This window comes from Scaptodrosophila lebanonensis, unplaced genomic scaffold, assembly GCF_003285725.1.
Source record: "Scaptodrosophila lebanonensis strain 11010-0011.00,11010-0021.00 unplaced genomic scaffold, SlebRS2 tig00001415-arrow-pilon, whole genome shotgun sequence".
Classification (NCBI taxonomy): Eukaryota; Metazoa; Arthropoda; class Insecta; order Diptera; family Drosophilidae; genus Scaptodrosophila; species Scaptodrosophila lebanonensis.
This window is the reverse complement of record NW_022060742.1, coordinates 7,829,613-8,087,333: the sequence shown is the minus strand read 5'-3', so window position 1 is coordinate 8,087,333 and position 257,721 is coordinate 7,829,613. Positions and strand designations below refer to the sequence as shown.

The window sequence follows — 257,721 nt, the reverse complement described above, 5'->3', positions numbered from 1 at the left end:
CACTTATAAAAATAATGTAGCATACATGCGGGCGCTGCTCGTTTGGTCAAAGCAGCCCGTTTTTGCTTTTACTGTTTGTGTTTTTGTAGCTGCGTTTTTTCTTCTCCTTGTTGTTGTTATTGTTGTTGTTTTTGCTACTTTACGAGTGGCAATTTTGAATAATGGCAATTCGCTCTCCATTCGTGTCCCTACGCATGGACCAACAGAAATAACAACATTATTTAGCAATGCCAATGGGTAGTTAGATATGAATGCGTGAATTCCAAACACAAAGATGTCATGCGACATATGTCGATTAATTCGAAAAAAAATTGTCCGTTGAAAAAATATAGTTGAAAATAAATATTGAGATATGTGTACGAGTAGTTACAAAATTTATTTATCAATCCAAATGGGTATGTTTTATTTGTTTATTTATTTTCAAATTTGAAATTCGAATTAAGAAACAAATTACCAAAAAAAGCAAAAATTATAAATCTGCAAAAAAATTAAAAAAAAAACTACAAATTTAAAGAGAAAAAATTTCAAGAGAAAGCTGAGGACAAAATAAGAAAAATATTGAAAAAGTGAAAAAATAGTAATAATAATAATAGTCTTTGATCTGATGGAAGAAAAATAGTGAGAAGGAGACTGAAGAGGTCACACCCTATTGACCTTCCTTCCTTAAGACTGAACACCTAGCTTAAGTTGTATTTGTATTTACGTTTAAGTTTATTTTAAGTTACAAATATAAGTTTTAAGTTGATATAACAAATAAACCGTTTTTCGTAGTTTATTCAGGTCGATCTGAATGTTTAATATTCAAACCGTGTAAAAACAGAATTAGGTGTATTATGTTATGAGATACTAGGTGGAAGCACTAATCAAAACATTAAGAAAAAAAAGCAATTATCTTTGGATGTCATTTAGATTTGCGTTATGTTTTTCAAATGTCGTTTGAAGAACTCACGATATTTTGAAACTCTTCGTACACGTGTCACATTCCTTCTCTAACACTCAGGCAAGTCATAAACATTTTTCCTGCTGCATACATTTGGGGGCCGTTTTGTCCGTTGGTAAGTGAAGACCAATTAAGCGTAAACAATTTTTGTCGTTGCTATATGCCTGTACGGCAGTGTGTTATGAAATGTGAGCAAGGTTGCGTGGAGGTTGGCTTTCAGCTCCAATTGCGGTCTTGCGTGTATGTGTGGGTGTTTGTGGGGCCAACCACCAGTTGCTGGCATTGACAAAGCCGTTTCGGCCATAGTTTTTACCTTGACGAGCAATCTAATGCTTGTAAATACAATATTTTCGGGCGACAGGGACAGCGACAGCGACAACGACTACGACATCGAAGTTGACGTTGTTTCAAGAGCTGACAAATATTCAATTGATATGCGCCGACTACGACCCTGATGCCAACAAACTGTTGCTTTTTACCTTGCCAGCAAACTTTACTGCCAGCCTGTCAACCAGCCTGCCATTCCGCTCCACTGCCTGTCGACAATTTGGCCTGAGCACCACAATAGGCGGAGTTTAGAACATCAGGGACATTTCCCCTCCGCACGATATTGTGCCCAATTGTGGACAATGCGCAACAGTTTTTTTTTCGCTTTTCGACAGAGCTCAGCTTCGTTTTCTAGTGAGTTCAGGTTCAATTTCATGTGCAGTTGGGTTAGTCGGCCAGTCTTCTTGGGGACTTGGCTGCGTTTGCACGTGTGTGTGTCTGGCGCTTTAAAATATTTAATATATGTATGTAGAACGGCTCGTGTTGTACAGAAATACACATCACATCTAGAGTGCGTCTGGTATGTTAAGAGAGTTAAAGAGTGTGTCTTCAAATTGAACGGGCTAATTCAAAGTTCGTGTCAAAGTGTCTCGGGAGTGTATCCCCAACTTAAAGCCATATCACCCCAACGAAAGCGAACAAAGTGAGTAGAGATGTGTAGCCTGCAAATGCTTGTTGAATGTCACAATAAGTTGTTGCTTTATATTTATTGCCAACGCTTTATGCCCTATTTATATATTTTATGAACAAGTACGTAGGTATATACACATTTAGGCACTTTGCCTGCGTGTAAATCCTTCTGATAATAGGATTACAATGTTACAAGTAATTATGATTAGACACACTTCAATAGCAAACAACGCGGGAACTGGCGGCTGATATTGGGTCTGAGTTTTAGTTCTTTGTTTTGCCGCTCTGAGGAATTAACTTGATTTCGATTTAACCACGTTTGACACCAACTTATGGCGCAAATGTGTCTCTGTGCTTGTGCTTGTGAGTGTGCGACATTATACGCCATTTAGTTTTTTGTGTCACACACAACTATAAAAAGCAGAAGAGGGCCATCTGAGAAGTTACCGATGCAGTACTATTGGGGACTCTTAACTCTTAACATCCTTAAAATTTGTTATTACTTTCACTAAAAACAATAACATTTCTACACATAACAGTCTTCTTTGAGTTTGTTTGCAGTTAAGGGATGGTCAGACAATGCAAATAGTCTTTTTATGGCTTTTTATTGCCAGGTGTCATAAATAGAATGCAAATTCAATAATAAAGCAAACAATATTTGGAAACGGAAGTATTGTTCCTTAAATATCCACTCTTTTTAGGACTACTTGTAAATTTCTATACAATTTATTTGCAAATCTGACCGTGAATTTAGTTAACAATCTGACCCCGGATTCGTGGTTTAGTTCAAAACAAAGTCGTTACAAAATTTTTAGTATATTCCTTAATCATTATTGGGCTGCTGTAAGATAAATGCGCTCGATTTCGAAAAGCTTAAGCTACTGTTTGTAGATAAGTGTAATCACTTTAAATGGATATATAATTGCTGGAAATAATATATTTTATATAAGTAGTATTGACACTATTTATATTTTGTATAGTCTTCCATTATACCTATGAATACGTTTATCAAGTTTCGTCAACAACGTAATCCTAAAAGTCGACAGTTCCAATGAAATCAGTTGTTGTAGGAAACAAAAATTTGAAAATTTAATAGATCGAATATCTAATAATAATATTGTTTACCCATTTTATAAAGTAATCGATTTCGACAACTTGACATTATCATCTAGAAATTATAGTTTACAATCTAAGGTTTAGATATAAAATAAAAACAAGAAAACACCAATTTTGTTATGACTTAATGTTTAATTTTGAAAAGCATGTTAAAAATTGAACTTGCTAATACTATAGATACGCAGAAAAATAATTTTCCAATAAATGTGTCGAAAATGTGGAAAATTATCTGTTTTTCCCGGAATATTATACAAGTAGAATTCATGAAATACTCCAACTTGTTAGTTTACGGAAATGAGCGTGCATTTCACTTACCCATTACTAAGAGTACGCCCAGTACCAGACTGCGTGCGAACTGGCGAGCTCGAAACCTAGTCTCTTATTAAAAATGTTTATAAAAACTTACTTCGATTCAGTGCCATTTTGGTCACTATTCGATAAGCGCAGTCGGTTCAAAGTAGCTTTGAAGGAATGATTGCTAGAAATAATAGCACTGCCGTCTACTGAAGCGCATTACTTATTTATCAGACTGCCCACGAACATACCTCCACACTGCACTGGCCAGCTCGACCACCACTCTTTTACATTTATGCTGCTAACACGGTCTGACACACTTATTGTATATTTATATTATTTTTGCACTTTTTTTTCTGTTGCTGTCGTTGCTGCTTTTGTGATACTCTTAATCCGACATTTACAATTTTTGCTTAAGGATTTATTTATGGATTCAATATGTGTATGTGTGCTCTCCATTGCACAACGTTTACATTGCCGGTGTTGTTGGTGTATGTGTGTGTGTGTGTGTGCTCCTTTTACTCATACATACTTATTGCAAAATGCTCGAATGCTTCACACACACACTACCCCCGCATTTCCTGCTCACCTGCTTATACTGCCATTGTCTGTCTTGTCCCATCCACCGTCTGCATATATTTGCATGTGAAAAGAGCATTTTTGAATAAGTTTCTTGCAAAAATTTGTAATTCATTTTGTAATGCATAGAAAATTCGAAAAGAGATCATGAAAAGTGCAGCCAGCATATATTTTTAATATTGAGTTACATTTATGTAATATTTATTGACATCGGATTTGTGTGCTATTTGGAAAATATTTAAATATTAAATATTAGCTATTACATTTTAGACTTTTCAATAAGACTATGAAAATGTTAAGTATTTCAGCTATTACATTTTAGACTTTTCAAAAAGAGTATGAAAATGTTAAGTTTAGGAAAGGTAGCTAACGAATTTTATAATTATGGAAATGAAGTCTATAAATATGTCATGCCTTTTTTCATATTTCAACAAAAATATGAATTGTTCGTTGCAAAAGAACATTTTGTTGTGTAACCGTAGCATTAGCAACAGAATTAGGCTAACAATTTTAGAGACTTGCATAGACATAAATTGGAATCTACAACTAACAGACTCTGCAAGTTGTTAAGAGATATTAGAATTGTATTCATGTATTTTGAAAGTAACATTTTAGTTTTAAGAATGATCTAGTACTGATCAACTGAATACTTTCATATACTGAAAAAAGAATGTCCATCCTTACAAGCGGTTGATTGGCAATTTATTCTTGGAAATATATAAATGAATAAGAGAAAAAGCTGCTTACATTTTAGGTATAATCTTTAAATAATAAACTAAGAAGAAGTTCGAATCTTAGTGATGAAGTGCAATTGGTTGGCCTTTCCTCAAATTTAAAACATCGTTGAGAATTATGTTCATGCAGCTTTGAGCTTGTGAGCAGTGCTGACGAAATTCTGTAACTGGAGAAGAGGGACTGACGGAAGGATAGACGGACGGACATGGCTAGATCGATTTGTTCCTTCATTCTCATTACGAATATATACACTTTGAGAGGTCGCAGATGCTTCCTTCTGCTCCACAGGGTATGAAAAGGTGTAGGGTGTTTAAAAAACGAGGTTCTAAGTTAGACGCTGGTTTAACACTGCTTCTACAGGCGGCTGTCATGTTTGCATGTCTTGTGAAAGTTATATTGTTATCTCGTGACTCGCAGTAAATTGAATTTGGAAGACAATGCACATCGAATGACTGAGGAACAGCGGTTATACACGCAAGAGAGAAAGAGGCTAAGGGAAACAATCAGAGGACGCTCGAATATCTGCAATCGCGTTTATAAGCAACACAATTTCTTCGTTCTCATGGGAATGAATGCGGAACAGCAGATCTGCATCAGCATTATAATCATGATGCATTCAGGTACAATCCATTAGAATCATTATAGTTCGATTTGACATGTCGTTATTGCCGATATGAGTCATGTGTGCACTTGTGTGGCTTAGATTTACACGCGGATTGCTTCTCACATCGATAAAGATATGTAGTAGTATTTATCTACGCAGACAATGAAAAGAGAAAAACATACAGGAATAAATTACACAGGAATTAATCTTACATTTTGAAAGCTATGCAGTTGATAATATGTATTTCTTTTAAGGTTCAATTTAAAATGCTCGTCTCAGAGCAAGAGTTTCTTTTATGTACATATACTTGTATAAATAATAAATAATGAATTAAAGTGACATTTTCAATACAATTAAGTTATTAAATGATTGACTTAAACGCAACCAATCAAAAGTGCAGTACAAATTAAATTAAAGAGAACACTAAACACATTGAAAGGTTGATAAAAAAAATCTTGCCATTCCGCAATTTTATAACAGTATCTGCTTACACAAAAAATTCAAAGAAATATAATGAATAGCTAAAACAAATAAAATAATTACATGGCTCTGTGGTCTGACAGCTTTCATATAAGTACATACTTGTACATACATTTGTATATTAGCGAAAAAAATGCAATTGTTTGATATGAGAAATGGCCTCCTGGCGTTTTCTCCGAACGCAATTCGATCCGTTAATATTACAATCCCAACAAAGTTCATAGGCTGACAAAAAAATAAAGTGAACACATAAATAAACAGATACGAATATTCTGCAAAGTTTAAACATAATCGTAATATTCTGATTTACCATTGTTCGGCTTTTAAATGATTGCATCTGCAATTGTGTTTCTTTTGAAAATTCGGAAAAATTTTCCATTGATTACATTACCGGCTCGTAAGTCTAGCGCTTCCTATTCCAATAGCAACATCCGTAATAACGTATTTGCGTCAAACTCAAATCTTTGCTGCCAAGTTGTCTTATACATGTATTTCTTTGTTTGTCTGTATGGATGTATGTATGTATGTGTGCGTGTAGGTAGCTAGCTCCCTGCTACTTGCTACGTCAAGTTCAACTCTCATATCCTGTGGGCCCGTTTTAGAACGCAAGCAACAGTTCGCAGCATGACAAAATATGACGACAAGGTAAAATGATTACGAAGTTGATGCTGTTGTTGTTGTTGTTGTTACTGTTGTTGTTGCTATTATTGTTGTTATAGCGATGGCATTGGCTCGTATAGGCATTTGAAAATGTACGTCATGCCAAGAGTGGCAAACAAGTGCGGCTGTAAGTGGCACTGATATGTGTGTGTGTGTGTGTGTGTGTGTATGTTTGCGTGCAAAATAACTAAAAATACAACAGTAGCAACAATAACAACAAAACCAACAACAACAGCAGCAATTAGAGATGGAAAATCCGTTAATTCTTTGTGAACTATTGCTGCAATCGACCCTGACAAGCACAGTTTTCTTAGAATTGAGCGATTCGGATTAAATTAAAAACAAAACTTTAGAATTGTATACTTGTATATTTGCAAAGTTTGGTTAATGTAATGGTTAAATAAACTCGTCCATTATCGCACCTAGGAGTGTCTCCAGATTCAACTTTGTTTATTCCAGCTTTTATAGTTTCTGAGATTCTTGCGTGCATCCAGACAGACGGACGGTCGGACAGACGGGCATGTATATTTACCCTATGGGTACAGGGTATAAAAATTCTGCTGATATTTGCAAGACGGGCTTAGCTTGACAAAAATTAGGGTAGAACTATGCAAGAATTAGATTAGATTAGATTCTATTTGAAATCTCCAAGTACTTTAGTATTTTCCTTTCGAAGCATTTTAACTGAGCTCATATATTATTTATAACGTTTATTTTATTCATATTTACTGCATTGTTTATTGACTTTTAATTGGAGCCATAAAAAGCTGCGCCAGAGCATAAATCCAATGTTTCCCAATTATCCAGTATTAAAACTTTTTTTTTTAATAAACTAAACAATTAAGTTTGTTAAAAGTGTGTTGTGTTGTTTTTATACGTTTTTTTAAAGAAAAAATATAATTAAGCCGTTTGAAATTTTATCAAGAAGCTCTTCCTTCAATTAAAAACCATTTAAAAATCTCTTTTTCAAGTATTTTTATTTCCAATAGTTTATACTTCTTGCTAGCACGATTTACCATTATTCGATCAAATATCTCCAATATACTTTGGGGTGTGGATGGAAACCTATTACACAACCATAATTGACGCTTATACTTTTTTTTAATGATAAGTGCTTTCGTGAGAGTTGGAAAAAAAAGAAAAGCCGGCCTTTGGTCACCCATCTCTAGCAGCCAGGAACCACACGATGAAAATCGATATAAAAATCTACATTGTGTAGAAAGTTGTCGGTACATAAATATCAAATATGCAAATATTTACTCGACTTGTGTTGTTGTTGTTGCTCAAAAGCAGCGCACCCCCCCTCCAGCCCCTCCAGAACGTGTCTGTGTCTGTGTTTGTCTGCAACTGGGTCTGTCTCTGTGTTGGTTTCCACTGCCATTTTCATAGCAACTGTTGTTTTTGTTGTTGTTGTCGATATTACTGTTTATTGTGCACAGAAAATGCTGTAAATTCGCAACTGAAGCGCAAGCGAAAATTTTGACATGTTGCTTGTGACTGAAGTGAAATGTTGTGCGGTGAGATGATGAAGCGTTCATTCGACACCCATTCGTACTCCAGGCCCTTACATTCACATATGCATATATATAAGTATATATATATACAGTATAACCTTAATAATCCGGACAATTAGTGTTCAGCCGGATTACCGCAATGTGGCCAAGCTGCTCTTTTTACAAAATGTTTGATTTTCTGTTTGCGTTCTCCGAATAAATGTTGTCATCGATTATAGAAACAGCTTATTGGCGACCTGTGTCGAAAATTTTTACTAATCGCAAGGGTTGGTTTGTGTATTGGAGGTGGAAAACAATTCATTGTTTTAATACCACTGATTCTTAGAACTTATAAGTTCTTATGATGCTGTAATAAGCGGCTTTTACTAAATGCATGTCATCAGGGTTCTGATAAGTAGAATGTTCATTCTCAATTAAAATTTACACAGGTCATACGTGGAATGTCGTTTTTGTTAAAAACCAGTCTCGGCATATACTTATAAACAATTATGCTACTCGGACACAATAAACCAAATGCGGTGAAGTGATTTAAGCTTAAACATGGACTCCACATAGTTATGCATTTTAGATATTTTGTGGAAGTGGGAGCAAATCAAAATATATTATTTAAGCACAAATGCAACAGATTTGTGTTGATTGAATGATTTACTCAATTGGGAAATTTGTTGTAACCTATTTACATAAATGTTTATTAAATTTTAAAACAAATTTATGTCGGATATAATATTTATTAAAATGCATCCTAATTTGGCTCTTGGGGAATTTATATTGGGGGCTAATTGACGAAGTGACTGCCTTTGCTATTAATTTATTTAAGTAAATAAAGTCAATTAACCCAACTGCCTTTTAAAGTGACTGTTGACACATACAGGCTGCGGGCGTACACATTGAAATAAAAATGGCCATTCGCAGTTGAATTTGTTGCCTGAATTTGTTCGGCAGCCCAATAACGAGGCGAACATAGTTCGCGAATATCATTTGCTACAAAATTTCATCAAGCCCGCAGGATAAAATGGATGCGGTTTTGGCCTTGATGGCATTGGTATGATATGAGTAGAGCAACAAAATAAGTACAATTTCACATGTTTTTTTTCGCGCAAATGTTTTTTTTTTTGTAATCTTCAATTTTACTCTTCCCCAAAGCTGGCTCATTGTGGACGCATTCAATGAATTGGAGCAGAAATAGGTATTGAATTTATGGGGCGGCAAAAAGGCATGTTTTCCGGATTACAGAGTATAAGATTGGAATGAAATGGATGTCCATTTTTTATTCGAACTGACATGTTTTCGACTTATCGAAATCGCACGGTATGTATTTATATCTCTTGATTCGCATCCAAGGCAAGATTTAGAGGCGTTGCCATAGCTACTAGGTGCTGAGGGGAATTGCTGTCACCTTGACGTTTTGCATGCCTTTCATATGTTAGTCGCGTTTATAAAACACACCAGCAGCAGCAGCACCTCCACCACCACCAGCAACAACAACTACAACAGTAGACAACAAGAACAAAACAAAAAAAGATCAAAAGCTTTAACACGCCACTGTAAACATGTGGAAATATTTTACTTGATTTTATTTTAAAATTTTTTGTTAGGTACGTGTTGCTGTTGGTGTTGGTGTTGGTGTTTGTGTTGTTGCTGTTGTTGGGGCACACAAATAATAATATTGTATAAAAATGCGCGTTTGCCTAAAAGTCCCTTAATGCCAAAAACAGTCGGGCCTGATGGGCGTACAACAGGCAGCCAACCGTGCCGTCAGTTTTTTATTTTTTTATCGCTCCTTTCCTTTTTTGGGTTGTCGTCATCGCCGTTTTTTTTTAACGGTCTTATACCTGCAGCTGTTTATCATAATTTTGTTGATTTGCTGTCTGTTCAGACAACAATAGCAACAACAACAACAACACCAACAACTACACTAGCATTAGTGAGAGCAACAAAATCAAAATAAAAGTTAGCACACCCTGCCGGAAAAGGAATGCCTTTAAAGGTAAAACTGCTTTAGTGGATGCGAGCCTGACTATGGAATACCGTGTTTGCGATTTGAATATTATGGACAACAATGGTTGAGTACAAATTTGCATTTCCGGTGTGGCCATTAAACAAGAGTGTTAAACAAACAACTCGTAATAAAAATGGAGAACAATTTGTGCTCACTGTAATTATAAAGAAATGAATATTAATACAATTATTCTCAAAAACAAACAAAAATGTGACAGAAACGTGCAAAATGTATGTGCAGTTTCTTTTCGGTAAATAAACTAAAAAAATAAAATATTTACATATACAAAGAGTTTCCTTTCAAAAGCCTAAACGAGTCAGTCAGAAAAATAATAATAATGTTAAATAATGATTGGAGAGGTTAATAATTTCCAAAACCATTCTTTGAACTTTGGAAATAGTTCCTAATTGGAATGTCAATTTAATAAAAACCAGAAAACTCTTTACTCTTCAAGCGCCAAATTGAAAACAAACAAATGAATTGAACATAATATTACATAAATAAATTACAAATGTGTAAAATTTTGAATGAAAATCTGTATTGTTTAGTTTATCTTCAGGTAAACGATGATTTCAACAAATCAATGCTAAGCGTTGAAAAAAATCGACAGAAAGAATTTGAAATGGACAGTCAACAACATACAAGTATGTCTTAAGTCATGCTGTATTTAAGAAACTAGAAGACTTCTTAAATTTTTTAATTTCATCATATCCATAACATCACCTGAGCCTAGTCCTGATATCCTATTTTATCGCGAGAACTGCTAACGAATGGAGTGTTTTTCATTTTACAAACGTATTCTATTGTACAAGTTTTTAAAAATGTTGTTCAATAAGTTATATATGATTCAATAGAGACGTTGAGATATTAAAAGATGTTTTTTAAACATATTTTTCCAAATATTTCAAATATAGGGCATATTAATATTGGAATCGTTGCTGAATCGTTGCATATACTAATTATAAGTTTAAATAAATCTAAGTTCTTTAAAATTTGAAGTTTAAAAACGTATGTATATTAGATACTCCAAAGGGGTTTCTGACTCCCTTATGAGCTTTGGCAAATAAATGAAATCTTAGTGTATGGTTTGCAACAAGCTTGTTTATCACGTGAATGAGTCTGCCAGTCTACTCTGCTGTATAGACGGACGAAACGACTTTTTGTTGAGACGAACACACAGATATTATTATATTGATTCTGATGATAAAAAATGTATAAACTTTCTTTCTGTCTGCCGAGCCTGCTGGTGTCTGCCACAAACGTTCGCATGAACCTTGCACAACCTTTTTACACTTTGAGTGCAGGGTATGGGGAGAAAACAAAATGGGATGTCCTCTAAAAACGGGGCAAGGACCAACAAAGTTCTGTAGGCGCCACAACTTAAGCGAAAGCATAAAGTTTGCGAAGTGAATTTTAATGTTGAAAACTTGTGCAAAAATACAAAAAAATGAACAACGAAAAAAAAAAATGTAAAAATTTTTTTCGGCGTGGCATACGCGGCGTATGCGTCATGCGCTTCAATTGGGTCGTCGGCGCGTCATTCTTCATAACTTTCATGTACAATGTTTTTTGTTCCTTTTTTTGGGGGAAGGAGAGAAGGTTTCAGACGACCACGATGCTTTATAATGAATTGTTGTGACAAAATAATGCGATATTGTTGTTGTGTGAGCGGAAATTTAATAAAATATGCAATTGGCCTTTTGTCCAACCTCGTGCGTAGTCAACTGTTGCTCCACCTTTCCGCACTTCTCGCCTTGTTTGCGCTGCCCGACCCTGCGGGGCGAAAACTTTTTATGGGCCAACTGGTGGACAACGCAACAACGCTGACTGCCAATTAAGAATATGGCGTCATGGCAACAGCAACAGCAACAGCAACGGGTCCGTTGGCCACGGCAACACGCAAATGTTTATTAGCCGCAAAACGTTGCTCATTAAAAACTTGTTCGCCAAAGCCAACACCATCACCATCACCAACGCCAACGCTGACCAAACAAGACGCCGAACAACTAGGCAGCTCACAAAACCTGGCAACGTGGCCTGATTATAACTTTGAACGTTGTCCGGCACTAATATGGCCGGCTGACTGACTGACTCAGTAGGCTTCCACTGACGTTGCCTTAACACTGCCTTAAGTTGGCCAACTCGATGTGTGCGGACTGTCGGAACCCTTTTCATACCGCCAGGCTGGGCTAATTATTGCCTGTTTTTGTTTTTTCTGGGCATCGTCGCCAAACGTGAAAAGTTTAAGTTTTAATCAACGAAATTCGCATGCTCTATTATATCAAGGTCTATTTGTGTTGTGATTCGCAAAATTGGCATCATTTTTTGCAATTTAAATTGTTTTTGATTTCAACTAAATGTGCTTTTATTTTGTAAAATATTATACAATACAGAAAAATGTCTTTTAACTCGACACACTTGTACTCGTATCCACAATCCAATACCGACATGACTAATGCTATCAATGTTAAACATTCCACTCTTATTTTAAAACATCGATCTGGTGATTTACTTGTATATCAACAACCCTATATGTATTTGTCGGTTGTTGCTTATACATATACTTATTGAGATGTAAGGTATAAATTGATTTTTAAACTTATACTAAACGAATATTTTAAATTATAGTATAGTAATAGCTAATACTTTGAACTGCCAAATTTAATTGCAAAAATATCAAAAGATCAGCTTAAAGTTCGAACATATACATTTATTTGTAGCAGAACTTTGAAAATTCTAGGACTGTTTTCTGTCCTTTTCTGAACTGTTCAGTCCTAAATGCTTTAAAATCAAATTTAAAATTATATCAATTTAAATAAAGCATAAAAAACAGCTTAGTTTTTTGATCATAATTTTTTTTTAATTTTTTAAATATAAGGTACAGAAATTAGCAAGCAAAACAACTGAATAAAAGCATTTTTTTGTTTTCAAATAAAAAATAAAAAAAGAAGATAAATTAGTAATAAAAACAAATACTATAAGCTTTGACGACAAACGTTACTTTAAATTCGTAATAACAAAGATAAATAATAAATAAAATACAAATAATAATAAGAGTAAACTGTAAGAAAATCCAAAATCTATTCAACATTTTATTTATCTTCAGTATTAGGTCAAATAACATAATCCGTCGCCTATACTCGCATAATCAATGAAATTTTGCATTGGGCTTAAGACAATAGCATTTTCTTTTTCAACTAATTCGATGCATGGAAACTGTGGAAAGCAATCCTTATAAGCTCCTTCTTTGCAGAGTAAAAGAAGAAAAATTGAAATTCAATGCGCTTGAACTGTTGGCAGTTTTCCATCAACATGTTTCTTAGCTGGCTTTTCCCTTCATTTTGTTTCTCGTTTTTGATTTCGGTGGGTCAGTGATTTCCAACCTGGCCTGCAGCTTTTTTGCAGTTTGTTTGATCTTTGCGTCTGATTATGCTGGGTTTGCTTTTCAGCTCGTTGTAGGTTGCCATCCCACATTTACCCTTCATCTCACCCCCAGCCCTTAAGTGCTGAGTGACAAGTTGCCTGTTAGTTTTGTGAGCCCTTTGGGAGCTCACAAATATTGTGTGCGTGCGCGTGTGTGTGTGTGTGTGCGTTGCACGCTTGAGCGCGTTTTATAGCTTTATGTGAAGTGCCATAAGCCATTGTCCAGACGGACACACACACACGCACACACGCACACACGCACACACTCACAATTATAATCAATGACCATATTAGATATAATACACAAACGTGCTCTTAGCTCAATCGCAAATTGTGAGACAGGTTGTTGCTCATTTCGCTATGAACTCTGCACTCTACTCAATGCGTCTTTTGTATGTTTTGTTTGGACAGTTTAGCGAGTGTTCGAAGTGTTGGTAAAGGGTGCTCCAAAACTTATTATTTGGGGTTATTAGAAACTTAAGAAAATTCAGTAAATTCAGTTCCTGTTTTCGGAACATTGAAAAGTAAATGCCAACACATTTTTTTACTATGTTTATGTCTAGAATTTTAATTGTTGTAATTGAAATAACATTATATTCGTGTCATACTGGTGAAATTAAATAAATTTGTGTGCAAATTATTTGCATATTTGACCGTACCTTTGTGCTTGTACTTCATTTTGAATGCAGGTGCGGGGCAGCCCTAAATAATCGAGCAACATTCGATGTGGCTATATTTTTCTCCGATGCATTGCCACTCCCGCGATATTCCTATTGTGGATACATTTTTTTTTTAATTTCGGAAAGAATACTTGTACTGAATACGTATTACATGAAGCACATATACTTCAACGCTTTTTAAAAGCAATAAGCAATATGGGAGAAATCTGATGGATTGCGCCATTGCTATCAAAATCGATGCTTGCTTATATTTTGAAAGACCCTTTCCTGTGTGTGTGTTTAGCAGTCGCAATCACTATATAGTCGACACTTCCTGCCGAGCAACAAGAGCAACAGCGAGCCACCCGTAATAATGCCAATGAACGGAGTCAAGTCGCATATGTTTACAGCGGCGAAATAATCGCATACATTCACACGATTGCACATTGACTGGCAGTGGCTCCTTCTTGCCTGCTGTTTAAATAATATTGTGTATAAAATGCGTATGTATGTATATGTGAGTGTGCACATATACATACATACATAGCAGTCAGCCTGCTAGTATGCAATGGCAGTCAGCAGCAGCAGCAGGTGGATGGAGCGAACGAATCATGACAAGTTAAGGAGCTTGTCATTGCGTTACATTTATTATATAGAAGAATATGCAAACGCAGTCACAGCGTTGCGTTAATAATATTTTATATCTGCAATTTAATCAGTGTCATTATCATCAACGTCATCATTATCGGCATCATTATCGTTATCATTATCAATGTAAAGCGTGTATGGCAAATTGTAATGCGAGACGGATAAATGTTCGATGGACGCGCGCTTAACTTTAAGTTGAAATTTAATTACATGCAGTAGATTGCTCGAAAATGCCAGACACACACACACACACACACACACACTCGGAGACAGAACACACATACACTGAATACTTGCCACGCTGTGTGTGTTTCTGTGCTGGGCACATGCATAAATCAATGTAAGCCGCGCGTTGCCAGCTTAATGGAAATTGAATGTAACGCCATTGAATGGCCACAGTTATTGCTGTTTGGCTGTGCGGGGGGTTGGTGGGTTGTTGCTGTTGCCGAAGGAATGTTTGGGGGGCATGAAACGGGATGAATGACAAACAGAGACAGCCTGCCTCGCCTGATGATAGTCTGGATGGATGGCGCGCTCACTCCGCGTTGACAAATCATTTTAGTTGCATTGCACATTGGTTTCACACGATTTCAAAGACAAAACTGTATTTTTAAATAAATGCACAGGTGCTTTGTTCATTTCATAAGTAAATTAAAAATTCAAGAGCATTTGTACATTCATTAAAAAAATATATATTTAAATTTATCTTGTAGAAGTTGAGTGTAGCAAGTAAAATATTGATACTACTATATAGTTCAAAGAATAGGAAGAGAAATATTTCAGAAAAAATCAAGTTTTGAAAACTTGTGGCAATAAATGTAAAGTATTTTACAATCTTATACCGCAACAATATAATTTGTTAGTGTTAGTGAAAAGTTTTGCTCTTTAGTTAGACAGCTTGAGGTATATAAATAGGTATATAAATAGTGCATAATTTTTGTAGAAACGGGGGCTAAAAATTGAAAGTGTTTATACATATGTATGTTTTTAGCAGATCTGTTCTTTGTTAGTAGTAGTAGAATTTATGAAAAAGTATGGCCCAAAACAAGTTTAAAGTTGAAAGAGTTATAATAAAATTTTAATAGATCGAGAGAAATCATATATATAAAATGTAAAATATTTAAGGGTGGGTGGGTTGGCATAATGGGTTTAAAATTTATCTGCAACTTTTCCAATTGCTACCAAAATGTAAAAACTCGGGATTTTGGGCCAATGTACCCTGCCTGATGGTAGACAGCGGAGCACAGGCAAACAGACAGACGGACAAACAGACAGATATGAGCGACAGACCAAATGACATTTGCTTTGTGGCTGCTAACGCCTTCTTTTGATTGACGCGTGCAGTGCACACATACTATACATCTGGCTGTTCTGTGCTAGCAGCTTTTGAATTCAGTGTGAATTAGAAACAAACGCCCACACCTTCCACAGGCACACCAGCATTCAACTGAATAGATACCACAGTTACCACGAAACAAAAATTAAGGTAGCTGTATAGGCAGTCAAAAATTTGTAGATTTTATGAAACACTTAAATTCAATTGATGATCTACACTTTGACTCGAGGAAGCCCAATGTCATGCCAATTAAAACCCAGGGCAATATTAAAATATTCCAACAATTTTCAAACATTCAGTATTTAGTTATTATTGCAACTTTTTAAAAAAAGGAAATCATTTTTTTTTGTCACATTCAATCATAACGACTGCCTGAATATTTGGTTAGAAGCTGAATTTATAAATTAATTTCTTTTCCATTCCATTTGAAATAACCTTTATAACACAACAGCAGATGACAAATTTGAAATATGTACATATATTTGCCTTGTATGTAGATTATAAAGATTTAAAATTTAATGTTAGAAAAACTATTGCAATACATTTTCTTGGCAGACCTATTCAGATGTTTTTTATTGTAAACACTAACAACGCACGGTAGGCAAAATTATAGTTTATTTATAGCGCCACCCTTGATCAAATTGGTTATGCAATTTTTTTTTTGTAATGTTTCAGTTGACACTTTTGACTGACTGACTAACTGACTGAGTGACAAACTGGCAGATTGGCTGACTGACTGCCTGCTTGGCTGGCTTGCCATGTAAATTGCAAAATTGTTGCTGACACGCCTGTTAAGCCGCACCGTAAAGTTCTAAGCTCGTTGTAAACAGCTCGCCAATTTAAACAACAAAAACAACAAAAAGACAAAGAATAACATCAATGAAAACACAAATAACAACAACAATAATGCTATGCAAAGTTTTGTTTATTGAAAAAGTTTTTAGTCCCCAACACTCAACATTTAACATTCAACAATATTATTATGCAGGACGCTTAGAACCCTTGCATGGAGGCTTGGAGCCTTTGTTTGTCCTGCCGCTGACGCTGCCGCTTCCATTCAACGCCTTTCATGCGAGCACCTTTATTTTGCATTTATTGTGTATTGGCAAGGACATGGCCAACAACAAAAGTACTAGCAGCAGCAACAACAACTACAACTATAATGACAACAATAACAATAAAAGGCGCGACCTTTCGCACGCCTCATAAGTGGCAGGCAGCCCGCAGAACATGCCTTCTCTTGATTGATTGTAGCAGAGTGGTAGAGGAAGAGGAGGAATGAGGAGAAGGGGTAGAAGTAGGAGTTGAGTGGAATACCGCTTCACTTGAGCGCAATGCAAACTGTTGACGCACATTTGAAAGGCTTTCACATCGGAGTGGCCAAATCAAATGAAATGAAATGAATGCAAACAAATTTGCTTTCAGCGACATTTTAAATATTTAACAAAATGGCGGGCAGTACAAAAGTACAAAGTATACACACTTGTGTACATATGTGTACGAAGGTAGGTTCATAAGTCAGTGAGTACCAGTCCTTGGTATACCTGAGATAGGGGAATGTTTATGATTTGACCTTTTTTTGTGGATTTTCTAATATTTTATATTGATAGCAGAATGATATAGTAGAGAATACAAAACTAAAAACAATAATAAAGAAAGCCTTTCAATGTCTTCAAGCCAGCATTTTCAATGGGATGCAAATACTCTCCGGATGATCCTTTATGTAGGCATCTAATAATATAAACCAAGCAGCATATGCTCTTTGACTTTATGCATTTTATGTAATTCCAAAATTTTAATTTTGAAGCACATTAGTTGATTCATGTCAGCTCACAGCTATATATACAGTAGTGTTCTGTATTATCTGCTTAGTGTGTTTTCATAATAGTTAAATTTACATTCTTAAATATATTCTGAAACATTCTTATTATGAAGTTAGATTATTGTCAAACTAAAGGTATGTCTCGTTTTTCGTTTTTCATTATGAATTCATTGTTTAGCTCATTGCAAGCATTTATCAGCAATTCCATGTCGCAAGCATATAGTTGAATAATACGGCTGGAATTTATTGTCTGATATTTCCTGAAAATACAACTCCCCCCCCTCCCCCCTCATACACAAAACTTTTTGACGCTATAGTTTCGGTTTCTCTTACATTTTTAAAGCAATATATTTTATTGTAGCCCCTTTCTTAAAACCTACACAGACTGCCTAAAGTACAGAATTTTGTTGTTTCCTTCACTATTAAAAAATTCGTACAAGTACATTAGAGTATTATATTATTTATTTAATTTACAACTGAAACCAATTATTGTAACAAAATTTTGCCTATCATTGTTTTTACTTTCGGACTTTAACTTTTGCAAGAATTGACCTGTGATGATTTCTAAAAATAAGGCTAGTTTCATACGAAACGGCCATATCAATTATTAGGGGCACTGAACTTGATGACGCAGAGATATTTTCGATTAACTTGTTCTCTTGTTTTCTGTTATATTTTCGTTGACAACCACGAGCCTGTCTGCTCTTTCAATGACTGTCGAACGGAGAGCTGAAAGATTTATCTTACTCAACGATTGATAGTAGTCTATATATAAACTTGGTAACAAGTGGGAGCTTTGTTGCATTTGTGATTGCAACGTGTGGCAAGTTCAACGAAAGTCATCGAACTTTGGAATCGCCCTCGCCCTCGCCGTTTATGCACGCAGGTGGGCCAAAGATAAAGCAGCAAGTGGATTGTAATGAACGTGCAATAAGTGTTAAAGTTTTATGATTCGCTACCTCTGTATGTATATGTGTCTGTGTTTGTGTCTGTGGGGTGTGTGTTTGTGCATTTAAAAGCTAAGGCCAGACAGAGGCTGCTGGCACATTACACATACGCACTGTTAAACCAAAGCACTAATTGAAGCGACGATGAGACCGACGATGGACCAAAATGTGTTTTGGCTTCGTTGTTGTTGGTTTTTGTGTTTCGGCCATAAAAGTAAAATATCTTTCTTGCGAATGACGCTTTGAGGTTAAAAATAAATCAGCGCCAACACACGCGGCGTATGCGTAATGCGCAAATTTATAAGGCTGCGTGGTGTATATGTACATTGAGGGTTGTTTTTTATGCCCAGCTATTGTTGTTGCTTCCGTTGGAGATGTTTTTTTCTTTAGCCATTTGTGAAAATATTGCTTAACAAAGCGTTAATAAATGAGACATTTAATTAATTGTTGTTGTTGTTGCTGTTGCTGTTGCTGCTCGTGGGCCTGTTGTTGGCCGGCATTTTGCAAATTAATTATGTAATTTTAGCCACTGGAAATGGCTTTAATGAAATTTAAAAGGCCGCACACACACACACGTAAACGTACATAAATTAAATTGCATGCGCTTGATAAAGTGTAGCATGCAAACAGGCACACACACTTGACTGTTGGCCACAAAAGCCAGCTATGAAGTGCAGACGTCAACACTTCTCACTGCCGCCAGCACGTATGCGAGTGTATAGGTGAGTGTGTGCGTGTGTGTGTGTGTGTGTGAGAGAGAGAGTGATGGGTTTGTTTATTTTGATTTACAAACACAGCAGAAAGCTCAACTCAACTTTTTACTCGACTACGACGACGAAGAAAAATGTTTTCCGTCAAGGCATTGTGTGGGCAAAATTTAAACACAAACAGACAGAGAGGCAGACACACGCACGAACACAAACAAAAACATGCACACATATACACAAACATACACATTTGCAATCACACACACAGACAGAGAGAGCCATTATGGCAGCGTATAACACAGCAAGCTGGGAGCTTATCACTTAAGCCTGCTGCGACAGGACATTTAATCTGGTTGTATTAAGTTGGAGTCGCAATGCAGCAACAGATACACAACAACGGCCACAGTCGTAGCTGTTACACAGAAAAAAAAAAACGCTATAATAAAATATTGGCAATACAAATATGTTGATTTTCTGTACATACTAATTGCCAAATCATGATGATGTGCTCAAATATATTAAAAATATATTTGTTGTGCATGTATAAGCAATCATATAAGTTGCCTGGATACTGCAGCCTCTACAGCTGCCAACTATAAAAGTTCGCTTAAAACAAGGCATCCATCACCTGCCAAAAAACTTTCTGAGGAGCAGGGATGCAATAAATAAGCTAAGCGCCAAGAAAATTGTGCATAACTCCTGGCTTTCTACCCACCGGGGCGTTGAGGACAACAAACAGGCGCACACTCTGGCAAAAAAAGGAGCAGAGCTGCCCCAAAAAAGTTTGAATTTTTTTCCCCAATTGAGCAGCTGGGGATGCCAGGACAAAGATGGTGAGCAGTGAGACAATGAACTCGTAAACCATGTGCAAGGGCAGTTCTTTCTTCAACACCAAAAAAAGTTGCAACCAAAACTAATAATTAATTGAGAGAAATTTCAATTAAATTGCAAAAGATTAAGATATAACAAAAAATTAGATTTGGGCTTTTGAATAAAATAATTATTTTAATTAATTTAGTTAATTAATTAAATTAATTTAATAAAATTAATTAATTAATTAAATAAATTTAATTTCTTTTTTTGTGGGTATATAAGAGTTGAGTCTGCTCGACTTTAGCATTCCTTTCTTGTTTTTATTTATTTTATTTTTTATTTGTTTTTTTTTTTTTTGAATTAGTTAGTTCTCTATTGTATTGACTTTTTTTATATTTATATATTAATTAATATTTTTTCTTTTTTCTTTGACATCGACTGCATTGTTTGTCGATGAAATAAATAAATAAATAAATTTCTTTGAATTAAATTTAAGTTATGGGACCGTTTCAAAACATCATTTAGTAGGGAAAAACGTCAATCATACAGCATTACATATCCGAATCGATTAATTGCCCCAATACGGGGATCCATTTTCTCATATCAGTCCTAAAGCTCTTGTTTCCTCAAAGAAATGTATTAAAATGCATTAATTTTATTTTTAACATATACGTAGCTAGTCGCATTTGAAGCTCTCATTTATAAGAATATTTGCATATGCTTTTGTGATATTTTTATGTTCTCTACTCAACAACATACATTTTTATTATCACCTTAAAATAATGAATAAATTTATATTGTTACTTTAAGCAAACATTATTTGCTTGTATTTATTTTTCTCTGTGTAGTCTTGTCGGCCGATCAAGACGCTGAATGTGCCTCAAGTGTGGCACCCACAGTCAGACTTTCAGCCACATGGGGCCGTCAAAAGGGTAAAGGCTGACAATATAACAATGCCGTTTACTGTACTTGTTGTTGTTGCTGTCCTGATTTTTATTGTAATTCCAAGAATTGTTATTTTACTTTAACAAGCCGAAAACGATTCTGTGCGCCATTGAATTGCGACCAAAGCCAAAAGTATACTCCAGCAATGTCACGGGGTCATGTCAAGTGCCTATTTTATTTAAGTGTGTATTGCTGTTTCCATCAATGTATGTGTGTGTGTGTACTTGAAGGAAATTTCCAATACGTACATATGTATATACAAGAGTATACTATATACTTTACATAGTTATACATGCATAGATGGGCACAGCTGAGAATTCTTTGAATGAATTGTGAAATGTAAAGTAGTTGACACAGAAAATGACAAAGACATTCAAAATGGATCCACAAATGAACACTAATATTGTAATTGATTGGATATGTATGCATGTATGAGTATCTACATGAGTATGAGAATAAAGTGCAAATGTCTGCTTGCAGACAACTTAACATTTCGATTTATTTCGTAAAACTTTAATTGGCATCAGCATCAGAATGTTTGTGCAAATTTCCGAAATTGTTAAGCAAATATTGAAAGGCTCCCATGATTCCATTTAATTGATTCACACCGAAATTTGTCTACTGATTGCATTTTACCACACACTTTAATTTTAGTAAAATGTGCAAATAACAAAGGAGGATTAGTTGAAGCATCACATATTTTATCGTATCAGAAGCTCATGAATTATTCAGGATGTTTTTAAATGAAAAATGGCAGAGTAAATATCAGTAAAAAAACAAAGCTTATATTTATATATAAATATTGTATGCTCTTTAGCTTGTCAGCATTTGAGACTTATGTGGCTTCAGTTCAATTTACTAAAAGCGTTTAAGCTAGTGATTTATCAAATAATTAAGTATACTAATTGAGGATGAAATTAATTGGCAATCATAATTTTATCCTCTTTAGTCGAAGCTAATAATTAAAGCTAAAAGCTATGAATTAGTTTTCAAAGACAACGTTGTTAGTGTTATATATATGTATATAGTAATCTACTATTTACATGATCCTGAGGTATTTTAGATTTTTAGATAAATAAATTATATTCCATCGGCATTAACTGCGCATTGTTTGTTTTTCTTCATAAAACAGTTTCTAACATGAACATGAAACCGCTTGGTAGTCTAATTTCTTTGAAACAGCTTCTTTCTTCTGTCGCTTGGGTTTTGTTTCAAGAAATGATTAAATCAGTCACAAATACATATTTGCAGTACATACTTGTACATAATGGTATTATTCTTTTCTGTTTCGAAGTATTTGGAATAAATTTTAAATTCACCCTTTCTCAGAGCAACAGAAAAATTCAGCATTTAGTGGTGCATGCTAACGAATTGTATTTTGATTGGCCCGGTCAAACAAATAAATAAAATGGATTAAAAAAAGATTATCTTATTAATTCCAATGTTTTCCGATGTGAAGGCATCACTGATTGTTAGGATAATATATTTGTTTTTATTGAATGTTTGTGAGTATAGAACAGATTTGGAATAAATTTGTATATATTTTTATTTGTATTTATATTTTAAATTTAAATTTATGGGCCATATTAAACTTATGAGTTTATTGAATTTAACTCGTTCATTTTACCTTCAAATTAAATATAAATCACGTATTATTAGGGTTAAATGTGATTTTAAAATGTATAACAAAAGTTTAAGTTATTTCGGAACTTTTCAATAATGTTGATGTTTGATAGCATTTCTATATAGTGATTGTTGTTTTCTTCTGTTCATCAGTCACTTAAAATTTTTAATTATAGTTTTCTTAAGCTGTTTAAAATATATGATGAAAACAAATACTTTTAAAATACTTGTAATTGCTATGGGAGAGCAACATAAATAATCGGAGTTAATTTAATGTTGTCGATTCAACTACCCTGCCTTGCTATATATTCTTCTTTATTAAAAAAAAACATTTACCGATAATATGAACTCCAATTCTTGAACAGTTTGCAATTTACCATCTTTTAATAAACATTTTAGCTTTGTTTTTTATTCGTAGTTTATTAAAACCAAGACACATCTGGTATGTTATCACCAATATGTTTAATTGTTAGTAAGGCAGAGAACTTAAGTATAAATTGGAATGGAGGATAATACTTTGCTTGAATAGTTATTAATTTCATAATTTATTAATCATTTCAGCTTAATGACTTAATTGTTTGATTTTCCTTCATCTTAAGTGAAAATGTATAGCCATTAGAACTGAAGGTATATAAATGAAAGTATATAAATGAAGATATATAAATGAAGGTGTATAAATGAAGGTATATAAATGAAGGTATATAAATGAAGGTATATAAATGAAGATATATAAATGAAGGTGTATGAATATATATTTATGGTATATAGTATATATATATATGGTTGTATTTGAATATAATTTAATTTCCGCACAGTAAAGAGGGATGGGGAAAGAGTACAATTTTAGTTCTTTCATATTCATTACTACCATCAATTCATGAGCAATATTTAAATATAATGGAGTTGAGCCATACAGTATGCAGTCCAATTTCATGGCCGGGTCCATAATATTTGCTTTCATCGAAATTACAAAGAGTTTAACAACTAAGTCCTAACAACGCCGCTGTAAGTGCTTGTGGCAAATAGGAGCATATTGCGGTATTTGCTCGTTACTTTTTTATGTTCCTCATATAAAACGACATAGTTAAGGCACACACACACACACACATGCACAGCTACATATGTATATGTATGTACACATCAAGTTGTATTACAACAGCAAATTGATTGCTAACTCGGCAAACAGAAGTGGTTGGTGATGATGATGGTTGGTAACAACCTAAATAGACCGAAGACCGCTTCCAAACCAAATATTGACCAAGAACAAGAAAAATGCAGTGTAAAGAGCGTATGGAGCTCAGACTCCGATTGCATATGGTTTGGGAGTGTGTGTGTGTGCTGAATAAATTGCCAGTGGTGGCATGCATTTGAAGCTAGAACTGCAACCAAAGTGTGGAGAAACAAAAAAAAAAAAAAGGGAGGACTCGGTAAAGGATTTGACGCAAACAAAAGCAAACTAAATGTGTGAATAAAATGAAAAATAAACGAAACTAATTTCCGGCCATCGAACGACCACCATCATCCATCCCGGCGCTCTAAGGGCACAAACAGAAACGCATTAAACCGGAAATCGAATTAAGCCAAAGATAAAAGCGTGCGAGCCACGTCACGTGGCGTGGGCAACAAAAAGACGAGCGGGTGCCCCTGACAACCAACGCGAGTTTCGCATTCGAGACAAAAACGTCGGCAAAGGCGGCAATTGCGTGACTCTAATTAGTGCAAGTGTGTGGGACGCATGAGCAATCGAATGCAGCCACCTACACAATAGTGACGGACGTGAATTTTCTATTCAACGTAGTATATAGCGGAAGGAACAATACGAAAGAATACAGTCAGGTACAACAAAGAATTCTCAATTCTGCTATTTGTCTTGATTTTTTAAGGTTTAAGTATTTTTACTTACTCTAAGGTATGAAATAGCTGCAAATTGATAGCCGAGGAACAGTAATTATTATTATTGAATAAAAAAGACTTGTGTATCTTTTCTGGTCTCATTTGACTCTCATAGAACATTAACATCATTGTTTAGCTAACTTATAATATATAATATTAAAAACAATACAAGTGGATTTGAATGATAAAAAAATCGTCAATAAATTAGTAGTAATTCGCAAATATATACTATTAAAATGATATTATATAAAGATGGTTTCAGTTTTAAAATACACTAGTATTAGAATTCAAATTTTTACACACACGTCTCTAACAGATAGGCTTAATTGGAATTTTAAGTCTTGAAAAAACAAAATACAAGTAGTCTTCATCAGATTTTAGAATTATTAATGTAATAACAAATACATATTTCGGTTTTTTATTAAAATTTAAGGAAGGTGTTTTTTTTTTGTATTTTTTTATAAAAAATGAAGTTATAGCAATTAACAATTTTACTCAGATATACTTGTATTGCTTTGATTAAAAATGAATCCCATATGACTTTACAACTACATACAACAATTAAGTTTTTTTCTTTAAGATAAAAATATTTTAATTTTCTTTTTAATGTAAACGTTACTGCTTTCCTTTTCGTTTGAGACTCCAAGCTTTATTTAAAGATTTATCAAACATTTCACGATTACAAGTTAATGTGGCATGGGGACATATTTGTATTCTTAAATCTTAAACTTTTTAAATTAATGTTACTGAAAATTGAGATAACAATTAGCAGAATGGTTGCAGTTTTATTTTTCATGGATTATTTTTTGTTCCACAGATTTATATTCAAACAAATATTAAATACTTAATTCATTAATTTGCTTACATTGTTCTTAAAATTTATTTGATTCTAATGCTATTGAAAATGTAATATTTAAAAGTCCAGTCCAATTCCATTCCAATTCCAATTCCGTTAAAAAACATTTCGAAATGCTTTTCAGCTGAAAATGAGGATACCATTTAGTAGAATGGCTGCAATTTGCATTTTCAGAAAAGTCACAGATTGCCTTTTCTAACGATTTACAGTGAACATGCAATTTTTTTGTTTTCATATTCCGTTTTTCGAAAATGCCTTCATGGCCTGCACGTGTGAATCTTTCTTTAGTCTTTATCGTTTTGTGTTTGACCTTAAAAGCCCTACACGTACCCATCTCTGAGACCTCCCACACACCTACACACCCACACACTGGGCATCAATGAATTCCTTCAAGGCACCCATTGCACCCAGCCATTTAATGAGGCGCATATTGTGCGCGGATCATGTTTTTTTTATAACTCGCATGCACGTGGTTTTACGATCTGATGCATTTTTTCCGTTGGCGCTGAGCTAACTATTTGAATGATAGCTATTTCAGAGGACGGCGAGGGATGACGAGGGATGACGAGGGGCGTGGTTGCAGCCACTTTTTGGGGTCCATAAAGTTGGCAGCAGCTGCCACATCTCTGTACGTGCCACGCAAGTTGACAGCAGACAAAGTGTAAAGCTAACGATGAGGCAGACCTGGCCAGGGAGACGGCTAAAATGCATACGAAATGTTGCAGCGCTTGCTGGCTTGGGGCAGACACGAGTTGGGCGCAGCTTGTTGCATTTTCCATTTTGCATTTTGCAGCTGCAGTTGCACTTGCATCTCAACTCTGCTCTCGACTGCTGTCGAAAATGTATGCAATATGCATGTTGTTGTTGTTTGAGTGCAATGGAAAAAGTAAGAAAAACTGACAAGGCAGCTGAGGCACTTGCCACAGGACGTTGCATATAAGTTGCGCTTTAATACATATTTCAACAAGTAAACAAGCACGTTGAATCCGAGGGAATGCGAAACGACAGATCCGACACATCCGACAGATCCGACAGATTCTCAAATGTTCACGGAATGTCCAGAATGTGCGTTCACGCCGTTCGTGCCGAATCGAAATTTTTGATTATTGACACGCAAATGACGCCTTTGGCCCAATCTATTAATTGTTCATTTATATTTAAAATCAGTATTGAGTGGGACTCAGTGATTGAGATTTAATGGCTGGCCAATAACTTAAAAGCATTTCAGTGGCACGTGTTTTATAAACTCTTCTACTTTCTGGCCATTGTTTTAGTCGCATCGAGACTTTGACGTACTTGTAAAACAAAAAATGGACAGAAAAATTATAATAGACTTGTTTTAACTAAATAAAAATTCAAGCTTTTCTTCTAGTAATCGGAAGATATCGCAACCTATAATTATTTAATCAGTCGGTAGCTAATTATGATGTTATTAAAAATCATGTACATGAATTTAAAGGTGGATAATGTGTAAAAATGGAAATGAATTGCTGGGACATCCGAGTTAAATACTTAAAAAGAGTTAAAAACCCAAGCAAATATTTCATTTCAAATGTTTGCTCGGATTTAAGTGGGCGCTCAATTTTTACTTAGCAACTTCAAACTCATTGAAATTTTATAAAGGCTTCTTAATATACCAATTATTTTTACATTATAAGGTATAAACAAAACAATATTTTATTATGCTAAAATGTAACAAATAATAATTATGTGATAAGTACCTTTCAATCACTTTTCTACAAGAAATACACTGTTTATCAGGCGATCTGTAAGATAAAAATTATATTACATAAAAGAACTTTTTTCGAAATGAGTGGCATACTTTCTGCATCTCTTAAACATCAACTAACGCACTAATTTTGTAATCATATTTTTTTATTATTTCAAATTATTCAGAAAAGGAAATTATATTACAATTGTCAGTTAAATAAACATTTTCATCCAATTTTTGCAACAAGGCAGAAAATTAAACTTTTCAGAAAAAATTCATTCTGTCGACATTTTTAATTTTCATTGCTGCACATAGAATTAAACTATTACTTGTATACTGCTGAACTCATTATTATAAACTTTTACACATAGTTAAATTAAGGGATACACAGCCTTAAGCGACCTGAAAAGGTCTTGTAGACTCTACCTGTGTCAGCAACAAGTTCCAACTGTGTGCAGGTTAAAGGAGAGCCCAAAAAAATAATAAAATTTTTCATTAAAGCCTTAAACGCACCACCATAACAGCCTTACAGACACGTACACACATCTATATATAAACATATAGATACATACTATGTGTGTAGGAATGAACAGCCAAGGCAAAAGCTGCCGCAGAGTTCACTCACTTAATTTCCGGTCTGCTGGTACCAGGCAGCGAACTAATTAAAAGTTCAGCTAAATAGAAAAAAGGCGGCAGACAATATGAGTGCGGGTCCGGGTACGAGTATTAAAGCAACAAAATGTGTGACCTTGCTAGAAAATCTCGTGTCCACTCGCAGGCCAAGTTTATGACCATTCACGTGTCCTTCGCACAACGCACTGGGATCACTGCCATGGGCTAAAAGTGGGCTAAAATAAATTCGAATCTTGTAAGCCCTCAGCACGACCCTTCTTTTACAGATCTTAAACTTAAGTAATCATTTCAATGTTTACTATGACAGCTATAAGGTTATATGGCACCCATTCCAATAGGTTATAAGAAATACATTAAGAAAAAGACTTGATTGCAATATCATTATAATTATAATTGATGACAGATATAGGATACGATTTTCAAATAAATAACTACATTTTATTAAGATTAGATTATGTACAATTTTTGTTGTTTAACAAAAATGGTATTTCAGTTCTGGGCACATTCTATACAGTCCCTTCAAAAATAGTCCATTGAAAGGTGAATTTCATGTACAGAGTATAATAAAGATTATTTCAGGAATTTTAACATATCCATTTATTGTGATGGAGACAAAATTAGTTTTGCAAGCAAAAGTCAACATAAATAAAATGTATTCTATATTTGTCAGAAGATTTAATCAGAGCATTATCTATAAGTCTTTAATTAAAATTTCTAAGTTGCTATAAAAATTTATTTTAAAAAAATATCTGCTAAGTCTTTAATTAAAATGTCTAAGTTGTTGAAAGAATTAATTTAAAAAAAATGCTACCTGGCGCAAGTTCATTCTCACACTTTCACGTACTCGCCATCAAATGGTCAGGCTGACATCATGGCTAGAACAGTTTTTGAGCGCAGTTTTTGCCATAAAAACAATATCTGGGTGGCTGTCAGAAGGGAGGAGAGGACAGAGACAGACACAGCGGCAATGTCAGCTTCACTTTTAACATATTTTATATGTTGCAAACATTGAAGAGCAGAAAAATGAAAACAACGGAAGCAACAACAACGAATAATAGAATGTACAAGCATTGGGATGCCTTGCGGTATTTCGAAAACCCAAACCATATGTGGGTGTGTCAGTGTGTGTGTGTGTGTGTGTGTGTGCGGCTGCTGTGGCAAACATAGCTCAAAATTTTGCAGCTGGTTGCAACCGCAAAAATCTAACAACCATGGCAACCTAACTAGTCCTGAAACGACAACTTTTTCTTCTGCCACACATGTTTTGGAGGAAAAAGAGAAAAAAGGGGAAAAATAAATATAAAATTGTGGATATATGAAATTCGTTTACATTGAAAACGGTGGCAGTGACAGTCATACAAGTATAGTGATGATGTGAGTATGGGTGAGTGGGCGTATGATTGTGTGTGTTTGTGGAAAAGGGGCAGCCTTGGGGTATCATGTGCTGCTGTGTCGTGCAACTTGCCATTGAGGTTTAGCTTAAGCCGATTAGCGAAAATTGAATTTTCAATTTGCAATTGATTGCAGTTGGCCAACGACGATGCCGATGTTCATGTCGTTGTTGACCACAGAAACTTGAAGCGGCTAACCTTAATGTTGCAGGAAAAAGGGTCTAATTTATGCAAGTTAAATGAATTTGTTGTCTAAAGTCTTTAGACTGATGCGCATTGATTTCATTAGAAGATTCGATTGCGGCTTTGGGGTTAAGTTCATAATGTGTGTGTGTGTGTGTGTTTTCGCATCTCGACGTGATTGGGTTTTAGAATGATATCACATTGCTGCGATAATTTTGCAGTCTGATGAGCATTGAATGAGTTCGTGACATTTTATTGGTTGACTTAGAGGTTGGGAAACGATTAAGTTTTTCAATCGCTATTAAATTGATGCACGGTCATGCTAATTAGGTTGATTAGAGAAGCGCAGAATAACGAGCAAAGGTGTTTTCAGTGAACGAACTAATGCAGAAATGCTTAATAGCAGTGGTTGTGTTAAGAGTTCAGTAATCATTGGCGCTTTTACAACTACAATGCGCTTTAATTTAAATTGAAAACTGGTAGTTATTACTTTCCATTTACTTACTTGCTTCGGCATTTACTGACTAATAGGAAATTGAAATACAGCATTGCAATGAAAATGAGGCACAAGCTCGACCTACAAGGCAATAAAACTTTGCATTTATAACTGAGTTTAAAGAAGATTTAAACTAGATAGTGCTAGACAAACGACTTTCATACAAGCTGTCAAATGGGATTAGTCTGGTGCTGGATGCCGTAATGGGCGGGCATTTTGAATAAATTACATTTTTTATACAATATGGATCCCTTTTTTGGTTTGGCTAATCAATTTCTTTATTATTTTGCTTTTCAATTTGATTAATTCAAAAAGCATTTCGTTTATTAAGTACTCTTAGCTGATCAGACATAATTTGTATTATAAGTTGATGAGTTAAATACGGGTTTGATATCATAATTATTAATAGTCGGAGTCTTTGCTTAGGTTTCGACTATAATGGACAAATTACATAGCATACCATATTTCTACTTCTTCAAAATCATATTAAGTTCTTTTCATTAAAGAAGACATTATTATTACATTTAATTGACCCTGGTTACTGTATTGACTATGTGATGTATTGTTTGGCCAAATCAAATATCAATTCTGAATACCACTGACAATAACTATCATGACGCTGTGGACCCCTTACAATTCCATAATAAACAAGCCATATAAGCTGCTAGTTATTTTTATGTCTTATGCACCGTTTCAGAAGAACTTCGTCTTTCTATTTAATTCCTAAAATATCACAAAAGACATCATGGTTTTATTTTGTTGCATTAGCTTTTAACATCTGCTGCTCTGAACGAAATAATTGATGTCACAATAGTTTTCTAGGAATTTTGCTGCAAGTGGAACAAATTTGTAAGCTGACTTGATGGTTTTATTTTTAGCCAGGCCAACAAATAATCGGATCATTATTCTTTAACATTTCCGTCAAAGGCTTTTCTTACCCTTTTTTGTTTAAGGTTTTTCATCTGGCTTTCTTCCTCAACCTTGGACATTTATGTGACATCAATAACTTAAAATTGTGTACATATGTATATACTAAAATTTTATAAAGGTCAATGGTTCATGTTGTATTTGCGTTTGTTTTTGAAAGGATTTTTGACAGGACACATTTGGAAAGTGTTATTTAGAATACACTGTCAAATTAATCAACTCGCTGTCTATATTCATTATATTCATTTAAAAACACACTGAATGCCTAGATTCGTTTTGTTGAAATTAAAACAAGAAATCTATCGCCTAAAAAGTTGAAACTCAAATCCCTTTGGGTGGAAGTTGGCGCTGATTGCTAAGTTTTTGATGCCACTAAGCTCAAATTGCAACCGAGTTTGTCACATTGGGTTTCTCAACGCGATTTTGGTTACTTTTTGGGTTTTCCTTTCGCATTTTCTTTTTTTTTTTCGGCAAACTTTGAGGTAAATTCTTTGGCAAGTTTCGCTGACAGACGCACAGACAGGCACACACACACACATACACGTCCCTTACTGTTCTCTACAGACATAGAAAATTTGTCAATTTATATTATGACCGTTTTTATGTATGCTAGAGGGTGTGTGTGTGTGTGTGTGTGTGTGTGTGTGTGTGAGGAGGGGCAGGGCTGTAGAGGGGGTGATGAGCGCCCTTTGTCTGGCCGCCTGTCTGCTGATGCGTTATAAATCTCCGGTATGACGGTTGTTAAACTGACTTAAATCGGCATAAAATCTGAATGTATATGCAAAAGAGCATAAAAAAGCTTTTTAAGACACACACACACACACACACAGATATTAGTATTCTATATACACATGTTTGTGGTTGTGTGTGGGTGTGTGTGTGTGTGTGCAAAATATGCCGTGTATGCGTTCATAAAAATAATTTTTTCCTTCTCATTTTTGTATTGCTGCGTGCTCCTTAGAAATCAAATTAAAGCTGTCCGTGTGCAGACGTGTGTGTATATGTGTGTGTGTATTTGTGACTGTCTGTGAGGGTTTATTATAAAAATGCCATGAATTACACGCATATAAAAGTCATCATTAATTTCGCCATGATGTATTTTTTTTTTTCATAACAATTTTGGAATTTATTCACTCGATTCATAACGTACTCGCTTGCCCAATGGCATTTCACATATCACTCTCTTCTTCGCTCCCGCTCTCTCTCCCGCCCTTCATCTTGGCTGTTGCATAGAACTCTGTACGGTAAATATTTGCCTGCCCAGAAACTTGCCTCTTCCTCACTTACTCTCTATATTAAAGAGCTGCATGAATGCATCCAAAAGCATCTTCGAGCTGTGACTGAAAGACTCGGATGCAAAAAATGGCTTAATTGTCGAATAAGATTCAATCTATAGAGTTTGCAAATGATTTTTAACACGACCTGTTCTACGCAAAAGCCGTCACCACAGAAGGCACACAAGTGTGAGAGTCAGCCAGGAAACGATTGTTGTCGCGCTTGTCGGTGGAAGAGGACGCGTTGCCATCATATATATGTTTTATTTAAATCTGTATAAAAATCTCCTAACGAATTAAGAAACTTAGCTATTTAATTATGACAGTAACTCACAATATTTCTGATATCAAAATTGTGCTCTATTGCTACAAATGTAGTATTGAAATTGAAAAATGTATATTTATGTTCAATATTCAATGTTTTATATATAAAGTAAGAGTTTGCCATTCAACGAAGTTTCATTTGAATAATGCTGTTATAAAGAAACGCAGAAATTTTATGTTTTGAGGTTAAGCTATTCGCTAGATGTTTGCAGGAACTGTGTGAGTTTCAAATAATGCAAAATTAAGCAAATGTTTGTGAGCAAAGACTTTATCAAAATGTATAAAAATATCAGTGTAATCTCTTCAAGTTTTTCTTTAAATTTTTCCATCTCATTTAAAAATCCCTTTGTCACTTCGATCGACTATCAATTTAGCTTTTAGAGCTTCTACTAACCTTATCGTTGCACGGCTGTAAAAGTTTTTTTAAACTCTTGATCCTATAGATCATATAGATTTATTTCTTACAATAAAATACAAATTCACATAATTCCTTAAACCTGTTGCTCATTAGAATGTTAATGTGCCGACATTATGGCTGGCGCTTCTGGACTGCTTGCGTTGTAAATTCAAACTTCTACGTTTGCTAAAAAGTGTTTTTGTACCTTCACTCATCCACCTTTTTATTTGGCATTGATTTTTTTTTATCCAAGGGTTTGGTTTTTGACATTGTAATAAGCTGATTGGTACTCCTTTTTGCGTTAGGAAATAAATGCAGCCATGCAAACCTCTACTCTAAATCATGTCCCTCCTCAACCCCCTCTCTGTGGCTGCTCCTTTTTATGAGTTCATCAAAGTAGCGCTTCTTGTTGCTGCTTGTTTGGTTTTAAACGCGGCTATGTGACAAGGATAAACAAGGTCATAAAATAAGCGCCCACTATCAGCATAAAACGCTCAAAGATTGTGTGTCTCGACCCCAGAACCAAAATGAACCACGCAAGTAGAACATAAGGGAGGAAAAAGAATGGCAAACAATATATCAAAAGCCACAAGGAGTCTGTCGGCGAATAGCGCAGCAGCTGCAGTTGCTCAGACAGATGCAACAACAACAATGCATCCCAACAACATGCTATGTCGCATTTATTATGCATACGCCCTGTAGTGCATATTTGTAGCGTGATAAAATCAGTTAATAGTTGCATGAATAAAACAACGCCAAACGACGTCGGACGCGCCACCAACTTAACATCGACGTTGACTTCGACAGAGACAGCGACGTCAGCGGAGTCGTTTCTTTTGGCGCTTGACGCGGAGACTGTCAGGTCAGAGGCCTACTTAGTGTTAAGGTGAGAAGGATATTGCGCGAGTCGCTTTAACCTATACTCGCATGTGGGAAAAGTCAATTATTTTTTATAGAATTCGTATCGAACTACTATTCATATTCTTTACTCAAATTATGAAACCGAAAAAGAATTTCGTCAAAATTTTAATATAATATTATTTGGTTACCCTTTTTCATTAATTCAAGTAGTCCAAAAAATTTGTAAAAACAATAAAAATTTAAATTAGCGAACTTTTAAATTGTTTATTTATACAAATATAACTAACAGTTCCACATTATCGCTGCAGGTAAGCTGGGCTAGTAAACAAAACAGACAGAAACAAAAAACGGTCCTCAAAAAGGACCTAAAGCAGACGAAGCAATTGATAGACAAATAAATATTCCTAAGACGAGACACAGAATAAATATAGGGAACAGGGCACAAAGCAATTCATGTAAAATCATAAGGAAGGAAATGTAAAATAAAGCAAATTATAGGATATTAAGCAAATATAAAACAGGGAGGATTATATATAGAATGAACATGAATTTCAATTTAAAGTTTAATGACATTATATGTATGTATTTACTTGAGGAACTCTCTAGTGAAATAAGTATTTAGAAAAGCACTTTGGCCTATTACATTATTTTCTTGGTACTATAAAAATTTTTGAAATTTCAAATCGTTGTATACGAAAATTTGAAAATGTTTGTTTGGCTGCCTCAAATGTTGCACTGATTTTATAGGAAAACGTATCGTTGGGTTAAAATACGACACAAGGTGGACATGACGGTTAAGAGTAGCTGCAGGTAATTAAATCACTTAAAGTGCCATTTAGGTATTGCGTGGCAACATTGTTCATGGCATTATCCTGAGCGTGGTCTTCGTGAAGTTGATCAAGTTGGTTGTCATCGTCATGTTTTAGTCCAGTTCGTCGACGCACAAAAACTAATTTACTTGTCAGTTTTAATTATTGTTTGTGAAAAGCACAATGCGCATGCTTCTATCTCTCTATTTCTCAGGCTTGTGTCTACGTGTGCGTATGTGCTTATATATGTATGTGTGTATTAGCCAGTGGCTTATCATTAGGCCATATAAATTCATGTCAGTTGACTTTCGGTTTAATTAACTTTCATGTTTGTATTAGTCGTGGTCTAAAATGTTCCTGTAGTGCTGCTGCTGTTTGTTATTATGTCAAATGCCCACACTTTCGTGTTGTTGTTGTTATTGCGTTCCTAGTGTGTGTGTGTGTGTGGGAAAATGCCCGAAAGCTAATTGGCCAACAGAGCCCAAAATATTTGTGTAGAAGCTGGAAGCAAGCCAGGCAGGCGGCGACACGATTTACAATTAAATTGCCAAGCTTTTGGGTCAGAAGGAACACAGAGCTAAGAAAATGTATACATACATACATATGTATGTATGTACTCGTCATACAATTGTGGGCATGTGAGCGAAACACGTGGATACCGACAAGTATGTACATATGTTAGAGATGTGTATGTTTATTTGTGGCAATGACACATAAAATTGTTGTTATGAAATTTCAGGCTTGACTTGGTTTGCAGGCACTGTCGGAAACGGAAATGATTTTGTCACACAGTTATTCTTGTTTTTGTTGTTGTTCGAGTATGAACAAATGCGCATAATAACCGGACATAAAAAATTCATACCAAATCGCTGGTCAGCCACAACAACCTAAATCACAAATATGTATTATTCTGAACATTAGAGTCAGGCACCAGACTTCTGCATACCCTTAAACCGAATATTTACGAGTTTAAATTAAATAAGTTCAATTTATGGTATTGAAATAATGATATTTCCAATTAAATTATTGCACTTATGTTGCTACCATATAGAATGAAAAACAATAATATGTTTTTAAGAAATTTGGAAATTTGATTGAATTTTCGCTGTGCTGAAATAAACTTGATTTATATAGATTAATAAAGCTTCACCAAAGAAAGACACTCCTTCATATGATTTACCTCCCAGATATGGATATAGAATTTACTATGAGTGAGTTCTATGGCAGGTATACGATATACCTAGTTCACACATTTTTATTAAACTTTAAAGTATTGTAAATAATACCTTACTCAAAACAATTGTAACCACTTATTCATATAATGTCAATATGTATATAAGAAGTACAAATGTAACAGAATATAAAATCGTATAATAAAATCCTTAACATTTTTATTTTTACAGTAATTATATTCCACAGCGTCTATGCAGCATTTTTTCGGTGGGTCCCTAGATCTAAAGTTCTAATGTCCAATGTTTATTTTGCGTAAGGCATTCATTTATTTTTAAAACAATTTCGAATTTTTGTTTGATTGATATCTAGCCCAGCTTTGATATTGGAATAACAGGACGGAATCTTGAAGACGCTTGTGAACATTGGTTTCAATACCAAATGAATAAACCAGTTTGATTACAATATCGTTATAAAAAAAAGTTTCTTCTGTTTCTTAAATCATATTATATTATATTTAAAAATATATTATTATTTTATTAATGCTATATTATTATTTAAAAATAGTTCAACTTTACAGAAAGCCTAATCTCGAAGCTCATACAGACGGACATGCGATGAGTTTCTCATTAAACTCGAGTAGAGAGCACTTTGTATAAAAAATTCACGTGTGCGTGTGCATGGATATGTGCTTTATATGGCTTAATATTATTCATGAATTTCATGATGATTACTCTGCACGGTTATTTTGTTGCTTGCTTTATTGTTTTGTTTATTTTATGTTGCTTTTAAAATTGTCATTTGCGTGGGCCTTGGACAAAGCGAGCAAGCAAATAAATAAATGGATATGTGCAGAGAGATGACGGCTATTTGGGTATCAAAATCAAAAGCGTGCGCTTGAACATGATATTGAATATATATAGTCAGTTAAATTGATGTGAATAAACAAGCAATACAACCAGATCCTGTTCATTGTGGGGCGGGGTGCGTTTGATTGTGTGTGTGTGTGTTGCACAACAGAATGCAAACATGCTAGCAAAAACATAGAAAACAAACATAAAGCGGCAGCTTGAAACGAATTTCAGTTCGAGCCATGGCCATAGCCATGGCATTGGCATTGAAAAGAACTGTGGTGGGGCGGGGAGGGGACGGGAGGAGAGGGGAGGGGTGAACAGTTGAGTTAAAGCATCACTCGCCTTTGGCATTCAATCAGCGTTAAACGACAGCATGTTTAGCTGCAACGCCGTTACTGTTGTTGTTGCTGCATTTGAGCCATTCAGGATGAAAACTTTTAAGTACCAACTGCTTTTTTGTTCTACAGGTTGACACAGTAATGCGACAAATAGAACAAAACTTAAATTAAGGCATTTGTTGAAAACATTCCGGCTTCAGAAAGATGTTAAAAACTAATAACATTTAAAGAATATAGTTTTATCATATATTAATTAACAGCTTTAGAAAATTCTACATTTTATAAATAATCGCATTTTAACATTAATAATTTCAAGATATAGTAACTTTAACTAAAAATTCAATTTGAGTTACTAATTTTCGTTCCAATTTATTCAATTTTGATTTATCAGTATTTTCTGTAATTTTATTTATTATTATTTTATTATTTAATTGGATTAAAAATAGTGCACATATGACAGACACTGTTTGTACTGTAATTTGTTTATTGCTGGCACATCCATCTGAACGAGGCAAATTTATTACAAAAATCAGTAAATAATTACAGCGCAAAATACCTTGCATAAATATTCCACTGAACGAAGTTGTTGAATTGTTTATGTTAAGAGTTAGCTTTTAAAAAAGTGTTGTTGTCCCATAGTTGATCTCTGCAGAAATATATGAAACAATGATGACATTTTGGGGATATCTATCATAGACTTGGAGATTTGGTTCCGATAGAAGGCACTTAAAGGAAACCAATTGCTTGTTGAATACAATGATGCTACATTGCATATAAATTATAAATACCTAACAACATTTTTAAAAGCTTCATTAGAATATGTTATATTTTAACTTATAAGATCTTCATTGCAAAACATTTACATTTTACAACATTTGTATATACTATGTGTGTAAACTTGCATATGCATTGAATGTAAAATGTAAAACATTTTGCAATTATAGTTGGTGCAACGTTTTATGACAAGAGAAAGAGACAACAATTTTTTGTATTTAGCACATATTTTAGATAAACAAGTAAAAAACTTCATGACTAGAGGCATTTATTTAATTCTAAACTAAAGTTTGAGCTGAAGGCCACTGATGTCAGCGCTGGTAAGCCGAGCGAACTCTGTACTCATTAGTTATAGCTAAATAATTGTATTTTCAAAGAGAAGAATGTAATTTGAAGAATGCCATATTTTTATACCTAGCAATACGAATCATAATATCTTGTTCACCCTGCACTTTGGCTGTCCTTCAGCGTTGCGATAAAATTAAATGCTGCATACTGGCAGGCGTCACTGAATTCTCTCCCTTAAATGCCATCCCACTTAACCTTGACGCCGCGCCTGTCCTTGACATTATAATTATTATTATTATTATTATTTTGTTTGAGGGGTGGCGCGCAAATATCTATTAATAAGTTGGCCAACAATGTGATGGCAAACAAAAAGCAAAATAACAACAATTAAGGAAAGTCAAATGACGGGCTGGCAGCACAGCCACGTGTCGCATAAAAGTCGGCACAAAAAGCGTATCATACAAGTAAGATTCGACGCACGCATTAGCAACTAATTAAGTCCAATGATGTATGTGCGTCACGTCAGCAGCGACTGGAAAGTAAACGTCTGGACTCTGGATAGACGCAGCTTATGGGTCACGGATCACGAATTGCGGGTCACGATAGGCCATGCCAGTCCAGCTGAGGACATCCGTTGTCAATTGTCAGGCGAGCAGTCGAGCACTTTTATTGTTCACCTGAAGCTGTTAATGGCGTTAATTCTGTTGCTTTTATTGTTATTGTTGTTGTTGTTGTGCATACTAATTGCAGCACCTACGACGCCAGCCATTATTCCCGCGCCCTGTTCACCTTAGCGTTAAGTTGCCACAGTTGTCATTGCCCTAATTGCCCGTTTTGGGCACGCACTTTTTCCAATTGGAGGAGGAGTAGAAAAATAGACGCCCACTCATCTATATAGACACTCAGAGAAGGCGCAACAAGCGTGAAAGTCAAATCAGCCACCCATAGCACCTCCCACTTACATCAGCTACACTGAGCAGAAAAATGGGACGAAAACTTTTAAGCCGATTAGGCATAAAGTTTTGCAGCTCTTTGAATATTATGTTTAATTATTTGTATACCCTGTATCCGGAGACTTATAAGGTATGCTAAAATACTACTATATACATTTACACTTTGTTATATATAGCAGGAAGAAGAAAGCGATAGCCATGTCCGTTTGTCAATCTGTGCGTCCATATGAACACGGATAAGTTTTGAACAATAATAGCTGGTGGCACTAAACTTTTCTGCCACATGTCTGTCATAAAATCGAACAGTGCAAAAATCACTTTCACGAACAATTTTTCTGTTGCAATGAGAAATTATAACTAGTTTTCTTCAATTGTGTATATAATATAATAATATAATAACAAAAATATAAAGTTCAAAATAATAACAAAATAATGAAATCCATTAATTATATATTTAAATATAAAATTAAAACAGAAACAGAGTATTTGTAGCTCAGCGAACATAAATATGAATTTCAATTTTAAAGAAAGAACTTAATAACTCAATTTTTTTTTAAACTTATGTTTGAAATAAAATATGGGGAAAGTTTAGGCTCAATAAATGGAAATGGCATTTGAAATAATAAGAAAAATTGAACGGAACTCTCAAGCTTATTTTCTTTCTAATTTAACTTTTAGTTATTAAATATTGGTAAATTCGAAATTGGAAATGGATTTAAACATTTTAAGACACCTCTCCAGTAAACAACACATTGTAAATAATAAAATCAATATAAAAGTAATACAATAGAAAAACATTCATCATCATTTTGTATATGCTTTTACAAAATTTTAAATTTAAATTTTAAATTTAAATGCATCTGAAACGTATATTTTTCAGCCTTAATATAGAATGAAAATAAATAAAAATTTAAGCCAAAATGTTCTTAGACGACTAATTATATAAATTTGTACTTATGTATAAGGAGTACGTATTTCTTATATGAGGCCGAATCAGTGCCAAAAATAAATACTAATGGGTGTTAAATCGGGACACTGAATGCTTCCTATTAAAAATTTTACATTTTTTAAAAGTTTTATTTTTTGAGGCTTTTCGCTCAGTGTTCAAACTTAACTTAAATAAGGAGGTATTTAAAGTAAAAATTTTGAAATTAAAGATACTTATAGCAAATATTTAGGAGCTATTGACACCGACAGCACTTGAGTGAAGAAGTACTTAATTTTTTTGAGAGTGCACTTGAATCCTTTGTACTGTTGACTGTTGTCCTGTGCGTGCTTTAGAGTCTATGACATTGACTAAGACCCCCACTTCTTGGCCCGTCATACAACGTTAGCTAGCGTTACCGGCTGTCCTTCCCTCATTTAATGCCCGCCACGCGTCCCCAGCTCCCTGACACAACAAACTGTTGCTTCTCAGCTGTTTGGCCTTCTTAGTCGGCGCCCCTATTTTCAAGTTTTGTTGTTTTTGTTGGACGTTTGGGAACAAATGGATCGGCGCGTGCGCAGTTCTGGTTTTTAGTACACCTGCAGCGTTTGGCTGATGTCTGGCTGCCCCAAAAGAGGGGCTGTGCGCAACAGTTTGGGGCAATTTTTATGCTTCATTTGGGGATATTTGTTAGCTGTTGCTTCGCGGCAACTGGCGCTGAAGTCAGTCTGTTTAGGGGCTTCAACGCGTGCGAACGTGCAAGAAATCGAAAGCGCGTTACACGACGATATATATTTATATACTTACATACATATACACACATATATATATATATATGCATATATATATAGACAGTCGACGAACCAGACCAGACGACAACGGACAAAGTCGGCGAAAGGCAACGAAGACGACGACGGTCCAGCAGTTGCTAATGGTATTTCAGCAAATACAGACACGCACATATACAGAGTCAGAGGGTGCTTGGCACGTATGATATATATATACCTGTACCTGTACCTGAACATACGTACACACACACACACACACACTTAACTTGCTTTTGGCCGCGTATGTGCTGCATATAAACGCGTTTAATTAATGGAAAGTGTCGCTGCTTGCTTGCTTGCTTGCTTTTCTTAAGAGCTCTTCCTTTTGGGACCTACCTTCTGAAGGAGCTGCCAAAGGTTGGGGTTGAGGAATGGGGCTCTGTGGTGCTGTCAAGTTGGCAGCAAGCAGCTGCAAATTGATAACTGTTAATGTGTCGTTAATTTTTCATGCGGCGCGATTATCGAGAATTGCGTGCCCGTTAATTAAGTGTTTAAAAACGAAATGCATTATTTCCTAACCGATTAAACAATAAAGTGAAATTAATTCATATATAACTCGTAAATCTCGTATAGTGACCGAATTACTAAATTGCTTAAACTTTTTTTCTTACGGTGCTTCACAGATTTTGGCGAAACAAACAATTGCGTATACGTAATATTTACAGGTGAGGACACTCTATAGTTTTGTGATATAAATTGCAATAACAATACAAGCTTTCGCTAAGCACAAATAATTAAAAATATTAATTTACGAGCCTGCCATCAATTTGGCATTGAAGTTGGATGAATGGACTTATGAAGTAAAAAATTTAAATTGCTTTCTCTTACTATTTTACAAGTATTATTATATAAAAAGCTCAACTAAAGTTATACAAATGGGTTGGTTTTAAATCAATTTTAAACGAAAAGCTAAATAAATGCTTAAGATATTTTTCCCACAAATTCGATGATAGAGCATTAATCTAATTTACTTACTTTATAATTGTTCTATTTAATGATTTAGTTGTTTGCATTGGCCTCTTGTTGCTTTTCCATTAGTTTTATACAAAAAGTTCGTTTAAAATAGAATTGTGACCTCGAAAGTATGCTGATTAAATTGAAACTCAATTCCACGATTAGTTTTTAAAGGTCAGATAAATTAAAAGAGTTAACTTGCGCTTGCTTTTGTTAAGTTTTTAGTTTGGTAATTTGTTTTTGACAAAAACCAACATGAAAGCTTACTTCAAATAGAAAACAATTCTTTAGACAACAACCTTCAGCATAAGTAGACTTATTAATATAAATGTGAAAGTCCGTGTGTCCGTATGAGATTTGCGAACGTTAAAACCATTTATGGTAAGGAAACCTAGCTTGGTATGTTCCATCCAAATAGAGAGCAAGTTTATTAAAATACATGTTAGTTAATATAGATGCCATAGGACTGATAGGTGAAAGGCTTAGCAGGAAACCTTTTTGGTTTGTGAAGATATTTTCAGCAAATCTGACATTTATGATATTATTTTATAATAATTTAAAGTGTTCTTAAAATCGGTCAAAAATTCCGATATAAGTGTCTTTTTATACATATATAGTACATATACATATATAAAGATAGAATACAAAATTATAAGTATTGATTGGTATAACGAAGTTTATCTTGATCGAAGGACAGTCGAACTGGCATGACTTTGACATTCTGTTCGTTGCATTTTCATTTGACAATTAGCGTAAGAAAAAAAAAAAATTTCAGGTTGGCTTATGAAAATCAGAAAATACAAATAAAGTACCAGCCACTTAAAGTGCAACTGAAAAACTTTTAATGAACTCTCACGTTGTATTGCACAGAAAGGGTGGCAAGCTTAAGAAAGCATGGAAGTGGGAGTGGAGGCAGGCTGCACATTTTTAATACTCAATAAATATACAAAAGAAAACAAGTTGTTGGAAAATTGACCAAAGCAATGGCTGCTTGCCAAGTCAGTTGTTCGTTGGGGGAAAAACAGGCGAGAAAGACTTCGGGGCCTCGAGGCAGGGAATCTGAGTTATGAGACGCGTCCAACCAACTGTTTCACTTGCTTGTCCGAAACTTTTTTTGCATCTACGTTTATTATTTCTTTGCAATTTTTTATGCATCATCTTTGTTGGCTGCCAGGCAGTAGTTGCTGCGTTTATCGCTGAACAAAACTGTTCAGGAAGTTATGCAAATTTCTACTTAAAATTTCGCCTTGTGAAATCAAAAGTTAAGGCGGGCAGTGTGGAGGCGTAATGCGTAAGGAAACAAACCGAACATGCTTCCAATTTGAGGCGTTCTTAAATATCAAAGCAGAGTCAGAGACAGAGACAGAGTCGGAGACGTAGAGGGCAAAACTGAAAAAGTTCCTGAGAAAAGCTGCATAATGACATAATTTTTAATGGTTTAATCTTGCAAACAAAAAGCAACTGGCTAGTGGGTGGCAAGAAGGCAAATAGTTAAGAAGGCGAGCAGTGCAGACATGCACAAAGTTCAGTCTCGGTCTGGGGCTGCAATTTAAAATAATTTTACACTGTGCCCTAAATGGCATAAAGTCATTTGTCGGCTTGTGGAAAACTGTATGTATGGCTGTACTGGCTGTTTGCCTGTTTGCCATATAAGTGAATGTACACTGTGAATCGTTTTATTTATCTAAACGGTCCTTTATTTTGGTAAATGCCCTTGAAACTAGAAGAACTGAGAACTTGTTATTTTTTCATAAAAAACTAAACTCACTTTTCTTAACTAAAAACTTATAAAGAATGTTTCTAATATTTAGAACGGTTTTCTTAGAAGTTAAAACATATATTTTTCAATTCTTTTCAACCTATGTACATATTTGCAGATTTAAGTTTTAATGTAATGTACTTAATTAACAAGAAGCTTTAAAAACTAGAACATAGTTATTTGCAAAAATGTAAAGTCAAATTTCAAACATTTACAGCTTATTAAGCTACAATTACAATTCTTTTTTTAAAGTTATAAAACATAATTTCAAAAAAGTAAAATCTTTCTGAAAATTTCGATGCATTTAAAAGTGGAAGACTTTTTTAAATTCAAATATATTGAAATGATTAAAACGCATTTTTTTCAAAATTATGGAACTATTTTTAAAGAACTTAAGACTACTTTAAGAAAAAAACAGAAATCGAATCCAGAAACTATGAATTAGTTATGTTGCAGATTATGTTTTATCTTTCATAAAATTTGAATACTTTTTAAAATAAAACTAATCCCATTTTTTTTTTTTGTTAAGCATTGATAACATTTTTGTTTGTTAGTTTTTGTTAATTTTTCATAGTTCCTGAATCATTTATTAAATAAATGACTCGCTCGGTTTTGAATTCTTATTTGCTGAGATTGTTTTAAAATTTGAAAAAATCTTTGATTTCTATATACTGAGTTAATGAGTTTGGTATTCAAACAAAATTTCACTTTGTTTTTCTGAGTGTACAAATGTGTAGGCCGTTTTGCATGCAAACTACGTAGCTTTTGTTTGCTGCCAAAGTGTGTTTCAATGTGTGCGTGTACGTGTACGTGTGTTTTGAAATGCACATTTATGCGCATAATGGAGTCCCGACAAAGATGGTTAACTTTGCTGCGGTTTATGTTTTTGCCTGTTGCGCGATTATAAAGCGGATGCCCGAACTTTGCCATCAATTGCCACAAAGCAAATTCCATTTGAATTTCTACACCCTGTACTCGTATATAGTATGTGCAAGTACCATTAAGTCTATTGCTTGTGGGGAATTATGCATAGGCTCATTGCCTGCTCTTGACATGCAATATTAACAACAACAACAACTACTACTACAGCAACCACAATAACAATAACAAGTCATCATGTATTACCATTTATGGAATTTCTGCCGCTGCTGCCACAAAATTCCACACAATTAGTTTTTCGTTGAAGCGCGCGTGGACAGTTTTCTGTTTTCACATTCACATGTGCTTGTAAATTTGTTTTTCACATTGGCACCCAAACAATTTTTAGACTGGCATCCAATTTTGTGTTTCTGATTTAATTTTTCCTGCGCCCACATGACTGATGAAGGAGTGAGCTCTGACTGCCACGGATTTTTGTGCCGCCAACAAAATGCGTTCATTATGGATGTGAAAATAAATATTTGCTGTGTTCAATTAAGTCTGTGTGTGTGCATGGCTAACAAAATTACTGAAAATTTTTAAATAAATTAGTTAAACTGGCTTGACGTCAAAGGGATACGCAAAATCTGTTTGTTTTGCATTATTTTTTATCAATATAAATAAGCCTATCTTTAAGTGTTTAAAAAAGATTTTGAATTATACATATGATATTGTCTTGAAGTTTTATTTTTAAAAATAACTTTTAATGAATGGAAAAATAATTTTTTATTGTCGAACGTAATTGCCTAATATTATTTAGTAATATTTAAGCGAAATAATAATAATACAATACATAACTATTAAATATAATTGTTGAGATTAATATAATTAATATGTTGACATATTACAATTGAATTAAAATAAGAAGCTAATTTTATCAAATCATATGTATTTTTTCAATAAAAAATTGCCTATTTTTTATAAGTCTTTGTTTTTTAAAATATACATATCTATAATATATATTTATTTTTTTCGTCAGAAGTTACCTTAAGGCTTATATTAAAAATCTAAAAAACATTATTTTTTCCTTAATTTTCGATTTCGATATAGAATTTATTATATATAAAATGTTGCATAAACTTATAAATTGTTTTCAGAAATATAAATTTTGATTGCTATTTCCGTGTTATTTTGAATGCAGAGCTAAAAAATTAATTAATAAAAAGTGGGATTCATACGTGTGTCCCATAATTTCTTAGTCTTGTCCGAAGCCTGGGATTGCATTAAAGCAAATATTTACAATGCTCTAAACGAGTCTACTCCGCAACTGTAATCGACTGTAATACAATTTAATCAGATGGTAACAAATCATTGGTAAGATTTCTACTGTGCTTAGACGAGCATATTAGCCATCTATTCCTGTTTTATAGATACAATTTGCCACAACTATCTTGTTTTTATTATTACTTACCCAGTTCTGACCGGTTCAAATAGTAAACGTGCTCGAAACTTTTCATTTTACAATAGAAACTACAAGTAGTTGTTGGTCCTGTACTCGATACTTAAGTTGATTGGCAATTCCAAGCGGAAAATATATTTTTAAAGCCCATAAAAACCAATTTCGAGAATGGAGAGAATTATTAAGAACCATTTCATTGCAATTTGGACTTGTGATTTTAAAATAAGTTTTATATTTTTCAATTACTCATATACTGATCTATTTTGTTAAATATTAACTTTACTTATAGAGCTATTGAAAAAGCAAACATAGAGGTTGAAAAGAAATATTACATTGTTGTTTTTGTTGTCTTTTTTCATATTCCGTTTAATTGAACCATCGTATTCAATATAATGCTTTATAAGATAACTCGATATTTTAAAAGAAATTTTACTAAAAAGAAGTTATTGATAGTTAGTTTTAGAATTTTCGAGCTGACCGACAGCATCGACTCTATTTGCTTAATTATTTGCTGTTTTGAATTTATGTTTGTCCTGAGAATTTCATTTGCGTAAGTACGGGGGGATTCTCCAGCTTATTTATTCCATATTCATAACCATATCAATAAAGACAATTTTCACTGTAACTGCAAATTAGCACATTTGGGAGTGTTCTACACTCTGAGGGCTGTTGCGCACCGCACACAACATGATTGAGGCACATTGTTCGAAAATACTCATATGTAGGATGTACGCTCTCGATTCGATTTGAAGCTAGCGCTAAATTGCAGCTATTAATGCAATTTGTAGCATATGGTCGAACTGGATTTGCAAAATTAAAATTCATGTAGCGTAAATAAATGAGCAATGAAATTAAATTTAGATAAAGTTGCACATAGAGAAGCGCGCCACAACATGTTGCGTGTCTACTTGGTTGGGACTTAGCACACCTTTCGCATATAAACACATTCGTGCCCACGCACACACATACACATACACAACACACACACACATACAAATTCACACTCATATACACATATATACAAGCATCAATATGCATGTTATTTTGATGTGGTGGTGTATTCTCATACAGCTAGCTTTGTTGGCTTAAGCTCTTAAATATGATGCTGAAAGCTGTTGCCACGACGCGTTTTATTGAAAACTGATTACTAGGCCAACGCAAGCAGGCAATATTGAGGCACACACACACATACACGCGTATATTGCCACGCAATTAAGCCGCATAGCCAAACATATTGTGCGCACGCATTCGGAAGAATAACAAGTAATGGAAGCTGGCCGTGGCCATGGCCAGTATGCGTAGCCGTAACTGTAGCATTTGGCATTAAATGAGCCAGAAGTGAGCTTAAATTATACGGCAAAGTGCTGACTGACAGGCGTTGCCTTTGCAGGAGGTGTGGGTGTAGGGACCGACAGGATGACGGCAGTTAGTCCGTCACTTTGTCAGCCACCACTGTGCTAATTGGCAAAGCTTACTTTTTGGACAGCCTCAACACACACACACACACACACACGCACACATCCACAAAATACACATACCCTTGATATGTACTTGTACATAGATTTGAATATGAGCATAGTGTTGGTCATTTGATTAGATACATTATTTATACTATTACTGCAAAATAATAAATGAAATTAGAGAAAGAAAGAAGTGTCAGGGCTGAATTATAATATGGAATGGAATGGAATGGAAACCTGTGGTTGACTATTTGCATATTAAATTACTTTTTGATAGTTCTATGGAAATGGACATGGGGGTTGGCTATTTACATATTAAATTAGAGATTGCAACATTATGATACAAAAGAACCGCAGAGGATGCAAATCTTTCCTCCTAAAAATGTCACATTGTTTTTACCAAAAAGAATTTTCATTTAAAACCTAAATCTAAACGTTGATATGTTTTTTTTCAACATCGCTACCTCTAAGACTGTTCTATTTAAATGGACCAGAGTGTTCTCTTAGGTACTCGTAATATATATTAATGTTTTGTAAGTAACTTGTTCTTGTCCCCATTGCATGTGGCTACATAATTAGCTTTAGTTCAAGCCGCATTTACTTTGGCTTTTGTGGTTTCGTTGCTCTCGCCCCATCGCCTATCGCCTGTTGCTGACGTGATGTCTGATGTCTCTGCGGCTGTTTCTGCTGCTGTTGCTTCAATTAGCGCATCATAATTTCATTTAGATACTGCAAACTATTTATAACCTGAGGTAAGAGCCTATAATTATGGCTCGATTGTTGCTGCGTTGAGCTCCAAACATCTTCAATTCAATTACGGCCTGTCTGCCTACACTTGAGCTCAAAATGTTTATGCTGCTATTGTTTGGCTCACACAATTTGATTTAATTCAATTTTCGAGTAGGTACCAGTGGTGGATAGCTAAACAAATTACGCAAAAGATTTAATTAAATAGACGGCAGCAATCTAAGAAGGTTCGTACCACACGACGTATTCGTAATATGCAAATGTGAGCTCTTAAAGCTGAAGTGGCTCTGGATTGAACTAAGTCTGAGCAGAGTCTTAGCTCAGACAAATGGGCCATAGAAAACGTATAATATACACATGTTAATATAGTATAAGTATGTGTATATCGCATCGCCTGACAATGATAATGGGCGCTGTTGGCTATAGATGTTGTTTGCTGATGATGATGTTGCCCTTGACACGCGCTATTGTAGGATGGCATGCCAAAACCCTTTTCAACTGTATAATATGATTAACCCATACGTTCGTCAAATGCCAAATGTGAGACCATTATTGAAGACACAATACAATGGGTCGGGCAGACAGATGGACAGACGGACGGACGGACGGACAGATAGTCGAACGGACAATTGAACGTATGCTCTGAAAGGCCATTGAGTCCCAGTTAAGCAGTTTTGCCTTTGAAGTGGAGGATAGCTCAACCAATTAACAATGCAACGGCAACAGCTGCGACGACTGACTGTCATTGTTCGCCCTCTGCTGCTTTCCATGGCAATTGTTTCGGCAAACGCTGCGTATACGTTATGTGCAGTTTTGATATGAGAGGACACAAGTATGCAGCGTCCATTTGTTGTGCTTATGACTGCTTATTATCGCCATTATAAGCATTCAGACTGGCATAGTTAAACACATACGCACACATGTGCACACGTAGGCCATTTTTTTTTTTTTGTTGCCATTCCTTGCCATGCCGTGCCTTTTGTCCCCGTTTGACAAGCAGCTCAAACAATAAATGAGCCAAAAGCAAACAAAAATATGTCACTGCTATTGTTATTGTTGTTGTTGTTGCTTTTGCCGTCTCAATTTCGCTTCACTGGTTCTTGTTATTGTTCTTTGCGTCGCGCAGATTCAAAGTATGGCAGGAGATATGCGTGCGTGCGTGTGTGTGTGTGTGTGTCTATATCTATGTCTCTACTTGTATAATTGAGACATTTGTGTGTATGTTTGTGACAGTCTGCTAACCTGAAGACTACCATGCCAACAATTTTTATTCCTGCAATTGTGTGCTTGACTCTAAGGGACCTTTATTGTAAGTCACCTTGAATTTTATTTTTGGCTTCTGTTGCGACTAAATATCCTTCGCAACTGTAAATGCATACATCTGGAAATGATTGTAACTGTAAAACCGTATTAATATTATTGTTACTTTTTGTTTACTAAAAATGTAAATCGTTGCTATGAAATGCGTTCAATAAATAAATATTATTTTCTGTCACCAAAACATTTTCTCTTAAGAAACCTAAATTTCTACACTTTTTCTCGATATTTTTTGATGTGAAATTCTTGTTTAATCAGTATTTAAATATCAAATGCTTAGAGGACATTTTTAATTATGTTTTTTTTTTAATAATCGCCTAAATGGTACCTAAATTCAAAGTTAATTCATTGAAATAACCAAAATAGCAATTAAGATAAATTGTCCATGTTTTAATTTTAAATCAATATTTAATATTTATAATATTTGTGTAGAAATTACTTTAAAATATAATGAATGAATTCATTGGTCTATGAAGTTATCTTTTTATTTCGTTAACTTATATTCCATTACAAATTTTATTTAAACGTTCTCTTAAATTTCGAAAGAGATAATATATTTATGTATTTCAAAACACAAACTGTAAAACAACAATTTTAAAACTATTAGAATGAAATAATAAAAAACCATAAATTTATTATTGTTAATGTAATTGTATTTAATAATTAAGCATTAAAGATAATTTCATATATTAGTAACTTTACATGCATTCGCTTCCTAAAATTTGTCTTTTTTTCAAAAAGAATAAGCAACAGTTATTGTTCAATTAAGAGCTGATATTCACAAATTTTATAGCTTGAGCGAGAAGCTCACTTAAATTTCCATAAATGTTGAACGGCACAGTGTTGCTTAAACGGATTAAAAGCGATAACAATTACTTAATAAGTAAACTGCCAATTCATCAATTTATATCTTGTTAGATGTGTCAATCTATGTTTATATCAATCTTTGCACTAAAGTGCTGCTAATGCTTTAAATCGTTTGCTGGGATTGTTCACCATGTAGGAGTATGTGACTTGTCTTCACTCAGCAATATATATATTTATTTTTGTTGCCATGGATGTTGTTGTTGCGGCTGTTTCCGTTGTCCTTCTGCCTGTCTGACTTTGACTTTAGTCTAAAAATATTAAATTTACATTGCTTGTTGAACATAGAATTAGATACGCACGCATACGCAAACACACAGGCGCCCACACGAGTTATGGTTGGCAACGTTTATATGAGTTTAACTCTAGGTAGGCGACATAATCAAATAAACATGCACACACACTCACACTCACACCCACACACATATACTTACAAGTATATGTATACACGAGCATGTTGCTTTTGTGTCAAATTGTCAAATATGAACAACAAAAAAACAACACACACCCACAAATGGGCATATACGAGCATAGTCAAGTATGTATCTGTATATGAATATGTGAAACAAAAGACAACAAAAATAATTTTTGCGCTTTGTTCCATTCACGCTCTTCGCAAATGTTTATTCATGCCTTGCTTTTCTTATATAATTTGGTTGCCTTTTGTACGTAAATCAATAAAATCGGCTTTGGCTTAGTATAGTCCTTTTTTCTGGTATGTGTATGTGTGTGTGTTAAAACCCGAATTTTCATCAGGATTAAATTTAGAATTAATGACAATCCGTGCTAAACGTAGCATTGACAATTAGTCAGCGAGTCCCAAAATATCGGACCTGTGTAAATATTTGAAAAGTTGACCTTTAAAGCCGCCACCGTACGCTGATTAATGGAAGCTGCGGCGAATTGCAGCAAACTGATTAGATGGATGAAAATAAATAATGTTTCAAATATTTTAATATGAGTATAATCGATTTATCGATTGAATATTTGAAAGATTTAAAATATTTTAAATATTTCATAGCAATTTTAAATTGCATTTGAACATTCTACAATCTGCATAATTTAACAAATCTTTTTGGCAATTTGGTGCTAAGCACTGTAAGCAATTAACATATTTTTGTTTGCTTTGTGATTTTATTATACCCTGCACCCTAAAAAGGGTATATTAGGTTTGTGCAAAGTATGTAACATGCAGAAGGAAGCATCTCCTACCCCATAAAGTATATATGTATATTCTGAATCAGCATGACGAGAGAAATCGATCTAGACATGTCCGTCCGTCCATATGTCCGTCTGTCCGTCCGTCTGTCCGTCCGTCCGTCTGTCCGTCCGTCCGTCTGTCTGGATGAACGCATGGGTCTCAGAAACTATAAGAGCTACAATAACCAAAGTTGGCATCCAGATTCTCCTAGGTCCGAGAAAGGACGAGTTTATTTTTTTTACAAATAATTTCTGATTTGGCAAAAAATTAAGCAACGCTCTATCCAAAATGCCGCAATATAAGAATATTAATAATAGGTAAAGATTACAGTGACTAATGTTAAAAGCTTTTTAAAAGTTTTTCATTTGAAATTCGTGACAATTTGCAGCTTAGGCCAGAACAGTTTGACATTTTTATATGAATGTCCACATTGGGGCTTCCTGCTAGCTCGTTGAGCTACAACATGCCCCAAATTTGATTGTTTCAGAATGGCGTCGCAACTTTTCCTGGTAATCTGTAGTGTCATTTTGCATTGAGGCCTACATTCTTTTATTACACTTACTCTGATGAATGGCATTTTGGGTTTGGCAGAGGTTTGCTGCCGATGAAGGGTTGGCTTCGCATTGCGTTTGTCCCTTTGGCAGCTGTTTTACCTTTTTTAAACACGGTTCTCAACGTCGACCCAATTGGCTGCTGTGTTTTTTTTTTTAAATGTGCTACAAACTCGATGAAAATTAAAGCATTTTGACCGTTGAGGTTCTCGCTTTGTTATTGGCACGATAAAATATTCTACCTGGTTATAAACTATATCCGTTTCGTTTTGAAATCGGTAGCTGCTAGTTATACTGCAGTTAGGAACTTTAATCTGCTCACTAATTGGGTAAAACGGATTTATTTAAATTGAAATTAAAAAAATACATGTGAGAAGCCTTTTTAGAGTAGAATTTATTTTGCAAATGCTTGCAATAAATTTTAACACGCTTACAAAATCAAACCAACTTGAAACTTAAGACCGCCCTCAAGTTGAGAAAAATTGAATTGAAACATCTGTAATGAACTCTATTAAAAAAGCTATTTGCAATTAAAATAACATGCAGGAATGCCACCAACAACTAACTTGCACACAAACTTGTAAAGTTTTTCATCGTAACTTTCAATCAAAATTTATGAATATTCCATGAAAGAAAAAAGTTAACTTTCTACAAGGAGTGTTCCAAAGTAAACAGACTTTTAAAAAAAACAAAACAAACAATACAGCTTTTTGCACGATCTAAAAGCATGTCGAACGAGTGTTTTAGCAAGCCTTTTGAATGGCCTCTAGGTCTGCATAACGCTTTCCTTTCATGGGCAAAATGCATTTTTCCGAAAAGGTAGAAGTCGCACGGTGCCATATCAGGTGAATACGGCGAGTTGTTAATGGTTAAAATGTGATTTTTGGTCAAATAATCGGTCACAATCGGTTGGATTCTGAGCAATTTTTGGTCGTCAGTCAATTTGTGCGGAACAAACCGTGCACACACCTTTCGTAAGCCCAAATGTTCGGTCAAAATGCGATAAATCGATGCTTTGGAGATGTTCAATTCCATTTCCATCAATTTCAATGATGATTTCGGCTGATTTTTGATGAATTCACGATGTTTTGGAGATGTTCAATTCCATTTTCATTAATTTCAGTGATGATTTCGGCTGATTTTTGATGAATTCACGCACAGTTTCGATAGAATTTTCGGTGATCACGAATTTTGATTGGCCCATTTGGTTGATCGTCATTTATGTCCTTACGACCAATTTGAAAACGTTGAAACCACCCGTGCACTCTGCTACGGGATAGGCAATCATCGACATAAACTTGTTCCATCAAGTGAAACATTTTGGTAAAAGTTTTACCAATTTTAAAACAAAATTTAATGTTGGCTCTTTGTTCGAAGCTCATTTTCGCACCGATAACACAGACATACTGACACTTAAAACGCAATAACTTCACTTCCAATCGATGAAATGTCATGAAATTCTCACTGGACAATCGATAAAGATAGCAGATTCTAATGCACCAGTCGACATATAGAGAGCGCCACCAGGGGGCGCTAGATTCAAAAAGCTGTTCCTGTTTATTTTGGAACGCACCTTGTACATCAACAAACATGATAAATTGATAAATGTTGTCTATTTAGCCATTACAGCTCAAACTATCTAAGTATTTAGTTTCCAACTTAAATAAACCTTATTTCGTTCAACTCAGTCAGGAAATGTTTGCATGTGGTCTGACTCCAAATTAGAATAGTTTCTTAGTGAGTATATGAAATGCATATCTAATGTGTTTTACAGCCAAACGGCGTTAACAAGATATGCAGCTTCAATTTCTTATTTATTCCTGCATTTTCAATTTGCAGTTTGAATGAATTTCTGCAATTCGATTTCCCAAAATGCGTTACTGAACTGAATTTGATAATATTTATACATTTGTGTAAATGTGAAACTATAATCAGATCAATAAGCAGAACAGCATTTTAATGTTAACATAAATATAGCATTCAACAAATATTTGTAGTTAAACGTCTTATTTGCAAATAAATGTGTTCATAGTTTCATAGAAATTTCTATGTCTTGGAATTGCTTATATAAAGAATATCTCCTAAGATTGCTTCTCTTATGGCTTTGGAAAACTTCGATATAGTCGAGTCTGCATTTCAATGAATTCGGTTTTGTAAATTTAATTAATTTAATTGAATTCAGAACAAAACAAACTACCAATCAACTGTGAATTTGTGCGAAATACAAATATTTCGTATTTCAATTATTGGTAAATTAGTTTTGGCTTTCAAAACCAAATTATTTAGGCATTGGGCTGCCAGTTGGAATTCAATTTACTTTCTTAAATAATATCGACTGTAAAATTGCTTTCATCGGTAAATAAAGCCATTCAATGTGGGCTTTCATTAATAAGTTACCTTTTTATTGAGTACTCAGTGAAACGCTGAAGTGCAAGTCATGTAACCAAAAGTGTTTGTTGTTTAAGCTTAACAGCATTAACCTAAATGAAAGTTGGCATTAATATCAGGCTCATAAAATGTTTCTTTAAGTTACACAAATCACTTTAAAACCAACAGATTTCGCACCATACTCTCAGACATTATAAGTACGTATGTTCTTGGAAATTAAAGATGCTGGGCCTCCAGCATCCTTGTCCATTGTGCTGTCTCAGGAACTGTCGTCCGTTCTGCCACGCGCCACTGAGCGCACGTCTTATGCGCGTCTCGGTGCTTTTAAGCGCTATTAAGCATACAATGCTTGGCTCGGTTCTGCTCTGCTCTGCTCTGCTCTGCACTGATGGCTCGGCATGGGCATTCATATTTTATTTATTTGCCATTACACAATTTATTTAACGCAGAATTTTACGCTACGGCTACGCCAGCGCCAAATGCTTCTTACTAAATAGTTTTACGATTGCTTGCAATGTCTGTGGGCGGCAGTTGAAAATTTATGCGCTAGCATCCTTAGCATAGTCCTCGCTCTCCTCGCCTCGGCGTCTCGGCCTTTTTGGCTTCATGGCATCTTGTCTCGAGTCAATTTGTTCCCATCTTTCCGGTGGCAGCGCCAACGGCTTCTGTGAAGACAGACAGCAGAGCAAATAGGCGGTGTGGGGGTCACAGAGCTGGGCTGCTTGTTGCGTTCGTCCCGAAAATGTTTACACTATTTGCTTGCATTGAATTATTTAAGCTAAAAATTTGGCCGACAGCAGAGCACCGAGCACCTCAAGGAATTATAGAAGCAAGTGTGGGTAATAAGCACGCCAGCGATGAATGTCTGGCTTGTTTGTGAGTTAGAAAGATACTGGTGCCACTTCTAAGTGAGTATCGTTTCATTTGAGATGTTTCCATAGAATCCAAAATGTACCGCAGAATTACTTTGTAGTCTGTTTCCTTTTTGTGACTTCCTGCCATTCCAGCAGAGAGTGTTTCCATTTTCAAAAGCCTTTCGATTGTTTCGAATTGCGAGTGAAACCTCTTGATTGCTTCAAATTCCAGCTCAAGAGCATATTGTGAGTTTGTTGTTAATCGTTTCTAGAGTGCCAATGAAACACAATTTAAATTAAGTATAGTATGCTTAAAGCGTGTAATTATCCAATTCATACACTTCAGAAAATAGACAGTAATTACACATAACACTTCACTTCAAATGCTGGATGAACAAAACGGTTATTGTGTTGAATGGGAAGAACTGTTGAATTTCAGAATTTTATTGTCTGCTGACAGATTTGAATAGTTGTAAATTTAATAATAATAATTGCTTAACAACAAATAAATTGAATAACATAAGCCGGTCACCATGTCGGACGGGCGGAGATTTAATGATTTTATTATTAAGTGATTAAGCTGCCTTTGTTTTGCTCTGTTTCTTTATTTGAGTTTAATTCAATTACTTGATTTTTCAACAACTTTATAAGTTGAAAAACGAAATATAGATCACCTTAATTTAAATTCTAGAATGTCTATTCCCTAATAGACTATTAGATTAAGAACCAATATGTATATATTCAGTAGGGTTTATTATATTAGTATAAGCATAAATCGTTAATTGGTATGAATAAACAAAAGCATAATAAAACAATTGAAAACTATGCAGATGTTCTTGTCAGCATTTCCGGACACTCGCGCATCTCTAACGCACACTTCACAAACAACAACAACATACAGACTACAAGAAATCTGCCTCGAAGATACACACATATATATCTGTTTGACATTTGACATGCATATGCTTGTAAAGGTCGCACGGCGTTTAATTTTTAATTTTTGAAAAAGTCACGAGAGAGACAGAAAGATAGAAAATCAAAAAATGAAAGCGGAAATGCGCTTTCTGACTTGACGCTATTAGCAATTAACGAAAAAAATTTAAGCGCATTAGCCGCATAATTTGCATAAATTTGCAGCAAAAACACACACAAAGAGAAATGGAGGGAGACAGAGAGAGAGAGAGAGAGAGAGAGAAAGAGAGAGTGAAAGCACACAAAAACACGTTGAATCGTGCCGGGGGTGGCTGACAGGCTGGCGAACCTCATTTAACTTTTTAATTGTGCAGTTTTGTGTAAAGCGCCCGAAAGTATGCCATGGAAGTCAGTTTATAAATTTTATACAAAAGCGCGACGGCAATAAGCGCATTAATTGCCAGTGCCAAGCAAATGAATGAGCGCATAAGTGAATAAATTAATGGGAGAGTGGAAATGAAAATGCGAGTCGACAGTGGCAGTTGCAAACTTTTGATTTAATGTTACTTTGAAAATCGCAGACTCTGTTTCCAAAATAGATTCAGAGACTAGTGATATCCCTGCAGTTCTATATATAGTATTATAAATAAATAAAGCAATATTCATATATCGAATATATATCTATATATAATATGGCGTCTATCACGCTACCTGTTGCTTGTTACATAAGGCGTTTTGACTTTCTAGTAAACCCTTTCAACCATCTGGTATAAGGTGTAATTATAGTTCCTAGTAATACCTTCAAATTAGTACTATCTCAGATGGTATTATCAACATTAAAAACTTTTCGCGTCAATAATGAAATTGAATAAAAACATATTTCTTTGACTATGATGATGTGAATACTTAGAAAATTATCCTCTCCCTCAGAAGCGGAAAATTGAGTAGAAAGGAGAGCGCAAAGACCTAACTTTCTGAGATTATGGCTTTCCTTATAACAGACTCTTGGCAAAAATTAAACTAGTTAATCTTAATTGATTACTCACATTTTAATTAACTTGCGTACTTTTTGAAAACCCTCGTGTTATTTAAAAGTCTTCACAAAAAATAAATAAAAGTTTTAAAGTTATTATTACTGCAAAATTTAGAAATTGCAGTGCGGCAATTACATTTATACCGGTGATTGAAAAATCTCAAGTTGCGCGCACCACTTATGCAAAGTGGCTGCGGGTCAACAGCGCGTATGAGCAACGTGAAGTGGCCGCAATTAAAGAGTACTTATATTTTTTCTCACTCTACTTGCAGCTTAGCAACAGCAACCTCAAAGGCGACACTCAAAGGAGACACTCAAAAACGTAGTGGAAAAGGTGATTCCCCATAAATAAGTGCTGCACAGTCGAAAATTAGTGGTACACGATAAGCGGCAGACGATTGAGAGCGCGACCGGTGACTTGGCAGCGCTGCTGGCAACACGACAACGGCAACAACGGCGGCCAGAATTTTCTCACGTTTGGATAGTGTCGAGGAGGTGCAACGCAGTCGCAGTGGCAGCGCAGTCGGAATAACACAGGGCGGCGGTGCGGTGGCAACAGGTTCACCAGCCAGGGCTGGCCAGCAGGGTGTGGGTGTGGGTGTGGGAGCGGGAGCGGGAACGGGTGTAGGCGTAGGTGCAGGTGTGGCTGCGGTTGGAGGTGTGGTTGGTGGGGCATACGTTGGCGGCGTGGACGGTACAGCAGGTGTAGGCATAGGAAATGCGACGGCTAGGAATCGAAGCGCTAGCACCATTCTCGAACTAAGTCACAGTACATTAGCCTCATCATCATCGGCAGCAGCAGCAGCTGCAGCGGCGCATATTCGCAAATACTCATCTGGAGGGGTGACCATCGGTTCGGGTGATGTGAATGGCTTCGGCGAAATATATTCAGGGACAAGAGGTGGCACAACTGCACCGAAATGCGATACCTTAAACGGTGTGGCGACACTCAATAGTGCAGCTGGAGGCGGCGCTGCTTCAGTTGCTAAGGGCTTTGCCACAAGTGCACCTGCCGGTGCAGGTGGCTCAAGTTTAGGCAGCACACTGCGTGGACGTCTCTCGATAAGTGGCGCAGCCGTCGGCGAACAGGTGACCGCAGCAGCGGCAGCTACAGGCACTGGTTCCGCACCAACGATAAGTAGCGCCCCGGTGGCGCCCGCACCCGGACCGAAACGTCAGGGTAGCTTCTCGAATGTATTCTCAAAATTAATCGATGGTATGCCCGCCGGCACAATGTTCGCCAAATTTAAAAGCGCCAATGTGGCAGCGTCCACCTCCATGCAGAATGTCGCCGAAGGCAATCCCATTACCCAATACTTTGAGATTGGCAAGCCGGTGGCGTGCGCGGGACCGGAGCTCGTTTGGCGCATTCACGATGCGTATCGGAAGAGTGATAATAAGGTGAGTGAAAATTATTTGTATTATCTCAGATCTCAGGTTGCAAGCTCTAGACTAAAATAAAATTGGATGAATTTTGATTACCATTGATATTCATTGTATAAATGAATAGGAATTTATTAAAAGATTATTGCAGTCTGTTTGTAAATTACTTTTAAAAGTATTTTGATATACTGCCTGTATTGCTAAATGAATACATTCACAACAAACCTATTTATATACGGATTTGTTAACTCCTAACCAATAGCAATAGTTTTTGCCATAATAAAAGAAGTTTGGGGTTTTCTCCCTAATTGTACATTACAAACAGCTTTCAAAAGCTGTGCAGCTATTTAGGGTACATGAATATTTGGTATTATTTTGAACTACCCTTAATTCCTCTCTGTCCAACAGGAATGTTCTGTGTTTATATTTGAGAAGAAAATTGCGGAGAAATTGCATAAGCCACGTCGCAAGGAGACAATTACGGAGCTGCTGAAATCCTCGGTAAAGACATTGGAACGCTTTCGTCATCCACGGGTGAGTTCCACTGCAATCCATGCCAACTAACCCCTTTACTGTGTAACGCCTCTTTGTTCTTTTATTCATACTTTTCCTTCCTTTTTTGTACACTTTGGTGCGCTTTTAACTACAGATACTGCAAATATATCACACGGTCGAGGAGAGTGCCGACACACTGGCATTTGCGGCAGAACCTATTTTTGCCAGTCTATCGAATGTTTTGGCTTTTCATGTGAGTAAAGGAAAGAAGCAATTCCCAAAAGAGAGTTTGTCAAGGACATGCAGTTTTCCTTCCTGTTGTTGGTGCTGTTGCGCTTGCTGTCTCTGAAAAGACAGCTTTTTTTGTTGTTGTGGCTGTTCACTTTTATTTCGCCAACGCTTGGGAGGAATGTTTTCCCACAACCTACAAACATTCTGAAACATAAAAGAGCACAGTTTCAAAAGGTTTTGTTGTCGTAAATGCAGACTAGATTTTGCCACCTTTGGATGGTTACTGGCAGGTCCGACAATTTTCTTTAGAAAAAATGATCAAGGTACTGAAGTTTCTTCTGCCAGCGACACGGACATCATACAAGTATAGCAGTGTAGCCCCACAAACAACAAACGTTTTGAAACACAAAAGAGCACAGTTTCAATACCTTTTGTTGGTAAAAAAAAAAAATAGCTCTAGGTTGTGCCACCTCTGTATGGTTACTGTCAGGTCCGAAAATACCTTTAGAAAGAATTATAAAGAAACTGAAGTTTCTCCTGTCAGAGACGCAGACTGGATATGAGAGACGTTAACTTCTTCCTTCTCCTTCAACTCACCATTCTTTGTTTTCAAAAGTTATTAATGGAAATTGGTATTGTTGGGTACCGGGACCTTTCTGCCAGTATCCAGAACAGAGTTCTAGTTATTTTTATTTTCTTTCCATAGGCTTGAAAAACATCTTTGCATTATTTGCCTAATTTCAATTGGAAAGTAATAAATATTTTATTTCGTTTGAGATTCTAAAGTGTAGGATTTTGTTAAAAATAATAACAGGTAGTATTAGAATAGAGACAAAGCGTCAAGATATGGTGCTAGAAATTGTACGAGATGATATTTCTATTGAAAGTAAATAGCTATGTATACATGGATATATAAACTTTTTGAAGATATTATTAACTTCAACAGTTCCATTTAAAAGTTCCGACTACTTTTAAATAAATTTAATTATCGTGACTTACAGTCAAACCATTTTTAACAAATACTCTCAAGGTAGTGAAATGTGGAGTAATATTTCATTACAACTATCAAGCGGTACCGATTTAAAAAATTAAAATCAAAAGGCTTTACAACTTTTGTTGTTGAACGGAAGCACTCGATCTCGCATTCATTGGAATCTTGTTTTCAGTGAAAGTGAAGTGCCCGGAATCCAAAATCGAAGCATATTGTTGTTAGAGTTTCACAAGTCGATTGCATAGTTTCGCCAAAGTCCCTGACAACGCAACTTTGAGGCAGGAATAGTAATAGTACACGCACCTATAAACTAGCGCACAAATATATACACACACACGCTAAACACTCAAGCGTATCGTATTAAAATCGTGTGTGCAAAACTTTATACATGGCAGATTGAGACGCTAAAGTGTGCTTCGAAATTGATACGCACTCGGTACACACACTCACACACACGCACCATAAAGGGTGTTCCAAGTTTTCTACTGGAGAGCATTTGTTTGTTGTTCGATTTAGATGAAATTTGAAACAAAAGTAGACTATTATGCATAAATTGTGTGTGCAAAGTTTGGTTAATGTATATTGTAGCTTTTGAAATGTGGACGCTATTGACGAAATTCTGTAGTAGGGGAAGGGGGGGAAAACTCCAAAAAATAAAATAAACTCGTCCTTTCTAGGAAAATCTGGATGCCAACTTTGGTTATTCTAGCTTTTATAGTTTCTGAGATCCTCGCGTTCATCCAGACAGACGGACAGAAAGACAGACGGACGGACATGGCTAGATCCATTTCTCTCGTCGTGCTGATTCAGAATATATATACTTTATGGGGTCGAAGATGCTTCCTTCAGCATGTTACATACTTTGCATAAACCCTTTTTACCCTACGGGTACTGGGTATAAAAATATAAATACTTTTAGAAAAAAAGCAGACGTTGCAAGACATTGTTGTGCGAATATTTATCAGCGCTCTGATTGGAAGTGTTTTATTTTCAAAAACAAATGTGTTGCTTATGATATTAATTTTGTGAATAAATAGGACTTTTGGTATAAAACTACTTGTACTAAAGTTGAACAGAAAATAAGAAGAAGGATGTTGAAATTTGTGAAAAACGAAAGTATGAAGAAAGAGTTTGTTATTTTTTTAGAACTTTGGGAACTTTTGAAACACCCTTCCTAACAGCAGAAGCTAGTATTGAGCTTTGCCCTTTTTTGCCAGACAAAATTGTAGTTTATTGTGGCGCAAGCAAATTGCACAAAACATATATGTACATAAATACACAACTAAACAGATACACAAGCGAATAGTGAAACAAACAAACGAATTGAACAGTTTTCAGTTACAGAAGCCATAACAACAACAGCAATAGCAACAACAGCTACACAAAGTTTAGTCGAGTTAAATTACTTTGAAAATTGCACAAATTGGTCTGCAAAACAAAGACAAAAACAAAAATAAAAGAAAGCAAACAACAAACGAAATAGAGTGTATGGCAATTGCCATAAAATGCACACTCGAGCTTGACTTTGTGAGATTTTCGTGCGGTTGTGTCTGCTGCTAACATGGCACTTCATATGCACACACACGCACACACACACACAATGTTACATATGAATATACGAATACACAGGAGTCGAAAACCTATGAGAATGCGAATGTGGCACCAACAGCAGCCGGCGGGGCGCCACAAACGCAAACAGCGCCCAACGCTCAACAGCCGCAACGGCCGGCGCATGCAAAGGAATACATTTTCTTGGACATGGAGCTAAAATATGGGTTTCTCCAGGTGAGTGTATACTATACATATATGACCATGGCGAGGGGTGAGTGGTGAGTGGATAGTCGGCAAAGGTAAACGATATATGCGTTTGTTTCAGTTAACTGAGGCTTTGTCCTATCTGCACTATTCTGGTCACGTAATTCATCGAAATGTGTGTCCATCATCTATATTAATAACCAAACGCGGCATTTGGAAACTGGCCGGCATGGAGTATGCGGGTAAGTTGTTGTTGTTGTTGCAGAGTGTTGTAGAGTGGCACCCAAGAACCAAATTGAAATGAATTGCATTGCCATTGCCATTGCCGCTTTTTTACTGAGCGGAATTTGTGCTTTTTGGGGCTTTGCAGAAAGAATGAACGAGACTGATTTGAATTGCTCAATTCCGTGTCCGCCTTGGAGCAACAGGGTATCAAAAATGGCGCAACCAAATTTGGATTTTATGGGTAAGCCCAATGGTTCAAATTGTATTTAAATAGCACACATACTTCAACAAATTTAGCAATTAAAATAATTAAAAAGTAATGAATTAATCTTCAAGTTTATGTTATTTATGTTTATTTTAAAATGCCTTCCTGGTATTGAAAAGATTATATTAAAAACGAATAGAAGAGAATCAAAAAAATATTGAGAAAAAGTTTATTTTAAAATGTCTTTTTTTAGTTAAAAAGATTAGAAGAGAATAGAATAAAATTGTACCTACATGAAGAATAAAATTTGAAAACATTTTCTGCATACTACACTTAAATTATTTCTAATAGTTTTCCTTCTTCATATAAGTCTATCATACACCTTTGTTTCCATTTGCATCTGAATACTGATGATTATGATTACAGCGCCGGAAACGCAGGCAACGTCCAAATGCAGTCTGCTCAGCGACATGTTCTCATTGGGAATGGTCATTTGTGCGGTGTTCAATAATGGCCGCCCACTGATACAAGCTGGGAATTCGACATCAAACTATGCGAAGCAAATGGAAACGGTGCGTATGCCTAACACGTTGCTGAGGTGTAGACAGGCGGTAAATTAATTTTTGGTTGAGCAGACAGCAAAGTGAGTCCAAACCAAACCAAACCGAACCAAACCAAACCAAACCCAACCAGCAAGTGGCAATTGGTTTTGCACCTTGCTGAGCTGTGAAAAGTTTCTACAGCTTGTTTGGCCGTTGTAATTAGATTCGCTGCTTTGTCAAATGTAAATGTAATCAAAAGTCCACTTGAAACTCTAATTATTTTGCCACTTGAAGAATGTGTGCTTGTTTGTGTGCGTTTATGTGTGCAGGTGAGAACAGCACTGGCTGTGGTAGCGTCTTGAATGCCCCAAGCATCACAGCATGGAGCTATCGTGGCGCTGATGGGCTCGGTTGCCTTTCATTAAAAGTTGGCGCGACTTCAAGTGGTTTCTAATTTTGGGAAAGGCAACTTTTTGGTCAGCGTTTGCATAATTTCTGTTCTCTCGTTTGCTATCATTTGTGTTTTTGCAGCTGGACGAGAATGTGCAAAAGTTAATGCCACGTCTGCCCATTGCGCTGCAGGAAGCTGCCTCCCGTCTGGCCAGTCGAGATTCAACGATTCGCCCCACGGCCCAGCTGCTTCATCTCATCAAGTACTTCAAGTGAGTAATTATATTTTTAAATTTTATTGTTATACTCTATATACTCGTATATCATATGCCCTTCATTGTAAAAGGCAAAAGAAATAGTGTGTTAAGAGTATACGTTTGTAACAAACAATGCTTAGTTTTTATTTTATTTTATAAAACGCTATTGTTTATTTAAGATCTGTCCTAGCTTTTTAAATCACGCTTCTGACATGATGGTTATGCGACGATCTCACATTGTGGGATTCCTTCTAGTTCATTGAGCTATACTAGGCCCCAACAATGCTTAGCTATAGACAAACATATGAGACGATAAAAAAAATTTATATGATTGATTATGGTCTTTTTACACCCCGTACCCGAAAGTTAACAATTTGTGTGCCAATCAGGCAGAAAGAAACATATCCAACCATAAAGTATGTAATTATATTTAATCACATTGATAACTAAATTCGATTTAGAAATTTCCGTGCGTTCGTCCGCTTATTTGACTGTCTGGATTTCGGAAACATATGACCAAACTTGGTATGTAAAGTGTCCTACTTGTTGTCCCTAGGCAGTTGTTAGGCTAAAAGAAACACAAACATTTGGGGTTAGCATCCGAACCATCCATACCGCTAATATGTCTGCTTAAAAACGCAGTCAACTCCACTCAACTATGATATAAGTGCGTTTCTCCAGCTCACTTATTGGTTAATTTGTTCACTCAATGCACATTTGTTACTTTTTCGATTCCACATTTGATTACCTAAATTTGCAATCAAACCATATGAAAAATGAGTTGCCATTGAAATTTTATAGAATTTAGAAATATAAAGAAACCGTTTTAAATTGTTTTTCGAAATTGGTATGGTGGATTAGATTTTAAATTGCAAACATATAATCTGATTCAAGTATCATATCATAGCAGTAGCTCCCAATTTTTTGTTGATATATTAAATACGAATTGGATATCTAAATTAAAATCCAGTCTGCTGATTTGCTCTTCTTTAATGCTTGGAATACAAATTTTTTCATTTATACAAGTATAAATAGGCGATTTTATAAAAGGAAAGCAAGAATTCTTTTGATTGTTCCTATTGTTTCGAAATGATCAAATTAAACAGAAGCTTAGTTATTAGTCTCTCTAAGGGATTTATTGTTTGAATAATTTTTTCAAAATTAGGGTATTTAACTTCGAAATTATCCGAAATTAATTGTTAACTATATTTTTTCATGAAATGAACTTTATAAAGTTTTGAAGCAATTTCTGACACAAACCAACACCAACATGCCAATTTGCAGTCCTATTGTCCAGGGCCACGCGGCGTATGAGCAACATGTATAATTCATACGCCATGTTGTACAAGAAGCGTGTATTGCCATACATATATGTGTGTGTATGGATGTTAGTTTGTTTTAATACATTTATGTTGCTTCATTGCTGCTGCAAATTAATTAACTGCCAAGCAGATGTGAGAAGAACGGAAACGAGGATGAGGAAGAAAAAGCGCCAATTTGTGCAGTTTTAGCAAAAGTTTTTGTTTGAGTTTCAAATGAAATTGACAACTGTTAAAAACACGCACACAAGCACACACAAACACATACACATACACAAAAGCTAAGCCAATTTGTATAGATGTGAGGCATGTAGCTAGAATCCAATTGAAGCTAAAGCGAGAGAGAGAGAGAGAGACAGAGAGAGAGAGAGGGAGGCAGACACACGCACACTTTAATTACGTCTGTTTGGCAAATGAAAACGGTAATCAGGCTTGAAAGACACAATGCGCTGTTGACTTGAGTAGCAGCAGAAAGGGATAATGCCAGAGGGTGAGTAGACGGCAGCAGGGGCTGAAGAATAAACGGTTCATGCTGTTGTTGCCGCTGCCTTGGCTGTTGGATTTATGACGAGAAAGGCAGCTGCTATTTCTGCCACCACGCCAAACAACTTCTGAGACGTACTAAGTCGACTCCTAACTGGAGTTGTGCGCGTGACAAAAGAAAAACCTTTTATGAACACGTAGATTCAAGAAACCACCTTCTTAATATTTCTTTAATATGCTTTCTGAATGTATTTAGCGTTGAAAAATTATAAGTAAGTCTTGTCAAATCGAGATTTAGTTTTAACTCCTTCTATTGAAGGAACTGCGGTTTATAATAATGTATCAAATTTTATAAATATACTTTAAAAAGTTATTGTATTAGGTCTATTGTCCCGCACTCAGTATCAGTGGTCTCATTTCAAATAAGCTTTTAAACATGTCAAAATTGAGGGAACAACATAACAAATAAATGTTAAAACTTAAAAAAAATCAAATAATTAATACATTCTCGGAAGAATAAATTTTATTGCTTATAATCGATTTATCGTTATCAGAACTCAAAAAGCGATCGATGTTCAACAATACGCCACTCACGCATTTACGCACATCTCTAAGGCAAGCTAAAAGGCCTGGCAATGTGCAGCACTTAAACAAACAAAACTAAAGACAGCCAGTCAGACGGACAACAACAACAACAGGAATAGTTAAATTGTGGGGAAGGGTGATGGGAGGCTAGGGAGCCTGGCATCACTTTGAAGTTAATTTAAATGTTGTCAACATTTCTTCATTTTTAGACAGCGTATGCAAATGGCTCAAGTGTTGGCAATCAGTGCACGCTACTGTTTATATTACAAATTTATCCTCGCTTCTAGCTTTGCTTTTGATTAACTCAGACTGCGTGAGAGCGAAAGCGAAGGGCAGAGAGATTAGGAGAGTTAGAAAGAGAAGGTGAGGGAGCAAAGGAATTCAAACTGCGTTGAAGTGAAGGGTGGAGTGGCCCTCAGGAAAGTGGTGACCCCAGCAGAACACTTGTAGCTTGTGCAATGCGGCGTATACGCAATGTGATTTACTCAGCTAACTTAGTTTGCTGCAATTGTTCAAATAAGTACTGAGTTTTATTACATTTGCTTCATATAATTCAACTATATTTGACTTTTATTTCAACTTTTCAATTACCCGCAACCAATTTTGTGTGCTTAACAATGCGCAACGGTAATGGCAACGGCGACGGCGACGCCTGCACACTCAGATAACAACTAATGCCACGTTTCATGGGTTAGCGGGGGCTTAGTCAGGGAGTGCTGTTGGCAAAGCCGCAACTAGCTGAAATAGCTGCGGGGCACGCTGTTATTGCCATTATTGCTGCTGTTGTTGTGTGTTTCTGCGGTTGAAATTAAACACTTTTTGTGCAATTAAAATTTTCGCACATTTGCATAACAATAAAAAGCATTTAAAATTTGCATTGCATACCCATTGCCAGCAGGCATGTTTGTGCAGTTTTAAGCACGTTTTAATAATAATGAGAGCTTAACAATATTTATTTACTCTATTCTACGATGCAATTTATAATTTTTGCGCTGGCTAATATTTGGGTTTGGCTATGGATTAGATAGTTGATCACAAATACCGCAGCTCTTTCATAATTGGATTTGGCTGTAGCAAAAAGTAATTAATACTGAGTTTGTTATTTACGTTTATTTAAATGCAAAATTAATGAGACAATATATAATATATTTATTTTAAATTCGATTGATACGACGATTTGTATTTTGTTTTCATTTAAAAATAGTTTAGGGCTGTATATTTGTTTTTGAATAATCGTATTTTGAGTAGCAACGTGCGTTTCATAGTTTCTGTATCTCAGCCAGTTGGAGAAACTTTATTCGGTAGATAATGACATAAATGAAACATTAATAAAATTGTAAAAAATGTGGTAATGAGATCTTATCTGATAGAGAGAGGCAAAATAGTTTTTATACGAAATGCAATCCATTCGATTGATTGTTGGAACAAAGCTTTCTAAATGGTTAGTGCATTGCCCCCTTTGTTGCGTAAATTTCCAAAGCCATTCGCTGAGAATTTCAGATGGCGAAGCTAAGGCGAAATAATAATTTTATTTGCCAGCTTTAAGTTTGTGTAGAAGCCCCGCACCGTAACATATTCTGCGATCTTCCAGAGCTCGACCTGGATGTGTAGGAAAAGGATTATTGGATACACAATTCTCAAATCTAAAATTCCATTTGTAACAGTTCGTACCGTTCAATAAACTTTCAGCAATGCGGACACCATACACTGGAAAAGTACTCTGATATATTGTACTCTGGTTGTACAAGAGTTATCAAATTATTTTTTAGTTTGTAGATGATTCATTATAATACATATCTTGTTTGTTTTATTTTATATCGTATTTAAATTTTAAACAATTTTTAGCTAATTTTGAATCAAATTTGGAACAAGAAAAAGCTGGTGAAAAAATTATGAAATATTGTCATGTTTCATAGCCTTTGTCGATGATAATAAATATTAATAATATCATAAAATTACTTCACTGATATATCAGAAGAAACTAAATTTAAATGCTATCCAAAAGTATGAAGTGCAATCATCTTTAAAATACATGCTACTACAACTTTTTTCTTATAAGTAGTAGAAATATAATTCAGCTTATCACACTCCATTGGTGTGTTATGAATTCATCTCTTATTACATTTATTTCTTTTTCTTTTCTCATTCCCATGCACTGACAGTGATCCGGCTATAGCAGCATTGAAATTTCTGGACGTAGTCAACATGAAGGACACGCAACAGAAGTCACAGTTCTACAAGACCACCTTGATAGAGGCTATGCCGCTGATACCGCGAGTAAGTAGCCGAACGAGCCATATTATTATTCGAATGACAGGCAGGCAGGCAGGCGCTCAAAAGCCATTTTGGGTTTTTGAGGCTGGGGCATTAATTATTTACGGTGCTAACTTGGCCGCTTTATGGCTAAACAATTTGCGAATTACGAGCCATTTTATAGCAGTTGCAAAAATGTAACAGCAAGGCGTCCTTTGTCCTCCTGCCAAGGATATGCATTGGCACAATGGCGTGTAACGGAAATGCCGCACTGTTAATGACAGCTTAGCATTACCAATTGCGATAGCAAGTTGTGCACTGAGAGAATAGAAGAGCTTCATTTAAATCGTGAAACAATCTCTCACTTACTTGACCATTTATTTATTTATTTCATTTTAAAATACTTGAATTACAGGAACTATGAATTGTGACAGGCAACGATATTAAAATATCTATTCACCCTCAATTTAATTTAAAATGTATAATTTAAATGCAATTGTATGACAAAATTGTAAAACATGCTCCAACTCTTGGCGTCATTTTAAATTCAAAACTAATAAATGACAATTGAAATTAATACATTAAATATTTTTGAATACCAAAAATTATTTTTTGGGTAGAGACTATAGGCATTTATCGAAATTATATAAGCTGTTGGGAATTATGAGGTGTAGAATAAAATGGTTTTTATTTTTAATTTCTATTCTGCATTTAAAACAATGTAATAGCAGTTTTGATCTGTAACAATATAATTTGATTGCCTTATAAATCGGCACAAAATGTTTTCATATGAAATATATAAAAACCAATTTTTGACTTCTAGCTTCTCTGCGTAATCAGTAAAATAGTTAGTACTATTAGACTACACTGATGTGCTATTAATAGCTATGCTTTTCATTTGCCTCATCCATACTTCAAAAACAGAAACTCTGGTGGCAGAACATTTGGCCCATGCTCAAATCGGAGATCAACAATGGCGAAGTCCTGGCCGCGGTCCTGCAGCCCGTCATGCTGTTTGTCCAGGAGGCGACACACAGCGAATACGATGCTTTGATGTCAGCGACAATGAAGTGAGTGTTGGACCATTATATGGCTTTCTCATTCTATATACTATGTTTCTACAAGCACAAGTATATATAGTATATATAAATGTATAGACGTGGTGGTTTTGCTTCTGTTATTGTTGTGGTTAGTGGCTTTGTGGCTTGAGGTTTGCGGCTTGCAGCTTAAGGCAAACAAACAATGGACACTGACTTCAACTTGTGCTGTTGAACAATTGAAAAACTTTTGTGACACTTTTTATTTAATTTTCATGACATTTTATTGTACAGAGGTGCACACATATAGAAGACACTCTTACTTACAGTAGGCAGAGGGCATGGTATATTGTAATTTATAGAGCAAGTTCCAGAAGCTTGCAAAGTTTCTCGGGCTTACCTTTTGTGGGAAAAGGCGATGCCTGCCAACTGTGCATAAATTAGTAAGAGACACGGCCACTAGCAATACAACTACACATATACTCAGATGCCTCAGCATACACATATATATCTGCCAAAGTTGGCGCTCAAGAGAGCGCAGCAAAGTTTTCGGACACTTGTAAGACGCTTATTGACACTGCTATAAAAGTTGCTAGGGAGCAAGAAAAAAATATAAACTTTTTTTTCAACGTCAACTACACAGTCACACAGTTGAATGCTGCCACCACAACCACACTTATTATTTGCGGATATATGTATATTTTTTATTTATTTGTTGCCTCCAGGCTCACATTTAAATAATTTAGCAATCGAATTGAAGTTTTTTCCTTCGTTTTATGTTCATGGCCATGGTCAAAAATTAAATCAAATCTCTGTGGTGATTCTCATTGCCAGAGTTGTCTACAACACACCGAAATCCATTCAAGCGAGCGTTACGATACTCGAGAATTTGCATTTGATTATTGAGAAGACGAAGCCGGAGGATGTCACCACAGACATAATGCCAATGTTATTCTTTTCATTCGACGGCTCCACGATACAAGTGCAGGTAAGGCGTGCTAACAGCGCTTTTGTGTGGCCTTACTTCCTCCCGTCCTTCCTTCCACTTGTTATACTCTGCGTTGGCGTCTCTATGCAGAGACATGCAAATTAGTTGGCAGACAGACAGACATACATAAGTACTATATAGACAGATTGACAAGAAATTCATTGCGAGTTTCAAACAGTCGACTGACTGAATGAAGAACTGAATGAATGAATGGGTTGACAGTTGGGAAAGGAAGCAAAACGGAGGAGAAGGCTATGAGCGGTTCGCGTTGGCGTTGATTGCGTAATTAAAGCAGCAATTTCTTAATTAACTATTGCATAAAAAATGGCGCATTTGCGTTTAGTGCCGTTAGCCGCACTCGATGTCTCGAAGACTTAATGAAGTGCGCGAGCGTCACGAAGACAGATGATACCAAATGAAGTTGATGGCCATGTAGTCCACTACTGAATGAATCTATTAAGAGATGTATATAGTTATGGGCTTTTAATGTTTGATCTGAAATATTTTAAATTATATTTTCCAATCAATTACAAAATGCTGCTAAAAAATTAAATACATTTTGCAATGAGTTAAGAAATTCTAACGGAAAAATTAAAATTAAATATTATTTGATATCACGATTAAAATACTTCCATATTAAAATATTAACTCATTTATGTACTGAAATAAATAAAAAACAAACACTAGCTTCTATTATTAATTAAATTTTTTAGTTTTATGATATTTTATTTCAACAATGATAGATGCAGGATAAGTGCAATTTTAAAATTTCATAAATTTATTTCAATATTTTCTTAAGAAATGTTTGTTACAAATTTGAAAAGAGCTAAGCACATAAAACGTCAATAAGCTACGAAAATAATAGTATGTTGTTGAGGGAATGTTTTGGAAATTCTTACTTATTTGAAAGTTCAAAAAGAAAATGTACAAGTATGTGCTTTCCTTTAATTACGGCAAAGGTCTTTTATTAAATTGTTTTCTTATTTAGAATTCTTAGTCACTTCAAATTTTCCGCTTCTTTGTTTGTTTGTAAAAGAACAATAAACATATATTGTTGACAAGTGTTGAATTTTACTCATATGTTTATTTGTTTTAAGTCAAGTTGATTTCAATTCTGACCAGTTATAGATTGAAAACAAACAGTTGTGGAAAGCTAAGGATATTCGAACAAGCAAAAGCATGTCTTGGTATCTTTCTTTCCCTGCGTTTGGGGCAAAACACATTTTAGCAGGTTATCTTTAAATAAAATCTGAACGGTGAGGCAAAGAGTAAAGGTGATTCTTAGCACTATATTTGCGGTTAGATATGCATTGAGTTACGAATAGATTCGAAAGTTCAGGTTTTATACTTTAATTTCTGATTTGTGGAAGACTCAAGCATGAACCAAGTATTTTCTTTGAACTATATTTATATTCTTTTTATATGTTCGAATGCAGAGATATTCCTTAAGAACCGTTTATCCTTTTTAAGGTATTAAAATTATAAAATACTTAAATACAATTTAAAGCCTTGGAATATTAGTATTTGAACGTAGGCAAGAAACTTCTGTAAAATATAATTTACATCAATGATATTCACTAATTGTGGTAATTGACGATGGATGACAAAGTCGCGATTACGTTTCACCTAATTCCCTTTATTCTAATCGAGCAATACTCAATTTAAACAGTGCGCCGGATAGTATGCTCTTAATATTTATATCTGTTCTATATGTGTATGACATCCTTTTGTATGCAGAGCGCTGCTGTTGTGGCTGTGGCGAATGTCTTTGACAGCATCGATGAGCTTTCCATACGTCGCATGGTGTTGCCGAAGGTGAAAATGGTGTTTGAGAAGAACATAACCGATCCGAAGATAGTGCAGAATGTGTTAATGTGCATTGAGCGTACGATGGATCGCATGGAGAAGGCCCAAGTATGGTAAACAAAAGAAATCACTAGAGCGTTTCATGCAGGTTTTCTACTTTTTGTTTAGGTAATGGAAGAGGTGCTGCCGTTGTTGGCCAATATTCGCATACCCGACCCAGATATTATTATGCGTACTGTGCGTAAGTTGGCTCTGTCAAATTAATGCAATTAAAATGCTCTGAAAACATTTGCGTGCATTCAGCCGAAAAGTTAATGCAATTTCACACACGCACGCACACACAAACAAGCCACAGAAACGCGTATAACAACGTCATACCTGCAATGTTTTTATGCCAAAAACTAATTAAACTGCATAAGCTCGAGCTGCTTCACGAGCAGGTGATGTTATTGTTGCTGCCTCTCTGTGGCTCTAATAGAATAATGCACACAACCATAGCATGTAGGCGACATACGCCTATACGTGTACTATACTCGTACTAGTACATATTCATGTGTGTTTGTTTGTATGTACACAGGACTCGTGTCTGCATAGCTATAAATTCTGAAAATCTATCTACAGGCATCTATCACAAGCTGTTTGTGGACAAATCCTATGGCCTGAGCGTGGAAACAATGGCCACCAATGTGCTGCCATTGCTTATACCGCATACTGTCAATCCGGCGCTCAATTTCGAGCAATACTGCTATCTGCTTGAGGTAACCATAATACGCACACTACCCCCCAACACCAACACCACCACCACCACCAATACCACCACCCACTTACGCACATACTTGTATGTGTACGCATACCACCAAACTCGAAAGCATTCCTAACTCTGCCAGCTAACAAATTATGGCACATAAATTTGCACGGCAACTCCAATTGCATGACTACAACGACAAAAACAAAAACAACACAATTAATACAAAAAAGCAACAACAGCAATTGTAAAACATGACTATATATGTATGCAACCGGACTGCAGGTGCTGCAACAAATGCTGGAGGCCATCGATAGACAGCAGCGCAATAAATTGAAATTGGACAACCTGTCAATCGCCTCGCCGGAACGACATCGGACCCTTCGTCATCAGTTCTCCACAGACAACATGAATGCGCCGCCATTCAATATCCCCAACTTGCGCATTGATCAGCGAAAGACCTCCAGCGCTGAGGATATGGCGCGCAAGAATTCCGGTGGTAAGTAATAAATAAATATTATTTACTTCTTGCGATTACATTTACGGAACACAAATATAAATATAAACGTTTAATTTAATATTTATTATAATTTACCTTAAAAAACCAAGAATATATATATTAGTTTTGTGCAATGTGCAAAATGTAACAGGCAGCAGAAGCTGTATATATATTCTTGATCAGCATAAGAAAAAGAGTCGTTATAGACATGCCCATCTCCATCAACAAAAGGATCTCACAAATTACAAGTGCTAGAACAACCAAGCTTGGTATTCATATCCCCCTCAACACAATCATAGCTTCTCTCATTCTTGGAATTGTTTACTCAAATTTGGCTCAGCCAGCAGATTTTGTTATTGTTGCTGCTGCTGATTTGGCCGAATTCAGCACTGCACATATACACACACACACACATTCACAGACACGCATAGGCACATAGATACAATCCCGATGTAAATCTATGCAATTGAAACTGTACGAAAACATATGAACTCCAGTGTGCTTCTCAACTGGCGTCCACATTTGCATCATTCATTAAAGCATCTCTCAATTAAATCTACTATTCGGATCGCCATTTTGCTTCATTAAATGAAATAAGTTTTTTTGGTGAACAAAGTACACAATATAAGTGTGTTAAAAAAAAAACAAATTACATTTTATTTAAAAGTTCACTATATTGTTTAAAATTTGTTTGTCATGTGTGCGAACCCACAAAAAATTTGTTTACTGGCATCGTCACCTTTCCAAGTCAATTTATACGTGCAAGATTATCAGCTTTCCTTCCTTCTCGTAACCGAGAACGTGACTGCACAATCCAAATACTTACTATATATGAACATATGTATGTATGTATATGCAACATCACAAAAAATGCACCCTCTTTGAGTTAACTTTAATAAATTTCAAATGGTTGAAAATTATGTGCAGCAGAGGGAAACAAACGCTTTTCCCCACTTTCTTCTATATACTTGTAGGAGACATCCCAGTTTCAAAGTGTTTCAAGTGTGAAGTTCCACAGTTCCATTTATTGTGTTAATTTCCTTAGATTGGTTGATAGTTTCTAAGAATTTATTTGCTAAAGACTGCTTTATTTGCTTCCCAACAAATATTTCTATAAAATGTACTAAAATATTGGCAATTTGTTGGCAAACGCTTGCTTTAAGAATTGTAATCATATTTTGAAAATTCTTTAAATCGGGAACTTATAAATGTTCCCGCAAGTCAAATCAAATAATCAGTTAGCTAGTTGATAATCTTCACGTCCACATTATGAGTGAATACATATGGATTATTGTAAAAAAATGTAATTTCCAACTATATGCTTTGCAGTTTTAAAAGTGTACATCGAGTTCGTATTTCTATTTTTGTTGCAAGGCTGGACATTGCATTTAATTAGTAGTTAAAGCGCCGGAATGTCGAGTCTCAAAATGAAATGAGATACATGGAATTCAAGCAACTGCTATATATATATTTTATTTATTTATAATGAAATTGCCAGCACTTACAAAGTGCGGACAATTTATGGTTTGTGTTAAGCAATAGCTGCGATGGCCTTCTGCTTACATTCTTTGTTGTAATATAGTAAGTAACAATATTGATTTAACATTTGATATTATGACTTAAATAGGTGATATTTATTAGCTATTGTATATGCAAGGCAACGAGTATACAAATATATAGGTCTACAGATTCTAGTTACTAATTAAGATTCTACTTATATGCTATTGTAAAGGTTTATGGATTTAAGAAATTGGATTGTTGTGACTATGTTTTTGGGATCTACTATTTCTTCTAGGGTTTTTTGGAGGAATTTCTGTCTGTGCTCAACATAAAGAGGACATTCTAGGAATATGTGGGATAGTGTTAGGTTATGATTGCATTGTTGGCATGTAGGATGGGGTGTTTTGTCAAATAGGTGGCTGTGTGTTAGTTTAGTGTGCCCGATTCGAAGTCTCATAAATTTAATGGTGTCCATTCGAGAGATTGTTGTGTTTAGAGATACAATATGGTTCTGCTTTTTTGAGTTAATAAGTTTGTAATGTGGAGATGTGTTGTTCCAGATACTATCGTATTGGGTTTTCATATGTTTACTGATGTATTTAAGTGTATCTGATATGTTGAGGTTTCTTTCTAATATTAATGGTAATGTGAGTGCTTGCTTAGCTGCTTGGTCTGCAAGTTCGTTTCCAATAATGCCGCAGTGTCCTGGGACCCATATCAGAGTGAATTTGTGTTTGTATTTTAAAATGATTTTCCTAATTTCTAATGTGTAGTAGTTATAGTTGTTTAAGTTTTCTAGGGCTGTAAGGGCTGAGAGTGAGTCGGTGCATACGGCAAATTTTCCTTTTTGTTTTTCCGCATATCTGCATGCGTAGAGAATTGCTGCTATTTCAGCAGTGAAAATGGAGGAATAAGATGGGAGTATCTGCTGGGTTATGATGTGTTCTGTGGAGGTTACACTGTAGGCTACTCCGGTATCGGACTTTGAGCCGTCTGTATATAGGAACGTGTGTTGTTTGAGGGTATCTTTAATTTCTAGGAAGAGTTGGGAGTAAACAATCGTTGGTGTGTTGGGTTTTGATGAGGTGTGAAGGGATTTATTTATCCTAGAAAAGTTAAATGACCACGGTGGGGTGGTTTCTTTTTTATTTATTATGGGTACAGGCTGTAGCAGTATCATTTTACAGTTTTCAATGGTATCCTTTATTGTTGATGACAATTTTGGGACCCGCTTCGCTTTCGAAATTTTTTTACAAATGTGTTCTAGTGGAGTATTTTTTGCGGAGGATATAATTTTAAAGTTTTTTAATATAGCGTGCTCGGTTCTGTGTTCTATTGGCCTAATGTTAGATTCGTATATTAGATTGTTTATTGGTGAGGAGCGAAAGGCACCGAGGGTCATTCTAACAGCTGAGTGGTATATGGTTTTTAATTTGTTAATTTTTGATTTGGGAGCTCTTCCGTATAGGAATAACCCATAGTCAATTTTTGACATGATTATTGAGTTTATTACATAAAGAATGGTTTTCATGTGGCAGTTAAAACTAGTACTGCAGAGGCATTTAATAATGTTTAGCCTTTTAGCTAATTGTATTACTAATTCTTCTATGTGTGCATCCCATTTATATTTATTAGTTATAGTAATGCCTAGTATTTTTAATGATTTTTCATTTTTTAAGTTGAGATCGCTAAGTATTCTGAAGTTGCATTTTTTTTTTCGACAGATGTGTAGATGTTTTGATTTTGGCATGGAGAGACTGGCTCCAGAGTAATTGCACCATTTTCGGATGTCTGAGATTAGTGGGTTTATGTTTAAGGTTGTATCTATCTTTTTGTGTCTTTTTATTATTGTATAATCGTCTGCGTATGCAGTAAATTCGAATGATTTATGTAGACCTATGGTTTTATTAAGTTTATTATAGGCGATTGCAAAAAGGATTACCGATAGTGGTGATCCTTGTGGGATTCCATTTTCTAGTGGCAAGGGTTGGGATTGTATGTTTTGAGTCTGGACACAAATTTTTCGGTTGGTTAAGAAGTTTATTATGTAATTTATCATTTTTGGTCCTAATTTCCAGTCAACGAGCTCGTCGATTATTGTATGTATTCCGATTTTGTCAAATGCCTTTGAGAAGTCTAGTGAAATGATAGAAAGGTGGCTCTTTCTGGATAGGGTCGTGGTAGTCAGGTAGTCTAGCATTGCTAGAGAATCTGATACCGATTTTCCCTTTCTAAATCCCATTTGACGACTATCGAGTAGCTGGCTGTTATTAACTAGCCACCATAGTCGTTTGGATATGATTTTATCCATGACTTTGGATAGGCAGCTATTTAATGAAATGGGTCTATAAGATGATATTGCTGTTTTGTTTGAGTCAGGTTTTAATATTGGTATTATGTTACTTATTTTAAATTGTTGTGGAATATATGCGTTAAGGATACTGTTGTAGAGGTTGAGGAGCCTTTGCATTACTGAATCTGGCAGGTTTTTTATCATTGGGTAGCTGATGCGGTCCCTACCTGGGGTTTTGCCTTTAAGTTGGTTAATGGCGCTTTTTAGTTCTATAAGAGAAATGTCGCATTCTAAGGGTTGGGTAAGGGTGGATGTGTTGTGAGTGAAATTGTAGTTTAAGTTTTCTTTGTGTGACCTGAAGGTGGAATGGAAGTTATAATTAAGTGATGCGTCTGACCAGAACTCGCACAGGGCTTTTGATATATCATGTTTGTTTGTATAAGTGTCAGATGGGTTCCTGGGGTTAACAAGACAATGAATTTGGCTGTGGGTTTTGAGGCCACAGAATCTGTTGATTTTTTTCCATATTATTGGAATTGGGGTTTGTGAGTTTATGTCTGAGGTGAATTCGTATAGGGCTTTGCGTTTTTTTGATTTTATTTCTCGTTTTAGTATTGCGTTAGCTTTTTTATAAGCGATTATGTTAGTTGTGTTTATATTTTCGCACATGTGTCTCCAGGCTAATTTTTTATTGGTTTTTAGTACTTTCAGATCGTTGTCCCACCAGGGGACCTGTTTGGATACATGTATGTGGTATTGTGGTATGGATAAATGTGCGCTATGCCTAATTATAGAGCAGACGTGTGCTGTTTCTTGGTTTATATGTGTGCTGGGTGGTCTCTCGTCGGAAGATTGCTTACTAATTTTTTGGTACAGAGGCCAGTTGGCTTTATCTATATTAAACTTTGGTTTGGCGACGGGGGAGTCAGTTGTTTCGCTTTTAAAAAGTTCGATTGAAATCGGGAAGTGATCGCTTACTGAGAGTTGATTGTCAATTGTCCATTTCGAGTGTAAGGCTAATTCAGGTGAGGCAAGGGATAGGTCAATGTGTGTGAAGGTGTGGTGTGTAGTGAAGTGGGTGGGTGAGCCATTGTTTAGTGTTGTTAGCAAGGATTGGTTGATGAATTTAAACAGTAGGTTACCTCGTGGGTTATTACTCTGTGATCCCCAGCTTTTGTGCCAGCTGTTGAAATCACCAGTTATAAGAAGAGGGGTATCAATATAGTTGTAAGTATCTTTTAATTCTTGTAAGGTAAATGGTTTTTTGGGGGGTATATAACTAGAAATTATAGTAAATTTGATTTTTGATTGTATAGTAACGGCGATTGAATCGAAGCTTGTATTGCGTATTTGAATTTGTTGTTGTTGCAAGGAGTTATGAAGTAGAAGAGCTACTCCGCCATAAGGGTTTCTCGAGTTGTTTATGTGGTAAAGAGTAAAGTTTATTGGGATGGGAATATTATTAGTAGAGTGAAGGTGAGTGTCTTGAATGGAAATTATTTTAGGAATTTTGGTTTTTATGAGTATTTGAAGGTGATTATAATTATTGAGGTAGCCATTTATATTAAGTTGTAATATTTTAAGCATGTTAAGAATAATAATATAAGGTAAAGCTTACTTAGAATTAGATTAATATATATATATATATATATATATTTGATTTTATAAGTCGGATTCTTCACCTGTACTCATTGCACTCTTGTGATCGAATATATTGTTTTTGTTTTTCTTTTCTGTTTTAGTTGTTTGGTTGTTTTTTCCTTTTGATTTCAGAAGAGTTCCTAATTTATTTGATTTAGCTGTAAATATTTTAAGTTTTAGATCGTCGGAGATTTCAGGGCGTGCTGAGTATTTTGAGGATGATGCAGTGATGTCCATGGGTTCTTCCGGGGAGTCTTCATAGGTGATAATTTGTCTAGTAGTAGGATTCGGTGTTGATGAGGTTGTTTTCGATGTATTAGTTGTGTGCGTTGTTGTTTCTGTAGCTGGTGGTATAAGTGCTGGCAGTGCTGCTTTCAGGGCGTAAGACGTTGGTGGGTGAATGTGACGTGTGTTGTAAATATAGCGGGCTGTCTTATGGTCCACTTTTTGCAGTGTCTTGATGGCAATCAGTTCCTTTTGTTTCGTGAAGGCAGGGCAGGATTTGTCCATTGCGTTGTGGTGCTTAATTTCATCAGCCTCGTATTTGCAGTTGATGCAGGTTTGTGTGTTGGTGCATGTCTCATTTTCTTTTGTATGGTCTTTTTCGGAGCAGTTGGCGCATGTTTTTGGGCTTTTGCAATAGGCGGAAGGGTGTCCAAACCTAAGGCAGTTAAAGCATCTCATTGGGGGTGGGAGGTATGCACGTACTTTAATTATTTCATATCCTATCCACACTTTGTCAGGTAGGGTGATTGATGCGAAGGTAAGTATAATTAAGCCTGTCTCTGTCTTTTTGTTGTTATCATTGTTGTCTTTTTTTAGAATTTTTCGGACCTCAACAACGTTTTGCACTTTGAGTTCTTCCAGAATTTCATCTTCATTTATATTCCGTAAGTCGTTGCAGTAGATGACGCCTTTAGATGTGTTTAGATATTTGTGTTCTTCGGCGCGCACTGGGAAGTCGTGAAACGTTTGCAATTTAAGCAGCTTTTGGGCTTGTAGATGGTTTTTTGTTTTGATGAGAAGGGTTCCCGATCTCGTTTTTTTGCAAGTTTCAATTGTTCCATTGCAAGCAAAATCTACAACTTTTTTAATTAGAAATGGTGATACGTTTTCAAATGTTTTGTTGTCTGTTCTACTAATTATAACGTATTTTGGTTCATTTGTGGTCATGTTGATCGTTGGCCAGGGTCGGTCGGGTGGTCGATTCATTGCAGTGCCGTTGGGCGCAGGCCCGCAACACGTGAGTTTAGTATTGTTGTTCTTTGTGTGTTTGTTGTTTATGTCTTTTTTTGGATTCTGTTTTATGCACTTATTTGTTTTTCTGATAAGCTGGTGGGAGCTGCTGTTGGCAGTTTGCACTACGGTAACTCAAGAGTAACACGTCTTATCTCAGAGAGGTTTAAGATGATACTGATATATATATAGTCTGCTGTATAAAAATTAATAATTTACTTTTTAATTTTAAATTGGCCATGCGGAATAATGTGTTCATTTATTTCAGTGCGTTATTTAATTAGACGTTGGTGCATATTAACGTCAGTAATAATCACATAAATATTGACATTTGTGATAATCTTAACGGATTACATATGGAATATCTACATATATGATGAGTGGTATATATATCATTGGATTTTTTATATCAAATAAATATCATTTTCAACCATATGCTTATCAGTTTTATAAGTTTTGAGAGGCTGGACATTGATTTAATAAGTAGCTGGAATTTCGAGTCCCAAAATGAAATGAGATACATGCATTCACAAATTCAAGCGACTGCTATATACTCGTATGTAGCCAGTTTTTTAATAAAAATGAATTTTTTCTCCTTAATTTTAAACAAATTGAATTGGCCTTGCGGAAAAATGTGTTCATTTATTTCAGTGCGTCATTTAATTAGACGTTGCTGCATATTAACGTCAGTAATGCATACATACATATGTTAACAAATATACATATATACATATGTATATAGTACATATGTATAAGCTTATGTATGTGTAAGCTGGAATTAATACGCTTGGTCGGCAACTTGTCATAATGAATTCGCTTGAATGCAGCCGCAGGCTTTACCTAATTAGAAATTTTCGCTTGATTTTAATTTGATATTCATTAGCATACACACACACACACACACACACGCACATACACAAATACACAAATACAAACGGGCACTCACACATCCGAGTACATAGGCTTACAGAATGCCGGGGGCATGTCAGAACCCAAATCCGCCGTAGTCTAAATACGTGACAATACCAAATTCCGCCGACGTCGCTGCCGCAATTTTGCTAATCAGTCCGGTGGTCCGACTAGTCAGGATACGAGTAGCTGCCTACCTAGCTGGCTGCTGGCTATTTAGCTGGCTGGCATTAATTTGCAAAACCGACAATGAGTCATTATTCGAAGCATTTAATTGTGTTATTAAAATTAAGCAGTGCCCGCTGGCTGGCTGGGCTCTGGCAACATTTATGCATATTAAACGGCAGCTCGATGCAGCATTTAATGAACTTGTGCCCTTAACGATGATTTATTATGAACGAGCGGTAATCAGTTTTATGCATAATGCCCGTCAATGTGACTCTGAAATTTACACGCACATCACAGCTCTGGCGCCCACGGTTCTGTTGGGGAAGAAGCGACGAACCGGCGGATGTTCGTGACACGGCAGTGAAAAACTTTTAATTTGCTGCAAATGTGCTCGGCAGTTGCGTGTGCGTGTGTGTGTGTGTGTGTGTGTGTAAGTCAAAAGTGAAAGGCATTCACAACCTGTCGCAATGTCAACTGCTTGTGTGTGTGTATGCGTGTGTGTGTGTAAGTGTCGTTCTCTGAAAATTACAAACCATTCTGCATATTGCAAATTGAAATGTTGTTGCAACGCTTTTGCCAACAAAGTGCCACAGAGGCCAGAGGCTAGAGGTCGCAGGTTGCAGATTGCTGGTTGCTGGTCGCAGGTCGTTGGTTCATGGGACAAGTGTAAGCGGTAGTGACTTACAGTAAACAAACAAAAAGCTAAAGCAACATGGGCCAGCTGTTTGTTCAGGCCACATCACGTTAGACTGTTCGTTAAAAATGCTCGAAATGAACACAAGCCATAGGGAACAGAGTGCTTCATCATTTGAATATTTAGCGTAGTATGAATCTTCTTAAAGTCGGGATTTTCAAATTAAGTAATCTTCTGTTGCCTGAAAACTAGAAATTTCTATATGTCAAGTTTTTTCATTGTCTGCTTAGAAGCCGTTCAACCAGATTGATCCTTCATCGTCTTACTATACTAAAATGGTTTATTTTGTTTACTTATCGGGGTATATAAGTATAAGTATAATATGGTGTGTAACAATATTTATTTTTGAGTGAACAGGACATGTCTACATATTATGATTAAAAATTTCTGAGTGTTCATACAGACAGATGAAAAAACGAATAGTCAATATAGATTTTTTCGTCACGTTGATAAGCCTCTTTCTGTCTGTAATATAAATTTGGCGTTTAGACTTTCAAATTATCGAATCACCTCATAGAAAGTCAAGCTTTACATTAAAAATGTCTTTATTTCAAGGAGAAACCATTGCATTATGCTGTTGTTATGAGCAGCTAAATATATTCTTAATTGAAGTTTATAGACTAGACTGATCCATTTTTGTCGCCTTTGTGGTGTGATATATTTTTCATTTAGAATTAGAGCTTAGCAAACTTTAATATACAATAAAAGTTAATTTAAAAAGTGGCTATAAATTCGAAATACTCAATAAAGATAATCGTATAAATAACAAAACAAACAAAGAACATGGAAGAATAATTTACAAAGAAGTGCAAGGACAGCGTGTGTGTGTGTCACACTCTTTATTTATATCCACCATCAAGATTTCTTTCCCCTATTCACTAAATTAAATTCTTTATTTTGCGAAGGATGTCACTCTAAGCAAGCAGCTGTTATGGTTTCTAGGAGATATATCAATATAGGTGGTATAATTAAAAATATTTTGCAGCTGACAAGAATTGTTGAAGTGCTTTTTAATGACATCTCTGAAGTTCTAAAGCTGACAGGAATTAATTAAACTCTTGGCCAAGTGAAAACACATGCGACGACATTGCGCATACGCCGTGTGGTTCCGGCATTGCCATTGACCATGAAAAAATAGCTGCAATTTTTCAAACGCAACGCACAGTCTAGTATGAAGGCTTTTGTTTATGTTGATGTGTAAGAGTATGTGTGTGTGAGTGTGTGTTTGTGTGTTTTTGTGGGCAAGTTAATAACTTTCCATGCAAATTGCCACAAAATATGCCATACCTGGTTGGGCAGCAGTCCTGTCAGACGACATGTAGAATGCGTATTGAGGCCGTAAAGTCATGTCCAGTCCGTAGCCGTAAACCGCATAACGTACGCCTGTCCTTGACAGTGACAAAGTAAACACATAAGCACACATACACACACACCCACACATCCATACGTAACCCTAAACAGATGCACTGCAACAGATATGTAGCAACAACGAAAGAGACAAGAGAGGTTGGTGCGACTGTGTCTGGCTGTTTGTTTCTGGCAGCGGTTGTAATTTGATTGTGATGGCCCTTTGGTTTCGGTTATGCCTGCAGGGTCCTGTGGCTAGGTCGGCCATTACGGATGGGCCACAGAACATTATTAGAATTAATTAGCTCAGGAGCATGCAAGTCTACAAATGAACAATGAGCCTCAGCAATAATATAAAGCCCAGCTGTTGCATTGCTGTCTACCATTTAACCCATTAACATGCCTATTTTAAGTCCTACAACCATTACAATGTATAGCTAAGGTTCCCAAATTTTATATTCGACCACAAAGTCATTTCACTGCGGTTACGCGGCACAAGTTTCATTTTATTGAAGCCTTTGTCAAGCAATGGGTTGTCGAATATGGGTTGGCTTCTATGTATATGTGCGGTTCTGTTTACTTATACATTTGTGTCTGGTGAATAAAAGGTTTAACCACGCGATTTAAGTTGTGTAATCCGAACATAGAGTTTCAGAGAATTTGCTTATTATACGATATATTATGTTGTAAAAATATTAATCGAATCTATTTAAAAATGAGGGTTTTTGAAATGTCAAAGTAAACTAAAAAATGAAATGTTTTGATTACTTTGTTTTATTTTAATTTTTTTATGAGAAAAATAATCTATTTAGGTGCGATTTAAAGCATCAATGGATACAACATTTATAATCATTGCATCTAATTTTCGTTGTCCTTTTCTCGCCTTGTAGGTTCTGGCATGCTTGGTGGCTGGTGGTTTGGTTGCTCGCCCTCATCGCCGGATAGCAATTTCCTGCGCGTTGGCAATGTGTTTCCCAATCGACGGCTCTCCGACAACACGCTGATGACCCCGAAAATACGCATAGCCCCCTCATGCGCTTCCTCGCCGGGCGGCACGCCGGGCAGTGGACTGCCGACACGTCGCCACTCGAGCATTGGGCCGCAGGAGAGACGCGGCTCGACCATCAATTTGTCACCGCCAACTGTAAGTTGTTTTGTCTGATTTAGCCTAATGGAGTATATTCTTTCTCCTCCTCCAACTCTATTTCTTTCTCTATTTAGATATTATATTTTGTTTATTTTGTTTTTCGTTTTGCCGTTTACAGTTGGCAGTTTTGCGTTTTGTTGTTTATTCATTTGGTGGCCGCCAATTGTTAGTGGTTGTACCATTTAGTGTTGTGTGGCCATGTTTTGTGAAGCGGCCACTCAGTTCGCTTTCAAGATAGTGCGCCTACACATGATAATTGCTTCAATATACATTAATATTTTGTATTTTGTTGCTAATTCATTTGACTTTTGAGCTTTCGACCAGCAATTGTTATTACTGACTACCGAAGGCGGCAAATCGCATTGATTTCAGGATTCTCTTTTAACTAATTATTTACTTATTATTTGATTCAAATTGTTTTTATTATTGTTGCTGCTGCTACTGCTGTGCCGCGCAAGGCTTTTCTGCTGATTTTTCGGTTGCTTTTGATTTATTGAGCCTATTACGCTTATATATGATAAATCATATAGTTTATATTTATATATATATATTTAAAAAATACTATAGCGCCTAGCGTAGCGTTTAGCGTGTTTTACAGTTAACAATTCTTACAAGCTGCTTCAATACGAAACATCAACTCAGAAATAAACATGCAATTCAACTGTTTATTTTCGCTATACAAATATATATGTATATACTCGTACATATATATAGAAAGTTATATTATTATATTACATACTATTATGAATCATTTCCCGCAATGAATTCTTGTCAAACTCAATAAATTCTCTAACACTCGCTATATTTTTGTCTTCACTCTCCCCCCGCAACGCTCGTTCACACATGACACGCACACATACACACACACATACACACACACACACATTTATATATATATATATAAAACACATACATATATACACACAAACGTCGTCGTCAACAACGTGGTCGTGGTCGTGTGTGTTATGTTTCTCTTTATATCTCTCCCTTTTCTCAAAAACGAACTCTCTTTCAACCACAAATACACACAATCAATTAATAATATAGTACGGTGCCAGGGGTAGCTCCGGATCGAGTTTATCGGTGCCCTCAACTTCAGTTTATGTTGTAAGTCTAAAAGAAGAAATACAAAAATATTTAAAATCAAAAACGAACAAACAATCGCTACGGCACACAAATAACAAAGATCGGATCAGACCAGTTCAGCAGAGACCAGCAACTAACTGAATGGTCGATCGATTGTCATTTCAATTCAACCAGCAATGCATTGAAATTGAAACTGAAATTGAAACAGAATTTGCCTTGACTGTCTTGTTGTTGATGTTGATTGCTATTGCTATTGCTATTGTTATCGTTGTCGTCGTCATCGTTCGTTCTCGTTCAGCCAACTGTTGCACCCTGTAAAGCTCTACACACAAATACACAAAAACACACACACACACATATAATGTATATAATATATACATAAGTGCAAATACACAGACACACAACTTCCATACTTCTCTACGCTCTTAAGTATGCTACGATTTGTGTTGCATTCTGCGTTTAAGACCCAGTTCGTGGCAGACTCATCGATTGATGATTAATGATTGGTGATTGTTGATTGCTGACTGCCGCGCTGCTCCCCTTGCTCGCTCGCATTTGCTTGCATTTCTGGCTGGTCTTTTTCGATTTGTGTGTTGACTACGTATGTCTATGACTATGACTATACCTCTAACTAAGTACAATCAATTATGTACCTTGACGTGCTGCTTGGAATGGAAAATATATATAGAATAAGAACAAAACAAAAATGTTTTAGAAACAGTTTCTTTGTTTGCGTTTATTGCTCTGCTCTGCATCTCTCTCTATCTCTTTTTTGCTGTCTCTTTCTCTGTCTCGGCTAATTTACAACTTTCTGTTATTTACATTTTGTACAGTACATTCTGTTATTCCTGTCTTCCACTCTTAAAATGAATGAAACGAACAACTGCCATTGAATTGTTTGCTGTTGACAATGGGAGTGACTTCAACTGACTGCTTATGCTAATGCAGTATGGTGTACATTAAAGTGTTGTTTCTATTGTTTCTGTTTTGATGTACCTTTAGTTGTTGTTCTTTATTAATATTGTTACATTATATTTATTTATGATTTTAAAAGGTTTTGCTTGTTGGCTACCCTTCAGGTTTTGTGGCGTTGCGAAAGGACAGCTTCAGAAAAAAAGTGTAATGAGATTGAAAGTTTACACAGCTTTAAATATGTTTATGTGAAATATATAAATGAGATGACCAAATTTTAGAAAACTATTTTTTCTGTCGCCTATATAAGGTATAATGTAAATAATTAGAGAATTAAAGAAATCCAGCTTCGAATAGGTAAATGTTTCTAAAAAAAACACAATGCCGCAATGCCAAATCATGGACATAGTATATATAAATTGAATGCATTGATATAACAATTAAAAATTATATTAAATAATATTAATATAATAATAATAAAAATATATACAATTTTGAAAAAAAAAAAAACCAAAATAATATATAAAGAAGAGCAAAAAAATTGTAATATAAAGAAATATAAGTTGAAAAGATATAAAAGAAATTAGAAATAAAAGCAAAACATTAAAATAATAACTAACAAATTATACCATTAAATAAAATAAAGTAATAATAAAAAACATTTTCAAAACCAGTTCTGCAGGCTACTAGATGAAATTAAGTTTGATAATAGCAAGAATATAGTTTACTTTAAATCGCCGTATTAATAGAGAAATCATTTTGTGTCGTAGGTCCATGATAAAATAAAAACGCACACTTTCGAGAACCCTTATACCCCATTGAATATGATATGATTAGATTTTGAATGTACAATGAATTTATCGAAGGTGTATAAATTAACGAAGTGTTCCATAAATACTTAAAACGTGTTTTATGGTGAAATGAAACTTAAAAAGTTGCAAAAGACTCCAGGGTACACAGACGTAAGCGACCAACACACAGTTTGCAGTCAAAAACGAAACAACAAAAATAAATATATTCATTAAATATCCTGATCGTGCTCAGTGTTTAATTTAATGCATTTATTGTGTTTCTTTTTTTTGGAACTCTTGAAGTTGATTTATTATTGTTACACACACACACACACACACATTCCCATATACATACCCATATACATATATGAACGTTACGTGTAAGAGAAGTATTTGTAATTTCGATTTTTGTTTAATTGTTGAACTTTCAATGAAGTACTTATAGCAGCGGACTTATAAAACCACCATCTCTACCATATACATACTACATACATGCATATGTGCTATGTTTATTTCATGTATGCGTATTTTTGTTTTCATTTCATGTGCGAAATCGAAACAAACTTCAAAAAATTACAATAAAAACATCATAAAAAAATATATGTATATCGAATCTATAAAAAAAAAAACAAAAATTCGCAGCTTGCACGGAGCATGATCGTGAGTACACGTTTCATAATTTCTGATAATTTCAATTTTATTTATTCCTTTGATATCTCACTCCACTCGACTCCACCTCTTCCTTCTTCTATCTTTACCACTTTGCTTTCAACTAATGACACGCACACAAACACACAAACACTGAGACACACTCCCACACATGAATATGCCAGTTTTGTATGCTGATGTGTAAATTTTTATGTTAATGTGACTTCGAGTTGATTTTGCCAGTTGTGGCTAAAAAATTTGGTATCCGCAAACATTTCCATATAAGTACTTGTAACTCATATGTACTAAACCTATATGTATTTGTACTGTACAGGTTTATATAAATCTATAATTTAGAAACTTTTGTTTTTGTTTAACCATTTTTCAGAATCTGTGTAATTTGTAACTTGCGTTTCGATGTGTTTTTAAATGCCAAACGAATTTTTATGGTTGCTGTTTGAATTTGGCCAAATCAGAAGGATTACTCTCTTGCGTTACATTCATTCATTTGTTCGGTTGATTGTTTGGTCAGCTCTGCCTAACTAAGCGCCTCATATTTTGTACATAAGAACATATTTTTATCACCACTACTATTACTATTACACCAAACTATACGCGCACCCACACAGCCAACAAAATTTTAAAAAAATAATAAAAAAAATGCAAGCAAACAGATGATGTAATGAGCACAACTATTTTGGCAAACGTTAACTAATCTTCCAAAGAAATCTCCTTTATTGTACTCCCAAAAACAGGGTGGCTCCATGCCGAACACATCGAGCAGCGTGCCGTTCTTGCTATCATCGAGCATGCAATCGATACGCTCGAGGCGGACATCGACAGTACTCTCATCGGGTCCACTTGGCTCGGGGTCGGGCTTATTGCAGCAGCTGGGATCCGGCATGGTAAGACAATTAACTTCCGTATCCGGCACGGTTAGTCCGGTGCCGCTCTTACGTGTTAATGGCACGCGCAACAACAACAACGTCCGAAAGTGTCCGTCACTCAATATCACATTTAGTCAATAATACAATCTGAACGAATCGGAAGTGCCATCATACACTACCGATTTCTACAATCCCAGCTATAGAACTACGCCTCCAAACATGCATTGGCGAAAATATTAATGAAACGAAGCGAATTGAAACGAGCTGAAGTGAATTGAAATCAAATGAAATCACAAGAAATGAAAATCAAATTAAACGATATCAAAAACTCACATACACACTTATATAGTATGTGCGTGACAAGAAACTATTGAGCAAATCAAGTTGAAGAATTCAAATCAAAAGAAAAAAGATTAAGATCTCGGCAGAGAGGGGCAGAGGGTAAAATGAAGCAAACAGTCGGTGTGACATACAAAACATATGTTATATCAGATTAGATCAGATCAGATCAGAGCAAATCTATATACAGATATATGCTAGTTTAATCAAACTGCATTTAGTTTTTAATCCCAATACATACTCGTATATGCATAAAACCCAAAAACAGAAGAAACCCAAAAAAAATGTATAAAGTCAGAGGAAAACTAAAAAAATATCAAAGTTGTTTTTTTTTTCCAAATTTTTAATACTATTATTACTCGTTAATGTTAATTGTGGTGTTGAGAACATATCTGAATTCGTAACGAACTTATTTATTAAATATACATAGCTGTAATCGAAACTATTATTATCATGTTATTATTGTCATCCTTGTTATCATTATTAGTGTAATCGTATCTATTGGTTGTTGCAACGTGAAGTCCATTTCTGTTTTGCTCTCGTAACATCAAACAATGTATGAATATATGATTATATTTAACATAAATAATACGTAATTAATGCGAGCAGCAAGCAAGAACCCAAATATCAAACTCAATATAATCAAAAAAAAAAGAAAAAAAAAAAAACAATACATATACACAGAAAACTCTTAAAATATTACATTAATAGTATTGTTATAGAACACAATATGTTGTTTTGCATAATGGCGTCTATTATGTATGTAAACAGTTAGTTTGTATGTATGTTCCCACACGCACACACACACACACGTGTATAGATTAAATTACTTCATGTGCAAAGGTGATGTTAGTTAGTTTATAATTTTGCAAACCTTTTTCACTTTTCGACATTTTATAACTAAGCTGAACACTGTCTACCGTGTCCACCACACGCACTGTAAACTTGTTTTAATTCAATATTAGTTATAACACACCCACACACACACACAACCACACCCGCTCACGGTAATAAGTGAATGAACAAAATAAGTTGTTGCCTTTTATTTGAAAAACGAAGCAGCTTCTAAACGTTTCAATTTTTACGCCTGCATTTATTTCAACTTTGGTCTCTTTTTAAAAAGCTTCCATTATCCACTCCATAATTTCAAAATTACTTTTGAAAATGCAATTACATTTTGTGCATGGGTTCTACTTTTTTCCATTATTCTTTAAAAATTTAAACAGCAACCAGCCAATAAGAATGTTTGAGGCTTTTACAGAAGCAGTTCAGGTTTTCAGCATTTTGTTTTTGTAAACAAGTTTAGAAATTGTCTCATGCTAGCCGAACTGAAATAAAGATGAACAAGTTATTTAAAAATCGAATGAGCGAATCCAATTCAATTTGTAAAACTTACGGGTATTTACATATATTTAAAAACTAAAAGAAGGGCCAATACATTACTTACTTCGGGAAGCCGTGGAATATAATTTAGAATATGGAATATGATTTAATCAAATTTAAATTTCTATCAATTTTTCTTACAAAGGGGACTGAACAATTTTGAGCTTTTATCTGAACTTTCAGGAAAATCCAAAATATTGTAGACAATTTAAAATATACGTTTAAAAGGAGAAATAGAGTTGAAGACAAGTTAATAAATTTCTATATTATTGAAATGATACTCTGGATATTTATTGCTGTTCGTATAACAATATGTACATATTTAGGCAAAGGGATTTTAAATGTTAACGCTATAGATATTCTGTAGCTACCTGTAGAGGGTAAACATTTGTTGGCCCTGTTTCTTTTTCTAATCCGCGCAAAAGGAATAATTGGTGTTCGGCTTAATTTCTGAGCCCCAAATAACCATAAATATGTGAGACGTGTGAAAGATAATTCCAATACTTTGATTTTTGAATTGTTTTGCAAAGATTAAATTTGTTTTTATTTATTACTAATTAATAATCTTTTTTAAGGCATCCTAAAAGTATTATTTTTTAAATTTCAATTAAAAGAATTATTTCACTCGAAAACGGCTGCACAGCATTTTTAAATTTTCAAAAAGTTTAAATTTACCTAAGAATGAAAAGATTGCGAAAATTCACAACGCAAACCAACAAAAACTCTGTATTGTTAATAGCAGGGATCTGCTACCACTATTAAATGCAATAAATTTAAGACTAACATCACATGACAGGAATTTTTCGATAAATCATACAAGAAATAGCCATAAACTACTATGCATGTCGCCTACACAATTGGTCTTCTTTTGTTTTTTATTTTTATTCTCGCAGTGTCCATAAATGCAGACATACATATGTGTGTATGTATAGACATGGAAATGAACATATATACATACATATATTGTATTTGTTTGTGCTTTGCTGGATTATTGCATTTTGTATGTATGTTGCATTTGTGTATGAATCGAGCAGCTTTGAGGCTAAAGTTTGCATTGTATTTTCGTGTATATTGTATATCGTACTACTTGTCTTGCCATTTTACTTTCTGCCCATCTGATTGCACAATAACAACAACAATTTTTGAGAAAACAACTACAACTGCAGAAATCAAACCGAAGAACAAACAATTAAAAAGGAAAGAAAAAAACAATTTCTATTAAAACTGATAAAGCTTCCGCACCTGTTCGTTTGTACATTTCGATGAAAAATTTAATAGCAAGATAACAATAATTGAACAACTTGACTTAAAAGTCGGAAAGAGCAGCGCGTGGAAATGAATAAAAAAAAGCAAATAATACAGAAATATAGTAGCTGAAGAATTAGAATCAACTCGTACCTATCTGCTTTATTATATATTGTATTATAGTTCGCGGCATGAGTTGAATGCCGTTTTTGTTATTTGATTGACTGACACTGAAGGCTTGGCAAAAATAATAACAACAGCAACTGAAATAAATAATAAAACCAAAAAAATGCAATCAAACTACTATTTAACTAATGCTGTTGGAATGCATTTTCGCTAACACTACTCTTACTTATACACATATTGTATATTTACAATTATATACTTGTACTTGTACCTATGAATAAGTCTTTGCGAATTTATTGTAACCACGTTATATACTTATATAAACATATGTATATACTGTATTGTATTGTATTTGATAATGTGTGCTTTGGCTGCCTTTACGCTTTTACGTATCTTGTCTTATATGTGTGTCTCTACTACAATATTTCGAGTTGCTCGTTTTTTCGTTGTGTACCCAGAACCCAGACCCTGAACCAACCCACCCATCAAAGCCCTCGTGTATTGCCATTTGCATTCAATTTTTTGTTCCAGCGCTTATTTTTCTTTTTCTTGCTGCAAATACACATTCCAACACATACATAAGTACATACCTCTACCTACATACCACAACCTACTGTACGAGTAAGTTTTACCAAAACTTCAAAATGTGCCTTAAGAGTTTAAAGTTCTTGCATAAAGAGTACATGCTAAGGAGTCAACAAAAGAATATAAGAAATGCGTTTATTATAGTACTATATATATATATTTACGAATAAACGTTAAGTATGTTGTAAGTCATAATAATTGCGAATGGGTATCTAAATTCCCGCGTACTAAAGGCTAAACGCCAAACACTCTCCGCTCACACAGCCACCACACACCCCCCACACATAAATGCAGTTGTACCTTAGTAGTAGTTTTGTAGACACATAACACTAATGTCCTCCTAAATTATAAAAAACAAAAAACAACTTATTAAGCATATGAAGCTTTTTAATATGCAGTGTTCGGAATTATATATGATAATTGTTTTAGAAAAGCTCATTTTAGTTCTGCGCAGTACCTTATTATTTAATTGTTATTTAAAAGGCAGGTACATTCCTATATTTAAAAATGTTGAAGATGTAGTTTTCATTAAGGACTAAACAAGTATATTAGCACATGCCTATTACCCATTCTTGCCTTTCTGCATTTTAATTGATTAGGTACATATTTAAAAACGCTAAAACGGTACAAATTAGACTACATTTTAAAGTATGGAAATGATCGAATTCAGTACATTTCGTACATTTAAGGAGACAAATACCAAATTATGTTTTAGAAAAAGTGACTCATTAATATGTACCTAATTTATATGATGAATCTCAACTTTGATAGACTATCCTTCTATTTAACTTATCAGCCCATTTAGGTAACCTTTAATCTTAAAAGTACTGTCCCTATTTTTATTTCGGTACGAGTTCCAATATACTCTAATATTTTATATTATGCCCTTCGGTTCTAAGCCCACAATTTTAAAATCTGAGGAATTAATTATTTGAACGTGCTATAAAGAAGTACAGTTCCTAATGATGTACGAAAGCTCTTTTCATTTGGCATTAAAAGTCTCACAAATATTAAGTTCTATTTACCTAATAACGAAAATACCATTCCGAACACTGTAGTTTACGATTTTTATAAGGCACCGGTTCCACTCTCCTGCTCGCTGCTGCCATTCAAACAGATGCATAGCGGCTTCCCGTGACATCGTCGGCCTTTAATTTGTAGTTGTGTGCATGAATTTGTACCCAGTACCAAGTACCTAGCCTATAAACTAATGTGCCAAGTATTTAATTAATCCCGAATTGAATCCAATTCGTATCTTATAAGTAAAAATCGTTAGTCGATGTGTCTGGTTTCTTTTTCTGTTTTTTGTTCTTTGTTGATAACAATAATCAATGTACCCCATTTCTCTCTATACGTATCTCTCCTTGTGATCAATATACATAAATATATATGTTTTGTATCTATTGCCGTAATATGATCGGTGTGAGCTACTCTAGTGTACAATAGCAGTGCTCTAACTCGCTACATAACCAATAACCATTCTTTTTGCTATATAAAATCTGTTAAATGTACTATATATGTAGATAGATAAAACCCGTACCACCACTACTATATTGAAAATGATGGCTTAACTATTTTGCAACAACTCTATTGCAGTATCAACTATTCTCCGGACGTAACTAAAGATATAAACAAAAAGATATATATTTATATATATATATATATATATTTTTATTGAACTTTCGGTCCATTAATAGAACACCAGTAATCAACTTATATTAGTGCTATATGTATACAAAGTACGTTGTAAACCAAAACCAAACTATTTAAAAGAGCTCTGAATGTTATTAGCCAACAGATTTTATGTCGACATATATACAAAACACATTAAGCAAAATATTCAAAATACATATATAAATATATATATATTTATATATACAAAAAAAATTTATCATTGTTAAATGTAATTAGAGAATATAAAATGTGTTAAACACAACTCTATAAACTCAATACTCGTACATACACAAACATAACCAGAATATTCGTTCCATTACAAAAAATGAAATATTATCTACGCAAAGTGCAATCAACTAAGTAGCCTCTTAAAAATTATGATATTATGCATATATATAGTACATATATATTTTTCTTGAGTGGGTTCAAATGTAGTGTTATTGACCTACATATTACACTCTTAGCCAAATACTACAAATACATACTCTTTATTGGTCACAACAATTTACCAAATACCAAAACAAGAACATGAATATTTTTCGAATTATTTAGAAGGATAAGGTCTGTTCAGACAGGAAAATGATTTTGATGAATTTCGGCACCTAAGATGGTGTTAATAATATACTTTATCCGAATTCTTTTATTGGAATATATTTTGTTAAAATGTGAAATTGAAAACCAATTGAATTAAAACTCGGGAAATTACAAAACAGGTTTATTTTATTAGTTTATTTATTTCTTTTTATAATTAAAGGAACTTTGAAACTCCTGACTTTTGGTTTTGGGCAGCATTTCGGGTAAGAAATTAAAATACATTTCGATCACAAATCAATACAAATTTAAGAGAAGCAGTTCCGAAATTCATCTTGTTAAAAATATGAATTGGAATATGTAAAGGTTAAATATATATTTAACTTTTTTTTCGAAATTTCTTCAAATTTTTGCCGCTGTCTGAACAGATCTTTAAAGTATCATTAGCAATGAATTCGGCTTGCCGAAATTAGTGAAGCATTTTATGTCGTTAAATAACAATAAATATGCAACACACATCCTTCAATTGAATATGAATTCGTAATGCCCGATTTCTAAAAATGAGGGACAGCTTTTAAGAGATGAAACACCCAGCTATTATGTATTTTAAGAGGAACCGTGTACCTCATGAGTACCTAAAGCGGCAGCAGCAGCCATCTAAGCCAATTGAGTCCTAGAGCTTGAAACCACAACTATCAAAAGCAATCAAAATGCAAAACCAAGAGAACTCCGTTAAAAACGTGGGCACCTTTTTTCTCCAAATACATACATACTATACCTATGGGTAACAGACACGTAGCCATTTTTTTTTATTTTTTAAAAGGATTTTACATAGGCAGAGCAATGGCATAGTGGAGGAGCCGATGGCTACGTGCTTGTTTAAACAGAAGTAATGTAGACAAAAGGTCACTTCCAGTGAGTCGAAGCTTGTATACCCTTGCAGGATATAGTAAAAATATGACGAACTTTAAATAATAGTTTGTTTGAACATGCACATTATACTTCATGTCAGAAAATGTAGGTTGAGAAATAAAAAACAGAAAATACAAAAGGCTTTCTAGTAGCTCATCTTGAGTTGTAGATTTTTGTTTTACTATATGTTTAACTTGACTTCCACTATACATTTGCTTTTAAATGCAAAGGTAAAGAGTTAGAGAGAAAATGTCAAGCTACAAATTTAAATTTTCATTATTCCTACAAGAGCTTTCAGATACTATAGTCGTAAATATATTTCAGAGATGTGGCAAAGATATTACAAGTATATAAAATGCCAAAAGCTGAAGTCCATTTATTTGAAAATTTAAATAAAATACTTAATTATTATTTTGCTTAGTTGTTTAAAAGCGTTAATTATGATCCCGAATGCAGGAAATTATTTGAATATTAAAATGCTCAAAAAAACATTAGTTTTTAGTAAAACCGTAATTGGAAATATTATCCTTCTGCCTTTTGAATTATAATCTTTATGCCAACAATTTTGTTTCTCATGCTAAAAATGTAAGCTTATAGCTACAGATGCCTATGCAAGGGTATATAAGAATACCATGGGCCACTAATAAAACATGCGTAGTCGTAAAGTCCATGGACCATGTGTCCAAAGGTGCCACCACTTCCCCTTTATTTCGCGTTACTCTCACTCAGCCATAACCTTATAATGGAATCCTGTTAAACAAACGCTTAAAAAACTACTACTAAGGTAAATAAATGGTAAATCCATTTGAGTGGATTTAATTTGTACAACACCACAACTACTAACAAGCATTTACCGAACATGTTTTTCAAACTTTCGAAGCACAAAACACGTTTTTGTCCATCTACTAATTAAGTTTTTCAGTCAATTTGTATGGAATAAAGGAGATGAATATAATATTTGTTATATATGTACATACATACATATGTAAACTACATACTAAAGAACAGATCGTTATATGTGTACGTGGAAAAATCTTTGATCTTTATATATATTATATAGTATGAATAAATTTAGCAGCAATTTTATAAACTATTATTGTTGTAGTAGTTTTTAGCGTATCGAAATGAAGCTCTAAATATGAATTTATATATAAATACATACTTGTATATGCGTACATACTATGTGTAAGTATATATAGTATGTATAGAACTTTGCCTAAACAGTTGTATATGTATGTACTCTATGCTCTGTATATCATCCAAGCAGAACAACACGAACGGGACAATCAAAATTTAACTGACTTTCCTCAAATCATCGGCTTTGGTTTAAATTCAGCAAACAATCAAATTCGATAACTTACACATTCATTATTTAATTATGCTAACTAATTACAACTTATCACTATTTGATTTTATTGTTTTGATATTCAATTTTTAGTTATACGAGTATGACAATGCATATCATATCGATATTATTTCTAGTCTAAATATAAATACATATTAGCTTAAATTAAGTTTGATTAATGTTTATGTAAAACACAAAACAAAAACAAAACCAAAAAGGGGAAAACCAAAAAGCTCAAACTGGACTGAACATTTAAGAATTAAATTATATTACGTAAACATAATTTAAAATACAAAAATGTAACATTTTACAAAAAAAAAAGAGTATTTATGTATAATGCTAACATTTATGTGAGTCCTTGTAATTAATTATAATCATTATCACAAAATACATACATACATATGTCCAACAACTTTCCAAGCTAACGACATAAATTGAAAATCCTTTCTATCTCTTGTGATTTAATGTGATGCTGACCAAATCGAACAGCACTTCACAAAACCCTACTCTCTAGTAATTTACAATTTTGGCGATTCTCCTTGGATAACCAGAGAACAATTGAAAACAATCATGCACAATAAAAATTGAGAAACAAAAAAGAAAAGCTCCCAAATTTAATAATATTATAAAACCTTTTTCAAAAAACTACACCACCACATTGGGTAACATATTATTGTGTAAAGTCAATGTTTACACTCCTATATAGACATATATACATAAGTATGTACAAGAAAGAATTGACAGACAGTAAAATTATGTATGGAAAAGAATTGAGATTGGGCAAGAAAATAAAAACTTAAAACAGAAAATACAAAATAAATAAATAATGTAAATGCATGTGACAATGTAAGCGTACAGTTTAATTCCAAATTGAATTTGAATGTTTAATAAATGTGTGAAAATGAGTTTTATTCGCTTTTTGTATTACCATCAGCTCTATCCAGAAAAAATGGATCGATGCCGCATTTGTTGGGATGCGCTTCATAGTCAATGTCCTTAAATTTGTTGAGGACTTTGTACATTTCTTTCACCATTTGTTCACCATATTCGCTGTTTGCTTCGTTTATGAGCAGCTGCATGAAAGTCATAAACAAATAATGTATCGAATTTATTAATTAAACTGGAGCAAGAGTTACGAACCTGAATCTCTTGGCAGAGAAATTTTTGGCTAGCTTCTTTTAAGAGGTTTTGTGGTTGGCCAGTGAGTGCGTTCTCCAAAAATCTGTACACCTCGTCCATATTTATACCGTTTAGTTCTGCCGGCTGGGGTTGGGGCTCATTCCGAACTATGGCATTCATAATGGTGGCCGCTTCGTACTGGCAGTGCGGTGCCAAATCCGCTTTCTTTAACAGCTCCAGCCATTGATTTGTATTAGCCAAGGAGGTAGAATCACATTCCTGTGCCACACGGGCCTCGGCATCACTGGCGGTGTTGCGTACATAATCTGCACAAAGTTTTAAGTTAAATAATTCAGTTTAATTGAAGATTTCTTCGTTTAATAGTTACCAACGATTCTGTTGTAGTCACTGCGGCGACTGTTGGCGATTGCGTCCAATGCATCTCGGGTGCAACCATATTCCTGGAGATAATTTAATACTCGTTTCTTTTTATATTTACTCACTTCTTCCTTTTTTCCATTATTATTTTTTGTCGCATCCCTTTGTTTTGGCATTTTAATTCATAAAGCAAGACACTTCTATCGTGCGGAAATGGAGCTTGAGCGTAGGGCTGCAAAAAACATCGATATTTTGACATCGATGTTTCGATGAGTCCTCGATTATAGATGTTTTGGCAAAAAAAATCGAGGGATTATGATCTTAAATTTTAAAAAGCTATTCAATTTTGTCCCTGTATATTTGCACTCAATCGAATGCGCTTGATGATATATGTATATATCTATTTTGTCAAACATCGGTGTTTTGATCTTTACTTACAGCCCTACTCAGACGAATTCTAGTTAACTGGTAATCAGCTGGTAGCCAGGGCTTCCAATTTTTATTGCCGCCAGTTTTGTGTTGCAAAAAGTTATTTCTTTATATAAATTATTGACAAAAAGATCGTGAAATTGAAACGTTTCTTTTTTAATTTGGTATATTATTATTATTATTATAAATGTGTGTATGTTTGAATATCAACTTACAATTGTATATCGGACCTAATTGTGATGCTTGTTGGGAATTTTTTTTAGGCCACTATATTATGGATCAGTTCAACATTTAATTTGTAATTATACGTTACCTGTAGTAAATAAATAAATAATTTAAATTATGTGTGTGTGCCTGGTTTCAAAGTTGCATATCTATGTATAATCAAACCCACGCGAGTGTATATTGTAAAGGAACTTACACTTTTGGGATTATAATTAGAAATAAAGAGTAGGTATGTAATAACCGAGTCCGAATGGAAATATGAAGTTTGTGATTGTGCGATACCCAATCTTAGTGATAAGCAATATTCGTATTTTCTTTATTTGAACTGTGGATCTACCTTTTTAGCACTGTCGAAAATTTGGTAGCACTGTTGCTGATGTAGCATCACAAACAGCTGTTGCGCAAGTGCTGCCACTTTTGTTTGCCATCTCTTTGGCTGTGTTGTGAAATTTGCAGAGCCATTCAATTGTTGCATTCCTTGGAGCTTAGTTGCAATTTATTCCTTTTGTTTCAAAAGAAGTTTTATTTAAATATTGCTTAGTTTTATGTACTTAAAAAGTACATAGTGCAATATTAAATAGGTGTTGTAATTTGCTTTTGAAAAAATAAGGATCATTAATCAATTTGAGTGGAGCTAGGAATTAAAGAGATAAACTCACACACACACACGCACACACATATATATATACACAAAGAAAGTTCAAATCTCAGCCCAGTTGCGGAAATAGAGTCTGACTCATCTACCTGGAAGTGAGATTGAAAGCGGCTGTGCTATAGAGTTGTTCAATATCAAACGAATTGAAAAATCTTGATCAATGTCACAACACCATATAAGCGAAGTTCCCGTCGAGCAGAGAGAGATTGGAATGCTGGCTAAGCATCGCGAACACATCATCGATCAAATCGACGAGCTTGTCAAAAGAACCAAATACTTGGAACTTCTTAACGAGTGTCAGCGTCATGGTCTGTTGTCACCCGGTATGTGCCAGAATATCAAAGAATATACACCTGGTAGGAGAAATGAGAATGAGGAGGACTTACTTTTGGAACGGCATAGACAACTGTTCAAAAAGTTAACCCAACGCGGACCCAGAGCTTATGAAACTATAATTTCTGTGCTGGAATCCTTGGACTGCAAAGAAGCTGCCAACGTACTCCTTTCTGTGGACTCTGGCAGCTTTGTGTCGTTGCGCGAGGCGAATAAGTCACGAAGGCCTGGAATGACCGTTGTGGATGAGGGAGTGACCACGGAGGGTCTAGTTTTGAGCAAGGTCAGCAAGGAGAGTAAGGTAAGCAACAATCTGCAGTCTGTGGTGTGTTATACTAACTCTCTCTTTTATATTTTAGTACCAGTACCTCAATCCGAATGAGCCCCTGGTACCCTACACAAAGCCCGTTCAGAATTCGAAACGTATTGTAAAGAAATCAGACAAATGTCATGAGGACGCAGTTACAGGCACATATCCGATGTGTTCTCAGTACAATCGTGGCGTGTTATTCATGGTTAACATTATAGATTTTCCAAATCCCGGAGTAATACGTAATGGTGCCTTTAAAGACGGCGAAGAGCTAATTCATTTGTTTCGTGAAATCGGATTTACCATCTTTCCATATATCAATCTGAATAAGGAGCAATACATGCGCATATTGAAGGAACTTACGTCTTCGCAGTATGTAGAAAACACCGAGTGCTTTGTGATGGTGCTGATGACACATGGTAATCGTGTGAATCAGATAGACAGAGCTGAATTTCACGACGGCTCCATAGCTATGGTGCAGACTGAGATCATAGCACATTTTCAAGCTAGTAACTGTAGAAAATTGGCAAACAAACCGAAAATACTGATGTTTCCATTTTGTCGAGGCCCTGAACCCGATAAGGGAGTTGAAACCGATGGCAGATCTGCTGCGTCACCGAAACCTACTGCGCAACCGAAACGTAATATACCCACATTGTCGGATTCATTGGTCTGCTATGCCAGTACAGAGGGATTCGAAACACTTCGGGATCCCGATACTGGCAGCTGGTACATACAGAAATTCTGTGATGTTATGGCTGAATATGCACACAACACTTCCTTCGAGGATATTTTGAAAAAAACACAGAGTTTGGTCCAAAATATGCGCACTGCCACCGGACATCTGCAGACGGGGAATTACAAGAATATCGGATTCAATAAAAAGCTATATTTTAATCCCGGATTCTACAAGTAGTTGAAGACTGTTATATTTGCGTATTTTTGTACTGCCTAGTATTGTAATCTGCATTTATATATAAATACTTATCTGTGCTACAGTAATTCCAAATTAGCCCTCGTACATAATAATATAATGTAATGCTCAATTTCTACTCTTCGATATAAAGTTATTTATACATACATATTTAAATTTTCGTAAGTCTACTTAAAACTACTCGTCTATCTCCTCATTGTCTTCACGCAAATGGGACAGAGTTAGTTTACCTATAGCACGATTTTGTGTGCTGCGTTTTGGTTTATTTTGTCGGGACGGCGGCTTTTGGCCAATCACATACTCGGGCATAACCAATTTGGACCCCCGCAACTGGGGCTTGTCCAATGCGACGTCTTCGACTTCGTCTTGCTTTAGTTGTTTGAGATTTCGGTTTAGTTTGCTGGACTTCTTAAATTCGATTTTCTGTCCAGCACAGCTCTCAGAGTCCTTGGCTGTTGCCTCGCGTTGCGCATCAATTTCCCGGAGAAAGGATAAAGCAGCTGCCGAGTTTGTCTGATCTGATATATCGACGTCTGATAGCGAATATTTTTTCCATTTGTGCGGGTTCACCTATTTAGGCAATTACTTTTTATTGCTTTTAATGTTGTTGCATTGATGGGTGTTGCTCACTTGATAATCGGGTGTTTTCCTGGGCTTGAGGCAACGTCCTATGGGCAGTTCCGGCTTCTTGAAGATGCTTTCCTTGCCCCGCATACGCTTCAACTGTACTTCCGGATCAATATCGGCACCAATGCCAACAACATTCCTTCCACGGCGGTAGTGCATCACATGTCTGCCGCTACCGTCTTGCTCGAGAGCATTTACTGTGTACGACTGGGCTGTGCTCTGATCCAGACCTGTTCCCTTCAATTCCTTGCTGGCATCGTCGAGACAGGCGAAGAGCGCACTGCGCTTAGCATTAAATTCCTGCATTTTATTTTCAACTTGTGTACATAAATAAACAAAATGCTGCCTAGTTGGTCAAGGGTGCACAGCTGCTCGGACAATGTGGCCACACACTAAATCTAGCCAGTGTTGGCAAACACTTGTGTATTTGTTACTGCCGGTGTGGGTGAGCAGCAAGCAAGCAACGATAGCAAAAGTGTGCTTTGTCTTTAAAAGGGAAAAATTCAAAATAAAGGTGAATTGCAAACAATTAGAAAAATATTAAAAGTAGCAAAGTTAACAAATTGCATACGTCGGAGGTGTTTCGAAGTTTCTTAAAAGACTTGCCGTGAGAGTGTAAGAATTGTGCCAATTATAACCCTCGTGGGTGCAGAAATTGGAGTACAACAGTCAAACGAAAAGTATATAGAAAAGCAACAGACAATACCTTATTGAACGACTCCAGGTTCAATTGCATTCATTTATTGATAGCTTAAACGCATTTTTGTATAAATCGAGTGAAATTAATTTGGATGTCATCTCATTACATGCTGTTATCTGTAGTGTTGTAAAACACTAGACACCTGCCTGACAGCTGATTTCAACAAACATTTCGTTTGCTACTGAAACGTGAACAAGCTGGAATATTTTGTATTATACATATATCAACAGCGAATAAATGTACGAGCCCTGCAACAAGTATTAGACTGTGATTGTTTGTGATACTGTACGCTAGAATGTCCTTGCAAACGGCCTTGGCTTTTATTTTTACAATATTAGCTTCAGTTAGCATTGTTGCTGCCATTATTTTGTTGGGTAAGCAGTGCAATAAATGCGCTGACAATGAATTTCGATTCGATTCAATTTGAATCAAAAGAATGTATATTATATGAAGAGTCATTCTGTAAACGCTTAGTTTATATCTATCTTTATAGGCTGGTTCCTTATTTGGAAGGCATTTTTGTCGAAATTTCGTTTGGTGCGTGAACTGCTGGGTCAGGAGGAAGAAGAGGAGCAGCAACATCTAGTTGGGGAACAACAGCAACACGGTCGAGCACGTAAAGCGCGACGAGATTAAGATTATTCAGCAAAATAAATTCTTTACACGCACAAAACAAAGCACTTGGTAGTTACATCAACCAAACAAAGCCAACATGAACATACGCTGCGCCAAGCCCGAGGACCTCATGACCATGCAGCACTGCAATCTGTTGTGCCTGCCAGAGAACTATCAGATGAAATATTACTTCTATCATGGCCTCACGTGGCCACAGCTAAGCTACGTGGCGGAGGACGACAAGGGCGGTATAGTTGGCTACGTGTTGGCCAAAATGGAGGAGCCGGAGCCTGGGGAGGAGAGCAAACACGGACATATTACCTCGCTGGCGGTTAAGCGTTCCTATCGTCGCCTTGGTCTGGCGCAAAAATTGATGAATCAAGCATCACAGGCCATGGTCGAGTGTTTTAATGCCCAGTATGTCTCTTTGCATGTCCGCAAAAGCAATCGGGCTGCCCTAAACCTCTACACCAACTCGCTTAAATTCAAAATAATCGAAGTGGAGCCCAAGTACTATGCGGATGGTGAGGATGCCTATGCTATGCGTCGCGATCTGAGTGAGTTCGCCAACGACGACAAATCAAAAGGCAAGGTGGCTGACCAAGAGGTCGAGAGGAAGCCCTTATGTTTCGGCATCCCTGGCATTCCTCATGCTCATGACGGTCATTTTTGCTGGTAACGCAGCGAGTGCGTTTTGTAGTTTTGCATTTTTATGCGTTAGGTTTTTGTAATTACTACCACATATACACAACATAATAATATTAAATATATTTGACAAGAATTTGTTCTTTTGATCATTGCATGTAGTTTTTTTTGGGTAATTCAAGCTACATACATATGTATGTATGTACATAGATCGCAAGTAATAGAGAGAATTTACATAAATTTTAAACTCCAATAATCCAACCCAACTCCAGTCTGCTAATAGAAGAATTTTTCATTTACGATTTTAAATAATTAATTATCTCGAGCAGTATATATACATATGTGCATAGATAGTACGTATCTATCCTGAAGAATGTATGTATATTTGAACTACTTATCGATAACTGCTTTAAAAATATTAATTGTTTTTAGTTAAAGAAAAACAATAATATAATTTTAAGTATCTCCGGGCATATGCTTACGAATTTATTATATTTTTATCGGTTCCCAAAATGCATGCAAAATTCCAGATAATTAGACATTGGTGAAAATTAATTCAACAGATGCATTAATATTGTTACATACTAGATGGTTGAGGTAATAAAAACATGTTTAAAAGCTCTTTTATTTGAACAACAAAGAAAATGGCTTTAAGCTCTTTGAACAACATATTCTCATACACACGCTGCACTAAAAACTGTTCTCAATTTGCTCGAAATACCCGTTCCAATGCCATAAAAGCTTTGGCAGGAAGAAAGTACCGCTATTTGTGTGCTCTCGCCGCTAGCAGCTGAAGTAAATATGTGAGAGCGCTTGCGCCATACATGCCAGTCAACCACAGCTGTTCCGGCATGCACGTGTTCGTCGCTTTGGATAACAAGCAACACGGCACATGGTGCAAACAAAAACAAGGGAGCAAAAATCCTTACCAATTCGCGAGAGCAGTGCCCGCAATCACAGCTGTCAAGTGTCAAACTGATGCTGTCGCTGCCTCCGCTGCTGCCTCTGCCGCCGTCGTCATCGTAAGACTCGGAGCTCGGGCTCCGTGGCTGGCACGGCAGGCCGACTTAGGTCAGTTCGTGAGGCGCTGGCTGAGCAGAAACGTCGCGAGTAACGGCAGACACTGTGAATAATCTGAATAATCGGTTAGCACTGCAGTGCAGCAAAAACTTATATTAGTCAATCAGACAACAATGAATGATGATAATTTAATTATTCAGTAATAAAACGCGAATTTTAATAAATGGAATAAAATGTTCCTCCAAAAAGTATGCAACACAATTTGGCACAGTGCACCAAAAGGCAATGACGGCAATGTCTTGAACGTGAGAGTTTATGAATGCGCGCGTGTGTGTGTGTGCGCGCGTAAAATGTAAAAACACATGAATTTATCTGCTGGCACTGTCTCCACTGATTGTGTGTGATTTTTCTTAAACTCAATACATACGTTTAATCAATAAGAGAAACAGCCGCAAGCTAAAAACAAGTAAAACAAAAAAACAAGCAAAAAACAAAACAAACCAAAATCAAAGAGTGAAGTTAAAAGGCAAGAGTTGATTTTATGCCAAAGGGTGTGTTGTATACGCACACAAACACATATACATACATACATATGTATGTACAGATATGCGTTGCTGCTGTTGTTGCTGTTGCGGCAAATTTACAAATAAAGAGCAAACAAAGTGAAAGGCAGACAAAGCGACAACGGCCTTTACAAAACTTAGTGCAATGAAGCAGAAGCTGTTATTATTGTTACACACATATATGGTTATTATTGTTGTTGTTATTGTGGCTACTGCTACTGTTGTTGTCAAAACGGGGTCAAAAGTTCGTATGCAGTTGTAAGCAACCCACGCGCTCGTCCGCTACGCTGCTAATTCAACCCATACACGCTAACAAACAACACTCAAGTGTTTAAAGTGCATGGTGTATGGTGTATATATATATATATATGAGTGTGTGTGTGTGTGTGTGTGTGTAGACACTTGCCGCTGGCTGTTCTGAAGACGCCGGTCCGTCGGTCTACCGTAGCAGACAAAAGTCAGACAAGTGCCAACAAGCCTACAACAAACTAGGCCAATTCGCGAGAAACAAACATAAAACATAAAACCCAACCATATATACATACATTTACATACATACATATGTACAAGTATCTGGATCTGTGTCTGTGTCAGTGTCCATGCATATGTATGCATTCTATACGTTCCAGTGCCCAGCTATTTTGTGTTGTCTTGGACTGGGCATAGCTGACAACCTCCTTAGGGCCGCGTTATATCAGACATCGAGGTAAGTTGAAAAGTAATTCCCACACTCGACGTCACTGTTTTTTTTTTTTTTTTTTTATGCCTGAGATAAAGCCAGTGGACTTGAGGGAATAGAAATGTACAAATATCACAACAGATTTGGCAATGATGTTTGATAACTACGTCCGTTTCTTAGAGCATTTCAAAATTGGCAAAAAAGTATATACTCAGCAGATATTGTGATGGCATAAAAATGTCCATCCTAATGGGGTGCAGATGCCTAATACCAAGTATTTCTGCATTTTTGTTACTTCACATTTAGAATTTATTTTTAAGGAATATACTTGGCAATTTGTTAATTATTAATTATACAAGCACAATATTTTTTATCGACTAAGCTTCAAAAGCTCTGATAAGTTATTAAATTCTTTCTAAGCCCCTTGAGAATTTTACAGCGACTTAAAAATGTAAAATTCCTAGTTGGATTCTCAAAATTCCGTATTTTGTAGCCATTAGTGAGCTTAATGAATATTAGCACCTTTCAATTAATTCTTCCTAAGCCCCTTAAAATTTCAAAATCTGAGAAATGCTTGAGAATTTTACAGCGACTTAAAAATTTAAAATTCCTAGTTGGATTCTCAAAAGTCCTTGTTTTGTAGCCCTTAGTGCGCCTAACGAATATTAGCACCTTTCAGCTGACAATCTTTCATTCCCTTTTAAATGTCAAATTCTTTCTTGTTTTCTTATTGAAAAGCCAACATAAGAGTACACATATCTATGTCAAGCTTCAGATACTTATGTGTGTCTAGCATTAGACTTTAAGAGTGTAATGACATTATGCGTTTCACTACTCTCGCTCATCAACATCGGTTTGTTCATCATTTTAAACGTCATCATCGGGTTTGTCACTGACAACGCTTCTTTATGTCTGTCAGTGGCAGGCAGTCAGGCAGGCAGCGCATCGTTTTTAAACAAACAGTTCCACCCTTGCTTCTGTTTTTCTCTTCTTCTGCTCCTTTCGAGTGTTTACTGCGATACTTTTGGCCATGGTGCTGTTATTGCTGTTGTTGTTGTTGTTGTTGCTGCTGTTACTGTTCTACGTGTTGGCTCAGAAAATGTCAACAACTTTTCTTTTTCTTGGCAGTTTTTCCTTACTTTTTGTTTGGTTAACTCGCTTGCCTGCCTGCCTGCCTGCGTCTCAGGCTGTCTGTCTGTCTGTCACATATTTATGCTTGTTTTCCATTTTTTTTGTTTTTCTGCTTTTTCTTCATTTTGTTTTTGATCATGTTGATGAAATTTGCACTTTCTTTCTTGCATAAGCGGCAAGCATTTAGCAATTAATTGTCATGGCAGCGGGCAGGCCATGCAACCATTCTTTGGCACTTACTTGCGTTTTAAACAACCGATTTAACATTTGATATATGATTGGCATACGAGCATCATTTTAATTAAAGTTATGCAACAAACCCACTTTCTTTCAACATCAGCAGTAACTTTTCATCTTCGTTTCCATTTTCCTCATCTTTTGACTGATTGCGAACACCCTCGTCGTCTACTATGAGTGTTTATGGCTTCAATTCAATTAAACAACTGGGTCAGTCTTTTGCTTGGCTCTGTGTATCTCCGTTGGCGGCTTCTATTGGGCCCGGTCCAGAGTTGAAGACAGTGAAAAAAACTAGCAGCGTAATTAATTTTGTGCATAAGCCGTCAGAGTGCAGAGAAAATGGAAAAATAATAAAAATAGAACTACACATTATAGAAGTTGTTATTTTCCCAAGCAATGGCGATGTATTTTCTTTTAAATGAAATATCTGGAATTCCTTAATGGCCATTGCATTATTTAGCTGTTAGTTTGGATTTGCATAAATCCAGATTATACCATTACTGACCCAGAAGATCGTAAAATGCATTTGCAACACAAATGTAATAGCGTATTTGTAAAATTGTGTTTGTTAATAATAACAAGAAAGTAATTTTTCTTTTAAAAAGTATGGAAGAAGTTAAAGAAAAGTGTGAAAAACTGATACACATTTTAAGACAAATATACTTCATTCGTAAAGAACTTTCTTGAACGTATAATTTATGAATTTTTGAAAATAAGAAGTATTGCGTACAACACTTTTTCTTGGTTTTTTATATTTTCCTATATACTTTACTCTGACTCACGAGATTTCCCTGAATGAATATTATTTCCTATGATAATCTGTATGTATTAGTCATTCGGTATAGGTAATTAATGTAGATTAATGTCTGGGTGAATTTCTAATACTGTTTTTTAGATTTGAAATGAAAACAAGAGCCAAAACAAGCTAATTAGAAATGATTTCTGTATTCTCTGTATAATGTAGACATTATTTTCTTTTGGAAAACTTAATTTGCATATTGCAAGCTAAATTTAGATGCCTGATCTTCTCTGCCCTATTTTTGACTTGCTGTTAAACAAAGCTTCTTTGAAGTAGTCAAATGTTGGGTTTCTGGTATTTTTTAATCACATGTACTTGTATGCTATTTTTATCCCAAGCTTATTCATTCATAAACGCGCCCTCTTTTTATTTATACATTTCCGCTTGCCACAAAAAAGTCCATTAAGCATTACTTTTATTGTTGCCTTTTGTAAGCTTTACTCTGTAGTTGGTGGGATGGAGGGATTCGTGACTGTTTATGAGGCGTCGCTTCCTAAACGGGCGGAGTTGAAATAAAAAATGCTTATTCATTAAAAATAGAAAGTTTTTTCCAAACGTGCGTGTGCGTGTTCGTGTGGGTGTGGGTGTGTGTGTGTGAAAACTTTGCGTCCAAGTAACATAATTTTTCAGCAATGAATTGGATTTTACGTATAATATTTATCTCTCATCGATTAAAATGTCAAGTAAAATATGTCCCGCGGGAGTCAAGTGTGAAACTTTCCTTGCTCGAAAACTTTATCAACATACTTACTACATACATATACTTGTGTACACACGCACACACATACATACGGAGCGAGCTAAAGTTGATCAATGAAATTAAAAAGATTTATGATTTTTAGTTGTACAAGTTTCAACTGAATGAACAAACGAAGGCGTCGCCGCCTTTTGGTCCAAACCGAACAAGGTCCGCAGGACTATGGGATAGGAATCAGAATTTCTAAGCTAAAACATAGTACGGTATTTCTTCCAAGCTCTAGAGCAGTAGTAGTTAACAATTTTGTTCAAGCATAAGTGATAAGAGTCTGCCAAATGTATTGTATTGACTTGTCAGAATCGTATCGAATTGTAAAAATGCACAGATTGTGAACTCCATAAAACTTTCTTGCTAATTTTTTGTCAAGGAGGTTTAGAAATTAATTCGCAGAAATCCCTCAAGGCGCTTCAAAATGAATTGGAAACAGATAGGTGTGTAGAATTCTGCAGACAGAATAGGCAAGCTGCCAAATCGATTGAGACTTTCTGTGCTAATAACTAGAGAGTGAAGAATATGCCCCATCAGTAGCCGAGAAGACAGATTATCATTCAAACATGTTATATATCTTGTGACTAATTAGAAATTAAATATTTTTTGACTTTGCCAAGCCATGCTCAGTCTAAGTATTACTTGAAAAAACCAGAACGATGTTCCTTTCTATGCCTTGATTCTGAATGAAATAGGATTACACTATATATATTTTTATACATTAATTATTTTATTATTATTATAATTATTGAGCAAATTAATAATAGTTGATTTCTTGACGTTGAAATCTTCGGCAGGTTCTGCGCAGTCGCCCTCGGGATGTTATTACCTGAGAGCTCCATTCCAATAAAACTTTTTGCGCACCTTTTTATTTTTTACCGAATTGTGATTCTCTGACATTGCTCATTTTATTCTGGGGTACAAATTGCTCGTGATTTGATTTGTCACCTGCTTTAGATTCTAAGGTCATGGCTCCAGCAGTTGTCGTTTTTTAAACTGATTTATATCGTCGGTGTTGTGTCTGATAGTGAATACTGCCTGTGGTTGGTGGTGTTTATATGTATGCATACTTTTTGTTTTGGTGCTGTGAACTTCTCTTTGTAAGCTGTGGCCGTGAGTTCGTTAAGTTTATTTTGTGTATCTGAAAACCGATGGAAAAGAAGTTCATTCGAGGTAATCGAGACTGCTGTTAAGTCTTCAGTTTATTCCAAGGTTTTCAAATGCAGCAGCTTCAATTATTAGATTACCGTGCTGGTTAATAAAACGAAGAGGACACGACCTAGTTGTACGCCACTATTGTTCGTAAAAGGCAACAAGTGCAGCAGCTATAACATGCCTTGATGATGTTCATGAAAGTCGATGAAAGCTAAGTAAAATGGCAACTGTTGGTGCTCGAGCTTTTTGCCACAAACCAGCCTCATTGACGGATTTGACTTACTGCTTTCATGGTTGTGGGAGGGAGTAGTAAAACCTCCAGTTAGAGCGTTTTGAAGTTTGAAATGAATGATGATATATTCTATTGATGATATATTCTATTAAATTAATTTGGCACTCAGATTGTACCATAGAATATTGAAACCCTGTTTTTTTTTTTAAATAATACTTAAGCATTGAGCTGGAGAAAGTCGTAAATGCTACCATTTTTATCAAATGAATAAATCATTTATTTAATTGAATTCGGTTTTGGCTAAGAAATAATTCGTATACTCCATAGTGCGATGGAGCGAAAGGACGCGCGTATTGGGAGCGAAACTTTTAAAGTGTCATTCTTGTGCCGGACATTATTTTGAATTGCAGTCGTTTGGTATAATGCGCGGGCTCAGGTTGTTGTTGTTTTTTTTTTTTTTTTTTTTGAAGGGTCGCCATTGAATCTGAGAGCGTTTGCAATAAAAAAGGCAACAAAATAAAGTTAGAAATAATAAAACTTATAATAATCAGTGCGGCAATAAAGGGCCGAAAGGAAAAGCACACAAAGCGCGTGACTTTCTATTAAAATCGAAAAGAGGTTGAAATGCAAAAAACCGTCTAATAAAATAAAAATTATGTTAATTTAAAGTGAAGGTTCAGCAAACAGCAAACAATGAAGAGGGCATTGTGAGACCAAAACACTCCAAAGTGTTTAAACACATAAACAGCCACAAATTCCTACACCCACGCCCACACACCCACACCCACACGCACACGCACACCAGCACACACAGACACTTATATGGGAGGACACAAAAAAATTGACGCAAAAGGTTGAACAAAGGCCAAAAGAATTGTGAAGCAGTCCTTGCTTTTGAAAACACTTCCGGTCGCTGCTTGCGGCCATGACTTACGTTTCTGTTTGAAGTCCTCTCTCTAAGCCACATTCAACTTTTACGGCCAAGGGCTAAAGACGGTATTCGCGCAATTGTGTGACCGTCAAACTGTCAGGTCAGTTCGTGTTTCCTTTGTGTGTGTGTGGCGACCAACCATCCTTGGCGCAATTAGGACCTGTGCAAAAACACTAATTTGCAATTTGTGTGGAAATGCAACGGACTCGCCCACAAGTCAGCCAGCGAATTTGTTAAAGGTGCAAATTATATTCGAGTGAGCGTGCAAAAAAGGGGCCACAAAAAGGGCTTTCAGTAGTGTACTTAAGGGCGACACCACGCTAGCTATATGTATACTAAGTGGCATAAGTTTCTGAACATATCAAAAGAGCAAATATTTACTTCACTCATCTATACCAGATCTATGCTAATTTGTATTATGACTTAAGGTGTTTGAGGCAAAACATACTATACTTGTATATCTCAACTGTCCGCTCCATTGTTGAGTCTTGTTTTCATGTTTGGTGTCCTTAGTATGAGCATTATATTTCGCAAACCGAATCTTTGCAGTCAAAGTGCCTTCCGCTAGCACTTAGTGTGTTAAGCTGGAATCGAAATTTCAGGTTGCCTTGAATTGAACTGCTATTGAATTGCAATGCAGCCCCGCAGAATCTGCGATGGAGTCTCAATTTGTTAAGCACTTTTACATGAGTACCTTGGAAGTCGCTGAGAGCTTTTCGATAGGAATACCACACTTGAAACACCTAGTACATACCAAGCTATGACCAATTTTGTGTGATGTTTAAAAAAGAAGAAAGAACTTTACTATAATATTTCATTTGTTGGCCTTCCCACTTCCTTACAATGTTGAATGTCAAAAAGAAAACAATGAGCCATATGGCTAATATTTAAATACATTTAATGTATTTGTCATGACACTTATCTCGCTCAGTATGGTGACCTACAACCCTTTTTGCTGGCAAGCAGGTGAGGGCAGAACACAATTTTTAGTTTGTGGCAGCAACTTACAAAAATTTGCTTGGTTCGGCATGTAGCTTTAAGTGTTGGCAGATGTTTCATTTATAAACTGACACGCACACCACTCCAACAACAACAATAACAATAACAACAGAAAAAACAAAAACAGCTCCATCGTATAGAACCCAAAACACTTCAACACTTCATAGCGGGTGGCAAAAGAGCAGGCGGGAGTCAAAAGTGTGACAAAAATGGGCGACAAAAAATAAAAAACAACACGCGTAGGGTGCTTGAAACGAAAAGCGAGCACATCAGGATAACAGGCAAAGGTTTCGTTGCCCTCAGATGTCCTAGTCGCAAGCCTACGTACTCTCTAGCCTCTTCAGTCCCTATGCATGGGACACATGCAGCATATCACTTGGGCCTCCGGGCAAGGCATATACAAAAAAAAAAAAAAAATATCCTCGCGCGTTGTTTGCCTTTTGACAGCGATAGCAACAACAACAACAACAACAAAAGTGACGCGCTTTGGTAAATTTGAACAACATAAATGAAAGTGGCACTGGCAGCGCGGGTGGGGCATGGGAGTTGGAACTGGTGCTGAAAAAACACTCATACGCAACATTGTGCCAACAACAGCAGCAGCAGTAGCACAATAACAACAAAAATATATAAAATAGCAGAGGCGGAAATGAAGCGTCGCCGTCAGGCATTGAACCTTTTTACTTCTTCCTGATCATCTAGCTGCAGGAGCTGTTCCTTTAACTTAAGGTAGAAGGGTTTACCAGCTTGGCACAAATACTGCAATTGCGCAATTTCTTTCTCCACCAAACTACGCCAAATTTAATGCAAAATTTGTGACAATATTGCGTATGCGACCCGTGCGCCTGTTTGCTAAAATTATCGCAACAGCAACAACATACAATAAAATGTCAAAGGCATGACGCGTTTTTGCAAATTTTACAATCACATTATCTCCGTGCTTGTTGCTTTAAATAAATTCGAAATTTTATGGTCGAGTGAGGGTGGAAATTGCCGTTTAAATGCCTAATATTGTTGCACCGTTTTGATAGTACAGTTAAATCTGCCCCAGTATGGCTATTAACAGTATCTACTTGAATTTAAATTTAAAGTCAACTTTTGTCCTTTTTCACAGATATGTAGCCTAAATAAATATAAAACTTTGTTTCTCAAAAGATTTTAATGGGCTAACTGTCTAGAAGTTCTAAACGACGAGTTAGTTTAGAAATAACTCTTTCAGATTTATTCCTGGATCGTCATTCAAAAATATATTGGTTTGACTTTGACAGAGTTAAACTTAGTCTAGATATGGATTCAAGAATTTGTTAAAACCAGAAAAAAATAATTTTTTTATTTATTATGTATTTATTTCCGTATTTCAGTTGACATATAAATACATAAAAAAAAAACATATAAATACGCTAATATGTAGCATAAATATTTTGAAATATACGAGGTAGTAAAGGGGAAGAACACATAGAATAGGCTCTATTTATTTACACTGAATAGAAGCAAATGAAATGAAAAAACCAATAATATGACACTGGACAAAGCGAAGAATATAAAGTGCAATATACATACAAGTACATTTAGGGCTGATGACAACTTTGTAATAGAAACACTAATTATATGGCAAAATATGTAAACTGATGTATAAAAATGTGTGCTGAAATGCCTTTCTCCTCTCGAAGAAACTCTCCTAAATTCATGCCTTCAACGCCATGGTAAATTTATCCACCCAAAACCACATCCATCCACGCTATCTGGACAATACTATAGATAGTTAACCCGATGTAAGGATGGCACTAGACTGGAGGAACCCCGAAGGAAGCAGATGGGTCGAAAGAATTAAGACGCCAACTTTGCGGTGGACCACCCTTCAGGAATTATCCCAGAAACAATATCACATGGGACACAGCTAGACAGACGGCTAGAAATAGAGAGTTAGATGGAAAAAGTTCTTGTAGAAGTCCTAAGCTCCCAAGTGCAGTAAAAAGGAATTACAAAAAAATACATTTATTTATTTATTATTTTTTTTTAAAGCAGAGTGTTTTTGTTTAAAACCGTCCGTATGCCAAGTTCTATTATGATAGACCGATTTTACTCGCATAATTATTCTACACATATGTACAGAGTATTTCAAAGTCGGCACACCCTACGTTAGCTTCTCTATTTGTTTTGTTGTTGCTGCTGTGACATAATTATGTAATGCACACATACATATGTATAAATGTTTGTTTATTTATACGCATATTTAATTTAATGTATTACATTTTGTAAGTTAATTTTTTTTCTGGGGTGGTACGCGGTATTTTAGACTTAAGGCCACCCGACTTTATCATTCTTTTCTAATTTTGATTAGATACATATGTACTAAACCCGTTTTTGATCAACCCCATACAAAATAGGCTGCTGCCGTCCATGACAACACGACACCAATTGTCTGAAAGTTCATCAAATTAGCTCGATTTTGACCGTTACAATTTTGTGCTGTAGTGCGAACATCTAACTCCGGGTCTACCAAAAACATACAATCTATATGCGAGGCAAAGAGCCGCCCTGTCTGACCAAAGGTTTAGTTCCAACGTAGCCCCATAATGTCAACTACTTTTTCAATTACGAGGCTACTCCTCCTGCACGTTGTCCTGGTAGTTAATTTCAGTTGCACGGACACGTGTAGTTAATTAAAATTTAGTTTTAATTTTGGCTTTATGGTTTTTGTGCAAATGTTTTGTGGGCATGTTTGCGCAAATACGCATGCATAAATATGTGCATGTGCCTGTGCCAGTATGTTTGTGTGGCTTAAAATTTTAATTGCCACCATTGAAATATTGTCAATATTGATATTGCGTGTGTGCTTTAATGCGTGTCTCTATTCATCGCAATTTGTATTTGAGGAATTTGTTTATAATTAAATATTTACGAACAAGTTGTTATAAATGCAATGCCTGAAATTGCATTTAAGTTGAGCCAGAATGAGTCGACCTCCTAATGTTGAAGGCGACGAAAATGTTTTCATTAATTAAAATAAAGATGCTCTGAAAGCCAACTCCAACCCACAATATAAACTGGCTGGCAAATGTCAACACGACCACAATTTTATTTATGTTTATGCTCATTTTGCTTTTTCGTATGTGCCTCGTCCGCTCTGATCTCTGCTCTCTGTTCGCCACTCGCTATTCACTGTTTTATGCTAATGGCGGCGAGTTGAGCGCCCGCGGTTGTCCGACTTGGTCGCTGGCATCAGAGCTCATAAAACCGTCATACATACAGCCATGCATATACTTATATATATGTATATACATACGTATATATAAATGCACTGGTAGGCATTTGTATTTGGATTGTAAAATGAGCTCATTGTTCATCTATAAATGCATATAATATTTGATTGATCCCAGCATTTCGAAACAATTCGTCAGTTACTTTTTAGTTTACATAAAATTGGCTATTTTTTAGAAGCATTTAAATAATGTTTTTGAAATAAATATAATTATAAATTGTAACATATGATAGCAATGGATTTTTAATAAGATTTAAATTTCATATTTTTAAGCTCTAAGTTGCTTATTGGTAAAATATTCTTAGTCAAACAACATCCGTTCAGTACATAGGTAGAGGGCCTAATATTGCTGACCAAGCGTCTTCCCTGACAGCTCCTTACCTATGTATCTCAAACTGTCCACGTATTTTTAACAAAGAGACCAAATATGTATAAACAAAGCCAGATTGTCAGTACGAATTTGTATTTTTGTTGCGCTAAGATTGATTTGTTAAAATGAAAAAAGTTAGAAATTACAAATCAAGGATTCTTTGTTTCTTTATCTTAGCACGGGCTAACTAGCTTTTAACAAGCCTGCTAAAATCTTACTGCCACATCCAACCTGTAATAATAATCATAAACCTAATCATTATTTAAAATATGTAACCTAATCTAGCCTTACTTTAGGCACATCAAAAATACGGCGAAGAAACCATGTTTATTTTTATTTATTATTTATTTGTTATCAATTTATTTCATACATTTCATTAAAATATCCATTACTAAGTTCCTATAAATTTTGCCTATTTGTGCTGAAGCATGCGAAAGTGCACAATGAATAAGTACATATACATATTGCTGTTAGTGTACATACTTGTGTAGAGCGAATGAATGAGCGAATTTCTGCGTTGGTAACTTTGCATTTAAAAAAGCATTATGTTAAAATCTGCCTAGAGCCACATATACACACACACACACACACACACCCACCCTTACAGCACACATACATACACTCACACACATATATACACACATATACACTTACTAGAATAGCGGGCCGCATTCATAGCCACAGTAGCAGTAACAGTCACAGTTACAGTCGGAGCACGATGCGCAATTAGATTTCCGCTAAAGCGGATTTCATGATATCGCCTGACTTTATGTGGCGGCCAACAACTCAGCGCCAACGTTGCCGGCTTTGTTGTAGCTATTGCTGCTGCTGGATTATATTTAAAAATCAGAGCGCAAAATTGTACAAAATGACAACGACAGGAACGGCAGCGTTGTTGACAATGAGCATGAGCTCTGGAGTAGGCTTGAAAGCCAGGCAAGGAGAGCCAAGCAAGCGTAAAATGAAAACAAGTTACAGGGCGTGTACGAGTATGTCTGTATGTGTGTGTGTGTGTGCGTGTATGCGTGTGTGTGTGTATCTCTTTATGTATGTATGTGTGTAAACAGGGCGCGATGTGAAGCTGAAGTGAGGGGCCAAACTTCAGTGCCAACTACACCAGAAAGGCAACAACAATTACAACAGCAACAGCAACCGAGGCAGCAGCAACAAAAACAGCGACAATAGGAAATGGCGACATGAATAACAAGAGGCAAAGCAACAACAAAACATCGTCAGTTACAAGAACAACAAGAACTAGACACAACAGGACGCCTACAGGCAGCGTATGATAAGAGGCTGCAAATATCAAGGATATTAAAAAAGTCAAGCTGGGTGCAAATGTTTAGAGCATATTCCTTATTTCTCTTTGTTTCACACACAGACACATACACCTATCACACGTACACACATATACACTTAGCGAATTATATAACTTGAAATGCTAGCCATATTCAAAGGTATATTTATTTCAATCAAATATGAATTAATCTTGAAACAAATAAGCAGATCATAAATAAAGCGCAGATCAAAATAGTTGCATACAAAATATTTGGTATACAATCAAATATAATTCCGCTTTAATAGGAATTGCTATTGGTTTGGATACGATTAATAGTGAGAACAACTGTGAGTTCATTGACTGAAAAGGTTTAAAAATATATATAAATGAAAATTAAACAAAAATATGGTGAATAGATTTAAAAATTCGGGCAAAATCTCCCAGAGTGAGAAATTATATTGATACAAATCGCAAAGAAATGTAAAAGACGTATTTACTTTTCATTCATAATTATTCATATACTTATAAGGAAATATAATTTTATTTTATAAAGAATATTCTCTGTAACTGTGCCAACATTTCTATATGAAAAAGCTAAGCGAAAGAGGGGTGTCTTGATTTCTCCCACCGGATCAAAAAGAGCATAGTGTCATTGATTGAATTTTCGGATCATTTTACAGCAATGAATTCATCGCCTGAATAGGTAATCGGCAGAATTGAAAGAATTGCATGAGTTGCTTTAAAGCGTAGAATAACTCCTTATAGTTATATAATTATATATTTATATAGTTTTCTTGAACTATCTGGAAATACAACTACCGGCGTAGAGACAGGACAAGTAGTTCACTCTATGTTGGAAAATTAATTATGGTATCTGATGAAATTGTTAAATTCATCTTAAAGATGTTAGTACCTGAATAGATTTCCGTGGTGTGCGAGGATGGTGTACCCTTGACTAAAAATTGTATAATAAATCAATTGCGCATTGCCGTCAGAAAACGAGGAGCGACAACAGCAACTTATGTGCGATTCTCGAGTGTAATTCAAATGAAAAGTCTTTGACATGCGCTACTCTTGCGTTATACTTGTGTAAGGATTCTGTGGCCGACAAGGCGCTTGCGGTCACTGGCGCGACTGCTATAGACATGCCGTTACAACAAACAACAACAACGAGAGGAATATATGTGGCCAAAGGCGTGTAACAGTGTTAAAATTGGCTAGGGAAAATGTTAAAGTAGTTGTTGGCAAAACCTCGACATCGGTTGTGGAAGTAGAGTATATGAGAACCTTGTGATGACAAAGAACTTTTTGAACACGGTGAACCTTTGCTCGTGGAGAACCTTTTGACTGTAAGCAGAATATCTTCTGAATGGAATTATTTGGGCAAAGGGCACTAGCTTTCTATATATAATTATTTGCTTATGATTAAAGATCTTAGCTGAAGGTAAATAACTCACAACACCTACTAATATATTAATTGACTAAGATTTAGATATCGGATAATAACAATATCAAGACTTTAAGCGGAGGACTCTTGATAAAGAGATGTCTCGATTTTTGCCTTAACCATAAGAGAACAGATGATAAAATATATTTTAAATTGATTTGGGTTACAAAGTATGCAGCTAAGATTTAATATTTTCAACAATTTTTTTTTTTTCAAACTTAGTCGAAATATAAGACACCCATATTATCACAAAGTAGCCAAATATTTGAAAAATACAGATAAAACTTGTTCTATTATTTCCGTTTGACAGAATATAATTTTTTTTTTTTTTTTTTTTTTAACTTAATGTAATAGCTTGAAAAAATTAGAACAGTTCTGAAATCAAAAACCGGAGAAAAAAGCAGTTGAATGTAGGTCTTGTGAAATTATTTCCTGAGACCATTTAACATGATAGTTTTTGATTTTAGATTTTTGATTATTATATCTCTAAGTGTACCCGTCCATATAAGTGGGTGAGCGTGCCTTACTTTATTATGCCTTGTTGATGCGATAATATCAACATGAATAGGGAGAATAGAGGGCTGCGACCTAAACAAAACAAATGTAAGCAACACTTCGCGTGACAATGCAAAACGAGAACTAAACCGATGAGAGCAAAGAAAAGAAAAGAAAACATTACACCAACAACAATAACAACCGAGTAGCGAAAAGTATGGATAATTGGTGGCAAGGAGAGAAGGGAATAGTGTTTGGAAGCATCACTGAAGCGCTGAAGTGGGCGCGCGCACTCGCCTATAGACAATAAGCGAGAATTAATGCGTATTTGAGATTAAACTTTGGCGACAAGCCTTGGTTTCGTGCTCGAAAATCCGCCATGATGTACAACAAGCGGCTGAAGAGATGAATAAATGGGTGAATGAGTGAAGGGGCATGGCCAACAATGGCCGGAAGACACAATGGCGCTACAGGCATATTAATATCTTATCAACTAGCGATCAAGAGATTCAGATACAGCGCTAATGGGTCGAACTATTTAAAGCTTTAACAGCACGCATCTGTACTATGTGGCGTATGCGTAATATGTGGCAATAAATTTACTTAAAATTGCAACTCACGTGTGTGGTGCGTTGAAAACATTTAAAAACCTGTGCGCCTGAAATGTCAGCAATGTCGCCCACATGGTCGTCATCATCATCGCCATCGTCGTTGTCGACGGCATTGTTGTTGTGCGTGGCATGCGCCCTAATTTATGCAACGTTCAACTGACCGCGTGGCACAGCGAACATATTTACAGCTGCTGCATGCGTGCAGTGGGCATGAAGTTAATTTTTGTTGTTTAAATTGGATATTCTAAGATATAAGAGAATCTTTTGAAGCAAACGTGTTGCGTGAAAATAGTAAGAAATAAACGGCCTTTAAGTCCTTTATTTATTGATTGGAGAATGCCATTTTCTTTATTCGATTCAATGTAATACAAATTACAAATAAATTAAGAGATATTTACAGAGATGTTATTAATAATTATAGTAATTATTAATATTTATTTGATGCTTAAAGAAACTTTACGAGGATTTTAAAATTGTCTATAGAAGGAGTAAAAAGTTTGGGTACTAAGTAGTTGGGAGATGTTTCTCTTTATTACTGTCTGAGTATTGGCTGTCCGATTTAGTCGCAGATTTTTCTGAAACTTACCATATCCATTGATGGTTGCGTTGTACGTGTTTAGGGAGTGGTAGTGAGGATTTGTGTTAGAGAATAAATTAGTAAATGTGCGTTGGAAGTGTGATTTATGGATCTAATGTTGTCTGGAATGTGGTAATTATCTTGGGCAACTAGGGAGTATTTAGCATTCGCTACTATATCGGTTTTTTTTTTTGTTACCTTTTTTATGCAACGAAAAGGTGTTATTTCGTAATACATATGAATATCGCCGATTCCATCCCATAGAAAAGATCCAAGAATGTTTCGTCATGTTCTAAACTTCTAAATTCACGCCTTTCCACGAAATAATCCAAAACTTAGCTGAACAAAGTTGCTGTTAGGAAGAAAGTTTAATTTGGTTTTATATCGTCAAATAATTTTGTTTAAACATTTTTTTGGCAGAAATATTAATTAAGAGTATTTTTAATACTTTCACAGACATGTTTTATCTCACTTTCAAAATGCAATTTATTAAATTTTTGATCACTAAAAAATTATTTGAAAACCTGAAAACTGGAAATACCCATTTTATATTTATTTATAGTTCTGTTATGGAATTGAAAACCATTGTGGGCTACATGTGCGTGTGCTATTGGCTGCCCTTTAAAATTGTCGCTCTTGTTACTACTTGTATATACAATATACGAGTATATGTAGTATATTTTTTTTTTTGCAATACATTGCCAAACTTTTCCAACAAATTTAATTTGCATTTTATGTGTGCTTTCGGGTCTTAGTTTTTTTTAAAAAAAAAAACCAAAAAAATAAACCAAAACAAAATCAACAGAAATAAAATGACATTAAAAACTAAACTAAAGCTAACAAGGAAAACGCCCAAAAGCATACAACACAAAAATTAATGCAATTTGTGCTTTTTTTATGACTTTTTTAACGCAATTGTGCGGCTGTGATTTCATCTTACACCCACAAGAACACGCACACACACACACTCACATATTTTGGCAACGTTTTAGAAGTTTGACGGGCAAAATGTCAAAGTTGCCGTGCCTTGCAGTCAATTGGCTAATCGTATATACTTAAGTACATACATATACGTATATACGAGGTTGTATAGTTAGATGCATGATACAAAGTTTGTACATGAGTGCATGAGCCGCAGGGCTTGCTATGTGAGTGCGTTAAGTAGAATTATATTTAATACACTTTAGCTTATTCTGTGTTCAATTATAAAACAAACCTATTGATTATCTCTAAAGCAGTCACAGAATATATCTAAGTAAAAAACTGGTTTCCTCCTTGTTTGATTCTCAAAAGTAATCCAGATCTTGTAAGAATGTGTTAGCTATATATACTTTTATGTTTTATCGTATACCTCACCAAATTCCACTCTGCTTTAAGTAATTCTATGCTTCTTCCCTCTGTTAAGTTTTTCTTTTTTTTTTATACCGGTAGATCTATTGACGCCTCCGACCACACTTGGCTGTGAGACGGAGGTAGTCGATCTGCAAATAATATTCCCCCACCGGGTCGGAGGCGTTAATAAGATATTATTGTAATTGGATTAGATTTCTCCTTCTTAGGCTTTTCTAGCTTATAAGATGCTTTTTATAATTTTTATATATTTCCTATGTTGACAGTCAATGTTTGATGACATAAATAAATAAATAAATAAAATAAAAATAACTTAGAGAGTAGATTAAAATTTTAAGTGTTTTAACTGCAGCTCAGTAAATGCCAGCTAATGCTTCACTATAATTCTGCCGTGTTGTTTTAGAGGTAATGCCATTATTTAGGTCAAATGTGTTAACTAAATTACCACTTTTTATTCCAAATTGTAATTCCTTTTTTAAAAGCGGACTTAACTGAATTGAAGTCATTTGAAACTCATAATTGAACTCAAGAGTCGAGTAGTTAATGTCTGTGGTGCAGCACTTGAAATTTTTGCTGAACAAGTTGCGTGGCTTCAAAAGTTTTGGCCAAGTTGCAGGCCAAGTTGGAATAAGCCGATGTTTGCGGTATAAGCCATCAGACATCGGTGAGCTCTCGTTCTGTGCAGTTATATGGCATTTTATGCGTGGGTCATTAATTCAAGCACTTAAATTAGCAGCTGGTGTGAATTATATGTCGAAAGTTTGCTCGATAAATGCTAATTCCGCTAAACAGCCACCCATCCTCCCACTGAACAAAACTAAATAAACATGTATTGTGCGTGCACCTTTTTATATATATGCTGTATATAAGTAAACCGTTATTTTGCTGCCGTATTATTGACGTAATTTTAGTGCCGAGCAAGGTAGCCACAAAATTGTTTCAGGGTTCGCAGTAAGGGGGACCATTGGCTATATTTTGCCCTTATCATCAGAAATTCTATGAAATTTGTGAATTGACTTTTAACGAGTGCTTTTGTGCGTTCTACATTTAATTTGTATACAATTTGCCTTTTTATTGCCGCTCTCGAAGAGATTGTTGCATCATTTTAGTTTCCTTTTATAACGATTTTTGCACTACGAAGTGGGGGACGGTATGACAAAGTCATTAAAACTTTTGACTATTTTCAGCGTAAAAATTTTTGACATTTTATTTTTGTTTGACTTTATGGCTGCTGCCACTACTTATGAGCTTCAGTGGATAAGCCACTGCTAGAGCTATTATACAAGTATATAGTATAGTTGCTGTTTTAATTGCTGCGAAGAGTTTCGACAGCGCACTTATTTAGGTCAAGAGTTAGTTAAGAGAGTTAAGAGCGAGGACTGTCTTTGACACAAAGACTTAATGAGTTGACTTATTTGTGCGCTTGATAAATTTCTATGCATTTTTAAGATACAAACAAACTTTTTGAATCGCAACAACAACCAAAACAACAACAATGTGCGTGTGTTAAATGAATTTTGTAATCAAAAACTTTAAAATCAGTGTGGGTGAAAACATCAAAGGACCTTCTATGAATGGGAGACAGCAAATTATGAACAGAAGAACGTGACGGTTCAGAAGAAGCATTTGTGTATACTTAGTATACAGATATTTATATATATAATTAGATACATATATATATTCTGGTCAGCATAAACAAGGCGCGACCTAACTAATTATGCGCTAATTAATAATTCAAATAATGGCAACAAGCGGCTGTCTTAGGATAACAACAACAACAACAACAACAACAACAACAACAATAGGAAAAGCACCCCGAGCGTATACGCAATGTTGTTTGTTGCGGTTTCGGGCCCTGTTGTTTATCTTGATTAGATGCCACCAAAGGGTGCAAATGCCCATAATATTTTTTCATTTTGTTCCGCATTCAAATGAAAATATATTACGGAAAATGCTTTCGAAATTGTAGTAGTACCTCTAGTAGTACGAGTCAAAAAGTTTGATTTCCTGCCTCAACTTCAACTCTCCTTAAATTCCTCCAACTTTTAAAATATGCAATTTATCATCGAAAACTTTTGTGCTCGACTAATGAATGAATGAAAAATGTTAATGATAGCTTGGAAACTTTCTTCGCTGGTTATTAATTTAACTTACAACTTCTATACACCTCTAAACAAATACGCCGATGCCGACCCAGAAAAAGATACATATATGTATGTATCTATGTAGACTATAGAAGTGCAGCTAAAGTTGGCACTTTCCGCTTCATCAATCAGCTTTGTGGGTTCATTAGCCCAGAGATTTAATAATGAAAGCTTTGAGTGCACGGTTTATGATTTATACGTAACGGCAACATACGAGCATTGCTTACAGTTAACAGTCTTTTTGTATGTGGTATGTGAGTATGTGTGTGTGTGTGTGTGTGTGCAACGCTGCGTATGAGTAATATTAATTATTTAAGCGCTCGTTATGTTTGCGCTGCTCACTTGGCGCATGCCACATACAAGTTTCATGACTTTTGCATGTGCCCGATGCATGTACACTGTGAGAAAATTATGCAAATAAAAAATACGAAAAATCGCTAAACACGGACTCGTATCGAATTTGGAATATCCCTATCAAAATATGGTGTTAATAAATTAACAATACTCTACTCGAAGTTCTAAATAAGCGAAAAATATATCTGTAAAACAAATAAGTTTCCACCACAGAACAATGGGTAAATTAACAATATTAACAATACTGGTGTTTATGAGTTGTGAATATTCAATAATTGCTTTCATACAAATGAAGTTATTATTTACTCGAAATAACATTATTAAGTGCAATACCCTCTTTGCTTTCAAACTAATTATTTTCACTGTGCACGCGTGTCTATGTCTGTGAGTGTGCATGAGTGTTTGTATTACTTGGCCTGTTGGCTGTTGCGTTGGGGTCAGTCGACTATGCCTGGCACTCCAGTGCATTTGTCTGTTGAGGTCGGTCGGTCTGTTGGTCGGCCTGTCTGTCTGTTCGAATGTCTGTGCTGGCTGCGCCTTTTTTATTTGCACATTTACAATTTGTATTTTGTATGCCACGTTGGGCAGTTGGCCGTTGGCCATTGGCCTGCTTTTGGTCAAGGCTTCATGTGCGCGTATAAAAACGAGGTTTGCAGCACGGCGCAAATTGTTTACATTGCTTCAAACACACACACATATGCATGTATGTGCATATATAGTTATGATATTTTTTATATGGCCACAAATGCACACACGAGCCTTTAAATGGATGCCAAATGGAGACAGAAATGAAGGAAGGCAGGCTGGTTGGCTGGCAGGCTGGCAACAAACCGTGGCCAATGTTTGGCTTCATCAAAGACTCAGACTGGAATCAACTTTTAAAGTGAGAGGCTCGCCCCCCATTGCGAGTTTTCCATATCCGCCACTGGTAGGCAGAACATGCGCTTCTTCACGTTATTTTTATATTATTATTTCTGGTTTTTTTCTCTCTTTTTTTGTAGACTTTTACATCTGTATTTTTGGGCACGAGAAATGAATTAAAAGCAGCGGGCACATAACTCCACAGCTATGTTTGTTCCTGTGTCCGCCTGTTCGTCCGTTTGCTTGCCTGTCTTAATGTGTGCGTCTGTTGTTGGCAGTTGAACTCATCGTTGTTTGCCGCTGTTTCTGTGCAGTCACAAATTATTTACCAAAATGCTCCCAAGTGCACCGTTAAAAGCATAAAGAGCACTAAACTGCTGCGGGCCATGAATTATGCTTTAATTGTGTGCTTCAAATGAAGCAGAACATACACACAGAACACGAACAAAGTATAAAACTCGCACATATTGAAAATGCCAAATGAAAAGCGCGTAATTTTTATGGCTATCTGCCGCATATTTGTTTAGTTATTCATTAAAAATGAAATTCACTCGAAACCAGCTGGAGTGTAAGGCTTTTTTTTGGTATTACTGTTAGCACACCCTCTGTTCATTCCAATGCGCAGAACAGTGGGGGCTGGGAGGAGAGCGAAGCTGCGCACAGTATTGCTAAATCTGGCTACAAAAATGAAATCGAACATTTGTTTGCACAACATTTTTCATTAATCTATGTCCATTTTATACAAAAGTTTGAGTTTTCAGTCGATAATATATTTTTTTTTTGGCAGCTGAAGACTAAAGAGCATTACATATAATAAATTAAATTATTTTATTGTTATAATTTGAAGTTCAACTTACGCTTGATTGGAAGGGCTACAATGTTCTGTTTTGAAATTTGAATGCATTTCTATGATTTGTATGAAACCGTTCATAGCTTAGGGCGTGTTTGTTGAATTGACCGTTGTTTAATTGATAAAAAGTAACATTTGAAAAGAAGGTTAACTAAAATGTTGATTAGTTGACAGCAAAAGCTGCATAAATGAGAAAAAAACCAAATCGTTATCGACAAATATAATTGAAATTGAAAGCGGAAGCAGACCAAATTAATAAAAACTATTGAGCGGAGTTTTAAAATAGATTTGTAAAAATTAAAAGCCAAAATTCTAACTAAAGTTTTAATCAAGGGAATAGTGAGCGCTGAACAAAGGTTTAACAATGAGTCTATTGTTAATGAGAACCAGTGTTACAAGCTATTTGATTTAGTTTGCACTCGCTTACTTTTGGATCTCCTCCTCCCTCAAATCTAATGACTACATTAAGAGTAAAAATTCATTAACAATGCTATAAAATCCAAGCCACCTGGAGCTTAAGTTAAAAAGAAAGCTATCCAAATGTGGACTTAAAAGTACATATTTTAAGATAAATACATTTTGATTAGCCGCACTGTACTGAGCAATTACAATTACTGAGCCTTGACAATGAAAGATTGATATCGAAATACTACACGTTGCCTAAGCAAAAATAAAATAAGTCAGGTAATTGGATAACAGCTCTAAAATAAGAAAATTTAAATGGTTTCTTAGTGGAGGTGTAATTTTGGATAAGTTTTTTAAAGTGGAAGGAATTGTCATCGTCTCTTTATTGATTTAATAAAATAAGTTTGAACGCAGAACAGTTGAAGAACCCATGAAAAAGATCTCTTACCATTAGTTTTATATTGAAGCAATAAAGAAAACAATGTTTAAATTTGAATAAATACCGGGTTGTCGTTCCAAGTGTGATTTAAACCGAATCAAACCACACTATCAAAAAGATTGCGTCTAGTTTTAAAACACTTCCTATATTCTAAAGAAATATCAACTAAATAAAAACTTACATTTGAACGACATCGGACAATTTAAAATGGTATTTCAGCTTCGGCTACAATTATATTTTCCCCACAATACCGTGCTCTTCAAGACGAATGTAATTTAAAACCACTGTGCGTTGGCTCAAAGCTGTTGAAGCCGATGCTCAATACGCATAATGAAAAGCAAAGTGCGCAAAATTGAAAAAAAAGTACAACGCAAAGCGCCAAAGAGGCATAGCCGAACAGAGAAAGAGCAAGATGGAGAAATAGAGGAAAATCTGTGGGTGTTTTTTTGTGGGGGGAGTGCAGGGAGTTGCAATTCGTTGTGACTGGCAACAAGCGCGAAATCTGAATAAATAACAAAAAATAATTCGAAGGCCAACAAAAGGAAAAGAAAAGAAAAGAAAAACAAGAAGAAATAAAGCGAAATGTAAAAAGAGAAATATTGAAATGTTAATGAAGTTTACTTTCTGCTGATTTGCCTTGCTTCATCCCAGCGACTGCCATAATTTGAAAAAAAAAAAAAATATATATATATATAAAATAAAATAAAAGTTTCTCTTAATTGTTGCTTATTTTTAGCTGGCCATTAGAAATTATTGAAATGTGTAATGAATATTTAATAACATTCCGAGAAAAAATTGCTCATACTTAACTTTATTGAATGTGGCACATAAAATTATGAGTGGAGGGAGGTGGGAGGTGGGTGGGAGGGCCGATAGGTTGGCTGTCAGCGGCAACAGTCTGCGCTCATTAACTTTGACAGGCTCGCTATATGTGCTCTGCATGTGTGTGTGTGTGTGTGTGTGTGTGTGTGTACCCGCTTTGATGTTGCCTGAATATTTGTTTGTTTATTTCTGGGTGTGTTTGAACGTTTGTGTGTCGTGTGGGGTGGCGGTGGTGGTGGGAGAAATCGAGACACGTGTTGCTTTTGATATTTTACGAGCAAAACTTTTTGGAATGCCACAAAACTCATACAGAAACAAAGTTTTCTTTAGCGCACACATAAATAAATGAGTATTGATGCAAGGCAAGCTAAAGTTGAATGTGTGTGTGTGTGTTTGGCAATCATTGTAATTGCTGCTTAGCTGCGACTACTGTTGCTGCTGCTGCTGCTTTAAGTTCTCTGCTGGGCAGCTTGAAATTTATGGCTTCAAAACCAACACCAACTGTCACTTCATTAGCATAAATATCAGCTTACAATATCATCATATTTTAAAAGATTGTACTTTATGTTTATGTGGGGGTATATGCTTTTTTCTACTTGTGTTTCGTGCTTGTCCTGCCAGGCTTGTTGATTTAAATAAAATGTATTGTTATGGGAGGCTGGCAGGCAGGCACGCAGGCAGGCACACAGGCAGGTAGTCAGGCAATGACAACACTACGCCAAATGAGGCTTCCTCAGGCAACAGACAATGCGACACACCATCATCATCATTGCTGGCTTGTAGCTTTATTAATTTATATTGTTGACTTTTATCAGTCGAGCGCCAGCAAGGCACAACAAATTTTTGAACAAAGCCGAATCAGTGCGGGCGCTCTCTTGCCTTATCAGCAACACGTGTAATGAATGCCTAAACTGTCATTATCACCTAACCGTGGAGTATGTTTTTCGTTGTCATGTCAGCAAATATTGTGAAAAGATATCAAGTTTTCTGGCCGTGGCACACTGCTCCCATTGCCTCCATTCCTGGTTGCAAATAAGATTTATGGCTCGTATGAGCAACACCATGCCACCGTACCACACACGCCACGCCATGCCGCAAGCGCAAAACCAACGCCTACGCCTACGAATACGCCGATGCGAGACCCAGAAACCAAAAAGTAGGCAGCCATCCAGCCACCATGAATGCCGGATGCTGCGGACTTTAATGCGTGCGGCATTTGCCGCGGGCTAGCGCTTTAGTCTGTCTCTCCTTCTTTTTGACTCGCTGCCTGTATGTCTGTCTGTCTGTCTGTCTGCCTGTCTGTCTGGCACGCAATGTCCCTGACAATGGCATAATGTGACACACATCAAAATTTATGTAGCTGTTTATGTGTATGATTGTGTTTGTAAGGGGGAGGAGCTGGGGTATGGTGGCGATGGGCGCGTGACATTCCAGAGATGGTCACGCAATCGAACATCAAACGCTCAAACTTTCATGATAAAAAAAGGAAATGATTTATGTGTGTGGGGGTTTTTTTGTGAAAACCTCAAATACCTTCTAAATAAATTATTTATTAAAGATGCACAATAGGTAATTTGTATCGTAGTTAGTTTTGCAATGAAAGTAGCCCTTAGGTGTGGCCAGACAGGCTTTAACTCTAAATAACTGTTTAAATTTACAAAAGGCTTTTTTTGGGATTTATTATTGTAGAAAAATGTGTTTTAATTTGTCTGTTTAATCATAAGGTTCGCTAATGTTTTACAAAGACTGACTTTAACTCTTTATTTAAACAAGTTATGAGAACGAAAGAAATATCAATAAATCTTTAAACAAAGTAAGGTAAGCATTCTGAATTATAGCGCCCATTAAAGCCCACTGACCCGCTTTATAAAGTCTCTTACTCTATATGGTAGTCTTTAATCGCTGTTTTCACGCATTTCACACTCCCCTCACCTGTGTTTGTTTCTAAACAAATACGAGCTATAAAGCCACTGAAATTTGAATGAATTTATGGGCTAACAACAAACTTTCAACAGGCAACTACCAGTGGCCAAAATGCCAGTGGCGGTAGCGTTTGGCACTCCAGCAGTCATGCCAACGGGTAAGGTATGCGGAAAACTGAGACTGGTCCAGTGAGCAGACGTTGGCTCGCGGGCTGCCTGCCTGCCTTGCCTGCCTGCCTGCCTGCCTTGCCTGCCTGCCTTGCCTGCCTGGCAGGCTGTCTCCACTTTGCATTCAAACGTTGCTCATACGCCCTGTGGCGGGCTCATAAAGAAATAGCGTGTGCGCGTTCGCTTGCAAATTTCGCTGTTTATATTTATGCGAATGCCAGCAACAAGAACAACAGTAGCTGTAGCTGAAACAATAACAACAATGCACGCACATTGATAGAACGTCTTGTGTGGAGTTACTGGAACATTGTCTGCCAGAACAGCGCAATAAGTCATAAAAAGCAAAAGTTGTAAAGGGCTCTTAACTTTCACTTTCATCTTGGCGGACAGACCCACTGAGCGACTGAACGACTGACTGGCTGACTGGCTGACTGACTGAATGACTGTCTGACTCGCAGACTTGCAGACCGATTCGCCGCTGTTGTTGTTGTTGTTGTCCACTTCCACTTGCCTGACGCTTAACTTGGGCATGAATGGCAAAGTGAAATTACAATGGCCTGTCGACTGGCGAGGGAGGGATGGCGAGTGTCTGAATGGGAAGGACACCGCCCTACGGTTGCGCCATGCTTGTAATTGCAGCGCCTGGTGGGGCATTCGCTGCGCATAAATAAGCGAGCAAATGTAAGTGATGGACTTTATTTTAATATTGGTTGGCCGCCTTTGTTGCCGCCACAGCGTATTGCGTTCTTTAATATTTCACAATTCGTGTTCAGCTTTTCTCTTCTGGCTCTTTTTTTTTAATATTAACATTTTATATGTGTGCGCGTATGCATATTTATTTGGGCTGCTTTTTATGAGCTTCATACATATATACGTATACTATATATATGTATATCTCTTATTTTTTATTTTGCCGCGCAAAGTAATGAAATGAAATGATATCTGTGCTGGTCAGCTGCCGCTAATGAGAATATGCTTTAAATGTAAATTGAGTTGTGGCCGTAGAAAGAGAAGGAGGACATTGCTGGCATTTTGGCATTTTGGCACTTAAAGCATCTGCTTTATGGGAATAGATAATTTTCGGCGCTTAATGAATTTGTTAGCCTGAACTTTAGGGCCTGACATCTCAGTATCGTGTCAGGGCGCGACAGTCCAGGGGCCCAAAAAAATAACGAAAAATAAAACAAACTTTGGCGCCTTATCAACGACTTGCGCTGGGAATGTTAGACTATGCCAGTTAGCCAATTCTAACTGGCTACCCTTTTCAATTTGCTGATACAATTAAAGGCTATACTTATATGTGTGTGTATGTGGGGCGAAGCACTGCTTTTCGCTTTTTGCTTTTTCCTGCTCCTCTGCTTTCTAATAAACCATAAGCCATGTTGTTGAGTCCCATGTTAACTTGACCGGCGTCATGTCCACCCAATTGTTTCTTTTTTATAAACTGCAACGCTACACTCAGAGGAAAACTTTTAACAGGATTAATATTTATTTCCAATCAATTGCCCCAATTAAAACGAGTATTTAGCGTACCTTTTATTCTTCTTTGCGATTAGATGTTTCTATTAATCACTATAAATAATTTATAGAATAACAAATAAGATGCCATATGATAACAAATGTTTTGAAATGTTTTGCTTCTCCTAATGTAAAAAGGATGTTTAATCATGAACCATCTGAAATCAATATAAATATCAGTGCTGACCCTTTTACCCTACAACCTCAGCCTATAGTGAATAACTATAACTTTCCTTTCTGTACTTTCTATACAATTTCGTACATTTACTTACGCATAAGAATTCGATTCGTGAACAAAAGCCTGCATTAATTTGTATGTACTATATGTATTGATAAATCTATATTCAACTTGAAATCAATGTTACTATTAAGGATTTAAAGTAATTACTACAAGTATATCGTATATTGTTTCTCTGCGTGTAGTGGAGGAGCACATTTGCGGCAGCGACGTTCAAAGGAACGCATATTTTTACGTTTATCGCTGCGAAGTTGCGCAAATCGCCATAAATCTTTGGGCTGATTTATGTCGCCGACTGGCATTGGCCTAAAATTTATCGCAACGCGCAATGCTTTCACATGATGACAGGCAACGCCGAAGTTGGCACTGGCTGGCCAACGCGATTGTCAGCGGCTACTACTATTTCAGGGGGCTTTCGTGGCGGAGGGGGTCTTTGGGATTGGCGGCTTAACTTTTGCCATTTGCTGCGTCTATGAAAAGACAAGCGTATCCTTTTTCAACGCTCTGTTGCCGTCTTAAAGGCAAACATTACGTATACGCGATGTAGGCCCAGCCTTGGCTCTGTGTGTGTGTAACTTTGTGTGTCTGCTTAATTATCGTCATCGTCACCACTTCTCGGCTGCCTCTGCACACAGCCTTGGCCGCTAGTCTCGATGCCGTTTTGTGTGACTTCTGTCGGAAATTAATTTCCTTGCGGCGCATTTCCACAAACACACACACCACCCATACGCACACACACAGGCACACAGGCACATGCTCACCCACACAAATACGTTTGCATTTGCTGCAAAATGTTTTCACCCTAGCCTCCACATTCCCATATGATTGTGTGCGTCAGCCTTGCGCTCTGCATTTTTGCTTTTCTGTTTTATTTTTTTCTTTGCATTCTAGGCCTGTATTTACGTTTAATTTTGTATGAATAACGGAAATTTGCGGCCTTCCGACATTTTAAATTGCCATTAAAGCGCCTGTAAATAGCGGACGCGTGCGGGCCATTTACACACAAATCCAGCAACAACAAAAATCGTAAAGCTGCAACAAGATACAAAAAAACAAAAGTTGAATATGGAAAAAAAGTGCTCGCGGCTTTGGATAATAATGGCGTGTAGTCGAACTGATAAATAAATCATTTTAAATGGCGCAAAGTTATTGTTCTGATTGATTTTGATTTGAGTTGAGTTGAGCATTTGATTTTGTTAGAGGGCCCCTGAATGGATGCATAGACAAACGTAAAGTGCCTCAGCCACATCAAAGCAACAATGGCTCTATTTATATAGCCCCTGGATATTGAAATTTGCCATGCCTATTAGGTCAACAATTTTCAAGTATTGTTGTGTAGAAACAATAATACATTTTTATTGCTTCCAATGACATTAAGAGCAGTACTTTTATTGCAGCCAAATCAATACAAATGCAATTATTAAATTTGATTTTTGTATTGTATTTGTAAAATAGAAAAGGTCACGTCTTGCTGCTTGCACTGTGCTTCGAGAGCGCCTCCTTGCTGAATGCGATGTATTTTAATTGCACTGCAGTGCTTGTTGATGGAGTATGTATTGCCTTTAGTTGTATAGGGTTAAGTTTCAGAAATGTGATAGCATAAGGTGGTAAGGCGATTGTTTTAAGCATAATTATTGCTATTTAAAAAAAAAAACAGTATTTCAAACTATTTTCTGTACAATATGGCATGGGTGGGTTTGTCAAACTCGTTTAACGGCCCGGAACGCTACTGTGGACTTGTAAATGGGTAAGTCAAGGGGCAGACAATTGAACTTGAAGACCATGATCATGTTAGCATAGGGAAAACTACTACCTTACCTATCCATTGATGAAGAAGGGTTGCTGAAGCTACAGCACACCTCTTGTGCGCCTATCCTAGACTATCATAGTCTGGGGTAGTCCTTCTCCTTCCAAGAATAAATAAATAAATGTTCTGGTCTTGTGACTTTGTATATTTAGTTCTGATCCTCTGGCCATCTCTGGACCCTACATTTAGAAACGTTTAGTTGATGTTTTTAAGATACATAAAATGTTCTTTTATTCATCTCCTCTACGATTACCTTCTACAAAATGTATCGAGGTAGAACAATTACAAAAATGTCTATAATCAATCTAACAGTATCAAATCCACCCATCTATCTATCTTTCTTTCCATTTATCTATTCATCCATCTATTCAATATCCACCTATCTATCCATCAATCTGTTTATCTAATTACGTGTATATAAACATTACTGAGTGAGCTTTTGTTGAATTAAAATAGATTCAATATGAATACAAAAAAAGTGAACTAAATGTGTGCGTTCGTTTGTTTAGCTGTTGGCCTATAAAAAGGAGATAAACTGTCAGGCTTTAATGTGATTGTCATAAACTAAGAAATCATTATCATAAAGTTTCTACGTGTTATGTTGCTTGTGAGAATACAAATTAGGCCATCGGGGAAGCTCTTATTATACATCAGGGTGTGTTAATACTTAGTAAGCCCGGCTTAAGGGGTGAGTACATAAAATTGAAGCCAACAAATATAGAAGTAAAATAAATGGGCAAATGTATTTAAGTTCTGATTTACGGACTCATTTGAAATCTGTGTAAAAGCCAGTATGAGAAAAGGGTAGTGAGTTGAGTGTGTTTCTATAAATAGCGGCTACTTGTTGTCATCAAAATGAACACAGATTAAAGTAGATTACTATAATTCTGCATTTCGAGATAATGGAAATACAAATGCCATTTCGCTTCAAAATTAAGCATAGGAAATCTTTTACATGTATTGAGAGCAAATATTTTTGTTTCTTTAAAAGGAAAAAAAAATTTCAATGAAGTTAATGAAAGCGTAGAACCAACCTGAAGTCTAAAGTGCTTATTGATTTTAATTAAAGTCACATTATAATTTGACAAATTCGCATGAAAATTTGTTGCCTGTCTGCCGAAAACTTAGGTCGTTACAATTTTTATAAAATTCCGAACGACAGCTAGTGTCATATACTTATGTGGTACACAAGAATCAGATACCAACATCTAATTGTGTCAAGTTACTGTACGTAAATAGAAAAAAAGGTGGCGCCTCGGAGAAACAGCCTGTCTGAAGTAGTCGCCATTAGTACCACTTAGTTTGTTTGAGGGACAAAATAGCAGAGGCCAGCAAATGGCCTAAAATATGAGTCATATTAAAGCAAATGCGGCGTTAGTTTATTTGTATACTTATGAGATTGTATGCCATATTTGATTATACAAATGTGGCAAATGCCAATGGCATGAGCACGGCGGGGCTCCGATCTGGTCTGGTCTGGTCTGGTCCGGTCAGTCTGTGCGGCGACAGCTGTTTGGCTTTTATTGTCTCAACAAATTGGCAATTATTGTCAATAAATTGCGTATGTGGGCGAGTGTGGGTGTGTCTAGCTTACCTTTTTTTTGGCTCATGGCCCCAAAGCTAATATGCTCATATTTTGTCTCTAATGTGGTCCCATTTAGGTCAGGTTCATAAGCAACTCGAAATGAACAGTGATGGCTGGCTGGCAGCCACAATTGTTGCATTGTTGATTGCCCTTCATCTGGCATCTCTTACAATCAGTTTCGAGATGTGCAAATATTTAGGGTAAGACGAACAACACATACATACATAGCACAGGTTAGCCACATACAGCTTCTGACTCTGGCACTCAGACATAAAATAAACAGCAGACGAGTTGACGTTGTGGCGACTAAATAGCAACAATAACATCAACAACATTGGCTAACAAATGCACTTACGAAAATCGAGTATGGCCGCTAAGATTTGAAAGCGAAAGATTCGAAATGCATGAAAACATTCTATTTAATAAAAAAGCAATCGTTTAATGGAGAGTGAAAACCTCTCTATATAGAGAATAAAATTAATTGGAATTTGGTTATATATATTTTTTTGTATGGTTATATGAATAGCAAAAAACAACAAAAATGCAAAAGATTTAATAAAAAATATGTATATATTTATAAAATTTACAAACAAAGAATGTATGAATGAAAAAATATAGTTATTAGATTTATTAAAGCAACGGGAGTCGGAACATCTGACCCGATGGGGCAAGATTTATGAGAATTATTAGCTATGCCCCAACTCACAGCCGTTCCTGGTCAGAGCTTCTGGAGATGATTACAAAGAGAGGCTTTTATCAAGGAAGGAGACAGTTCGTTTGAGAGCAGGTGAACATTTTCATTGTAAATTAAACATAAAACCTGAAAAGGATTGCGCGATGCATAATCAGTTGTACATCTGTCAAGGAAAAGGGGAGGACAATTTCTTGTTATTCTGCGAGTAACTGATGACCTAAAAGGGAGGGAGAATTGACAGTACCGACAATAAGTATGTGGAGAAACAGTTCGTAAAGGAAGATTTATGAGCGGAAGTCTGCTTGAGTAGGGTGGAAAATGAACGTTGGGATCCTAGCTTAAGCCACGAAAAGCAAAAAAAAAGAATTTTTTGTTCTGAGCAGACTCAATTCTATGCGTTTTACTTAGTATAGGCCGCACTAGTGAAAAGTTTCTAGTAATTACGCCGCACTTATTTATTTTACAGTAATGAAACACTTCAATTCTGTATTTTCACGGCATAAATTTACTTTTTGATTACCTAAATAATAAGCATTGTCTTCCTGTTTTATTTTAGATCTTCATTTTACAAATTATTACTATGTTTATAATTTTAAGTTTTCAAAAATAATAAAGCAACAAGAGTTATATTTGTAAATGTAAATTAGATAAAAGGTACCCCTTATAATTTATGCAAAAACTTACTGAATAATCAGAAAAAAGTTTAAGTCTGTTATCAAAATGCCCAATCGATATTTGTTTATTATGCTTGATTTTTCATTTTTTCTTTGTTAGCTTTTACAACTTGTTGAGCAAGGCTGAGAATTTCACGAAAAACAGCGAACTTCAGAACAGATTAACGGAAAGTAAAACTAACAAGAGAGAACGCTACAGTCGAGCAAGCCCGACAGTGTAATACCCTGTACCCAGGTAAACTTCCGTCACTGAGTTATATGCGCCCATAGCAGCAGCAAAAAGAGGAAGAAGAAGAGCGAACTTGCTGCTGCAGTTTGGTGGGGTTGTACTGGCGAGGATTTGTTTTGCTAATAACTTTTCTTAGAATTGACCGAATTGAATAAAATTTTATACAACAGTAGACAATTATATATAAATTATGTGTGCAAAGTTTGGTTTAGGTAGCATTTGAAATGTGGACGCTATTAACGAAATTCTGTAGCGGGGGAAGGGGGGGAAATTAAAAAAAAAAACATAAACTCGTTCTTACTCGGACCTAGGAGAATCTGGATGCCAACTTTGGTTATTCTAGCTTTTATAGTTTCTGAGATCCTCGCGTTCATCCAGACGGACGGACAGACGGACGGACAGACGGACGGACATGTCTAGATCGATTTCTCTCGTCATGCTGATCAAGAATATATATACTTTATGGGGTCGGAGATGCTTCCTTCTATATGTTACATACTTTGCACAAACCTAATATACCCTTTTTACCCTACGGGTACAGGGTATAAAAAGAGGAAGAAGAAGAGCGAACTTGTTTCTGCAGTTTGGGGGGGTTGTACTGGCGAGAATTCGTTTTGCTAATTACTTTTCTTAGAATTGACCGAATTGAATAAAATTATAAACAACAATGGTAGACAATTATATATAAATTATGTGTGCAAAGTTTGGTTTAGGTAGCATTTGAAATGTGGACGCTATTGACGAAATTCTGTAGCGGGGGAAGGGGGGGAAAAAAATAAAATAAACTCGTCCTTTCTCGGACCTAGGAGAATCTGGATGCCAACTTTGGTTATTCTAGCTTTTATAGTTTCTGAGATCCTCGCGTTCATCCAGACGGACGGACAGACGGACAGACGGACGGACGGACAGACGGACGGACGGACGGACATGTCTAGATCGATTTCTCTCGTCATGCTGATTCAGAATATATATACTTTATGGGGTCGGAGATGCTTCCTTCTGCATGTTACATACTTTGCACAAACCTAATATACCCTTTTTACCCTACGGGTACAGGGTATAAAAATGATACATCACATTATCACATTATTAGTTTGCAGTGTACAGAGAAGGTGCTGCAATTAAAAGCGTTGCAAAGCAGCTTTGTGCTGGCTCAGAGCTAGGACCGTTAGCGGTGGAGCAGTTGTTGGCAGAAATCCGACGGAAACCGGCACGGTTTGACCAGAGTAGTGTTTGCTTTTGACTTAAAGCCTGTTAGATATGCAAATGATACGCGCCATTGGTGAGAGGCCGGCAGCGGCATGTCAAATGCAACTAAATCAATATGGCAGTGAGTGGGCACCAACAACATCCTTGCACGATACTGGGTGCTGACTTCGAAGGCAAATCTATATGCATGAACGCCCATTTCAACACATTTTTCACATTAACTGTCGGCGTTGGCAGTAATTTTCAATATGTGTGAGTGTGTGGGCATATGTGGGATCACTCCCATGTGTATGTGTATGTAGGTGTGTGTGTGTGTAGACAGACAACAAATCACTATCTATTTCGCAGCATGGTTGCAATAACAACAGCTTCGATAAGCAGCTGTATATGTGCTTATATAGTGCTTACATTTGATAGATCGACAACAGATTAGGATTGAAATTGGGATTGAAAGTTGCGATGGCATTTGCTGCATAAGATTGCTTGTGCCAAGAGAAGGCGTGGGAATGCAACACTTCCGTACTACCCTTTAAATAAACAGCAATAATTTATCGCGTGTCAAAGCACAATACAAAAAATTGCAAGCATTTTTCACCTTTGCATTTCTATACGCTTTATTCGAAAGGTCAATGGGAAGATCTTGCTGTCCAATACACAGCATGATGAGACGACTCAATGAAAAAAATACACATGTATGATAAGAGAAGTATTTAATATTCAATAAACAGCATGATGAGACGACTCAATGAAAAAATACACATGTATGATAAGAGAAGTATTTAATATTCAATAGTATAGTAAATGTATTGAAAACTTTCGCACTCCATGTTCTTTTCACAAATTGCTGTTCAAAATAATAAGTAAAATGAAATAAATTGATATCAAATTCTTGTCATTAACTTTGTTATGTGAATTTTATTTAACCATAAGTGGTCGGCATTTCAAAACGTTTTTGTAAAATTCGTTACTGAACAGATTTGGCTACCTTGGTACGTTTACTTTGTTGTTGTTAAGCCAATTTTTAACTAGCTTCGAGGTGTATTTTGGTTCGTTATCCCAACTCAGATCCAACTAAGAACCATCTTGGGGGTATATTTTTCTCAGCATATGGTTTTCCATAAAATTAATTATTCGAAGCGTCTGCACGATGACGCAGTACAAAATTATCATAAACATATGCCTAACTTTAATAAAAGAACAAATATGTGAATCAATAAATTTATTCTGCATTTATTAAATAATAATAATAATAATTATAATCCATTTATTTGAATGAGAATTACAACGTCCTATATATAATAATACTAATTATAATCCATTTCTTTGAATGAGAATTATAAGGTCCTATCAATATTCAGATCAAATTTATTAAGAACTAAGTATAATAAGTATAATAATAATTATAATACATTTATTTGATTGAGAATTAAATCGTCCTATCCATATTCAGATCAAATTTATTAAGAACTAAGTATAGTTATTTACGATATCGGAAACAAATGTGGCAGTTATAAATGTCTTATGATAGCCTTGGGCTATATCGAAATCGATGTTTTGTAATCTCTAAAAAAAAAAAAGTTATTTTAGAAGAAACTACTTAAGTATAATCTTTGTAGAGTGTATGCAGAAGCTGTTCCCGCATGTTGCTGGCGTTTAAAATATTTGCCAAAGTGGGAAAAGAAAAATTGCAAATGGAAAGCAAAGACTAAAATCTGAATTCCCTTTGCACTGGCATTAACAGGAGGTATTGTAGAAGTGGAAAAAACTGAAGAATAGGTATATGGATATTTCCTGTTGTGCAGCTTGAAAAATTAAAGTTGATTTCCGTCTTTGGCCCGATTGTGTTTTGTATGCCATGATGGTGATGGCTGCATCCAAATCCACATCACGCAGCAAAGGCATTCCTTATAGAATTTCTACGACTACTTATTTGCCTTGCTTCATTTTTGCATTTTTCTGTTGCTTGGCAAACCAAAGCCCCCTCCCTCACGCCTCTTCTGCATAGCATGAAGTTTTTGCCTTGCTCAAGTTTTATGTACAGTTTTTCTTTATCATTTTTGATTTATGTAACTGTTTTTATTATTTTCGTATTGCTTGAGCTCCAGTTGCAGCACCAGCAGCCGCAGAGTGGGGCCATGCCTCACCAGCGCCATCGACCCCTCGTCTGCCCACGCTCTGATTGTGTTGAAATCACAAGAGTTTTAACTCAACTTGTTTGCTTGCTTCGGTTTTTTTTTTTTTTTTTGATTTTCAGGGGAAGGGTGAGCCCCTCGATATTTTCGTTTTTTCCCTCTGTTTTTGGGGCACAACGTATCACATTTTGTGCGTTGCACAGAATTTCGTATTTCGTATTCCATTTTGGCCAAAAACTTTTACCCACATTTTGATGGATAGGGGGAGTGCTGTAAGATTTTCTATGAATTTGTTGTTGTTGTTCGACGAAAATTTGATTTCTGCTGTGTTTGTTGTGGGTTTTAAAATGATTATGGATTCGGCATTGTGAAAACTTTCATTTTGCACTGTGCTGGTCAACAACAATATCCATTTGAATGCTGGGCAGACTGCCTTCGAACAATGCCAGCCATTTGCGTTAATGAATGCGTTTTATATTTCACACACGCATCTCTCAATTAGACCATTTAGACAAATGACAAATGTGCAGCAAATCCAATGTTTTGTTTGTGTGTGTGTGTGTGTGTGTGTGTGTGAGTCGCTTAAACACTTGAGTGGGAACATAGACATAGTCTGAGACCCACAATCAGACAATTGTCAGCACATGTTGACAAGGCAATGCACTTGGGCTTGGGGATTCTCTGTTCGTTCACACATCCTGGTATTGTCTGCCAGGCACACGCATGCCAATAACAAAAAGCTTTATAAGTGCCTCCGCCTGAGCGATCTAGCAACAAATTGTTGGCATTTTTGCTCGTTCTTCTTCTTTTTTGACTCTCTTAGAGACCACAAATTTTGCCCTTACTTTCGGCGTTTTTCACGGGCGTTGAGCGACATTGTCGTCGCTGCACAGTGACTGGAAATTGAATTTTTGAAAAATCGTATAAATAGTTTAAATTTTTTGGTGAATGACATGAGTTGAATAGCTCTTCGGCTATGTTGTCTAGCTAAAAATGTTATTTTTTATACCCTGTACCCGTAGGGTAAAAAGGGTATATTAGGTTTGTGCAAAGTATGTAACATACAGAAGGAAGCATCTCCGACCCCATAAAGTATATATATTCTTGATCAGCATGACGAGAGAAATCGATCTAGACATGTCCGTCCGTCCGTCTGTCCGTCCGTCTGGATGAACGCGAGGATTTCAGAAACTATAAAAGCTAGAATAACCAAAGTTGGCATCCAGATTCTCCTAAGTCCGAGTAAGGACGAGTTTATTTTATTTTTTGGAATTTCCCCCCCCTTCCCCCGCTACAGAATTTCGTCAATAGCGTCCACATTTCAAATGGTACCTAAACCAAACTCTGCACACATAATTTATATATAATTGTCTACTGTTGTTCAAAATTTTATTCAATTCGGTCAATTCTAAGAAAAGTTATTAGCGAAACAAATTCTCGCCAGTACAACCCCACCAAACTGCAGCAACAAGTTTGCTCTTCTTCTATTACACTGTCGGGCTTGCTCGACTGTAGCGTTCTCTCTTGTTATCATTTATTAATGTCCGAATTTAAACCGATGTTTTTTTATTGCATTATTGGAATTTAAGTGTTTGCATAGATTTTGAAATTGTGTGATTGATTTAAATGAGCTGTTGTTTCCGTTCGTGAAGAAGTTGTACATGTGAAGGTGAAGATTATATTTGAGGCGTTTTCAACCATTTCTCAGGAGTCGTGGGCTGATAAGAGAGATATTGCCTTTGTAATGATGAACCCGTGGGGGGGGGGGGGTCATTAAGCTCCTTATTATTTCTATTTACGGCGTTGTTATAGTATTCTGTTTCCCATTGAGCTTGGATTGATTTACGTATTACATTGATGGCATCGTTGTTTGTCCACTTTACTGAATGAACGACCCTTGGCTATGTTATCAAGTTTACACTGTTATTTCGTATCATATTAATATCAGAATTCAAAGAAAGTCTATTCTGTATAAACTGTTTTGACACAAAAACTGTGAGCTTGTGTTTATGAGCATAATTCCTTCTATAATTCAATTGATAACTATTTATTTCGTAGATATTTATTTGGTTTCTATTCATAGACCAGAATCACAGTGCAACACAGTGACGACTGTCTGCACTTACAGGCCGCACAATGAAATATTAATAAATTCCATTACTAAAGAAAACACACTCGAGTGCGCAGCAACATCAATGGCATTGGCAACACATACTCAGACACTCACATACTCACTCCTACACTCCTACACACAATCAGAGCACAAAAAAGCTCTGCTCTAAAGCATTTTACTTTTGCCACGCAGACAATTTTCAATTGAAGTTCGGATGGAGGGCTGCGGGATGTGGAAATAGCGAGAAGCGGCAGCGGCAGCCGCATGTTTATACAAGTTGGCTTTTCAATTCAATCTAGAAAATATATATAGTGCTAGTATCGCATATAGACATCTACAGAAAAGCATTCATAGCAGACTTACAATATTTTCTATTTTGTATTTTGTATGTGTCTACTGGGGCTGAGGTTTGCTAGTTGGCCCTCCTTTCGCTCTACTTCGAATATTGCGACGAGTACTAAGTATTTGCTTTTTTGCCGAGTTTATTGACTCTTGTCAATAATGCTTAGTGTTTATAAACAGCAAATATAACTCGAAGAGCTGCGTGAGTTTATTAAACACGCTGAGAAACTTGTCTGCAAACTGAAAACTTTAATGAGTTTTATAACGAAATTGGTCGCTTATCGGCAACAAGAATGGGAATTAAAAGACGGCAAGTATTTGGCGCGTGTGTAAATGGTATTAACAATAATATTTGATTTGGCAAACGACACTCTAAGTGTACGCAGTTTTGAGCGAAGCTTCTTGTTAACAGTACCAATAAGAGAGATAACCGATAATGCTGCTGCCACTGCCACAGATGCTGCCTGCTGCTCTGCAATTAAATGCAAATGGCGTGTGAAAGCCAATTTTGGAAAGTACATAGACAAAAAGTAAGTGCAAGGCAGTCGCACAGCTAATTTGTAGGGGTGGTCGAGCTCTTGCGACAACGAAAGTTGACTGTTCGAAGCGACAATGCCATTGCAAAGTTGTGCTTGAGTGGCTTTCATGGCTGGCCAAAAGTCAGGCAATGATTCGGCATGTTTAACAGTGGAAAGTGCCTTGCAGCATAGTCACTTAAATATGTGTTTCAAATATTAAACGTAAGCATAAGACTTGCTTTAAATAGAGCAGTTATTCAGAATTGTTTTAAAGCAGTTATCTGATTAGTTTATAGCTATCAAATAACTTAAATTCTAGCAAATGAAAATTAACAATAACATTCAATTTGCCTGCAATATTTATATTCATATTTATTTATTTTTTTTTTTTTTGACACTCATTGCTCTCACACAGTAGCTAAGAAAGAATGCTGATTTCATAAGAAATTGCAAAAATGTAATTTTGCAAGCAACATAAAAGAAAAGCGAGTATAATGGCCAACTGCTTTGCACAATTCAACAGATTAAGCATTTAATATACATAAATATCTGATGAAATAGAAAATTTAAAAGCCCTAAAATTCAGTCAATTCGAATACAAATCGGAACACTGAGCAGTTGATTGCTGATTGAAGCACTGATAACTTAAATTTATAAATAATATATTCAATTTAAGAGCAAAAGGTTTTTATATATTTTCATGCTTTAAATATACAGTAAACATGGTTTTTAACTGAATTATTAATGCTGTGCTGGCATTAATTAAATTACGATTTTAAAGAAAATAAAAGGAATATGTAATAAGGATATTAGGGATAAAATAATTAGGAACATAAAAGTAATTTCGTATTTAATCATAAATGTGACGTTTGTGCTCTATTGTTATGCATTTTTTTTTTTTTTTTTGATTTTGATAAAAGAAAAGTTGATTAATAAATTCCCGAACAAGACAAAACTGAATAAAAATAAGTAAAAAGGGTTACGTGAAAAAATATATATTTTAATTAAATTGCAGTATACGTTCGTATTTAAACTTTTACAATGCCGCTTTTTTAGTTTTACTTAACACATTTTTAGGAGAAACACCTACAATATTCACAAAGGATTCCATCCCGATTGTGTCTCGGAATTTGTAAGTAACCAGAACTGCATTCAGCTGAATTTAATCTTCTTCATTTAATTCCAAAAAGGTACAATAAAGCTGTGCGTACTATTAATTTTATATTACCTGAATCGCAAAGACTTTGCTAAACTACATGCTCCTTGGATCTCAGAAACTATCCTTTTTAATAAACTTAAACTTAAACTTTTTAATTTTTAGCTTCATTTATATTTTGGCCATATTCAGATATTTCTTAAGCATTAACCACTGTACTACTTAGTTTTGTTTCAGTCTCAGTTTGTTGCTTTCCGCTGTCGCTGCCCATTAGGCACCGAAAGGTGCACACAAATGCAGACGCACGTACACACACATACACTCATTCGTTTCGACAACGCGAAAAGCATAGCATACTTTGCAGCACTCGCAATTGACTCGAAATTTTTAGGGCTGTGCGCATTAAATGTTCTTTTCATTGCGCTTCTTGGAATTGAAACTGAAACTGCGACTGCGACTACTTGTACTACTATGACAATGACTATAGTGTAGTGTAGTGCTGTATTGCTTTTGTTAGTTAACTTTAATTTTGCTATTAGGCGTGCGTTTGAACTTGACACGTGCCACTTGCCAAGAACCATCAGTTGCCACAAATTGAAATAGTTTGCTTTGGTCGTTTTATTTCGTTTTGCTTCTGTCAGTCAATTCCCTTTGCCAATTCCCTTTGGCTGCCTGTTTTTGTCTATTTGCCAGCAGGCCAGCAGCCATTTAATTGCTCAAAGCAAAGCAGAGTTGCGCGCATATTTGTGTGGCCGCAATGAAACCTTTTATTATAATTTAGGCAAGGCACGCGGCGCCAGTTTAGTGGTTGGGCAGGGCCACGGCCGAGCCTGTAGGTGGTTCTCTGGGAGAGAGGTACCGGGAGAAGGACGTTGCTGGTGACCGCGCAGCGTGCGCTCGAGCGGAAACCACTAACTGAGAGCACGAACAACAGAGCCAATGTAAACACTATTTATGTAAGTTTCTGTGTGTGTGTGTTTCTATGTATGTGTGTGTGTGTGTGTGTGAGCGTGCCGTCGTGCATTGAAAGTGGAAGAACGTTGGGGTCACAGTGGGGTGCACAGTGGTGCTTAAAACTGATGCTGATGCTGACGCTGACGTTGACCTAAACTAAAACCTCAAATAACGCAAAACACAAACATCAGCAACAAGAACAACAACGACAGAAACAACAAGCCGCAGATACATTCTCACACACATACCTAGATGGTATAGTAAGTGAATAGGCCTGCTGGCCTTTTGTTGGCACAACAAGCATTCAAATTATGTCAAAATCCAAAGCCGCAAACAATTAAACAAAATTGCAAATTAGACGTAATTTAGACCGAAAAATCGACGCAAAACCACTAGTGCCAGTAATAAGTATATATATACTATATACATAGATACATAATACGTATATAGCAAATAAACGAGGGGTGTTTAGAACAGTGATCGACGCTTACTACTTTGCATTTAACTTAGGATGCTGTAGAGTTTCTTGATTTGAAGCTGGCAAAATAAGGCTTTGGATCCTCGGCTTCGTAATAGGGAGATCCATTATATATCTTAGATAATAATTGATTAAAAAAAGAACAGGAAAGAACCAGAACCTTTTCTTTTGTTAATCAATATTTTTATTTAAACAGCTGCGATTCTTTAGCTTGAAATTGCTTTATCATTGCCTTCGCATTCGCAATATAATGATGTGTTCTTGTTTAAAAAATGTCGTTCTGCTTTCCATATCATTTTGATTTACTGATAAAAAATGCGACAGTCTTTTGGTAGTCCACATAGTCAAAATTGCTAAGAATTACTTAAAATTTTTGTTAATTGTATTGCGAACTTCGGGATTGTGCCGCCATTTTGATGAACAAAGGACTCTCCTATATTTAGATCTTTCAATATTATACTACAAGTACATTGTCTAGTGCCGTATTTTTCTATTATCATACCAGAATCTACATGTAGCACTCCGGCTTAACTCTTACGTGCTTTCTTGAAATATTTCTGGATGTTAGCTGTTATGTTGTCTCAGGCAGATACATGTGATATATCATGATCAGAACATTGGTTTTATCGACCACTCTTTTTAATGGCTGTCGTGCTCATCGATACACCATTTAAAGGGGCCATTTAACGATAAAAATGTACATTATTTAAAAGGGTTGTCTTTCAGGTCGATTCATAATCTTACAGCCCTCGTACAAGTAAAAGTAATAGACTCATTGTCCTATTGATGGGCGGAATTGGCAGTGGCGTCGGCATCGACATCGGCATCGGCGTCGTTTGACAACAAGAAATCAGCTCGACCTGCCACGCCCCATTTGCGGTTGCTGCACAGACAATGGAATGCGCATCGGAGGAAGGAAGTGTAGGAAATTGCCCATTTGCAATTGTAATTTATTCATTTTGTTTAATATGCCGTGAAGCCGAAGCTCACCATAAAAGCCGCCAACCAACCAACAACCAACAATGAAAGTCGCCCAAACAAAGCGACCAAATTGTACAAAACAATAATTTTCATCCATTGGCGCATATTTTTGTCAATGTTATCATTGCCGTCAATTTTGTATTTACATTTGTGTGTGTGTGTGGGTGAGTGTGTTGTATTTATACATTTTTTATTTTAATTTTGGAGGCCTAATGCAATGGCCTGAATAATGACTTGATGCCAAGGTCAGTCATCGTGGTTGCTAATGCTTTGATTTCAATTAGGACTTGCGCCTTATTTGCGTAATTATCATAAAGTTTGTCAAAGCAGAAGGCATTTTGTTTAAAACAAAAGCAACAGTTTCTAAGGAATCCGAATTGTCAGAAATTACTTGAAAATTGAAGATTGTTTTGAAGAAATATATATAAAGGCGTTTTAATAAGGTAATTAATTTGGCTTTTTCAGAAAATATTTATTAGGTAATTTATTATGCAAATAAATTGCAAGTTCGAAATGTTTTTGCAAATAAACTCTCTGTTCTATATTAATGGGAAATTCATTATTCAAATGAATTGTTCAAGTCCTTTGATCTAAAAAAAAGTCTTCTACTTGGAAATATACAATTTTGCAATTAAATTAGTTTTAATATTGTATGTGAGGCTCAGTCATTTACAAAAATTTGTCTTTGTTTAGAACGCTTAATAGTTAAGAACTAAAACTAAATTCATTTTATAATGAAATGTAATAAAATTTAAAAATAAATATGTAATGACTTACTTAAATACTTAAAGGTAATTAATTAAAGGTAATCGAACACTTGTAATGCTAGGATATTGTAATGTACATATTATTCAGCTCATCTATTTTTTAAAATTTTAAATGAGATCGTCGTTCAGTTATTACTTACCCGGCATTGCTAAGCATGCATTCGGCCGATATACATTTTTGCTATAGATATAAATAGGTAGACTGAAATGTATAAATGTTAGCACGGAAAGAAAAGAAAAGCCGCAGTTATAAGTACTATTTACCTTCCAAAACTCTATAAAGGTAGCTATCCTAGGAAATTTTACATTTACATGCTTGATATTGTCGAATATTTTTTTTTTATGAAGTCAAATAATAGAAAGCGATATATCGGATGAATGCTTGGATAGTGACCAAAATTCAAAGCTATCTGTGGTGCCATAAATATTTTGCTCACTCTTCCTCAATATTTAAGCAAATATTAAGCAAACGCTCACATCTATCCACGCATTTTTGTCAACAGATCTTTAGAGAGCATTGCAAGCTCAATCAGCTTGAAACCCCATCCAAACTTGTCAGAGTGAAGTGCAATTGCAAAATGGTTCTTCTAACGTCACAACATTTTAAGCAAGGCAATGACAATCCTTAGAATTGAGGTGACTGATGGGTGTATTGAGCAGAAAATTGCCATACTCTGACGCCTTTTATGCCTATATTGAGCCAAATTACAACAACACTTGCAGCAAGCACTTTGGTTGAATGGGGAATTTAAGGCTATCAACATGCGAGACTGTTGTGGGCAACTCTTTTGAGATGTCGTGCCACCGAATAGGGCACAGATTGAATTTTCGTGTTACAACGAATGTGCATTTAAAACTGCCTTAAATGGGCTAAATACACACACATATACACACACACTCTCACAGGCACACCATACTCCATTTCATTAGAAGAGAAAACAAAAACTTGCTCCCAGGCCGGCCACAATCTGCCTGCCATTGTCAAATAAATGAGTGCCCATTTGTGTGGGCAGCTCTGAAATGAAACGGGGGAAGAACAGAAACAGCAAACGCAAACAAAAACAATGCAGAAAAATAAGAAAAGAAAATTGTTTAGGCTGTCAAATTACGTAAACATTGTCATAAATGAAAAATTCAGCAGCCGCAGTGACGACCGCCAAGCATTTTACCATTCGTCCATTTTTCCCCATTTCCACATCCACTTCAGCGGCAAATTTGTCAATCTTGTCGAGTCTTTTGCTTCTCCCTTTGTTTTTGCCACTTACCGCTTGACGCTTGGCTTGTGGCACGACCGAGTTCCTTGGCTTAGCCCGCGGCGGGTGTTTTTTTTTTTTTTTTTGACCAAACCAACAAATGGTATGATTTCTTTTGTTTTCGCATGTTCTTGAGCCTTGTCTGCATAGGCGTCTACAGGCGAGACATATTAATTATTCATTTCGATTTCTGGTGACTGCCACAGTTGCCACCGTTGGCTGCAGGCGCAGGCTCTCCCTCAATCGCGCCAATGTTGGGTTTGTGGCAACAATGGGTGGCAAATGTTGGCTGCACGCTTTGAACTGGTTGTGATTTATAAACACGCGCTACGCTTTGGGTGATTTACTGCAAATTGCTTTATAATGTTATATGTATAAATTTTATTGCTGCTGCTTCTTCTCTGTTTCTCTTCTTCTTTGTGGCGCCCACAATACAAATAATATGTACGTTTGTATTTATACTTGTATTGTTGTGCCTGCACCAGAGAACAAATGAATGACGCTCGCATTTTTTTGGTCCAGACCTACGCTTAAATCCATTTGTTCGACTTAAACATTTCGCACCTCTCTCCCAGATTATGGTTTGATTTTCTTGGAATTATTAGGTGATATTTGATAATCAAAATGAAAATTGTTTACATACAGTTGACAAACATGGAGACGTCTCCATGGACAGTCTTCAAAATCTGATATGTCTCTTTAAATTATTATTATGTAAATTTTTTTGTGTAATGGGCTAAAAAAAATTTAACAATTGAATTTAGTCATCTTTCATCATTTTTATCTCAGAAATTGGTTGTAATCAAGAAGTTCTTGTTGATTACTAATTACTATTTAAAAGGAATAGGAATTTGTTCTGACAGTCTCAAGCAGATTTAGCATTTTTGTAAATGCCTGCGTTGCCAACCTTTGTTAAACGGAAAGTAGCTTGAATGAATTAAATAGCTAATTTTTCGTAAAACCAATACACATACATGCATACATTCATTTAGCTTTAAAATGTCGGTATATTCGAGAAAAAAAATATATTTATTAAAAATCTCATTCGGCTTGAGAATGTGAAAACAAGAGAAGTCATTGTCATTTTCTATTTCTCTATTCTATTTCTCTATTCTCGCTGTAAAAAGAGAATTTAATATAAATGAGAGGAAACAGTGTATGCTTTTTCCAAAGGGGACCAAAAAATAAAATTTGGATTAAATAATACACGATGCGTCTAAATGATAGTTTCTGTATATTATCAATAAAAAAAAACTCAAACCTTCAAAACTTCAAATTACAAAATATATTTTGTTTGTATCTTGAAAGGCAAATATTAACATATTAATACAGAAACTTAAATGTTGCTTTTAATACTCAAATATGTGAAGATATGTGGGCTACACCTACAACAAAAAAAAAGTATAATATTTTGGTCGTGGTTTATTTTCTTTTGTTATATGTTCGATTTTACAAGTAGGCTCCGAATAGCAAATGAGTTGTTTGTAGCAGCAAACTAATTTTATGTTTTGAAATTCGACCAACTGTAGTTTTTGCAACTGCAGCTTCAGGAGAGAGGTATTAAAATCGTTTATGAGTTCGTAAGAATTTATTATTCAATATTAAACTGACTTCTTATCAGAGTATATAAGAAAAGTTCGGGATGCGTTAATACAAATACGCTATGTGGGCTACTATGATAAAAGAATGGGAAGGCAATAACCTTTTGTTCCAAAGACACTGCTCACATTTTTGCGTGGGGCATAATATTGTTAAGCTGATTGAGGTCAAGCTGTGTTCAAGTGGAAATTGAAGCCTCGTCTTCTCCCTTAAGTATTTGACTTTCGTTCTGGCTTTCCACACATTCGGTCCAATGTGCGGCTTGCGAGTTCCCAAGACTGTCAGCTAGGACTGTTAACAGGCACAATCGTGAGCGATTTTAAAACACTTTTAATGATTACGCTGGGGCAACATTTAAAATGTATATCTTAAGCAACACCAGCAACAAGAGGAACAACAACAACAACAATAATGACAGCCAAGCAAGGGAAAAATCTTTGTGTGCTACAAATTTGGCAGCGTGAGTTTGTGTGTGTGTGTGTGTGTGTGTGAATGTATTTATGTAAATTTCAATGCCTTTATTTTTGTTGTTGTTCTTGTACAGCTGCTGTGAATGCTGTTGTTGTTGTTGGTATTGTATAAATTTTTCGTAGCTGAAAATTAGAAATGTTCAACTTCACTGACAGTGCGTGGCAAATTGCTTTCCGAAGTCTAGCATGTAGCCGCACACATACACACACACACACACACACATGCATATGGCCTAACAAGAATAATAAAAATGCCTTTTTCTGTTGCTTTGCTGCGCCGTTTCCGTTTCCTAACAATAACTGCGGCAAAGGGAAGAATCAGCGATAGAAATAAGGGAATGATAGAAGGATGAAAGGGGGGTAGGAAGCTTGCAAGCGGGCATTTCTTGTTGGTAATTTGCATGAGAAGAATAAAACTCGCACACACACATACACATACATATATAAATATATATACAATATATGTATATGTAGAGGCATACATGCTATGCATTAGAATTATGCGCCAGCACCAAAATAGCAAATAATGGCTAACAGGGCCGGAAAAATTTACTAGATATATGGGGGAATGGAAATGTCGAAATTTGCACATTTTTCGGCGGCATCGAGTGCGTGTGCGTTGCTATTATTATGGCATTAATGCTAAAAAATCGATCATCCAGCCAGTCGCTATATGCATATATCTATGTACACATATTTGCTAATGTATGTGTGTGTGTATGAGTTCATGTGCGTGCGCCAAGGCTTTTAAAAATTATTATTATAGTGCGGCACATACAGGCATACTTGTATTAAAAAAATGAAAGTTCCTCCATTGCCAACAGTTATTTAGACGTGCACGGATGGCTAAGGACCCTGATAGAGCCAGGATGGGACGAAGAGGGAGGTAGACTAGGCGGAGGCAGTGGGCTGTGCAATTAACTTAATTACAATTTAAATTTGGGAGCAGAACCACAGTTCTACCAACATATAAATTTAGTAGCGAAGAGTAAAACAAAGTGAAGCCAGAAAAACAAATTTGTTAGCAAATTGAATAAAATAGCAGAAATTGCATAAATTCCACAAAAATTAGCGCGTGCCCGCATTTTTCCTAACATAGTGAGTTAGTAGACTGCATTTCTGTTCAAAGTAAAATTAAATTCCTTTTCTAAGCCAATATTTGCATATTACTTTTGTTATTTTGTTAATAGTCGAATTTTGCCAGGAAATGTTTCTATATTTAGTTTAGTATGAAAATCGATACGATATCCCTCGCTTGCATCGAGAATTTTTGAACTACGATAGACTAGAGTAGAAAAGGGTATTATACTGCGAATAAATATAAAATTTTATATTGGATGAATAAGAATATGAAGATTAATATGTAGTAATAAGCTAAGATTGGTCGGGCAACATGAAGGGTTTTCAATAAAACAACTTAAACTAAGCTTAAATAATCTATAATATTGGTATGCGATTGTATGAAAGTTGAAATGAATTGAAGATTAATAACTAGTAATTAAGTAAGATTGGTCGGACAACAAGCAACTTAAATTAAGCTGAAATAATCTATTATATATAGTATTGTCAAGAGATTAATATTCTTCAAGCTTAACTTCTGGTTAACGAATTGGCCTGCATATCCCACTGTGTTTCGCAATAGTTGCATAATACAATAATTGAAAAGAAAATAGAATTTGAAATGCAAGCGCTGCCCTTAATATTATGCAAGAGACGTGCGCCATTATCATGCAGCCCATTTCCGGCTTTGATTTTGTCGCGCACTGTCTAGGAATTTGAAATTGCCTGCGCGCTGACTCGCTCACTCATTCACTCGCTTACTGACTTATTGTGTAGGAATAATAGCAAAAGCAACAACATCACAATTTTGTCACTCCAATAACTTTCATGTCAGTGCAGCTTACAGAACTTAATGCCACTATATCTTCTTATATCTATTTTATTCTCCTCTTTACAGCCGCCTTCAAAGCACTTGGAGTGCGTTCTGCGCATAAAACAGCATCGGCAATAGGATCGAGGGGAACTCGAAACGGCAAGCATTGCTTCTGGCCAAATTTGTGCACAATAAAAGCAACAACAACAACAACTATAACAATAACATTGGATAGCAAGGACAGCAGCAGAAATAGCCAGTGTGGAAAGGAGAGGAGCAAAACAGTTGCCTTTGTCTGGCAATTGGCCAAGTTAATAGAGCTGATAATGACGTTGCTGCAGTTGCTGCTTATGATGTTGATGATGACGTTACTGACTTGGTTATTGCTGCCAGCATCTGCCGTTTCGGCAACGCTAACATAGCCAGCCAGCATCAAAAACAAAAGCATCAAATAAAACAACGCCCACCAGTGAGACGGTCCCGAGCCACCACTTGCCAATCTCCAGTCTTCAGTATACGCGCCGCTTGCCGGCTTACTGCATTTCCGGTTGTTGTTCCTGTTGCGCGCCCGTCCGACGCCATCGCCGCCATCCCCACCATGTTGCAATGCCAGCCGCGACGCCATATGGCGCACAGCATTTGCCTTGCGTGGCTGCTCCTCGTCGTGATTGTCATGAGCGGTAAGTACCCTGCCAGCGACTTTGATAGACTGATGCTTAGGGATGGTACGGAAAGTTTCGTTCAATGTAGAACTTTTATCGCCCGGCTCACACTCGCAAATATTTTATGAATTCTTGTTGCAAACATACATACAAGTACATAGTTTAAACCTGACAAAACTGCATTTCGAAATGTGACACAAATAAAATAGTTGCACTTTTTCTAATAGTACATTAAAGAAATGATTAATTTATTGTAACACCTTATTGAATGCATAGTAACTTTAATAAAAAACCACCAAAAAGAGAAGAAATGCAAAGAATCACAAATATTTGTGATATTGAGTGATTTATCGGAAACAATATACAACGATTATGTAGAATACCTATTTTAATTGTTTTTGTTAGAATGAAAGATGAGATAGTCAAACCTTTAAGAGGAAACAACTTAAGTACATTTACAGATAGATTGATGATTCATTAGTTTTGATTCACTTAATTGACCCTAATAACATTTCCCCATTTGCGGGCTGTATTTTCTGAGTTCGCATACTTCGTCTTTGAAGGTTTGCAGAGAGCGATGTTGAATTGAAAATTTAATGAATTATGAACTATTTATACTAGTTTATATATATAATATATGTTTTTGCAATTCAAGAAATTCCTTACAGATTAAATTTTATTATAATCGGGAAATTATTATACATATGTTTAGAATTACATTTTAAAATGTATTACTTGATTATACTTAATAGTATAATCAAATAGTTAATACTTTTGTGGTTAATAGATTTTTTTCTTAAAAAAACATTTTAAATTAACATATGTACACATATTTACTGCTTGGCTTGCCATTATTATTTTAGATGGCTAGCTCAACCTAATGTTTAATACAGTTTTTGTGCCCACATAATTCACGTTTCACGGCCATCTCTACTTTGAATGCTCATGATGGCGTCGACGTGCTGTTTATGGGCATCAGGCCGGCATTCAGTTGAGTTTAGTTGCATTTTATTGTTGCCACAGTTAATTGTTGGCATTTGTTTGCGGCGAATCCTTTGCAGCCAGTCGGCCAGTCCGTAGTCCCTGGCATTGTGTGCACTACAAAGAGTCAGCTGTAATGGCTGCTAGCAAAGTGCAGCGCCATTTATGTACAGCGCAGAGCTGAGCTTAGGAGGACGGGATTTCGTTTCAATTAACAATTGGTCGGCTAGCGTGGAAGCTGTGGTGTGGCAAGCGAAAAGTTGTTGGCTAAAGTTATGCTTTGGCATATTCAATTAAATAAATTATATTGCACAAACGCCTAGAGCGCTTCAGTGCAACTGACGATGGCAACTTTATTTTGTGAAAGGGTTGAAATGACTAGCAATAGTTTTACATAAAAAGCGAGCTGGTTAGAATATAGATTTAGAAAATTTTCATTCGCACTACAGTCTCTTTGAATTGTAACTCAATGTCAGGCCGTAAGCGCTTAACTTGTAATAAGTTTTGCTATTCAAAAAGACGAAAAGAAAGTGAGAATTAAAATATTGCACATGCGCTTAATTGACTATAGGGTATTTAATAATCGAAAGTGACTTTATATTTCAAATCATCAAATGCACATTTAAATGGTAGTATTTATGAAATATTTACAAACCTATAGCCATTGGCATAAACACATCCTACTACTTTAAATGTGTGTCAACTAAAATAAATTGCGCATACGCCACAGATGCCAAGTGTTTGCGGCTATTGAACCAATTGCTCCAATTGCCCTGTAAATAAATAAAAGCTGCACAAAATATATATAATGATTATTTATATTAATTTTTTTCCCTAATGCTATGTTAACGCAATGCCTTAGTCTGTGACAAATGGCAAGTGCCCAGCAGTTTAACCACAACTTGTTGACAAACATAATTTAATTAACGATTTCCCCACGCATAAATATATTTGTGTATATTTGTTCAACCGAACTGGAAAAATTCCTTAATGTATTTGATTTGAGATTGTTTTTTTTTTTTTTCGTTTTGGTCAAGTGCCGCGAATTTATTGCCGCCCTTACAAACACCAACAAAATAAAAGCCCTACAAAGGATCATTGAAACAATTCAGAAAATGCTCGAATTAATTGCATTTTTGGTGCAGAGAAATGTCGCACATTGTGCTGTTGGTATCATGCAGAGCAAAAGAAAAAAATTGCCCACATATTTCAAAATTCAATTAAAATAAAACAAAATGCATATAAAAAAAGGGACAGGCGACAGCGCACAATTTCCGTTTAGGGCGTGCCAAACAAAAAAATACAATACACTATAAATGTGTGGATGTATGTATATAAATATATATTTATATGTATAGACAGGTGGGCGTGCAAAGTAATTAAAGCCAGCACAGAAAAAAACGGGAGGTCAAATATATATTGCCAACAACACCGTCAAAAGAAAAACGGCAACATAGCAACGCAAATAACACGATTTGGCAGAAATTTCAGCGATTCTTCAGCAGACGTTTAAAGCACTTGGAAATCGCAGTTGATACTTATATAAGCATATCTTAACGATATGTAAATTTTTGCTGCTTTAATTCCCTGTAAATGACAGATTGCTCAATTTTTAAATAAAAGAAATTTAATTTCACATGTTTTTGCTAAACATTTAATTTATTCCGCGCTGAGGGCCGATTTAGTCCGAATGTGGGAAATTGTCGATTGATTCTGATTTTTCTGAGAATTATTTAATTCATTTTCCGAAATATGTGAGGTTGAAGTATTGAATAATTGCAATTAAAGGCAATTTAAAAATCTAAACGTCAAATATTTCATGATTGCTCAATTGTTTATTGTACATGCTAGATTTTACCAAAAATTAATTTGATTTAAGTATATTTTGCTTTATAACCGAGTATCATTTATGTTAATTAATTTACTGCGAAACATATTATTTGTAGAATTGTATTCTTTTCGAAAATTAAATTAATGTTTTATGATTTAGTCTCTAAAAAGCAAAACTGCCAATTGTGCAGCTGAAATATTAATTTAATAATTGATTCAATTTCAGTTGTTGCTTTGTTTAATATTTGTCCTAAAAGGACAATTATTATTATTAATTTATGGCCAGCTTGTCTTGGACCGATCAAGGACAAGATTGTGTTTTCTTGTTTGTTTTCTTTTCGATACACCCTAGCTTTGAAGTTACAGAGAAGAAAACTTCTTCAATGTTATTATGTTATCTAGAAATTATTTTGTTATCTTTCTACTTTTATGTTATTGGAAAAAATATGGACACATATTCGTATATTGATACTTATTGTTCCTCTAAATTAGAGCATGACTGTTTCGGCTTGTCGCGCGCGCAATTTTTTGGCACTGGGATATATTTTTCGTTGCAGAATTTTTGTGAAATTTGTTTTCCCTCTCTTTGCTTGCTATTTCTACTATTTCGGTGTGGGTTTCCCGTGCTGCGCTTGACATTTGGCATTTGTTAATTGAATTATTTGCCGCTTGTCGCCATTTCTAAACGCCGAGGTGGACTGTGTCTGGCTTGGCTTAAAGAGGCTTTAAGTGCGAGCTCTCCTGTTGCAATGGTTTTTCTACGTAAATCGTAGCTGGCCAGTTGTGGAAATTAGGTAATCGGACTAATCGCGCAGGCAACAGCAACCGGCAGTCGATCATCCATCCATCAATCAATCAATCAATCAGGCAGCCAATATGATGCTTACCGCCATTTTCGCGTGTCATTTGTTGGTATTTGTTGTGAGTGCATTTGCGTGTTTGTAAGCCCAAAAAAATAATTACAAACGAGTTTCTGTATACTAATCTAATCAAATCAGCTGGCAGTTCAATTAACGCCGGACTGAATATGATTTGCATTGTTGGTTTTGTATTTTAAATATTGATCATGATTGATACTGCTGATTGAAAATTCCGGCTACTCCCAATTTGTTGACTAAAGCTTGAAGTTTGTTTATTTACTTTGTTCTATTTGAATATAGACAACATTGTCCAATTGCATTTTAAATGTTGCCAGCAAATCATGCAAAGTAAAATTTACGAGTTTTCATGCTCGATAAAAGCCAATCGCTACGGTCTGTGTTTGTCTTGCCAATTTTTGGTGCGGCATATTTTATTAATAATAATACAAAATTGGTCAACTGCAACGCACGCACACAAACTCCACACTGCATACCAAATTGCGCATATTTTCGAGTATTACATTATTTTATTTTTGGTCTTGTTTTTTTGCTCTTGTGCAAATAAATTTGCACGAATTGTGCAAACAGTGTGCGCAGTTATTTGAAGTGGCGGCTGCAAATAAGTAATAAAAACAGTAGCAAAAGAAATCAAATAAATAAATGCATTGAAATGAAACCAAACACACACATACTCAGAAAACAAACGTGCCAACATGGCCAAGTACATGCCAAAAATGAGAAGAGCAGAAAAAGGGCTAAAAGTGCCAGCTAACTGGCCGCTTGGCAAATATTTGCAACAAACTTTTTTTTGGCAAGCTATTGAAGTCATCGAACGTTGGCGAAACTCAAACGAAAACAACACACAGTTCCGACTGGAGAAAAGTTCGATGAACATTAGAATGAAGGGGAACATTTAAATAGCGGTTCGACAGGAGGATACTCTGCAATTAGTTGTTATACCCATTACAACAAAGGGATGAAGTGGACTAATCCATATCTGAACCTGAATTTGAAGACTCAGCTGAAAGTCAGTTTATAACATTAAGTCTGAAGGAAAAATAAAAATAATTGTGAGTTCATTTGAGAAGGCACTCAAATTAAATATTATAAAACAGTTTATCAAAAAAATAGATTGTCAAATAAATGTACATCATTGGCACAAAAATATATAGACAGGAAAGGCAGTTTTAAAGATAGTGTTATAGTGATTGTATTTTAAGGTATTTTAAAGTGAATGGAATCTCCTGTTTATCAGAAAGTAGGGAAGGAACTGATATATGCAGCGATAGAACGAATATGGATAGAATAGACCGATTTAGAGATAAATTTATGAATAGATTGTCAATTAAATGTACAGATGAAGATTAATAAGCTATCTTGTATTGTAGTGATTATATTTTGTTGTATTTCATCGACTTTATTCGATCGAAGAGGTGCCCTACACTTTAATCCTCTTAAGAGTATCACAATTTCAATGAGTAGGCTCGTTTGTGGAAGTCAATATTTATGAATTGACGCCATCCTTGAAGGATTTTAGCCCACTAATGACTACAAATTCTTGAAAAGCTATAGAAAAGTGAGGATTATATTTTCTAGAACCTGCAAAGCTGTTGCAGGTGAAAAACCTGCAAACACACCCCTGTTTCTTGAGTACAGTGTACAAAAAGTCAGCATAGAGGATGAGAACTCAAAGCAACAATAATAACAAACAGCACGAACGAGATGAAGAAGAAGCAGCAGCAGCAACACGGCCACGTAGGTAATTGAGTATGAATGGGGAATGTGTCGAAAGCGCTTTTGATATTTGCCAAAGTGCCAAAAGGTGCCAGACTGGCTCATGCGATGGAAATACGAGGTTTGTGGGGCAAAAAGGAGGACAGGGCGGCCGCATGTCTGCTGTGTGGGAGCGCAAAACAACTGGAAAATGAATTCGATACATTATCATGAGCTCAAGTCGTGCGCATACTTGCTGCCATTGGTATTGCCATTGCCACTGCCATTGCGAAATGTCCATGGACCGAGGTACTTGGCTATATTTTGGGCCGCCTGGCCAAAAGTGGCTGCCGAAAAGTATAAATTACATGTAATACGGCCCCCTCTTATCGATGGCAGCCATTTTTTATGCGAAACACCTGCAACAGAGCCAGCCGGACAGTGGGAGAAGGGATGGTGCGATGGTGAGATGGAAAAGGAGGTAGAGTCGCGGCAAATGTGCGCATAAATGAATTGGCAATGAAGCGTGTCTCTCTGCTCGCTGGGTTTCATTTTCAATTTCTCGGTAGCACTAATTTGGCTGTTTCTAGTGTATAACAATTTGATAGATGTACATACAATAGATGCCACCATTCTCCATACACATATCTTCAATATAAAGAAGATATTTGTCATAAGTACACGCGCACAAGCAATGCGTGCAATGAGCTACGAGCAATGTTCAAATCGACAGCGAACATAAATGCGCCATTTTCACCATTTTGGGCGTTGCGTTCCATTTGATTACATTATCGTATTGTTGTTGCTATTGTTGTCAAAGTTGGGGTGTCGTTTTGGGTGGTTATACTTGTATGGTTCAGTAAAAGCAATTTCACCAAATCTGCAATTGTTATGTCTCTCTTTCTCGTTGCCAGCTGCTAAACAAGTCTGTTGCCCAAAACATTTCTGGGGCCAGCCATAAAAGGCAAACGTTCTCACACGTCAAATATTTATATTGCATTGCTGTTGTTGTTGTTGCTATTACTCCTGTATGTATTGTGAACGATTTGGGTATTGATTAAGCGCCACTAGGGAGCAGCAGTCGCTGCTAACACAGCCTACTTGTAGACTCATCCTCCATTGGCACAGTGGCGCAAACTTTTGTAGCTGCCTCGATTATTATATCGCTTTATGTCTTTATATATCACATCTATCACATGGTAGTATACAGTTGTACCTCCTTAACTCAAAGTGCCGAGATTTTAAGATGAGCATCGATTTAAAAGTCAAACAAGATACAAGTATAGTCGAGATAAGTTGATCTAACTTATAAATAAATAAATAAATATTTTTTAACAATTTTTTCAAATCGAATTTTGTAATATAAAATTCATAAAATTAAAAGAGATTAAAATAGAATACATTTACATAAATATTATAGCTATGTGCGGCTATGCATTACATCTATTCGCACTATATTATACGCTTTTACTCTTTCGGTACGGGGTATAAGTCAAATACTTTTATTAGCTTTGCTGCTATCACGATTTTTCGCCAGATATTAAATATTATTAATTAATGAATTTTAAGTATTCCATGCTCTTTATTGACAGTGAGGTTTTAGGCACGTGTAGGCATAGTTTAAAATAACAATTTATTTTGAAAACAACGAAAAATAATCTAAATTAATTATTACTTATATAACTTTTAATGTTTATGTGGTTTTGCTTGTATATTATTAAACTGAAAGCTACTACTCTCTCTATAATTTTATTTATTTTACATATACTTTTGTAAAAAGGTACAACTTCAAGAAAGGGTATCAAAATGTGTCAGTTTAGAGAGATGTTTTAATAAGTAAAGTACCAAATGATCTCAAGAGTCATTACAATTTGTTTTCATGTCTAGCTCCCTACATTTTTCATTTTCTTTGAATTTCAAGGATTATTAATAAATGAATAAAAAAAAACACTTGCAAATTTTTTTATGTTAAAGTCATTGCTTTGATTTTTTATTTTCTACCAAAGAAATTCGATTTAGTGAGACATAGCTGTACTACAACTGATTGTGTGCTTATATAGTATTTGTTTGTTTTACTACGCCTTTATGGCCGAAAAGCGAAACATTGAAGGCATAAATACGCATAAATCATGTAAGCGATGTTATTGCGTCTATTAGACGCAGTTTATGGGCGACGAGTTAAAATTTTATAGACTTAACTTTTTTATGTAGCTCCACAATTAGGCATAAACGTTGTTTGTTAATCAAAGCGAAAATTTGTGGCCAATCGGCTATACAATTCTCACAGTGCGTTTCCAATATATCATGCATTGAGTCGTCAACTCACCTCACCTCCCGTCTTGATTGCCGCTGATGAGCAGTGATTACATATTTTCCTCTATTCGGGTAAAGTTAAGGCTTGCTACGTGTGGCAAACAGGAAATTTTGGCTATCAACCGACCAATGCACACTCGCACGCACACTTAGAAAGAGCTGCCGTCTATGAATTCCCAGGCGTGCACTTTATGGGCTCTTCCCACATCGAACGTACTTGTAGCAAGCACTTGTTGTTGTTATTGTTGGCATGCCTTTGCTTACTATTTCGAAAAGGGAAAAACGAGCAGCCGCAGCAATCGAAAATATTGGCCAAGTGCGAAAGTTTCTGTTCCGATGATAAGAGACTTTGTGAATAAGCGATAAATAATTTGGGGAACAATTTGAAATTCGTTTTAGAAATGAAACCGTTGATGAATGAAAAGTTGAATTTGCAAACAGCAACGACGCCTCTTCTGGATTCTGAATATATGGGTTTGTACATTAATAAATGTACTGTCAATGTTGCTTAGAGCTTAGATCAATGAAAATTTAAATTGATAACACATAAATAGGATTGTGCCATGCATATACATTTTTACATTTATTAATGATAAGAGGAATATATTTTATTGTTGTTAAGGTGCTGTCAGGGAGGTTTGATATAATTTATATGCACTATACAGTTTACTTTATTCAAACGATTTTCACATTTTTTAATAACTTTGCAAATAATTGCTCTTGCACGGCGTTGGCTTTTGATAGTGCTACTTCAGAACTGAATCTGAACGTATCCACATAGTATGTATCTTATTTTCCAAGTGATGCCATACGAGTTCTTTTATCGCATGATTTAAATATAAGCGTCCACTTATAATTATTTGCTATTTTTATACCCTGTACCCAAAGGGTACAAGGGTATATTAGTTTAGTGCGAGTGCACATGGAACACACAGAAGGAGGCTTGGTAGACCCCACAAAGTATATATATTCTTGATCAGCATGACAAGCCGAGTCGATATAGCCATGTCCGTCTGTCCGTCTGTCTGTCCGTCTGTCCGTCTGTCTGTCTGTATGAACGCAAGGATCTCCGAAAGTATAAGAGCTAGAATAACCAAACTTGGTATACAGATTCTCCTGAGACCGAGAAAGGACGAGTTTGTTCATTTTTTCTGATCCACCCCCCCACTCCCCCCCTATTAACGATTTTCTATAACTCCCGTAATTCTTGGAATTTTGAACTAAAATTTGGTAGTCACATTAGGTTAGTAATTATATAACCGTATACCAAGTCTCATTATGATAGAATGATCGGAAAGAAAGTTATAGCCATATAACCAGGCTCAATGCACACATACATACATATGTACAAGTACACAAACACGCATAGACACGATTCTGATGTAATTGTAAATGTATGTATGCATGCATGGAATATTTTATATTTAATTAGTTAATATTTAGTTAATTAATTAAATTAATTTAGTTAATTAATTTAATTAAATTAATTAATTAATTTAATTACTTTTTTGTGGGGTGGTACAGGGTATTTAAGAGTTGAGCCTGCTCGACTTTAGCATTCCTTTCTTGTTACATATATATCTTATCTTATAGTATATACAAGTGCATCTTACAGTTGTTCTGCCAATAACTAAAAAATTAAGGCGAGCAAAAAGCAACGGAATGTTCACCCCCGATAACGAAATCAGACATTATTGATATCAAACATGGACTTGCGCAATTAATATATCGACTTACAGTGATTTTCAATAATACATATTAATTAACTATTTATTTGCAATTACACAATCTATTTGACCTTTAAATTGGGCATACGATCCAATAAATTATGCAGATAAATGCCCATCAATTATAAATCAATAATACTTAGTTGATAATTGGTATTTGCTGTTTTTCACTCAAATGGTAATCAATTAAGTTACGTTGCTGCAGAATGCAAGAGCAATCAATAATTTAGAAACACAAGAATAAATTAAAAAAAAAAAAAAACCAAAAACATTTTGACGAATTGTAAAATTGATGTGCATGTGAGAAGTATTGATGAATTTTAGTTAATTGCTTACATTTATAATTTATTGTACGCTTCGCTGTAGGGAGTTTGGCTTTCGTGTGGTGAGTTCAATTGAATTGAATTGAATTGAATTCGAAGCGAAGCGAAGCGAATGGTTTCCAATTCTGTTCTTGGGCAGATTTAAGCTCAATTTTGTTTCAACCCATACATGTTCTTTTGTTTTTCTTTTTGTTGCTGTTGCGTAGCCAAGCAACTGTAAACCAAAGCTGCAATACAATGCCCAACTTTTTGCTATTGTTGTTGTTATTTGTTTTCATTCTTCAGACATTTATATTGCCTTGCGTGTTGTTGTGTTGGTCTTGGGAGGCAAACGTTGTTGGCATCTAAAGTGGTTGCGATTAGTTTGCTAATGTTGTAATTTCATCATTGGCAGCCGTCGGGCTAACAGATTGGTAGGCCGGTCATGGGTAGTTGTTTGTGGGTGCGTGTTGGGGGTGTTGGGAGTGTCTGGTCCACAGGGGTGGCCAATGGCCACTTAGCTATTTCACATGCTTAGCGCTTAGCTAAACATCGTCAGGTACTTGGTGGGGCCATCAGGCCACAAGACCGCATTTTACTGACGGAGTGACTAGTTGACTGAGTGACTGACTGACTGACTGACTGACTGACTGACTGACTGACTGAATGTTGAAATAACTGACAGACACTCTGCCCATTTCAACCCACTACTGGTCAGTGCTCTCTCTTGAGTTCCCCGTTTTGTTTTCGCCAAGTTCTGAGCCGTGTTTTGTCGATTCATTGAAGTGAGTGGCTTTTTATTTGCGAGAAAATGGCAAACATTTTTTTGCCATTTGCTACATGATTTTCTTCTTCTTCTTCTTCCTCATCTGCTATAGCTTTGCTGTATTTTTTCATTCCTTTTTTATTTTGCTTCGCCGTTTTGCCCGTTTGGCTGGTTTGACGTATTGAAAAGGAAATGAACTCATAAAAAGTAATTTGGCCATAATGCTTGGGCTGCTGCTACTGCCGCTGCTGCTGCTGGCGAGTTAGTTACTTACTTGATTTGCAGTTGCAAATAAAGTTTCGCTTTATTAATTTTTATATTGAGTGTTGTTTGTTGTTTCAAGTGCGGCTTATTTTCTGGTTAGCCACGAGCCACAGCCTTCCTAGCAGCAATAAAATTCTATAGTTCTACTTTAAAGCCGCTGTTATAAAAAGTTGGTTTTTACGATTCTGTATTTTATTAATTTGAAATGCTTTGCTGACATTTCATTCAATATTATGTGTTTGGGATGAAGTTAATTTAAATTGTATTTATTGTGTTTGATTTTATGCCATGCTGCTAACCATATTACCCACTTACCTACATAGATATATCCATATAGGAATGTATTTCTTTTGATTTCATTTTGCGGTGACCTTCGCACGCTCGGCATTTCTTTGTCACATTCTATGAAACGGTCGGATTGGTTTTGAGTTGCGTTCAAACAGTTCGTGCTTTTGTTATATAAGCGCATATTTTTTTTAGAAAGCCCGCAAGCTGGCACCAATACAAACGAAGGAGCCTGCAGTTGCCACTCACACTCCCATACACACATACACGGTATTGGATATGTATGTTCGCCTGCAGCACCAAAATTGAATTTCTAAAACGTTTTATCTCATATTTTTATATACATATATAGTACGTACATGTGTATTAGAAAATTCAATTAGTTTATTATTATTTGTTATGTCATAAGGACTGGCAGCTGCTATGAGCGAATATAGGAGGGAGGTGATCGTGAAAGCTTATGGTGAGAGTCAATTATAAAAATGGAGTGACAAAAAAAACTAACTACATTTTGTTTGATTTATATTTAAATAAAAATTTATATTTCGTCATATTTTCAAATTCCAAATGAAATTTATGATGCGGCCATCCTCTACATTATTGTTTCATTAATTTATTGAAATGCATTAATGGAACACTGTATAATTTTATTTGTAAATTTTAGTGAATCTGTTTGTGAATTGTAGATCAAAATATAATTACTTTCATTCAAATTCAATACACAGGTAGACAGAGTATGTTCCTAACCTCTTTATTTGTACAAATAAACCCTTTTTTGTAGAAATAAGAGCTACAGTTAAGATTAACAACTGTGTTTATTTTACTAATCAGTGGTAGTTTGCAGACTGAGTACAACAGGGAATAACTGCTCGTATATGTATACTTATAACATTTTGTATAATTTTCTCGATAAGTGTGTGTACAAAACAAAGCAGAATATGTAAAATGACGGGGATAATGTTGTATAATAATTCATTAAAAAGCATATGCTTGAATTTAATTTAATTTGTATAGCATACTCGTATAATGATAGGCATTCGTGTTGAATTAAATTCAAAATAAAATTTTAAAATAGGAGATTCGAATAAGTTCGCTGGGGTTTGTCTGTGAACAGTGTATGTTTATATTTTTATGTACATATGAAATACATAATATTTGAGACGTTAGAAGTATGTGTTCCTCAACAGCCAATAAGGAAAGAAGTTATAAAAATTAAATATTTTAATGAATTTAAAAATCATTTATGTATTCTCTAAGACGCAATACTCTTTGCAGCTTGTGTTTTAGTTTGGAAGAAGATGTTGAATTGAATGAATTTCCGTTCATTTACATCTTTATCCTTAGCTGGTCGTCTGTTTGGCATCACCTGAAAGTGGATTCAACGCACCATCACTTGCATAGAATTTTTGTACTCGATGCAAAACTTGCTTAAAGTTAATTTTACTTAACTTTTTCAACTTTGCAGCTGCGTGCAAATTGTAAAAATAATTAAATTTATTTACATTTGTGCCATTTAATTGCTATGATGCAGCAGTTGGAGAGCAGCATCAGCAGCAGTTACGGCAGTCTTAGTAGTAGTAGTATTTAGTAGGGGAGTGAGTGGGGAATACAATTTCTGTAGCATAACCCAAGGCGCATGTTTCTTAAGAACGGTAGCGTTGGCATTCATGTGAAATGAGTGAGCAAAGCAAAAGCAAATAAATAAACAACAAATACTTTGAGTAAGCAAATGAGTTTTGCCAAATGAAAGGCATTTGCTTGAACCATACTAGACCAAGCAATTTGGATTTTCTTTCTCAGCTTGTGATGAGTTGCCGGGACTGCCTCTTGATGGTGTTACGTATGTATGTATATGCATATATATGTTCTTGGTTCGTTAGAGCTATTTATTTATTTCTAGTTTTTCTTTCAATTGCATTGATGCCACAAAGGGAATTGTTCGCAACAATTTCAGGCACTTTTTGGCCAGGCGGAGTACGCTTTGAGTTCAATGACAAGGTAAAGGAAAGTTTGTAAAATTAATTAAAATTGTAATTATTTCTGCCATGTAAAAGTGAATATATTATTGAAATTATTGCTGCATTGAATTTAATTGAAAATATCTTTCGGATTCGTGTGCAGCTTAGCTTCACGCCATAAACGAATGCATTGGTATTATAAAGGTTTTACTTCCAACGAATTCAATGAATGATTTTCTTCTCTACTGGCTTATACCGATAATATTCATTTTATATGTATGTATATACATAATAGGAAAATATAAATTACAACTCAAGAATATATAAATAAATTAAATAGTCTTTATATTAAAAAGTTATCTTGAATCTCACGTTTGTTTATAAAATCTTAGACGAATTTTTCTGTAGCTTTCCCATTTGTATTTATTGTTGTTCAACTAATACTCATATTTTAATGTAAACAATTTAAATAACTGAAAAATTAACTACTACTTGCTTCATAAACCTAAAATTGATGTGGAATCTAAGAAGAACTTGTTGGGAATTTAAGTTAATGAGTGACGAATCATACTACTTTATTTTCCGTTCAAAATGGCAGCAACTAGCACAAGATGTTTTAATGAAGTGCAATGATATATTTTGAAATCAATCTGCAACCGTGTTGATACGAAAATAATATTATTAAGGAAAGCTGTCATATTGGCCAGACGCAATCATATTGACATAGTTTTTTCTGTCTGTGTGTGCAGGAGGGTCAATGTATAAGCAGTTAGTGCCAAGTCGACTTGAAATATAGTTTTGTAAGCATTCACCAAGTATTCTGAGTGGTGAGTGGAAGAGTATGGGGGAGTAGGGAGTGGTAGTCGAGAAGTGCTTCTATTGTGCCACAAAGCTCGTTGAGTGCGGCCAACCCAGAGCAGCAAACAATGCCCGTCCATAAACATTTGCTTATGCAGCACAACGTGTGCATTCTGGCTAGCTAGCTACTTACCTACCTACCTACCTACCCATAAAGCTATATATATTAAGTATGTATATATATCTATATGTATTTAAAGTCGTTTGTGCTGCTGGATCTATGCTCATGAGTTTCCCCTGCTGTCCCACGTTTCTTCCTTTATTGCATTAGAGTTTCCTTTGCAACATTTTTCTACCTTATATCTAACTTAATGATTTTCCGCTGCACTTTGGCAAATACTTTCCCTTTGTCCTCGTTGCTGAGTTATCGCTACGAATTCTTGTGAATATTTGTTGCAACTCATATCACTTAAATATTCAATAAGCTGAGCAACATTTTCCAAAATGCCACTTGAGACTTTTGACTTTCTTCACGGATGCTTGTGAACGAGCAAGACAAATAAATGTTAGCTCAATTTGTTTTTGTTTTTCTCAACTCGTGCTAGACTGTGAATGGCAGTCCCCTCCTATCTATATGAGACCCTTGGTCTGTCCTTCTGTCCAATTGTTTTTCATGCGCATTCAATGAGCCATAAATTTCAAAGTGCCGCGCAACCAGACAAAATGGCGTCGGCCTTGGTGCTCTCACATCAGTCACAATATCAGCAAAAACAACAACACAAATGGAAGCCACAACAATAGCAGCAATACTTTTAAAGAGTTTTTCTTTTGACATGACTGACGCACCTGCTAAAATGATATAATTTTTTTGTATACTGCCATTCAAAGATCTCACAGCTGGCCACAATTGTTGTCTCCTGCCTCTAATTGTCCTTACACACACACACACACACACACACACAAACACAGCTATAAAACACACAGAGAGATTGAGAATTGCGGAGTGTTCTTAAGCGGGCTCAGCCTCAACACTTTGCCATAAAAACTAAAAAAAATAAAATAAAAGAAAATAAGAGAAAATACTGAGAAGAAAATACATGTTCCAAACAATATTCATTGTTCATTGTTTTGAATATTGTTGTTGCTTTTGTTGTTACTGGCAATGCAATTGTGTGAGCTGCTATGTAGACGGAGACGGGACAGGAAGGGCGTTTTAGTCGATGATGTCTCTTATCTAGCAAACAATTTTATGCTTCCGCTTGAGCGACAAACAATGGAGCGTAAATATCCGAAAAGCGTAGAGACGAACCGACTACGTAATACCGACTATGGCAAGGAAAATAGTGAAAATACCAGTCATATATTCGTACGTACGTATGTAGCGCATATAAATGTACAAATGAATGAGTGAGTGAGTGACTGAATGAGTGAGTTGAGGATAGAAAGGAAGCCAGCCCTGATGTATGCATGTCCGGTGCAAACAAGACAGACCTGGCAACAACAAAAATAACAGCAACAGCAACTCGTTTGGCCATTGTTAAGAACGAGGACAATCAGACAGTCGGCATAGAAAAATTAAAAAGGGACCAGCGACATGGACAGCAAATCCTACCAAGGTACACTGGTTTAAAACGATAAGAGTTCGAAAATTTCGAATGACTTGATTGCATATTTACGCCCTCATTGGCACTGTGGGGGAGGAGGAAAAAAAAACACTTTTCATTGCTGTTTCACGGTTTTTGAGAGAAACTCTAAGCTGCCGAAGTCGACTTAACTGTCTTACTTATATTTCTACTTCTTGTATAAACCAAAGTATGAGAAAAAGTTTCCGGTGCTGGGACTCTAACAAACAATTTGCTGTACAAAAGGACACATCTTGAAGTATTACTAAGCGACATTTAAAGGCCAGCTAAGATAATAATACAAATAATAAAACACAAGTTTATATTTCAGTCTCTGCAAATAAATTGTGATATTCGCATATTGTAATAATATTTATAAGAATTTATGAAATAAATCTCAAGGCGATAAAAGTATCTAAAAGAGCAGGCATTGGCATAGCTTTGTTTTAAATAGAGATCAATAATTAAGTATTATTCATTATTACACAGTTGTACTATTGTTAATTTGTTGACAGAAGTCTGCAAAAACCTATTAAGCATTGGGTTCGAATTTCAAATTGCTGGCATAGCTAACTGTTCTGTTATTCTTTGTAATTTGTATTCAAAAAATATATGTTTTTTCAAATGCAACACTTTAGCAAGCTTTATTGTTTTTGCGTATATTGTAATATTCACAAAAATAAAGTAATTCTCAATGATGTGACAACAACTACATAGAAAACAGTCAATATTTTAAATTTTTAAAGTGTATGGGAATTCATTGTTGACTTGGGTTAGTCGCTTTTTTAATTAATTAAATTTAAAAGCATTCTCGAGCTTCTTTCCATTGTTTAGCCGAATTCTTCTGGTTACATATTAATGTACTACATAAATTTAATTGTGATTTATAACATCACTTTTTTCTATCTGTGGATCGAATACTTTGCTTCTTCGTACTAAAAGGAAACATGTGTCGGAGTTTAAAAAATTTCATTTTGTTAGATTTTTAGTTAAGGGGCTACTTTCAATCACAGCAATGCAGAATCAGAGGTAGTGAAAAATCTTCATTTATTTGGCTGTTTAGTGAAATTCGTATACGTATATTCTTAGGCCATAATTTAACCCACTAGTCAGCTAAACTTTCTGCATTTGTAACTTAAATTAAAGCTCCTTTTCTTTAGTTGCTAAACACAGGCCATTGTGAATCTGTAGGTGATAGATGAACAGTTACATTTTTTAAGATTGTTAATCAAGGAAGGTTCCTTTATTCTTTGCCTTTGTAGATATTGTCAGTTACAGCGCAGTTTTAAAATTGTAGACCCTAATTATCCCAGCATGCATATGCAAAATAATTGAATCAATGGGTAACCTATTTTGTATCAGTGTGCAAGTGGCGGCAGAAAGAATAAAGCCCCGTAGTTGATAAGATTTGGATTTGTCTACAACATTCATTGTTGGCCATGTTGTTGTGCAATTTTCCTTTGGTTTTCCACTCGGCTCATTTTTTGTTGTTGTGTTGAATGAGCGAGCGAGCAAAATGTTTTCTGCACAATTGTCATCATGACCCTCAGTCATGCACACACGCACACACACACTCACACTCACACACACACACCGCAAGTGATGTGTGTAGGTGTTACACTCATGTTCTTGCTGGTGGCGTTAGTCAAAGCTGTTTTGCATACTTTGTGGCTTTGGCAAATATTTGCCCTTTTTTTCGGCATTCGCCTGCAACGAAATAAGCGATAAATAAATACAATTTGGTTGGTCTTTTTATTTGCATTTAAGATCGAGCAGATAGAACACGCAAATGATGGCCAAAAAGCGAAATCCAAAACCGAGGCAAGGCCACCATGGCCAACGAGTCGAATGAGTCCTGCGCCTGTGAAAAATGTGCGGGCCAGATCTTTTTGTTATGGTCATTGTGCAAATTTAAAGCCGCATTATGCGCATAAATTTTTGTTGCTGTTTTCTTTTTATTCCACTTAAATGTGATGAGGTGCCGCCTGCTAGGCGTGTGCTGAGGGGCGCTGAGGGGGTGATGCTATGGGTGTGGCAAGTGAACAGCATCGCACTCCTGTAGATAACGCCCAAGAGTGTGCATTAAGCGCTCTTCAATTTGCTTTGACATCTGACATATGTAAGTAAGTAAAGTGTACAAAACCAGGGATTGTGTTGGCGGTTGTGCTGAAGGGGGGATTTGAGGATGGGGTGTTGAGGTCCTTATGCGTACGCAATTTTCATGCGGCAGCTGCAGCGACAAGTCAAAGCAAAAATGGAAAGCAGAAAAACCAAAGCTAACGCCAAAGTCAACCGAAGCGCAGTAAGAAGAAAATCCAGGCTAGAGCTGGGCGTGAGAAAGAGAGCATTCACGAGACTAATTATTTCCCACCTTCATCATCCTCTAAAAATATACATATTTTACTGTTAAAACTATGATGTTATTATATTGTTATTTAAGTACGGTTTTATAACAATGCAACCGTTTATCGAGAAGTTCGATTCGATTGTTGTAGATTAGATAAATTAGGAATGTGGTCTACTAATTTTTTTAATAAATATAATTCTGTTATTTGCTTTAACTATGGTTCTGAAAATTCTTTGCTGCTTTTAAAAAGTATTCATTGTTTTTAATAAGGAGTCATTTGTTTTTAAAATACATCTTGATTCATCCTTACAATATATAAAAGATGAACCAAATAAATTCGTTATATATTTTATATTTATGGATACATAATTTTGTTTAAACAATGGGTAAACTTTTTGTGAACGCGATCCCTTCATTGGCAGATTTAATTCAAAGTTTGTGAATTATCGAATTTTTGTAACGTGAATTTATTTGTTCACAATTTTCAAATTAAATTTAGCAATTTCCGGTCCATGTTGGGAACTCATGAATTTGTAAATTCACGCACGTTATTACGCACAGCTCTAGTTCGCCCGGTTGCAGACACCTCTCACACCTCGCACACATACACTCGCATGTAAGCAAGGCTGCAATAAAGAATAATGTGAATTGTAGATTTTTGGTTTTTGTGAATTTGAAAACGTTTTTTGTGCTTGTTTCCAATATTTTATGCATTTTCCTCGGAAAATGTGTGTCTCTTTATTTTGCATTCCTTCCCATCCTACCCATCCAACTATACTTTTTCGCTGCCCCCCTCTTACAGTCTCTGATCTACTTTCGACGGCCTGCGGGAGCGCAGCGTTGAAGCATTAATTCAGTCACATATACCGACGTCCTTATACAGAACTTGGTTTTGTTTTATTGAGCCATGCTTTCGGTGCTTACATGCCGATCTACTTTAACATTTTTTCCACGATTTAATCGTATTTTTCGACGTTCTGTCTACCTCACGTCTTCCACTTCCACGTATCGGGACAATACATTGTTTAAGAATCAGTAGCCTTAATTGCAATTCCACCTTGATAAAACATCAATTCAATTAATATCCAAAAATAAAATAAGTTGTGTATGGGTTCTACACAAGAAAAAAGATTGGGACTTACTCTGCATTTTACTTAGTCCAATCTAGGTACAACACCTTTTTTTAAACTATGTAATCACAATCAGAAGTTGTTAATAAATCGTTGACTGAATATTTTTATCCTGAAAATAAACATAAATATAAGAACGGTTTTGAAATCAAAGTTTGGAACATTTCTTTAAAGCATGTGAGAATATTTTGGAATTAGCCCTCTGCATAAATATAATTGTATGTACTTTTCAACAGCTAAGTAGGATTAAAAATTAAAAATTAAAAAAAAACCAACTTTTGTTTAACAAATTAATTTGTATATGAAAACAAATAATTTAACACCATGTCTGCCATTTTATGCCCACAAAATATATTTCAATAGTAAGCCGATTAATAAGATATGAGTTATTTCCCTTTCATTTCGCGGAATGTTTGTAAAACAAACTTATTCGTCATATATTAAATTTTTGTGAATATAAAAAACCGTTTGGATTATGCGCTTTTGTATATAAAGCAGGCATAAAGGGATTTAATTTTTGACAATTGAATTTATTTATTCGAATAAGCACGTTAAATGCCTTTAAAATGTTAAGCAAATGGTTAAAAATACTATAATGCACAGTTTCTGCTTATTTTCTATATTTGCTTGAAAGTTATTACAGACTTGTGTTTTATTGATAATTATTGTATAAATGCGCTACAAGCTAACCGGTTGATAGATTTAGTGCTCAAACACGTTTTTACTTGAGTGGCGTGTTATCCAATCCAACCACGCTTTTATTTATTTAAGCTCGCAATTCTGCAATTCTTTTCTTTTGCTGTCAGAGAAGCTTTCGACAGACTCCTGTGTAACATCTCGCAGAATTAACCCGACATGGCTCAATAGAAAGTTTAGTGCTGTGCTGCTTAGTTTCTTGCTTTGTTTGATTTTTCAGCTCATAATTTGATTTGCCATGTGCCCAAGTTTAAGAGCAACTTGTGTGTGGCAAACAGAATGAAACTTATGCGAACAGAAGCACCCTTCCACTCACTCCTTAGACTATCTCTTAGCTGTTCAGTTTACGGCCCATCTAGCAAGCTGAGTAGCTTGGCTGTCTCTGTAGTCGTAGTTGGCTCAACAGCACACGGCTTGCAGATCTCCTGTAAGTGAAACATTAGCTATGTTGAGCATATTGTTAACTTTTTGCCAACTTTAGCTTATTTACATATTTATAACTTGGAGGAACTGCATACTGTATGTGTGCTGTATGTGGCAGCTCTTCAACCTTTTGTTTTCGTTCTGGCTTCATAATATTCTAGTGATTTCCAGCCATGCATCGCATATTGTGTATCCTGTGTAAACGGAAAACTTCACCTTCAGCAGTCAAGTGCAATGCAAATCATATGCAATGTGCAAATTTTGTTTCATCCACAAAGTGTGCAGGTCGTTTAAATATAACGTTCTTGAACTATCCCTTTCCCTTCCCCCACCACTCCATCATCTACGGGTGTTTGACTTCTGAACACTGGCATATTGTCTCATTTCATTGCATGCCATTATAGTTTGTTTATATTCCACTCTATACTACTTGTATCGTGCTATAAACTCCAGCTTGTCAAGCAAACAGGTGAGTTTTGCATTTCAACATTTTAACATTTCTGCCAAACTGACAGACATCGTGACAGCTCAATATAGACATGCATATGTATGTATGTATGTATGTAAGTGTGAGTGTAAGTGCAGCCAAAGTTATGCGCCATATTTCGAATGCGGTGTCAATTGCTGTCGGCGTGTCGGTTGTTGGCACACGAAATCACGATACCAATGGCCAGGCAAGTGTCAAATTTGTCACAAAATCGAAAATGTTCCAATGAGAGGGGGTGGGGAGTGGGAGGCTATCAGGGACTATTAATGCCGAGACCAACTACTCTGTACTTGCACGAACTGTCTTTCGAAAAGGGGAATGATTTAAATTTAATAAAAATTGTCAAACCTATGTCGGATGACTGGGTAGAATTATGCAGGCCATGCAAGTAAATAATAGTAGACATTCGAAGAAACGGCCGCATAAGTTATGACGTAATATAGTTTGGACCATTGTATTACCTCGATTCTTGTCCACTCCTCTAATGGAGGAGAGAAAGGGATGGATACAAAAACTTTTGTAAGATCTAGACTAGTCGGATTTTTCCTGGATTTTTCTGTTTTGAATCATAATTTCTTATTTATTTATTTATTTAGTAAATCAACAATAGATCTGTCGATACATTCCATTATAATTATTAAAATATATTTTAACATTTTATATATATTAAGCTAAAAAAATTAAAATGATGATATCACTTAATATAACATTACTATATAATCTAAACTTAAAAGAAAAAAAGCCTAAGAAAAAGCTTTACAATAACGTCTATTAATGCCTCCGACACGTTGGGGGAATTTTATTTCCCAGTTGGCTATATATTTGCATTTGCTGTAATATTTTCATTTGTCATAAAATCGACTAAACAGTAATGCTTCTACAGGTTCTATTCGTAGGTAATTCGAAAAGTTGGATTATTTCAATTTAATTTAAACTTTAATTACATTTTTTTCGGGGTCTATTGGGGTGTACCTGGATTAGACCATTTTATAAATGATACTTATTACTGACACCCAACAAACCTTGAGTGCTTAGATTGAACTAAACCAGCGACACAGTTGCTTAGTTGATAGCATTCGTTCGCTATACAAACACTGAGCACGAGTATACTCTACAAAATCCCTTGATAGGCAGCAGTGTATGAAAATGAAGTGCCGAAAAACAGTTTGCCGTTTTGCTTTAATAGCGGGCACAAGTGGCGCATGAGCAATATATGTGTGCATGTCTCTCTCTGTATGTGTGTGTGTGTTCGTGTGCGAGGGTAACAATTCATTTGCACGTCTTTGACAGCAGCACCTCCTCATCCAGGCCCTACCATAGCTACCCCACCATGCTCATGCATATAGAGCGTTGCATTAAATATGGCACGGGCGCGTTCTGTTAGCGCTGACAACGCCAATACAGCAATGGCAGATGTTGGGGACGAGTAGGATGTGTTGTGTGGGGAGGGGGGAGGGGGCATGCGTCAGCTGGAGCTAGAGCTGGAACAGATGCAGGTGTGCGTTGTGGAAACGAGTGACATGCAAATGCTTTCAACAACAATTGCAATTCATGTGCAGCGCACACAAACACAACACAGCACTGTGCACACATATCTATGTATGTATACACGTATGTATGTATTTGTGTGTGTGTGTGGGTGTGTGTCTTCAGGTATAGGGCGCGTACATTTCGTTTCATTTTTGAACGACGTCGATTTTCGTTAATTTTTTTGTTTGTTATATGGATTTGAAGCTCTTTTCAACGTTTTTCATTGGCATGTTTAGATATTTGTGGATGTGTGCGTGTGCGTGTGGACATGTTAGATGCCAAGCAGCAACACACATACACACACTTTTGCATATAGCAGGACATAGCGTTGTCCAAAGTTGGCTCTAAATGCGACAGCGTCTGTGTGTTTGGCAACTTGTTTTTGTTTACGCCACCAGCAGTGGCAGCGGTAGCAGCAGTTGCAGAGGCAGAGGCAGCAATCACTACAACAACAGCTCATGCTGATGCTGCATTTTTATACCCTACAGTTGGAGAATGAATGGATATAGTAAGAAGTTCGCAGTGCATGTAACAGGCAGAAGTAAGTAGGTGTGGCAGACCGCATATTAAGGGTATTTATGGGATCAGCATGACGAGGCAAGTCGATAAAAACCGGCCTGTTTAACAATTCGACTACTCGTCTCCTTCACTGTATGAACGTAGAAATCTATTGAACCACAATAGCTGTGGACAACAACAGATTGAGTCTTTTACAAACCATATATAGCTTAATTAGCTGCCATGGGAATGGTCAATAATTATTAATGAACATTTCATTTTTGTTGTAAACAAATAAGGGACTTAAAAGTTTAAATTTAAAGTCGGATAAATTAAAAATTAAATTTTATTTGTTGCTTGTTGTTGTGATTCTGAATTGTCTTGAAAATTTGTTGGCTACTTTACACTATACCGGCCATAGGAGTAATCAGAACTTTAAACATATGTTTGTTTGTTTATTTTAAAATCATAGTAAAATTATATATTCTGAATCATTAAGAAAATACTTCACTTAATTTTTGTTGCTAGTTTTTAATTATAGTAGAAATTTAATAATTCTCATTTATTTTATGTGTTACACTATTTTTTTAAGTTAAGCGTAGTTTGAGACCGATTTGCAAGGCAGTTGTAGTGTGTTGTTGAGTTAGGAGCGTGGCTCTAGTTTGTAGGATCTCTTGTTGTTGTTCTGATGGCTGCACTGGTATCGCACCTTTCTCAGTGTTTTTCACTCACTTATGCATTCACTCCAATATGCAATGTACCACAAAATTGCAATTTCCACTAAGATTGATGAAAAACGCCAGACCAGCGCGATGCTGTTGTTCCACAATCCAGCACTCCAGCCCTGCAACACCCACTTCTAGTATCACGTCAGGCAGCCATTGGTGCTAGTGATGTTGCAGCTACAACATCTGCTCCTGATGCTGATGCTGCCCCTGCCCCTGCTGCTGTGGCTTTGGCTGTAGCTGCCGTTGCAAATCATGTCATCAATTGAATTTCAAACGATTATTTTTGCACGTTCACAAATCGCAGCAAAAATTTCCACAACTGCGAGCCTTGTCATGCCCTGCGTGCCTGCGTGTACACTCGTGTGTGGGTGTGGGTGTAGGTGTGAGGGTGTAAGTGTTGGTGTGTGCGAATGCGAGTGTGTATGTATGCGAGTGTGTGTTTGCGCGTGTGTGCAAGTGTTTACTGATGTGCGGCTGGCATATTATCCTTGCACACAATACGTTTCGATTACGAATTCAAATCAAATTGATGGCTTCGACGCGCCTGTTGTTGTTGTTGTTTAAGGCCATTGGAAAATATGATGCACCCATCGGCATTGCTGCCTGTAATCCTGTAAAGTGCATTCATGCAGAATGCGCGCCACCTCAAAAATTATCAACGAAATTGCGCTAAAGTTAGACGTTGCATATACGTACTTATATATCCTCAGGCTGGGGAGATCCTCATGCCGTGCCATGCCATGAATATTTTACGGCTTAATTTAATGCAATGCACAGAGGCATGAATATGTACAACAATATTACTAAAAATATATAGATATAAATATATACTATATTCATAAATACATGTACATTATATACTATAAAGCTATGTTAGTGCAGGCAAAAATGAGTTTTACAATATTTAAATATGCAATTATATAGAAGCGAGGGTGCATTGAAAATATGCGAACAAATATTCATGAGATGAAAGTTACATCTAACTAATAACAGATTAGAACGAGTTTATTGAGAGTTTGGAATTAAGTAGTTTTGCGAATACTGCTATAAAAATCTGCATAAAATGACGAACGGTTTATCAAAAAGGTTGTAAAAATAAGTTGGTTCTTTTATTTTCGATTGATGGTGTCTATTCTCTCATTCATAATATCATTAACTAAGTTCATGGAGTTAACTTAAATTATTTAGTGTTGATTGCTTACTCCTCCTCTCATATAAAATATACGTCTATTAGTTTCGTAGTTCAATTGTTTTCGAAGGTAAAAGTTTCATCGATGAGTCGCAGAACAAATATCAAAAAATCGAAGCTGGAAAAAGTTTTCATACTTGAAGAATTATAATTTTTTTCAATACATTTCTTTACACATTTGCCAACAGTATGATTCACAAGATTAGAAGGAATATATGCATAGTAGTGCTCTTCCTGACTACCCTGCCGAACTATCGATGACACTATTAATAGCATAGTTTTATTTTTTCTTTACTAACATTGTCCTTTTTTATATAAATAATTCCTAGTTTGTAAATAAATTCACGTTTTTAATGCAAACAGCAATTTTTTTCATGCTGGCCTTTTTAACACCTTTTGAACACTAAAAGTCATGTGTTTTTTAAAGTAATTCTTGTTTTGGCTTTAAAACGGAGGCAATACAATTAAGAACAGAAACTCCGATTGATTTGCTTATGTTTCTGTTTAATTGCGTATCAAACTCTTCAAAAAAAAACACCTTTTGAACACTAAAAGTCATGTGTTTTTTAAAGTAATTCTTGTTTTGGCTTTAAAACGGAGGCAATACAATTAAGAACAGAAACTCCGATTGATTTGCTTATGTTTCTGATTAATTGCATATCAAACTCTTCAAAAATTTGTTCCGCGCTAAAAACTAAAAACTTGCTTGCCAATGCATAGCAATAAATTATTGTAAAAATTAAAAAATATTGATATTGAAGTCATTTTTCTTTGCAGCTTATTAGAAGATATTTAAATCCCACCTCGTCCGCATATATTTGTACGTGTATGTGTATATACGTGCATTGCCTGCAGTTTTGTAATATTAGTCTTCCAAATAAATTTCTCGAAGCACTCAAACGTAAAATGTTTTAGGCATCGTCCACCATACCCATCTTTATCCTCATTCCAAGCCTTATCCTCGTGACTTGCAGACGCCTTCACTGCCTGCAAATATTTGATGAATATTAGTTTTTTTTATGCTCTTCACTATGCCTAGGTTTATTTACAACTTGCGTTCCCGCTCCCGCTGCCGCTGATGTTGCTGTTGCTCAGTTGCCATGCCACAGACCAAAGCCACTCCAACGAGCACTTCGAGCACTGCTCCTTGCGGTTATCTGATGGATACCGCTTAAATTTAACGAGCCAAACGAGCCTCGAGCGTGAAATGAGCAAATTTATATGCTTAATTTTTAGCATTTAAGTAGAGCTTAGATAAAATGCAAAAAGCCTAAATACATGCAAATAGAAATAGCACGCGGTTGCCGCAAACTTGGCGTAAAAAATAAACATAGTCCACTTTACTATTTACAAACTACACTGATAAATTATTTAGAGTGGACATATTTACATACCATTAAGTGTTTTATATTGAAATCAAATTATGGAACCATAGATTAAGTTTCGCAGTGACTTTCATTATTAAAAATGAAAATCCATTTCCATATTTTATGTTAATTCTATTTGAGGAGGCAATATCGCTTGCACCATACAGTCATATTTGATTTTTTTTGACATTATTTGCTGATTTTACAAAAGTTCTGTTAATAACGGTAATTATATTCTTCGATCACACGATAGCGGCTCTTTCATCTGCCAATGTGTCGTTAGCCCTTAATTAGACTTATGAAATCAAATACAACTCGAACAGAAAACACATTGTGGTGTTCTTATATACATATTATTTCATGGAATATTATTTCCGAAAGATACATTTTTACTTTTTTAATATAAATTGGAATAAATAATATGAATTCAATATAAACATTAAAAGTTCAATTGTACAAATGTTTCATTTAAATTTCAAATATTTATTTACAATTTATTATATAATACAAATTTAATTAAAAACAAAAATCTGCAGTCAACTACGAATAAATGCGTGCAACAAATATTTCAATATGCATTACATAAATTATTTGAAATGGGAAATAGTTGTCTGTATTTAATAATGTGCAAGTTAAATATGGCTAGTTTTTTGCTGACTTCTTGTAGAAGGGCTAATTCAGTCATAGTTGTGTAGGCATGCTTGTATTGGCAGCTGAAATCTTAAGTCGGCGTGCGTTGGCTTTGTTTGTGGCTTTCATCTACGTTCCCTGACTTAAATTTGTAATGCACAAGTAATTGGAAATTTCAGAATACGCCAAGGGCCATAAATTGCAGCAGCAAGAGCAGTAGCGGTGGAAGCAGCAACCGCATTATGTTACCATTTGGGCGATACATAATTGCAATATTCAATTACAACTTCATAATTCATACTGAACCGGTGTGCAAGTGTAAATCGTCGGCATTTGCTATGGGAGAGTTCGGAGAAATGCGATGGGGACCTACAATTATGCAGGTCGGGGAAGCGCGTGCCGTTCATAGCCATGCATCTTGATTAAACGGTCATTATGTTGTGTTAGAGGTACACGTGTAAGCCGTTGTTAGGAAACGACTGGCACGGAACTTCTGTGCCTGACAACTTGCCGGGATTGTTCAGTGCTGGTTAAGATTCCCCTTTCAATTGCCGTCAATTTTGCTGCGGCTATTAGTTCTGTGCTATGCCCAACCTAAATTAATGCTGATTAGTTAGAATAACAAGACAATTTCCATGGAATATGCCACAGACCAGTAGCTGCAAGTCGAGCTGATAATTGTTTGTGATTGTTTGTTACATCAAATGAGGAAAGATATAATTTGATTAGCAATGTCAAGAAGTTTATTAAGAATGTTGATGTTGTTTGGAAAATAATAGTTCACTATTTGAGAGTTTTAGTGTTTTAGTTTCGAAACTTTTGGAACTATACAATTATATTTTATATTACTAAAATATATTAATTCTATAATCATTTTATAAGTTAAACATTAAGGGATTAAGGGCTTATATGCTTTCTGAGATGAATTAACTCAAAAATGGTTGAGTAATAATGAGTTATGGCACAAATTCATTGTTCAAATAAATCGGCAGCGTCCTAAATATGCAATAGTGCATCGACTACTTTATAACTTTCATATAAATCCCTATATACCAGTAGTACGGCACTAAAAATACAATACCTTTTATCTATCAATATATTTGTGTTTAATAGTATCGATTAAATTTAAAAGCGATACAACTCTACAAACAAGAATTTTTGAGAAGGCAGTCCACGACTTCATTTTGGATATATATAATTAAAGTTGTGACCGATTAGTTGAAATCTATTAAATATCATCTTTATTTGAAGGCTCAGAATTAGATAGTTTGGTTTTAGGCATCGCTGTCGAAATTCATTTAACTCGTATCTGTTTTTTTTTTCAGTCATCTGTTAGTCTTGTTAATTTTAACTTTGATTAGTTACAAAAAGGGCCCGCTGTTATTTAAAACATCTAAGTCCTGTGTTATAAATTAAAATACTGAATGAATTAGTTGAGTACTAGATATTACGAAGTATCATCTGCCAATTTGTCTGCTTGCCATAAAAGGTCAATGACAGCTTCAATTTCAAATAAGCAAAGCGAGCTTAATACTATCGGGAGGCTTCCAGCATATGGCGTTGTTTATTTAAACAAAGCGAGCAAACAAGGCGCAACTTTTCCTGACGCCTTGGCGCCATTTTCATAAAATATGCAGCTAATTACGTGTAAGTTGTTGGTGCTTTCAAGCATCCCGGAGTCAACTACATAGACGCACATATACACATACATACACATGCATGTACAAGTATATGTGTTTAATAGAGACTCGTAAAGGAAGCGCCAACCCACTCTCTTATAATATAATTAGTGTAAAAATCACAGAGCTGACATTGTCTTCAGTTGCGGAAGCCACAAGACGCTAGTTGACTGAGAAACCATTCCATCCCCACTTTGGCGCTGTGATTCTGGAGTTAGGGTAGGGGCTAAGGCAGTCAGTGCTGCTCGTTGGCTTCAATTTGCCAGCCACTAACACCACCGCCAAGGCAGCAATATTGCGTAAATCTCAGCGCCTTAAGCAATCCCAATTGACAATGACATCTTGGCGTCATTTACTGTTGCTTGTGTGTTCCTGTGCCCCTGCCCCTGCCGCTTTATGTCACTGCCATTGAATCTGCCACCTCTAAAGTGTGCGCAGTGTGTGCAATTACAGAAATTAGCTTTCGTTTTTAATTTATTAGCACCATTGTGCGTGTGCGTAATGTGCGACAAAATGCTCTGCTCAACGTTGTCCTTTTCCCTTTTTGTTGATGCTATCACGTGGCTCCTTCTACAGTTCCTGCTGCTAGTCCTGCTGCTTCAACGCAAGACAAATGTGTTGGCATTGGGGTGAGAAACGAGGCAAATTAATGTGCATATAACTTACGTTTAACACGGTCCTCCATTAAAGTTGCAACGCTGGGGTCTACAACATGCATTTTAAAGCCCAACACTTGCCCTATTTTGTTTTCGTGGCACCAATGCTTGCCACTTCACATTGGCTAGAAATCAAATTTAAAATCATTTCTTAATTAAAACTTTGAAAAATACAAAATTTTTTTTGTTTTTAGTTATTTTCGGCGCTATTTGGGTGTTTGTAAACAATACGATAGAACGGGTTACTTATATTGCTTACATTTCGTATCTTAAACAATGAATTTATAAAATTTTCGAAATATATGCAATCAATTAGCTTAAAATTATTATTATTTATAACAATTTAAAAACTAGCATATGTTGAAACTTCATTTTCTAATGAAAATCATATGCATTTAAAAAATATTTTCACTTAAGTAAGCCATCAAATCAACAGAATTGAAGTATCCGATTTAGTTCATATGCAAAAGTTTTAAAACGATTGAGTTTTGGTTGAGATGGTGTTAAAAATAAATACGTTATTGGAAGATATTGGTTATAATAAGGGATTTAAAAAATACAGAATAACATCTTATTGATTGCTTTTAAAAATGTTCAAATATTCACTTTGTAATTTCAGTTGCATTTTGAGAAATGGATTCTTAACCCTTTATATGTCTTTTTGTCTGATTTCAATGCGGTTGTTTCCATAGATAGAAGAGGCAAAATAAAAATATGTGTTTCTTGGTTTTTTGAAAATTTATGATTTTGTAAAATTTAGTGACCGAATTCTAGCGAAAAAAGAGTGATTTGGAAATAAGGCAAAACTTACGAGTTAAGGTAATTTATTTGTGGGGAATTTAGTTAGCATATATTTTGGTTTATTAGCATTGTAGTATCCAAAACGTCGATTAAAAGGCCAATTAAAATTGAATCGGTATATCACCCAAAAATAGGTGCTTTTTAATTGCAAGAGCTAGTTTCCAATAAAGTGTCATCTTTTTGTACGCATTCAGGCCCAGTGTACCTTCGAGTTTGTGCAATGAAGTATGCACTTTTCATGATGATTTATATATATGTATACATATTGTGCCATGCATATGCATAAAAATAACACACTCAGTGGCAGGCAGCAGAGGCATCGAGGGCACCAGGGCCAGCAGGCACGACGACCCGGTCGCCCACTCAACCATTGACCGAGCTCGCCGGCAGGCAATGCCAAGATTTATTTACTCAACATGCAAATTGCGCATAATTGAAACAAAATATGTGCCCAAAAGTGAACCGACGACGTCGTTCAGAGCCCATGGCAATAACAATAGCAACAGCAACAGCAACAACAACTTAGCCCCTTTGTATTTACTGTACACAGCAACAGAAAAAAGAGTTGCGTACTTTTTGGGGCCGAGTGCCATAAGGTGCAAGTGAGCAATGAAAACAATTCCTCAGCTATTACAGAAATGCCACAGGCAACTAAAATGGGCAAAAAATTGGCGAACATTTTAAATATGCGAGCAAAGTGGGCGTGTTGAAGGGGCGTGTCTGCCAAGCCTTATTAATTATTTGCATGCTGAGTATGAAAGGGCAACAATTAATAAACTACGCTTAGAGTTGGCGGAGCGTACTGTGTGCGGTGAGCAAACAGAGTTGAAGTACAGAGTTGCTTATACGCCATGGTGGCCAAGAGCATTGCCAGCATCGTTTGTGGTCAGGCGTGTTTTTGTGGCATTGTCGTTGCTGTCGTGGGAACCATTAACAAAAGCGCTCAGCCAGCCTGTTCAGGTGTCTCAATGTATCTATGTTTCTACGTGTGTGTGGGTGTGTGTGTGTGTGTATGTGTAACCGTAAACTGCGCATTAGTGTGATTGCATAACACATGAACACACACACTAAAGAACAAGCTCGCGCTCGCTTACCTCTAAAACTTGGCATGCTCTAATGCAACTACGATAAACGACACGGTGTGTGTATTCGAGTGATTGTGTGAATGTTTGTGTGTGTGTGCATGAGTGTAGTTGTAATCCAACACCCGCCCAAAAAAGTGCCAGCAACAAAAATGAAACACAAATGGAAGCCAACAACTTCAAACAGTCAGGCAGGCAGGCAGGCTGGCTGGCTGGCTGGCTGGCTGGCTGACGCACAAACATGCAGCCCAACAAAATCCAATCCTTATGTATGTGGTACGTGCAATGCAACTGCAGCTTCCTTTGCTCTCATGTCTGTGTATTTGTATTGTGTATATATGTATGTACTATATGTGTTTAGCTCCTATTGCCAAACGTGCACAAAAGTTTACACAGCCACGAACCACGACACCAGCACCAGCAGCAGTAGCTGTACCAGCCACACAAATTTTCAACTACCGGCTCAGTGCTGGTGATAATTTAAGTCGGAAATTTCAAGGAAACTGTTCGTACGTATGCCAAACATACGACTTTCCTACACAGTAAGGAAAAAATCGAAATAGCCTTATCAATATGATATAAGCCTCATGATTAGTGATATGTTTTTGTGTGACTCATGCATGATGTAGTTTTTATTTGAGGGACTTAATTTGGATTTATTAATAAGTGTGTTTTTAATAAAAAATGTTTAAGTCGGTTTCACGAGTCCGCTGAAATTCTCAAACTATGTAAAACTATATGTATTTGTATAGATTTTTCCTATTTTGGCTTTTAATTTATTTCTACTTGATTGAAAAATACAATATTTCCATAACTATTCGCAGGATGTCTTTATAGTTATTTTTGGAAATTTCCAACCAACACTTGTTGGAAATGCCTATTATTTTATGTCTATTAATTTTAATTTCTGGAACATTTTCTTTATGTTTTTTCTACGAATTGGTGTATAGTTAGTATATCGGACTATCTGATCCATAAGTCTTCCAAATCGCTTTAGCCTTCTCATTCATTTTTTAAGCTGTATAATTTCTAGTGGTGTACAAGTCAAGTAACAGTTAAAATTTTTCATTTTCATGTGCTCTGTTTGATACAACGTTTGTGGTTCGTGGCTAAGAGCACTTCTTTTGCTTACTATTTGCAACTACGAAAATCATATTTGCAATTCAATTTTTGCTTTTTACCTTTTCGATCAAATTGATATATGCATTCAAAATTTTACGTTCGCTTTCGAGAAAATTAATCAATTTTGAATTTCTGACATGTTCTTAATTTGTTTTCTGTGTATCGGACAACACTACAGCTTTACCCCGTAAAAGCGCAAAACACTCACACAAATAAACGTAAATTGCAATTACAACAAGTGCATTTACAACAACAAACCAGAACAAAACAAAAATGATACCGTAAAAGTAATCAAAGCCAAAAGCAACAACGGACGAAATTTTTAAAGCAAAAATGTGAGAATACAATTATGGCCAAAGCGAATGCAAAAGAAACAACAATGGAAAGGGGTTGCTTGGGGGGTGAGTGCGTATGTGGAAGTGGGGTGTTACTTGATATGCCATAAAGTAAATAAAAGTACAGAATTTCATTACTCGCACACTCACACACATTGCCACACACTCACATACGCTTCACACTCGCTCGTACAAATTTATACTTGTACAATATACTTGTACAGAACTAGACACTACGGGCTGCTGCTGCTGCTGCTGCTCTGTCAAACAAACTGAAAATGAAATCATTGTCAATTCATAAAACTGTGCAAAGTTTTTACAAATTCCATTTACATATGTTGCTTACATATATACGCACACACATACACACACACTCATACGACTTATACATGTACAAACAAGTTGCAGTGTCCACATTGCCGGCGGTCATTATGCTTCATTACGAGCGACGCCGGCCAACATCAGCTTGACGTACATACATACTTGTACATACATATGTACATTTAGTGTAGATGATGTATATAGGGGCATGCACATATGTATGTTAGTTTGCATGCTTGTATATGAGAGCAGATTGTCCCCCAACAGCGACGAGCATGTCGTTTGTTTAAGATGACAGCAGCAATGACAACAATACTCGTACCAACAATCTGGCTCCCTAATTTCTGCGTGCAGACTATAGATGTGCAAGTGAGGAAGAATTGCTCTCACAATCACGCTTCTTAAAAAATATATTTTTAAAATGTGAATTCTAATTACTAATTCAACCATGTTCTTCTTAAATATTACTCAAAGAGAAATTCAAAAATATACATATATTACTTGTAAAATTAAATAGTAAATGAAAATCATAATACAAATGTTTTGGGATAATACAATAAAAATAATACAACAAAAGAATAAATAATTAAATGATGTTTTAAAATAATATAATAAAAATTGTATTTATTTTCTTAAAAAAAAATTGTAGTATACATTTCTAATACATTTTTCCAATTAAAAAAGAATTGTTTTGTAAGAAGATTGGTTATTATTTAAGAAAGCATAACTCAATCAAATTAAAATATAAACAAATTTTAGAATACTGTATGTTTAAAGGTAATTATTTGAATTATTGTTTTTCGATATTTTGTGGACTCAAGTTGGAGGTATTTAATTTAATAATTTGACAGACAATATTTGTTTGTCAGTTTTTATAGTCGGTTTTACAAAATATTTACTTTATGACAATGCTTATAAATGAAAAGTTCGAAGTCAGAATAGTGATATATGTATGTGATTTGATTTGGAAGTTGCAGATGTGTTTTATAATCTCGAATTGATGTACACATACATTTCGAGTTTTCTGATTGGTGTTTTAGGGCGATCAAACCAAATGTTTTACTAACTTGAAATTATTTGCAGTCGTGAGTTTTTGTCAATGATGACCCTTTTCTAACTTTCATCTCTGGCGCAAAACCCCTACTGCGGTTCAGCGTGCAAGCATATTGCAACAACGATTGCAATTGGTGCAAGCATGCATTGCAGTGGACCTTCTTTTTCATTCAAACGTAATTGACATTTATTAATTGGAAAACAATAATTCGGCTGCCAAACTGCCAGCTGGCCCCTTCCTACTGCCAACAACTGGCTGGATCTAATTTCCCATTGTGCTCAATCTTGTTGCATCAGTGGCTTTATGTTCAGACCCCTCTTGTCCAAACCTTTCCAAATAGCCCTGGCAAGTAACATTTCTTGTTACACATGATGATTTATGAGTGTCGTGGCCACAACTGGGCATGGGCATGGGAATGGGCAGAGGCATGAACGTTGTTAACTTGCTACATGCGAAATGCAGACAGCCATAAAAAGCGTTTCATAGCCAGGCTCTCATCACGCCTTCGCCATCCCCTCCTGCCTGCTTGCCTATCCCTTGTGGCTGTCATCAGCATAGCGGCAATTTCGGCAGCTGCAAGTGCGCGCCTTTCACATTAAAAGCTGTCAAATTTTAATGTTTTACATGAAGGCAAACGCACAAAGAGCTTCCTGCTTCCTCTTGCCTGCTGTTGCCTGCCACTGCTATCATATGCATGCAACAACTTCATCATGGCCATGAACAGTATTACCTAGTGGCAAGGCACAGTGGAACTTCATTCAATTATGGGCCAAACTCAATTTGAATGTGTACGGGTAAGGCAATAAAGGCAGCTTTAGCAGCATGAGATCCAGGAAAAAGGAAATTTAAGCTCTTTTCTTATACCTAGTAGCAAATATAACTAACACTTCAGTAACAGCCATCATTGCAGGCAACCTTCCCTTTATTTCACAACAAAATATGATATAATTTGTAAAATTTATATAGCAAACGTTTTGGAACGCTTTGAGGTAATAATTTCTGTTTGCGGAAAATTGTCGCAAACTGATGAATATTCACCCCGTCCTTGTACACAATTGCAAATTGTGATGATTTCTTAGGAAAAACATAAGAATGCTACAAATATAAATATTTGAATACTGTTTTTGAGAACCAGACTGTACATATATTTCTGTATAAACATATGTATTCACAACTAATTGAGCAAGTGAGAATTAAGCAATGGGCTGACAAAATTTGACCCCCAGGGAAATTGTGGTTTTAAGCTTTTATGTATAAAAAAAAAATATTTTAAAAGTAATAAAAAACATTGGAAGTTATCGCTTAAGTTATTTTTCCACTGTTTTAAGACGATCACTATTCAGCTTTTCATTCTTTTATTTTGATGACTCATAAGTAATGCAAGACCATTAGGTACAAAAACACCACAAAGTCAAAAGTTGTTGATTCAAAAACTATTTTTGAACTTTATGCTAGTGCTTTTTTAATGAAAGCTCTGAAAGTAGTGATTGAAATAGACAAACCAATAGTCGTATGATCTACCATTCTGGCTTAGGGGTCCTAAAAACTTACACACCAATTATAATTACATACTACAATGTGGGTATACTTATAAGCAAACACAAAATATTTGTTTTCTCAATTAAAAATATATACTATATATATATATATAGTACCACTGTTTTTAAACTAAAACGTACTTCCAGCTAAAATATTGATTTTTTGGCAATGTGCATTAAAAAAATTGTGTGCAAGACATGTCTATGTCTAATACTTTACTTTCTTCCAAACAGCTCTACAGTTCACGTAATTAAATTTTCTTTATATCCATTAAAACGTTTGCTCAAACAAGGACTGCATCGAGCAGAACTTAATAAAATACACTAGTTTATGTAATGACATCCCAACAGTTTAGAAGTTATAATACCACTTATAGCCCACTGTGGGTGCACGGGAATGATGGCAGCATGAGTTCGAGTTCGCCAACAGCTGTCAAAGTGTGTGACAACGTTCTATCAGGTGCAGTTGGTGGAGGTTGGGGGAAGGTGTTGGGGGAGTATGTTATAAACATTAAAAGTACATAGTTTTAATGAAACAAGCTGCATGCTTTAAACTAGTCAGTCAACTTGCGTGCGACGATGCCATCGTCGGTTGGTGTGTTTAACGTTCAATGTTGAATGTTGGGCGTGGCGATGGTAACGGTAACGGGAACGTTAACAGCAAGGGCGGGGGCGCGGCGTACGTGCCGTGTCCTTGTACTTGCCATGACGCGGGGCATACATGGCGTATGTGGAGTCCCAACACGCGATAAATTCATTAAAGAGCACGGCGCTGGTGCGCATGGGCGGTGCTGAAATCTGGCAAGTCTCGGAGGTAACGTAAAATACCATAGTGCACCATCACACACACACACACACACACACATGCACGCACACAGAGGTACTAGAGCACACATATACTTGTATACATATATACAAGATATGCTCGCATGCAGGCGTGAAAAAGTTTCATACTCATACATCCTTACGAGCTTACACGTTTATAGATTAACACATTTTTACTGCTGAATGTACTAATAAGGCAAACATTTCCACTTTGAGTTGCCCCAAGAGATACTGCAGTCTGGTTCAGCCACTGCCTCAGCTTCTGCCTCGGCTCTCATGTTATCTCACACGTACGAATCTAAAGGGTGTTTCAAATATTTCTGTTCTCCAATATCAAGAAATTTGGTTAGATGCTTCTCTGATTCAAAAAAGACCCATAATGCCATAAAGCCATTAATTTAATCTCATAATATGTTTTTCCTTTAAGTAATATTGAATATATTGGTAATATTTAGTATTCAATTATTATAAAAGGGGCCTGGTATAAATCAACGATCTAGCAGGTATCCCACAATGTGAGTACGTTTCTGAGTAGATATTAGGCGCTACCATTATTTTATATTTTATATTTATTTTATAAATATAAATATGAAAAAGAAAAAAATCTCAAAACATTTGTTAATGCTTAGTCATATTTTAAAAATTGAATAGATTTCAAGCAATCCGGAAACTGGTTGGGACCCAATAAGAATACTGCTGTGAGAATAGGTTTTTATTGTTAAAAATATAATTAATGCGCTCTCATGCCAAATTTGACTTCAAGTGTTGAATGTTTTTTTAAAAAACTACAAACTGTTGTTGCTCGCTTTCGCAAAGTTCAAATTTTGCATGCCATTTGAAACACCCTTTATTTGTGTGTGTATGTGTGGGTATGTTACTGCTAAAATTTATAACAACGCCAGCAACAGCGGCAGGTGAAGAAAAATGTTAACAAAAGTAAACAAAACAGAAAGAAAGAAACAAATATTTCATACACTGCACTGCACAGGCAACCAAGCGAGCAACCAACAATCCAAGCAGATATCCTGGTACGCCAGTCATCCCAACCAATCCCTGCGGGAATTTTGCTTTACATTAAGCTCTCAGAGCTACGTTGGCATTGCTGTCGATGTTGTTGCTCCTGCTCTTGCTGCTGCTCCAGTTGTGAGTAGTTCTGGTTTTTATCGCACACCTGCCTCCACCCGCAACCCCACCCCTCTAGATTTCTGGGAATCCACACATCTGGCATGTCGGATGGCGTCAACATGTGCCAGGCACTCAAATATTGCTACTGCAACTGCAATTGTAGCTGTAGTTGTTGCTGCTTCGGTTTCTGCTGCTAGATGGCTAGCAGGCTCGGACCGCCTGTAAGTGAATTTCGACTGGCAGCACAAATAAGGTTCGACGGTTTGTAATTACCACTGCATTGTGAACTTTTATTTTGTTGGCCATTTATTGTCTGCTCTCAACCTTACTTCAAATTTGACAGAGTGGCAGCACAGCTGTTATTTGATTAAATTACAACTTAAATAATATCTGTGGATGCTCCTGCTGTTGCGAAAAGTTATGTAAGTGCCAGCGCAGCGATGTGTGAAGTATGCGCTCACATATGTATGCCAGTAAAAGGCAGCTACAATGGCATGAAAAAAGAATGCTTTCCACAACCAATTAAATACTAAAGTCATTACAACGAGAAGGACATTCAAAGAGACTGAGAAAGAAATGAAAGACGGCATTTATTTTGCTTCTTTGTTTGGTTTTAAATTGCATCATTACTGATTCGGCTCAGTCTTCAACTTGTATTCCGCTTTTCACTAATTAAAAAGTATTTTGACGATGAGCTTTCAACGAGAGACAGACCACTAGGTTGCATAAAAATGCGCTCAATTTTTCAAAATAAATTTAAAATATTTGATATAGTATAGTTTTAATTTAAATTTTTGTAAGTCAGACAAATCGATACATATACATACACATAAGCGATGCATAACGTTGTATTAAAATTAATAAAGAAATGCAGCATAGTTATTATTCGCAGATCCGATTCAATTGTAATTCCAAAATAAATCCCACATCGTGGCATAATTTCAAACACATCCAAACTATATTAATAAATTCCAAATGGATTTATAATATCTGAAACATTTTTGGCATGCATCAGCGATATTTAATACTCGATATTAAGAGTCCCAAACCATGCTATCAAATTGTTTTAAATCTATCATTCCGCTGCATTTGACAGCAAACACACACGCACACACAGAGAGAAACGCATACAAAGTATGCATAAATTGCAATTTAAAACAATAAAATGTTACGCCTGAATGTTGCTCACCCGGTCGCAGTAGCAATAGCGCCAATTCCTACTGTTTATTAATGAAATCATGCACACATAAAAATCTCAATTTAATTCAATCAATTCGTATCTGGGACTCTGCCTGCCGCCACTAATGCGGTCGTTGATGTTATTGCTGCCACTAGTGGTGCCTCTGATGCTGCTGTTGCTTCTCCTTGAAGGTGGCGCCACAAACAGAGGAATATAGTCAACGGAATACAAATTGCATACGCAGTCAGAAACTTAAGCTAACGCCAACAAATGAGCGAAGGTGGAGCAGAAGGGAAGTCGAGGCAGCCAAAGCAGACGGTATATATATATATATATATCTGTGAGTGTGTGTATGTGACAAGCGAAATTGTCTGATGAATTTCTTCAATTCAAAACGTGACTGACGCAATGATTGTGCACGTCCTGCGGAGAATCTCTTGTCTGGAACATAACTAAGTGCCACTATGTAAGTGTGTGGTACAAAACATTTGTAGTGGTAGCAGTACGTGTGTATGTGTGTGTGACTGACTAATACAAACACATGGCTAAGCACAGCATAGTTGGCACTTTTAAGTCATTTGCTACGTTTTAACTCAATTTCAAATGCGGCCATCTAGGGTAGCTCTCAATCAAAGCAGAGCTAGAAGCTGCCATAGGTTTGAGAACGGGGGGCCTGCACAGTGGTCTACGTTGTATAAAATAAAGTGAAAAAATGACTCGACTACTAGAACAGTAGCATTTTAAGTTGAAGTTCATAAAAGAAAAATTGTTGGACAAAAATAAATTTACAAATTGTAAATTACATTAATGGAAGAAACACAGATAGCTAATTATTTATTTATACATTTGCTCTATAAAAATGTTGATTATTTATTATAAAGTATTACGTAGTTAGAGATTATTTAAAGCTATCCGATTCAAATATTTCTGCTATAATATAAAAACCTTAAAATAACTTAAAAAATATATGTAAATAACTTAATAACTTAAATTTTATGGAAGAAAGAGACTAGCATTTATTTGAATTGTAACTGAGAATACGTAATCTGATATTTTTTATTATACATTGTTATAATTGGTATTTTTGTGATGTAGCTATAATCTTTGTGATTAATTTAACATATTTTTATATGATTTATAAATGTTTTGATTAATTTTCAAGATGTTCCAGAATAAGTACCTTTAAGGTATGATAAGAACGAGGTATCGGAATCTGCAAGATCTGACCCGTATAGTTAATTTTATGTGCCTCCAAGTCATCTGATTTACATTTTAAATTCAGTCAGCTCTTTACGATAAAAAGAGAAACTTTCTTAATAAATATCAAACTTTCATCGAAATTCTAAAAGAGTATCAGAGAGATCAATTATGATTACCAATTAAGTTAGCTAAAGTGTTTTACATTTAAAAAAGCTAAAAATATTTGTTTTAATTCAATTATTATTTGTACCACTGTTCGGCAACTTGGTACGGGCCACTTTATCAAGCAACGTGCGTACAGCAAACGGAGGAAGTTGGTTGCTGGCAATGTGCATTTTTATGCTGGCGAGGGCTGTTCGATAAATAATGGCCAATATTTTTGCCAAATTACTACAAATTTATTAACTCAAGTCTTCAAAACTAAAATATATTTGAAAACGAATGTGTGTTAAAATTATTTAAGAAAAACTATTCAATTTTTAAGTAATGCCAGGCTTGCAGATATAAATTAAATGAATCTATACTGAACATGCACCTTTAATGTAATGATTCCTTAAAAAGATTGTGATCTTGCTTTAATTTTCTACTTCAAATTTCTGTTTTTATTAGCGTCTGAAAATTTAAACAAAAAATAATGCAATACTTAATAATTATGGATAATGCTGTCAGGAATAAAATTCACGTCTTCTAAACTCAATTGCTCAATTAAGACTTAGAACTACCTAAGAGGGTTTGCTGGAGGTGCTGCATAGCTTCTTATATTACTAAAACATACCTTTTTGTTCTAGACATATTTTTAGCTTAGTTTTTTTGAATATAGTTTAATTTATTGTTAGTTTCATGCTGATTATCTGATTGTGTCTAATATTGTATTTTAAGAAATGTGATGAAGTAAGAATTACGTAATTGATTTTGAACTAAAATGTTAATTGAAGAAGTTTCTCGATACTATAAAACGCCAAAGCTATAATTTTAAACCCTCCTTCGTAACTGTATATATATGTAGACTCACAGTTAATCTGTTTGCTGTTGTTGCAAAAAGTAGTGGTTGTCTTTAAATCGATCCTTTTGCGTATGCATATAGCGGCTAGTTCTTAAAGTGTAAGCCACTCCGTATCAACCACATCAGCCATCCACCCAGTCAAGCCCCCTCCCATATGCCATGCCATTTGCCATCAGTGTGACCAGCACGTTTCAAGGATCTGCCAGCGAATTCGTGACGCTAAAGTGAAGCTTTCGCGGGCTCAGCCATTACAAAATCGCAACATGTTAGTACGAGTGTGTGTGCAAAGCTCAAAAGCCAAAGGCTGAAAAAAAAAATCAGCCAGCATTTTTGCAATATTGCTTTATGTGCCATCCAACTAGTTGACGCTCAATTTGGGGCCAGTTTTAACTTGGCATCAAATCGTTGAGCGCGAGCGACATGTGTTTCTGTCAATGTACGGCATGGCTTAGAAGAGCTGAACCTGCAGCTGACTTTGGCGTTAGTTTGGTCATTGGAATCGCCTTTTTTGCTTCTTCATTATTCGTTCTCCATTCTCTAATCTCGCACCAATTTAGTCCTACCACACTGACTTATGCATGTAAATCGGTAGAGCTTCTATAGTTGGAAGCACTTGCCAGCAGTTTTTGCAATATTCTAAATTATTTAAAAGTGATTTATGGTAAGTTATTTACACTTGCATTTTGTTAACAACAGCTGTGAGTTCTTTATAAATATTACAAAAAACCAATTCAAATCTATTGTGTTTTTGTGTGTGTGTCTGTTTGTAAAATTTGCAATTTAATATTTTATTGTTGAGGTACCAAAATGGACAGCTGGCAAAAACAGTAACATAAATATTATATGCCATGCAGTTTGCCTTCTGCGGTTTTCGAAACAATTGCAAATAATAATATATGAGATTACATGCAGTGTCAAATTGATAAAATGAACTACCAACTCGTACAATAATATTTTCGAATCAGAAAAACGTATGCTGTAAATGTTGTCAGCACTGCGAGGCCCATAAAAGTCCTGCTTTCTCGCTACTTTATAAATTATATTTTATACATATTACATATCATTTAGGTTGTTGTTGTTCACACGGCCAATGAAGGGTTTTATCTGCTCAAAATTTAGCATGCTGCTGATGTTGGACAATTGTCGTCTGGCAAAAAAAACTTGCCTTTAATTAACCCAGCTTAGCCTTATCATAAATCTGACGGCATTAATGTTGATGTGTTAAATATCTGCCATGAGACCTGACCCACATCATTCGCAGCTCAAGGAGCTTACAAAACTCTCCTTAAGTACAAAAGACTTCACTTGACCTTGTCTACGCTTTGATGTTGGGAATAGAGGGAAGTAATGGGTTTATCTATTTGTGTGTCTCAAAATAAAAGTCCGCAGATAGATGAAAATAGGGAAATGCACTTTAAAGAGAACGAAGCAAGTTTATAAATAAAGTTTATCAATATAAATGACTTAAGCAAGTTATGAGCCACATTAATATTTCAAACGAGATTTTCACTATAGTATTAACTTAGTTCCAAAAATCGAGTATTTCTGCTTATTCAACTTTTTTGTGCGCACAGCAATCAGATATCAGTAAGCAAGAAAGTTGCTCGGCTTTAAGTTTTTAAGTTTAAATCGAAGCTGCTATATGTGGCCATAAGAAAAAAGAAAGTTTCAAAAGCGACTTGGCGGGTATGGAACCCAGAGTGACCAAACTTCGCATGCAGATATGCACAAGGCCAGGAAATGGCTATTGTGTTTTTTTCTTTAAGTTCATTATCCATCTATAACGTTTTATTCAACAACACTAAGTATCTGAGAATGGTTTTTTATTGATTCAATGTATTTTAATTTCTTTAGCAAACGTTTAGGTACAATAAAAAATATAAATAGTTTTCTTTTCTAAACTTATTTCAAAGTTATATATTGGCTTATTAAGATTGAATTCTTTATATTGAAAACAGTTAAATAAATTTGAAGCTTTTCTTATATAGCTTACAGTTTGAAATTTGTCATTCATGATTTCAAATATGAATTAATGGATTGTTTACTTTCTTTTTTGCTGGTTTTCTACAAGAGAGTGCGCCCTGTAGGTCGACCCTTTGATTTTGTGCTTTGTGATCGGTCATTGAGAAATGCTTCAATCAAAACTTGCACCATAAATGTCTGTGGTTTGTAGCAGCAAAAACAGTGAGAGTTGTATTGGGTGAAGGGGCAGTGAGTCGTCTGGTTTGGGCTTTTAATCAAAGGTGGTGGATGTTGCTGTTATTTTGGTCGTTTTCGTTGCGGTTGCTGCTCTTGATTGATTGAATTTTGTTTCAGGTTATAAAGATTACAATTAGCTTGTATGTAGTATTGGTGTCACTATTGGTTAAAGCAAAAATCCAAATTAATTTCAATCTGTTAGGTTTACAGAAAAATTGTTGCCTACTTATGTGCGCCGGATATTTTTTAGTCAATAAACATAAATTTGCACATTAAACCGTTGCGACTTAAATTTATTGCCACATGCGCAGCAAATTTTATTGGCAACATACACAAACACACAGAGAGACATTTATTTACACAAGATTCCGCCCCTCGTTCCTTTTTGGCAGAAACTATAAATTCAAATGTGCGACAGACCCTTTTTAGGCGTTTGCGAACGACATTGGAAGGCAACCCAAAAATTAACACACGCAATTAAAATTCTACAGCATTTTCTGTACTTCTTTTATCGACGTTGTCGTGCCATTGGCCAAATCCACTGCCAAGTGTTATTATGGTTGTCAGTCAGAGACTAGGGAGAGGACGACATCCAGTGACCCTTTTCCAAACCATTGAATAGATTTTCTCATTCACATGAGTCGAGAAAAAGGGACTAGAAAGCGGCAAAGGGAAAAGTGTAACGGCTGTTGGTTGGTTGTGTTCGCTCAGTGTGTTGAAAGTTTGTGTGCTTGGGTCTGAAAGGCCATTAAAGCTGAAAAGTATTACACATTCTGATTGGAAAATCTATGATGATCATTAATAAATTCAAGGCGATGTTGTTGAAAGTGGCAGCAGCAGCAGCAGCCACAGACATCGACATAGACATTCAAGCTCTAATCAGGCAATGACAGCCCAACTTACAAATTGTAAATGTAATGCCATGTCCATGCCAATGTGGTTCCTTATTTTGGCTTAAAACCAACATGATGTCTGATGTCTGCAGTAGCATATAATCATGCATTATGCGAAGCACTTGTGCTATTGTAAATATTATTTTAATATTTTGCCGACATGCACAGGCAAACACACACACATAGACTCGCACATATATACACACAAGTTAAGTTGTAGTTTTTGTGATGCCAGTTAGCTAGTTGCTTGGCTTTTCTTAGCATTTGCTGTTGGCTATTGTGGTGTTTTCATTTTGGCCAAACTTTGTGCAACAAACAATGCTTCATTATACATAAGCTTCAAGCCAAGTTAGCTCAGCTCCGTTAGGTGATAAGCCCAGCAAAGTCGGGCCAGACAAGTCAGGCAACTTCTTGTTTAAACTTCACTTCATGCTACACTCTCACATACATAAATACATGTTCATGTCTCTGCCATGTATGAGTACTTTGTATGAAATTTTACGAATATTTCGTAACATGAAGAAATATGTTCTTGTCGTCTTTCGTATCGCATGTTTTTGCAGGCGAAGTACTGACTTGGCAAAAGTAAACAAACTGACACAACATAGCAACACAGCAGCAGCATCCAAACCAACCAAATATTTTGGGAAACAAAAATGTTGTCAATCAACGTTCAAAGTAATATTATACCATGTACTCGGATGGGCCACCATGCTATAATATTGCAGCTTTAATTTCCAAATTTCATAAGCTGGGAAACTAGTCCGTCAAGCAATATACGCATAGAGCAAGTTTCACCTTCTAGCATAGTTGCATGCACGTTTTTACGCTTAAGAACTTCTTTTTAGAATTACTATGGCGATATTTGCAGCATCAGATCTGAATGTTTCTAATAGTTTGCTTTAAGCGGAATTTGCAAACGCTTCAGGATTTACGTACACTCCCTTATCATATTTAGTAAAGAGTATAATAATATATGTAAATGTTCTCTACTCCATTAAAATAAACAAATAAAGTAAATACCGTATACAAATAATTTCGATGAATTTTTTATGAAAATATTTAAAAAGAAAATTGTGTAAATTGGCGGCATTTTCGTTAATCGCCCCAAGCCAATTTCTAGTCTAAAACAAGCACGCATTTAAATAATAAATAAAATATTCAAAGAGAAAACAAAAGAATATAGTATATTTGCATGGACTTTGTGTTGTTGGCTAGCGATTTAAATTGGATAAATGGACTCATTTTGTACAAATTAAAATGTTGGGCTAAATTTAATTTAACAATTTGAATTAAAAGGATATTTTAATAAAACTACAATGCTTTGAACAGAAAACTGTGAATAACTTGCTTAGAATTGCAAACAAAGAAAACAGTTTGCTAGCTAATTAATTCAATGTGCTGGACTTTGAAACAGAATTCATGATCAAATTATTGTATTAAATCTCTGAATGTTTTCACTTGTATTTAAAAACGAATTCATAATCAAATTATTGCATTAAATTTCTGAATGTTTTCACTTGTATTTAAAAACGATTTATCGATTAAATACGGGCCATGAACATAATCATAATCAAAATGAAGTTTATTCTTTTTAAAACAAATTCACGTTTCAACTTGATTTTTGAACTCTGCAGTTCAATCAGGATATTTTGTTTAAGTGTGTGCTTAACGAAGTGAGAACATGTAAAGAGTTAAAAACCTACAGCCTTTACGTAAAGCCTTCACACTTTTTTCGTCGATGGTTCGTTTGACGCTTATTAATAATGAGCATTAAAAATAATTATGAATATAAGGTAACACGTTGATATATGACAGCGAAAAATAAGGAAGAGAAGGGAAAAAGGAAAAGCAACTGCCACATCCCCAACCACACCCATACGCGTATGCACACATACACACGCATCGATATACCTGCTGATGTCGTTTCGGTTCGTTTCTTGTTGTGGCGCAACGCCTGGTGGCAAGGAACACCACCCACATTTTCAATTTGTGCTCTGTAATTTGCGTGGATAATTTATATGCATGTCGTGTGTTCTATAGACAAGATGCTCGAGTGCGAAATGAAATAAATTTTGCAGCATCATTTAAGCTTAATTAAGATGGCAGCCGCAATGGCAGCCACCACAACACCAGTCCCAGAACCAGTGAGCAGACCAATGCTCAAGGTCCGCCCTGCAACAAAAGCTGCTCATTGCACTCCACACCCAGAGACATAAATAAATAAATGAATGGGTAAGTGACTGGGTGGCTGATGAAGTGGTTGAGTGTGGTTGAGTGTGGTTGTCAGCCACCAGGTGTTGTTGCATATTTGAGCGCGCTAGAAAAGCTCCCAATATTATATTACATTTAAATGCTGTCATTGGCAACTGGAAAGGTAATGAAGGCACTCATTCATTTAGGTGTTGGCTCCTACATTTGATTTTTGGCCAACTCACGATTGCACGCATGAAACCGCTTAGACAATGTCAAAAGGCATCATTACTCATGCGGGCGCTCGCTCCAGGAATACTTACTCCTCCAACTTCATTTTGCTTCCGCCCCCTCTCCATTCTTTCGAATGGCAATCAAAATAAGACGCGTCATGTTGCATTAGCAAGAAATAAATGGACGAGAATGTGAGTGCCACGCAACAACTCAATGCCAATTTGTCGTTGCTCTCTGACTGCTGACACACACATGCACACCCTATGTGTTAGTAGCTAATATATGTACACAGAAAAAAATACATCACGATGAAGATTTTATAACTTGTTATGATTTGAAATAATCGACAAATATCGAGAAAGATAAGAATCATAGAATATCTTTTGCAAAGAATTCAGAGAAATTCTATAAGCGGCGGATGATTAAAATTTAGTAGGAATATTAGCTTTTTAAATATCATACCCTATTCATGCATTATCAACTAAAGACCTAGCGAAAATATTTTAAAATGTTTCCAAAAGCTACAAAGAAATTAAAATAATATATCTTTAATTTTTTGAAACAAATAATCTAATGGAATATATAAACATAAAAAAAAAACCCCAAAACTTCTTTTAGAAAATGAAATTGAAGCAACCTAAATTTATTTATTCCCTAATTTCCTATTTCATATTAATTTGAAGCCCAATGAATTTGTTCTGAAAATGTTTTATTTTTTCTGTGTATACAAGTATTTTAGTTATAAGCATATGTATTTATGCATGTTGACTTTTAATTACTGGAGAGGCAATGAAGCTTGCAGCAAATTCAATAGCATAAAACACAATTAAGTGTGCTTAAGTCTTTAGCCCATAAGCAGCCAATTTGCGCGCGCGTGGCATTCAAAGTGATACACATATATACACACACCACTCCCCAAGCATATCTCTCCGTTTTGTAGGCAAACAGGCATCGAAATTCATTGAGCTTTGAGTTCAAAGTGTTGCACATTACGCATCATTTAAACAGCAGCATCAGACCCGCGAAGCCGCACGAATTTTGCCACACCAACCAACCAACCAGCCAGCCAACGAACCAACAACAATGATGCCGCCAACGACAAGGGAACACACAAAGAACAAAAAAAAAGAAATAAGAAATGTGGCAAAACAAAAGCGTGAAAATTACAAAAGTTTTCTTAATTGTTCAACGCTGCCGTCGACGAAAATTAAGCGCGAGCATGCAAAGTCATTGTGTGAAATGGCAAAGGCGGCTCAGACTCAGGCCCAGATCCTGGCCCAACTGACTGACTGTCTGTCAGTCATTTGTGGGCGAGGCATAGTGTGAGATTGGGTTTGGGCATGCGTAATGATTAAGCAAATGCCAACACATGTCACACACACCCGCCACCCATACCCGTATATGCAAGCATTTTAAGCTTTTAGCCTGGCTCGTAAATTACAATTGCAAGCAATTGAATTTTTCACATACCTTAAGCCTTGGCCGAAGCTTAATTGCAGTTCTTGAACACCATATTTAAATTTCAAAAGCTTTGATTGCCTTAAAAATATGCTCAATATTTTGTAGCATACTTATGCGGGTAACGAGCACAGCTGGTTGATCAATGTGCATTTAAGCCCACTCACACACACACAAACACACACACAAATGCACACACAAGCACTACGAATATTGAGCTTAAAATTGCATCATGTAAAAACTCCCTAAAGCAGTCAGAGACTACAGTGGGTTTAAAAATCAGATTTTGGGATTGTGAGATTTTAATTGTATTAAATAAAGCTTTAAGGTTGTCCGATTTCGAAAGGTTACTTGTGTGAAAAGCATGTTTCTGATGGGGTTTTCTTAAATAAAGTTATGCTGTTGCTTCCACATCAATTTCAGAATGATTTACAATTATTTTAGTTTAATTTAAACTTAATTTTATGTAGATTTAGATCCCTAACATCTGACTAGCCTTTCTAATGTAAGCTTCCCTTATTACATTAAGATTTATTAGCATATTTTTATTCATATTTTTATGGTTACATTTTATTTTTAGGTTGGCTTTATTAGTTTTAATTTTTAATTGATTATATTCTTGCTAGTATCATTTGTATTTTACCTTCAATATTAAATCATCATCTTGTCAACTTATTAAAAATTAAAAATAATGATTCATCCAAATAAATGCCAATTTAAATTAATGTTAGCATTGTTTTTCACACATGGCAATAAAAATATATTTTACGCCCTGTCTTAAAATATGTTTTAGTTTCTAAATGATTGGTATTCCACTCAGTTTTAGAATTTTTAGTTCGCTTTTAGTTAAGAATTGAGATTAATTCAGTTTTTTTTTTAAATCCATCGCATCAAAAAATTTATCAAATAAGAACAAAAACTTTATTTACAAAGGACTTCCTTATTGTACAGATTGATACTTAATAAGGCTCTTAGTTTTGTTTGTAATAATCAAAAGATAAGTCCATCATATTTATAATTACGTATGCCTTTGTGCCAAACAGTGTATTAGAGCTTTAAAGGGCAACTTTTAACAAGTGAAATGAATCATAAAATCGTAATTCAGCTTTTGCGAAGGAAAAGAAGACCTGTTGCCCACAGTAGGTCCACCAAATTCCTCTTCTAGATGCTGGCTGCCCTTTTGTTTAATGAAGCCGAAGTTATGTTGGTGAGGCGTGCAAGTGGAAAAACAGTTTTCTGAATGAATGCAAGTTTTAATCCTTGAAATATGATTTGAGTGCAAATATTTTGCATAACCATGAGCCGACACACATATGCACAAACACACATACATAACCATACACTGTCACACAGATACACTTGCGGCTTGCCTTTGCTGTTCGCCTTCTGCCTGTCTCTAAAGATGTGTGTTTCGATATGTGTGCATTTTGAATGCCATGTGATGTAAGCAATGACACAATTCTGCCAACATATAGTACATGCAACACACATACCTAGAGTCCCTGTATGTGCCTGTGTGTATGCTCTTGCCAACCGCAAACACTTCACACACTTGAAGGCTGCCTGCCGTATGTTGAAGCTCGTCTACGTTTTGGGTGCTGGCTTCGTTGCCATTTGAACAGCAGCCGTTGTCTCTTCGAGTTGGGGATGTGTTTTCACGATCGCTCACGCCCACACTCACGCACAACACGTTTTTGAATGATTAATTAAAGTGGTCGAATTTAAATGATTGAAAATGACAATTCAGCTGTGCTTTCACTCTTACAACCAAGAAGTAAATGCATGTAAAGTCATAGTTTAGTTATATTTTTAAAAATAATGGAATTATAGTTTTTTTTTGCATATTTACATTTTTATTAGTAATAATCGTCCTACTGGAGCATTGACAAAACGGCTTAGCTCCGCTTACATTTTCAAAATAATAACTTATTTTGATGACCTACATAATAACATATTTTACGATTACATGTTGTCACGCTACAAATATTTTAGTTGACAAACTATTTTTCTAAAACGTCCACATCGATTGATATATCGATATTGCACTGAAGGAATTACATGATGGTTTCATTTCGGTACATTTTTGAAGTCCATTATCACGCATCACATCTCTTCTGAAATTCGGAGTCCCTACCTCTCCCCAACACTCTTAAATGCAAAAGCATTCAGTTGCGCAAATGTGGTATGTACCATCCATTTCTAATTGAAACTAAGTAAAAGGCATAGGAATTGTACCGCAAATACGCATAGATGGCGGCGACTAAAGGCAGAGGTTGGCTCACATACCTTCGACCACAAAACTGTTTTAATGAGCAAAGTTTTTGGGGCCAGCTTGCTATGCACAAGGCGCTTAACTGCAGCTCCAAACTGAATGGCAAACCCAAGCGGACGAGCACGCTTCTCGTCACTGAGATGACGAATGCATGACGAGTGTATTTAAAAGTGATTTTGACAGTCAAGTGCACAAGGTTGTAGTTGTTGTTGCTGCTCCTCTTCCGGTTAGAAGGTGACTCAACTCAAAGTCAAGCGCATGGAACACGTCTCAGCGCAGCTGATGAATTTAAATGTACATTTCAAAGCTTTTTCAGCAATTGCAGTACAAAGTTGTCGCAGCGCACATTTAAAGGAAAAATAAAAATAAGGCAAGCAATTTCTGAGCGACTTTTTGTATGTTACACGACTGACGTTGAGTTTTTAAATTCATGTTGGTGTGTCTCATGGCATAAAGATAAAAGTGTGAGCACGGTCCGTGCACACGTAAATTTAGAGCCCTTTTGACTTCATTTTCCGGCAACAACAACAACAATGAAACAGCAACAGTTCAACTTTCCAAAAGCGAACTTTTCTGAAGCTCAAACTCCAGAATAGTGTTTCCTCTTCCTCTAAAAAACATTTTAGACATTATTAGTATTTGTCTCAAGGGTGGTATTCAAATGAAATTAGTAGCCGAAAAAAGCCGAAAAATATTTGCTACAGATGAAATACAAGTATTTAATATAATTTTTCTCATAGTTATAAAAAATAGTTGGTATTAAATTACTTATGTAAAGCCTGATTCAAACACTTGATACACACATTTAAGTATTTTTTAACTATCTTATTTGTATGTAATAAATGTTTGAAATCATATATTAACAGTTAAAATTCAAGGCTATCAAAAATAAATTTTCCTCAAGACGAAATAAGCATCATTACTAAAGGATTAGATTTAAAGCATTTTTAATATAAATAATTTCTTTCTCTTTGAAATAAGAAAATATTTTAATTCAATCCAAGATTTGCCTTTTGAAAGATAAAGTAATTGGCTGTACTCTTGACAACCTATTGAAAAGAGAAATGTGTAACAAAGGTGTCTAATTATTTATAAATACAGTCTAATATTTTGTATTTCTAAAAAAAGTTTGCAATGTGAGTGTCATATTGCTTTACAATCATAAAAATATTTGACATCGAATAGAGTTTGATAAGTAATTAATAAATAAAAATTCTGGATAGCCCGCTCAGTTTTATATAAATCGAAGCCAGTAATCGAGTCTGTTGTTCATATCATAAGAAAAGAATAGATATAGGAAAATAGTTGAATCATTAAATGTAAACTAACTTCTAAAATATGAAACTAACTTCTATGCCATCGCAAATTTATTATAAAGTAGTTGAATGCTGTGTTTACAAAAAAGAATAGCCACATTTAAATAAATAGCAAGAATTTCTTTATCAGAAGCATGACTGTACTTAACTGCAGCTCCAATTTCTGACTCCCTCTCTCTCTCTTCTTGTGGTTTGCTTGCAGATATGACAAATGGTGGCGTACAAGGACCCATTGAGGGCTATAACTCGTTAGACGAAATGACAACGACATCGACCAGCATGCCCACCATGCCCACCGCCGCCTACACGCATCCAAAATGGATGGAGCCATACTTTGATCCCTCCACGCCTCGCAATGTGACCGCGCTCATGGGCAAGTCAGCCTATCTCAGCTGTCGCGTTCGCAATTTGGGCAACAAAACGGTGAGTAGAGAGTTGAGTTGCGGAGAAAGTTCCCATAAGCGACGTGCCGTGCCGTGCAGTGCTCGGTGGCGGCTTTTGAAGTTGGGACATTGCCGCGTGTCTGTGCCAACAGTGTTTTTCGACCCCCCTCCCCCCATCTTTCACCACCAGCACCCCATCTTTTTTGTCTGCCGCTGCCGTGTGTTTGTCATGGTGCGGCTTAACTTTGGAGCTCATAGTTTGCCGTTGATTTTCCACCTTGGTCGAAAATGTAATTCCCCGTTGGCATGCAAGGCAAAAAGCTTCGAATGAAACTTTGAGCATGGCTGCAAATTTTTTAATTAGTTCTTCATGCCACACACCCTATAGGAAAACAGAAATTTTTCTTCTACAAGTACGTGTATACGAGTATACACATTTTTCTGTCTCTTATTGTTTTGTGTCATGCTGTGCCAGTTTTTACTTAACTTTTGGCATTAAGTTGTTTTGCCTTTCTTCAGCTATTTGCTTGCAAAAGACGCTTCCAAATTTTTGTTTTCTTATAGAAAGAGTGGAGGGACTATTGATTTTTTTTGTCTTTGTTTATCTGCTATAATTGCTGGGTCTCGAAAACAACAGGCGAGCAGCAGGTTGCCTGAACCTCTCAAGGCTTTTGTCTTAGCCTGGCAACCTTTGGCAGCTTCTGTTGAGCATACTTGTACTCTCACTGTCAAAACACAAAACTTCACGCTCTGTGCAAATATTTATAAATACATATATACATATACTTTTCAGCCATTCATTATTTGACATATTCTGTAACATTTAATTACCAGTGGGTGGAAAAGGAAATTGTTGAATGGGACGCAGGACGGTGTGTTTTTCACTTTATCCCTAAATGTGTTAAATGAAATATATAATTGTCGTGCCGTAGACAATTTGAGGGCTCAACTTTTTTAATATGCATGACAAGTTTATGAATAATTAGCAGACACACACGCACACACAGAAGCAAGTGAGATGACAAGAATGTTGCGTTGGAGATTAATTAGAGAACGAACTTGATGAGCAGCACGTGCTGCCTAAGCTCTAATGCCCTAATGTTGTTTTCGTGGTACCTATTTGCATATAGATTCATTCGAACGCTCATTAACACACAATGGGGAGCAAGAAGCAGTTGGGGCTGTACAAACAAACAGGGGAACGATCTCTAAGCTGACCAAACAAACGCGTTCCCTGCCCAGCTGCCGAGCTGCCGAGCTGCCGGCGTCGCCTGTTCTGGCCTGCTCGCTGCTTTGTGCCCCAAATGCGAAAACCAACAAACTTTAAACATGCGCGCTTCGCCACTTGACACAAATGCGCGAGCTCTGCCTCAGAGGCAGTTCTCCAAATGGTGGCAACTGGCAGCGGCAACCATACCAGCTTACCATCAGCTTTTAATTTCTTGCAAAACAAAAGCGACTGCGACTACGACTACACGTTGCCGCACCCTCAAGTGGGTGCGTCCGCACCCTTTTTGTTCGGCCCGCCCACTCATCCGTCCGCCACCTCAACCGCAAGCCTTGCACTTTCAATTGCATTTGAGCGCAAAATTATTTAAACAATTTCATGAAATTGCACTCGCCGCATGCGTCAACAGCACTTGGCGCTGGCAGCGCGACCAAGCGCGCATCCGGTACGGCACAGGATCCAAGTAAGTATTACATCGCATAGTTGCCGGCAGCAGTATTTTGACAGGTGCGCTGGCTCAACTTTTCAATAATCTGTATGATGTTTCTAGGAACTTAATTCTTTGAACTCATTCATCGTTGTTTCTTGTAATTGTGTACTTCCTAACAGAACTTTATGAATTGAAAACTAAAATATCTTTCGTTGCCTTACAATAATGAAGGCGTAGTTTCTAGTTGAAAACGAAGATTATTACTTAATCTAAGGCTTGCAGACTAGTTAGTTGAGTGGCCATTCCAAAATCCAGCTTGTCGAATATCGATTGACTTGTTCTCAGAAGCAAACCATCATAGTTGATTGCCATGATTTTGTCTATGGTCTTTCCCAGAAATAGTTCAAAGCAATAGGGTGATACGAGTTTAGGCTTAGTTTGTTTAATTGAAAATGACTATTTTGCCTTATTTGTGTTTGTTGTTGGAGAATGTAGCTACTATACAATACGGTTCTGAAATAATTTAAAAGACCAGATTTTTCTGACGTTCCAAGTCAGTCGATTTTAATATTGAATTTAAAACTGCCAATGTAAGCTTAAGAGTAAATTAATCAATGCACTACTATTGTATGCAGGTTAAAAAAATACAAGTCTCAAATAAAAATTCATTTAGAAATGCATTTTGGTTAAAAGTCGATAGTCTCCTATTTGCATATTAATATCGAATTGTATTTCATAAAACAAACATGAAGAGGAATCAAAAATAAAACGCCACAAGTTTTCAGAATTCGAAATTTATACGAAAAACGTAATTTTATTCTTCAAAATTCAAGCCTTATTTGCAAGCATTCAATTCTTAATATCTAAACAGATGTTTAAATTTTTAAATAAATTAAAGTTGTGTGCTTAGGTACAAGTTATTAAACAAATTTAAAAATATTGTGGGACATTATTCAGTTTTTAAATGGGGTCTTTGAACACTTGACATCAGTGCTTGGGTAGAATTAATTCATTAATTTTTATATTTTAAAGCACTTGGGATTCATGCAGGTACAATTGACGTGTTTATATTTAAACAGCCCTTTTCAAAACTCATTTATACTTAGTACTTGGTCTGTCTTTTATCTTTAGCTTTTGCTTGTCCTTGAAGTTTGCCTATCTGTGAAAAGAAAACTATAGTTTTCAAATAACTGTACAAAACAGTTATCAAGTACCATTATTCAAATTGAACATTAAATAATTTCATAAGCAAGTGAGGTACGCATCCTTCGGATCCTTTTCCACTTCCTTACGTGCTTCGTGGATGCGGTAATAAGAAATATATTTTTTTTTTCAACATTACAGCGAATTGGGCGAACTATCCGCCATTTATATAAACAAAAATCCAAGTCAATAAAAAAACTGACGGCACTGAGTGTTGGCAGACCCGCACGAGTTGCAACTTCAAGTGGCTTGCAACTGGAGTGAGTTCAGTGCAACGTGTGTGCGGTGCATGTCCTGGAAATGCTCCAGAGGCGTTGCTGCTAATATGCTCGCATCGGGGTGCGCCAACGAGCCTTACACCCTCTCCTCATACGTCTACCCCTTCCACAGAGGCAAACACTCGTTAGACAGGGCGTATGTGCAACGCCACATGGCGTTATGCACACAGCGTGCACTTGTTAATTAGACTTTAATTTGTTAAGTAAAATGTTTATTTAATGCATGTTATGGCCAAAAATTGTCGCCTGCTGATGCCGTCGTTCCTGCTGTTGCTGCTGCTGCTGCTGTTGCTGATGATGATGTTTTTTGTTGCTGTTTTTGCCAAACAGTTCGTTAAATTTCATGTTATGTAATATGAAAAATACACTCATTGCCGACGCTATTGTTAATGCGTAGCTCTCGTAAGTAGGCAACAACATTTTGTATAATTAAACGCACGCTCGCACGAGGAGGATGGACGGGTGAGTGAAGGCCTGAAAACTGGTTCTGCTGCTGCTGCTGCTGCTGCTGCTGCTGCCGCTGCTGCAACCCTGCTAACCAAACACTCATCCCTGGGTTAGACAGCGAGCATTTGCAAGTTTTTGTGACTGTCAAGTGCGATAATTTTGCATTTACATTTGACTTACTAAGTTGGTCGTACGCATCCACATGCTCAACGCCCACTTCGCAAGGGCAACGCTTGGCTGCATTTGCATATCAGCAGACATGGACCTGCATGTGTGGGTGTGGTGTGTGTATGTGTGAACATGGGAGCTTACAAAGTTATTTCTGGCCCATGCTGCCTGTGCTGCTGCTGTTGCTTGCCGCACCTACTTAAAAAGTTTGCTATAATTAAGCAAAGCCAAAAGAGAGCCTTGCCACAAGCAAGCCAAAGGCACACAAGCCACTGGAGCCACTGGCAGTGAACCGCACAACCACCAACCACACACACACACACTCACACAACAACAGCAACAAAACCAGTATTCATCGGCAAATCTGCTGAGATTCCACAAAGCTTTGACGCTATAAACTTGAGCACAGCCAGCACGTCTAATGCACGTCAAAGAAATCCTTATACAGGCAGCTTTCGATATACGAGTATTTTGTTATTGTTGTGGCGCGCCATTTTTTTGTGCCTGTGTCTGTGCGCGGACATATGTAACGACGGTGCCAAGATATGTCACACAGAAGTCAGCATTAAAATTGTGAAGAGCGGCGAGAAAATTAATCAGAGTAAGCCCAAGAGATAATATAGTTGTTTTTGTTGTTTCGGCTGTATCACATCTTTCGACGTTGATGGCATTGCGTCGGCAATTTATTTTTCAATTGCTGCATTTTTAATGCCGTCTTACTTTATTGCACACATGCGAGGGTTCTCTGATAATATATTGGAAATTGCTGTCAATTTGTTCGCCAAACGATCGACACCTTTCGCTCAATATGGTTGTTGTCGATGCCGATGCTAGCTAGGTTTGAAAAAAAAAATAAAAAATAGGGGCTATTAGAATAAGAATAATGAATTCTGGAAACTTTTATGAAAATGTTTGAAAAGACTAGAAAAGACTCCATTTTATTAGCCCAGGCATTAGATACAAATATGTATTTGATATACTTTTCGGGTGTGCTGAAATTTCTCTTAAAATCATGTATTTAGTAATTATGCAAAGAGTCCGCCTGTAATGCTGCATTTTAGAAACCACGTCGATTTAGATATAAATCAATATTAATAAATAACAATAGATGACTTAGGAAATAAATAAAAAAAAAAACTTTAAAAACTGCTTATAATTCGTTGGGTTAACTCTTCGTTTGTATAAATCTAAAGCAATTTCGCGCATACATTTGTATATAGTGCCTTGAGTAAATACGAATTGGTTTAAATTGTTTCAGAATTATAAATTTCAATGTGTTTAATTAACAATTAAATTAAAACTATACCACATGAAAATAATTTTGAAAAGTGGACGCATTGTAGGTAATTTCTGTGTAAAAATAATATGCTTTTCATCGTCGAATTAGCTGTAGAACTTGGGTGACTAGCTTTTTCTTAATAACTTGTGCCGGTATCTGTTTAAATCTTTGAAATGGAAAGAAAAATGTCTACCTCTCCGCTGTTTAATTAGTGTATTTTTGTAGTTGAATGACTGCCAGATGCAGACACAAATGGTTTACTCATTTTCCGGCTTCATCAACAGACAACCCTCGCCTATCTCAAGAATCTCTTGATATCTGAGCATTAAAATGCGTTTGCGTTTTTTAAAAACCACAATTTCTGCATGTTCTTTGTTTGCTTTTTTATTCTGCAGGTCTCTTGGATACGCCATCGTGATATACATATACTCACCGTTGGCTCCTACACATATACGTCCGATCAGCGCTTTCAGGCAACACATCATCAGGACACCGATGACTGGACGCTGCAGATAAAGTGGGCGCAGAAACGCGATGCGGGCATGTACGAGTGTCAGATATCGACACAGCCGGTGCGCAGTTATTTTGTGCGTTTGAATGTTGTCGGTGAGTGCAGGCTATAAAAAATAAACCATTTGTCGCAAATATATAACAAAGGGCAGTCGAAACAACTGAAAGCTGGCCCAAGCCAAGCCAAGCCAAGTCAGGCAAGCTGAGCGAGTGAGTGAGCGAGCAGGAAAAAAAGTTGTTAAGCAAATAAATTACTTGCAGAGCAAACGAAAGCGCAGCACGCACGATTCAAGAAACGACGAGAGGACGACGAGGACTTGGTTTTTATACGACAATAATTCCATTTTATCTCGTAGTTTATTATTCTACAGCGTCAACCCGGCCTCAGTCGCCTGCCCAGACCCAAACGCAGACTCACACCCAGCTTCAGGCTCACAGTCCTACCTACGCGACGTGCCTGGGCCTGAGCCTTAGTCTGAGTCTGAGTCTCTGCCAGCTCTTGGCCATCAGACAACCACTCGCTCGCTTGCTTACTGCTCGTTCATTTTTACAGCGTTTTTCATACACTTCTTCTCTATCTATTTCCTTTTTTCGGTGTCGGCTTTTTGTGCGTACATGTGTGTGTTGGCTGGTGTGTGTGTTGACAGTGCCAACGGCTTCCATACTTGGAGGACCTGACCTTCACGTTGATAAAGGCAGCACCATAAATCTCACTTGCACTGTGAAGTTCAGCCCCGAACCGCCGGCCTACATCTTCTGGTATCACCACGAGGAGGTAATTAAAGTTTATTGTTACATTTTTCCTATAGTTTTTTTGTTGTTTATTTTTCATCTCTATTTCTTTTTGGTACTTTGGAGTAGTAGTGCTTCAGCAAATAAATATGCTGTCATGTGCACTGCATTTTGAGGAATGCGGGTGGAGAAAAAAACGAGCCCAAAAGGGATAAGACTTGAGCAATTTACAAACAGAACATGGTTTACTGACTCGCATGAATGAATAATAAATGCAACAACAAATACAGTTTTAGTGAAATTACTTTCATCCCTGGCTCTGCAGAGTTCACTTTAAATTATTAATAAACATATAGATATGTTTATGTTTATATACCTTTCAAAAATACAAACAGTATTTCTGGCATTAGTTCGCCAAAACATGAGTCGAAATGTAATAAATATCAAGTCTGACCCCGTTTCAGAATTCAAATGAACTATACAAATTAGTTAACTTAGAGTAAGACCGATAAACATATTTTCTTAATAATGTTTTCATTTTAATTTTTAAGGTATTCTAATTTGTAGCTTACTGCATTGTTTTGAGCTTTCTATGTGATTTAATAACGTCATAGCAGGACCATAACTTGCCTGAAGGGCAAATAAAACTCCTGCTATTTGACGAGTCCAATATTTGCAGAAAAGAAGTGTTTTCATTTAATTTAAAAACACTGTCATATAACAGATGTTGCTGGGCAACGGTAAAAATATGTGACACGTTAATTAAGGTGCATGCAGCTAAAAAATAATATAGCATATGATTAAGGGCTGCCAACAACGCAACATTAATCGTTTGTTTTATATTATTTTGTGATGACGGATGTTCACAAGATATTCAAATTAGTTTGTAGTGGTTGTGGTTTATTGAAGCTTAGAAGAACATTGCATTTTTGATTGAATTTGGTATAGAAATAATGTGTGGGCTTTGCATTGATTATGCGACACCAGGGTTCAGGAAGAAATGAAGAGAGTGATAAAGAAATTAAGCCGGTCTTCATCTCTTATCCTAATACGAGAACACAGAATGCGCTTAAAAACAAAAAACTCTTAGTCGGTATCGCCATTTTTCGGTGTCAGGTGAAAGGAGCTAGCTGATTGAAGTAAAATATAAATGTGATAAGTAAAATCTTTTTGTGAAATATAATGAAAGTATTAAATTGAGGATGAAGGTATTATTATTCCCGAACCTTTCATTTTATTTTATTTTAAAAATAAACTAATTTCCCGATTAGCTATTTAATAGTTATCAACGACTATTTGGCTATCGAAGTCATCTTATTCTGAATCATTGAGTCGACATACTTGATTATTGTTTGAGCACCAGATACATATATGTCAAATTATTCGCATTATACGCAAATTCACAGAAACCCGACTCATTATGTGACTCAGTGGCTTTGTCATTATTTAATGTGTCACATGCTTTCATTTGTTTAATTTTTAACGGATGACCATATAGCGTGTTACGATAAGCGCCTTTCACTGTGCCAGAAAAAAGGAGGAAGAGAGAAACACAACAATAAACTGAGCTTCAGGTGACATCGGCTGACATCACATCGCAGCAATATCGTTTTTTGTGCTTAACTTTCGCCGTCACGCCCACTCAACGCCTGCCAATTAGCCGAGCAGTTTTAAGCGATTTAAGCAACTACACACAACTACATAGAGCGTGAGTTGTGGGCAGTGAGAGGTGGAGGGGGATCGGGCTAATTGCGCAGCATTAGAGGCGCTTAAGCTGCCCAACTGGTCGTTGATGTGTAACAGTACATTGCTAATTGTAGTGCAAAGGCAACCGAGAGTGGGAGAGGGAAAGGTAAAAGAATGAAACTTATTTAAATCGTGTACAAAGTGCAATGGCAACGCACACAAATCCTACTCCAACTGCTACACGTCCTGGCAGCTGATGCCTCGCTACCTTACAGCCTTGCAGCCTTGCTGCCTTTTGCCAGCCTTGCCACTTGACGCATTTTAATGTATTCCTGGAATTTTCTAATTAAAATCCTTGCAACACCGCACCGCACAATTCCGCATGTGTGTGTTTGTGTGTGTGAAATACAGCAGGTGTGCCAGGAATTGCGCCGCCATGGCCGCAATCGCCGCCATCGTTCCCGCTGTTGCTGCACACGGATTATTTACGATCCATGCAAATTTGCTGTTAATTAGTTTAATGGATGGATAAAGAAGCTGACGACGCTCTTAAGCAATGGGTGGGCGCACAAATGTTGCCAGCGCTTAAATATATATTACAATATTTTGTTGTTTTTACGTGCATTTCTGCTTGCCAACTGTAATTAACGTGTCACTCAATATCGCCTACGGCAACAGTATTAGTTTAGTCACTGCAAAAACGGATAAGCAAAGAAAATAATATAACTCTCTCACATATTTTTTATTTACTTATTTTCGTTCCATAAACATGTTTCTGGCAACTGATGAAGTACTTAACGAGCTATTAGCTGACTGTCGACGCGAGCTTTTTTCCCAGCAGCTGTTTCTATTCCTTTAAGCCGCTTTTGCGACACGAGGTAGGGCAACCTATTTGTTTGCGCCATTTCGAATTGAGCGGTAGCTTTGCGTGGTTGTTGTGCATTCAATCAGGTAGCTCTTGAGGCCAATATTCCCCTTTTTGCTCAGTCAGATGGGTCGAGTTAATGAGACTTAATTAATTTAATTTTCTTTCATAAATGACTGTGTTGCTTGCAACAATTTAAAGTTAATCATTTTAGTTATTTAATATTATATGTCCCCCAATGCTTGGCTTCAGTTTGGTTTCAAAATTTAACTATTCAATAAAATGAACAAAACTGACTTCTTTGTTTGTAAGATTTTTGTCTTTATCTTTATTAATCCAGAGAATTATTCGAAAGTGATAAATGTGTATTTATAAAATGATAATTGTTGAATGTTTCATTGCCTTTTAATCACCATAAAACTATAATTGGAGATAAAAATTAAAATCAGAAATAAATTGTAAAATAAAACTTTAACATGGCAACATTGAAATCATTATATAGTCAATTAATTTAATCATTTACCCATCGATTATCTCAATGACTTACATCAGAAATAATGTAGGAATTATAGCCACCTATTATTCCTTTATCAGGGGGGTCTCGAATATTGTTTGAATTTATTGAAAGGCTGGCACTTTTGCATTTCCACTGCTGTCCACTACTAGTGGATATCTGTGAGATCTTTCGCTCTCTTTTGTCCCTAGTTTTTGTAATTCATTAAGTGGATTCATATTCGCTGGCCAGTGGTTGGTTGTTATTGTCAAGAAAATAGCCAATATATAATTTATCAGTGTCGCATCGCTGTCACCTAAAGTCGATGCCTTCATTAACTAATTTGGGCCGGGTCTGCTGTGCGACAAAATTATAATATAAATATGAAATTTATGCCAAAAGAGCGTAGAAAATGCGCTGATAGAGCAATAGAGAAGCGAACGTCAGCAATAATAGACAATACACAGACGCTGGAAGACACACAGATACAGATACCAAGCCATAGGCCTGCAAAGTTTTCACTTGCTGTGACAAAGTTTTTGTGCAAAACTTTTGCGCCTTTGTAGCTATTGTCATTGTTTTTTATATCTTCATCAGCAACAGCAACGGCAATATCATCAGCGACAGGCAAAAGAAAAGGCAACGGCAAAAGCAAAGGCAATGGCAATGGGAAGCGGCGGCTAAGTTTTTCTTTCATTTTTCATATTATTGCAAATGTCGTCGATTAGTTGAGATTAGACAGCAAATTATGCTCGACTCGGTGACGGGCGTAGATATATATATATATATATATATATATATATATATATATATATATATATATATAGATATATGTATATATAAATGTATAGTATATGTAGTCTAAAGCAGAGTCAGGATGCCACTGGCTGTGCGGCCCCTTTGCCACTCATTTCCGTTGGCATTGTTGTTGTTGTTGCTGCTGTTGGTGCTACTGCTTCTGCTGCTGTCAACAGCATGATGTGCTAATGCTGTGCCCTCCATTTGCGTTGCTGTCTTGCTCTTTGCTTGACGATGTCATGAACTTTCTGTATTGGCAAATTATTCCCGTATTTGTTTTTGTCAGCACTCCGACCTAAATATGCAACTCAATGTGCTCTACCTACCCCAACACCCCACCGCTTTAATCGATAACGAAGTTGACTTTGATAGCTACAAATGTGCGCTTTGATTTGTCCGCCCACCTTCAATCAGAAATACACACACACACATTCAACTGTTAGCTGCTATAGTAATAATCATAATGAGCGAACTTTCAGCTTCCACTGCTGCGTGTATGTATGTGTGGGTGAGTGCTATCAGCATGGCCAAAAATGACTTGATTATCATAATTTTTGTTGCTTGCCTTGCAGCATGATGTCCCGCCATTGATAATTATTTTTGTAATGAACACAGATGAAAGCTTTTAACCTTCTGTTGAAGTGGTGTTGTTTTTCTTTTACTTTACTTAAAAATCACATTAAGCTGCGAGTTAAATTTAAAAATATTGAAAAAAATATTGGAAAAGGATTCAAAATATATATATTCATAATTCAGACTCTTCTATGTATGCAGAAATGAAATGAATTATGAAATAATATAATTTTACATTTGTAAGCTTCGCACAGTTTTTAAAATTAATTCGCCACGGATTTCTTTATTTTATTACGGTTCATATTTATCTTTTCTGATTCTATCAGTGTGTCCCTACGCCCACGCCGTACCATAATACCCTCTCTATTTTCGATGTACATTTATCGGTGTTAATAAATCTTTGTGCCATACAAGCAAATATTTTGTAAACTTCTTCTTCTTTTAAGTCGCGAGATCGACCGTCAAAGATTCTATACAATTCGGGTCTTTCAAATATTCAGTATTTGATTTTCTTTTGTCATATATTTTTCATATATTTACTGGAAGGAAGATCTTAAACAAAAGATTTATACACACATAAATATATTTATTTGTACTTTTTAAATACAAGCCAATATGTACAGGCCTGCTCCAACTTCTGCAGAATTTTGACGTACTTTTCTTAATTTTGTTTTTGATTCTACTCTTAATTTAATTCGCAATTGCAATATTAGCATATTGTCTAAATTGGAAGGTAGTAACTATTATTGGTATTTATAACTGTTGCTAAAAGTCGTTTCAAATAAACAAGAAATTGTTAGCTATTATTATTTTAATTGACTTTTAATTGCAATAGCAGCCAAAAAGAGTCTGGAAATTAATTTCTATTCTATTATTGAAGAAAGGTGAGGTAGATTGAGCAGCGGTATTGCCGCCTGTCGCTTAACGCGTCCATCAAATTCCAATTAAAATCACAATTTCAAACAAGCAGAAAGTAAACAGGATGCGCTGACATGTCCCGTTGATGTCGCTGATTTGTAATGTCAGTCAAGCGCAGCTGTTGGCTGTCAAGAGCGGCTCTCAACAAACTCACACGTAGTATTTGAATTAAAAACGCTAAATAAAATTTCAAATAAAAACGTCTGACAGCAACTACGAAAATTGCGTATTATGTACAGAGGGCACGAAGTAAGCCTCATTGATTTAGCATTATGTGTGTTTCTCGCTCGGGCAGACCCCCATTCTGTATCTCTCTCTGTTTTACATTTGCAGGTCATTAATTATGATTCATCAAGAGGCGGCGTGTCGGTAATTACCGAAAAGGGCGATGTGACAACATCGTTCCTACTCATACAGAATGCAGATTTGGCCGATTCCGGCAAATATTCGTGCGCACCCTCCAATGCAGATGTTGCCAGCGTGCGTGTGCATGTCCTAAATGGTAAGTGCCCCCCACTTTTTTAACCCACACTCTAAACGCAAATACACAAATACACACACACACGCCTCAACTCATACTCAAACATTTAACAGAAGTACTCGTACATTGTTCAACAATTTTGTGCCTGCGTGCTGCGCCAAAAAGTGTTGCATACTTGTAGGCGCCGGTTGTAACAGGCAAACATTACACACACACACACACGTGCAGCATCCCACCGTACAACAAAAACAGCAGAAAAATTTCACAAATGACAATTGTAAAAGCGTTACATTAACTCGTGAACGAGCTGCTGGTTGTGCTGCTGTTGCCTCTGTTTTCTGGTATTTCTCTCATGTTACGCATACGCCAGGGGGACCCAACGAACAATAGCGCGCATTGTGAAGTACATATGTATAAACGGTACGTATTTATATGAATAGTGGCATGGCAAAAACATTCCAGAATGTCAAATAGGTTGGCATTGTACAGTGTAGTTTTAGCTATGAATGTCAGTGGAAAGGGAAAAGATATTCGCAATTTGTAATCGAGTAGATAGTGCAGCTTTTAAAAACCTATACGTATTATTTCCCCACCTCTTCATCAATTAGAATAATTATTTGTAACATCAATTTACGGCTATGATGCAATTTTATGTCGTTGTTCAAAATTTTACAAAAATGTAAATGTATGTCGAAAAGATGGAGAAATTAAATTAGTTAATATACGCTTTTAAGGGCTAAGCGACGATTTTAATAATAATAATTTTAATAAGGTTAAAAAACGTGATTATCTGACGCCGACACCCTTAAATAATGATCGTGCAAAGGTTTTCACATATCACCTACGTAATGATTTACGACTAGACTGGTTTAAGGTGTAAACAACGAAATAAAGTGTGTTTAGGAATATGTAAAATCTTATTTAATGTTTACAAAAAACGCTTAAGGAAGTTTTGTTAGGTAATTTAATTGCATTGAATAAATCTGAAGGATATTTCTTTTTGTATCTTCGGCAAACTTTCTGAAATATGTTACAATTTTGAACTTTTTATTAATTAACCGTGTAAGCTGCATAAGCTTAATTTTCAAATGCTCTTCGAACCTATTTATGTAAAATAAATAAAGCATTCTCTTAGTTAAGTGGATTTTCATTCAAGACTATGAGTGGATTTTCACTCAAGACTATGAGTCTATAATTTGCACTTGCATTTCATTTTCGCCAATATCTCCCTGACACTTTCTCTTTGTGCCAAATATATGTACATACGTACTTCCGCATTCATTACCTCAAAGATTTAAGTTAAACAGTTTGACATGAATAGGGCGAACCTCGTGTTGCTTGACACTTAAATGTGAAAGGCAGCACATAAATATAAAAATTTTACAACCGACAAATATTAATAAATTGTGGGTGGCGGGCAAAGGACAGTAGTGACACGAATTGCGGAGCAATTGGTTTGATTTCCACAAGGACCCGGACGAGGACATCGAGTAAACTTACCAAACAACGAGACAGTCGAGTCAAGCGAACAAATAAACAAACATACCCTTCAACAAGCGAACAAACAAATAAATGGAACAAGTACTGGGCAGTTGCTTAAGAGAAGGGCCCGGCTGGTCAACCAGCGCCCATGTTTATGTGCCTGTCAAATGCTAGCCCTTTGTGCCAGACGACGACCGCACGTTTGTTTTCGATCGTCCGGCAGTCCTCCAACTCAGCAATCCACCAGTCGACCAGTCTTCCAGCTGGCCGTAACCCCGAGGCGCCAGTTGCTGGTTCGTGTTTGGCACAAATGAAACACATAATCGCATCAATTATGAGCAAATTAATTAGCACAGTGCGGTTAATTGCAGTCAAATGGCAAAGTGAGTGGCAGCCCACCCAGTGCCCAACGTCCAGTACCAGTCCCAGTTCAATTTCCCAGGACTTGGCCCCATGCACGCCTCAAATACAAGGCACGCTTGCCGCTTATAAATTGCAGCTGGCTGCGGGGTTTGTTTTGCCGTTCTTGCACAGTGTTACTTAAGCTTTTTTATTTCCTATTTATCCTGTGGAAAAAATAGGAAAACGATTTTCCTCTAAGGCCAATTGTTAACATGCTAAAGTGTTTTCATATTGACAAAATGGAAACAACCATATTTTGTATTCATGGCATCGAACAACTTTAATAATCTTCGTATTATAATATTGAAAGTTAAACAATATTAAACGAAAAAAGTTAGGGTAATATTTAATATACGTAGTTATAAATAGATATGTATATCGTTAAATAATGAATAAGTATTTTATAAAAGATCTCTATTTAACTTATTAACTCTTATTAACTCAACAATTTTAATGGAATCGGTAATACGTTGTAACACATTTTAGACTTTTGCATGTAAATGAATGGAATATTAAATATAATTTATCTTTATAATTGTATCAAAAGATTTTATTATAAACATTAAAAACATTTTAAAATTATCTTTTAATTTCTTTTTATATAACTCGATATTTGAATGACACATACGAGAACGCGTGTATCAATGTCTTACTTTTCTCACCTGAATTTTATTGCCAGTTTTCTTGATATTGATACCGTCTGATTCAATTTTTTTTTGTGTATTTGATAACCTATAATATAGGTCTATATAAAATTAATTGTGTTTGGAAAACTGACAACTTTTTGTAATGCTACATATTTATTACTTTGTACAGTTTTGTCATAAAATGTCTCAAAGATATATTCTTTAATGTGGAAACGTTTAAACCTATTTTTAAAAGTTAACAATTTTTACCCATAAATTGAGTGAGAAGGCCTTCGTTGCTTAACTTATTTAAGTCCATTCATTATAAATATACATTGCATACAATGCATTTGAAAAACAAGTGTATTAAATATTGGCAATATTAAATAAATAACTAAATAAAATAACATAACATAACATAATATATTTCTTGTTTATATATTGTTGTTCATCAATCATATCTAGATAAAACCGATTGCATAAGTACTATATAAGGTCTGCTCACTTTTGTGTTTTTAATCTTAAATAACTTATTCATGTTTTTTATTTAGTTTTTATTATTTGGTTGGAAATAAATAAAATGTACACAATTAAGATTCTCCCAACGTGTCAGCAATATTTTTAAAAATAGTATATATTTTTTAACGATGGTATATATTTCCGCATGATATCTGTCCACTGAAAAGATGTATGTATAAATAAATCAAAACATTTCTAACAAGCTTTAAGCTTTTTAAACGGAATTCGTGTACCTCTGGATTAGCTAATGACCACACTGTGCATTATTCACTAGTGAGTTGAATTCGGTTTGGTTGCCTGCAAGGAATTGTAGCAATTTGTTGAGCATTATCGCTCGGTGATCGGCGGTATGTTGTGGATTTGGCACAGTTAAAATAAATTACGTAATTGTAAAGGGCAACAGCGACATTGACAACAACAACAACAGTAGCAACAATGGCAATGACAAAGCGAGCTCTGACATACAATTTTAAACACTCGTGGTTCGTAGCTCGCAGCCTCTCGCCGTATTGTCGTAGGTTTTTCAATCATGCTAACCAGGGCGCCATGGTGACTAGTCGCCGGCCAGCGACCGCAAATGGACCGCAAAATGGCAACGTGCGGAAATCCAGGCTGCCAATGCTATTCGCATTCACATTCACATTCGCATTCACATTCTCATTCGCATCGGATTCTCATTCCCCTTCGCATTGCCGGTCATTGTAAATGGCTGCCTGCATTTATGCATTGACCATTGACTCATGAATGCATTCAGGAGTGCCAGACCAAATGGAATGACTGAATGGCCATACATTCGTTTACCAGATGTGTTATAGAGCTGACCACTTTGGCAGGTGCATAACAAAATAATGCAAAAGCCAATATCCACAGTAGTAAAATATTCAAATTAGTCAATGTGTTTTGTATGCGAATAGCCAAAGAATTGGCCATATGTGGTTGTCACAGTTGTATTTGTTCTCATTGGTTTTTAAAGACAAAATAGGCTTTTATGAACGGTCTACGAAACTGGCAACTTCATAGCCCTTCTGTCTTTATATGTACATCCATTATTGCCAGCGGCTTCACCAAAGACTGCGCAAATTCTGACTGGATTTGATCGACAGCATCGTTTGCTATTGTGCTGCTTTCAGCTTTCAATTCAATTCAATTCAATTCAGTTCAGATTTTGAGCTGTCAGGCAACGGCCACAAGTATGCTACACATGTTGGCACAAGTTATGCGTATTATGCATCTATCCGTCAGCAATCGAACGCAACCGCACATCCATCGGTGCGGCCATAGCGCGAAGCTGCCTTTCAGTGACCGAGACCGCAGCGTGGTTGTTGTTGTTATTGTTATTGTTCTTGTTGTTATTCCAACTGCGGCTTTTTGTATACTGCAAGAAAGGGAATGGTTATTAGCCAGCCCGTGAATCGATGATATTTGGGGCATTTTAAAAAGGCAGTAGGCACATATATATGTCATGTTCAGACCCTTATAACTACATTAAAATGTATAGCTTTAAGAAGCTTTAATCGTATATTTTACTTAGACATTTTTGGCTTGTTACTTACAACAAAATATGATACTTACAACTAAAAACATTTCTTTTTAAATATTAAATTTAAGACAGTACTGAGAGGAAAAGAGTAGAACGGAGATTGAAGCGCCTACCGCCAAGACGCATTTTTAGAGAGGACTTTGGAAAAAGTGGAAGAACGGTATGAGACATAAGCATTAAATTGAAAAACAAAATAAAAGATATACGAACTATAGATAAATATCTAGCAATAAATTTCTACAGAAACTGTAAACCCAATCTTTCCAAAATAATTTAATCGAATATCTCATTCTAATATTTTTATTTATAACCTGTAGCTGCCAAGACAAATTGAAGTTTCGTTTCAAAAAGTACTAAGACGGTTACTAAAGTTTTTGATTTGGGTTTTCATTCAATTTAGTATTTCTCGCTGTGTAGCTGGTGTCCCTTGTTATCAATTCACGATGTAATTCCCGTTCAGTAATTGGTGGGGTAGCGATTGGGAAAATGAAGCAGCAGTTTTGCCCATGAGCACACATCGAGTCACAGAAGACCTTATTGCATTGACATTATTAATAGAACAAAGCACCTTCCTGCAGATGTGAGTGAGTGTGAGTGTGTTTGAGGGACTGCTTAATTTGGCTTAGAGAATTGGGCATAATGAAATGCTGGGCATACAATGCCTTTCAATTCGTTCAGCACTTCTAAGTTTTTGCTATTGTTGTTGCTGTTGGTTTGTTGTTTGACAGCGCGCCAAGCTGCAGTTTACACTTGAGAAATCAAACGAGAAAGCTGCTCCACACACGCCAGAGTGGCAATCAAAAAGCCACGACAAATGTCCTTGCAGGCACAATACAACTTGGCATGAACATCAGGTTGTTAAAAGTTAAACTTTAGATTTGTTTGGAGACGAGCGCTGAAATTGCTCGACCAGCAGCGTTCGACGTTTTGTTGGGGCTGTCAGGCACCATCTTGGGGCGTGTCTCGCACTCTGACACCTTGCCAGGCTTGCCAAGCTTGCCAAGCTTACCAGCTGCTCCAGTGACGCGTCTGTTAGCGTTGCAGCATCTGCAGTAATGCCAGGGGACTTCAAAGCCTTGACCTGCTTATTGGCCCAGCTGCAAAGACAGCAGACGATCGTCGAAAATAGCATAGCATAGTAGAAACTAATGGGCAGGTGCGGGACAGTCGAACTTAAATCCTTTCCACTAACTTTTTCTCCTCTAGTTTGTCTATTTGTATATGTTTGTGCTCTGTGTGTGTGTGTGTGTGTATGTGTGGGGATTAGCTTTGTATTTTGTCACAGGAAATTACATTTCGCCTTAAGGATACCAGTTCGCAGAAAATTCGTTTTATTGTTCGGACGTGTGTATATGTTTATATGTTGATATATACATATATTTGCCTCTCCCTCCATCTCAGTGTGTGTGTGTGCAATGTCAGTAATAGTCGTTCGGTAAAATGAGTGTATGAAGTACTTCTTCCTTTTGCCCAATGCCCATCTCCACCTTGCCTTGCAGCTTGAATATGCGGCAACATCTTCTCTCTTATATGCTATCTCTTATATATCTAATCGTGTGTACGTGTATATATGTCGCCATGCGAGCTCAACATACATACTTTCCTATCCAACTATGTACACCCCCGCCCGCAGTGCCATTACAACAACCCCACATTCCTACAAATAAAACGCACAACATCCACAGTGGCACTTCCCTAAATATGCAACTAAGCGTAGATAAGCAACGAACAAATTTCTTAATAAATGTTTAATATGGAGGAGTGTTGATTATTTCAAACTATAATTTAACAAAACTTAAAAATGCATATTGAGATAATTAGAAACAAGTAAAAAACTAAAGTCGGGTGTCCCCACTTTGAAATACTCTGTACATATGTTTAGAATAATTATAGAAATTAAAAAATAATAATTCCCAAATACACATTTTCTGCGTATTTATAAAAGGCATCTTATACTAAAATTTGGTGTTCCTAGGCGATTATACGAATGGAAAATCCGTCTGTCCATCCGTATGAACACCTGGATCTCAGAGACTATAAGATATAGAGACACCAAATTTTGCACAAAGCTGCCTTATGTGTGTTCGCTATACGAGTTTGTTTTTTTTTTTTTTTTTTTTTTTGGAATTTTCGGAAACGCCTTTCGTATAATCACCTATATCTCGGATACTATAAAACATAGGAAAACAAAATTTTAGTCCAAGATTTTTTTAATTTCTATAATTATTCTAAACATATGTAAAGAGCGATTCAAAGTCGTAAGAGACACACCTCTTCAACATCATTACTTTTAATTTGTTTGCCTCGAAGTGCCATTCAAAACTTTATATAGAATTTCTACTGTAAAAACACAGAGAATACCTTGCATTAGGTGTGTTGTGCATGCGTTCTGCGTACTATCAGTTGCCGTCGTGGTATCTCTCAACTCACACATCTCCTGGCCCAAATAACTATGCACGTATGTAGAGCATTGCAGTCTGTTGGTTACCAAAAATTTAATACAACTCCTTGTCAAACAGGAGCAACATACCAGCAGCAGCAACAAATTAAACAAAGCAAATTCCTGTGCCTAAATTCAAATGACATCCTCATCCTCTCACATTGCGTACAGTGCAGTGCGAGAAAAGAAAGAGATATTAATATAGTTTTTTGAACCTAATTAGTGCTACGTTGGAACACGAAATATCTTATATTCTACGTATACGAATTTTGCTTAGTGTACTGCCAAAGTTTTTGTTTTAGCAATAACTTATGATAAAATGTTCGTGCTCCACGAATCGCACTTGCTAGTCTGGCAAAGCTTTCCCACTCATGCATAGTCAATCTTTCGAGATTGCCAACTAACACAATTTGTGAGCGCTAAAGCCGACAACACTGAGCCGAATGGAGGCAGACGCACGCACGCACACACACACACACACACAAGCTTATATACATACAAATACATAACTCCTTCGCAGCTGAAAGCAAACAAATCCGCAGCTAATAATATACGGCTTTTGTTTATTAGATTCATACATTTTGTACACAAGTTTTGATGCCCTCACGCACTCGCACACGCACACGTCATAGAAGAGCAGATGTTGTTGGTGTATGTGCATACATGTGTTCATGTGTGTGTGTGTGTGTGCGACTCATTATGTTAGGTTTTATGCCTGCTGTTCATGCTGTTGTTGTTTTTGTTATTTTTGTTGTCGCCCATACAGGGGGAGGAGGGCCGCTGTTCAAGTGATTTTATTAAAATTGGTATGCGTAGGTGAAACAACTTGACTACCACATGTATATACATACATGTATGTACATGTACAAGTACTGGTATGTGTGTGTGTGTGTGTGTGTAGCTCATCATGTAAATCTTCTCGAGCAAAATTGCTGCCCTAGGCACAAAATTTTTGCGCCTTCGCCTTTTGACGAAATCGAGCACAAATTGCATGATTTACGTAATGGAATAAATAAAATAAATTGCTTAATTTACTGATAAATTACATGCACACACATAGTCGTCCCCACAAGCACACACACATGCCTACATTCCCCGTGAACATTATATACATTACATCCAATGCCATGAAATCATTTATTCGACCCTTCTCATCCTGAACTAAAAGATTTTATGGCAACAAGTCGACAGTTGTACCATAAGTTGCTTGCCAAAATAAATTGTAAAGCATTTGGAAAACAAAACGGTTAGTTATTATTATTTAAGTAGAAGGGCATTTGCACAACTTTATTTTACACAAATAATAACTAATTTCCTTACTTCTGGGACATTAGTCTTAAGTCTGAAAAACCTTACAAAGTTATAATAAAATACGGTTAACAATAAAGATTTGTTTAAAATTATAAGCGATTGTGTTTTAAGGACAGGGGAAGGAAATATTTGGAACTAATATTAAACATTTCTTTAATTGTGGAATTTTATTTTTAAATTAAAAAAAAATTTAATAGTCATGGTGGAATGATCGTGATCACGGAATGATCGTATTAAGGCCAAAGATATGTACAAGTATATAAAAAAATATATTAAAAAAAGGTTATACTAAAATCACAGCATTGCGACAAAATTATATTCACAAAAGCTTTTGTTTTAAACTATTTTCTATTTGTAAGGTAATTCAGAATATGAATTTTTTAAGTTTAAATTTTTCATGCGTTCAAAAATTATTGTGAATTATTAGGAATCTTAACGGTGAAATGTTTTGTTTAAAAATATTTTCGAACTATCAACATCTTATTATTATTTCCAATAGATATTTTAATGATACTAAAGAAAGTGTTTTTAAAAACTGTAGTGTTAACTGTAACATCTGTTATTGTCATTATGACTAATGTCTTACTAATTTAATATTTTGTCTTTATGTCATAACGCTTAAGGCGTTTGTGGCAAATAAACTTCTGCAGCGTGTTCAGTACGGTAATTTTTTTTAACTTTTTTACAAAACCTGTAGTGCAATTCGCATCGTTAATGAAAGCTATTTATCTTCTTACGTGTAGATTAAGTTATTCGACAAAGAAAATAATTATTGAATATAAAAATGATCAAATATATTTTATTTTGAAGTTAATAAACATCGTGTTTACAAAGTTGCGTGAACCTTGAATATAATTTTCTCAAGTATTCTTTTTCCATTAATATTGAAATACAAATAGCAAAGGAGCGATCACCATTTACTCCATAAATGAAAATGCTTGCAGGGTATACTCATAGCCTCCGGAACTCTACATAATGACGGAAAACAATAGCCAAAGCGTTTGCTTTACGTTTTTCATTTGACAAACATGCCTCTGTGTTTGCTTTTGTATGAAAAACTGTCCGTGTGTGTCAGTTTGTGATATATTTTCTGCACTTTTCCGTTCTCTCTTTTTGGGATGCATTTTTACTTTGCCACATTGGCGAGATAAGGTTTGTAGCTAACCAATGCAGCTGCTTCTCTATATGTGCCCGGAAGCCACAACAGTCGGCTAACACACATATGTATGTCTATACATATATACTTACACACTAACCAAAATATATGTATAAATGAGAGCTTTTAAACTACGCTTACTTAGCTGTGTTTGAAGCACAGGTTGTAAGCACCTACGGCCTGATGGTAGCCTGCCAGCCTCACTAACCGAATACCTTCCTGTCTGCGAGCCTGCCTGCCTGCCTGCCCGACTGTCTGTTTGTTATGGCCAAGGCATTGCCGGCTTCTCATTTTCATGTTGGCTCTCATTTCAAAGCTACATACTCGTAGGTTAATCGTTCGTTGGATGTTGGCTTCGAATGTTTACGAAAGATTTATGCCAAAAGCTAATTTCATGGAAAAACGTATTGTTTTCTGCTTTTAGTAGTGTGTGTGTATTACCTTGCTTGTGTGTACTGGTGTGTGTTCTGGTGTGGGCATCGAAACAGCTTGGTTGAAAATAGCCAGATATGGCCATTATTGTTGTTGTTGTTGCTACTACTTTTGTTGGTGCTGCTGTGCATTTTCGCATGACTTGGACCAAATCTAATTATTTATGTTAATCGCTCTCTAAAGGCGAATCATATTTCAAATTTGCACTGATTTATATTGCAAAAATAGCAGAGCAGCAAATGTGTAACCTACTTTTGTGCGTAATAGTTTCGATCGCACAGCACTAATCATAGGAAGCCAAGTGTTAAAGCTAAATGATGTAGGTGTATAGGTCAAGTAGGTTATCTTATCTTGATGCATTGAATTCAAATTTATCATAACACAGATGGAGCAATGATTTATTCGACATTTAGTGAGCCCCTTAAATAAAGATTCCCTAAAACTGAAATCTCTAACTACCACATAATATCTTTAAAAAAGTAACGAATTGCTGAACAAAATATTTATAAGAAAAGCTTAAAGTAAATTATATCTCATCACAATAATTAAGTTGGGATATTTTATTTTTCTTTTATTTTGTGTCAACATAGTTTAAACAATATAAAAGCTATAAAAAAGTCCTATGAGCTATAGAAGCCTACATTAAAAGAATCTAATCAAATTACAATTTTAAATAAATAAATAAATAAAATTACAATTTATGTAAACGTGATGTGGTTTTCAAACGTTATTTTCTGCTTCATTCTTTTGCGATTTAAATTTCTATCACACTTCTGCCACTCATTTCTTCCTCTAATTCCACTAATTCTGATGCTATTAATGCGCTATATTATTTTTGATACTAAGTATATATCGGCATACGTCTTTTCATTAATAATTTTGCACCTTCAAAATAATCTAAAGCTCATACCCACTTACTCATCCAGTTCAGTGGTCGCTAAAAAATAGTCTCAGATAATTGGAAGTGACTGTGTCGTTACCTTTTAATTGTGTGTTGCCAACAATTCTTCATAAATTGCATGATTGGCGCATGCTGGCCACCACTCGCTCTGAGCTGAGCTTCTGACTTTGCCCACAAGAACAACTAGAAGGGACCAATGGAAAGTCATTTTAGGTCACTGCCCAATAAAGACAAACACAAACACATTGTGTGTGTGTGTGGGTGTGCGGATGCATATTTGCATGCAATGGCAAAAGCAATTTGCTGTAGCTAATCGCAAAGGGCAAACGTTGCCCCCGCTTATGGGACCTAATATCAATGTCTCACTATGCTTTGCCTAAGTGTGTGTGTCTGCCCGTCTCGACTGTCTCGCTTCTCTTTCCCGCACGGTACTCGAATTTGTCTGCCATTTGAATTTTGGAATTGAAATCAACTTTTAATGTGTGCCCTGCGTCCGCCTCCCATTTGGACACATTTACAGCGAAACAGCTGAAACAACAGCCAGAAATTACAGTTGAACTCATTTTTGGCAAAAATGGATATCAAAATTTAATTAAATTTTCAATTTCAATTTTAGCTGGCACTGCTCAGCTTTGTCATACCAAACACACCTATATTCGTATGCATACTATATACGAGTTTACACCACGATGTGTGCTAGATGTGTGAGTCCATCTATTATGCGCTGGCATTTCATTTTGAGTTCGGCGTAAACTCAATTATGACAAGGGCAGCCCCAAAGCAGCCACCGGGGGGCACATCAGCAATTGATTGTGGGAGGAGGGAGCGGATAGAGGGAGGGGTCAAAAGTCGGCTAAAAAATTCGATTATCATGGCATCGGTCAATGGCGGGCGGTTCGCAATGCCGCCATTTTTCAAACGTGTGCGAGCATTTTGTCATTTCCAAATTTGTCACTTGACATACGAACAACAACAAGAACAACAACAGTAATAATAGCAACAGAAACAGCAACAACATTTAGTAGCCATAGGGGCAGCGATGTTGATGGAGCAATGGGTCTGGCCACGGGGGCCATTGCCATCATGTCTGGTTACGTGGTGGCAAATGGCAACGAAACGTATAATGTTGATTTTGGCATTAGCGTCGAGCCCGCAGTCGGTTCGCTCTGTTGGGGCTTTTCCATCTCCCCCCTCTCTCTCTCTCTCTCCATATCAATGATCTGATTTGAGAATCAAGTTTTTGCGCAAATTGTAAAAACGAATAAAAAGCATCAATCATTCAGTCGAGCGTCGAGTGAAGTTAAGTGTATAGTAAATGTCATTGGCATGCGATGAGCGAGGAAACGACTCTGGGTTGTGGACTCTATGGGCTCTGGACTTCCAACTACGGGCTTTAGGCTTTGGGGATCCTGCAAGCGACTGTTGTAAGGGAAGGGTAGGGAAGGGGGAGAGAGTAGTGGGACAAGCAGAGGGTTAGCTGACTTCCGCTTTGACACGGCATTTCCGCTGCTAGTAAGCTGCTACTGAGGCAGAATGAATGATAGAGATGTAAGTCAAATTGAAAATATCGATATTCATTCAACAAGCAGCGAGGCCAAAGGGCTAATAGATGTTAGCTATTTTGAGACCAAATTTATTTTATACTCAAATCAAAAGAATCTTGGGTGAAGATATATGTTTTTTTGTACCAATCATCTCTTCTGTGGACTAGTTTTTGCATTGATGTCGACACATTTCACTAGCAAGCCGAATCATTCGGTCGTAAAGGGGAATCGGAATAGACTCTTTTCGATGAGACATCGATATTTTGTCCCATCACTAGTGACTAAGTGTGGGAATGAAGCGGATGAGTGAAATGCCAGCATTGAGTCATGCGGGCTATAAGTCCAAAACAGTTTTGGGGCGTGTGCTCATTTTATATTCGTAGTGTACTATATGTCTCAATTTGCTCCTGCCATTCCAACTCTTGCTGTTGTTAGTGCCTTCGGCTTTACTTTCAGGTATTGTGAGTGTTGGTCGTCCTGTAGCTTCGCTATCCCTGCTGCCTTGCTACCTTGCTGCCTGCTGTGCGGCTTTTGTACAGGTGACACATTCATTTGTTGGACGTTTTGATTATTTCAAACGAACCGAAAATCCGTTAGTGAGTTTGGCAATTTGTCAGTTTGCTGTTGCTGTTGTTGTTGCTGGCCTGCCTAGCCAAATATCTGACAGCTTTGGCGATGGCGACAGCGACGTCTGGCTGGCTAACACACACACTTTATATGTATATGCGTGTGTGTGTGTGTGTGTGTGGGTTTGTTTTGGCAAACAACATGCAAAATTGTAATTTGTCTGAACTCTCACGGCGCATCTAGGCATCGCAGTTGACATCGTAGTTATTGAAGTTGTTGTTTTTGCTGCGCGACTGGCGCCAAAAATGTAATTCGCTTTGTTAATTAAACACCAATTTTGTTTGCAATTCAATTATGAGCACCTAAATGTTATGTAATTCGAAGCAATTTCATGTGCATTTATTAAAATTAATTACTTCGACATATGCCAACGGGTCACAAAATATTCATGTATAAATAGCTTTATGTGCAGCTCTGCCTCTCAACTGTACACTCATCCATAATTGAATTTGTGCAATATATACAGTTATTGAATGTAAGCGCAAGCTAAAAATTGGCAGAGGCCGGCATTTCTTGCATTTCGCAGCACATTGTTGGTTGATTGAAAAAAATTGAAACAAACACCACTAACCTGTTATTGCTGTTGATGGTGGATCTCTTCATTACCTCATGCATGGGTCGCTTTACACCTTTGTTGGTGGTCTGTCATATTTAATATTAGAACAGGCAGACAGGCATACTCAGTGTGAGTATTATTTCATAATTTGATAAATTCAATAATTCAAAAGGTTCGTTTTGAGATGTGATGAACACATTTAATAAGAACACTTGCTTTATTAATTAAATCTTCATGACATATATAACAATATTCAAAAACAATTTGCATTTTACATTTCTATCTTCCTGACCATACTTTGAATTCTGTACAATTGAATTCCATCTTGATGTTCGATAAGATTGTAATATCCTTTTGCAGTTAAAGGTCGTACTTGTATCTCGTGCAATGTTAGCTTATTTTGTCAGTCTCAATATAGTTTTAATTAATTTGATATGGGGAATGCAGGAAATGCAGATTCATGACAGAGTTAAACTTTAAAGAAGTCTTAAAAAGAGTATTGTATTTTTGTTACAAAACTGAAAAGGCAACGCACTCTCAACCACATACTATATATTCGTACATACTATATATTCGTGACACATAATATGGCAATTTTTAGCAATTTAGCTCAATTTCCTCTATCGCTGTGCATTGTAACGAGTGCTGGGAAAAAGGCAGTTGGAAAAAGAGGGCCACATGCATATTCAAAATTAAAACCTGAAAAATCGCACCCACTCCATTTTCGCTGTTATTTTTGTGGCAGTCGTTGTTACTGACTGTTGCATAAGTTGATGCTCTTGTTCGGCAGACTTTTAGAACTACGGGCAGCTGATAGTTCATTTTTCATTGTTGTTATGCCACCTGACGTATTGTTGGGGCAAACAAATTTGTATTTTTTCTATTCACCACCAAAGCCACGCGCATTTTTCCCCAACAATTTTTAGCGGCTGCTCCTGCAATCTTGTTCTGATAACACGTCCGCATCTAACCCCAACTTATAGAACTGAACGGCCACTGTTATGGACACGAGAGCGAGTGAAAATGGGAATGGAAAGGGGAATGGGAATGGGAAATATTCGCCAACTGACAGCTGTTGAAAGTTTATGAAGAGATATAAAAAAAAGAAGAAAATACTGCACAGTTGAAAGCATGAGATAAAAACAAAACAACAACAAAATAAAAATGGCGCTTTGAAAGTGAAAACAACTGTTGGCGGGCAGCTCTCATAGTTAGCGGTTGGATTTTTTTTTAATTGAAACCAGCAGCGCGCAACGTTAGTTAGTTAACTGTTATTAACTGAAACAGCTAAGTGTGGCTACAAGCGAGTGTCTTGTGCACACAGTACAGTGACCATTGCTCAAAGAAATATTTTAAAGCTTCGCTGGAGCACAGAATCTCAATTTGAATTGAGCTTAGTTCACGAATTTTGCAAATCAATATTGAGGTTTGTATCTTTATAATCAGGTTTTTCTATTATGCTGTTCTTTCAATGTTGTGCATTATTTTTTTTCATTGAAACTGAAAGGGAGTACACATTAAAATGAATATAATATATTGTGGGACTAGTTCAGTGCCTTAGTTCGTTTGCTACTCAAATGCTAAGAGTTTTTCGAAATATATTTGCCCAACCGTTGGAGATTAGGTTATTTTTTAATACCAGTAGTAAAAATTTACTGCAATATCCTAATTAATAAATTTTCTATTTAACAGTTTTCCCCCATTTGAAGGTTGAATTTATCTTTTCTCAGTACAAACATACTTCGAGTTTTGCGATGTTTATATAAGTGAATTGTATAAAAGAAATGAAATATGAATTCATGCATGATTGAGTCTTCATTGACCTGACAAAAGGAAATAAGATGCAACTAATTGGCACGTAAGATACAAATTCACGCAAAGGAATAATTTGGTTGGAATTGATTGGTCAATCCAATCGGAAGAGTGGTTAAGTCTTTAATATTGCGATACATAAATTAAGCAGTAAAACGATAATGTCATACCAGCTCAGACACAACAAACAAAAGAAACAATTTTGCACCAAGCATTTTAATGGCAGCAATATATTATGCTGCACCGATTTCAATGAATCTTTTGAATTTTATGAGGCAGTATAAATACTAGTTTTGCTTAAGGCATCTTCAGAAGTTGCAAAGCAATCAACGAACATGTTAATAATATTGATATTATGTTGATTAATTTTGATCATAGCATAAGGAGTGCCACGTCTGCTTTTGTATGTTATATACAGTGACAGGCTTCGAGTAAAGGAAATAAAAAGCAATAATTAATTAAGTTACATTGCTACAGAGCTATGATTAATTTTTTGGGTTTGGTTTTAATTGGCTTTTCAGCTTAAATAGTCGTAACTAATCATAAACAAATGCATTTGCAACTCTGCGCGTCAACTCCATGCCCGGGTTTGAGCTAAAAAAGCTTAATCTTGCCTCATAGGTATATTTCTGATTAGTATGAGTATATTTCGCAGTTCTTTGGTTTAAGAATAAATTGAATTGCTCGTACGCAGTTCTCTACATTGTAACATTTTTCATTCCTCTTGTGGAGCACGAAGATTTCATTCTCTAAAGCTCTTAAGTACTGTGGGAGTAACAAAAATATAAGTAAATATCAACAGAATTTGGTAGCCATTGTATAAATTTACTTAAACAGCTTAATAATGCATTTGCTTTTAATTAAAAATTTCCACTCAGCGCACACTTGGCGACCGACTAAATATTCCGTGACGATGCAACTCTATAATCAATTTTGCTATGCAATTTTAATTACAAATTGTGGGCGCGGTCAGCGATGCACGCACAAAATTAAAGGTTTGAAAAGGACGGGGCATGTGTAAATAGCTTCGGGGGCATAATTACGGAAGCGGCGCCCCAAGACAGGCAGTAAGAGACTAGGGTGGTTGCCACTCAAAAGCAGCGCTAAGTAAGGCACCGGGCAGACAGAAAGTGTCTGTAAAAAGTTAATACACATGACGTGCAACAAATTATATTTATCGCATCAGCAAGCATCAAATTATCAAGGCACACCGCAAGGACAACAACAGCAACGGTAAAAGCAGCAGTACAACGAACAGCCACACATTACCAACTTGGTCCTTGGGCGCTTCCGCATCCTCGTGCGCTTTCCCGCGTCGTAGCTGTCGCCGTTGCAGTAAATTGATGCTTAAGGACAATTTTCACTTCATTACACGCTGCTTGGCGGTGCTTCTGCTGCTACTGCTGCTGCTCCTGCTATATGGCTGCTACCTTCTTTCTGCTGCAACAACAACAACAACAACAACTACTCCTTATGCAATTTTTTTCTCTCTGCAGCGGGTCAAGTGCCTCCTGCCTTACTGGCTTGTATTGCAGCCGGGTTTGACGATTAATTTTCAAGTGTTGCTTATGCGGCTTTTAAGCAGCAAAACATGCACAGCAACAACAACAACAGATCTTGCAGTTGCTGCCACCGTGAAATTACAAATTGTGCCCGGCGGCCAAAGATGGCGACAACGATGGCGGCGTTGAGAATTCTGCCGCTATCTGCTGTCTGCGCACCTTTGCATGCCTAATTTAATAAGAAAAAGTGCCAGCCTTTACGCCATTTAACATCGCCCAAGACCATCTACAGTACAAACCCATGGAAATTCTCATCAACTAACTATTGCATTAGTTAAGCTAATTTTCTAATATGAATGCAGTCCACAAAGCATTACCTACCATATTTTTAAATAGCAGCCAGAGAAGAAAAACCAGATTATAATGCAACACTGATTTATATTTATTCATGTATTTAATATCTCAAAAAATAATGCTGTCAATACAGTTTACTAATTTTTAGTTACAATTTAAACTTAAAAAGAGATTTCTCTGGAGATACGTATAAAGGATAGTTTTTATAAAATTTATAGACAGTTCTATATGTATATGATGTAAACATTTCTTTATGTTAGATTCATCACTAGTCACTAAATTGTTTTTTAAAAATAGCTTAATAATAAGTTTTCCTTTCACTAGTCACTAAATTGTTTTTTTTAAATAGCTTAATAATAAGTTTTCCTTCTAAGGTCAATGCTTATTACATTTTATTATTTTAAATGCTTAAAAGACATGGCTTTATTTTATGTTGCTGCATTAGATCCGTCTATCATATAATATTTATTTATGAAGTAAAGGTGAATATGAATATATTTCGTGAAAAGAGCAATGAATTAAATTCATCTCTTGCCTATTGGGCGACTTGTCGAACACTTTGGTTGAGAAAAACTTTGATTTCTTTTCAATTTATCGCTTGTATTTACACTGGCAGAAACCCCAGTCAAATGCGAGCTCAATGATCCTATATTAGTTGTTAGTTACTTACTAGTTCATAAAACAACTTTTTAATGCACCCTGTTGTTAAAAGAAAAAGGGTCGCATTTTCGTTTTAAATTCAGAGTTTACTGTCAACTTGCCTAAGCATTAAGCAAAAATCTTATTATATCTTGATCTCTATAAGCAATTTTGACTGTATATAGACATTTACATAGCTATGCACATGCCTGCCGCCTTCATAATTAACTGTGATTGATAGAAGAAATTATTTGCCGGCAAACAGATGGCCAAGGCAAAGGCCAAAAGGCAAGATGAAAAATCATTTCACAAACTGTCCCGAAATCCAACACACACACGCACACACACTCTCTCACACACACCTGCACATACAGTAAATGGGATATCATAAAGAAACTCAATTTGTTGCCGCTCGGACGATTTTTGTTTGCCAAGCAAATGAACGAAAACGAAAAACATTTCACATGTCTGTGTGTGTGTGTTAGTGTTTGTGTGTTAGTGTGTGGGTCGCGCAAAAACATTGGCCATTTTAATTTATGTTCCCTGGCAGCCCCGACACACACCCGCTCCCCACACTAAAGTCACTTCTAAGCTGCTTAACGGCAACAGCGCCAACAGCCACGGCAACGAAAAAGGCAATGGCGACTTATGGCTTGTGGCTGCTAGCCTGCAAATAACCTTAAAAAATGGCTAAAGCTAAAACAATGGCAGTGAAAAACTTGGCCACACATACATACACACACCTGTGCATAACTAACTACCACATATGTATTTATTTGTGTGAATGTGTATAATTCGCTAGCAAATTGAAAATAAACGTTATGCGCAGACTGAAAAATAAGAGAATTTTTTTTTCCGTTTTCTGTTTTTGCTTTTATTTATGTGCGCTTAACTCGCAGCTTAAAGGAACCGTGCCACTCACATAAATGCATCGCACCCACAACACACTTTTATTATGTGTAGTTATGTGTCTGTATGCTTCTCATCCTCACTCCACCTGAGTGGCACATGGTGGCGTCTGTTGCCAGGACGACATTGGTTTTCACACATTTGAGGGCAGAGCATAAACAAAATGTGCCAACTGTAGCAAGTATTTTTGCAAGTATACATAGATCATGAGTGTGTGTAAAGGCAACAATTTAAAACGCTAATGGATATTCGGAGAAAGCTTAAGTTGAAACCTTGTTGTGTCTTTCAAAACTACAACTTGGTCCCAAAAAAGTAAACTTAATTATATTTCACATATTATTTACCGGTTTCTTCCTATTCCACAGCGCTGTAGTTGATACCCAATGGCCGAATGGTTTCAGTTAACGTCCTATCTCTAAATCACCATTATTTTATACGAACGATGGGTGAAACATCATTGGTATTGAAACAGTTTAAGCCTTATTTTATATTCGTGAATTTCACAGCGTTTCGTTATATTTTAAAGCCTATCGCAGAAACGATCATTGTTAAAATCAGTCTTAATATCAAAAATTACTTTGTTTGTCGCGATTTCACATCAAAATCTACCTTAATAAGTGTTAATAAGTGCCAACTCATTGAAATGAATTTGTAAGTAAAATTAAGTCAAATTCACAGTTTAGACAGTACCCCACCTTTCGCTTTCCGCATTTTTTCCAAATATAATTAAATCCAATGCTGTCTCTCTTCCTAACGATCCCTATTTATTGCTTATCTGTCACAAACTTGGCCTTTTCTTATCGTCTGCTTTTCATTACTGATTGTCGAATATTAACATAAAAACAAACAAGATAATAAAAAAAAGAGAAATGAATTTAAAGTATAAAAGGAGTAAACAAATGTTTACCTAGCACCTCTGCAAGCAGAAAATATGCGTTAAACTTTTATAATTAAGCGCTAATCCGACTTCAGAGTGTTTTCGCTCTTGTTGTTTTTGTTTGTTATTGGAATTTCCAATTTAAAGTTTAAAAAATATGTGTTGCGCCAACACATTGCATTATAAAAAGTCAAAGAAGACAACAAACAAATATGTGAACTAAGAATTCGGTTTAAACAAGAACAGGAACTCGAACACGAGCTGAACACGCCCTCACTGAGAGCTTGCAATTGGAGCTGGGCTGGGCTGGGCTGGTCTGGCCGTAGTTGCTGGCATGTTTACGCTCATTACCCGCTACCAATAACCAACTGCACTCACGCGAAGGCTCCTCCCCACCCCACCATCCCTTCGCACCCAGCTTACCGGCAACACTTTGCTACTAGCACTTAATTACGTGGCCTTTTTCGGCTGCGCGAACTAGAGGGGAGGGGGCAAACGAAAGGGAGGAAGAGGGAGCAGTAAACATTACAGCAACAGCCAGCCAACCAACAACTCTCAACGCTCACTTTTTGGTATTCCCAAGCCCAAACAGTAGTGGGTGGCTGTGTGTGTTAGAGATGGATATGCGACTAGACCATGTCTCTCACCACACTCTTTAAAATGCTAATCAATTATAATAACAACAACGTGGTGATGTCTATATATGTATATACATCTACTTAAATATTTTGATGTAAGCTCAAAATATAATTGATAATATATTACAATATCTCAAACCATTTATTGGAATAATTTATCCACCATTTTAATGTTACAAGATTTTATTTAGCAACTCAATATTATAATAAATTATTTGCATTTTTTATTATTCTTTTGAATTCTTAAAACAGGCAGTAAAATTATATCAGATTAACAATCCTATTGTATAAAGACACCTGTTATATACAAGTATAAGTAGTATATATAGATTCATCGCTAACTCTCACGTCAAGCTACCTTCTCTAATTTGTTGTTGCTTTATGTTTAAACAACAGCTGCTGCTTTTTCTATCCGTGTTGTTCCTGTTGTTGTCATTTTTGCTGCCGTTGCTATTGTTGGTGGTGCATCTTTTCTTTAGCACGCTGCCAATTGCAAACATGCGTTGTCGTTTTTGTTTGTGCCAATGATGACTGCCAGTTGCGCTTCAGCTGTAGCGACCTCCCTGCTTGCAACAACAACCCAAGCCTTAATATGTTTTTGTTTGCTTGCTTATACTGCAGCGCGCCCTTTTGCGCCCAACTTCCAACCCCTTCCACGCCCTCTCTTCTGCTCTTCTGCCCATAGCATAATAAGTCAGAAATGGCTGCAGACATCCCCACACACACACACACCCTAAAGACGGTTTTTGTTACGTTTTTACATTTAAAATTATTACGTCTTATTTACAACGTGCAACATCGTCGTCGTCGTCGACGACGTTGCTGTAGTTGTTGTTGTTGCCGCCGTGTAGGCGTACTTATGCTAACAACAACAACAACAAGAGTAAGCGACGTTGTACGCCGCCTGCTGCTTGTGACAAAGAAATGTTGCAAATTAAGCGCTTGCCTGCATGCTGGCAAAAAGTTGTTCAAGTGCGTTCATTCTCATTCTCAACAAAAATAATAGCATCAGCAACAACAACAAAAACAAGTGCTGCATGTACATATGTATTTATTTTGCTGCAGAAAATTAAATAAAAATGTGTACATACTTGTATGTACAATATATAAGTACTTGCAGTTGTTGCTCTTCCCCGTTTTTGTTTTTTTTGCTGCACAATTTTTTCCCTTGCCGTGTAATTGTATTTCAACATGGCGTATACGCAATATTTCATTATGTGGCTGTGGCAACAACTTTGTGCCAAAGCAACAACAATGTAAATATGTCATCGCTTTACAAGCGTGTTCTTGCACCGCACAATATAACATTTACAAAATAAAAAAAGTTAACAAGAAAGGAACTTTGTCGCCCGCAAGTATGGCAACGCATTTTCAACTCGATTTTCCTTCAAATTGCATTAAAGTTTTGCGTCGCTGCTTGATTGCCACAAGTGGCCAACAATTTCCCCTCCTCCTCCTGCTTCTCTTACTTTTTAACAATGTAATTGCTGCAGCAATGCGGTGGCTATGTGCATCATCATCATCATCATCTTTATCAACATGCTCGTAAAGGTGGTGTTTAATGTATGTCCAGCTAGCTTGTAAGTGGCAGATACGGAAATAAACACTCCCAATGACACATACACACACACACACACCCACACAGACACATTATTGCGCATCACTTTAGTTTTATGTACACGACAATATCAGTAAAAATACCGGTAATAATATTTGAGGTGCTCCACAGTGGTTGAGCAGCTTCTCATCTCCAACCACAAGAACATTATCATTCGCTTTCTCTTTGCCTCGCCCTCTGTCCATTGTCCATATGTTTGTCACCTTCACGATGCCTCTGCATCGCCTCATCTACACAGCAAGAAACCCGGACGGGCAAACAAACGGAATAATGGCCATGTTTCGATTAAGAACATGAGATGCTTCCGTCTGCCCGTTTACATATTCCTCACAAGCCTAAAATACCCTTTAGCGTACAGGGTATGAAAATATAAGTCAAGATAAAGTACTATAAATAGGGGTATATTCATATAAAAATATCAATAAATTCGTATATAATATTTATATAAATTCAAAATAACTTAAGAACACGCCTTTATTTCAGTATGCAAACACGAGAGTTTCAAGAATTATTTTGAAAATAAGAAATTGATTTCTTAAATTAATTGCCTCGAGAAATAAAAATATTATGATCTAAACAATTCTAAAAACATTTAAGGAACTAATTTGTGAATAGTCTCAGCATTTTTATTTCTCTGATCTATAATTTTTATTGCATTTTTTTAAAGTAGATTTATTAGCTAGTTATAAAGAAAAATTTTTGCACTCTTTTAATCAACCGTCAATTAGTTTCAGTTAGCTAATTACCACTTTCTTGTCTGCTCCGGCTCCAATTATTGTATTTATGTCGTCTTTCCCAAACAGTTTTTTAATTACTATTATGGAAATATTTTCAATACATTTACTTCGTTATTATAATTATAATTATAATTAGAAGACTATTAAAATAGAATAAAATAATAATAAGGTTAAATTGTTCGTCAAAAGCCGTGTTCCATTTTCCGGTTCATGAGCGAGGCGAAAAACGTATATTAGAAGCAATTGCTTTATTCAAAACTTCTTTATTATAAGCAAATGAAAATCATATTTCATGGTGCAGATTTATTTATTTATTTATACATACATTTCTTGTGCGCTTCTTAAGCATATTTCTGAGATCTAATTGATTAAATTTATTGTTTTCATTACGTTTTGTTCGCTCTCATGCTTGATATAAATAAGCACTTTGTTTTGTTTTTTCTTACATCAAATATGATAATTAGAATTAAAGATAAATAACGTATTGAAATACGAACTAAGCAATTTCTTTTGGTGCAACTTTTGAGCGATATCAGTGCTGAGACACACACGACACACGTGAGGCAATGAGTATTATTATTGTCTTCTAAATACTTTTGGTTCGACTAAATCAATAAATATAAGTCATAAGCATGAGAACATTTATATATTAAAGTATATATTTTCTATGAGTGTATAGCTATGGGCATTGCTATATGACCATAGCCATTGCCTTTGCCATTTCCATTGTCGGCTTCATATTCCTCAACGGCCAGCTTACAAGCTGACCCAGAATGCATCTTGCCATGTATGTGTATGTGTATGTGTGTGTGTGTACGTTTGATTGTGGTATGTGAGCTGAAGCTGCAATGTTTTACTTACCGCAAAATGCTGTAACTAAATGCAAGCACACACACACACACACACACACACAACTTTATAGATACATAGTTGTGCGTGAGCGTGGCAGACACACGACTACTTACGTAGCACTTGTGGTTGCCAACCTTACAGGTAAAACTACATGCCATGTTATATAAAACGTACATGCACCGACACGCACACACACATACGCACACGTTTTGTTGCACACATTGTTGCCGCACACGCACAGACTCGCTCACCGAGCATATTGCTACGCTAACGACAAAGTTCTTGGCCCCGAAAATTGTCACAGTTTCAAGTTGCATGCTCCAACGGTGCGCACCACATTGACAGTTTAAACTTTAAGTAAAATTTATGCCAGTTACAAGAAAACCGAATACATTCTTGCTAGTTCGTATGCATACAGAGAAATACAGGGTGTTCCCGCAGCCATAGAGAAACAATTAATTGGACCACTTTCATACAAAATGCAAATAAAAAGCGAACTCTTAATTGGCTAAACTAAGTGGAGCTCAGCCCAGTTTCTAGAGTTATTTGGAAAGAGTCACATTTAAATCATATTTAAAAGAAAATGATTTTTTGTTGACAGCTAAAGGAACTTTATAAATAAAAGATACTTTTAATTATTGTTAGATAATATTCGAATTCAGTCTAAAAGAAAAAATATATTATTAAAATAAACAAAAGGAATGTAATGTAATTATGTTGACATATATAAAACAGCCGATATGCATTATTTAATTAAAATAATTTTTTAATACTTTCATTTGAATTTTATTCGAATGTATATACACTCGGGAGTTTCTTCAGAAAATCATGCCATGTCACCCTATAAGTTATTTGACTTAGCAAAATTGCTCTTGTTATTGTTGTTTTATTCTTGTGGGAGCCCCCTCGAACTAATTTAGCGTAAAGTGTACTTTTGCCTAATTTGGCAATCATTTATGCACTCAGCCAGCCAATCAGTCAATCAGCGTAGGACTAAGCAGCATCAGTGACTGCTCTAAAAAGTGCCTGCTGTCCGATAATTCGATTGCTGCCATGGGTAATGGGCTCTAGATAGCTTCCAACCGGGACTCAATCAACAAATGCGCGCGCTCCCAGAGTGCTGGTCAAAAAATTCTCTGTTCTTGTCTATGTGCCTTTGTATCTGAGTGTGTAAGTGTGCCAGGCAGCTTCTGAGTGTATTTGTGTTGTTTAATCAAGTATAAAAAATCAATAAAATAATAAAATTTACAAGAATAACAAACAGTCAAGTACAACAGTGCGTATGAGTAATAGTTAGGCATATGTAAGGTTTATTGTGTTATTTTTACAAGAATTTTGGTCGAGTTTTTACCTAAACACACTACGAGCATTTTATATACATATATTTGACAGCAACAATTTGAATTTATTTGCCAAACATTGTGCAAATAATTGGTTCTGAAAAAGCAAAAGTGTTTGCGCTTTGTGCACTTAGCAAACACTCAAGTGAGATATGTGTGTCAGAATCTTTGTGTATGTATCTATGTGTGTTGTGTGAATGAGGTTTTTCTGTGACCTGACAGGCTAGTAAAACTAATTTATTTTCAAGCTTAAGCGAGGCCAACTGGAATGCTGATAACACTACAGTGAATGTGGTTTAACTTTACTGAGAAAATGCAGCTTTAAAAGACAATAAATTGAAAATATTGATGAATATTATCGGAATATTAAATGATACTCGTGGGGTTAAACATTATTATTTTTAAAGAATGTGCCTCGTTCTAGAAATACAAGTAGTTTTTATATTGTTTACACATCCCAACTCCCTATTTTGAAACAATAATAGCCTGATAGTTCCTTAACTTTAAATAGTTTAGTAAATAACAGTAAATAGTTTTTAATATAATGCAACGCGTGGATGTAGAATAAATAGATTCAATCCCAATAATGCATGAATTTATCAAAGATCTGTCAAAGTCCTTATTGAACTATTTTAAATTTCCCAATTGATATTTATCAATTTGGTAAATATTTCGCAAAAGCGCATTGCAGTAAAAATGCTTTAAAAGAATTTCGCTTGTGTCCGTTTTGTTCTTATTGTTGCTGTTGTTGCTGTAAGGCTCTCTTTTTACATTAAGCCCGTATTCGCTCGACACAGCACCATGTGAATTTCGCTTTTTCTGTAAAAATGCATTTGGCCGTAAAAGGAATGCATTTTTATAGCAGAAAAGCCAATCATAAAAGTTACGGTCGACATACAAAAGAACATCACTGTCGGGGACCCAGCGCAACCATTTAACATGCTTTTAAGGTGTGAAAATTCGAATGTAAAAAGGCTTAAAAAAAATTAAATCAGGCTTTAGCTTAAAAATAGTTGTTGCTTTCACGGAGGTGGTGTTTTTATACTGTTTTTATACTTGTATACTTATTAACGCGATTGTAGCGCATATTTTTCTATTTTACTTCAAAAATATTTCAATAGTTCACGCACTCGTCAACGGTCGTTCGTTGTAACAGAAAATGAAATTCGATACTGAACTGTCAGATTAAATTTCAGAGCTGTAACAATTTTTGTCCAAGTGACAGTTAAATGAAAGTTTGCTTATTTATATCCATTCAACGAGCACGAAAATTGATACTTTAATCGATATAATAATTAACTTCAATGAAGCAAAATTAATTTCATCTGACAGATTCCTCACTGTACATAATGTGCGAGTATATTTGAATAATAAAATATGATGGCGGGAGCACTCGATCGATGCTAGTAAATATGAATTATGTTCAATATAAGAAATTAGAGCAAGTGCAGTGGTAGAGCGATTTAATTGGAGTAAACATTCTCACACACACAATCACATATGGAAATATATGATTTTATTTATATATGAGTCGTAGACTAGGTAAAGCAGAGGCAGTCATGTGAAGGAGGCAGCTTATGAAGTGCACGCGAGGCTATTCAGACGATTTTCAAATAAAAGCAATATCCTCTTTCGCCTTTGCTTGCAAAATTTTTCTACTTCAGTTCGAGCAAATCCTTTCGATAACGAAATAAATTACTTTCAACAAATGTGCTCACTGCTTTGATTAATGGCAGTAGCCATGGCCAACAGACCAGACCATCTGCCAGCTAACAAGCACACTGGGTTGGCCAATGAGCGGACGGCAGTTTCATTTACCGTTTGGCTCCACCACGAAGAGAATTCCGCTTGCTGCTGATGAGCGCACATTTAGTTAAATGTGCTGCTGCTGTGTGTGTATCTCTCAGTGTGTGTTTCTCTGTCTCTCTCTGTGTGTGTGTGTGTGTGTGTGTGTGCCATGTATGAATTTAATTGAGTGCTAAATGGCACGTAAACTGATACGTCAACACACACTCGCGCGCGTTTCTGGAGAAACAAAGTGACAGAAAGAGAGAGAAAGAGAAATTGGGGGAAAGAGAATTCACTTCATAGACAAACTTTCATTTCGCTGGCTGGCTGGACGTCACATGTGTGTCGGTCGAGAAGTTGAAGGCGTTGCCAAAGGCACGTGCACGACACTATATCAACTCACTAATACGAGTATATATACACACACACACACACGCCAGAGCTTAAGCATGCCTAATGTGCAACAATGTTTCAACGATGGCTCGCAAGCCGTCTACACCAAGAAAATAATGATAGAATGCAAAGCCAAAATCAAGGACTTTCAAAACTCAAAATTCTTATTTATTCTACTTATCAGATTTAAAAAAAAAAAACATTGTTAAGGAACATTTGTATATATTTTTAATAAACACTATCTGGCTTAAAAAGCGTAATTGAAATATCTAAAAAGAACGCAATAGCACTACTTGTTATGGAGAGAATAAAGATACTTTTAATCAAAATAAATTTCAAATATTTTACATAAATGTTAAAAAAAAAAAACCGTAGCCTCCTAAGTTAATAACTGATTTTAAAAAAAATTGTAGCCTATAATAAAAGTCTATTGTTTTGGGTCATTAAGTTGAAATTGATTTTTAGTCAATATTAGTAATTTTAGTAGAAATAGAAATAGTAGAAAAAGCCATAATGTGTTCAAAATATGCAAGCACCTAGTTCTACTTTCTACAGTTTGAGAAAGAAAAATAAAGCTAAAACAATTATTAACTAATGTCGTCTTATTCATCACAGCTCAAAATAATCTAAAAAATAAATAAATAAGCTCAGTATTTATTATGAAATGAAGAGTTGATTAGAGTAATAGTATATATATCTTTTTGTTTATTGCTGTTTATTTTTGACGCATAGAAATCATTTTTATTTTATTTATTTGTATTTTTAATTATTTTAATTATAATTTTATTATCATTTAATTTCTAATTTTATTTGTCGTTTTCACTTATTTATTATTTTTTTATTATTATTATTCGTTTTTAATTTTTTTACTATCTATATTTCCTACATTTTTCTCTCTGTGTAGGTAGGCGCTGTCAAATTGCGTTGTGGAACATTTTTATTTGGGAAATCTTGAAATTAATTTCGTTACACAAAACAAACTTTGCAGTTGGTGCCCAAAAAAGTATGCAATGGCAACCCTTACCAGCTGGCAAAAAAAAAACGGGTCCTTTCCTGTCCTGGACGGTCCTGTCCCGTTCAGTTCAGTTCAGTTTCCAGTGCGTCACATTAGTATAGCAATTTGTTTAGTAATCCCTATTGGGACACGTTCACGCTTTGAACTGTGCCCTGACCATTTTCTTGACATTTCTGCTTTCTTTCCTATTTGTGTTGCTTCCCTTTTCTTAGTCTAGCGCAAAGTTTGCTGCCTTGTTAAGCTTCGCACAAACACTCCAAGTGTGGGTGTCAGTGTAGGTATGAGTGTTGGTATGTGTGTGTGTGTTAGTGTATCTTTGTGCCCAGATAAACGTCAACACGTGCAAATAAAAGAAGCGTTGGCAAAAGGCGCCTTGACCACAATGGCTCAAATGATGTTGAGCGCAACTTTTGCCAGTCTGACTAAATAGCTGCTATACGGCTTACACAAAGCACTCACAAACACACACCCACACAGATAATCACACACATGCTCAATGGCACGTCTTTGCCTTATCCAAAGAGAACAAAAAAAGAAAGCTAGAAAGCAAGCAACACACTTAATTCATTCGTGTGATTTATATGAGTCGAATTGAAGGCCAAGCGCTTTTGACTTTAAATGTGGTTGTAGTTTTCGCCTGACTTCCGCCTCTATATCTTCCACCTCTGCTCCTATTTTCCAGTCTTTTTGGGTCAGCTGGGATAGGGCAAGTATTTAACTATGTATTTTTGCGGTGTGGCAAGAGCCAGATGGAAGCCACAAAGAAATACTACTACTGTAGATTTTTGGTTGCTGTGCGACTTAGTGCGGCCATGTTTTCAATTAGAAATTCTTCTCTTCAAAAACTGCCTGCAAAATTCAATTCAAATCTGAAAATGTGCCGACAAAGTCAGAAAGCCAGTCTAAACCGCTGATAAAATGCGACAGCAGTGCTGGAAAGCTTACACAGTCACACACACACACACACACACACACACACACACACACACACACACACACACACACACACACATACACAGACAGACAGAAAGAAGTTCGACATTATGCGAGCTTAAGCCTGCAGAAACAAGTTTTTTGGCTAAATCCACTAGCAGCTCCGCAGGGGGAAGGTGGCGACGATCCTATACAAGCCACGCCCATTTTGTCACTTTGCGCTCAAGCGCAAGCAACTTGTCGTTCAAGTGACATTCAATTATTATTTCAGCCGAGGCAAAAACTTTTTCGCAAACGAAACATTGCGACATTTCGCAAAACGACAACCGACAATATTGTTAGAATGTATTACAGACAGCCCGAAAGGAGAACCGAGGGACTGACTGGCAGTTGCAGAAGGACATAAAGACAGGAGAGACGGCATCATATAATACGTAGTATTTGCGCATTAAATGTAAAACTTTGCAAATAGTTTTCTGCCAAATAAAATCAAAACAAAATATCCAACAATAAAAAAACTAAAATGCGAAACTTTTAAATTGCATTTTGAACGCAAGTTACAAAAAGACGCAACATTTCAAGCAACTGTCCTAATGCCCAGAATTTGGACAGACAGACCAGCAGACAGCCCACTTAAAGACGCCCTTTGATAGTAATTTGGCTTGCATTAAGCTACCAAGCCCATCAGTGCTCAAGGGAATGCACGCAAAAAAATTAAAAATATTCGTGCATGCATGGCTCGCACGAAGCCTTTTAAATGAATGGCAGTAAAAATAAACAAATAACGGCAACAACAACCACGGCTGGTATAACCAACCACAGCGGCAGCTACAACAACAAACAGTCAGTGAAACTTTTTCACTCACCGCACGTGGGAGAATTAATACAAAAAAGTTCAGTCAAGTTATGTTATTTTTACATTTTTTCCGAATATGAAATACTCTGAATGCTTTTTTATATGCCAACTAATAAGATTAAAGAGTTTATCAATTTTATGAATGGATTATTTTTGAAATACTATAATTATAGGCATTCTCTTTGAGGTAATTATTTTTAAAATGGCACTCGAAAAGTTCAGTGCCTATTTCACAGGCACACTCTCTAACAATTGCAAGTTTAACTTAACCGATTAATTCACAACATGGGTGCAGTTAAAATCATGGGTTAATACGGAGAAGGCAGTATTGATTTCTACTTGAAAGACCAACCCCAAACTATTGTCGAGGCAACGCCAACGCAGTATGTAGCAAAGGAAATAGAATTGTTTCATTTCAGGTACTTGTTGTTTTGTATTTAATGGTAAATATTTATGTTAATTATAAATTATTTCAAATGTAATTAAATTGAAAGAAGGAAGGAACAATATTTTATAATGAAAGCTCTTCTGAGATTCTATAATTTCTTTCGTCTTTCGCCTTCCAGGCCTAAACCTGCAACTTATTGGTTTTACATTTACGCCTAACAAGCTATATGTTTTTTATGAAAATATAAAAAATATATATAAAAATTAATGCTTATGTGTGTCCTTTTACAAATAACTTTTTATACATTTTTAATATACAAGTATATAAATATATTTTTATACCCTGTACCCAAAGGGTACAAGGGTATATTAGTTTTGTGCGAGTGCACATGGAACACACAGAAGGAGGCTTGGTAGACCCCACAAAGTATATATATTCTTGATCAGCATGACAAGCCGAGTCGATATAGCCATGTCCGTCTGTCCGTCTGACCGTCTGTCCGTCTGTCTGTCCGTCTGTCTGTCCGTCTGTCTGTCCGTCTGTCTGTCTGTATGAACGCAAGGATCTCCGAAAGTATAAGAGCTAGAATAACCAAACTTGGTATACAGATTCTCCTGAGACCGAGAAAGGACAAGTTTGTTCATTTTTTCTGATCCAACCCCCCACTCCCCCCCTATTACCAATTTTCTATAACTCCCATAATTCTTGGAATTTTAAACTTAAATTTGGTAGTCACATTAGGTTAGTAATTATATATCCGTATACCAAGTTTCATTATGATAGAATGATCAAAAAGAAAGTTATAGCCATATAACCAGGCCCAATGCACACATACATACATATGTACAAGTACACAAACACGCATAAGGCACGATTCTGATGTAAATGTAAATGTATGTATGCATGCATGGAATATTTTATATTTAATTAGTTAATATTTAGTTAATTAATTAAATTAATTTAGTTAATTAATTAAATTAAATTAATTAATTAATTAAATTACTTTTTTGTGGGGTGGTACAGGGTATTTAAGAGTTGAGCCTGCTCGACTTTAGCATTCCTTTCTTGTTTTAATATTTTATATTTAAATATTCATACGTTAACCTGGAGACTTCAGCTAATATGCCCTCCGGCCATTTATTGATATAGAGTGGTATTGAGCGCCACAAGACGTCGCCATGCAGGTCGACAAGGATGCATGACTTCCGTCCTTTGTGTTCGCGCGCTGGTATTTAATTTTTTCCGTTTTTTTCCGACATTGCGTGTCGTTGGAACTGCTGGTCGAGTGTCACATATGCACATTTTATTTATAAACTGAGTTAAGCTCGCCAACGCCAAATACCTCAAGCTCAACACAATACACAAACACCAGCATTTGTGCTTGCATTCCTGCCTTGGGCGACGTTACTCATACGACCCGTTGCATGAGTTCACTGCATACTCGTATATAAAAGTCGTAAAATGCTTATCATGCTTAAGCCGGATGTGCACAGTGTCAAACATATTTTCACAACAGGACCCTGATACAAGAACAAAAACAACGGCTGACGACGACTGCAAAAGCGTTTTTATATAGTTTAATGCATAATTGAAAAGCACGCAAAGTAGCTGTGCACCATAGAAAGAAAAACCAACAACAACAGGAGCAGCATGAGCTCAAGTGGGTCAGGCGACCAAGCGGTAAAGCCATTTAACGACTCAGCTATGCGACTGCAGGCAACTCAGCTGCGAGGCCTGGACTATCCAGGACTTGCCACACGGCCGCCGCTGCCACCATGGCCGCCTGCCTTGCCATTTTATCTGCCTTAATTTACGAGGCAGCTACGAGAAGCACAGCGCTGGCGAATGAAAATAAATTGTTAAATCATGATTTCATGGCAATCAACATTTTTGTTATTTCGCACTTGTTTGCACTCTCAATTTAATTATTTAACTGAACGGTAATGACCAGTATCAGCATCAGAAGCAGAGCCACTCCCTCCATTCGCTCAATTCAAGTGGCAAACAAACGAGCAATGAGCATCAATGGAGCGTTTGATGATTATGTAGTTAAGAATTGTTCAAGCTGTGTGCAAAATTATTTCCAAGAAATGTTTTACACATGTTTTAATCTAAATGGACAAATTTTGCTTTCTTTGTGTGTTTAGTCTTAGGCTACTTTCTTCTTCTAAGCGCTCTGCGTGCTCCTCAATTCCTTGGCGTCGAGTGCGATTTGCATACCCTTGAGTGCAATGCACAGTGAACCCAAAACTGATTCAAAGTTTTAGTTCTGCATATCAGTCAGAGTTTACTCTGAGCCTAAAATATTTCGCTTAAATTTCGTTTGTCCTCTACAAAGATGTAGAACAAAGTAAGCAGGACTTTTGGAACAGGCCATCAATATGGGACTGGTGGGTTGGAAATATGAAATATTAAATTTTGTTTCGAACTTGGTAAATCCTGTAGTTAAACTTTTCAAGTCTTGAAACAAGTGACAATTGTTTAAATCGTGGCAGAGTTGTGACGACCATGTTGAACAGCAAAAATTAGGATTCGATGCGGTCAACAAAGTAACTGGACCTAGAAATTTGAGGAATATTAGAAACATTAAATAAAATGGATAATGGGATGGAATAATTACCAAAGAATGAAAACATCCATCCATAAGTACACAAAATTACATAACAAAATTAATTAAATTCAGATACAATTAATGTATGCTAAGGTTCAATTAGTCTCCAGTTACAGAATATTATACCATTATATGTAAGTTGGCTAATCATTTGACAATTTTAATACCATTTGATCTTACAAATTAACCCAATAAATTAATAATTAATATTGTACAAACAATTTCTATTATAGCGAAAGCTTTGTATTTCGTGTCTAATGTGTATGAGAAGTTATTCCGAATTCTTGTTAAATGGAAGTATACGCTTCTTTTTCTTCAAAATAGTCATTGGTGTAAAATGTCGTCTAATATCTCTTGATTACTGTAATTAAAAACATTTTCTTTGATGAGGAACCATAATCAGTTGCTGAGGGTAAAGAAGAAGAAAGGGTTCATGCTGTTTCACCTCCTTGTAGGAATATACTATATATATGGAGTCCTAATATTAGAGGTAGCATTCGATTTCAAAATCCATAAATATTTCAGAAATGTTCAAAAAACAAAGACTAAGGAGGAGAACAAATATTTTATAAAAACTCCTTTTTATCTTAATTCAAGTTTCATAGATATAAAGATATATATACACACGTAGAAGGGTTAACAAAATATCAACAAGATAAATGCTCTAAAATGGTTCTGTTTCTACATACGTCCCTCAATAGAGTGGCACAAGTTTTCTGGTCCCGCACCCCAGTGTTCAACGCCAGGCACGACTGGAATACAAACAAAAGGCGCGCGCTCAGTAAAATGTGAAAATACTGCCAAAGTATGCAAAGCTGAAGATGCTCGTGAAAACACTTAAGACTCATGCACGTACCATCAAGGAATGGAAAGGGGAGTGGTGAATGACTTGCCTCTGTCTGTCCATTCGAGTTTTGCAGAAAACTTGCAGTTGCACTTCCTGCCGCTTGACGCTTGCCACTTGCATGGTTTGCTTCCTTCCTGAAAATCCATCAGCGCTAATTTTGCATATTTCTCTATGCAGCTTTTGTTTTTGTCAGATCTTAGATCCTTTCATTTTTTCCTGCAGCTCTGACTTAGCGCTTTAGCGCACAGCTCACAAAATACATTGGTGAATGTTCAACGTTTGTTTTGGCACATTTGTGTGACTTTTGCTCTTTCGGGGCAAGCACACACAAACACACATTTCCGTGTACGAACTCGTAAAGCGGGGGCGCAACCTTGTGGCATATGATGATGAATTATGTGCGCCACGTACATTATTAATAATTCCTGTCAACAAAAATACAAATAACACTGCGCTACATTTGTGGTTTATATCTGGCTGGCCACATTGCGTATGCGTAATATGTTTATTTCCTACGCTGCGGCACCAAATTTATTAAGCAGCTGCTGCAAAAGCCAACACACAAAAGCACAACCAAAACAACAACAACAGCACCAAAGCCGCAAAGCTCTTAAAAACACAATAAAAAAGTAAATAAATAAAAACAGAAAAAAACACAATAGTCTCTCTGCACAAGGCCTCTTATTCTTATAGTTGTCTGTCTTTTTCAATGCAAAAAATAATATTTTATTTTAGTGTTATAAAATCTGAAAAATGTGTTTATAATTTTTTTGTGTCATTTATTTTTGTCGAATAAAATTTACATTTGTATCGACTTTTGCACGACGTTCAAATCTAAGAGCAATTGTCTTGGATATATCATTTAAATTAACATTAACTTCTTAAGTAACTATTCTATGTTACAATCTAGAAGTAATGCCAATACGAATTGAATCCTCATTGGACTAGAGGAGTATGATTTGTAGAAAAAGATGGGTTCCAAAAGGCTTTATTCACAAAGCCGGCAAGATTTATGTTTTCTATAAAAATCAACGTATATCTCAAAGCAAAATTCTGAACTATACTAATTGCTAACAGTACTTTTAATAGAACCTCTTCAATTTGTTATTGGATTTATAAAAGAGTTTCATTATCTTTGAAAAAAGAATCAGACGAAAAATTATAACAATTATATTATTATCGATTACTAGCGATATTTAATAAAAATTTCAATATTTTCATAAAATTATTCTGCTTTCTCTAGATATACTCGTATTTGTATCTACGTATCTGTTATTTTATCGTTTGTTTATGCTTAAGAAAATTTATATAGGACCGCTGGTGGTCATTGATAGGCAAACTTTAAGCTTGTCTGACTAAATACAGCTCGTTACACATCTTTGATGTTCCTTGTGGTGAAATGTATAAAAAACAAATGTGCGTTAGATTTTATCCCAATATGAAATTATTTATAATTCATTGTGACACACCTGCGAGCACTTATAAACAACACAATACCAAAAACTCTACAAAAAAAATGTTTTAACAGCATAAATCAATATTCAACACCGTTTTCCGGGAAATTATATGAATCTGTAGGGCAATTATGTTATGTTTGTGCTTGTGAAGATTAGCAAAGACCATTGAGGTCTCCATAGAGTATTGAAAAAATCGAGAGATAAGAAATAAATCAACAGCTTTATTTGCTTCATTAAAAAACTTTAATACGTCTTTGATATTTGCATTACAGACTGTCAAGAAAAGTTCCAATAGAGAATTGATATTAGTTCGCTAAGATTTTTAAAATCATATTTTAGTAGTATTATTTCGTTATTGTTTTGTAAAAGTGGTAGAAACTCATTATATTTTAGAATAGAAAGCTCTTTAGCAAATTTTATATATTCGAGATGTCTAAGGAATCAAAAGAAAACTGTATGTAATTATTTATTATTTTTTTAGTACTAGATAATTATTATTTTTTTAATTAGTCCAAAGACACTATAACTACATTAATTACATTTTCATCTCATAACGTATCCAACTTGTTGACTGAATTTTATTTGCCATGTGGCCAGCTAGGCCCCGATTTCCCTTTGTTCTCAACATATCTCAACATATCTCTTTAAGTTCCTGTACTCTTTAAAAAAAAAAGAAAAAGAAAATAAACAGAATCCCTGACCACTATGCGTTCTCCGATATTGCGTATACGCCCGTTGTTACATCACGTTCATGTACACGCAGGCAGGCAAACACACACACACACATACACAAACATACTCGTATTCGTACAAACAAACAGAGCTGCAGAGGAGGCGAATTGGCTTTTCGCTTTGGTTTTTGTTTGCACATTGTATTGTGTTTCGAGTTTCGAGTGTGCAAGTTAATTGCTTGAAAAATTGAACTCCATCAATTTGCTGGCACACTTACAAGGTACATGCATACAAGTATGTGTATTTTTATAAAGTATACATATGTACATATGTAGTATGTATAGAAGAGCAAATATTTATACATTGTTACAAGGCCGAGCAGCTGCCAAGGCGTTGGCTACTCTTTTATTTATTCAGTTTCTCGTATACTCGTACATACATACGCGTATATAGACACACTCACACCGACATACACTCACATATTCCAATCATCATCATGTGTGGCGTTAGTCGAGGGCGCGAACGTTAACAGGCCACTTAATTTTGGCAATTAAACTTATTGTTAAGTTCCGAAGTTTCGGGAGTCGTTGAGTTTTGCGGCGCGTGCCGAATATTCAATTTTCAAACCAACTAGCGAAGAACCAACCAGCGTGGAATGTGTATCTAAAAACGCATTTGCATATCTGTGTGCAAATGTTTGTATGTACGGCGGTGCCTGTTTGGCTTCTGACATATTGACACAAAATGCTTTCAATTTGTTTTGACGCTTTGTGGCTGACTGCAGTGAAAAATTAATTCACAACTATTTCAAATTTGATTACTATTTTCACATTAATATTCTGTAACTTTTGGCAATTACTAAAGCTTCACTTTGTATCATTAACAAAATAGTCTTTAAATGGTAATGCATCGCACATCATCTGACAAGTAGTCTTAAGACAACAATGCTTGAATTAGCTAATTACTTTCCATTTAAATGAATATTTTATGGCTTACATAAAATGCAGCATATCCCCCTGGTGTGCCATAAACGTGGATGTGACTGTGTATGTGTGTGTGTGCGCGCGTATTTTTGGACAACTTGAACTGCACATTAATTAAATATTTATGTGTGCGCAGAACGCAACAAACGACCCAGCTGACAAACATAAAAGCAGGCAATTGTGTGTACTTACTTAACTGCCAAAGTCAAACAGAGCGAGACATCTCAAGGTACACACAATAGAGACATGCAAGCTGTGAAACAAAGAAAACTTACTAGACACTTCTCCACCTAGAATGAGCTAGCTATAATGCGATTGGATGCTGCCCAATTTTGTTTATTTTAAGCTGAAATGCATAATTATTAATCTTGAATTTCATCATTGCCTCACATAATTAACCATCTTGTCTAATAACTTGAGGACTGATATTTATATCACATTCCTTCATAAATTAATTAAATTAATCATTATTTAAATTAATGATATGCATTAATTATTTTATTGATTCAAAATTAGGAGTCGGTTCGTAATTACTCATAAAATTATATATTTATTTATATTCAGTTAAGTTTATTTTAATGTATTTATCCATCCATTTACATTTATTTGTATATTGATTTATACCTATTTATATTTATATATGTAGGCTAATGTATGTTAAATTTAATTGTATCGCTCATACCAATAAGTAATTTTTTATCTTAATTCATATTTACTACCTTGATAAGGACGTTGTTTAAAATCCCTTCACATTTGTAGAATACTAAGTAGCACTTACCCTCTGAGCTGTGCGTACAAGCGTCGGAGAGCGTTTCTCCCCTTTGGAGATCGAGTTACCCAAAACTGTTCACTTACACGGTGAATGGATTTAGTTTCATTTTCAAATTTCGGGTTTGTTCAGGCTGTACGATGATTAGAGAGGTTCATAGATAGGCATACTTAATAGCCAAATGATTGCAAGTGATTCAGTCTTAATTACGTGGATTCATTCATTCACAATTCATTCAATTCATTAATTCATTCATTTACAATTATTTCATCTCTAATTTCGGAGAACTATCTTGGGAGCAAAGGTAATGGGAAATAACTATTTGCAATAGCATTCCGTCATATTCATTCCAAAGGATGGTAAAACAAATATGTTTGGTTTTCAGTCATGCAGTACTTTAATGTACAAGTATAATGCACCAGAAACAACAAACGCCGACAAAGGATTGTGCTGCTATGCGGCACTGGCTTCTTGAAGACAAACACAATGCCCGACATAAATACAAGAATACACATGCACATACATATTTACAAACAAACAAAATAAACTTTCACCTGCTTCGCACATTCATATACTTGTATATGTACTTACTATATAGTATATATACATACTTATTTACTGCTCATTGTTGAAATGTACAAATTTAACATCTAAGCACAAGACAATGCAATAAAGTTGAAATTAGTTCGGGCCATAATTTCAGGTGAACATCCGGAGGCAATGCAAACTGGCTCATCCGGTTGTCAGTACAATTGGCTGACAATTGTCATGCTCGTCGGTTTGGTTTTCTGCTATAGCCAACAACAACAGTGCGACATATTTGCAACCCAAACAGCCACAGCCACAGCAACAACAACGACAACAACGACAACAAATGCAAAAGCAACAGCGACAGCGACAGCCAGCACGTGTAGCAGCAGGGGCGCCACAACAACAACAACAACGATAACAGAATGTGTCGCCCAAATCCACGCCTCTGACGTCACAGTGTCAAGTGTGGTTAACAGCTGTCGCCGTTACCAAAATGTGGCAGCCAACAACAAGAACACGAAGCGCCGCTGTCTCAGATGATCAGCGACAGTCGTGGGCGACATTGGAGGGAAGGTCAGCAAAGATGGCCATTAACTAGCGTAAATTACAGAGGCACATGAAATGTGTGTAGGTATGTATGTGAGATAGTGAGTGTATGTGTGAGTGTATGCGTGAGTGTATGGTGTGCATTCGAAGTCGTTAATAATTAATAATTGTAATCGAATACGGCAAGTTTTAAACTAGCATTTTGTTGTAAGTGATACTGAAAGTCTCAGCTCGCTTCCAATTAGGCCTGCCGTTCCAAATACGTACATACATTAATGTTAATCAACTACATTAATGATAATCAACTAAGCATTAACGATATAAATACATATGCAGTGAAATCTAGTTAGGGGACAAGCCTGGACCATAATGAATTGGGGACCCTAACCGATTGAGAAAGTATTACATTTCCCTTCATTTGATTAACTCTCAAAGTCGTATACCATTTTCTATTAAATTTCAGATACGAAATAGTGCACTATTAAATAATACATATACTGAAATGTCTATATATGATAGGAATGGTGACACAAATCGCGTTATTCAATTTATTTTCCATTTTTACGGCCTAATCTTTCACTAAAACAGAGGAATGGAATACCTTTTTTTGTGTAGTTATGTAAATATTTTAGGGCTTGCAAATAACTGTTGACTGTTTATCAACGTTACAAAATAGCTGTTACTTAATATATACATGCAACATAATTTAAAAGAAGGAGGTGAAGAGCAAATCCGCAGTTGCAGTTTGGAGGCGTAAATTTATTTCGCTAAACTCCTGTTTCAGGTGCGTCGGTTTTGGATAAAATCTATAACAGATAAATATGCATTGCATATGAAAAGTTCAGTTTACGCATCTTTGGAACTGAGAACTAAGATAATAAAATTTTGTAGCCTAGAAAGCGGGAAACATGAAACAAATTCGAGTTTCTTAGGAAGAAGAGGCTACATACCGTTGTGGGTCAGCCGTTTCCCTAATCCAGGCGTAATTTTTTGCCAAGCTCTACCTCTGTTCAAAGTGTCATCGAAAACCATCGGCAGCAGCGGTTTTACTCGACTTATTCCTGCTTTTAGCTATTAGCACATAGGTATGTATAACAACGAATGGAACAACGCATTCGATACAGTTCGGTTTTTGCTAGAGGGCTTTTCACTGTCGGGCTTGCTTGACTATAACGTTCTCTAATTAAACTCTCTACATGAAATGAACACCGGTATATTGGGTTTGCGGGAGGTGGAAAATGAAACAGACAGAAGGAGGCTTTGCAGACCCCACAAAGTATATACATATACATAAATTCTTGTTCATGCCCTATGTGTGTACGCAGTACGAGTTTGATTTATTTTTTTGATACACTCCGCCACTCCCCCCTACAGGAGGTTTTCACAAACGCCGTTGGTATAATCATCTATATCTTGGAGACTATAAGAAAGAGAGATACCAAATGTTAGTCCAAAATGCCTTGTTGAAGGAAAATCCATCCCCCTCCCACACAATGAGTGATTTTCCATAAATTCTAAGAATTAATCTTGTAATTTTATATTATTTTTTTAATGTTTACATTTTTTTTTAATTTCTATAATTATTCTACACATATTCTAGAGTATTTCAATGTCAGGACATCCGATTTTAGCTTCTCTCCGTGCTTATAAAAATTAATGTTATTACTGATGCCAGCCTTGTGATATGTTGTTTCCGAATTCGATTAAATTGGACGTAAAGTGTTCTCTGTGAAGGTAAATTTTTTTGTTATAGGTTACAATAAACTATGATTTAGACAAGTTTACGTACCGAGTCTGTTGTTTCTAATTGCACGAAGTTCTGGTTGTTCCTATATAGGAATGGAGTTGGGCTTCATTTTGTTCTTGGATTAATTGTGTCATTTTCATAGGCTTGGGAAGGGAACTTAGCCAGCTAGGCAGATTTCACTGCACATGTGTGAATAGCCCCACAACTAAACATAAAATGTAATGAGATTTACGGTTTAATATGTATTTTAAATAGATTTCATTTAAGTAATATGTGTACATAATAAGCGTAATTACGTATTGGCAAAAATGTTGATCACATTACATTCCGCATACCTAAGTATATATACATATATTAACAATAAAAAAATATTCGAAAAATAAATAAAAATCACATGCGATTAAAATTGAATGCCCCAAAGGCAGTGACACGTTTAAATAAATTTATAAATAATCAAATAATAATGTACAGTGTGTGTATGTATAATAATTAGATTAAATGCCACCTCTTTCAGTATCATCATCAGCATGTGTGTGTCTGTGTGTTAGCATAACAACAAGAAAGTATTTAAATTAATTGCCATATCATGCAAATATTTGCGATACGCATTTTCCACACCAAATGCAGCAGCGGAAAATTTTCTTTCGTTTTACTTTGCTCGCTATTATCATTAAAACGGCAATTATATTTCAGTTTGCGCGCAAATGTTTGTGATGCAAACAAATTATGCAACAATACGTATTATTTAAATAAAAAATAAACTTAAATTCAATTTTGACAAACATTTTTATGTGTGTACATATAGTATGTTTGACTAACTAAAGGCAGGCTGTGTGTGCGCGTTTATGTATCTGTAAGAACTATAATTAGCTAAATATTTCAAAGAAGTCTCTTAATACATATTTCATTTGCCACTGAAAGGAGTTGATTGAAGTTGCATATCCTTGCATAGTACAAGTAGATGAATGATGACGCGAATTTCACAATTATTTCCTTATCATTTGGTCGACTAATTTTATTTCTCATTAAAAGGTTGTATTTTCTTTTATCCTACCATTTTTTCAAATGAAAAATAGCTTAGCAGTTCAAAGTCAATATTGTAATTAATAATTAATGTATCTGCAAAACTATCGTCATACGCGTATGTGTAATATGTACATGAACTGGTTTCATGTCAAGTACTTCACTTCATAATGCATTTATGTTCAAGATTGAAACTCTGAATATGCAAAACCATTGGCCACTGGCTAAATTAAATCCACGCGGAACA

At 35.9% G+C, this 257,721-nt stretch overlaps 7 protein-coding genes across 8 annotated transcripts; 5 read left to right on the top strand and 2 right to left on the bottom strand.

Moving 5' to 3' along the window:
* Window positions 1-58,260: 58,260 nt before the first annotated feature.
* LOC115632703 (SCY1-like protein 2) lies at window positions 58,261-93,791 on the top strand. 2 transcript variants are annotated; one of them, XM_030529940.1, is made up of 19 exons: window positions 58,261-58,443; window positions 58,834-58,959; window positions 59,075-59,173; window positions 61,772-61,927; window positions 62,019-62,139; window positions 62,268-62,363; window positions 62,754-62,899; window positions 63,401-63,531; window positions 68,066-68,180; window positions 69,081-69,226; window positions 70,028-70,181; window positions 71,919-72,095; window positions 72,156-72,228; window positions 72,609-72,745; window positions 73,018-73,231; window positions 83,910-84,163; window positions 85,214-85,273; window positions 88,359-88,508; window positions 93,765-93,791. In XM_030529940.1, exons 1-19 carry the CDS (start codon window positions 58,261-58,263, stop codon window positions 93,789-93,791), a joined length of 2,565 nt encoding a protein of 854 aa, XP_030385800.1. The 2 variants fall into 2 exon arrangements, with proteins under 2 accessions (XP_030385800.1, XP_030385801.1); XM_030529941.1 differs by lacking the exon at window positions 85,214-85,273.
* A 3,672-nt stretch (window positions 93,792-97,463) lies between these two features.
* Window positions 97,464-99,075, bottom strand: LOC115632921. Its single transcript, XM_030530213.1, has 5 exons — window positions 98,978-99,075; window positions 98,772-98,869; window positions 98,138-98,359; window positions 97,771-98,075; window positions 97,464-97,703 (listed from the first exon to the last, which is right to left on the bottom strand). Exons 3-5 carry the CDS (start codon window positions 98,301-98,303, stop codon window positions 97,539-97,541), a joined length of 636 nt encoding a protein of 211 aa, XP_030386073.1. The 5' UTR covers window positions 98,304-98,359; window positions 98,772-98,869; window positions 98,978-99,075; the 3' UTR covers window positions 97,464-97,538.
* A 291-nt stretch (window positions 99,076-99,366) lies between these two features.
* Window positions 99,367-101,131, top strand: LOC115632287 (caspase Dronc). Its single transcript, XM_030529380.1, has 2 exons — window positions 99,367-100,070; window positions 100,129-101,131. The coding sequence occupies exons 1-2, from the start codon at window positions 99,597-99,599 to the stop codon at window positions 100,993-100,995; spliced, it is 1,341 nt and encodes a 446-aa protein (XP_030385240.1). The 5' UTR covers window positions 99,367-99,596; the 3' UTR covers window positions 100,996-101,131.
* Window positions 100,954-101,994, bottom strand: LOC115632288. Its single transcript, XM_030529381.1, has 2 exons — window positions 101,644-101,994; window positions 100,954-101,583 (listed from the first exon to the last, which is right to left on the bottom strand). The coding sequence occupies exons 1-2, from the start codon at window positions 101,944-101,946 to the stop codon at window positions 101,191-101,193; spliced, it is 696 nt and encodes a 231-aa protein (XP_030385241.1). The 5' UTR covers window positions 101,947-101,994; the 3' UTR covers window positions 100,954-101,190.
* Window positions 101,995-102,339: 345 nt separating this feature from the next.
* LOC115632352 (small integral membrane protein 13) lies at window positions 102,340-103,012 on the top strand. The gene is made up of 2 exons (XM_030529462.1): window positions 102,340-102,714; window positions 102,834-103,012. The coding sequence occupies exons 1-2, from the start codon at window positions 102,636-102,638 to the stop codon at window positions 102,974-102,976; spliced, it is 222 nt and encodes a 73-aa protein (XP_030385322.1). The 5' UTR covers window positions 102,340-102,635; the 3' UTR covers window positions 102,977-103,012.
* A 20-nt stretch (window positions 103,013-103,032) lies between these two features.
* On the top strand, window positions 103,033-103,752 carry LOC115632351 (N-alpha-acetyltransferase daf-31). Its single transcript, XM_030529461.1, has one exon. It carries the CDS (start codon window positions 103,053-103,055, stop codon window positions 103,632-103,634), a length of 582 nt encoding a protein of 193 aa, XP_030385321.1. The 5' UTR covers window positions 103,033-103,052; the 3' UTR covers window positions 103,635-103,752.
* Window positions 103,753-105,139: 1,387 nt separating this feature from the next.
* On the top strand, window positions 105,140-255,284 carry LOC115632403 (junctional adhesion molecule A). Its single transcript, XM_030529538.1, has 7 exons — window positions 105,140-105,889; window positions 152,122-152,717; window positions 203,832-204,052; window positions 209,441-209,651; window positions 210,203-210,330; window positions 215,954-216,122; window positions 254,331-255,284. Exons 2-7 carry the CDS (start codon window positions 152,636-152,638, stop codon window positions 254,696-254,698), a joined length of 1,179 nt encoding a protein of 392 aa, XP_030385398.1. The 5' UTR covers window positions 105,140-105,889; window positions 152,122-152,635; the 3' UTR covers window positions 254,699-255,284.
* The last annotated feature ends 2,437 nt before the right edge of the window (window positions 255,285-257,721 follow it).

Coding starts and splice junctions, on each gene's coding strand:
- LOC115632403 (XM_030529538.1), top strand. CDS start 152,636: ATGTTGCAATGCCAGCCGCGACGCCATATGGCGCACAGCATTTGCCTT. Junction 204,053..209,440: donor GCAATTTGGGCAACAAAACG/GTGAGTAGAGAG, acceptor TTTATTCTGCAG/GTCTCTTGGATACGCCATCG. Junction 216,123..254,330: donor GCGTGTGCATGTCCTAAATG/GTAAGTGCCCCC, acceptor CCATAATTTCAG/GTGAACATCCGGAGGCAATG.
- LOC115632288 (XM_030529381.1), bottom strand. CDS start 101,946: ATGCAGGAATTTAATGCTAAGCGCAGTGCGCTCTTCGCCTGTCTCGAC. Junction 101,584..101,643: donor GGAAAACACCCGATTATCAA/GTGAGCAACACC, acceptor TTGCCTAAATAG/GTGAACCCGCACAAATGGAA.
- LOC115632287 (XM_030529380.1), top strand. CDS start 99,597: ATGTCACAACACCATATAAGCGAAGTTCCCGTCGAGCAGAGAGAGATT. Junction 100,071..100,128: donor AGGTCAGCAAGGAGAGTAAG/GTAAGCAACAAT, acceptor TTTATATTTTAG/TACCAGTACCTCAATCCGAA.
- LOC115632921 (XM_030530213.1), bottom strand. CDS start 98,303: ATGCCAAAACAAAGGGATGCGACAAAAAATAATAATGGAAAAAAGGAA. Junction 98,076..98,137: donor TGACTACAACAGAATCGTTG/GTAACTATTAAA, acceptor AACTTTGTGCAG/ATTATGTACGCAACACCGCC. Junction 97,704..97,770: donor TTCTCTGCCAAGAGATTCAG/GTTCGTAACTCT, acceptor ACTTTCATGCAG/CTGCTCATAAACGAAGCAAA.
- LOC115632352 (XM_030529462.1), top strand. CDS start 102,636: ATGTCCTTGCAAACGGCCTTGGCTTTTATTTTTACAATATTAGCTTCA. Junction 102,715..102,833: donor TGCTGCCATTATTTTGTTGG/GTAAGCAGTGCA, acceptor CTATCTTTATAG/GCTGGTTCCTTATTTGGAAG.
- LOC115632351 (XM_030529461.1), top strand. CDS start 103,053: ATGAACATACGCTGCGCCAAGCCCGAGGACCTCATGACCATGCAGCAC.
- LOC115632703 (XM_030529940.1), top strand. CDS start 58,261: ATGCCCGCCGGCACAATGTTCGCCAAATTTAAAAGCGCCAATGTGGCA. Junction 62,364..62,753: donor ACCAAATTTGGATTTTATGG/GTAAGCCCAATG, acceptor TTATGATTACAG/CGCCGGAAACGCAGGCAACG. Junction 70,182..71,918: donor GCTCCACGATACAAGTGCAG/GTAAGGCGTGCT, acceptor TTTTGTATGCAG/AGCGCTGCTGTTGTGGCTGT.